At 40.0% G+C, this 257,122-nt stretch overlaps 12 protein-coding genes and 4 non-coding genes across 18 annotated transcripts; 14 read left to right on the forward strand and 2 right to left on the reverse strand.

Moving 5' to 3' along the window:
* Positions 1-3,060: 3,060 nt before the first annotated feature.
* On the reverse strand, positions 3,061-8,359 carry fsbp (fibrinogen silencer binding protein). Its single transcript, XM_075476335.1, has 4 exons — positions 8,091-8,359; positions 6,758-6,804; positions 6,429-6,597; positions 3,061-5,264 (listed from the first exon to the last, which is right to left on the reverse strand). Exons 1-4 carry the CDS (start codon positions 8,293-8,295, stop codon positions 4,903-4,905), a joined length of 783 nt encoding a protein of 260 aa, XP_075332450.1. The 5' UTR covers positions 8,296-8,359; the 3' UTR covers positions 3,061-4,902.
* A 529-nt stretch (positions 8,360-8,888) lies between these two features.
* Positions 8,889-16,487, forward strand: wdr6 (WD repeat domain 6). The gene is made up of 7 exons (XM_075476332.1): positions 8,889-8,988; positions 9,203-9,320; positions 10,233-10,397; positions 10,623-13,392; positions 14,155-14,232; positions 14,573-14,689; positions 14,880-16,487. Exons 2-7 carry the CDS (start codon positions 9,251-9,253, stop codon positions 15,922-15,924), a joined length of 4,245 nt encoding a protein of 1,414 aa, XP_075332447.1. The 5' UTR covers positions 8,889-8,988; positions 9,203-9,250; the 3' UTR covers positions 15,925-16,487.
* A 2,112-nt stretch (positions 16,488-18,599) lies between these two features.
* Positions 18,600-21,704, forward strand: LOC142390103 (uncharacterized). The gene is made up of 4 exons (XM_075475472.1): positions 18,600-19,098; positions 19,821-19,879; positions 20,886-21,251; positions 21,487-21,704. Exons 2-4 carry the CDS (start codon positions 19,828-19,830, stop codon positions 21,702-21,704), a joined length of 636 nt encoding a protein of 211 aa, XP_075331587.1. The 5' UTR covers positions 18,600-19,098; positions 19,821-19,827.
* Positions 21,705-22,319: 615 nt separating this feature from the next.
* On the forward strand, positions 22,320-35,282 carry slc26a6.1 (solute carrier family 26 member 6, tandem duplicate 1). Its single transcript, XM_075476338.1, has 17 exons — positions 22,320-22,724; positions 22,839-22,978; positions 23,422-23,532; positions 23,851-23,999; positions 24,380-24,544; positions 24,869-25,021; positions 26,548-26,630; positions 27,096-27,243; positions 28,789-28,902; positions 28,988-29,065; positions 29,452-29,547; positions 29,650-29,756; positions 30,433-30,502; positions 33,311-33,400; positions 33,735-33,896; positions 34,479-34,533; positions 34,894-35,282. The coding sequence occupies exons 1-17, from the start codon at positions 22,585-22,587 to the stop codon at positions 35,058-35,060; spliced, it is 2,028 nt and encodes a 675-aa protein (XP_075332453.1). The 5' UTR covers positions 22,320-22,584; the 3' UTR covers positions 35,061-35,282.
* Positions 35,283-41,272: 5,990 nt separating this feature from the next.
* On the forward strand, positions 41,273-57,874 carry slc26a6.2 (solute carrier family 26 member 6, tandem duplicate 2). The gene is made up of 19 exons (XM_075476334.1): positions 41,273-41,500; positions 43,463-43,602; positions 43,731-43,841; positions 44,770-44,945; positions 45,138-45,302; positions 45,751-45,903; positions 45,983-46,065; positions 46,180-46,327; positions 46,404-46,517; positions 47,824-47,901; positions 48,342-48,437; positions 49,102-49,208; positions 49,561-49,630; positions 50,502-50,594; positions 53,660-53,782; positions 53,990-54,136; positions 54,565-54,619; positions 55,497-55,636; positions 57,763-57,874. The coding sequence occupies exons 1-19, from the start codon at positions 41,340-41,342 to the stop codon at positions 57,784-57,786; spliced, it is 2,184 nt and encodes a 727-aa protein (XP_075332449.1). The 5' UTR covers positions 41,273-41,339; the 3' UTR covers positions 57,787-57,874.
* Positions 57,875-61,255: 3,381 nt separating this feature from the next.
* mgll (monoglyceride lipase) lies at positions 61,256-99,751 on the forward strand. 2 transcript variants are annotated; one of them, XM_075476340.1, is made up of 8 exons: positions 61,256-61,524; positions 63,136-63,274; positions 76,775-76,881; positions 82,904-83,040; positions 89,725-89,835; positions 90,163-90,252; positions 92,796-93,011; positions 93,745-99,751. In XM_075476340.1, the coding sequence occupies exons 2-8, from the start codon at positions 63,147-63,149 to the stop codon at positions 93,874-93,876; spliced, it is 921 nt and encodes a 306-aa protein (XP_075332455.1). In that variant the 5' UTR covers positions 61,256-61,524; positions 63,136-63,146; the 3' UTR covers positions 93,877-99,751. The 2 variants fall into 2 exon arrangements, with proteins under 2 accessions (XP_075332455.1, XP_075332454.1); XM_075476339.1 differs by lacking the exon at positions 61,256-61,524 and having other exon boundaries at positions 62,868-63,274.
* Positions 99,752-102,586: 2,835 nt separating this feature from the next.
* On the forward strand, positions 102,587-149,263 carry prkar2aa (protein kinase, cAMP-dependent, regulatory, type II, alpha A). Its single transcript, XM_075476341.1, has 11 exons — positions 102,587-103,249; positions 104,126-104,406; positions 135,276-135,311; positions 140,844-140,980; positions 141,762-141,868; positions 144,551-144,692; positions 145,083-145,184; positions 145,542-145,616; positions 145,714-145,779; positions 146,059-146,197; positions 147,965-149,263. Exons 2-11 carry the CDS (start codon positions 104,160-104,162, stop codon positions 148,087-148,089), a joined length of 1,176 nt encoding a protein of 391 aa, XP_075332456.1. The 5' UTR covers positions 102,587-103,249; positions 104,126-104,159; the 3' UTR covers positions 148,090-149,263.
* A 2,902-nt stretch (positions 149,264-152,165) lies between these two features.
* Positions 152,166-166,529, forward strand: hyal3 (hyaluronidase 3). 2 transcript variants are annotated; one of them, XM_075476343.1, is made up of 7 exons: positions 152,166-152,294; positions 164,182-164,460; positions 164,637-165,072; positions 165,248-165,395; positions 165,512-165,638; positions 165,716-165,805; positions 165,891-166,529. In XM_075476343.1, the coding sequence occupies exons 2-7, from the start codon at positions 164,209-164,211 to the stop codon at positions 166,194-166,196; spliced, it is 1,359 nt and encodes a 452-aa protein (XP_075332458.1). In that variant the 5' UTR covers positions 152,166-152,294; positions 164,182-164,208; the 3' UTR covers positions 166,197-166,529. The 2 variants fall into 2 exon arrangements, with proteins under 2 accessions (XP_075332458.1, XP_075332459.1); XM_075476344.1 differs by lacking the exon at positions 152,166-152,294 and adding an exon at positions 158,756-158,827.
* Positions 153,706-153,821, forward strand: LOC142391001 (U5 spliceosomal RNA). Its single transcript, XR_012770519.1, has one exon. It is a non-coding gene; the product is annotated as a U5 spliceosomal RNA (small nuclear RNA).
* Positions 154,522-154,635, forward strand: LOC142390990 (U5 spliceosomal RNA). The gene has a single exon (XR_012770509.1). It is a non-coding gene; the product is annotated as a U5 spliceosomal RNA (small nuclear RNA).
* On the forward strand, positions 156,548-156,663 carry LOC142390999 (U5 spliceosomal RNA). The gene has a single exon (XR_012770517.1). It is a non-coding gene; the product is annotated as a U5 spliceosomal RNA (small nuclear RNA).
* On the forward strand, positions 157,363-157,478 carry LOC142390989 (U5 spliceosomal RNA). The gene has a single exon (XR_012770508.1). It is a non-coding gene; the product is annotated as a U5 spliceosomal RNA (small nuclear RNA).
* A 284-nt stretch (positions 166,530-166,813) lies between the features above and the next one.
* LOC142390707 (uncharacterized) lies at positions 166,814-169,943 on the reverse strand. The gene is made up of 4 exons (XM_075476345.1): positions 169,545-169,943; positions 167,682-167,823; positions 167,377-167,595; positions 166,814-167,144 (listed from the first exon to the last, which is right to left on the reverse strand). The coding sequence occupies exons 2-4, from the start codon at positions 167,815-167,817 to the stop codon at positions 167,008-167,010; spliced, it is 492 nt and encodes a 163-aa protein (XP_075332460.1). The 5' UTR covers positions 167,818-167,823; positions 169,545-169,943; the 3' UTR covers positions 166,814-167,007.
* A 1,734-nt stretch (positions 169,944-171,677) lies between these two features.
* Positions 171,678-178,876, forward strand: amt (aminomethyltransferase). Its single transcript, XM_075475610.1, has 9 exons — positions 171,678-172,052; positions 173,135-173,302; positions 173,523-173,603; positions 175,346-175,477; positions 175,558-175,636; positions 175,807-175,952; positions 176,103-176,283; positions 176,473-176,628; positions 177,182-178,876. Exons 1-9 carry the CDS (start codon positions 171,894-171,896, stop codon positions 177,355-177,357), a joined length of 1,278 nt encoding a protein of 425 aa, XP_075331725.1. The 5' UTR covers positions 171,678-171,893; the 3' UTR covers positions 177,358-178,876.
* Positions 178,877-179,601: 725 nt separating this feature from the next.
* Positions 179,602-192,896, forward strand: ifrd2 (interferon-related developmental regulator 2). The gene is made up of 12 exons (XM_075476346.1): positions 179,602-180,104; positions 184,307-184,420; positions 184,761-184,845; positions 184,996-185,120; positions 186,763-186,920; positions 187,392-187,445; positions 187,635-187,813; positions 189,266-189,374; positions 189,573-189,707; positions 190,892-191,020; positions 191,505-191,597; positions 191,742-192,896. The coding sequence occupies exons 1-12, from the start codon at positions 180,062-180,064 to the stop codon at positions 191,820-191,822; spliced, it is 1,305 nt and encodes a 434-aa protein (XP_075332461.1). The 5' UTR covers positions 179,602-180,061; the 3' UTR covers positions 191,823-192,896.
* Positions 192,897-194,247: 1,351 nt separating this feature from the next.
* LOC142390709 (acylamino-acid-releasing enzyme) lies at positions 194,248-202,899 on the forward strand. The gene is made up of 21 exons (XM_075476347.1): positions 194,248-194,631; positions 196,051-196,186; positions 196,437-196,512; positions 196,598-196,673; positions 196,771-196,883; positions 196,979-197,113; positions 197,259-197,350; positions 197,653-197,690; positions 197,779-197,900; positions 197,984-198,044; positions 198,339-198,433; positions 198,548-198,599; positions 199,310-199,413; positions 199,526-199,658; positions 199,747-199,830; positions 199,940-200,020; positions 201,497-201,585; positions 201,743-201,936; positions 202,059-202,161; positions 202,548-202,654; positions 202,786-202,899. The coding sequence occupies exons 1-21, from the start codon at positions 194,514-194,516 to the stop codon at positions 202,883-202,885; spliced, it is 2,109 nt and encodes a 702-aa protein (XP_075332462.1). The 5' UTR covers positions 194,248-194,513; the 3' UTR covers positions 202,886-202,899.
* Positions 202,900-257,122: the final 54,223 nt, after the last annotated feature.

Raw genomic sequence — 257,122 nt, forward strand, 5'->3', positions numbered from 1 at the left:
TGGTTGAGGGGAAATATCAAAGTATCAGGAAGTGATTGTACATAGAAGAAGGGGTAATGATAAAAGAGGACATTTGTTGGAACAAGATGATTGTGCAAAGAAAGATTTCTAACAATAACATAAGATTCAAAGCTGGTGGTTCAACTATTAAAGCTCAGTCACAGGTGTCAAAGTGTCATATCCTTTGGGAGACTGTGCTATTTTTGTGATCAGACGTATATGAATGTGACCATGTCATCTATCTGTGTAACTGTGCCGGGGGCTGTCTGAACCAGACCATATCAGTCCACTGAAATAAAAAGAACATCTCTTCATCGTTCTGGAGACCCGGTGGGTGTAGGCTGATCTCTCCGTCTGCCTCGATGCACGAGGCTGTATCATGTAACAACCATTTAAAACCCCCTCAAGGTATTTTTTTGTACTTTGATGCGTCTCAACTCAACCTGCCTCAAGGGACGCCACAGGAGCAGCTGAATCTCCCTGGTAGCATCCAGAAAATTTGTTTATAAAAGCTTCTCATGCAGAAGCTCTGTGCTAAACTAAACCAAAGGGACTTCAAATCACTATGAAACTATTATGTTCTCCACTTTTCTGTGTCAAAAAATGACTTTGTGCAGGGTGAGAAAGATGTAGATGTAATTCACTTTTGTGTTAACCGTCATCTTTTTTAGATAACTGTGCCATGGATAGAAGTCTAAAATGAAAATGTGTTTCTGTAAATGAGGCCTTAGATCTACACTACAACACAACCTGCTGTGTTTGGTATTTAATTGGCTGCATACAGTGTAAACTAGTGGCTCTTGATTAGGTATGAGGGAGGAAAACAGATAAGAGGGAAGACATGCGTCTTATCTCAGCGTGTTCAGATATTTGTTTGGAAACATGAAAGCGAACCTGCAGGGAAATAAGCAGCATGGTATCTACCTGAATGCATCAGCTCATTTCTTTAGCCCCATAACAGACAGGTTTCTACCTTCTTGGCTCCAAAACATTCAACAATACCTGTGGATCGAGTGTTTCCAACCAGAACACACTGAAACGGATCTATTGTTTTCCTCCCATTTGGAAAGTTGTACAAAAATAATGTATTTTTCAAAATCTGGCAAAGCTTACGCAGCAGCAGACCAGTTTGCAAAGGAGAGGAGATGTCAGCAGTGTTCGTGCTAAAAGCCTCTAAGTGGTTTTAAAATGTAGGTTTTTCCATCAGCAGCTGATCCTTTCTCACAGATGTTGGAGTGAACCCTGAGTTTAGACCTGAAAGCAAAAAACATGCTGGCATTTGTCAGCATGAAAGACATGCAGGCCATTTCTACCTTCCTTCAAAGGAATTGTGGCAAAAGCACAATGGGTTAGAAAAACCACAGGCAATTCTGTCTGCATGTAGGGAGCAAAGGGCAGAGCAACAGTTAAAAAAAATGCTTGCAACCATAAAACAAGAGGTGGATACAAAAAATAGGAATGCTAAAATGCTGCAGAATGGCAAGAAGAGCAGAACAAAAGTTACAAAAGCAGACACAGTTGGAGGGAAGACAAATTAGGTCAGAAACCATGACTGTGTGCAATATGTAGCCACAGGCCCTCATGGATGCAACTCATTACAGAGTAAGGTTTTTTTAAAAACAGAGAAGAGAAGGGCAATGCAAATTGAGTAAAAAATATCTCCCCGCTCTGACTGCTGCTCTGTCAGTCCCATGTCTCTGGGAAGTGACTTGTAAACCTATTTGTGACAGTATTATTGCCAAAACAAAAAAAGGGTTCCTGCAGGGGAATGTCACCTGCCAGTCTGTTAAAGGAGTAGTACACCTAAATAGATCCAGATTTTTTTTATCCTTTTTATTTTTTTCAGAGATTATACCTTTATTGTCCACAGACATGAGATCTATTTTATTTATTGATACTTTATTAACACTTTATGAATGATTTATTCTTGCCATTTTGTATGAGATTCTGTTTTGAAGAAGAATGTCTTTTTTTTTGTTTTTGTTTTCCTTTTTTTCTGTTCAAAGGTTCTTTCTTTTACATCTAATGTTTGATATGATTGGAGTCTCACGGCAACAGAGGGAAGACAAGAAAATGAGAAGATAAAAGTTTCTCTTTCAACTTAGAATCAAAGTAAAAGACGAGGCAAAGTTTATTCCGTATTCTAACTGGATTTCTTATCTAATTATTAAGGTAAAACCTGGAAAATTCAAATAAACTTACATTTCAATCAGTTATGATTACATTTATCCAATTTTAATGGCACATGTATACATATCCTGATTTAAAATGTAATACAGGGTGTTAATATTGCAGTTATGCCTCATTTTTACACAATGAAATAATGAACTGGTAACGTATGTGCTTTGAAACTCTCCAGCAGCCTGTTAGTACCCAGGAAATAACACAACATTTCATAATAAAATGGTTTTGACCAATAGAAGACACACATATGAGGCCAGATGAGAATACTGAGGTGAGACTAAAATGTGATGTGCTTTGAAAAAAAGAAAAATGTGGGGTGAGTGACAGAAGGAAAGGAACAACGAGGCAGGGAGAGGAGGAGGGTTGATGGGGGATTGTCTTTGTTGGTTTGTGTGTTTGTTATAAGATGCCTTCTGTCCCGTCGAAGGGATGGAAACAGCTGTTCCCCGTTACTGCAGAAACAAGAGAAATGTTGGACATTAAAAAGTTACTTATTCCTATGAGGCTTTGTGTGAGTGTGTGTTCTAATTGATTCTGTCTGCTGACAAAAAGAGGTTTGCTATTTCATATTTATGAGAAAAGGCATTTTCAGGAGTGAAACTATGAGCATAGGAAATAACCATACTGGTGACGTTTTTTGTTTTTTTTTCAAGATGCTTCCTCTCTCTGACTTGCTTTGACTCTCTAATTATTCTGTCACATTCAGAGTCATGCTCAGCTGCCAGCTTGATAAAGTCACCTCACAGCAAATGCACCCAGCTGTCGCATAATATTGCCAGTCCTTGCATGAACCCTAGACTTCAGCCCCTGTTGGACATTTAGTGCAGCTGCTTGGTCACATGTCAAAAAAAGTATTGACGTAATAGAAATGGAAAATGTGTGTAGGGATATCATTTTAGACAAGGTGGCTTCTTAGCCTACATGTTAGTCACCCAGGTCATGTTAACTTAAGAGCTTCAGTAGAAAGCAACAAAACTTATTTTCTCTGCTTATGAAGAAGGAGATGTAGTAGCTTGCTACATGCCACAAATAAGAAGGAATGACAAATATCTTAATGTCTGTGTCAAGTACACAACTGGAGCCCACAGATTGGTCATTTTAGATCAACATAAAGACTGGAAAGTGTCTTTATGTTTGTCACAACCTGGTTGAAGGGAGGGACAGAGTATTGGATCACACATTACCATTTTAAATATGGGTTTATTTTGACCATATATAAGATATAAACCATCTGCCAGTAAACTCAGTGGTGTAGTGTGTATAAGGATGAGTGGAAGTTGAGGTGGAAATAACAAAACAAACACAATCAAAGCAGAACCTCAGATAGAGAAAGTAGCTGTTTATAACATTTTATATACTTAGAGAACATCCAGTACATGTAAGCCATAAAGTGATGGACTTCGTGTTTGACCTCCTAACATCTACAAGACAGAATTTTTGGGACATTCCTAACTGCTCACCAGGCTTTGCCAGAAGGTATAAATACACCTACCAACACCTCTAAGTTGGCTGTTGGAACTCTACTGGTGGACTTCACGTCATTATTCAACAAGATCGTTCTCTTAGTTGCTGTTTTAATGACGGTTGCCCTTCAGCATTAATATTGCCATGATGATATGACTTGCAACATTTCTGCAAATACTAAATTATATGGCGCTAATCTCAGGTGTATCAACAAGGGCTGCATTCCACCTCCGCACCTGTTCATGGCAGTCAGTTGCAGAACATGCACCGAAGCTAAATTTCCTCTCAGAGGAGAGCAGGCCTCATAAACACTAATTCAAGTCAAAACGTCTTTGTGATATTTATATTACGGCAATGACACATTTAAAATACATCGTGCAGTCCTACGGGATTTCAAACTGACAGTTGTCCATATGTTTATGGCCATTAAACCATTTCCATTTCATTAAAAACAAAAAGAAAAGTCTGACATTTATGAACAGTCACTCCCTATTGGTGCGCTACTAAAATGTCTTACAGATTGTCTCGAGTGAGGTTCTACTTTCAAATAAAATATAACTTAAAAAGCAAAGGATATCTTACATCTTATGTCTGAGTACCGAAGACACACTGTGAAAAAATTACAGATAAAACAGAATCAGTCGTTTTGATTTTTTTCTGATTTCTACAAGGTGTGCTAAGTCATTTATTACAGATATATTTTCATGTCATAGCATTCTTGTGTAGTTCTATTGCAAAGTTGTAAAGTCAGGACCACATTCACTTTGAAAGAATCTATCTTTATTTGCTCGTTATTTCAACAAAGTCAGAACCAGTTCAGTTGCTGTTTGCACAGCAGTTCTGTCTGAGAACCACAGGCCCAGCCAACCTCGAGCAAACCCGCGTATTTCTGACGGCAGCTCCAGTTCCGCACTACACTCAGGTAGGTTGTTTGTTTTCACAGGTTTCGCACACGCCCAGTCGTGTCATTAAATCCTTTAGCTGGGAGTAAAGAATTTCAGCTCTGTCTGAACACACTGTAATACCTAAACGAAGAACCAGAGCCAGTTTTCACTGATTGAAAAGTCCCATCATAAGGCTTTGGGAACGACAATCTCACAAGCATTTCACAACTGTGATCGACCTCAACAGAGCCAAACTCTTATTCAAAGAGGAGGAAAACAAACATTTAAAAATCTATAAAATAGTCTTAGTTTCATGGGATATAGGCAACAATACAAGAATGAAACAAGCACTTAAAATCGCTAAACCCGATCAGCCGGTCAGATCAGAAGTCTTCTCTTCTTCATCACCACTGCTGGAAGAAGATGGCGGCACATCCTCGCCCAGTCTCTTTAGCTTGGCCTTGTAGTAGGCCTTCTTCATCCTGAAGGCTTTCTCCTTCTGCCGGACAGCTTTCCTCTTTTCCCTCACCAGCTCCTGTTCCCATGCCAGCACCTTTATTCTGTTCTCCCACTCCAGGATCTTCATCTGCTGCTGCTGCTCCAAAGCCTCGATCCTCTGCTGGTGCTCCAGTCTCGACAGGTCTACAGGATCGTGCTGAGCAAGGCGGTGGCCGGCGTCCTCCGGCTCGCCGTCTGACAGGTGAAGCTGGTGACTGCTGAGCCTGGAGGTGCCTGTGGGGTAAGGGTTATGAAAAGGTGAGTGTGGGACGGGGAAATTGTGCACAGGTGACATGTGAGATAGTTTGAAAAGTGTGTAGCTGGTTTTCTCGGTTGTAAACTGCAAGGTGTGGTGAATGATGCTCATCATAACAAGGGTGTGCCACAGGGACACCATCTAGGACCACTTCCATTAAAAAAAAAATAATTCACAGTTCGATACACCAGAACAAGAATGAGACCAGTTCACACGCAACAGCCTCTCTTTTCCTGGTTGTTCAAAATGTACATGCTGGTTTTTGTGTTGTTAATTCATCTAAAATTTAAATTATTTTCACAAAAAAAGTGGTAATAATCACTACACTGGTGTATTTTCTTATCCATAGTTCTGTTCCGGCTCAGACAGAGAAACATTTTGTCCAATAGAGCATTTTGCTCTCAGACTGCAGGCTTAAAGTAGAACAGGAGGCAGAACCAGCTCTCAGCTTGGGTTCAAAGGGCAGACGCTGTAATTCTCCCTCTCGCTCTGCTCTTACTTTCAATTACTGCAGGTTATTAAGTTTTTGTGTCCCGTCACTGCTTTTGCAATTTTCCTCTCTCTGTACCTTCTCTCTCCATCTCTGGCTCTGAAGCCACGTGTTCCTGATGCGTGGCTGTGTGACTCAACAAGCCTCAATGGTATTTATCATTATAAAGCTTCTTGTTGTCTCTCTCTGGTCTTTTCTCTCTTGTTCTTCTCTCATCACAAACTATCGAAGCAGAGGGCCACCATCCCTGCGTCTGCTAAGGATCAGTCAAAAAACGTGACGTCTTCATTGTATTATGTATACAGGATTTATTCATGTGCCCCAACTCTTACACTTCTAATTGTAGAATATCATTCTGTACTTATATGTGAGAATTACTCTTGATTTCTATATAACAGAGTTGGTATGCAATGATTGGTAGTTAGAAGAAAAGTGCTGCATTTATTCATCTAAAGGCTCCTCAGACATCCAGTAACCTCCCAAATAACTGGATTTCGCTAAAAGTAATGATGTCTTAATGAAAAATGAAATCCCCAAACTCGTTATCAATAAACATCATCACACTTGATTTTGGCAGATGAAGGTTTGCTGTGTGTTTCTATTTGTTTTCTTCAAATATTAGAGCAGCATGGAGAGCTTTAACTGTGTGTACCTGGTGCTGTGAAGTAGGCAGCAGGAAATATCCCATCCTGCTGCTCTGCATTGTGGGACGTGGAGTTTGTAGTAGGGCTGTGGTTCAGATCTGACCAGTCTCTGCCTGTTATTCTGTCCAAGGCTTCACGCTGGAGGCAGATGGCCACTTGATCCTTGCTGTCATCTGCCTAAGACAAAGGTGGAGGGTTTTTTATTGTTTCATTAATCACATATTTGACCGTTTGAATGAACTTTAACATATCATTTTGTGGTTACGTTTAAATTCTGCTCATGCTATTTCATCAAAAATAAAAGCCAAAAGTAAACAGATCGCTTTCAAATATTTACCTGATTCGCGCTGCCGTTCGTCTGCCCAGCGTCATTTATTAAAGTGCCTGCCAATGAGATAAAGGAAAGGACAGAGAGGCAGACAGGAGGGGGTATGAAGGTAAATTTATTTTCTACAAAATTAACAAAGAGTGCCTCCATCTGGTGGACGCAGGTACAACTTTGCCTTGACACCTAAACACATGCAGTCCTGTCACCAAAGGTCCTCACATCATCATCATCATCATGACTTTACACATATCAAGTGTAGGCGATATTAGATGGAAAGATGGTTAAGTCATTCTTTGCAACACTATTAAATACATGACCTATGCCTTAAGATTAAATCAAGGGGTTAGTCTAACAGCCTCTAGGCTGATTGCCCTTTAAGTTGAACTGACTATGCAGCCACACTAAACGTGAGAAAGAACACATGATTTCTGTTTGGTTTCTTGTGGCAGCAAGTCTACATTCTGCTGAAGTGTCCTTGAGCAGAACAAGAAGCTATAAATCTGGGCATTTTTTATCTTTTTTATTCTTGATTTATAGAACCAATGAACTCTACCTTGGGAGTTTGGAGCATGAAGGATTCTCTCTGGGAATCCTTGAGAAGTGGTTTGACCTTTTTTTTTTTCCAGCACTGTGTCACTTTTACTTTCATGTAGGGGGACGCCCATCTTAAAACTGGGAGAAATGTAGATCAAACTACTTGCTTTACTAAATACTCCCAAGGTTTAAAAGAGTGAAAACTATGAAAAGTGGCCATTTTTCCCCCTTATTTTTCATTTACATGAATCAGAGATGGCATCATAACTCACACCAGATTCGTTTATTGCAGGATTGATGGTAAATGAATATGTCATCCAGTTAGATTATGATGTATAAAGGGGTTCTTAATGAGTTTTCTACAAGGATTTGTGGTTTTTAACATAAAGCTTACATCATTTCACTATTCTTTAATTTTTACGCGAAAGGTACTTTCTTAACACACTTTAACAGCTGGCTGATAAGAATTTGAAAAGGATAAAAGAAAAGGTTATGCAGACACTGAATTTATCATAAGCTATTTGGAACTATTCAGAAATCATTCTAAATGATGATGTACTGATTACAAATTAACGTCAATAAATGTAGAGATAGTTATTTATTTATTTAACTGTAATTGTCCAGGGGCAAACGCTGTATGCTGTATGCTCTGATATTGGGCCAAACAAACAACAGCACATCTGCTACAAACACAACAGCTGAACAAAAGATCACAGTGAATTAATGAGTATCCTAACAAATGCTTATGAACAATATGAGTCATGTCTTCGAGGGTGTTTCTCCGCTATTAACAGTGAAACTAACTAACCTTCCAGTAGCTTGCGGACCGCTGCTTTGTGGCCAGCTCCCCCTGCGTGGCTGGTGAGAGCAGCCTCGCCCATGGTCTGAAGTTTGATTGATTTACAACAGGCCCTACATCGTGCGAAGTGAATGTCATGAGCGTCCTTTACTAGCCAGTCCTTAAAAGCGTCCTTTGCCAACCAGGAATCTTGAAATTTACATTTTCCAGGCATAGTTAGCTGTAAAGTTAGCTGGACCGCTACCTCACAGCCAGTAGCAAGTTGCTACTAGCAACCTCTTTACCTATTCTGCCTCGTGATGCATTGAGCGTCCTCTGCGACGGTGCGTACAATGACATACGTGACATTTAAAACAAATACTGCACAATTACTCAACGTCATGCAGTCGCAAAATAATAATTAAAGAACATTTGTAGGTTGTGCTCTGTCATAACCAATACCGTATCAATATACTTTCAAATTACCAGCAACCATGAGAAAAGTGGTGCAAAAACAGTGTTGCCTGAAACAATCTTGTGTTAATAAAATTGTAACAATGCAACTGTGTTTTAATCAATTGTCAACTAAATTTAATCAAAAAATAAACCAGAGACAATGGGAAATATCACGATTTCAGAAATGTCAGTGTAGAGTTTCTATGAGAAAAGCCACTAAGCTAATTCTACAGAAAACCCTTTAATGCAGCACAAGCCTTTGGTCACATGTCTTTTTGTAGCCAATTATAATTAGATACTTGTGTTATCTGGCCAATCAGCGTTCAGGGAGCTAGAACTGTAGCTTGATTGGTTAAAGTCCGACATACCAGAACAGAAACACATGGGCTCTCAGTTGCTGTTCGTATAATTAAATGAAGGGGTAGAACGCAAACCAAAGGCATGTGTCTGAAGTGTTTAAAACTTTGTGGACGTAAGCATGTTTTCACTTTGTTGTTTGATGAGAAAGGTTCGTCTTTTTTCTTTGTATATCATTGTCAGATAACACGAAAAGACCTACTGGCTTTAGCTTGTTTTGCTAGCTGAAAGACTGTACTGACACTGTCCGGTTTATCGTTGCTGTTTCTAACATTTATTTTTTTTTGGTAAAGTGTTAATGGTGTAAATCGTAACCTTGTATCTTTCAGGGAGTTTTCCTGGTGTCTCTTTAGTAGACGTTATTATTCGTTAAAGAGATGGAGACAGCTGCCCTCGTAGCTCCGATCACTGGTTTGGAGTTCTTTAAGGAAGAGTTTTTGTTGACAGGTAAGCAACAGTTTTATCAGCATTCCTAGTTAAGAATGAAGTATTTCCGATTACATTTGCTATATTAATCTAAAATGTTTAAGCCACATTTTAATTTGACAGTAACCGAAAGCAACTCTGGCTTAATGAAAGATTGATCTTTGTTCTACCTTTAAATAAAGGGGGTCAGTCAAATTAGATGGATAACTGTTCAATTTACAAATAGTAACTGGGTAAAGAATTACATCTCAATTTTAAAATTGAACCAATCCAGTTCTAGGCCAAGACACAGTACAGTGTCAGCAGCATCAAAAGTCTGAAACTATATTATTAATTCTTTAGTTGATGAGCAAAGTTATCTTCCCTTATTTATTGACCTATCTAAGCCTTTTGATTCTGTTGATGATTAAATCCTTTTGAGGATATTTAAATTGACTTATTTAGATTCAAACATAAAATATCATATAGGTGGTTTGCAAAGTATCTGATTGGTATGTTTCATATGATTGGTATGATACTATGTTTTAGAGGAGACATTATTGTACTTTTTTTTTTTTCACAAGTTGCTTCCTTTGGTTTTCTGAAATCTGTGACATCTTTTGGTCTAAATACCACAAGGATAAACAGCACCCTTTTTTTTAACCAAGTATTTACAGAAACCAGTTTAAAATGCCTCTGGGAACACAGAGCAAAGTTCATGCATGTATCTTTAAATTGAATGATTTGTAAATGTCTTACCTCAGTGTACACATTTTAGTTTCAATTTAATTCCTAAACTTGATTTTGCTATCATCTGGGCTACAAAGAAAAGACAGCTTGCTCTCAGTGGCTTCCATGCATACATAAAGATCACTTGTTCACATAATGTAGACTAAAACCATATTAAAGGTTCATTACACCTAACACACACCTTACTCTTTTCCTTTCTGGCAGGTGAGGGTCCGATTTTGTCGGTGTACAGTCTCCAGCCTCAGCCTAAAGCCAGCACTTCACTGAGTGTCCTCCAACAATCCAGAATCCATGGGATAAGAGTAAGAAGTCAAGCAACTTTGCCAGCACAGAGCTCTGCCACATCAATCCACAAACAAAGGGAACAAGGTTAGCACGAGTAGATTCTAGTTCTCACTATTTCTTTGTTTCCTGAATTAGTTTTTTCTCTTGGTTTACTAAAGACAAATCTGAGTCAAGAATATATTATTTTTGTTGTGATCTACTGAATGATTTAAATGTTATTTTTGACTTCTGGTTGTCACCTCTCACTCACTAAAAGGTTCTAATTGTTTCACAAATGATCTGAATCTACTCTTTGCTGTCACTCCCCAGGACAGAGTTCCACCACAGAGCCCAGCTTCTATGACCTAGCAGTATTTGGAGGTAAGGCTGTGAGGCTGGTGAGGCTCCGTGTGAATTTTAAGGATGTGAAGCAACTGCGCTTGGAGGTCCTGGGTCCCCTTTTGGAGCTGCATGATTGGGTCTTGGATGCCCGCTGGCTCTCTGGAGATAAACAGTCACTGCTCTGTGTGGCTGTAGCCCACAATGGTGTCCTTCTCCTGGATGCTGTTAGAGGAGAGGCACTGGTTCAGCACTCCTGTCTGGAGGGCTGTTTACTATATTCTGCTCTACTTCTGGTACATGAATCCTTGGCAGATACTGTCTTAATAGGGGGGACGGTTTTCAACCAGCTGGTCATCTGGAAACCTGGCAGAGAAGATGAAAGTAAAAATTCTAGGCACAAAGCTCCAGTTGAACGGCGTCTGTCGGGTCACAGTGGTGTCATCTTCAGCATCTCTTACCTCCAGGAGAAAGGGTATCTGGCTTCAGCCTCTGATGACCGCAGCGTGCGGGTGTGGGGCGTCGGCGCTTTAGGTGGCCCTGGAGGGAAATGTGGGGACTTGAACCCGGCTTGTTTAAAAGTTCTGTATGGTCACCAGGCCAGGGTGTTCTCAGTGCATCTCTCACCAGGGAGAGTGTTTAGTGCAGGAGAAGACGGGACTTGTTTAATCTGGGACTGGGCTGGAGGAGGTAAGGTTGTTCGAACGCTGAAGGGACATCGTGCAGGCGGCGTCCGTGCTCTGGCTGTCAGTGAGGGAGAGGGAGGTGATGGGAGATTGGTGGCTACAGGAGGGGCGGATGGAGGGGTGAGGTTGTGGAAAGTGCATGGCAGTGATGAGAAGGAGAGCAAGGAGGAGGCAGTGACAGAGAAGCTAACAGACCTGCAATTTTCTGGTTCTGGCTTGCCTAAAGTAGTTTGTATAGCAGGAGAAGAGGATGAAAATGCAACCTGGAGCCAGTTTGTGGTTTGCACTGACAAGGGAGTCGTTTGCCAATACGTTGATGGAAAGTGGGAGACTTTATGGCAAGGAACCTCTGACTTTCATTCCTATTGTGTGATGGACACAGTAACTGTCAGTGTTAAAGGCTCAGCCGCAACAGTTCATTTGTGTGCCGTGGGGAACCTCAGCGGGTCCTTACAGGTCTTACCCACCTCTCATCCTCAGTCTGGAATTCTTCTGTCAGGTGGATCGGGGAAGATTCATAGTATTATTTGGCAGAAAGGGAAAGACGGTGTGTACTTGCTAGCATCAGGTGCTGAAGGACTTGTCTATCGCTGGTGTATAAAAGTAAAAATAAATGAAAGCTGTTCTTTGGTGTTCAATGTGAATTGTCTTCCACCTTTCCTCCTACCTCGCTGCGCTAAGCGCTGGCTCACAGCTGCTGTTCGCCTCCACTCCAGTCTGGAGGAAGTGCTCTGGGTCTGTGGAGACAGGAGAGGGTCCTTGCTTTTGTATCAGGAAGAAGAAAAGTTCGATCAAAATACCAAGGAGGATGAGGAAATTGATAAAGGCTTGATGGCAGACAGGAAACAAGCTGCTGATGAACAAGAGGAGACGCAAGAAAGTAAAGAGGCGCATGACCTAATGCTGCAGCCGCTGAGCTGTCTGTTTGGAGTGCATGGCAAACACGGTGTTACTTCAGTGTGTGAGTACCAAGGATTGCTCTATAGCACTGGCAAGGACGGCTGTGTTAGGATTTTCAGAGTGAATCGAACACCGCCTGAGAAATGTAAGGAGAGCAAACAAGGTGGTAAAGGAGAGCGTGTGGAGATCAAAGAAAGGCTTCAGCTGGAGATGCTCAGAGTCCAGCGGGCCTGCAAGGGTATGGAGTGGCTGGAAAGGGTTTTGATTCTAGAATCCGAAGTTCCAGTGGAACAGGAGGAAGAGGTTGTAGGGGAATGTGAGCATCCACATAAGACAAAACATCATTTGACAGTAAAGTTGGGGGTTGCAGGGGAAGGAGACGTAGAAAAAAAATTTGAGGCAGAAGATGTCAAAGGAAGAGAAGCCAGATTTGTAACTGTCGGCTTCCATGCTGCCCACTTTGTTGTTTGGGACCCTATGAGGCAGGAAAGGCTTCTAGCAGTGCCTTGTGGTGGGGGGCATCGCTCTTGGAGTCTCTGGCCATCGCACACAGGGATTTGGTCCGGATATGGCGCTTTGGTCTTCATCAAGCAGGGCGCCGTCCTGACTTCACAAGCTCCTGGTGAGGTGCTGGGCTGGGTTGGGAAATCGGGAAGGAGTGGAGGATGCGGTTTGAGAGAGGGGGTCCATGGGAGGGGGATTTGGTGTGTTGCCAGGCTTGGGAGGATAGGGGAGTTTGGAAATGAGATTCTAACAAACTCCGTTGCAGGTATAACTGAAAATGTGGATGGTAGTATGGAAGGAGAGGAAGGGAAATGGGAGATAGTAGTGACAGGAGGAGAGGACACGAGCTTAGCTGTCCTGGCGCTACATCCAGTTTCTGGCATCATCAAAGTTCTCTCAGTTATTACCGACCACATTTCAGGCGTTCGCACAGTGGCAGCAGTTCCACGTGCTGAAGGAGGGCGTGGCAACCCGTCACAGCCTCTCTCTGCCCTGCTCGTGTCAGCCGGCGGCCGGGCTCAAATACAGTGCTACCAGCTGTTGATTGTCTGGGACCGGCAGAGACTGGCTCCTTCCTGTCAGGTGATTCAGGTGGCAAATCACCGATTGGATGAGCAGTGGGAAAAGAGGCGGAACCGACATAAGACGGTGAAAGTGGACCCAGAAACAAGGCAAGTTAATGATTGTGGATGTGGTCACATTTAAACTAATTCAGGCACCGGTACCTGTATCTAGATATGCATTCTTTACTTTTTCTTGAAACAAGAATATAATTTCAGGCCTTCTAAAAATCTAAACTTATCGTTTTAAACTTAGCAATAATATAAGTGTCTGTGTGTGAATATGCTCATTTTAAAGTGTTCATGCACAGCGCTGGTCATGGTTGTTTAAAAGCGACGTAGATTTCAGAATTTTCTCGGTGTAGCTGAAACTTACCATATGGTTCCTTGTTTTCAGTTCATGGTAGACTCACTGTTGCAGCTTCATAATCAGTCCTTTAAAATTTACGTCATTACGAGTCAACAGATTAAATGCTAACGGCATGACATGACTGCAGGTTAAACTTAGTAAAAGAGCTTAAAGAAGAGTTATTGTGTGCAGATGTTGGGGGAAAAAAAGTCACTGCAGTTGTGAGAGTCTGTTTGTTTGGGAGTTCAGTAGAGAGAAATAGTGCCATATTTGGTACAATTTTTCTTGACATGAACTGATAGTTGTTGGTATTCATTCAGTGCCATTAAAAGTACCAGATTTGGTCCCCACCCTTAGGTGTGAAACAGTAGTTAAGAACCTGTACCACCTCATTATCTCCGTTCTTTTTCTGCACTTTAACCACATGCCTACCGAATGTCGCTTTATTTTCCAATCTAAATTGATCTCCTTTCCTATTCTCTTCCATTGAGCAGGTCTTACCAGCTCTGTTTGTGTGTTCTTAGGTACGTTTCTGTGACGGTGGTGGAGGAAAAGGACGACTGTGTCGTACTGGCTTTGTCCTGCAGTGACGGGGCGATCAGGTTGGTTACAAAGCTCAGTAGAACTACAAACCTGACTGTGGCTTTCACTCTGCAAAAGTCTTTAAGTGAATTCATACAAACCGATTATATTAGATCAGATTCAACTTTGTTAGTGGAGAACTGCATGTACGTAATAAACAAAATATAACAAGATAACAAGACTATAACATGATAAGGGTTATGAGATATATTTTGCAGGTATGTTTCTCAGATTATTATTTAAACTGTATTTAGCTAACTATATAACTGACATGATCCATTTATTTCATTGTATACAAATATGTACATACTAATTTGTATTTATTTATATACTTAATGTATTTTGTTACTGTCTTTCCAGATTATTCTCGGTCAATGAAGTTAAAAATCAGATTGATTTGTTGTGGGAGACATTCTACCACCATCGCTGTGTGCTCAGTGTCGCCACCTGCAGCCTGGATGACGACAATGGCAACAGGTGAGCTAATGTCCTCTATTCACATTCATTCGGATCTTGTTTTATTGACACTCGTTGCATAATATTTTAGAGAAGAGTACTAGTTGGCAGTTTTACATGAAGAGGAGAGATGTATTGATTAAAATATGAAGAAAACAATCCCCTGTGTGGCAGTTAGGTTTACCATAATCATGGTATGCTTCCCTTACAGATATAAGCTGCTCTTCAGTGCTGCAACTGATGGGAAAATTGCGGTTTGGGATTTGACTGAAGCTCTGTCCTTATCAACTGATCATTTGAGTGGTGCTACACCCCCACCAATCCCCTGCCTTGACATTCCTGCCCACCAGAGCGGCATCAACTCGTTGGTTGTTTGGGAAGAGAAACGGGGACAACAAGAGGGCGGTTGCCTGGTAACTGTTGCTAGTGGAGGGGATGATGGACAGCTGACAGTGTCCACAGTTAAGGTGCAGTACCCAGAAAATGGGAAGATTGGGGGCAGCAGTGTATTTTCTCAGATTTCTAACTCCCAAACTTTGCCACAAGCACACGTTCAGAGTCTTAACCAGCTTCAGCTTCATCTCCATTCCCAGTCCCAAATCCCACTGGCCCACGCTGCCCCTCTCACTGCCCTGAAGCTCCTGAGCCCAGATATCTTGGTCTCCACTTCCTCAGATCAGAGGATTTGCCTTTGGAAGGTCAGCAGTACCACAATCCATCACAGCGGGGCGCTGTGCTCCCACGTTGCAGATGCTGCAGGACTCGCAGTTTGGGAGGGGGAGGAAGGCGATGAAAAGGAGAAGATAACATTTGAGCAGGTAAATGCAGTTTTTGGAGGAAAAGAGAGTCGGATAACAGAGGATGGGACATTCCGTGAGGATCTGAAAACAGGTGACGAGTCCAAGGGTAGAGAACCTGTTGAAGCAATGAGTAAGTCGGGTGGCCCAGTTTGTGAGACCAGTGATGAAAATGAATGTGAGACAACTGTTAATTCAAGAGATCAAGCAGAGTATCACAGTGGAAGTGAAACAGCGAGTGAGGCAAACACTAAGATGGGTTTCAAGGGTTCCGGTGAAAGCAGGCCAAAGCGAACAGCGGTGGGATGGGTGTTAGTCGTTGGCCAGGGTTTCCAGCTACTACAGGTCAGAATTCCAGAGATGGGTGAAAAGGTGTCGAGAGAGAAAAGAGAAGAAGAAAGCCAGCGGGTTAAAGTGACTCTTCAAAATCAGGCGGCTTGTATGGAATCAAATCGTTGAAGTGAATCAGCCATCACTTTCCAAAGGGACACGTTGTTAAATATTTTTTTTAATGAATGTTTTGTATGAACCTGTAAACTTTGACTGCTGCTCCATCAATCAAAAACAATTTTTAGAATAAAGATTATTTATTCTCAAGCTTTCTTTGGGTGTATTGATGTTATGAAATTGCTTGTGTGTGGATACTGTAACATTAGTCTATAACAAACATCCATCTGAGTAGAAATGCAGTTACTTCAATTTCCTCTCATTAAGCTTCAGATTGATGGTCATTTATTTTTTTCATTCATTTCTTGTGGCCTGAAAAAAAAAAGATTTATGCAGTGATTTGTCTTTAATTAGGACACATTTCTTATAATAACACACAGAAAGCATGTGGTGCTCATCAAGGCCGGCCTAGAATTTTCACAGGATTTTTCAAAGGAACTTTAAAACCATCTATTTAAAGTATGTGCCATCTGTGTACTGCTCCTGGGAATGGAACCAAACTGCAGTTATTTTTTTACACGGTGTGTTAAATCTGTTAAAATTTCATCCATCCAGGAAATAAACCCTTTTTTTTTTTTTTTTTTTTTTACTGAAGAGCACCCTCAAATCCCGTCACTAGTAATAACTTTTACCAGTAACTGTATCTGACCCACTTCCTCAAAGTGAAGGAAGGTTTTCCCCTTAAGTCCAGATTGTTTTTAAAAAGAAAAAAAAAACATCCTGCTTCTCCATCCCACATGCTCCTAAAAGTGTATCATTCTGATGTGACAGATCTAAAACGGATAGAAAACACCCAACTGCATACATGGGAAAAAAAACTTGACTCTTCTATTAAGAGCAGATGAATACGGGTGTTAATTTGAAGTGAGCGGGTTAGTTGAAGTTCACGTAGCCATGCCTACTCTTGCTGTTATTCATCCTCCACAATTTCTGCATCTAATTTAGCACAAGTCTGCAATGATATGAAATGCTGAAGCTGCCTGAAGTGTTGGGTTGATATGAGACTCTGTGTACTTTTATTTGCATATTTCATATTTCGTGTCTCACTGGAATGGAAATGTAGCTGTGGCAGATGATGTGTGAGACACCTTGCAGCAAGTACATGCCCATCACATTAGTTGTTATTACTTGTAGATGTAAGTGTGCATGTAACCATTTGCTGATTCACAGTCACCTGGACTTTACTGTAGATGTCATATAAAGAGTGTGCATCGTTGTTTTGCTCCAGTTGTTGGGACATCAAACCCATCAACTCTGTCACATTGTAGGTGACATTGAGTGTTAAGGTCTCTGTTCGGACCTATGTGCCTTTATTGCTACAATTCTACATTTTTTGACTTGTGAACTGAATTGGATTTGCACAGTGAACAGAAGTTTAACTCTAAAGGCCATCTTCTCCACATCTGTGAGTTATCATTATTATTTTTTATTTTTTTTTGTACAGAGCTAAAGTTTTGGCTACTTGATTTGAGCTCTTAAACACCTTTCACTAAGGTTTCATGGCTTGATTACCTTGTAAGGACTACAGTTTGTTATCATTCCAAAAGGCCAGATGATGCAAATTTTAAGGCTCTGATTCCTCTAACTTTTACCCAGCAACTATCAGACATGAGCTCCTTCTGACTAAGCAGTTGCCTGGCACATTTTAAATTCAAATGACTATCCACAGAGCATGTGGGAGCCATAGAACGAGTGCAAATTGTTTTCAAATTGTAATTAATGATGATGAATTGGAATGGTAGTTCACATTTTTTATGAACATTTCATTTTTAAGAGTCCTAAACACAGAGTTAAGCTTCAGAAATTTGTAGATTTGTAGCATTTAAGCAAGTCTGAAGCATTTTGGAGACCAATCCTGTGCAACGATGACGTTAACATGCAACAGAGTGTAGCACTGAATGAGAGGAACACCTCATTGAATATGGGGGTCTATCATTCATGCCTTGGACTTGTGCTGCAGTCAGCGGCACCGGAGATGTTTAGATAATGGGAGCAAGAATGGATTTAAAGCACTCATAAAAGGAAAAGCTTCTGAACACATGAAGATTTTGCCATTTTACTCAAACAATCCACTGACGACATGATTCAGAAAACTGAGGACAGACTTCTAAAGAGCTGCGCATACAAGATGGACAGAAAATAACTCAGAGCTGGGAGCCTTTTACAGGAAGAATGAAAACCAAAGGTGGATGTGCTGATCAAACTTTTTCTTGAGGCCTTTTGTCATTTTGAATTAGTAAAAAATGTCAATGGAAAAAGTACATTTTTTAAATTTATTCTATTTTAAGTTCTCTAAGAAATTTGTCAATTAGATTCCTGCCATTTATAAATGTTCCTCATTTGGCTCTAAGAAACTAAAAAATTTGGGATTGCATAAATGTTTGCATACCACTGCTCATGTGTTTGAGGTGGACTTCGTAGAGGTTCGAGCCCATGAAGGGACGGACTGTAGGTATCCATAAATATTTTAATATTTTAGTCTCCTCTCACATTACTTTTTGTCAAGCACCCATCTCACTACCTGCCGCTCACAATGGAAGAAGAGAAAGAAAGGAAGAGGGGGGAAGGAGAGTTTGAGTGAAGGGGATTTGGGACCAAGTGGTTGTAGAAGGGGGGGTGCTGCAGTGAAAGGGATGAATGCTTCTAGGATCTTATTTCCCTTGGCACCCTTTGTACCCACCACTATCATTTGCTAAGGGAGAACATGAAGGAGGCAGAGTGAAAGCAACAGTGCTGACAAGATAAAGGTGAAGGTAGTGAGAAGGGAGGTAACACGGTGAAGGCACCTGCTGCACTGAGTGTCCCTGCTGATCCTTGAAGTCACTGAAGAAGGACGAAGTAGAGAAAATTAAGGACAGACTGCTGAGTTTTGGGTGAGACACAGAGAGAAAGACACTTTCCTGTACCTTGGTGCGTGCTTGTTCTAAATGATGGTGTAAGGCAAGGCTGTGCCGTGTAGTCATCTTCAGTCTGGGTGGGGAGAGGAAATAACTTATGGAATTCAAACTGAGATATCATCACCATCTGTAGAGAGGAAGTGCCAGTGGGGATATCTTCCCTGCATCTTCTTGACAACCGGAGTGCGAGTGTCTGTCTGAAGGATGTTTTGCATCACCCAGGAGAGCAATATTTAAGAGTGCAGCTGTCAAAGCGCAGAAGAAGTGGCATTTTACATCGATCAAAGAGGTATACTCACACACTCTCAAAGAGTTCTGTCACTGCTTCTGATTGTGTTTATTTTCTGCCTTTTACCTTACCCATAATCAACCAACTCTGAAATGTCAACTTTCTTTAAACTTCAAGAGGATTTTTGCTTAAGTTTAGATTAGTGACCATTGCTCATTTGCCATTTCAAACTGTCACTCACCGACAAACAAAATGTTGCATTTGGAACCAAGCCGAAAGCTGTCTTGAGCAAGGCTGACATACGCTGAAATATGTGCAACTCAGCCACAGCACAAAATGTCACGCATAGAGACTCTGAATCTGCAACAAGGCATGTAATTGCACAACAGCGGAGGCCATTTGAATAGTTCTAAACAAAAAGAATTGGACAAGTAAAAACTATAATCAGATGGTGCACAATCATAAATGAAAGAGTCACATAATTAGTTTATTCAAATCAAACGGTGTCAACCTACCGAGCGAGAATGAGTAGGATTCCTCCTCTGGAAACATGGAGTGTGTAGCAAAATTATAGGAATACTATCGCACAATGATTTTTTTTTTTTTTTTTTTTTTTTAAAGAGACTGACAGACAGATATTTAAAGCTCCACCAGGTCTAATCTTTTGTGAAAATAATGGTCTGAATGGTTCCTTTCCACTGCATATGCTGTTAGAGACAGCAAACCAGGTATGATTTTCAATCACAAAATAGTGATGCTGATTTTTGCTCTCTGGCTCTCAGATTGGTGATGTCTCGTGAGCGACTGCCCTTCATCGGCTCATCTGGGAGCAAAACGACAGGTAATCAGCTCGCGCTGTATCTAATACACATTCTTTTATTGAGGGCGTGCAACAGATGTTGTCGGAACAGAAAGGCATCTTATGTTTCTGCAAACCACCATGTTGTAAACTCAATTTTAACAAAAAGCCTCACTGTAGACTGCTTATGAAAAATGGATGTTGCTTCACAAAGCACCATATGCTTTGGCATAGGCCCACCTTGTGATTGACAGGGTGCTACCCCATGGGCAAACAAATGTTTTGGTTTTCCGTCAGATTCACCCCTTTCTTATAATGCCCTGTTTAGAACAAAGGCGACATCCAAAAATACCAAACTAGAATCTTCAAAACAGCCATCCAGAGAGCAATGAGTACCATTACAGCAAATATAAATGATATATATTTGTTGAATTTGCAGATTTCTTATGCAGATTACATTCTATTTATTTAGATGAATTAAGACTAATTTGAATTGCTTTAAAATTAAATTATACCCAAAACCTTTTATAAAAAAAGATGACAGAAATTTTACTTTTCTGTCATCTTTTGCTGATGATGGCCTTTGACGTCCTCATTTGCAGCACCTTGTTGCCAATGCTGGAGTTTCTCTTCAGCACTTTTTGTTAGCGTTTTAATGACCCTCTAATGAATTTCATAAACTCCTCCGGGGCACCAAAACTTTCAGCTCGAAGGAGGTACTGCTTAAGGTAAATCTCTCAAAATACTCAGAGTTTAGTGCAATCTGCTGTTTATGTGACTCACAAAGCAAAGGCAACATAGTTGCTCAGCGTTAACACAGCAACATGCAGCTGCTGAGAGGATCTAAAAATCATTCATTATCACCATCATTCACTAAGTTAAGTCAAGTAATCTGTATTTTTAATGTTTTTGACTTGTTGCCAACACACCAAAACCATGGTGAAAGGTGTATTGTAGCTAATATGACATAAAAATTATGACTAACACATGTTTGTAAAAACACAAAATCTGTCTTTTCTCATCTTTGCTTTTTTTTATAAATATACAGCTAAGTCATCGTACCCTCCCCCTGCTTTGCAGCGCACCCACCAGGCCAGTCGCAGAAATCATAACCAGCAGCAGCAGACATCCTCCTCTCATCCTCACCCAGGACCATCTTCCTTCCTCCTCTCAGACACCACCATGACGCCCTGGGGAGGACTGGCTATTTACGAATCCTCCTTTACCACTATACCCCCAACACTTCCTCCACGACCTCCTCCACCTCCACCTCTACCTCCACCCCCTCCTGCTCCTAGGCCAACACCTTCCACCCCTTTTCATGGGAACCAGGAGGAAGATGAAGACAGTTCAAGTTCAAGTTTTAACTCTGATAGGCCGTCTCCACCCCTGATGGTCCCTCAGAGCAATGCAGGTATGACTGCAATTAGTGCTTAACGTGCCTCGTGTGATTAAATGTGTAGACCCAGAGTCAAGTCTACAAGGTCAAGAAAATATCTGCATGATCACCCACTCCTGAGATAAGATCTGATCATGTAAGGTCAAATCCCGCCAGCTGGTTATACACGAAGGGCCTTTCAGCATCTGTGTTTTAAAGAATAAGTGTCTGACTTTAACAAAAACATTTTCTGTCATCTTTCTAATTGTAGGTGGAGTGGGCAAAGGGCTGCGCATGAGGAGGAGAGTGTTACCGCAGCGTCGGGTTCCTCGGCCTCCCCGTCTCCCACCACTGCGTCCCATCACCAACCTCAGCTTCTCTCGAAGCTTCACTTTCTCCTTCTTCGAGCTGCCGCTGCACCAGTCTCCTCGCTGTCGTGCCGAACGTGTCAGAAACCTCCTACTGCTTCTGAAACAGATACACTATTGAGGACTGCTTAATTAGTGCAGCATATAACATTTGTAAACAGTCTCATTGTGAAATAAAGACGTGCAGTGAGCGAAGTTTGTTTATCATAGATTGTATAGACCAGGCTGCTTTAACTTTCTGTTCTGTATGTGTCATTGTTGAAGTATTATAGTTTGGATTTTACCCTTTGAACATTATGTGGGTGTCTGACATGTTTCTCCTGGATTTTATGATGGTAAAATTTCTGTGGGGGAATGGTGGATTATTTTAATGGCTTGGGGATCTGGCATCAATTGTTCAATTATTTTAGCAAATTGCTGCTTTAAAAAAAAATCCCAATTACTTATTGACTAAGTTAAAAGGACTATTAAATCCTGATTTTTTTTTTTTTAAACAGTGGAATATATTAAAACAGTTTCAAACTGATATAAACATTTCTCATTTATTCTCTTAGTGTCTCCCTCCCTCTTTCACTCACACATGCACGTCTCTGAAAGCTGAGCTGGGATAATAGAGGCATTCAGAGGCACTGAATGGGGTGGTAAAGGGGAGGAGAAAGGGGCTGTAAACTAGCTGCAATGTGCATAGTTCAAGGTTGTTCTCCACCTTCCCTGACTCACGTGTAAGAGCTTCTGTGGTTGTGTGTTTATTGGCCACAGGCATGTACACTCTCACTGTCTCTCTTTGTACTGATAGACATTAGACCTCTCTCCCTCTCTCTCTCGATGCTAAGGTTTGTTTTCGTTAACTACACGGTTACTTGTGTTTTTCTTTGCCCTGTAATTTTATACACACATTTACACACATACAGATAAGTCAGTGAGGCTCGGCAAACAATTACGCATTGTTCAAACAAGAGCAAGATTAAACTCCAGAGTACTTATCCTTTCAGGGATTTCAGATGGACAGCGTTAAGCGAAACAGCCGTGTGCACTGCAGGCAGAATTATCTCGCCCTGGATGAAACACAGCTGGATGTTCTAGGCCAGAGGGCAGAAAAGAAGGCCCTGTCATTGTTGGAAAGGTTGAAGGCACAATGTTGGTGAGTTAAAGGCTAGGTTTTAGTAGCACTCTGCATTGTAAGTATGGGCCCTCAGCCGAACTTGAAGCCCTTTGAGGTTCGGTAGCTTGAAAGTCTGCTTTCATGTTCCTCTAGGTGTTCTGGTTCCAGGGTGAAGAGCTTCCTGCTGGGCCTTTTTCCTGTCCTGTCATGGCTGCCTCACTACTCCATCAGAGAGAACGCAGGTGGAGATGTGATGTCTGGAATCAGTGTTGGGATCCTGCACCTACCACAGGGTGAGGATAAAACAGTCACATAAACAGTCTAAAACGGTTTTTAAAAACATTAAAAACAAAGGGAAACCACCACCACATAAGCTGTGGTTTTCAGTGCCAATGAGAATGTGTTTATGTGACTGTTCCTTGTATTGATCTCTCTCTCTTCCTATGTTAATGAATGAGGTTCAGACCAATGATCATGCAGATGATCCTTAAAAACAAGCACCTGACCTTTATATGTCTGGTGTCTCATTCTTCAAGATCTCTTAGGCTTTGAACTGCCTGAAAACCATCATAGGAGTCTTAATAGTGCCAAGCCAAAACCTCTGAGAATTAAGGGGCTTTTATAAATTTCGGAACATTATAGGTTTTCTTGATACATTTTGATTTCTAATAAGGATTATGCACTTCTATTTCTTCAAAACATTACTTTGATGCCCTCCTTTCTTCTTTTTTTCCAGGAATGGCCAATGCCATGTTGGTAGGAGTCCCTCCAGTGTTTGGACTCTACGCCTCCCTTTATCCTCTAATCATCTACTTTATCTTTGGCACTTCCAGACACCTCTCCATCGGTGACTGCCTAGTTTCATTTGTGTGGATTTCCACCCAGTCTTTCGCTTCTTGAGGGGCACCTCTGAAAAGCAGAAAATCCCCTCAAGTTTGATTTATTTGAAAAATGTGTTATATTATTAATTGATATTACTTTAAATGTATAGTTATGTTTAGCAAAGTAATACTGAGAGCAAAAAGTCCAGCAGTGAGTAAAGCACTTCAGTGATTCTTTTATGTGTGTGTGTGTGTGTGTGTGTGTGTGTGTGTGTGTGTGTGTGTGTGTGTGTGTGTGTGTGCGCGCTCATGTGTGCGCTCATGTGTGTGCTCATGTGTGACAGGTACTTTCGCCGTCCTGGCCATCATGATTGGGTCTGTGACAGCTAACGTGGAGTTGCCTAGCAACAGTGATGAAGAGAGTCAGCTTGCTGTGGAAGCTGCCAAAGTGAACATGGCTGTACAACTCACCTTTCTTTGTGGCCTCATACAGGTACACAACACAAAACAAAAACAAACAGCATCCTCACACTCACTGCCCTGCAACTGACCTTTAACCTGCGGTTCCATTACTAAATGTACACTTTTAACTATAAAATCTAAATAAAGGGTAGTAGAAGTTGTAATATGAATAAAATTCTGTACTATATAATAGTATTCAATCGAGCTCTGGTAAATATTAGGGGTTACACTAGCAAGCAGGTAAAGGCGTAGCTCTTACCTTAATTTTGGATGCCATTTTATCTGTGAAACAGTCACCGTATTCTTTATTCTTTATAAGGTTAGATGATTATTCAGTGGCCACAATCAGTCTTACTTCATGCTCAACGGTGAGTTACAGAGTTCTTTAATTCTTGTGTGTGTTTGTGTTAGCTGGTGCTTTACCTGCTGCGAGGAGGTGGTGTGTGCCGCTGGTTGTCTGATCCTGTAATAAGAGGCTACACTACAGCAGCAGGTCTGCATGTGATCATCCTGCAGCTGCCACTGATGACTGGAATACCAGCACAGAGATACACTGGATTACTGGCTGCAGCTTGGGTCAGTTGAAACACTCTGGTACTGTCACGCACACATGCTATTTTCAGCAATCTTCAGAGCTGTTGAAAGAAAAACTCCTGACCTGCTCACTGCATTGCTTTCTTTGTTTTTTTTTTTGACATTGTTATAGGAAGTCTTGGCACTTTGTACATAGTCTTGATACTACATACGACACATTGAAGATTGGGCATGCATTCCTCCAAGAATGAAGCTTGTTATCTCTACACTTTCAGGAGAGGATTTGTGTCCAGTGTCACTGAGTAATATGATTTATAAGAAAAAAATAGAAAAATGAATGATCTAATTTTTGTGTGTCTTCCTCAGACTTTAAAGGATGTTCTGTATGCAGTGAAAAATGCTGTACCAGGACCTCTGCTAGTCTCTTTGGTTTCAATGGTGATGCTCGTCGGGGGCAAGATGCTGAATGATCGTTTCAAGAACAAGTTGCCCGTTGCCATTCCCTGGGAACTTTTACTGGTGACACACGCACACATTCTTCAGATTCTATCATTGAGTGCTTATGCTATAGACATTATACATTCCCTTCCCTCTTTCCCTAACTCTGACCATCAAAATAGCAAGCCTTCCAATCAAATGACCATATGGGTAGTTTGTTTCATACCCTTAAGTCAAGTCAAGACAAGTAAAAAAAAACAAAAAAAAAACATAATAGCATCTTCTAAATGATGCCCCCACAAGCAGCAGGTAGGAAATAAAACTTATATGAATGTTTCCATATAACCACAAATGTCATTCTCAAATTCTTCCTTTAACAAGCCAGAAAAAGTTGATAGGGTGGCGCGATTAAACTTTGGTGTGCTTTGGTTGTGGGACTTGAGTTGAAGCCACATAACATCTGACAACTGTTTCACCTCCAAGTTATGTTCAGTTACAAGCAAGACAACTCCTTTCTCACTTTGGTAGATTTAGGCTGTAACATCACTTGGTTTGTGTTTTAATATGACTATGGTTAGGGCTAAAGTACAATCTCTTTACAATGTGATCGTCATCTTTATGGACGCCATTTTTACTATTCAGTAATTCCCATGCAGTTGCTTGTTTGACCACAAGAGATCACGTATTCTTCCATTAGTTTATTTATTAGATTGTTTTGGCCTGTATGAGCAAACAACCCTATGGGCTTGTATTTGGGCAGCAAATAGCCTCCTTTTAACTCCTTTTAACCATATCGGTCCCCACAAAGCGGGGGACTGCATGAGAATGGAAAACCAATACCACACGCACACACGCACGCACGCACGCACACACACACACAAGCAGACACACAGGAGACTCGTGTCCATAAGATGCATCCAGATGGACAGATGCCACTGTGATGAACTGATGAGTGACTCATAAATTATATAATAATCTGTTTTTATCTTTGAAACCACAATTCCCCACATACAACAAATATCTGCACCTGGTTACTGATTAATCATCATTATGTCTTCCGAACTTCTTAGTTGTGCTGATGACAATTAGATCTACGATGTCTAGATTATTCTTATTATTCTTATTATTATTATTCTCATCTCGCTTCTCATCTTATTTTAGTCAAACATAGTCAAAAGAATACAGGGCAAGTCCTTTAAATCAGGGGAATTATAATTACATTTTTATTTACAGTTCACAGCAAGGAAGCAGTTTAGTACAAAAAGTAAACTTAATACATATGATGGTCACAAAACCAAAGTTAAATACCTACAAACTGTATACATCAGATCTTTGAACTCCTTCTTTAAGGCTTAAACAATCTATTTAAAGACTTGCATGTAATGGAGGAAATGGCTTCAAGCTGCCACTGTTTGTTATAAATCTGACAAGTAATTCATATTCATTAATATCTGTATAATAATGTGTCTGTTATTTGTCCTTGTAGATACAGTATGTGTGAGCAAACTAATTTATCTGATATTTGGATGCTGAATGGCTGATATTTGTCTTTTCCAAGCTGAACAGCCTGTGCAGAAATGTCATATCCCTTGTTTTTTCACCCACAGATCATCCTGGGCACCATCCTGTCAGTGCAGATGGATCTGGCTGGACAGCACAGAGTCCAGGTGGTGGGACACATACCCAGTGGGTCAGTAGAACTGGGTTATTCTCTGTTAGGCTTTGTTATTCCACCGGGAGTTTTTACTCAGTGGACATTTGCTCTGATTTTCAGCCAATGTATCTTTTACATTCATGGTAGAATCTGACTTATTGCAGCATTTTAAATATTTTAAGGATCAAATTGGACAAAATATTGATAATTAAGATTTAAAAAAAAGCTCTTTCCTCTCCATGCGTCTCACACTGTAACCTCCTTTTTACCTCCAGCTCTCAAAAAGTAAAAGAACCGGTCATTTTTATCATAGACCAAATATTCCTGAAAATGTTAAAAGAATGAGCAATTCATGAGATTTGGAAGGCATACCTCTTTATTTTATTAAATTTTATTAAATTTTTATTAAATGCAATACTTTTTCTTTGCAGAAATAATAGCGAGCTAGTGTTTCAATCCGTCTGTCTTCCCCTTTCTTATTCTTCCTCCTCTTCTTCTCAGCCTATCTCCCCCGGTCCTTCCCTCTCTGTCTCAGTTCAGAGAGCTGTTTATTCCAGCTTTGTCTGTAGCTTTGGTCGGCTTCAGTTTCCTCTCAGCCATGGGCTCAGTGTTCGCCCACAAACATGGCTACCAGGTGGACTCCAGTCAGGTACACTCGCTGCATTTATAACACTTATTTGTAACGGAGATTCGACTTTGTTTTCAATCTTTTGCTAATTAATAAATAGAAAAATAGATAAATGAAAGATGAAAATTTGAGACATCTTTGAAGCCATTATGTGAAATTATGTAAAGGAAAGTTTCTGTAGCATGAGTTATTTCTTTTTATGAAACCATTGCCACAGCCAAATGGAACTTAAGGCAACCCTTGTCATTTTTTGCTGCTCTTTTTCATCATTAATACAGATTCGAGTCTGTTGACTCAGACCCAGTTAATGAACCTGAAAACACAGAGTTCACGTATAAGAAAAAGCACAGACTTCAACTGATGCAAAGCCTTGCGGTTTGAAGTGGGTCTGCCTTTGATCCAGTTTCTGCAGACTTTAATTTGTGGCCTCGTTGTGAAGTCTGCTGCAGCCTGATATAGCTCAGAGATTTTCAGTCACAGTTGTCATCATCAGTCAGCCTGTGGGGTGGAATTCATTAGAACTGGCATTTAGGAACAAGCTTCATCTCACATAAGCGATACATTATTAGCTGTTTGTTTAAGTGGTCAAGCTGAAGGCTCAGGCTCCCTTAATTAATTACATTACTAGCAACCCACTCTCATACACCAAGCCTGTAGGGCATCTTGTACAATTTGCTTTTCTTCTTCTTCATCAAAATTAGCTTGCAGTCTGAACATTCATTGCTGACATGAAGTTCTCAAAGACTTTCAGATTTTTCTACAGTTTTTCGTTTCACACACATCTTAAAATTGATTCAGTACATTTTTTCCCCTCGTCAATCTGTAAACAATGGCAATTCAAAAAGACAATGAGGGTTTTCTGAGTTTATTGCTTCCCTCCAGATATTTCTCCCATTCTTCTTGGCAAAATCATTTGAGCTCAACCAGGTTTGATGGGAGTCGTGCATTTTCAACCCATTATAAATGAAGACATAGTTATCAATGTTACACTTAATCTCTGCTAATAGATCCCTCTATATCCATCGAACTGGATTCAAAAGGCAGAAAGTGATTATCCTCGATGATAAAACTAAAGTTGTCTTTTAGATGAACAGAGATGAGTAACAGGGGTTTAGTTGTTGGTCGTGTACACAATAAAAACCTCCTAAGTTCTCTGAATACTCTGACCCCCACCTGGTTGAGGCAGATGGCCGCCCTTCCTGAGTATAGTTCTGCTGGAAGTATTTTCCTGGTGAAAAGGAGTTCTTCCTCTCCACAGTTGCTCACAGGTCCCTGCGAGCTCAGGACGGGGACTCAAGATTTGATGCAATCTGTTGGTTTCCTTAGCTTGGCTATTTTCTATGAACTGGCCCTCTGTGAATACAACTTCAATGAACTAGGCTGAATTGGATTGAACTGGATCATAATTGATCTGATTATGATTGTATTCAGTTGGACTTAAATTGATATTGTTTTATTTTCTGTTTAAAGTACCCGCAGTTTACATATGTTATAAACTGGCACTGTAAAGATAAAGTGAAGTGAACTGAATGTAGTGCTGTGGCCTCGGCTGTCTGTCTGCCTCAGGATCTGTTGGCTTTGGGGCTGTGCAACACCATCGGAGGAATGTTCCAGTGCTTTGCCGTCAGCTGCTCCTTTTCTCGCAGTATGGTCCAGGATAGTCTCGGTATCAAATCACAGGTACTTTAATTTCTTCCAAAGGACATCAAGACCACAGATCACTTTCATCTATGAGCACTGTGAAAGCAGTGTTATCTCTTCTTAGGTGGCAGGTCTGGTATCAGCTCTGATGATTCTGACCATATTGTTGAAGATCGGTCATCTCTTTGAGCAGCTGCCAAAGGTAAAGCGATTGTAAGAAAACCTTAACAGTAACACAACAAACACATTACATTAAGTTGTTAATCAACATTTCAAATCACAAGTATCTCACCTATTACAATGTTCTTCAATTTTCCATTAAGCTCCCAGGGACATTGACATTAAACCTTTATTGTAATGTTTATTATTCTGTTGATTAGTAAGTGGTGCGTGAAGTTGAATCAAAAAGATTACATTTTTGCTTTTTGTTTTGGAACAAATACACCACAAGTTATTGGCTGCAGTTTTCCATAAACCACCATTATGAAATGCAGATCAAATCAGTGAAGTTGCTAAAAAAAAACAATCAGCTCATTCCAGCTGGATGGGTCTCAGCCAGATTTCAGATATGATTTCTGTGTGTACCAGGCAGTGCTGGCTGTTATCATCGTGGTGAACCTGAAGGCGATACTGGCTCAGTTCAGAGATGTGTGTCTGCTCTGGAAATGTGACAGACTGGACTTGGTGGGCCACACAGACATAATGATCTAAGCCTATTCAATAAGATCAGTTACAAAGATGTTCCTTTACTTATCCTACACATTCTCTTCCCCTCATTCCCCTCAGCTGGTGTGGGTAACGTCACTGATTTCCACCCTCATCTTTAACCTGGACCTGGGTCTGGCTGTGGCTTTTGTCTTTTCTTTGCTCACACTTATCTACAGGACACAACGGTCAGTATCTATACTCCTACAGGACCTTACATGGATCATTTTCCACCAAACACATTCGGATTGAGGCAAATATAGGCAACCTCTCCCAAAACTGACTCCCCATTTTAAATCTATTGAGCTTGATTCCAACCTGACATCGTAATTTGCTTTATAGAATAGATATATTCAAATCTCATCACACTACCCTACTTATCATAATCACTGAGCAAAACTCCCTCACAAAGCTCATAGAGCAAGAAACAAAAAACAGGTTTTATTTGTAACAGGCATCGTCTATATTCTCATTTTTTAAAGTAGTTATCTCATTCTGAGGTATCTCATTTTATTTAGTAACGGTGTATAAATGCACCCTTTTATTATACTCTTCAATAATCACAAGTTATCTTCCTTTACATTTTCTTATATGAAGCATTTTAAGTTTAATTTGGGGTAAGAATGTTTTATGGGGTTTGTCATTGTTTTATGATTTTAATTGAAACTGATAATAACAGGTATGGGATCATTTATGGGATCATATTTTTGGGATCACCATCAAAGTCTTTCTTCGCATTTTTTCATACATTCTAATAGTTTTGTATGTGCTTCTGTTGTTCTCTCTTCTTCTCTTTTAACTTGCCTGTTCATTAATATTTCCCTCTGAGTTTCCTCTGTCTTTCATCTCCCGCTCATCCTCCAGCTCCTCCACGATGGTTCTGGGTCATATTCCTGGGACAGACTGTTACAGAGATGTGAGAGTCTACCTTGAGGTAAACCTGATCTCTCTCACAAAAACAAGTTTTTGGCTAATTTTAAATTGATTGAGCTATGGTGCTAATGAAATCAACATGATGGTAAAATCCAATAAAGAGGTCTTGATGTGCCTTACTGGTTTATCCCTTTTATCAAGTGTTCATTCATTTGACAGAACTTTAGATGTGTTACTGCTGTGGGTGTGAAATCCGCCCTAAACATTATAATAAAAAAAAAATCCTGATCTAAAAATGTGGCTACTTTTTACATTTTAAAGGCAATTTTTCAATGAGAAGCAGTGCTGTAGTTTTTTTCCTTTTGTCTCCAGCTTCTCAGCTGGATCCAGTAAAGCATGCAGAGTTGTATCTAAGCTCATATTTAAATTAAGTGGTTTATGTTTTCCTTCTCCATCAGCCTTCCTTCGTTTTGAGCGCCACAATCGTATCTTAAGGTGATCTCCACGTGGTTCCATACATACATGTCCTTTTTTTCCCCCTCAAGTGGGCTGATATTAACACCAGGGCATGTTGGGTTTTTTTTTCCAAGCTCTATCCAGGAATATTTGTTCCTAAACAGGTTTTTATCTTTCTAGCCATAACTATTTTTGGATTCCCAAATCAATTTTTCTCGTGATAACGATGGGGCTTTGGCACATATGTTAAAACCACAGAATAGTTTAAAGAATAGAAGGAATAAACACCTGTGACAGGACGTCTCACAGAGTGAAACAGTGATATCTTAGGTAAAACAACAGGACAAGAGTAGTTTCCTGCAGTTATCAAGGGTTTTTACAAGGTGAAAGCTCTTGATTTGGTGCCATCCACCACCCTGCCAACCCAGAGAAGTAAAATTGGTACCTGAGGCATATAAACACTGTACACGTGTCAAAAGAATATCAAATAGTAACTTTTCCAGACAAGTGGGATGCATATGTGATCATTTGAACACCAGATAGTCTTAAAAAATAAGAATTTTTTGCAGAAAACAGGCTGTTGTCTCTTTAACTGACCTTCAACTGTGACTTCCTTCTATCTTCATCTCAATATTTTAAGTCACAAAACTGTCAGATACATCTAGCTGCAAATCTGAATTTGTGGAAGTTGTTCAGAATATTTAATTTTGCATTGCATCAAGCCTCAGCCCCTCAGAAGCACTTGTTCCTTTACTGACACACTATATGTTCACTGTCTCATTCAGACTGTATGTTGGCAGTAAAAAGCAACCTAGGACTGTTGCATCAGATTTTGAAAATACAAAATACACCAGATTCTAAGGAAAGTTATTTCATGAAAAAAAATCTACAGAGCAAAGCCTGCCCGAAAAACACATTACCCAAATGATGTTTCACAACGAGAATATAAAAACGTAATTCATCACTGCATTCACGGTGTTAATATGGAACATATTTACTGACTGGCAGAGATGAATCCCACTGACACTACATGACTCCTGATAAACTAAGCTGACTCCAGGCTGTGGACTAACATATTTAAAATGTTATCAGTGCGACACATGGTCAATAATTAATTCTCTACAGCATGATTTGTATCTACATATCAAATGCACTCTTGATTCTAATTGTATGACAACATGTGCAATACAGCTGCACATCAACGCACCAGCATCAGTGTAGATGGTACCAAAATATGATGTCACCATCAGTCTGAGATTCCTGTTTTTACCACATCATGGAAAAGCATGTGGAATCATATGTTTATATTGGACACAGGAACAATTGAGTTGCTATATATGCTGTATATTGAGGTCAGTAAACTAAATATAAAATACCTATTACTCATCCATCAATTTCTTATATCTGCTTAATCCCTATTTAGGGTTGCAGGGGGGCTGGAGCCTATTCCAGTTCATCACGAGGCTGTAACTCCTATTATGAAATGTTATTAAAGTATTGAAGACTAAAACTAAATTCTCTCTCGAAGTTTAGACTTTTATAAACTTAATAAACAACTCTAAATGGTGCAAATATAATGCAGAAAAAACAATTGAATAAATAAATCTGTGAAAAATGAAACCCACCATCTGTCTCACATTAAAACAGCAAACTGTCACCACAGGCAGTCAATCAGGGCTCAGGGTATCAGTGAGTTCTTCTCAGCCCCTCTCTGTTCCCTTCAGTTTATTCTGTCCTCGGTGTTTAACTGGTGACTGCTGCACAGCTCCCCCCTGTGCATTTTGTCATGCATTAATGATGGTGTCCACAGTTGGTTTCTTTGTACAAATCCCCTTCAGAGAATTGACTGCATCTATTCCTTTTTTATTGTCACCGATCTTCCACATAATAGAAGGTGAGTAGTTAACTAAAATGGTGTTGTGCACCCGTGGCCAGGCTATTCTATGAAATTAATGAATAATATAGTACTAATTAGGAAAATCAGTGGCAGTAATTACCATTTACATCTGCTTAGAGTACAGTTTTTTTTTTAAGTGCAGCTGGTATAACATATAGCAAAATAAAAGATTAGTAAATTTGATGCACACCACCTTCCTCATTATATCCTATAGAATTTCACCCACTGATTTATAAAAGATATAAGACAAAAAAAATGTTGAAAACCACAAGTTTAATGTTTGACAGCCGTCAGTCTGAGACAAACTGGGATTTGAAGGGTCTTGAAGCTGAGGTGGAATGGAAGTTTAAAGTGTCATAAAATGGAAATACACCATGCTGCTTCCACCACTGCTACAGTCAATTGTTTGTGCACCAGACTTTTGCTGACTTTCTTCCAGGGTGCCGTTACTGTGACAAATGATGAACTATTTGAAAAAAATTGACGTAAAATGCATGTGTCTGTCATTTCTAACAGGCAAAGCCAGTCCCTGGGGTAACCATCCTCTCATGCCCCAGTCCAGTTTACTTTGCCAACTCAGAATTAGTCTTCACTGAGATCAGACAGGTGGCAACACACACACTGACTCATTATGTTACTTCATTACATGGAAATGAGTGCTGATATCTGACCACTGCTCTTCCTCAATCTTTGCTTTTACACTCACCTTATTTTAAACCTAATCTCACCCTAATTCCTCATGCTAAAACTGACAAATGTCAATCTCAATTTTCTCTAGATTGAAATTAATTTAAATAGCTAATTACTAAGTGACAAGTGTTTATGAGTGTGTAGGTATCAATGTATTTACACTGTGATCCCTCAGGCTGAAATAGAAAAATCTGCATGACTACAGAAATCTAATGTTCTCCCTTTGTTTTCCCCCGTTCACTTCATCCAGAAAGTGAGTCGTGGTCAGAAGGACAACCCCGTCGGGCTCCACGCCACAACTTCCACGATTGCTTCCTCTTCAGCACAGAAGCACGCACACCCTTATTGCTTGGTTCTGGATCTCAGCTCAGTGACATTCATGGACTCTGTGGCTATGATGGCACTTTGCAAGGTGAGGAAAGAGAAGTGGCAAGAATGAGGTGCAAAACTTCATTTTCATGTTTTATTCTGGCTGAAGACTGGCTAGATTAGCAAAAAACATCTAAGAAATTATTCATCTTTTTCTGTTTTATGTATTTTCATTTTGATGACACATTGCTTCACGACTTGCTGAATGTGCACTAAACTTCTCAAACATCGTCAGTGAGGATGTGGCAAGTAGTGGTTCCCACAGCAAAGATGTCTGTCACCTCTCAGGCTGACTTCCCAGTCATTGAAACCAGAAGTTTACATGTTAATCAAACTTTAGTGCTAACTCTTGCTCTTGTCTGCTGATCAAAGACATTTGCAAGTTACTATTAGACTAAAGTTGACATCCTGTAATTGCATGCAAGATTATAGATGTATGATAAGCACCCTCGAGGTTACACACACATGCCCACAGTGATATGGCTCTTTTATATCTTACTCTTTGACCTCAATGATAAAAAAAAGACAAGAAATTCATTCATCAGTTCCAGTAAGTAAACATGTGCTTGACTAAGACAATAAGATGTTTATGATGTGTATTATGTGTGTGTGTTTGTGTCACCAGGTTGTAGAGAACTTGGACACACAGGGTGTCAGTGTGTTTCTGGCAGCGTGCACAGGTCAGTTTCATGTTTCCTGTTTGCATACCTCCAGCAGTGGGGCTCGTCTACTTTTGTCTCACACTATCAGTCAATCACACGCACACACACACACACACACACACACACATACACCATGTGTTTTTAGTGTTTTTCTACAAATATTTTCACATCTTCTACTGCCTGTACTCATTATTTGTAATAGTTATTTCCCGTCATGAGTGTTATTTTTTCAAACTATCATAGTAACCCACGTGGCAGCTCTTTTCGAGTGACTTAGTTCAGTGTATTTATTAACCATGCTAGCTGCATCAAGTAAATATTTGAAAAAAAAATTGAAAGTTGAAGTTTGCATTTCCATTGATCTCTGTGCATCAACAGAGGAAGTTTTATCGCAGCTCCAGACTCAGGGATGTATTCCACACAGCCTGCCCAGCTCCTGTCTCTTTCCATCGGTCCATCATGCTGTCGAGCACTGCCTCAGCACTCTGCCCACGTCTCTGGAGGTAAACATTGTCTTACTTTCAAGTTCAATCGACTATAAATAACAGTTTATGATAACAAAAATGTAAGTTTTTAATGGATAATGATCTTCTTTGATCTTCTACTTTAAGAGGTGTATTTGTAGACTATATCTTTGAAGACCACAGATCCTTCAAAGATATAGTCTACAATTGATGGTTGGCAATTATAAAGAAGTGAGCTCACAAAACTTTAATCGACTTGAACCTGCCTCTCACTAGTATTTATGTAAGGAGTATTAGGACAAGATGGTGTGTATACAGACCTTCTGTCTTTCTGGGGATAAATGCTGATATCGGACCAGATAAGTGTAACTGTTGGTTTCAGTACAAGAGAAAAAAATATTATGTGAACCAAATATATTTATATTTATGTTTTATGTCTCAGTTTGGCTGAAGGGTAGTGTGGCGGTCAGCACTGTCGCCCACACAGCAAGAGGGTTCCTGGTTGAAATTCCAGTTGAGGCATTTCTGTGTGGAGTTCACATGTTCTCCCCGTGTATGCGTGGGTTCTCTCTGGGTACTCTGGCTTCCTCCCACTGTCCAAAAACACGCATACTAGTTTGATTGGGGATTTTTAACTGGCCCTAGGAGTGAGTGTGAGCATTCATTATTGTTTGTCCGATGGGATGGACCTCTCGCCCAGTGGCTGCTGGGATAGGCTCCAGCACCACCTGTGACCGTGAACTGGATGTCTCAGCTGAACCCTTCTTCCTGTTTTAGTTTGCTTAGATCCACGTCCTGTCCTTGTTTCACACTTGGGTTCGGCAGCTGATTGCCACACTAATGGGGCTGTGTCCATATGTGGTAGACATTATATTACCTATTCAGTTGTGAGCATAGCTCTGTAAGCAGGAAGATATGGAGGCTACATGTCCCTTGCTTTTTTAATGTGGCATCGTATAGTGAAAATATTTACACCACAAATGTAGAGCTCGTGTTTTGAATAGACAGTGATCTTAACGACAGCTGATTATTTTGCTTCATTGACATTGATCCGTTTCAGAAGTGGGGAACTCTCTTAAAGCCTTAAGTATGAACTGTTCATTGTGAGGTGTGGCAAAGCATTTCTAATTCTTTTAATCTCTTCGCAGGAAATCAACATGGATGCAAGTGAATGTTGAACCTGCAAAGTGACCTTAAATGCACATAGCTGGACAATAATTTTCACATTATTAACAACACACATCTGATTTTTTTAACTGTATTTTTAAAGAAAGCTATCAACGCCCTGCAGAAACTCTATGTGCCTGTACTTTTCACATATTTCCAGACAATAAATGTACTTGTTCTTCAGTTTGTGTCATCATTGACTATTAGGTCATGTAGTATTCATGTAGAGGCAATTGAGAAAAAAATTGAGCATAGTTCAATCTGTGGGTTATGGGAACAGCAGCACTGGTCTCAGCTGCTATAATTATACCAGACAAGATTGAACCCAGAACCCTTGGGAGGTTAGAGTTTTATCCTTTATGTCTAATTCCTGATGCACACATATAATGACTGTGAACGTTACACACAATGTTTAAGCAAGAAACTACAAAAATCTGAAAAATCTGAAAAAACATATATTTAATTCTTGATTGGTGGAGAATTATTGTCTACATTTGTAGAAACAGTTGTTCAATCGTGAAAATGATGTCTGTTATCTGAATCAATATGTTTGGAGGTTTTAGTGAATCCTTAAAATGATTCTTGATGGATGAGTTTTAATAATGATATCATCATTTTATATTCATTTTCATCTGGTGGCAGTATTCTGCATTGTCACATCTGTCACATCTGTCGCATATCATCAGGACTAGTCAGCCACCACAGTTTGTTGTGGGAAGTTTCTTATTGTTTCAGAGAAGACTGACTTAATTTTGTTTCAAATAATCAAAAACAGTTGCACTATGTAAAAACAAACAAACACTGTGTTGTTCCATGTTTTTGTTTTAATTTTTGTTAGTCACATATATGTTTTCCATCTTTCCATCTTAATGTCTTTACTTAGACATTAAGAAACGCTGACTGAATAAATGGTATGCATATAGAAAAGGATAATAATGCTAAATGTTTTTTACGTCTAAACAGAGGAGTTTGGTGACTGATTAAATTAATCAGAGTTATGACTGTTCCCTTCCTATTATTGGTCTCATAAACCCTGTAGTTATCACGTACTAGCTGCTTGTTTCATGATAATGATAATGCAAGAGCAGAGGTCAAACTAGCATAGTTCACAGTTTAAATAAGGTTGTGTTACAGTCAGCACATTGTCATGGTGCTAAACATTGATAAGAGCTGGGCAAGAAAAACTTGAAAAGGCTGGGGTTTTTTTTGGGGGGGGGGTCTTGCTAAGGAAGCTTTTATTCAACTAGAAACAAAAATCTTGTTGAAAACGGAAATATTTTGAAAGAGCTACAACACACTTCACCTACACAAGCCACAAAATATCAAGACAAAAAGGATTGATCAAAACATGTAGAATGTCTTGAACGTTCTTCCACTAAATCACATAAAAAAATCTGCTTGTTCTACAGTTTCAGAATAAGTATTTTGAAAAAGAAAAGTTTGAAACCCAACTCCTTTAGCAACAACACTTAAAAATGAAGATAGTTTCAGTTCTTGTCCATTTGAACTTTGAACAGACTTCACAGTCGCAAAATGAACCAGTTCACATTCATTTCTCTCTTTTTTATGACCTTCTCTGTATCATATGATACATAGTGTTATGGACTGCTCTGAACTACGGTGACATGGACGGCACAGCCATCTGATTTATCTAATACTAACCAGCAAGATACTCAAAATCAAACTGTGATTTAAAAAGAAAAACGCTTTTTTCAATCATTTTCACACGCCAATGAAAGCATATTTTCTAACAGATGTCCAGTGACATATGCTTCAGTCTCACAAGTGATGTTACACTAACTTAAGGTAACTTCAGTCATGGGTGCAAGAAAACAAACAGACAAAAAAAGCAACATCAGAAACAACCAGCAGCAGCAACATAACACACAGATTTAAAAGAAGACCAGCAGCTTTGTGACTAAATCTGATGTGGGAGCATGACAGCACATCAAATCTTATTGACAGTGCGTGACACAGGTGAAGACATAGTTGCTGAATGTGAATCTGTCTGAGTCAAGGCCAAAACAAAGATTCTGTGAAAAGGTGTCTTTTACATTCTTAAGGTTCAGCTGGCAGGCCTCTCTCTTGTTTCACTCCTTTATAGCTGTATTATGAGATCTTCTTAACCACCTTTTGTTTTTGCACTCTACTTTTTTTTTGTCAGTTTCTGTCTCGCTGTCTGTTGTTGGAGTATTACTTCATAGTTCTACACATGTCTACAGCAACATATGTCAGTAATTGTCCTAATGCAGCTATTCATCATGTGTTTATGCTTGTGACTGGTCCAGAAATCATTACAAGGTGTGTGGTTTCTGCCCGAGCACACACTTGCAGGATGAATACAGGCATAAATTAGCACGGGTTAGTTTGTGGATTCAGTATTATTTTATGGAATTTGGTCTGTTTAGATTCTTTTTCTTGTTGTACAAGCCAGCCTCTTTCCATTTCTCCTTTTTTTTTCCTACAGCCCATTGACATTTGCTTCCAGGAATAATTCCTCTCACTATACATCTGTGTCCTTGACAGCCTAAAAGTTTGTTTTCTTCATTGTCAGTCCACATGACTTTTTACTTTCTTTTTCTTTTTTTAAACTCCGGATGCAGTATATGTATTGGTGAACAGTAGAACAAAGATCTCCATGAAGGTCTTTTGCAGACTAACAGGGGCTTCAATTAGCATTATAGCAAACTTACTGTAGAGGCAGTTCTCTAGGGAAGTTTTCCTGGTCTTCTGGACTTCAGTATCTTTCCAAATGTGAACAAGCCAGAGTCTTTATAAACGTTTTAAGGTCTAAGACCAGAGTAAAAGTTATCAGAGAGCTTAAATCTCTTGGGGTTGCTTTATAATTAACCCAAAATTAGCTCAGTAATATTGGTCGAAACTATCAAATGAGCTTTCCATTTTAACTTCATTCCCCCTGGAGATCACTTAATGCACAACAGAAATTCTGACCAGAAAGGCCCAGAAATAGTGTTTATATAAAATGTTAAGTATTGAGAAAAACACACCAAAAAAGTAAACATGATTTTGAAATATATTTTTGGTGTTTCTTGCTTTGATAACATTCTAACTTAATTCATTTCAGCTGAAAAACTCACTAGGCGGTAGAATGATGCATGTTTTGTGCAATGTGCCTGTTGCAGGAACCACAAATATGTCAATGAAAACAAGATGTTAACTATATAATGATGAACAAATATGCTTTGGAGACTATTACATTTCATTCTCTGATTCCACAGTTTCTGATTCTAATATGAATTACATGCAGCCCTCTCCTGTTTTCTTCATCTTCACTTCTCCCCAAAAAAGTCAGCGAATAACCAAATTCTTTACTGTCTCAGCTGAGAGTATTTGGAAAAAAAATAATGATTGGATCTTTGAAACACTGAAGTTCTTCTCTTTAAATTTAGTACATTTACATAAATGTATGGAAAGAAATGTAGAAATCTAGACCCTTGAAAATAGTATTCAATATTCATAGGTTCAAAATTGGTTTAATAAACAGGTTTAAAGCTTAGGACAAACATCTCAGAATGAGGAACATTAACTCTGAGTGGATTATGCATTTTACTCATTAAGGCTGACTCTAAATCAGTATCACCGGATCAGGGTCAGCCTGTTTGATCTGGCTATAAGTGGTCACTGCTGCCAAAAACAGAGCAGTGACGGATCTAACAATAAGAATCTGCAGCATGAGTTAGACATCAGAGCTGTCAGATTTGTAACAAGGAAAATGCAACCTGAACTGTTGAACATGGTATTTTCTGTGTGGTAAAAGTTACTGGGTGAATTAACACCACTACAACATGAAAATGTCTGTTATTTAATTGATAATAAAACAGCTATGAATCTATGAAAAAGACTGAAGAATTTTCTAAATCTGCACATTTCAGTGCACAGCAGAAATGACAAACACTACATCAGGCAAAACTAACTAATAGTTTAGCCATCTTTTATAAAAGGAACCATATGGACATGAGTCTTGAGTTTTTGTTTAATTAAATTTGACGGTTTTAGCTATAAACCAACTTGCCTCTAAGTTAACCATTATAAATTCTACTAGTGATTATTCACCCTCCTGTGCGTAAGCATAAATTCACAAGGACACCCCTGACTGAATGGCTGACTAATCTAATCAAGTACAGATACAAGACAAGACATAAACAAACCAATAAGACATTAGAGCGAAAAGAACACATGCCTTTGCCAAGTAGTTAGCTTTACATTTATTCAAAGTCACACTTGTGCTGGATTACTTTTGTGCATTTTTATAACAGCAAAAGATGAGTTATTCAGAATGAAAAAGTCATGAACGAAAACATAAAATCAGTTGACTGACTCACCCTGTAAACAGAATGTGCTCCTCATCATGCCTCCTCTGTTTTCACTTCTACTGTACAAGGAACTTTGCCCTCTTCCTCCTCAACAATGACTTCGGGCATATCTAAAGTTTTCCCCAACGACTGAGGCCACCGCAGAGGCAGCAGCGGGCTCACCAGTTTACAAGTCGAGATAGAAGGGACATTAAATTCTTTGCTGGGGTATTTTTCCACGTCTGCGGGTTAGAAAATTCTTTCTGTTGTGGATTTCAAAGACAAAGGCAAAAACAATCAACAACAGCCAGAACCTGCTTTTTGGAGCCACTTGGATCTGATAGAAGACTGCAGCACATTCGATTTGATACTCGGGCATCGCCACCACTTCTCAACTCCAGGATTGATTCACCGCAAAGAGGAATGTGCAATTTTATGATTGAAGACACTTCGTAAGACTTAAGTTGAAAGATTGCATTACAATCCTGACCCCAGATTCGGGCTTGGACCTGCCTCTGCTGAACAGGAAAAACAGACAAAGCAGGACGAAAGACGTCAGGATAGAAGACATTAGGATTACATAAAAACACATTTTCATGGTTTCTCTCAGGGCTTCTGTAGAATGCTGGATTTAAATTAAAGCTTGGAAGCTTGAGTTTGGAATCTAATACATTTCCTGAAAACATACCAAGGTAATTATCATCAAAACCTTTCTGTCAAACTGTTCCTCTTATTTAGTCCTTAACTGTATCTTATCAAAAACTTCAAAATTTGTCTTTTTACAGCAACAATTAGAAAATATCTTGAAATGTTTTGATGTTTAAATATACGTTTTATCAACACAGCCCTTTCATTATTTTGTGATATTGTTGCAATAATAATGGAGACACTTTGCTGGCAGCTCGTATCAGCCATGGCTGAGAGGAGACGCATGAACTACAGCGTCCAAAGGGACATCCTGGATGAAGCAACAGTGGATGAAATGGCACAAAAGACCGTCTCAAAACCGTCTCTATGTGAGAAGATGAAAAAGTCAATGAGGTAAAGCATCTTAAAGGGACGCTTTGTAATTTCTTCCCCCATCTAGTGGTGCAATTTTATTTTGCAAAGTCGAATGAATTTGCTCTCTAGCGCCTCGCGTTTTCAAATGTGCGTTGCAACTTCTTGAACTACAGCAGGCGGTATGTGTCAAGATTCAAGAAGCTATATATTCAGACTCAAGGTCCATACAAACAAAAAGACATCAAGACACACAGTACAAAGGATTACATAACACACATACAACAACACTATAAATACAGATGACAGATAACATGTCAGATAACATAAGTTGACATAGCCTTTGGTGTGCAAGCAATGCAATTAGTCATATTCCGGGAGTTACCGGAAGTGACGTCGACGCAGCGTTAGCGTTAGCAGCAGTGTGTAGTTGCTATCTGGAAAGTGTTCTTTTAAATAAACTCCCGGTAAACTTACAAACTTTCTAATGCCTCGTTTTGTGAGTTAGGAGCTTATGTGTACCACGGCAGAAGTTTGGTGACAATCAATGCATTATTAGTGGGATAATTTACGAGATAAAATCTATTTACCATTAGCGCCAGTAATAAGCCATTCGGCGGACGTGACGTCAAAATGACGTCATTTCCGCTTGCAGGCCTGGCGTTGGGGAAAACGCGATTCGAAGTGCTTTATGTCCCTCTCGGCACTTCGTCGTTTTTCATAGACCGGAAGGACATGGCAGCCTCCATAGAGCTTGCCCGCTCTATGTAGATACAGACAAGTTATTCTTCACTCAGGAGGATAAGTGAGATTTTACACCAATGAGGACTAATTTATGAATGAATATGTTGATTTGAGCTAATAAATTACTTAATTTATTACATAGTGTCCCTTTAATCAAACTTTCCTTTTCATATTTAGGGATTTGTTGTCTTGAATATTCTCCTTTTTTATCAAAGCACGAAGCATCCTGTAAATAAAGTCTGCATGCTCATGGTCAAGAAGTGGTCTTAGCTTAAAGTATTATATGTGTAAGATTTCCCCTCAAGAGAGAGCCTCTCACTCTAATAGATCAGATCATAAAACATTAACATTTCTTACCCATTACTTGATAGTAGAATCAACAGTTTATGAAACAAACCCTGCTTTTTATCATTTTGTTGCAATAGTACTGAAGTACGCCTGTAGATAGACATAGCATATGAGTACAATGTAAAAGTAGTTTAAATGTCCAAAATTGGCAAAAACACAATTTTTTTCCCATGTGGTCACATTTACAGTAAAATTGTTTTTCTGAAAATCTATATCAATGTACTATTTGGTACATTGAAATGAGCAGGTGAGTAGCAGAAGTAGTGAGTTAGTAAAATGTTTTACTTTGGCAGATGTAAGACAGTTTAAGAATCAAAGACATTCACTCTTTTTGTTATGTAAGTGTGTCCAGGGATCCATGGAGACACACTTAAAACTGGCAACAAGGATCTCAGGAAGACTTGATTATACGAATGATTAAATGCAGCTGAAAAGATGAATACAGCATTTGATTCAGTCAGGCATGTGCTTAACAATAGTACACATATTGAGAATGGACTCCATACACTGGAATTACTGACCTAGCCTCAGCCACAGGAACATGGAAAAAAAACCTCACATATAGAGACCGAAGGCAGACGGCAAGTTGCACGTTTCAGGATCCAAGTGAGGTCTCCAATAGTTCAGTGACTGTTATGGATTGGAATTGTGTTGAAGGGCAAATTTGAGGGCAAATATACAATTTACTAGTAATTCTGAACAGCTAAGAAAAAAAAACTTAATTTCAAAAATTCATAAAAAAATGCATGAACTCTTTTTTTAGTAGGTGGGGGGAAAAAGTTGAGTCAACGACCTCCACCAGCAGACCCTGGTGCCAGTATTAAAACAAAATACCAAAATGCATCCATAAAGTAGTTATTTTCTAAATGTCTGTTTTCATCTTCTCTGTCTGTCACTCATACCCAAACTCAGATGCTCTGGTCCAAGGCTGAAGAAGTGCCTGCTGGAAAGTGTTCCCGTTGTGTCGTGGCTGCCTCGTTACTCCTTCAGGGAAAACGCGCTGGGTGATCTGGTCTCAGGAATCAGTGTGGGGATCATGCAGCTGCCGCAGGGTGAGATGGAGCTTCAATAAGGGAAATATTACAGAAACCCTAAAGGGTGTGGGTTAATACTTTCCATGATATGACTCTCTTATTACAGTACTGCAGAAAATCCTATTTATCCTCTTTTATCTCTGCAGGTATGGCCTATGCTTTGCTGGCAGCTGTTCCTCCAGTCTTTGGTCTATACTCCTCCTTCTACCCAGTTCTAATCTACTTTATCTTTGGCACATCCAAGCACATCTCAGTTGGTATGTAAATGATCATTTGCTGTATCTTTACACTGAGCCATTTTGAAAGGTGCAAATTGATCCACCATCATGCATCAGTTGCCAGAGATGTTCTCTCTTTGCCACATTGATGTTTGTTAATGTTGTGAATCTGTAGAAAGCCTTTTGTGTCTTCTTCAGAAGCGGAACGAAAACTTTTGTATTATTTCCATGGATTTCACTTGAAGCAGTGGCATGGCATGGCTATTTTTGGGGCTACATCAGCTGTGGCTATTACAACAGACAATTTACCTGAGCTGTTGAGTCTGATGAAGAAATCATATTCTCTGAGTTTCCTGCATAGAGTTTGCACTCTTTTGAAGTATAGACACACAATATATCATCTTTTGCCAAAATTCAAGGACAGAAGTCCCCCTTCTTGATCACTGGTAAGAAAGACAATCAGTTTCAGTAATCAGGCAATCTCTGGTACAATAATTCCAAAACTTCTGATATGCTTTCTCGTGGTAGATCACGAGAGTTTATATTTTAAACAACTGCTGCATATATGTTCAAGCATAATACAGTAGAAATGACATGATTACAAGTTCTCACCATTACGTCCGCCCCTCTTCTCTCACTCATTTGAAAAAAAAAAGAAAAAGAATATACAAAAACTGCATGTGCAATGCAAGTTTCCTGTTTCCATATCACAACGTTGCAAGTTCTCTAACTTGGAAACTAAATGACCAAAATCCTCTTCTGAAATACATTTCTGAAAGCTCAGACTCAGATTTTAAAGACTGCAAAGAAAAGAAACCTGAGAAAGTGGTTCTCCATCAGCTTATAAGGCACCAACAGACTGATGGGCATTATTTAATTTCCATCACAGAGACATTTCAAAGCAGTGACACAACAGTGAAATCAAATGTTTCCTCAATGAATTTAAATCTCTGTCTGTCTTTTCCAGGAACATATGCAGTGCTGAGCGTGATGATAGGGGGGGTGATAGAACGACTGGCTCCAGACTCAAACTTTATGATATGGGACAATGTGACCAACTCCAGTATCATTGACGTTTTTAGTCGTGATGCAGAGAGGGTCAGAGTGGCTGCAGCCGTCACCTTTATGTCCGGATTGTTTCAGGTAAACATTAAAAGGCTGCAAATGAGCTAAAGTAATGAAGAAACTGCTTTGTAGTTCAATTGATAACATTTTTTGAATAAAGCACGAGAAAAGTTGGTCAAATGAAAATAGATGTTCAGGTCATGTTTACATACGTTCAGTTGGCTGCTTTGTAACCTCCATATACTTTCTCAATTCGTTGCATGTGTGTAGATCCTGCTCGGTCTGATCCAGTTTGGTTTCGTGGTGACCTACCTATCAGACCCGCTGGTCCGAGGTTACACCACGGGAGCTGCCATCCACGTCATCGTGTCCCAGCTCAAATACACCTTTGGTATCAACCCTTTGAGATACAGTGGACCTCTTTCATTGATATATGTAAGAAAGATTATCAGCAAGTTTTCAAAATTTTCTTTGATATTGCATAATGAGACCTCAGATGCACTTTGACTACAATGAGCACTACGTGATAAAGGTGGCATAACTGAACTATTTAATGTGCATAGAGATATACAAACCACAAATGCACTCAACTCACATTTGCAACAAACAGAAAAGCCAGAGTTCGTCTGCAAACAGCCCTGGGGTAACATGCCAGATGTGAACCACAAACCTTTAAACTCCATCTGGCAGTATAAACAGGGAAATAGGATCCTGTCTCATGTTCACTTCATTAGAAACCCTTTTTATTGCTAGTTCATAGTCTGTGGAGTTAGCATGAGAAAGCCATTTTCCATTCTTCACGTGTGAATCCTTACGACTTTCCTGTTGTGCTCCTTTCACAGACACATTTAAGTCATCATTGTACTCTCTTTTTTCCACTTAGACTGTGCTGGAGCTGTGCTATCTCCTTCCGCAGACAAACATCGGCACTCTTGTGGTCAGCATTGTTTCCATAATTGGTCTTATCCTCGCTAAAGAGCTCAACACATACTTGAGTAAAAAACTACCCGTTCCCATACCTGTGGAGCTGGTCGCTGTGAGTATACAGGGACACTTAAAACACACGAAACACATCTGTGGACAGTGTAATATATCTCCTGTATCTGTTTTTCCAGGTTGTTATTGCTACAGTCATCTCTTGGCAAGTTGACTTAGAGGGGAGATACGGAGTGGATGTGGTGGGAATGATTCCCTCAGGGTCAGAACCACACACACACACACACACACACACAGTTACAAGACTGTTTGCTACCACTCAAGATAGGTAAAGTTTGTAATGGCCCCTTTTCTCTGCTTTGTCCCTGTGTGTCAGGCTTCAGCCACCTGTTATCCCAGCTGTGTCTCTGTTTGGCCAGGTGATCGGGGACGCTTTTGCTCTGTCTGTTGTTGGTTATGGCATCGCCATCTCTCTGGGACGAATATTTGCACTGAAATATGGCTACAAAGTGGACAGCAACCAGGTAGTGAGGAGACAAACAGATACAAAGATGAACTGCTTCAGTGCACGGTGTATAAAATGTGTTTTTTGTGGTTCAGGAACTAATCGCTCTGGGCTTGAGTAACTCCATCGGAGGAATTTTCCAGTGTTTTGCCATCAGTTGCTCCATGTCTCGCAGCATGGTTCAGGAGAGCACGGGAGGGAAAACTCAGGTTGGTGTGGATGCTTGTTATTCTGTTGAAGTGCCCCTGAGCAAGCTTTGTTCCTACCTGACAAAGTTATGTTTTATAGATTCACACCTCTTCAGGTATGCAGCAAGAGGTCACTCCTGCCAGCAACAATAAGAACTACTCAATGACCATTTGTTGTCTTTATTTTATCTATTTTTTTGACAATATAAAATCACTTTAAAGATTCATAAAGTTTTATTCAATTGAATATGTACTCTACATTAGTTTTAGAACGTTGTTTACCAAAAAACAGTGATAAGTGAAAGTGTAAACTGTGTATAATGCAAATGAAATCAAAATACTAGGATTTAGAATCATTTAACCATATCTTTTATTGAAAATAGTACAAAGACAGTAACATGCTGAAGCTGACAAAATTATATAGTTTTAATAAAAACATTCCAGTTTGATGTAAACAGCAGAAAGTAATAGTAGAATGAAATTCAGTAAAGCTGTGGATTTGAAAGTGAACCTTTTTCCATTCTACTTGATAAATATAGACTGTTGCAATATCATGTGAGTAAAAAGTAGTTTGGCATAGTCTTACTGAAATAAGCAAGGCCTTCCCTGAAGAAGATGTTGCTTGAATTGCAGAATTCGTGGCTCCAAAGCCTGCACATATTGTTCCACCATGGCCGCCGCCTGAGGACAGCAAATATCATGGCCGGTCACTGATGGATTTTTAATGTCCTTATCTTTGTCTTTGGCTCGTTGATCTTTTGTTATGCTACATGAAAGATGAAATGATGACATTCTTTGTAATTTTATGTTTAGTCTTTCAAAGACTGGTGAATCCCTCTCCAGGTTTACTTCTTAGGGCCTCTCCGACATCCTTTTTTTTTTTAAATCCTGTGATCTAGTTTGCATTTGTGCTACTTCTCCTGTGGCAACTCCATCCACCTGGAACATTTTTAAAAATGTGACCTTTTTAACCATTTTCAAACTTTAAAATTAGGTATCACGGAAATATTTTTCACATAATTGATTGTCAAAATAATAATAAGCAAGATTTAGCAAGCAGGTAGATTAATATACAAATATTGATTTGCTAAAAGGTCAAATTGATCAAAACTAACAACACCATTGATTAGCAAAGGCCCATGGGAGAGAAGAGAAGAGGTGAGGCTTTAACTGATGCTTCACTGACTCCTCTTACAAACATGCTCCAGTTCACACTCATAACCACTGCATCAGTCTCCTTATTGTTTCTCTTTATCGGTCTTCTTTCAATCTCTTTCACTTGATATCCATTCATCATGTGTCTATTTTCTTCCTCCCTTTACTGCAGGTTGCGGGGGCTCTATCAGCAGTAATTATCCTTTTCATCACACTCTGGATCGGCGCTCTCTTTGAAGATCTGCCCAAGGTACAGTGTGTGCTTGTGTTCAAGTGTTAGCATGCACAATCATAAGCATGTGTGCAAGGCTGAATAGGAATGTGTGCAAAATTATGAGGCCTTCTCAATGCCCAGCCCAAGTGAAAAACACATCACACATGTGTTGCTATAACGTGACTGGATACTTCTTCAGCTTCTAAAGCTTCTACCTACTAAGAAAAAAAAAAGAGGAAGAGAGATGCATTAACAACCTCTGCAAAAGATTTTCATTGTCAAGCACGCTGAGTGGATGATAAATAATACTTTGCAGTTCATAACATAAAGCACATAAGCTTTGATAGTTAATTCAATATTCATGATTTTCTACATCAAACAGAAATTAAGACCTCACTTAAACGGTGAGATGTTAATCTCAAACATGTTTCAGGACTCCAGCACTGTGATTAATTGTTCTCTGTTTAATTTTGCAGGCGGTGCTGGCTGCCATCATCTTTGTTAATCTTCATGGCATGATGAAGCAATTCTTGGATATCCCTGCTCTGTGGAGGAGCAACAAAATAGACATGGTGAGTGTGCCAAAAAGTAGGCAAGGAATCTGGTTAATAAGGCAAACATACTGTAGATTCCTTAATATTAACATCCTATGCTTCAAATGTATCTTTTTCTGTGTCTTTTCACCTCTTTCTGTCCTGACAGACCATATGATCGCTAATACTGGTTTTCCACACTCAATCTATTTTCCTTTGAGTATGCAGACATGCAGATTATGTGATCATGTATGGTCAATGCCAACCCACATTTTCACTAAGTGATGATGTTGCAGTACCATGTGTCGTACTTTATGTACACACATTACACACCGTTGATTTTAGAGGGATGAGGGCAAGTGGATGGTGTTAGTCCCCTGGCTCTCATCAAAGAGAAACTGGATTGAGGATATGGCTCTTGGTCTTTTCTTTTCACATTTCTACTTCTTTTTATCAAAGTCTTTATAAATGATCTCTTGGAAATGGGTTTGGGATTTTCTGGTAACTGACATAACAAGTGTGACAGTAAATTAGTCAATGGGTAAATTCTTTGAAGTGTGAGTGGAGCACAAGTACATAACCTTTCCATTGGTGCCAAAATAGTCCAGCTTCAACTTTTCCTTCTTGCTCTTTTGCAATGAGTTTTACATTAAAGGACCAGTATATACACTGCAACATTGCTCATCATCCTGTCTGTCTCCAGCTGGTCTGGGTGGCCACCTTCCTCCTCACGGTGCTGTTGAACCCTGATCTGGGACTAGCTGCTTCCATTGCCTTCTCCATACTCACGGTCATCTTCAGGACGCAGCTGTAAGGAGACATGACTATCAAGTCCCTCACATACACACCCACACAGTTATAAACTTCATGCTAAATCACAGTTTTCACATTGTGAGAGTCTGCAGCAGTTGTTGCACCACAAACATGCCAACAGTGTATACACAAGTGAGTGACAAAGGAGAGGATTACTCAAACTCCCACTTCTGTTTCATGAAAAACTAATCCCTTGAAAAATTTCCTTTTTATAAAAACAGGCTAGGTGCATTAATTGTGATCTGCCTAGCTTCTGTCACAAGTCTGTATCTATATTTCTCCTCAAGACTACATTAAACCATAAGGTATTCCAAATGTGTTAATATTTGTTTTTTTATTTGTATTTCAGACCCAAATACTCCCTGTTAGGACAGATGCCAGACACTGATATTTACAAGCCAATGGAGGAATATGATTCGGTACCTGTATACTACAAATATACTTAAAGCAGTGAATGAGTATTGGAGATACAATATCATTAGAACAACTTTCAAAAATAAATGCAACCAATAAAAAAACCTGTGGTAGTATCCTGACCTCTGTCTAAGGGGCCACACCACACTTAATTAAAGCTCAATTCATGTGAGTTGAGTGTGAAAATGTTATTTTTCACCATATTTAACATAATTATTTATTCAACTTCAATTTTAACATTCAACCAATGCCATTGTCCAGTCTGATAGATAAGAACTGCTCAATACTTTACTGCACATATGATAATATTTAGTTCAAATGTCATTTTTGCCAATTTCAGAAGATCTTTTTTTTTCAAATTAGTGACTTAACAAAGAGAAGTTACTGCTGTTCAGTATTTTTTTATTTTCTTTTTTTTGCATTTAAATATCACATTTAGCCTTTTATAAAGCAAGCGTAGGATACATTTTGAATAAGGAATTAATGAACACAATACATCATGAAAAAGCACAAAGGCACTACAGCTGAGTGAATTATTTTCTCTCATCTATCATGTTGCAAAGTTTTAGTGTAATCGGTTACAGTTACTGTGGGACTTTGCTCACCCTCCAGCACTTTATTGTTCTTGGTCCAGCAGGACAGTCAGACAAAATATCTATCAATAAGATTTAAGTGTGAACTTAAATTCGTTCTTATGCCACAGGGTCTGCAAATCTTTCAACAGCCACTGGAAGAGTTTCCTTTTAATTATGTGCACCTATTAGGTATTTGCTTGAGGGTTTTTTTGTCTTCTGAATGTGACGATGTATCTCTGCTAGTGTAGGAAATAAAGAAAGCATTTTTGTTAACGTTCACTTCATCATTTACTGATTTTAGGTCAAGCAGGTGCCGGGAATTTTAATCTTTCGTTCCTCCGCCACACTCTACTTTGCCAATGCTGAGATGTACCAAGAAGCCCTGGGAAAGAAGGTGAGGATACAAACACACACACACAATCTTAAAGCATGCAAATATATTCTAGTCGACCCCTGAAATGAGCGTAATGGACTATCTTTTGCCTGACTATAAAACCAGGGTTTAATCCTTGAATAGTGCTTTTGAGAAGTGACAACAACATTTTTCCTCAAAATTCCTCTTATTTTCAAATTATCACCACAGACACAACACAGGAGGAATATTAGTTATCGTTTATATATTAATGGGGTTGCCTCCGAAAAAGCAGTATCAGACACACAAACTCATCCTGGTGGGCACACAAACCCTGATTTCACGAACTAAAGACGACAGTTACGCACATACTCTCAAAGGAAGAAACAACTAACTCCAGCAGCAATCTATCTTGTCACTGTTTCCGTGCAATTAACTCCCCTCTTACAAACATCATTTCTGACACACTAATAACTGAAGAGACATGTCTCCAATTCACACATCACAACTCTGACAGACATTGTTCAAAATGTCATCCCACTATTTTCTCTTCTCCTTTCTTCTCTTCAACTTTTTTTTTTAAACACCCCATCCCCCGCTCCTCTTGCCACCCCCCCACCTTTCTCCTCCTCTTCTGTCACATCTCTTTGGGTTAAATGCGAAGACAAATCGAGGGAAGGTGGACAAAAGATGACAAAAGACAACGAGATGGGGGGGGGGGGTGTAGAGACAGAGTCAGGGAGGTAGATAATGGAACGTCTCATTCATTAAAATGTCAGCATGTCAAAGCCACAGGGTTGCTCTGTTGCTTATGCATATCGATGCACCAATATAAGCTATCATTAAGCAGTCTGGCAGAGGTTGAAGGATTGTTTGCAAGGTGAGAAATTGCCATCAAAGGAATTGTGGTCATTTCTTGTATCTGATTAAGCGTTTCTATTCCATCAGCCAGCGTGACATGTAGACGGCTCAAACAGCACGAGGTTGCTGGGGGAATTTAGGATTATTTACTGCTTGTTCTCACTGGTTGTATCTAAGCTGATGGCTTGCACTTAAGTAGGCATGAGTGCTTTAATAGCAACAATTAGTGATGTCATGCAATTTTAATATTAATTGGTATTATTCCAGTTTGAGGACAAAAGAAGGGTTTAATAATTAAGTCAGTTCTCATCCACCTTTGAGTGGACATCTTATTTATAAAATTACACATGAATTAGAAGTTAAATATCTGATGGTTTTGATTACTTAACAATACTTTTGTTTTTCCGTGCATTTACTGTGACCTCATTTATTCCCTGAGGTTACAAATGATGTTTGCTCAAACACTTCTAAAAATAGTTGAAGTGAAAAAGATTTCAGTGTAATGATGAAATCAGTTTTACCAGCTCTCAACAAAGTTGTCGAGGTGACCGGCATTTAATAGAATAAGATATCCTTGTCTTGGCACCGTCATTTTAAAACAATGTTGATTAAGTATGATGTGTGACACAGCTGCTTCATTTAATCATTGTTTTGTTGCAGCCTAAGACCCAAAATACTTTCCCAAAGAGCATTCAGTGGTGTATCCTCACTGATAACTCATCTGTAAAGGCCTCCTCTGTACTCGATCGTCTCTCTTCCAGGTGTGTCTTATTAACTGACACGTCCTTAGGCTGCGGCTACACGAAAACGTTTTTCACTGTAAACGATACTTTTTCTTATCGTTTCGCTGTCGCGGCCACACGGAGCCGGCGTTCCCATTACCCCAAAACGATAGTTTTTGAAAACGGGTTCCAGAGTGGGAAAGTTTGAAAACGGCCTCGTTTCGTTTCCATTGTTACAGCTAAAACGTTTTTGCGTCAGTCACACGTTGACGCTGTGAGCCAATTTTAACACTTCTCTATCGTCTTACAGCGTGGCGTGACACAGTGGCGTGTGTACTGCATCGTTTCATCGTTTTCATCCGTTTTCGTCTGGACCTGAGTCTTTACAGCAGCGCGTTGTCGTGCGGTCGCAAGAATTTTCGTACCCGTTTTCAAAAAAAACCTCGTTTCGTTTTCGTGTAGCCGTAGCCTGAGAAAAGATGGCTGTGAATAATTTACGAGTCAGGAGGACCCCGAGGGGTGATGACGAGGCTGAAAATAGACAAATGGAGACTGTCCTCCTTCCCAAAACATGCCCAAGGGTTGTATGTTCATGCAGGCAAATATGTCCAATAATATGCAACCTTTAATGTTTGTGAGAGCAACTCCATGTCAAGTGTAACAATGCCATCCACGACTCTGACTGTTGCATTGTAAAAAGAGTTTATGTTAGCCCTAACCATGATTTTTTTAACCCTATACAACTAATGTTATTGTCTGAACACAAGTGGGAAGTAGTAGCTGTCACACAATAGTCTTGATCTTGCTTCATATAACGACAAATGGTTAAAAGCTCTACACATAGCCATTCACCCCAAAAGACTAGCAAATGACATCACCTCCGATGTGGAAACATTCGGATGGGTCATATTTCCCTAAAGTCCCGCATGGAGGGGCGGTATTGTGCATCGTCAGTAATATGAAGGTCTTAAACACACTTCTTGATAGACAAGATTCTTTCAGGTTGTTTGAAATGTAAAAAAAATAAGCATTTTATAAAGTTCAGGGATTTCAAAATCTGAGTTACACAACTCAGAGTCTGGGAAAATTGTAGACATGTGTTCAATGTTGTGGATTCCAAGAAACTCATTTCATTCCTGTGACACCAGATTTCTCAAATGAAGGCAACTCAGACTTTTGTTTAATGACCTGTGGTTGTGTCTCATTTGGTCTCTACAAGCTTGTAGTCACTCCCCCAGGCTGCCAGACCTGTTTTGCTTGTTTATTTTGGACAGCAGAATTATTTTAGCAGGTATGACTCGCTTGACGACCCTGATGGAGAGTTTGTGTTTCTCTGATCCCTAATATGCCTCACCTTACATTGTTACCATCAGCATACAGAAATAACTTCAGAAAGTAATAAAAACTCTCTCTCTCCACATTTGTTATAATGCTGTCTTGCCATTGTTTCAACCAATCTATACAGGACATTTTCCAACAAAACTTAATCTAAACCTCACATGTGATTTTCTCTGTTTCTTTCAGTCTGGCATTGATATTACAAAGATCCTGTCCGCAAAGAAAAAACTTGAGGCCAAAAGAAAGAGGCATGATAAGAAAAATGCCAAGAAAGCCAAGAAGGAGCTCCAGAGGAATGGAGTGGACATGGTGAGAATAACCTAACTCCAGACACATGGCAGAGGAAGATTTGTGTAACTCGGCTTGATTGAAAAAGGTTGAGGAAAATCCTTCCAAAAAAGAAATTCAGCAAACCACACTTTGATGATCATGTGACTTCCAGATCTGGAAACATTTTGATCCTGATTAATGCCCAGATGGTGCTTTATCTTTAACTTTCTGTCATGTCTCTTCCAGCAGGGGGAGCCAAAATTTGAGCAGCAGAATGACATTGCTGTCATTAACGTGGACGCTGAGCCTGACCCCTCGCTGCCAAGAGCCATAGTCCTGGACCTCAGCCCTGTTAACTTCCTGGACACAGTGGGGGTCAAGACACTACGAAGTGTAAGAGCGTGCCAATCACATGCAAGGGCACAAAGATGGAAGAAAAACTTCATTTTGATTATTAAAAAGATTTTAAGTTAAATGTTTAAGCAACAAGTCTGGGGAAAAAAATCAACTTTTCTTTATGTTCTACATTAGTTTACAGTTATTTAATCAGTGCTTTGACAAAACTGCTGCAATTCTTTCCTTTGTCCCCAAAATAAACACTTAACCAAACACTGATATTTTCTTGTAACCGAGGCATCACAAACACTTCAAGCCTGCCTTTTTCTTCTCTAACTACAACTAGAACAATACTCTATCTGTCCCTCAGTCCTTTTTCTTGTCATTTTTTTCCCTCAAGCATTCAATTACAGTAAATTGGATTGTCAGACTAATTAGATGATCCTGAATCAGATGTTTGCTCTGTGCTTCTGCGTCTGTTTCAGATTCTGAGGGACTATGGAGAAATTGGCATAGAGGTTGCTCTTGCTGGCTGCCAAAGTAAGTCCAGCCTTCAGGCTGAATACTGGAGAAATTGTTCATAGAAGTCAGTCTTTGGAAGTATTTTGTGTGTCTCTTCAAACTATTTCATGGTTCTCTGGAAACACACCTTTCTCTATGGTGAAATCACTCAGACAAAACGCCTTAAATCATGTGAGTTGGAGACACACATGTGGATATATTTTTTTACATTTACATTCCAGACCAGCTCAGCCACGCACAATTTAAGTCTGTGAAATAACAGCAGATGTTATTCCAGCTGTTTGCCGATGTTATTGTAATATTTCTATGAAGAAAGTTCAAACCTTCTTTTTAAGGATATAATTCTTCTAAATCTGATATGAAACATAATCTTTGGTCATAAGAAGATAATAATTAGTCCCCGATGCAATCTGGTGGGTCAGTTGTGTTTTAGTATCTACTCTCAGTGTTTATCTTCACATAATAGCCCACAAGCAGATCTGGCTTTTTAATTGAGGGAGAAAAACATCACATAAATCTCCAGGGAAAAAAAAAAAAGTACTGCACAAAGCTGGGTGTCCTCCAATTTACTTCAGAGCATTGGCTGCTCTGATTAGCTGTACATGGTTGATAGCCTGTATTGAGACTGCCAAGAATATTCATGCAGCCAGGAATTATAACGAGATTCATTAAACTCAAGGAATACCACTCCCATTGCTTCTATCGCTCGTTTTTTTATTTTTTAATTTGGCATCTTGTTAGCTCTTTTCCCCAAACCTGCCACTTCATCTTCCTATATTCCTTCATCTCCTGTCTTCCCATGCTGACATGCTCATTGTACCATCACCTCTTCCCTCCAACTTTCCATTCACGTCTCTGTCAGTGTCTCATCGGTGACCTGTCTCTCTGTGTCCAGCCGGTGTGGTGGACAACCTGCAGAGTGGAGGTTTCTTCAATGACAAAGTGACAAAGTCGTGTCTCTTCACCACTGTCCATGACGCCGTTCTACACTGTCAGTCTTCCAGGACTGAGAGCCAGAATGAGGAGATGTATGAGGTATGAACACTCTCACACACACTCAAACATGAATATCATGTTTTACAACATTTTTACATCATGTTTTAAAATGCTTTTTTAGAGTTAAGTATTTTCAGTCAGCCGGATGACACTCAGGTGTTTGTGTGAAGTCTAAAAAAACAAAGGATCCATCAAAGGCTGAGCTTTGTGAGACATGATTCTGGAGGTATGAAAGGACACTTCTGTAGGGCCTCATAAAAAGATTTGATATTACTGATCAGGCTGGAAAAGTTACAAAATAATTTGAAAGGAATTTGAATTCCACCAATGGGCAGTCAGATTGGTTGACCAACTTTTTTCAGTACAGCTTACTGGATAACAACAAGAAAGAAACCTTGCTTCTGTAGATTCATGTTGTTTCTCCACTGGCTACTTTTATTTCAACAGCAAAAGAAAATCACCCTTAATGACAACAAAATATGTAGCCTCTAAAAAAGTAACAATAAGACAAACATAGCCCTATTTTGGCCTGACTGCTAATATTTTTTGGGAGGGTCACGATAATACAGTTACTTTTACATATTTATCTTTAATACAAAACAATAAGCTCAGTTTTTAGCATAAACACACATTAACACATTAACACTGTAGATGAACACTGTAAAAAAGATGTCCTTGTAAACCCATCACCGTTCCTCTTTGGGAATCCACACATACTAGTCAGACTGCATATGTTAGAATAGTTTTATTTATCAGTTCAGAGGGCAAGTTCAGCATCAGATTTAACTTTAATGTCGTCGGAGTATCTGCACGTGATCATCTTCTCTGTTAGATTAAGAAGAGAGTGAGGCGAGATCAAACTATCCTACGGTACACATGGAGAGGCTCTCATCTGAATCTATCAGAAAAACTCTGCTTATTTCTGACGGTGGGGAAATGATTGAGTTCTCTTTTGCAGTTAGCTAATCTTAATGGACACTGATTAAAATGTTGTTCCTTGTTTGGTTTACTGACCCCTACCCTGTCAAAGTTGCATGATTAAAACCGCAAATTGATTAAACACGATGGAATAGCTGAGTAAAAATGGTTATTTATGCAAATGACTTGTGTTTTGTTTATGCACAGTTAAACACAGCACTTTGCATTTCCTTTATCTCTTAAGTTAATGCACCAGAAATACTCCTCATCCCAGCACACACCATCAGTCTCTGTCTGAAGGCAAATTACTTCTCTGCCCACACATGGGCAGTGTGTGTCTTTGCTAATCTCATATCATTTAAACACCTGCGCCAGCATGCGTGTCTGCATATTTTTCAGAGCAACTGCATCTGTTGGCGCCTGCTCTGATTTAGGATTTAGTTTGTGTTCATGACTTCATGTTTCTGTTCAAGTAGAGGAATTCTTACACAGAACAAATACGAATCACACCAAGATACAATCCATCCAAGCAAAGCCTTTTCATTGGAAGAAAGACAGAGCTCAAACAAATAGGGACACATAGAGAGCACTTCAGAGTGGATGGTGAGAAAGCATGAGATTTATGTAAATGACAACACATACAAGCACACAGATGTATGTACATGCACTACATGTAAATGCCTGTGCAAATTAATACATACAGTATATTAACTAAAGACAGGCATGTGCACATGTATGGATATGTGCATGCAAACCGTCCTGTATTCAAATATTTCCCATAGAAATGGAGAAGTTTTTAGGAGTGATGGTACAAGAAGTGGAAGAGGTTGTTCTGGAAGTCCATCATCTATAAAGTGTATCTCCATTCCAGTTAATTTCAGATCTGTTTAATTACACAAGTCAACTTGACTGTGATAAATAAAAGACATTTCAGAATGTCAGTGAGCAAACAAGGCCTAATATTCACCTCAGAAGCCCATTAGAATTGCCCTTAATGCATTTCAAATAAAAAATACCAGTTAATCTAATGATGGGAAATAAAGGTTTGAGTTTGACTCAGAACCAATATTTTTGAGGCTGTTGCATGCTGAGTCACAGTTTGAGGTTCGCAGTTTTGCTCTCTTCCTCCTTATTAACCTCGGAGATTAAAACTACTAAGAAATCATTTCAAACAATCCATTTTTTCTCACTTTTTCTATCTGGTTCCTATTTTCTGTTCTCATCCTCCTTTTTTTTCTATTTTACAGGAGTTATCAGCAACACATTTCTGAGTCCTGAGAGGAACCATGGAGGATGTTATACAGACGTGACAGACACTGTCTGTTGGGGAATTTTTATATCTGGGACTCCCGTCACAGACAAACAAACCTGCCGTCAAACATTTAAAAAACACATCACAATGCAAGTGTGTGTATGTGGATATGGTAAACAGATTGGTCAGTTTTTGTCTGGGCAAACTAACTCGTACAAGTTCAAATAAGGGAAAGTTTTGGTTGCTGTAATGTGCTTTTTCTTCAACCAATAACTTTTCGATCATCACTATATTCTTTTTAGGTAGAACCTATTTCTGAATATTTGTAAATGTATATAATATAATACTTGAAGCAAGTGTACATCAACATAGGCTGTGCTATGCATTTTGTATGTATTGTACATTCATCATAACTTATAGACCAAAATCAATTAATCAGTTGAATAAATAGTAAACTTCAGTAAACGTGGATTCATTTCTGCTGATATGTATTTTTGGCTAACATTACATGATGTCATTGAAATGAACTCTTTGCATTTTAAACACATTAAAAATGCCAGCATAGAGATTGTTTTTATTATACCAAAAATACAGCTGAAAAATTCATATTATTTGCACATTTCCTTTCCAAACACAGGCAGTTTTTAATTAGATTTTCCCAATTAGGACATCGTAATTTTGAGACACATCAACAGGAAACCTCCAGACACTTCTGAGAAAATCTGTAATTACGAAACGGATGACTCAAACATGGAGGGTACAGGTTACTTTTCTAACATGTTTTGGGAACATTTAAGCACTTTAATGTCACACATGGACATTTTTCAAAAAAGTTCATTTAGCTCTTCTTCCATGGTTCAGCGCCTGTTGGGTTTATGTTTCTGTAAGCAGTTAGAGAAGTGGAATAAAATTCAATAAAATTCCTCTTCAAAGATTTACCATCACAGCAATCTTTTGTTAACTAAAACCAGGTATGATGAGTCATTGTTTATTGGAACAGAACGGACTGAAACATATTTAGTTTAATCAAAACAAGTAGATTTTCCAGAAATGCCTTTTATGTGCTTTGGCAGAAAAACAGCCCCCCTGCTCTTAGTTTATTCGCTTACACACGCCCATCAAATTTCTCTCAGAGCCTGTAAGCCTAGAATAAACAGCAGGAAGTTGTCTGCTAAAGCACTCAAAAAGGCCTAGGATTTAGTTTTGTTGACAATCTCTTGTGGCCATTCCTAAAATTGTTATAGATTGTGTTGATGACAGAAGAAGCCCACATACAAATGTCTGCAGCAATTTCAGAACTTGAACCACTAGAGGCCGCTAAGAATAAGATTTTAAGCTACTTTTAAGTTGTTCCTTTGCAGTGACGACTATAAACGACAGCCCAGTTATCAACGTTTTTAGCTTTTCTGTTGGGACTAGATGAAGTTTTCTCCTCATCAATTGCTTGTAAGATGTGATTCAGGTCTGTGACCTTAAATCTGTATTAATCCATATTCTTATATTAGTAACAGGTCTGGGTCCAGCCTGGAGAACTTGCTATGAGTATATGTGAAAAAGTTGTTTTTATTTTGTTTATATTCATCACTTGGTCACAGCTTTAGCTGTGGTGGTTAGTATCGCCGCCTCACAGCAAAAGGGTTCCTCTATTGAATCCCGTCTGGGGCCTTTCTGTGTGGAGTCTGTAAGTTCTCCCCGTGTATGCGTGGGTTCTCTGGCTTCCTCCCACTGCAGAAAACATGCATGTCAGTTTAATTGGTGACTCTAAAGTTTAGAGTCTAAACTGACCCTTGGAGTGAGTCTGAGCGTGCGTGATTGTTTGTCTCGTTTGTCTCTGTGTGGCCCTGTGATGGGCTGGTGACCCATCCAGGGTGTACCCTGCCTCTTGTCCAATGACAGCTGGGATAGGCTCCATCCCCCTCACGACCCTGAGTTGGATTAAGTGGGTATAGAAAATGGATGGATGGATTTGGTCACAGTTTTAGCTTACAGGGTAGGTGCATCTTTGACGTAAAACCCAGCATGTTCCTAACAAACCTTAATTATGTAAATAGCAGGCTGTTTTGGTCCAGAATGTTGACTTTATATATGTTCATGACTTTAGAAATATTAAATGCGTGCAATTAATTGTGGTGGCTTTGAGGGGTCAGAGCTCGTTGCACACACAGTGTACCCATTTGCTGTCTTTTTTCATTAATCTACCTCCTAAACCTGCTGCAGCTTTTAGTCTAAGACTAACGAAAAATCAACTGAAATTAGTCACCAGACACAAACTCTGTGTTTTAATCCACCTCCATCTTTTCAAACTCTGAATGTCTGGCAAACCATTCGTTTGCATGTCGAAAAAGTAAGCTAAAGTGGAACTGTGCTCAAATGTGACTCCAAGGGCTGAAGAAGAATCAATATGTGATGAGTTGAGAGTGAAAATGCATTACATTATCACCAACTATGCTATGCAAAGACTGCTCAGAAAAGCCCCTGAGACCCATTCCGATCAGGCCTTCCACCCATTCCATTAACCAGCACCCTGTCAATCACAATGCAGCCCCACCCTACAGCATATACCTTGCTTTATGTATGTTGCTCTAAACTGATTTATAATGTATTCAGGTCATTTATATATATTCAGACTTTTCATAACAAAAGTTATAAGACACATTAATTCAATCTATTTCACAATTAAACTTAATCAATGAAAATCCTAATTAGTCCATTTTATAAAAAGATATTCTTTTAAAAAAAAGTGTATAGCCAAGGAAACCAGCGGATCACACTGAATCTTCTCTCTAGATTTACACTCCTGAGCTGCATGGGGCAATTTGCAAAAGCAACATGTACTATATTAAAGAATTTGACACACTACTAACTGAGATGACAAAACTTTTGAGGAAAATGTTTAGTATAGTAATAAATTAAGTGAGATGTTGGCTAATGTTTCACATATAATTCCATGCAAAAGGGTATCATTTTGAAGAGGAATGCAGTTTTAAGCACTGTAACGTTGGCTTCATTTTCAAGACCATGAGGTCTTACACTGTCCGTTTCCTCCTAGGCCTCAAAAAGGTATAGATTAATTTCCTGTCAAATAATATCTACAAAGCTGTTTTTCTTCTCTCCCCTCGCCCCCCATTTTTAATTTGGTATTTTTTTCTTACATTGCAGTGTGTAATCACATTCTTCCCCTTCGTTTCTATTTCGGCAATTTTGTAACACATCAAGCATGGCAAAAATAAGGAATCTCTAAATGTTGCTACAACTAAGCCGTGCATGTTCTTGCTTAAGAGTGTAACAGAAAGGAGAAGAGGGTGAACTGGTCCGAAACATTGTGCTGCTTGTAAGGAAACAAAACACCTGTTTAATCCCTTTACTCTAAAAGGGTTGTTGTGTCCTCCGATGAGGAACTTAAAACAAACGAGGGAGGAGAGACTCATGATACTGTTAATAAATTCACATCTTGATCTGGGTATGCACACATGTGAACTATGTGGACTCACGCATGCTCTTTATTTCCACAGTAAACGAGGCTGAAAGAGCGATAGAAACGCTGCATCCCCGCCTCTGGGGAAAATATGTATGAGTGAGACAGAAAGCGAGAGAGGGGGTAGAGGGTGTGTGTATGTGTGTGAACACTTATTTAGTTTCTCCTCAAACGTCGCCGACTCCATTCTTGTCTTGACGGGTGGCTCAGGGAAACTGACTTATTGAAAGAAAGAGAGAAAGAAATTGGAGCTGAAACTTCGCCGCAGACGCTCCTGAGCAGGTCGGTCCCTAATCTTTTAATGTTCTTATCGTAGTCAGCGTGCGTTTGCGGGACAATATTAGAGGCTTGACTATTTTGTTTATCATCAGCAGCACGTTTTGATTTAGGTTTAATCATGTAAGTTTTTAGACAATCTCACTTCTTCTCTGGCTTTATTTTTCTAAATCCCTCAGACCTTACTGTTTCTGTCACAGCGCACAGATCTACAGTGCACGCGCTGATGTCGATATCAGCATCCAAGGCAGATGAGTCGATCATTCTGAGGCTGTAATGCCAGCGTTAACAGAGACACGGCATAGCAGTCGCTTGTACATTTTGTGAAATCATTCAAGAGAGCCTCTGTCGTTCTACTGTCCAGTTATGAGGCGCCCTTGCCAGTGCGTAAAGGTGGGCATGTTTGTCTGCAGCTCAAACAAAAGCGAGGTTTTACGCACGCACGCACGCCATGAGAGCATTTCCCACTTATGATCCCCAGCACTCAAGCTCCGTGTGATTAACAATAATTTCCACATGCGTGATGCAAATGATTAACTATTTTTCATTCATTCATTTGCGCGCTCTTTAATGATCCCTTTCAGACATGAACCACGTTTCTCTGCACGGAACTGGCAACAGAAATAGACCTATTAGTCTATTATCGAGGGTAAAAATCAATCAAAATCTAATAGACTCCCGTTGTGATGTCCTGGTTGTCGAAACATTACTGACGGACATCAATTGGGGGAATCCACTGTAGTAGCAGATACTACCGGGCAGACGTTTGTTTTGCTTCGAGCACAAATTAAAGCTTTTAAAGACCAACATGGGCAGTTTGATTAAAAAATAATTGATTGGTTATCACCGGCTATGACCTTTAGCCTATAATATGGTGCGCTTTGTTCTGTCAGGTCACTAAACCTGTAAGACGACACCCGATCACCTCGATAAATAGCTTCGCTCCTGGGCTATTTTCTACCTCCGGGTGGATGTGCCAAGTGGAGGGCGCACTGTCCTCTTCTCTATACCGACGCCTGTGGCATTCACTGTGCAGCCTAGATATAGGTTCGGTATGTGTAGCTGGACCCGAGCCCGAGGGTGATGCGAGAGATGAAGAGGCAGATGTGTGTGTTTTGTGCTTCAGTGTTGCAGGAGAATTAGTGTGTTGGAGGAGGAAAGAGAAAAATAAGTGGAAAAAAAGCCTGCCTGTGACTTTAAAGTAGCCTGTTAGGTAGTAGTAGTCCAGCTCAGTGTTTGTATACTATAGGCTCAGTGGTGTAGTTTTGGTATGACAGTGCACACGAAGTGAATTGGACAGGGAGAGGTGTAAAAAAGGGTGAGGGTGGTGGAGAGCAGAGCATATGGTCCCGTGACGTAACACTAGTCGCTTTGACAACATTGCTTCTGCGCTCGTGTGTGTTTGTGTGCGCGCGCAGCTCAGAATTAGATCCTGGCTAACCCATATACACTGTCATCACCGGTGCGAGCCTAATCCACGCGCCAAAACACATAAACAACAACAACCACAAATTATGAACGCCGTGACCGCCGCAGCCTGCCTGATCGTCGCCGCCTTCAGCTGCTTCTTCTACGGCAGCGATGTGTTGTCAGCGCTGTTCCATGTCTCTGTTGCAGAAGACCTCTCCATGCCCGAGCCGGGAGCCTCACCGCGGCGGAGCCCGCAGGGAGTCCCCTACACCGAGCTGCAGCACATCGTCAATGCCGACGGACTGCACCTGTTCTGCCGCTACTGGGAGCCCGCAGGTCCGCCAAGGTCAGTGGAGAGCGGAGATTGGACTGGAAATGTGTTCGTGCTTCACTCTGTGTGCGTTGGCCTTTGAAACGAGCAATCTTTAGGCTATCAACAGAGTTGGTTTAATTTCAAGTGCCGTTATGTGATCCTGTGATTCTGCAAGTGATTGTGACCACATGGCTGTTTTCAGTTACGCAGTCACATGACCTCAACACGTACTCAGGATTTAACTGACAGCACACAGTTACGTGTATTACTCCAACCATGTTTGATAGTTTTAACATTTCTCTAGGTGTAACCACTCTCAGTGTTTATTAGTACACACTTATACGTGTTAATTTATCTTTTAAATACAGGTCTCAATTTCAAATAGCCGCTGCGAGTCAGTGTGACTGCTGCAACAAGTCTCTAATCTGCACTCTCCACCCACTCTAGACAATTTCTGTCTTAATAGTTTACTTGATATTTTAATGATCTTTTAGGGCTCATCGACCTCCTTTGATGCACTTTGAAGCTCTAAGAGCTTTAATGACGGAAAACTCGAGTATAGAAACTAATAAAAACTGTTGTGATCTGTAGGAAATCTGGACAGTTTAGTCTCATTGTGTGACACATGCCAAATTATATCCTTTTAACTGTGTTAATCTCCTCATAGGGGACTACCAGATGCTCCAGAGACTCATACTGGGTCATGACCCGGTTTAGCAACAACAATCTAGAATCTGTTGTTCGACCACGTCATGGTTTAAGTTTACCATTTTGTCCATATTTTTGTCATTGTTGAATCATTACATACATTTTCTGTATTTTAAAGACTAAAGTTAATCATTTAAAATCATAAAACTTCATTTGGAAAACTCGGGCCGTGTTTCGAAAGCAGTAGATGACACAGAAGATAGACAGGACTAATCAGAACATCATGTGGAGGAAGATCACAGATTTAAGTGACGCACCAGGGATCAGATGATGATGAGGATCAGTACAGAATATTCCTCACTGTTAAAACTTTCAAGAGCGAGGAAATGAGGGCAAATAAAGGCACAAAGACTTGTTTTTATGTTTGTGTCCAGATGTCCTTCTACACACTAGGGGACAGCATCAGAGTTCATCTGCTAAAAGAGTAAATTCCTGACTCATCCGGCATTCTGTTGCGTAAAAGACAGCATCGCCTCCTCACCAAAATGACATCAAACAACAGAACTAGATGAATGGGTTGAATTTCTTAAGTAAAACACTTGTGACTGGTTTACAGTAGTAGTGAGAGTTTCCACAGCCTCCCATTGGAAGCCCCCCGGTGATATGTGCTCTCATGCTTTTTGAGTCCACTGCAACCTCGGCACACGTCGCTGCTGCAGCGCAGAAAGAAACACAACAGATGTCACACCCCCTTATGAACCACATAGTTGCATGCGGAGTGAGAGCAGAGAGGGAGTGTTATGTGACAGAAGCTGAAAACCCACAAAACATCTGGAATCAAGATATTACTGTTCACACAAAACACACAGGCTGGCTCACACATTTCAGCCAGTTAAGCGGTGACTCATTAACTGACACTGTGTCTGTGCCTCTGCTGTGTTATTGCTCCATAAACCCTGGTTTATGGTTTACAATAGCATATGCAAGTGTGTGTGTGTGTGTTTATTCTGTAGTCCTCTTCAGTTTACTTTGTGCATGGATGTTTGTGTACCTGTGTGTTTATATCTGTGAATGTTAGTTCGTTAGAAATGTTGTTTCTGTGTTAACATGCCAGACAGACAAACACCAGACCTTATAACTGCCCACCATGCTGCTGTGGACTAAAGCCTTCCACACTCCTGCATCAGCTAAGAACTCCTTATCACTCTGACTGCTAATATAGTTAAACTTTGCCATCAAAATATTTAATAAAAAACAAAAAAATAGTCTAAAAGTCTCCACTATTGTCTCAGCTACTTGATTGACCACATAACAAACTGATTTATCGTGGCACACCATAACAGCTTTATGTTTCTCCTGCAAATCCCATTTAGAAGTGAAAAGCTGAATCACCGCAGGATTAAAATATCTGCAGAGTCCTCTGTGTTGTCAGCGGCAGTATTGGAAGGGTTATGTAAGCGCTTTCTCACTGGAAGTCAATCTGTCAAAATGCTAAAACTGCAAGCAGACGTAGAGGAGGCAGACCTTCGGGGGTCCCAATAACACATATCATGATGTATGGTTTAACCCACATTAATTCATATGTCTGGTTAAAATATTGTGCATGGAAGCTGCTGAGAGTGAGTGTTTTGCTTCCCTATTGTGTGCAGATTGGATGGGTTTAATACTTTGTGTTCAGCAGCTTCACAAAAATGGATTCATGTCCAAGGAAGAAGACCACAAAAGCTGCATTTAAATTTTCAGAGGATGCCTAAATTCTTCACCGCCACTCAGAATCATAACATTGTTTTTGCTGAGATTGCAGCTCTTGTAAAGTTGGATGAAGTAGGTTTTATAGTAAGTTTTACAAGCTGAAGAATCTGTCGCTGTTCAAGTGTGGGAGACTCACAAGTGCACAGTGTTTCTGATGCCTAACCAATGGGACCAATGCATCAACAAATTGTATTAATATGATAACAGACTGAATGTTATCAGGGAGTATAACTGCTCAGGATGCTGTCAGCCATTTGTTTGTCAAACAGCCTTCGCTCGAGCCTCTCTGATAAAAGTGACTCCGTGTGTTAGACCCAAATTTTGTATATCTCTGGTTTTATAAATGCAGATTTGCCAGACACTCAAAGCATTTCACAGAATACATATTAATTAAAAACTTCAGAGAGACTGGAAGGAACAGCAGAACAGTTTTTCAAATGCAACACAGTGTGGTTCATGTTTTTTCGCTTCAGATAAGAAAAGTCTTGTATCAGCCTCAGTTGCAGCTGGTGCAGTGATAAGCTTTGAAACTCAACGAAAAGTCAAGGCAAGAGGTTTGCTGTTTGACGCTGCATTCAAACATTAGCCACAACTCCGAGGACAGTACACCAGATTTAAAAGTGATGTGTCACTGTTAATATAATCAATGTGTTCTAATGAGGGGTGTACGAGTATGCTTTGTTCATACCCCATGATCACACACAAAAAGTATTTCAAATGTATTTATTATCTAGTTCATTCTGTGCCTGAAAGATCTTCAAACGTTACAGTTTTCACCAATCTAGCGTGCTCTCAGCAACACATGGCTATGTTTTGGCTGTACAAAGAGCATTACTTCATTAACACATCATTAAATAAGCAGCCATTTTCTATCATTGCACCCCTAATTATAACAGTCATAGAGAGTCCTGTAATACCCTGCAGGTGGCAGTGAGTCATTTCTCCTCCTGAGGACTTGAAATGCAACAATAGAAGATTATTATATTTGATTTTTATTTATGTATTTTTTTTAAAATAGAAAATAGTAAAAACTTACAATTTTACAAAGCAGGAGGTTATGTGTTTTTCTCTTTTTGCTAACCACCACCAACAGCTGAAAACTCAGAGATGCAGTTTAATATTGCATTAGTATGAAGATAGGCAACAGGTTCAGTTAATTGATCATTAACAGGGCTGATTAAGCCATCTACCATCAACTTTTGTTAAAATCCCGACAGTTGGTGATGTTTGTGCTGTAACCATGGCGTCAAGCCTGCTGATGTTTATTTCAGCTAATCGTGGGCCAGATAACGAATTGCTTTGACTTGCAACTCCACACTGAGTAGAAGGAAAGGTCCCATGCAAAGTTTGGTCAGTGTGACCTTTGTGTGAAATCATCCAAGAATAATTCACAAAGTATTAAACCAGATTTAAAAAAAACTATTGGGAGGGGAAAGCACCTGCAACCAGGAGGTGAATAAGAACCAAAGATAAAAGGAAGTAGTTTTTCCAGTATGTTTGTTTAATTTCTGTTCAGTTAGTCATCCTTGTGATCTTTAGGAGGCAGAAGAATGTATTTTAGAGATACCAGGATAGTCACTTTAGGTCTTTTTCTCTTGGACATTTCTACCCAAATTTACCTGGAAATGTAAAGATGTAGATGATAATGATATTGTTTTACAAGCTGTATATTTGAAACAACAAAGCTGTGATGTCTGCGCTACAGAGAAAAATGCTCAACATATCATATTTTTATGTAAAACGCTTTTTTTGGAGTGAGAATAAAAATCAGGTCAAAGGCTTTGAGCTCCTGAAAGGTCCTTTCATTAGGAGCAGGGAGTGGGTGAGAGGTAAAGAGGCAGAGAGCGGGACATCTACAATAATTGACAGAGCTTTCAGCAGATTTCTAACTTTGGACACATGAACACTCAGACACACTTGGAAGCATGTATGCATTGAAAACGTTTATTTTTCCGTAGCATTCTTCTTTGTATGCAGCTGATAGTCACAGACATGCACTCACAGGTTGTGTAAATGGGTCATGCTGTTTCCAGCGTTTTCACTGCACGTGGCTTTAGTTTCCTTTCATGTTTGTGTTTCTGCAGTGTCAGGCTATTTAATTTCCCTGCTGCTGCTTTCTACTGTGTCCGCGGAGGATACTTTAAAAGGCAAATGGAGTAAATAGTGTTTGAGCAACTGAACGTATGAAATAAGCGGGACACTTATATTTCCATAAAATCTAATGATCCAAGTGCCAGCTGTGATTATTCATAGTGAACTAGTGACTTTAAATGACTAAAAGACCTGACCTTTTAGGTGAGTTACTCAATAGTTAGACTTGATTACTGCATATGCAAATCAGCAGCTGCAGACTGGCCTGGATCATTCAAATGACAGGATGGACAAATGTCAAAATTTACAATGTAACTGTTGTGATTTCTGGAAATAATGTTGATTGTACCGCAAAAAAGATTTATGAATGGAATTTAATGTCATTTGGTGGGGTGAAAAAAAGTAGATATTGCAACAGTAAGGTGCATAAACGAAAAATACACTAAGATAACAAGAGAACAAAAGGGTCATCTGTTATAAAGCTGCAATGGCAATGTATAAGAAAGTTTAGATTCCAACAATAATTGGTAGTATCAGAGGCTGTCTTTTTTTAAAATGTTGTAGTGTTGACATACATTTTTGCATGAGAAACACTGAACATGCAGTCCCAAACAATGTGTAGGTTAAATGCTAACTGGTCAGAAAGGATTTGAGTATTGTGGTTTGTTGTGTAGTTTGGCTGTAATTCTATAGCCTGACTACGTCATACTCACGATTCTAGTCAGAATGTGAGTCTGATACCGCTCGATAGAGTTTTGAGTATGGGGCGTGTTTCAACCGAACCAGGAGAAAAAATGCCTCTTCGCTCAATTGGACAGACCTACAACCAATCAGAGCAACGTAGTATGTGACGTAGATTAAGCGACACACACTTGTTGTAGGAAAAACATAATTTCTATCGATAAAAGCCTTTATCGCGTTTCAAAATGAATGCAATGTCCCTGTTGATCATCTGTCCATCATCGTATAAAGCCTGCCCTGGCAATCTGATTGGGTTGACTGTTTTGATGTCGAGCATAGAGATTTCCCAACTGAGCAGAGCCAGACCGAACTTCCCGACCAAAAATTTTATGGGCGGGGCTAAGTTCGGCTGGCACCCAGGCTAGTAATTCTATCCACAGGAGGAAAATTGGCATAGAAGTTAAAGAAATTAGTTGTTTTGTTTGTTTTTCTCAGGTTGTTTTCCATTGATTCGGTTTTTTATGATCAGTAAGCTATACATCGGTTAAAGGTTAGGAAGCCCTGCTTTGCATGTGCATATAAACCCATCTCTGTTGCATGAAGGTAGATGGTTGGCATATCCATTGTGGCTTTATCTGTTTAATCCTTCACAATTGCATTAAAATATGCAAATCATCTTGTATTTTTGGTGAACAGATAAAATGAGACTGAAACATTTAATTGTTTAGAGCTATACTTTAGCGTGTTTTTGGTTTAACTGTTATCCCATTGGTGTAAATGTTCCTGTGGTGCTTGCCTGCAGTCTGTCTGCCATCATTACTCTCCATCACACTGTGATTTCCACTTTCTTGTGTTTTTTTTTTTTTTCTCTGCAGAGCACACTTTGTCACACACTACATAATGACTTGCCCATTTCTAGCATCCTTTCAATGCTGGTTTATCACAATCACTTTCTAACTGTCAAACTCTGCCTCTTTTCCCACCTGTCTCGTTGTTACTCTCTGTCATATCCGTTTGTTTTGATCCAAGTGCATCAACTCTTCCGTCACCTGGGAATTCAGACTTGTGCAAAGTCTGATGGTTTCTTAGAAATGAAAAAAAAAAACTAAAATTTCTTAATGAAGCAGACTTAAGTTACAGTGCAATCTTTGTGTGTTATGTCCCACATTTTCCACTGCATACCCTATAGTATTAAGAGAGCTAGATACAATAATTGGTAAAAGTCTTGTTTACAATTTTTCCAGAGGTTACAGCTGTAATAATCGAGAACAATCATTTTCCTTATAGTTCATCATTATTCTGTGTATAATGTCTGCACTGTACTGTTCAATACCATGGTCATTACATAATATCACTTAAAACAAGTGTTACTGAAGAGTAAATATAAGTACCCAGAGCCATAGACTGTACATAAAAGATGGATGTGACCACTATAATGTCCCCCATTGGTTTGTGGACTGGTGTTTATATCAGAACTGGCATGCTAGGGTTGTATTTGAGGACAATATGCAGCCCTGCCCATGATAAATACTAAAATTCAAGTTTGAGTTAGGAAAAAATCCCAACTTAAACCACAGTTTTTTGGCTCCTCTGTGTTGGCTTCATGTTTCAGGATGGGTGGTTACTGCTTGTTGAGAACTAATGAGCAAATAGGAAGTTTGCAGTTGATTCAGAAGATATAGTCTCATACCTTGTCTTTGGTGGAGCCAGGATATGTTCTTTTTTTGAGGGGGTTGATATTTAGTCATCTTTGTGGTGCTCTGTTTATTTAACTTCCTCTTAATCCAAAAGAGGAAGTTAAATAAACGTAGATAGCAACACGAAGCTCAAACTAAAATCAAACTTTATTTGGTCTTACTGGTGTTCTTTTTGGTAGCTTTTCAGAACCTATTTATGTCCTTTATGCTCTCATATGCTGTAAATATGCGGTTCCATCCACTGTTTTCCTTTAATCTTGGTTTCTTTATTTTTATAGTTAATTCACATACCTTATAGATGCTATTACATATTATAAATAATATACATACATGTATGCATACTTAGTCATGTTTACAGAGGATATTTTTTTGTCCTACATACATTTCCTGGAGTTTATCCAGACCTTTATTACTACTTCATGACGAGACACCACTACTCTTCAACCAAATTTTTACAGAAAAAAGGGATTGGTTTACACAAAATGGAGGCAGGTCCCAGAATGTAACTTTATATAAACATTTATGTCCTAACAAACTAAGCAATACATGCAAGTGCACATCTAACTGAGTTCTAAAGAGTTTTTGTCCATTAATTCCATTCGGGTACTGTATGTGTGGTTGGTCATTCTTGCTTGACCTTTGGCTCCTACCCAGTTTGGGCACATGATTGATGTATATGCTATGCAACAGTCTACTACCAGAATAAAACTACATGTTTAACTGTCAGCCCCCTGTTTGCTGCCAAAACATCTCTTAGTTGCTTTGGCATAAACCCATGTGATGCTGTGGTGTCTGGTTTTCGGAAGTTGACAGTTGATCTTCTGAGTCCTGTGGGTTGCAGTGTGGACCCTTCCCGGAGAGAGCTTATTCAACAGATCCTCTGTTGTACTGGCATCTGCAGAGTCTGGAGCCCTAGTAACCATGTTTGGTTCTTGTTCCTTGAGTCATATCTGCCACAATGTCCACACATGCATCACTAAGATGTATGTGGGAGTCTTATCTGAGCATGAACATCATACATCGGACAACAACTCGTACTTACAGGATTAGGAGTTAAAAAAACATGGTTACGGTTAATGAAGCACACGCTGCAATGGGTCACACTTTTTCATTCTTATCAGTCGTGGTTCCCTTTGGGAAATTTAGATTCTATCTTTACAAAACAGCAGCCTAGTAACACATTTCCATCTGACAATTTACAACCATGGATGAGGGAACTACAACACATATGGACAAACATATCTATTACATTTTTTCTGTTGTGACTGCACCACCCAGGACATTATTTAATTGATCTCTGCACTGCTGTTAAAGAAAAAGCATAAGTAACAAAGTAATAGATTGAGTATGTTGCTTTTCCCATTGTGACATGGAAACTACTTATTTTTGCTTGATAATCTCAGATAGCACAAACAATGCTGAGAAGAGTAATAAAGTTTACTAAATTTATTACTTTGAAGGTGGAGTTATTGGGAAGCATTGGGAGGTTTAAAAGTCATATAATTTTGCAGAGTCCACCACCATTGCATGAAGGGGATTAGGGCCTTGGCTTTGTTTAGGATCTGTAGTTGTTTGGAGTATCTCTGTGTAAAGCCAATGGGAGGTATAAACTCTCTCTCAGGGTTTCTGGGTGTTTTAATAAGGCTGGTTATAAGCCATGTTGTTCCAGTAATGGAAACTGTGTGAGAGACAAGTGGGTCTCTGGTTCCCATGAGAGAAAAGACTGAAGAGTGAAGTGAAATACTGTAACGAAAGAAAGCAAGGCAAGGCAAGGCATGTTTATTTGAAGAGCACAATTCGTACACAAGGAAATTCAAAGTGCTTTACAGCTACATACAATCACAAGAAGGCAAATAAAATCATTCCAAAAAACATAAAAAATAATCATTAATTAATTAAATTAAAAGTGAAGAGTGCAGATAAAATACTTTCAGGTGTCATATGCACAGCTCAATAGAACTGTTTTCAGCCTGGATTTAAACATTGTCAGAGTTGAGGCCTGTCTCACATCTTCTGGAAGACTGTTCCAGATTTTAGGAGCATAAAACTGAAACGCAGCCTCACCTTGTTTCGTCCTGACTCTGGGCACCAGCAGCAGACCCCTCCCTGAGGCTCTCAGAGCCCGAGTTGGTTCATATGGCTCTAACATGTCAGATGTACTTTGGCACTTGACCATGAAGAGACTTGTACACAAGCAGAGCTGTTTTAAAGTCTATTCTCTGAGCGACAGGAAGCCAGTGCAGAGACCTGAGCACTGGACTAATATGGTCGTATTTCCTGGTTCTAGTCAGGACTCGAGCAGCAGCGTTCTGGATGTACTGCAGCTGTCTTACAGCCCGTTTAGAGAGCCCAGTGAGCAAGCCGTTACAGTAGTCTAACCTGCTGGAGACAAACGCATGGATTAGTCTTTCTAAGTCTGGTTTAGACACTATTACTTTGATTCTGGCAATGTTTCTGCTGATGTTACAGATTTAATGTGGCTGTTAAAGTTCAGGTCTGAGTCCAATATTACCCCGAGATTTCTAACTTGATAATTAGGTTTTAGAGAGAGAGTCTCAAGGTGACTGATAACACTTTCTCTTTGTTTCTGTGGGCCACAGACAATGATTTCAGTTTTGTCTGAGTTTAGCTGGAGGAAATTGTTTTGCATCCACACACTGATCTGTTCGATGCAGTGACACAATGTATCTACATGCCTGTGTTCTCCTGCCATCAATGATACGTAGATCTGTGTGTCATCTGCATAGTTGGGATAGGACACATTATAGCTGCATATTAGCTGGCCTAATGGAAGCATGTACAGATTGAACAATAGGGGTCCCAGGATTGACCCCTGGGGAACCCCACAGGTCATAGCCATTTGGTCTGAGGCACAGTAACCAATTTCAACAAAATATTTCCTGTCCTCGAGATAGGACTTGAACCTGTTTAAAGCACTACCAGAGATTCCCACCCAGTCTTCTAACCTCTGTAATAAGATCGCATGGTCAACTGTGTCAAAGGCAGCACTCAGGTCCAGCAGAACTAAGAACTAGACTTTGCTTGCGTCTGTGTTCAGGCGGATATTGTTTGTTACCTTGATCAGAGCTGTCTCAGTCTTTCTGTCTTCACAAAAATAACTCTCCCTTGTTCTACGCGAAAACTGGTTGAACACACATAGCTTTTCTTTGTAAATCTCATAATGAACCTGGAGCTTTGACTTGCGCCATTTCCGTTCGGCTCTCCGGCTCTCCCTTTTCTGTGCCCTGACCGACTCTTCTTTTCTCCATGGTGCCCTTTGCCTACTTTTAACCATTCTAACCTTGACAGGAGCAATGGTATCCAAAACATTTAAGAGACTCGATGTGTAAGAGTTCAACAGATCATCAACATTAGAACACGGGGTGTTCTCAAACCTAATCATTTGCAGTGAAAAGTCTCTCAGTGTTTTAGCTTTATATAACGTAGTCATTACATTTCTAAACAAGAATCAATCATGACAGGGATAATGCACAGATTGCCACACCACTGGATGGAAATGCTCATCCACATTTGCTTTTGTTTTTAAGACACCCACTTCTGAACATCACCGTACCAATCAAATATTAGGTATATTTTCACTTGATAAGTTAATCGCTGAAAGCATGATGATAAGTGGGGAAGTGTGCATTTTCTTTCAGTATATAGATGCTAAGACATTCTTGAGACCTAATTCTAGTATGAACAGTATCCAGATCCAACTTTTGTGAAATATTTCAATCACATTTGAAATGGTCAAACTGTCACAAGTCTTCTTTTCAGCTTAGGGAGATATGCTCTCATTCAGGTAAAGGAAGTGTTTGTATGTGTCAAAATATCTCAGCCCATAGAGGTAAAACTGTTTGAATACTTGACAGAGCACCACAAGCAATGTGGAAAAAGTAATCTGGCCTCATACGGCTGAGCCAACATACTGAGGATGCCTGAATGATGGCACTCGTCTGCAGATGCCTCACGTTGCAGGGTATTTAAATATTTCAAAGTCTTTCGCTGTCGGTAGACTTTTTCTTTTTTTTTTAAACTTTCTTACCACTCAAGCATCAACAAACACAGAGACAGAAACTGAAAGTGAGGGTATCAGAAAGAACAAAGAGGTATTTTGGAAAATTAAGCATGGATAGAATCTTTGTAAGAGAAGCAGGAAATTACATATGTAGTGTGCAGTGTGTTAACCCAATTAAGTCTCTGCTGCTCCTCTGGATGTGTGTTGCAGAACGTTATGTTGACACAAAGACACTCATTCACTCACATTCACATTCATTTTGAGTGCAGAGGAACTCTTTGCCCCAAGCGATGGATTCCCAAAAAAAAAGGGGAAAGAGCCGTGAGTGAAATGTGCTAATGAAGCCTGATGAACAGCTACTTCTGTTCTACTCTTCCTCGCCCCCCACTCCACCCCTCACACTTTTCACTCGTTCTCTCCTTGTTTCACTTCATTCCCTTCTTCCTCTGGCTCTGAGTGCATTTGTGTTAATTGTCTGCTGCCGCTGCTGCTTATTGAAGCCCTCGCAGGCTTCTCAGCACTGCTGGTGTTTCTCAGAGAAAAAACACTTTGGCATTTCAGTGCTGCTCCCCTGCTGAATATGCATTGATAGAAGAAGCTAAATGTAAAGAACTCAGAGCTGGCAGAGACTAAACTACTGAGTAGCAAAGTCACTTAGATATTTATCTGTTTCTCTTGTCAGACAGCTAAATGACTGGTCAGCTCGTGGCCGCTGAAAGCTTTTGCAGACTCTCTGCTCTAATCAAGTCCTGATTTTATAACTGCATATGAAAAAAAAAAAAATCACCAGTCAAGTCTCTGTAGTGAATTCAGCTTTACTTATAGGTATGATAATCTGACCAGGACCAGCACTCCCTGAACGAAGAGCTCTCGTATCTCAATGGGACTTTCCTGGCTAAATAAAGGAAATAAGATTAAATCAATTCTCCTACAAAGAAGGCCTTACTTCAAATGCATCTCAAACTTATTGACCTGGTATGTTCCCCCCTGACATTCCACAGATAGTTGCTTGTTAACTGTTTCCAGATCACAGGCTGTCACAACCCTATGTTATGGAACTCTTTGCCCACTGAAATCAGACACACCAAGTCTGTTGCTTGATTCAGATCCTGTTTAAAACTTTCCTTTCTGTGAAAGCCTTTGGCAATGTCTGATATATTTATCACACATTTTTATTATTGTGTTATTGTGAACATTCATTTGACTCTAACTAACCTTATCCCTTCTTGTAAAGTACTTTATAACACTGTTAAGAAAAGGGTGCATGTAACTATGCTGATTGATAGCTGATATTGCTGAAATGTTTCACTCTCCTGAAATGCCAGGAGAATGAAAATAAAATGAATTTATAGGGAAAAAATTATCCCCAAGACTATATTTTCTATTTACAACAGTAATAAATTAGTTCTTTACCAATTTATACAGCTTTATACGGCAACATTAGTGTATGGATATTTGAAATTAGGGGCCAGTTGAAGAGCCCTAATATAGGCAGCTCCTGTGAGTTAGAGCCACATTGAGTCATACATTAATTCATTCAATTTCTATAGCCTATCTGCTTACTATTGTTCGAGGTTGCTTGGGCCTGCAGTCCCATGTGTCTTAGAACGACAGGCGGGGTACACCCTGTATCATCAGTCCATTACAGGACTATCATGACCTGTATGGATCAGTATGGATGGTCAGTGACTCCCATTGGCTCACAGGCTTCACAATCAACTCTATCAAGCCCCTAAAACCAAATCTATTAGGGCTATCATACTTGTAATAACTGAATTATTTGCAGAAGGACCATCAGCACACTTATCAGAGGGAAATTAGCTGATGACATCATGAGAAAAGCTGATACTTTTTGAACATGAGTCTCTTGAACTGAGGGATGTTTTAGAGCCTGACGCTCACAATAACTATGTCCATGTTGTTTTAGTCTATTGGGAGCATGTGGAAGTATGGATAAAAAATATAAGCAATAAATAAATTCACAAAATAAAACTCATTGAGCAAAAAAATATATATATATTTTTTTCATTTTACAAAACCCAACTGATGGTTCCATAGTCTCCATACTTTTAGCTCAGAGATATGAACGTGTCAGCAGTATAGTGGCAGCATAATAGCTGCTCTCACTGTATTTATGGATTCCTTTGGCTTTTTCTGGCTTCCTCAGTTTCTGTTTTGACTCAGGCAGGAAGGGGTGTGTAGATACAGGCCAATGAGCAGATGGATGATAACTGTTTTTTTTTATCTGAATACATAGTCTGACTCGCTCTCAGTCTGCCTTTTTTCCCGCTTGCTGTTCTTTGTCAATTTTTCCATCATCATTCACCACTGTCCCCCACTCACAACTAAACATCCAGTCCAGTCAGTAATGCACAGGTTCTTATACTTGATTTACCAAATGTCCCATAATGATTACATTCCATGGTCTGTAAGTGAGGAACTGCTGGATTCTTTTCCCCCATCCGTAAACATTTCTGCTTTTGTTCTGTTTTGAAGAGATCAGTAGAGGACTTTATCAGTAAATTACAGAAGCATGACACTCCCATGCATTAAAAAAAAAAAACAGATAAAGAAAGATAAAAGGCGTCATGTGTAGGTTTGCTTGTGAATTGACATTTTTCCTCTCCATTCTTCTCCTCTTAGGGCTCTGGTGTTTATTGTTCATGGAGCTGGGGAGCACAGCGGGCCATATGATGAGATTGCACAGAGACTGAGGGATCTGTCCCTTCTGGTATTTGCACATGACCATGGTGAGTGACAAACACATATCACAGGACTGTAATCGCATGCGTACATTTACACTTACACTCATTGTGCCTCTCATATTTATCTGTAGTTCTGTTATAAATTGGCTTTATTCTTTGACTTTATGTATTCATATTCTGTAGTTCACTAAATAAACTATGTTCCTAGTTTGTACACTCTGCTCATACAAACGTAATGTATGTCTAAGACTTTAAGAGGATGTAGCGGGATAAAATAACTGGGTCTGATAAAGCGTCTCTATTAGGACAGATAGGTCTGGTGCAGTAAATACAAGAACATGACGAAGATGGTGGATGGCCTGCTCACATCACTAGTAAATGTTCAATGATACGTTGTCGAGTGTAGGTGCAACCTCTGTGAGATAAAGGTGAACATAAATATGAAATGTTTCCGGATATCGGGGCTTGGTCGTACGGATTTTATGCGAGAACTCTGTCTCTCCGAGTCCAGCGCTGATACTTGACTTGTGACCATCAATAAATACTTTGTTTAACTTAAGACTTCTCCAGCTTGTTCTTGGGCTTCCAATAAAAGAATCGGGCTAACAGTTCATGCACAGCTTTTGCTTGAGCTTACAGAAATCCCTTCGGTGCTTGTTAATTCTTTATTGATCTAATCCTTTTAGAGAAAAGCAGTTAGGTGGTTCATTGCTCTTTTGTTCTGCAGCAGTACCTTTCTGTGTAAGCAGTGTGTTGAATGCAAGTCAAGAAAAACTTGCTGGTTTTGTCAATTGTTCATTTGAGCTTTGAGCAGAACTGTCTAACTCTGTAACCCCTTGTCGCTGGCAGAACTGGTCCGGAGCCTAGAAAAAACACAGACAAATCACATGGTGTGTCTAAGGCTTCGGGTTTGGGTTTAGCATCTTGTTCAAAAGTGCTAATTTCAGCAATATTAATTACATATCTCTCTCTATATATATATGTATGTATATATATATATATTGTGTCAGTCAGCTTAAAAAGCTTACACAGCAGACGTGGCTCAAAATGACAAATATAAGGGAAATAGCACTTGAATTCTTTCTTTATTTATTATTATTATTGTTTAAAAATGTGTCAAATTGAAATTTACACCCATGTTTCCATTTTACTTAGTGATTGGGGGGTGTTCCTCATCCGAGGCAAAGGATAGAGGATGTCATTTGCTGGACAAACTATGAATCCCCTCTCGGCTAATTTTTGATTTGTGGATATGTGAATAAAACTATTCTGACTTAACTTTGTTTGGCTTTTTTCTTCTCAAGTATGTCTACAGTTTTAGATAATTAATCCAAAGTGGGAGAACAAAAAAATCCTTTTCTCTGTATGTATTGTATGGCCAACAAAGCTTATAACAGGATACAAAGTTGTTCTCGTGACAGCAGAATATTCTTCCAATACAGATGTTGCAAAGAAATTGAGGCTTCACACATATCTTTAAACCAGCTGCTCAGATGATCTGGTCCAAAAAAAAAGAAAAAGAAAAACACTCTAGGTGTTCTAGAAATATTGAATTAAGTACAGTGGGATAGACTGCCTGAAAACACAACGCCTCTGTGCAAGTGACAGTCGTGGCTTAAAGCCATGAATGAATAGCAGCTTGTTAGAGGCTAGTGAAAGAGAGATTTATCTCTGAGTACATCAGCTGCTGTAGCAACTCAAGTGGGAAGCTAAAATTTTTAGTACATTTTTAACCAATATCACGAAACATTCCTCCCCTTTGTCATCATTTTAAAAACAATACTTAGATTGTGTGTATCCACTGACTTGTACTGTTTTCATCAACTTTAAACATTAAACACATATCACTTTTTTAATCGTCTTGCTTTAGTTTGTAGTGATCAGTTTAGATAAGTGTTTTGTTCATGCAGTGGAAAAGACCACCATGCAAGAGTTTAAGTCGTTTTTCTGCCAAAGATCATTGTATGTTAGAATAATAAGATTTAGAATAATAAAGCCAGCAGCATGACTCTGTGGAGGTCAGTCAACCGATCTGTCCATCTCTGTGGTCCAGACTGAAATATCTTCACAGATGGGTTCCCTTGACAGGTTGTAGAAACATTTGTGGTCCCCAGACGATTAACCATACAGATTTAGTGATTCTCTGACCTTTCCTAGTTGTGCGACAATTGGGTTTAAATGATAAACGCTTTTGTGTCACATGAACCAAGTTGACAGTTGCATTTATCTTGAAGCACTACTGTGCCCAAGCCCCAGCCTCACGTTCCCTTTTTTTGACTGAGGTGATTTCAGCACAGATTCGGAAACCAGTGAGCTTTGGCACATGCTTTTTGCCTGTAGAACTTACTCCAGAGCACCCCCAACTCTTTGCTGGTTTTGACTTAGAAGCCATTTATTGTTAGAATCCATGACCAACTGAAACTTTGTGAGCACCGTGTTTAAACAATAAAGGCCCACTGTAGCATCTGATCGAGCTAAGCCAAGAGAAGACCGAGCTTCGGCATAGATTTGATGTTGAAACAGCAGCAACTTCCCTTTTTTTCACCATTTTCTTTTCCAGCAGATATGTTCATGTTAAAGAGAAATTGGCTCAAAAGGAAGGTTTGGATATAAACAGTTCAAGACAAATCAACATTCCTACTTTTTCAAAGTGTTCTTGTGTTATGTGTTTTGAAATTACGCCATATTGATGCATTTTTACTGAGTTGATCCAAATTCTATTTTCCCTCCAACAAGATTATCTAAGGGTAGACAGTTCCAAGCTCAGCTCTGAGTCTTTGTGGTTTTACTGAGAGGATCTTAGAGACATCAGGGATACGTCATGTGAAAGTGCACCAGAGCCTGCTGTTAACAGCTGTGTTCAGCATACTTTGGAATATATTTACAGCAGAGGAGATCCCAATGTGAAGCAGACAAAGACGATAAAAAAAGAGTGAATGACTGAGGCCCCTCACACAGGAGCAGTTTGTTCCGTGACTCGCAGTTAAATGTCACAGTGTTTAAAGGAAAATACGGGAGTGGAACGAGTCCCTGGAGACACTAGTTTTACATCTATCCCCCTCACATTCACATGCGTACACAGACACACACACGCCACCGCGGGCAACTCTTGGTAGAGTTCAGCAGTTGAGATCTTTTATACTTTTTTCCGTCTCAAGTGTAATTCTTTCATTCACATCCTGCAGAGACAGGAGGTTTCTTCCATCTGGCCCACGATGCATCTGTTACCAGTCAACATAGTTATAGATCAACCTGCCAATGGTTAACTTCCGATGAACAAACTTGAAATTGAGTCCTAAAATTAAAGCTGAACGTACTTTTTTAAGTAAGTATGTATTTATATCGCTTCATTTGTACACCTATCACATACCCAGGCCTTGAACAACGGACTGGTGTAGTTTCTAGTGTGCAACACAAATGGCTTCTTTAGTCTGTTAAAGTGACGACATACATTGGTAACTTTTACGTTAAGCCCTTGACAATGAAGGAGACCCCAATGATACGAACGTGAAGATTGGACAGTACAAAAGGTGAGGTATAATGTGGTATAATGCCAAAATGGTGAAGTCTTCCTTCGATGCTGTTGAAGTGAAGGGGTTGAAAATAGCCCTTTCAACATGTTTCAGCTTGTTAAACAAGAACCCGTGTGAGGAGTTCATTGCATTGAGCTTTTCCTCGTTCATGTGGCTGAGGCATTGGGGAAAAAAAAGCTTTTCTGTGAATCTAGTTATGGTAGAAAAATCCAATGAATGGGACAGTTTGGACATTACCATTATTCAGTTATTTGATAGCACAATCTGTGGGAAACTTCTGAAAAGCTGGTCATATGCCAAGTTTACCCACCGCCTACTTTCCTTGCATAGCAGATATGTGACTACATGCAGTATAGACTTATGTCATGGTTACAGTGATATGTTAAACTTATGTCTGTCTGACCTAGTAAAATTGCTGTCTCATAAGATGTAAGACGTTTTTGTGGAAAGACACTAGGCTACTCATCCAGGCATGTTGCCAGCATGTTCAGTTGCTGTCAGAATGAGCGGAATGCATGTCTGAAGGAATCTGCGAAACTATCAACATAAATATCTTAAACGCAGTGAAGAGATGAAGTGGGTGATGAAGAGCCCACTAAATTCAGGTGCAGATCTACATTGCTGTCTTTAAATTGAGAAAAAGGACATTGACCTAAGCAAGAAGATGCCCTCCTCAAATGCATCTCTACAGGTACTTTTCAGATAGAAATAAAGTGAGATACTGTAAATGGACAAGCAAAAGATTTGAAAATAGATGCCTACATTTGTAATCTGACACATTAAGGGACATTCAGAGATAATCTGGGCCACAAATTGCAACATTTGTTTTGCATTGTGTACACAAAGGTGTCCTCGGCTCAATGGATGGGTATCCTAATAATACTCTGCGTTTAGAAGTATTGACTCACCTTTAATTGCCTGCATGATTGTTCTTTTAAGCATTAGTCAGAGTTTTCAAGGTATGAGATTTCCTTTCAAGGCTTTTCACCACCAACTATGAGAGGATTCTGAGCAAGAATGGCAGAAGAAACATCTGAATCAGGGCTCCTTTGTAGCTTTGCCTACTATACAGTAGCAGATCTTCTTCCTGCAGTGTTTATATGTCTGAATGTGTAGAGGAGTGGCGAAGGTGGAGGACTCAAGTTCAGGCACATGAGCAGAAGGAGGTTAGATTGGAGCAAAGTAGGGCATTATTTTAAAATACACAAAAAGCATTGTTGTGTCATGAGATCCAGGGAACTAAAAAATGAACAAACAGAACAAAAGCACAGAAACAGGACAGGCTAACATGGGGAACTGCATTGAGGATGTAGCAATGGACAAGAGGAACCAAGGAGTATTTATACAGAGGGCGCTGATGACATTAAAAGACAGGTAGTGGTGATTTACTGAATGCAAATACAATCAGAATGTAAGCCTAACAGAAAAGACTAGGCGAACTGCAATATCAACAAACCCAGAACTGAGATCTTCAAAAGCAGAACAAAATACAGATCATTCCACAAAGTCAGCCTCTGATCTGCCGTGGAAGAAAGTTTGCAGTTTGCAATGAGTGGGCAGGGATTTCTACACCATCGTTTTCTCTCCTTTTGCCGCTGTATTGACGAGCTAAAAAACAACAAGTATGGTCGATGCTCTTCTTTGCACGCATACAAGATGCATACATTTATGAATACAGCCCCACATTAAATGGCAGAGCGAATGTAAGAAGGTGTGAGCTGCACATGTGAATGCTTAGGAGACGGTGTTGTTGGTTCTGTGGTTGCCACGGCAGCCTGCCCAATCTCTCAGTTGGTGCGGTACAAAGCTTGAGGAGAACACATATATATTATATATACACATACATATTTATAAATTTTCCCTCCTCACCATCTGTCAATCACACTTTTCTCTCAGCTGTCTTCTTCTTCTTGTATCATAGTTGCTGTCATCTGGTCATCTACAGACTTACTCTGCTTACTTACTTCTCATTTTCTTACTCTGCTATTTTCTTTACTCATCGGCAGTATTTGTACTTGTATACTTAATGATCACTTAACTCTTGTCTATCTTGTTTTCTCAGGTGTTCCTCTTCCTGTTGCTGTTATTTTTTCATTCCTCATCTTTATTTTCCCTTACCCTTCTTTCTCCTATCATCACTTGGGCTGCTGTCCATCTTCTTGTCTTCTCATTTTCTCCAGCAGGAGAAATTTCATCATTTTATTTGTTACCCTCTGGCTTCTTTTCCTTGTCAAAACAGTCTTTTTCAATCCTCCTACCCTTTCCTCTTTTCTGTCCTTATTCTTCCTCCTCATTCTTCTCCTTCTTCTCTCTGTTCTTTTATCCTTACATCATCCAATAGTCATTCCTTTGAGATGCTTTTTACATGTTTAGAAATCACCACCAGTGGGAGGGGGTGTTCCTGAAAGCAGCCAAATCCAGGAGTTACAACAGACAGCCAATAGTCTAGGATATTCCTTTCATATTTTCTCTGCCAGTAACACCCTTCTCTTCTTCTTTTTCTACTTCTTCTCCTTCTCTCCTTTCTTCCACAGTTGGTCATGGCCAGAGTGAAGGAGACAGGATGAACATCAAAGACTTTCAGCTTTACATCAGGGACTCCCTTCAGCACATCGACCTAATGAAGTCCCGCCATCCTGACCTGCCCGTCTTCATTGTGGGCCACTCCATGGTAGGACACTTTCCACGAACTATTTGAATGCTTTGAATAAGCTATTCAGTGGTTTGTAGTCCATGACAGATAAAATCTTTGGGGTTTGTTTTGTTTTCAAACACAGAAATGTGCTTCAGGTAACAACTCTGGGGACAATGAATCACTCTTGTTCAGGTTTATTTGTCTGTGTTGTTTGGTGTGAAATTACTTTTTATGTTTGAGTTCCCTAGAGCACTTGACACAAGGGTGAAACACTGGCTTTAAATTGAAGGTTACACAAATAAAAAGCGCACATATTGAAAAGGTTCCCTGCAATATCATGGCCTTCACGTGAGAAAAAAGGCAACTTTGTCTTTCAGTTAAACCCAAGCACGTGGTGTTCTGCTTCTCGGTACTAAATGAAATCTGGATAAACCGGCAAAAGAATTGGGCACATTTTTTATATTAATGCCACTATTAAGCAGTAACTATTTTGCTAGTAAAGAACACCTCAGTTTCAGCCCATGTTTGTCTCCCTTTGAATGACATTTTATGTGGTTTTGCTCAATCATGTGCCACATAGACTACATAATTTATGTTTAAAGGACAAATACCACATCAACTTCAGGGAAACAGTCCAGTGAGGGTTTTCTGTTTGCTTTTCTCAGTAAACCCCTGCTTACCTTTCACACAGTGACACACATGCCCCACAGCCTACAGCTGCTGCTGGTTACAGAAAACCTTCAGCAGACCGAGTTACAGGTTGAGTGACCTGCTCAGTGGCAATGTTTCAGGGCTTGTACACAGAGGTAGCTTTCACAACACAAAGGGAAAACTACAGCATGTCTACAAGTTTCCTTATCCTTTAAGAATAATTAGAGTCCTAAATAATCATTTTTTTCTTTCTGTGCACAATCCACCTGTATCTCAACACTACAAGTCATATTATATAGCTTTAGAGGTTTTGCAATCTTCATGTGCTGCATTCCACCCCCCGTTTCCAGTTTTTTGGCGAAACTAGAATAACAGGTTGCTCTCGTTCTTTTAGCTCCAACCCAAAAAGGCTTCTTCAGTTCTGTCTGGTGGGGAGTTCCAGACTCTCTCACGTGGTCATTCACACCATGAGGTGCTGAGGTCACATGTGTCACCAGCACATTTATATGACACTAGAAAAAAAAAATTATTGTGTTAGTCTGACCAAAAGCAGACTTTTAAAATACACGTAAACATGTAAGTCCGATCGATATAGTTTGAAATCGAGCTTCTCAAAACCTGGCTTTCACACATAAATAATGCTGTTAGGGACTGAATCACTTGCTCAACTAGACTCAAATGAGCCTAAGTGTTCTGTACATACTCCAAAGTTAGATCTGTCTGCATCTTATTGAAAAAACAGTAAAGTATAACTCTTCTGTCAGACTAAAAGCACCAGAAAGTGTGATTGAAAAGCCCACAAAGACTAAATGTCAATTCACAGTCACTTTAGAACAAGGACAGTGGTCCGCTGAAATGGTCAAGTTGAACTGTAACCGTAGCTCAACTCACTTATATATGCATATAACTGTAGTGACTGACCCAGGCTCCCATGCTACTGTGTCATTCTGATCTTTGTCAAATAACTAACAGGAGACAATGACCCACAGAATGAGGAACTGTGACACACATGTGACATCAGTGGCTGTCTACGTGGGAATGACCCCAAAAGTCAAAGTCAAATTTATTTGTATAGCACATTTCATGTACAAAACAGTTCAAATTGCTTTACATAAAATAAAACAAAAACAACCTGAAACCCAGAACGGATTAATCCTTTTGGTTTCACCTACAACATGTGAGACTGCATGAATTAATTCCCCATTTATTGGAAGTTTTTCTTTTAATTCCCCCAGAACTTTTATGATTCGTTTCAGTTAAATTGAGTTGAGTCTTGGTGTCAATTTCATTGAAGAAAACATCAACGAGATAGCCTCAATTAAGCTTTGTGAGAGATTCTCCCAAAATTCGTATTAAGAAGAATTTTTATAGTATTTTGCTGCAGGAAATGTCAAGACAGGCCTCCAAACTATTTTTAGGTCATTGGTTTAGTCACAGAGCTGCGTCAAACATTACATCCTCTTGCGGTTGTGCTCTGATGCTCACTTAGTACAGCAGATAGAACACAAACATTAGTAATCAGTTATATAATGTATCATTACTATCAGTGTTTGTAGTCCTTTTGTACTTCACTGAACTTGTCTCTTTGTTGAATGAACAAACTTCCCTCATTATGTATTCACACACATCAAATGCACTCAGTTTCATGCATGCATCTTTAACACTGTGTCGCAGTTTATCATGTGCTAAAGGGGATGAGCTGCATTCGTGGTCAAAGGGACAGAAAGACAAGGCGTCTTTTGAACATGCAGCCGTCAGCCCCTCCTGTGTGAGACAGGAGCATAAATAAACACACTGTTTGTAGTCTTATAATTCACAGCTGAAAACTTGTATCAAGCAGAGAACACAGAGAGCTGAAAATTAATTGCAGAATTGTTTTGTCGTGAGAAGCTTGGAGCCTTGTTATCTTGGAGCACAGCAGCGGGCTGGTGGCTATGTGGTATTCAACACAAGGAAGGGATTTACTGCAGATATGATGCTTTGTACAGAAATGAAAGCTACAGGGTTTGAAGAAAAGTACATCGTGTTTGTGCTTTTTAGGGAAACATTGGCAGCTTGTAAGAACAGTCACAAGCTCAGTATTTAACTTGTTTTAGAGAGTTTTTATCTTAAAGCCTGCCATGTTATTCTTCTTGCTATGGATCAAGACAATGGCAATGACACATTTAATAAAGTTGCATGCATTGTATTTTAAATTGGCTTCGGAGCATTGTCATAAACCATGAGTCAGACCAATGTTTTCTTTGTATATCTCCTGCATTTCCACCTGCAAAAGGGCATGTGATAGGAGATTCCTGTATCAATAGTAGGAATTTATCATCCTGCAATCAAGACAGTAAAAGCTAGAGGAATAGATGCATATTTGCCAGTTTGATTTCCAGAGCTACTGCATACAAATGATCTTCATCAGAAGTATTACATTTTCTCTTCTTTATCTACTGAACCCCGCGGGAATCTGTCTGAAGCTGATTTTTGAGGAGGAATACTCTGTTAATCAATTAAAATTTCGATTTTATTAATGTCTTATAGCATTTTATTTAAAAAAACATGTTGGCTTAATGGATTTTTCCCACCAGGCTTTCAGAAGCTTTAACAACAATCCATTCAGTTAATGTGTCTGATGGGGCTTAGTCTTTATGGATCATTGATTACCATGCAGTGGTATATTTAGAAAGTAAAACTGTCTGAGCTTTTAGGAACACAAATGTAAATAGTTGTCTGTGCAGCATGCAGACAGATCCCAGACAGACACAGAACATGTTTAGACACACTAGAGTCTGTAAATATTAAGGCACAACGGGAGGGTCTCCTTCACTCCTTCCCTTTTCCCCATGTTTTTTTTCTCATCATCTCTCCCTTGCTTTGCCTCTCTTCCTTTCTTTTGCCTAATCACTCTGTCTTTGTCATTTCATCCGATGTTTTTTCTTTTGTTCTGTGCTGACATCATCTAAGCCAGCCCGCTTGCAACTCCATCATTTTCTTGTATCACTCCTACGTAATCCTCTCAGTATTTCTTCATCCTCCGTAGCCCTACCATTCTTTTAATTTCCTTTCTTCGTTTGCTTTTCCTTCGAAGCAAATAAAACCCAGAATCAGGGGGAAACCAACCACAAGTGAAATGTTGTGTCAGTGTGTTTTTACAGGTTTCATTCCCAGCTTCCCACAGTTGTAACTCTGCATCCTGTTTCCATTTTCTGTTCCTCTGCTCCTCCCGTTCGTAGGAGTTAATCCCTGTGACGTAAAAAACTAGAAAACAATGAGCCTCTTGTGGATTCCACTGTATGCACCGTTTCAGGATAACATCCTGAGGAGATTCTGATTAAGATCGCCGGGGTCCAGTAAGAGTGTAGTAACCACAGAGAGAAATGTCACACTCATCACCTGTTGTCTGTTTTTAGGTTATATTCCTTCGCACCGAGTCCTGACATATACTTGTATACTTAATGATACTGTCATTAGAACAAAAATGGGATTCTCATTGTACATGTGTATTACATGTTTGTTTTAAGTCTTTAAGGCATTAAAAAAACATTGTGCAGTCACTCAGATTTCCTGTCTACGTGTACCGACAGTTTCAGAGTCATCCAGTGACACTGCTGACCCATTCTGTTCAGAAGTATTAGAAAAGGAAGAAGGCAGGAAGATGGGAATCATCTAAATGAATGCTGTAAATGAAAGAAGGCTTGGGTGTAACCTTTTTTATAGTCACCAATATTTTGATTAGAAACTTTACATATGCCACTTTTTCATGCAGTTTTTTACTCTTCAACAATAGAGACATTAGTCAATTAACAGTAAACCATATAGCAGCAGAATTGGGACTGATGCATCCTTAAACCACGAGGTTTTGCACTTTTGGCTTGTTACAAAAATGTCAGCTATCGCAAAAGTATGTAACAAATTTCTTCCCACAATAAGTTAATGTTTATATGTGATATAATATACATTTTGAGAGTACTAAAAACTATAAATATTAACATCCGTTTCAAACTCACCACATTTCTCACTGCATCTTACATGGTTAGGCAGTCGCCCAAGAATTTCAGCAGTTTGTCAGTGATGTATGAGCTGATGGGAATGCTGACAAATGCCCGCAGCTTTGGCCTCCTCTCACTATTTTCTTGTTTCTTTTCTTCACCAGCAAAATTTCTGGCCAAGGCTGATTTGTCCTACTTTCTATGTGCCAGATTTTTATGTAATGGTTTGTCACTGTTTTTGGGGTCTATTTGCTTAGTTTTGTAGCCCTTCATCTCCCTCTGTATGTGTTATACATTCAGCATTTTGTTGAGCTGAACCCCAATTTACTTTGTTTTATTCAACATTTTCTTTTAATCTGAACTGAATTTGGATGATAGTTGGCACACTTTTAAGACCGTATATTGAATATTTACTTGTATTTTTATTGTAATAGCCCATGTTGCATATTGTGCAACATCTTCTCAGGCAATTTTTGACAGTTCAAGTCCTCCCACTGTCAGAGTGTAGCTGGACAATAACCACATTCATCCCTTCAGCTAAAGTTCAGAGACAGAAAGTGTGAGGCGGCCTCTAATCAGCGTCTGAAAGAGTCTCACTGTCTCAGTCCTCTTTCGGTCGCTTTATCTATTCAAACGTCTCATTCTGCGAGTGTACACCACTAGACAAAATCACACTCTATAAAAAAAAAAAAAAGCAATGTCAAGCACGAATCGAATATGTTGAACCAATCTGGCAGTTGGGCAGCCTGCATCAGACAAACAAATTTTCATCGTTTGTCCCTGTGTTGTTGTGTTCACATATGGCTATTTCATTGTAAGCTTATGTTTAAGAAGGGGGACAGAAATGATGGGAAAGAAGAGACTGAGGTAGTTTGTATCCAAGCGGAAAGTTTTCCAGTGTGCGCTTGTGTCTTTAGAAAGTGAAGTTTTCTGGTGGGAAATCTTCTGTCTTTCTGTTGTGCCTCTTTTCATTAAGTGGGCCTGTCTGTGGGCCCAGGCTTATGAATATTCACACAACTGACAAAGAACACTCACATAAACAAGGTTGAAGCCAATTAGTTTCCAAAAAAAGAGATGGAGACATAGAGCGGGGGCGGATTCACCCACGCAGTATTCCTGTGCTTGTGTGTGTGTCCTGCACTGGTTGCACATAAGAGGAGGAATCTTACCAAAGTCAGCTGTGGCAAATTGTGATTTGAGTTCTGGTTGCCACAGAATTGCTAATTATCAGAAAAAGTCAGCATGAGTGCCAAGGCATGGCCTTGTGCTGATGTTCGCTGCAGTTACTGTGCATGCTGTACCCTGCTGACCGTGGCTTTACATTCACATTCCTCTCCTGGTTCGTGTAGAATAACAGCAACAAAAGAGCCGGGTGGAAAGTCACACCCAACTAAACAAAAGATGGATTGTTTTATGTTAGTCATGACCTCTGAGTAGTTTTCCCACTGTCCCTCACATCAGAACCTCTCACCTACTTTTCTAAGTCCCTCCCACTTCTGTCACAAGAGAGAAGACACTCCCTGTATTTTATTTTATTATGTGTAATATCATATTAGCGAATCACCACTGAAATATATGCTTTTAAAATCTCCAAGCAGCTAGAATGTGCTTTTATTGATTTAAATTAAACATCAGATTATTATCTGTTGTTGACCACTGTGAATTTTACAGTTAGCTCAGCAGCATAAAATAATAGTTGGTAATTATTTGAGTCATCTCACAACAAATCCAGGTGGAATAATATCTAAATGTGCATGCGCAGACTCACTCCGAGGGACAATTTAGAGTCACCAATTAACCTAACATCCATGTTTTTGGACGGTGGGAGGAAGCCGGAGTACCCAGAGAGAACCCACGCATACACAGGGAACATGCAAACTCCACAAAAAGGCCCCAGCCGGGTATCGAACCTGGAACCCCCCTGCTGTGAGGCGACAGTGCTACATTGTGCAGGGGCAGATGTGGGAACCTTGGCTTGCTTTTTAAACTTTATATCGGGTGCCAAGCATTTAAAACTAATGTGACACCTTAAAAAAAAAAGACAGAAATTACAGGTCACATCATTTTATGTCTGTGTTTTTTCTCTCCTTAGGGTGGTGCTATCTCAATCCTGACAGCCTGTGAAAGGCCCGGTGACTTTGCTGGAGTGGTTCTGATAGCTCCAATGATTCAAATGAACCCAGAATCGGCCACACCGTTTAAGGTACTGCAAGATTTTTAAATTCTCTCACTGCATTCTGGCCTGCTGTGGATGATTATTACCAATAATATTTAGCAATTTCAGCTAGGGGATGTAATACGAGTACGAGTATGTAGTATATACGAGTATGTAATATTTTTAATGCCAGCAAAGCAGTTATCAAAATCTCATTGAGAGGAGACTTGTTTTTCTGAGCTTGTTTTGATAAGAAGAAATGTGGCTCTAATATGAAACATGGAAGCAGAACTGTATATCAAGGAAGAGGTATTCCTCATGAAGTCCATATGTGAAAATAAACGCTCAGGGTGTTGTGTTTTTCACTGTTGGCAGATTTTCGTGGCAAAGCTCCTGATCCACATGCTGCCCAGCCTCACTCTGGGCGCTATCGAGTCCAAATGGGTCTCACGAGACAAAAAGCAGGTGAGAAACAGATGTTCTTGGGTGTGTGACTCGGTTTGTGTTCTGTATTGTTGTCTGTGATTGAAATTTCAGGTGCGGATGTTGTCGAAAATAGACTTTACGATGTCTCAAGGGGAAAATGTTTATCCTTATGTGTACATGCGTGTGAAGTCGTACTATTTTGGACAATCCCAGGATGAAGAACACCCCATGAAAAGTGCTCCGATTTTTTTTTTTGTTCCAAAAGGTACATGATAGTGTATCATTTGTTACCATAAACAAGGTGAATTCACTTCACACACCCACATTTATTTTATAAGCCTTTGGATTAGCCACAAGAGAGACAACAACCGACATGCTGTCACGTCCACATGCTTCAATTAGCATGTATTTCTGCCTGAACTTGATCTGTGTGGTTGTATGTGTACATACTTCGGCAGACCCACATCCTGCTTCCTACTGAAGGAGGGAAGTTGTATTCCCCTAGGTACAAAAGATAAGACTGACATGTGACAAAGGTTCCAGACAGGATTTGGTGAAAGTAAAACAAAATGTACAGGTTTATTCTTCCGGGGCTGTCCTGAGAAACCAGTTATATGTTGTTTTGTTCACTGTGAGGAAGAATCACAGTAAGAATTTCCCCTTAAAACATCACAAATGTTCAGCGCCTTAGAAATTAGAAAAGTTTAGAGAAGTGTCCAAAGAAAAAAGAAAATTTAGCAGAATTTAGTTTTGGTGCCCTTTTCTGAGCCAGGATTGAACATCAGCTTAAGAGTCATCTCTGAAAGCTGATTGGACAAAGCGCCTTTCCTTGAGGACTTTTATTTATTCAATTTCCGTAACTTTTTTCAGAATGACCAACAGCACACTAATCAAAGGGAGCGAATCTAGCTAATGAGGCCCTAAAGACATGCAGGAAAAATTTACTGATGTTTTTAAAGGGAAGTTTATTGGCGCCAGAGATGTTCTGGTTTGAGGCTAATGCTTAGCAGCCTCACTGGAATGTCATTTTAAGTTAAGACCGTGTCTCACTGACTCCTGAGCTGTTGAGCAGGTCATGTTGTTTCACAGCTCATCTTCCAGACACTCTTTAATCTGACATGTAAAGGAAGCAGTTTCTGTTGAAGTGGGCCTCAGCTGCATTTACACAGAAACTGAAAATGTTACAGTTCAGTGGAAACGAGATGAGGACAGGAGGCAGGAGGAGACTTATCTTGGAATTTGATAAGTAAACCAAAATCGCTGAGCCGGAGCGCCATGAAGTAAACTATGAAACCAAAACTAAATACAAAACTTACCAAATGGTGTAAACAGAGATAGAAAGACGACACAATGAATCAGAGTTACAAGAAAGAACCATGAAGAAAGTAACGGCGAGGATCTGACAATGACTGTGACAAAACAAGAAGCATAAATACTGCGGACGAACTGATAAATGAGTTACAGCAGCTGTGACAGACGGAATTCAGGTGACTGTAGAACTGAAGGCCAGATGGGGGGAACTGAGGACAACTACTGGTGAGAAAGTGGAATTAGAGACTGAACTAAGGCAAGACAAGACTAGCATACACACCATGAGTGTAGCTAAAAAGACAAATAAACACGAGACTAATACAGGCGGAAATAAAACCTGATTTAAACCAAACAAGAAAACAGAATAGAAATAAAACGCAGGAAAACCAAAACTAAGAAAAACTAATCAAAACTAAGAAAAAACCACAAAGGGAAAAGACACGAGCTGTTGTGTGACTTACAGTCTGTGAGACCATGTATGTTTCATGTTTCATGTCAGAGGAACCGGGTGGGTCCACTGCAAGTCAGCTCTAATTTAAACTAAAGTAAACGCTCTTTTTCCTGTCCTACTTTTCGAGGGTCAATAGTCCTTTATATTTAAGTTACCCTCTCATTTTTTATAAGCCCACTTATCTTCTTAAAAATCTCCTGCACTCCAATTGTCACGGTTTTCCCAGAAGTCTTCTCATTTTTTATAGCCACATTCCCTCCCATAGAACCACATCTTCCTTTGACTTCACCCCATATTTGGAGAAAGCTACTGAAGATTAAGACTGTTACTCTTTAAATGTCATGCCCAACAGCAGAGGATGTTGCTGTGGTTCCTACTATGGTTGTTTAGAAAGACATTGACATTGGAAAGTTGCATCCTGATGAATGTTTTTAAAGGACGGCGTTTACACACCTGCTTGGGTTGATCTGTGTTGAGAAAAGGGTTCAAATATGGTGATCATGGCTTGCAAAATGGATCAACATTGAAAAAAGAGAAGTGATAAAAACAAATCTGGCAAAACCTTCCACAAAACAGAACACAGAAAAGAGTTTAAAAAACACAATATTACAGAAAACAACAATAAAACTGAAAACATGACAAAATATGGTGTCTAAGGTGCTAAAATCTGTCTTCTAAAATGTGTTTTGTTCTTTAAAGAATGTAACGCTTTCTGCTTCGGTCTTTGTTTTGTGAAATGAGTCTGCCCAGTGTTAAAGGGCAGGGATGTAACAAGCCTCTCTTCCTGTAGCATTTTTTGTGTGTCTATGTGTCCTGTCAGGTGGAGGCGTATGATGCTGATGAGCTGAACTACCACGGCAGGTTACGGGTGTCCTTTAGCATGCAGCTGTTGGCTGCGGCTACTCGTATTGAGAGGGAGATCCCATCCATCAGCTGGCCCTTCCTCCTCCTTCATGGCGACGATGATAAGCTCTGCGACATCAGAGGCTCCAAAATGATGTATGAGAACACTGCAAGTTCAGACAAGAAAATTCAGGTCTGTATGGTTTGTTTACAGCAGGTTGCAACTGACTAAAGCTGGGTATCATTTAGGCCTTAGCTTCGCCTTTCATCTCCTTTTTTAACATTTTATCGTCAGCTGTTTAAATGAAAGCTGACACAAACTTGTACTTGGAGTGGCCAAAGTGAAAAAAACACTGCATAAAAAGGGAGAAAATGTTGCTTATCACGTTTCTCTCCTCTGACATCTGACAAAGAACTTTTGTATCAGTTTTCTAGGAAGTTGTTGCAGCTGAAGGTCAATGCGGCTGATGCAGAAACCGCAACTTTGGGGCAACACATTTACTTTTGTCTCTGCTCCCTGCAACATATTTTGATATGTCTAGATCATGTGAAAAAGGTCTTTCCTCAGAGATTACTGAGGTGTAAGATACTGATCAATAGACTGACATTTGTCCACAGACTCTCTGTCGTCTGCAAAATGTGTGTTTGTAAAAGGGGAAGTTCACACACCATGTTATCACAGGGTTTATCACATGAGGGTTAAAAGCAGGAGACAAAAATTTGAAAAGCGAGATAAGTGAACAGAGACGAGTGTTCTGGATGTTTTTTTTCTCCCACGGCACCTTGAGACAAAGCATAAATAATCAAGTGGTGTTCATGAGACTCAAGCTGTGCTTTATCTCGAGTGTATTGAAAGAATCATTTCACAAAATGACTTCAGGTTGCTTTGTTGCGTGCGTGTCATCACTCTGACTCCTACATTTCAGGTCTATGAAGGAGCCTACCATGCTCTTCACCACGACCTGCCTGAGGTGGCTGAGTCCGTGCTGAAGGACGTGACTGGCTGGATCACAGAGCGGCTTCCCGCCTCGACGACGCCACAACAGCAAAGCCCATAGATCTGTAATTTGCACAACTCAGTCAGCGCTCCAAGGAAACTACCACCTTTGTCCTATCAGGCCTGCTTCACTCCCCTGTGGCCTGTCTGGCATAACAATACTACTGCGCTCGCCTGTCTGGGAGATACTTCAGGCATATAAATGGACATTATATTCCCTAATGAAAGGTTTACTAACTCCAACCTTTGGGCATATAATATACAAAAAAAAAAGACTCTCCCCCATCTCCCTCTTTTGTGTACCTTAAAGTCAGACCTCTGAATTGAATTGGATGACGATGTCTGCAACTTTTTTACTTTCATTCACAAAACTCAGCAGCAGTGGTCAGATTCCTTGCGAAACCTATCAGCAGGGATGTGCCTCGTTTTCCAGCCAGCAGGCTTTTTTGGTGATTACTCCATTATCTCCTTGGGGCTGCTCGCTTGTGCAGCTCAAGATTAGTTTAAATTAAAATATGCTAGGCTTCTAAACGTAATAATGAAGTTTCCATCTCCTCATTTATACAACAGGCCAGATCTTTGAAGTACTACCAACAAAAGGTGACACAGTACATCACTGATCTACAAAGCAGCATTTTCTTTTTGCTCGGCCACCATTCACAAGCTGCTGTCAGATCAGTGCTGGGTTGGTCGGCTCAAGATAAGCTGTCATCTCAGACTAACAGTGGTTTATTCCTCCTATGCTCCCGTGTATTTATAACAAATCCAGTGTTCTCCTGACTTCCTCCATGTCTTTTGTTTGGTCTGAGGACAGATGGTTGACATGAAGACAGATGGTTGGCACTGCTACATTATATGAAGATTAGTGAATTCCATTTAAATCCAGCCAAATATATAGTTTTTTTTTTTCAAATCTAGACCTAGATTAAATGGATATTCATTAGGAATTTTTTTTTAAATAATTAAGTGGACGTTTAAAGGTATATTTTATACAAAGAGAGATTTGTCCATTTTTGAGACAAATTAGTGCTTTTCAAGCATTTACATTTATTGACTGAGTGAACATTAATTTTCTGGACTTGACTTATCTGTGAGGCAAATGAACCAGGTGTAGCTGGTGTCTCCCTTGCGGTGGGTGTGAATTATACTGAGGTCAAACGGTCAAATGCACTCTCCTTCTGTGGCCTCTGGCCTTTAAGGCTCTGGTTGATTTAACTGCCAGAGTCATTCTTTTGGATCCATATCTTTATTAAGGTCATAATGCCAAGCATAGAGGAGCAAATATCACACTACACTATCACTGCAGACAAAAGTGTAGATTGTGTCAAAGAACAATGAAGTTATCTTTAGAAAAACAGGATGTTTTGTAAAGTACTACTGATACACACTAATACTCAAAATGTATCCCATTTCAGTTAAAAGAGACTTAGTATTTCTCTGTTTCAGGGTGTTTTCCCCTGGATTTAAGAAGACTTTGGAGGAGCAGTTATACCCTCCATTTAGGTGATAAATAGTTAATAGCAATATTGAAATATTGACTTTTATGCCAGACAGCTACAATTGCAGGAGTAGTCAAAGTAGTGGTATAACTCTCATCCCTGTTAGTTTCTGCCTTCTCTTATAGCGGTTTGTCATGCCTGAAGTCAGCCATGGCTTCAAATAGGATAGCAATAATTGCACAACAGCTTCTTATTTGTGGTAGCTCATTAATTAAAAAGCAAGACAAAAATGCACTGAGCTCACCATTATGTGTTTTCATATAGACTGTAATTAGCAGCTGTTGCTGCTTGATTTTTTTTTTTTTCCTCAGATTTTTTTTAGCATGTGAAGGTTTCAGGGGTCAAGAATTTTAAAGTTGCACCAAATACTTTAGGGAGGCAAACGTTTTGATGTATGGCGTTTTACTTTTGTTTTTTTCTTTTAAATCACCCAGGGTTCAAAGAGAGTTATGCAGAGGGGCACTTTGTGGTATCCATGGTGACCGGTAGTCATGTGTAACCACGGCAGCAGTCCAGCAGCGAGTTTGCTTTTTTTCCTTTTTCTAGACTTTTCACGTGTGATCACCAAGGTGATCCGAACAAGACTGAATGAATGACACCGATTTCTGGATTCTGCCTGCCTAAAACTTTCTATCTCACCACCGTCTCTTCTTGTGTAGCCAGCTTTTTTTCACTGAATCTGGTCAGTATTGCTCCTTTGTCCAGCACATATGCTCTTGTTCTGCTACAGATTTATACATTATGTACAGTCATTAATAGCCTACTGGCATCAACAGGTCATATGAAACAATATAGTTTTGCTTTCTATTTCTGTTTTTTCGACCCTTTAGCGCCTTCTCATTCAGGAGGAAATTCACCACTTAATCTGATCTAATCAGTGAATGTATCGTACTCTCTCTTCCAAAGTGTGACCTAAGTATGCCCACTTCTAGGTTCTGATCTATTCAACTGTTTTTAGTTTTTTAAATTAAATGTTTAAATTTTAAATTAAAATTGATGTTTTGATTGCTAATTTTTTTAATTGCCCTGCAAAATTAAATTGATTTATTGTGATCGGCAGGAAACATTAGTGACACAATATTATTTAAACTGAATAAAATAAGTAAAATACAGAATGAATAAAAAGAACCAGAAGGTATTTATTTTAATGGACTTGGCGGAATATTTAGCAAGAAAAATATCAGCTCACATTACCACGGCTGCAGGGTTATAGATTGAAATGTAATGTATTCATGATTCCCAGAGGGAGTCGGATCCTTAACCCCAACCAGAACTACAAGCACTTCAAACACAATCTATTCTTGATTAGGCTGCAGCAGACCCAGCACACACAATAGCTCCCCAGTCCCAGTTGTATTCAAACTCTTAATGGCACCCCTGCTGCACTACCTCAGCACAATGGTTGGCAGCTGGCAGTGTAATTTCAAAAGCTCTACCTGTCAGACTACGTGAGTGCATATTACTGCTATCGTTAGCTTTGGGGGTGGAGAGAGATGGGAAAGCAGTGAGAGGATAAGAGAGAGAAAGAGAGGGGAACTGACAGTAACCATGGCAGCTTCTTTTTCTTTTTTTCTTTCTCTCTGTGAAATCACCCAGTAAATAAAATGTGTACTCATTAATTCTATGGGAAGTATATCAGATTTGTATGCGCTTTCAAGGCTTGTTGTCCATTTGCTGCTCTGAGGATTCCCTTTTGTGTGAGCGCTGAGATAAGAGAGCAAATAACTAGCATCACCAGCTCACAGTGAATAAAGAGCTGCGTGCACTGAATCTAAAACTGCCTGCTCTGCTGTTTGAACTGAAAACACTGTTTCCATCTCCGTTAAGAAGGATTTCTTTAGATGTCTTGCCTTTGTTTATTTTCCACCCTTCATTCCATGTCTTGCTTAAAGGGTGGTGGAAGAAAGTGAGTAAAATGAAGGAGAAATCCACCACTTCTCCACGAGATTTCATTCCTATTTACTTTAATGATGTGCAATCCCTGATGCAGTCCTCACATTTTTTTTAAAGCCATTTCCATTCCAATATTCCATTGTACTTCCATGTACTGTGTGCAGATTTTCTATATTCAGAAAAAGCCATGGACAAAGGATCAGTTAATAACTGATAATCCAGTCGACTGTTGAGCTCCCTCTTAGTTAGGACAGACATTCTATATTAAGTAAGGGAGAGAAAATAACGAGGACAGCAAACAGCTGAATCTTAATTGGGCTGCAGCTTTTGTGACAAAGCCAAATTCAGTTGGCCCACTGGTTCGTCAATAGGGCCTTTGTTTCAGTTTTTTATTCTTGGCTTTATGACTGTTTCTAAGAAAAGAACTGTTATATATGATGGAGGACTAAGGGGCACAGGCCAGTCTTTCTATTGTTTTATGGAAAGACTCAGTGCAGTGTTTGCATGAATCCAGTCTGGAGTCAGTGCTCAAGCTGTCAGCAAGAATTGTGTAGGTCTTCTCAAAAAGGCTGTAAATGCAGTAAAAGGAAAAAAGAGGAATAGAGCTCATCATTGTATCTGCAAAATGCAGACGATCAAAACTGTTGGCTAATGTGATTTATTTCTTGTATTCAGTTGTTAAACACTGTCCAACAGTATTTTAACTAAATAGAAATGCCTTTTATTTATCTTGTTTATAGTATTTCTATAAAATGATTTACGTATTGACACACATATATACATATATATGGATTACACACCAAGGCACTTTTACACCATTACCCTTCAGTTATGCTGTTGCTCAGCTGTGTTACGCTGTGTAACACTTTCAGACATGGAAACGAGCTCAAGGTTGTTTGGATGTAGTCAGCAATCCTGAAAATGGATGACAATGTTTATGAGGAGATTTGGCCTTCAGAAAATGTTACTGCTATATGTTTGAGACGACACGCTGTTGCAAAAAGCTTATTCTTGTTGAAGGCTGATTTTTTTTTTTTAAACAGGATCTTAACAACTATATGGTATTTAGTCTTTTAAAGAAAGTTTTCAAATTAAAATGGCATGTTTGAGTAGTTGTATGCAACTCCCTCTCTTCATAAAACACTCTGTAAGAAGTCAAAGGATATTAGGTGAAAAAAAATGTTATGGTCTACATTTCAGGTATGAGGTTTTTTGGTGGAAGGAAGCCTCAGACTAATTTGAAGAATTCAAATACAGTTTGACAGTCATTTGTGACTATATGTACTGTATAATTGATGTGTGTTTTGGTGTTGTTTGTGCCTTATTACTCTGAAGAATGTGTATCTTGTCATTTTTGCATGAATCCATGAGTGTAAATGTGTTTTTTGACAGACGCGAAGGAGAGCTGCGTAAAACAGATCTGTTTTTCGGTTACTCTGACTGTCTGTCGTCACTTTTGTTTCTACATGTGGCTCAGTAATCTTGTCTATTTGCTTGTATTCCTCCTATTGTCTCATTCAGTTTATGTCTATCTGAATTTGTGTCCAAACAGCCAAACAGGAGTATAAGCAGAATTAGGTCATTAGGTCCAGAGAAAAAAATACTTGACACTGAAGACAAGGCTTTCTGGTCACTATATAATCAAGCAGGAAAAAGCAGGAAATCAAGTCCATGACATAGAAATAATACAAAAATGTGAAATGCAACCAGATGAGAATCTTTTGAGTCCATCACGATTGTTGTATGTATTTAATGTGTTTTGGGGCTTTATTATGTCAGGCTTAAACAAAAAAAGAATGAAATTGATGACTGAGACAGCGACTTCTTTGTGTTTCTTGTGTAGGACTGGAAAGAAACTTTCAAAAGATTCACTTCACATCTCTGTTACGACTTGCGATGTGCAGTTTTATGCACATTTGCCAGGAAACACAGTATTCTGAATCTGATCTAAAATGGAAGTATTTCAAATGTATTTCAAACGGCTATTGCAGAAAACTCAGCAGGGAGATCTTACATGGATTAGGTGTTCATTTTTCAAACACATGGAGAAAGCGCACCGCTCAGTGTCACATTTATTTTATTTTAGGTGATGAGTGGAATATCAAAGTAAAGCAAGCCCTAAAACTCCATCAAATCGCTCAAAATGCATTTTGACCTACAAAAATATTTATTTTGCATCTTCACATTCTTGAGTCTTCCTTGTAACAGGTTACTAAGTACTGAATGACACTTTCTATGACTAATCCAGTACTGACATTGATGTATTACCTGACAAACATGACACTTTGTTTGCTACACCGCTATAGACAGTTTTCTCCAAAACCCTACTTCAACTTGAATTCAGGTATTAGACACGGTCAGTCTTTCACTTTTCACTGATGCATTGTTGTTACTTTGTAGGTTCCTTCAAGAATGACAAAATGTTGTAAAAGATGTATATAATATGTTATAATGATACCACTTCTGAATTTTAAACTACTTATTACTAGACTGTTCAGAAGGTCCATACTCTTTAAGAATAAACTACATGACTGTTTAACTGTCTTGACTGAGTTGACTGACTTCTTTATCAGATTCTCTCCCTCATGTGAGAGTGTATTTCACTTAAGTTTGTTCTTATAATTATTTTTAATACATATCTTTAAAAGCACCGCTGGGATAGGCTCCAGCCCCCCCCCTACACAACCCAACCGACGGATTAAGTGGGTATAGAAAATGGATGGATGGATGGATCTTTAAAAAGCTTTTACATACTTCACCAATAACGAAAGGTCGTCATATATGAGGAATTCTACTTTGGAGGAACTTTAGTTTCTGTGTGGTTAAAAACAAAGATTCTGGGCAGCATCTGCCCAACTGTGTTTTTTACTTAATTCCAAATATTCAGGCATATAACTCATTAAATAACACCAGATTGAGTGGAGAAAGCATTCCTGTGTTCATTGGATGCAGGCCACTGCTCACGATAGGTGAAATAAAGCTTTGAAAAGAAAATGTCATGCTTTAACAGGTACAGCAGAGTGAAGTGATACAACGGAGAGTGGGCATCTTGGCTTGGTAGACCTTGTTTCTGGTGGTGTTTCAGAGGCAAAACAGAAGACTAGTGCAGGAAAACATCCCCTGAAAGGATTGAACCATCAAAACAGTTGGGCTGGTTGCATTCACATATTGGGCAGTAGGTGGCAGCATTGAATCACAAAATTCATATGAGAAAGCCTAATTTGTATGAAAGTGGTGCTTGAGTTGTGTTTCCAGAATGAACACAGAGATGCAGGGCATGAATGAACCAAGTATTTCTATTTATTTTCATTGAGCTATAGTTGACTCTTTCTTTTTTATATATATCCTGCCCTGACTTGTGTCTTGTCCAAATACTGACATCATAGTGGAACAATAGTCTATCAAACTCTGCCACTGCCTAAAATGTTTTGAGGTATAATTTTGATTATGAGTTTAAACTGTTACACTGTTATAATATTTCATTTGGTTTTCCTCTATCACTCTAATTTATCACGATACATTTATGTTTACTGTTTTCTCTCTTTTATCCTGCTGAACTCCCAATAACAATGAAAGAAAAGATGCCTTTAAGGACAGAGATATTTCAGTATCACACTCTAAATTACCGTTATCACACTCTCTCCAGCTTTCTTTTTTCCTTTTTGTCCCATTTTCTTCCTCCTCCTCCCTTCACCATGAGAAAATAGGCTAGCAGCTCTCTTTTTCAGAGTTGAGTGGAACTACATTAGCAGCAGTTCCCAAAGGGTGACACTTCTAGGAAAGCCGAGACCCAAATCCACCCTCAACATGTGAATATTAATCTGTCTCTGTCAGTTAAGAATGCACCGCTACTTGTTCTTGTTCCTGTTGGTCAGGAGGGAAATCCTTCTGCAGAAAAAAATGCTCCCTCGTGGGCAATACACAGATAATTCATATACAAAGATGGTTATTCATGACAACTAGTTTCACAAGCTAATTGATTTCTGCAGTGTAATCAACCTTCGTCAATGAACCTGCAGGAATGAGGAAAGTCACACTGATGATGTGGTTTATTTTGAGCACAGTCCCTTTAGGTTCATAACGTCTCATGATAACTCTAATGTCTCTGTTAGTATTGTCCTTTGATTAATCAAAATTACTTCCTCAGTTTGGATTTGGTCTAAATTTATGTGCAAATCTTTTCTGCCAAAAATCCTCTTTTCTTGTGTATATATATATATATATATATATATATATATATATATATATATATATGTATATATATATATATATATGTATATATATATATATATATATATATATATATTTTTTTTTTTTATCAAGTGTGCTGTCCCAGCAGGGGGAGCCAGGATGTCTTTTTTTTTCTCTCAGTATTTGTTTAAAACAAACAGACCTAAGCCAATCAGAAACCGGTTCAAGGAATCAAATCAGGGATCCCTGTGACCATGGCAACAGCTTTACCTTAGTGACAGTCAGAAGGTGAGAGATATAAATGGAAGAGGAGATAATATATATGCTGTGGTGGTGGGTATTAGCAAACTTCTCCCAATAGTTACCTTTAGAGTGAACCTTGGTGACCCAACACAGTTTATTTGAAGAAGGTAACTGGTTGAAGACTAAATCTTATCAAAGTAAACTAGAGCATGAGGATGGAGAGGAAACTAGATCCATTAGTAGTGCTGCAGTGAAGGTGTGTAGGAATTTACTCGGAGAAAACTGGATTTAATAGGCACATTAAATGTTGAAATATCTGTTGAGGTAGATGACAGCAGCAAATAATATTAACTGACCCATAAAGGACCTTGGAGGCCTTGAGGGAATGAGGGGATTATGGCTGGCATGTCCAGAAAGGAAATGAGAAAGTGATGAGGGCGAGAGGTGAAATGGTCTTGAACCTATCAGAGATGTTTTAGGCTTCATAAGAAGGGCATACTGTTGCAGACCTCTAGCTACAGGATGCCTGATGTGTTTTCCCTTTGTTATTTGCTTAAAAGATGTCTGACAAAGAGTAAACGTTTTTTTTTTAAATTACATCTATTACCAAAGACTGTTTTCTTTCAACAAACCATTTAATTATTTCAAGGGGACATTCAACAAAATGCAGCAATAAAAAATGCATGTATTTAAATATTTAAAAAAAAATCTCAAATCGAGGCCTGAACTTTTTCAATCTTTATTAAGTTGTCAAGGCCACCTTTGTGGGTGTGGCCGTACTCAGAGTGTAATGTAGTTCTGCCTTTAATCCCGCCTCATTTACATATTTGTATTCTATTGGCTGTATCATTGTTCTGTTATCTGTTGATAGGCCGGCATATCTGTCAATCTAAGTCAAACGCTTTCCGCTAACTCAGTAGCCCCGCCTCCTCACGCTTTCTGAAACCAGTGGTTCATTCGTGCGCGAGTAACTGTGGATTACCTCGCTGGGAAAGAGCAAGCTTATTTTCAGTTAATTCGGCAGGATTTTGTGCTATTAGCCGTCCTGCTGCTAGATTAACGTACTGTTAAGGATTTTTTTCGACGGTACTTCTGTTTGCAGTTAACTGTCGTGCGGCACAACCGTGTAGACCCCGAGCTAACGGTAGGCTTTGTCACCTGGTTGCAGCAGCTGACTTGTGTCTTGAGAAGAACAGAGTTGCCGTGCAGTTGCCGAAAGAAAACTACCAGATAGCAAGTCTGTCACTTAGCCTGCCACCTAGCCATCTCCTTCTTTACTGCCATAGTAAGTCCCACCCTCACCAAGTGCGTGGACGTTGGGCTGCAGTGGGGAAGTCGAGTATATTTTCTCCGTCTGAACTTATCCAGCATCCTTGCACACCTGGCTGGCAAAAGAAAAATATCCCCCCCTCCCCCGTCAGTTGGTGAAGTAAGGCGACGCTAACGTAAAATTGCCGGCTTTACGTTCGACAAGTGTCTTCTGTGGAGGGATACGATCGCTACACTGGCAAAGAGACTGGCTAAAAAGAAGAGGCGAAATAAGAGTGAACAAGAAAGACGCGGAGAAGGAGGTGACTGGCTAGTTTGGCCGGGGACACAGAATCGCACGTAAGTGACTCATAGTTGGAGTCGTGAAAGTAGCTTGTTAAACGGCTTACCAGTCCTGTACAACTTGCAGTGCTTGCACTGCAACATTTATCCAGCCAGCTTCTGCTCTGTGGCTTAGCACCTACAGCCAGTGCGCCATACTACAACGTAAGCTAACGGTATAGGCTTCCTTGAAGGTGGCTCAGTAGCTAGCATGATAGCTAAGGATTGATGGTTTAAAAGTGAGAAAGCTCTTCGTTTGGAGCTCGATTACTTTTGTTGCAGTGATTCTTTATAAACTAACGCTTATCGGCAAGTTTGGTCTAGTTGTATCTGTGAACCGAGCAACAACCTAAACCAGCGATTTGTCATGAGGATTAGCTTATTAGCCTCTTTGCTAGCTAGTTCCAACCGGCCACCCACCCAAGTTGACAGCTCAGTTTCTGACGATGCGAAGCAGAAATGTTACTGAAACTCAGCTAGTATTACTGATTATACGTCCACCCCTTTGCAAACTCATATCTATCCGGTACAGCTGTGAGAACTCCGTGTACTTGGGCTCAGCCTTAGATAAAGTTGCCACTCAGTGACAATGTCACACAGCACTTCATGCACGCTTTTATACTACATTGCTTTTGAAGGACAGTGTAGAATCTCATTGACTGTCAGACTTGTTTGTGACTTCTTAAATCTCGTCTATCTCTGTACATCCCAGCTGTCATTGAGAGCTGTCATCACCTATTGAACATTCACAGTCATAGAGTGTGTGTTGAAATAACAAGTTATAACAGTTTATCAGATCATAATTGTGCACTTCTTAACCATATCACATGTTCGTACCTGAACACAATTTAGCATCTGTTCCAATACTAACAAATGTTTCCCCTCTCCATTTAGATAAATAAACGCTACCACTGAGCCACACACAGCCATGAGTATTGAGATACCGGTGGGGTTGACGGAACTCCTGCAGGGCTACACCGTGGAGGTGTTGCGACAAAGGCCGTCAGACCTGGTGGATTTTGCAGTACAGTACTTCACCCGTTTGCGAGACTCGAGAAGTCAGGATGGGTCCAGCACAGGTGGCAAGCCGGGGAAAGGAGTGATGTTTGACGGAGAGCCGATGCAAACGGAGTCCAATGGAGATGATGACGAAGATGATGATTCTGACTTTGAGCGTAGGTTGATGTTTTGTTGTCAAGCTTGTCAGCTATTGTGTTGAAAGTGTTTGTGAGAGCGAAATGGGACGGAATGAAAGAGCACTGCGAGTATGTTTTTGCAAGAGGTTTCGAGAAGGAGAGAGTGAGAATGTGAAGTCTGGAGCCTTTGTCAGAAAGCTCTGTCATCTCTTTCTTAGAGAGAGATTATCTTAGTAGGTGATGCCTGTTGTAATTTCATACCAACTGTCTTTGAGTTGACAGTTTGGGAAATAATCTCATCGAGGCCTTTTCCATCCTCATGTGTGGCTGTAAGAATCCCGCATTTTATTAATTTCAACTATCAACTCTGAAGGCCTTGAGAGTTCCAACTTCTCTGAAAGTGTGCAGAAAGAAAAATCCCTGAAGTGCAAGCACTCAGTTTAGTTTATGAAGTGAATGCTCGTGCTTTCACGAGTGCCTTAAAAAAGGCAGTGCTCTGAAAATCAAACTGATATATATATATATAAAATAACAGAAACAAAAGTTGGGGTTGAAAAAAAAAATACTTATGTATTTTCTCCAAAATATTTGCATTTAAACTTTAGACATTTTGTGAAGTATATAGGCTTTGAGTATTTCGCTGTAATCGTTACATGGGTGCAATACTTTTTGCTTACGTCATTAAGAGTCTGGTAGGGTCTGCATGAGGCATGTGTCATAATCAGAGGGTGTGTATACTCTTTAAGGACATCTTGTGTAACTGCCAATTTGTTGTCTGAGAGTACTTTTCCTTGAATTTGATACATCCAACATATTCGCAGAGAACCTCTTAATGTGGATGAACAACTACACATCCGTGGGGCCTTGAGGTGCCTGTGTACACATCTGGAGCCTCTTATAATGCGGCCCTAAAGGTCATTCCCTGTATGTCACCCATGTCCTTTGCGCTTATTCCATTGTGGTTGACGGACTGGCTGAGGATGCAAGCTGCTCCATAGCTCAACTCTCCTCTGTGCTGCTGAGAGCTTGTGGCCTAGTTCACGTAGCTGTGTTACACTGTGAATGAAGGAGTTTGCTTTTTATAGTGTGCTGATCCACGGTGATCTGTGAAGGTTTTAGGAGTTTAAAAAAAAAAAAAATCACAGATATATATACGTTTAAAAAAAAATAAAAAAATGCGATGCTGTTTATATGCGTGTGAATGTTAAATTGGCACAGTCCAAATGCTTCAGAAGTGAAACTGTAACTGGACAATTAGTCTTTTATCAAATCATTGGCAGATACCAAAGCATCTGGGAACATTTTGGACGTCATCACACCGGTTTTCTGAACATCATGCGTCATTCCTCTTATAAACCCGTTTCATTTGCGGATTATCTATATCTATCATGTATCTATGCAAAATTCAACTCTGCTGGAAGTGGTATTGGCCAATCTTGTCAAGTGGTTTAAGCTGGCTTATGGTGAAGGGGAGATTCTGTTCCTATGCTTTCACAAGTGGAGTTAGGCTGCTGTTATACAGCTGTGACCTTAACTGGGGATGCAGAGCTGTGTATGTGCTTGTTTTTCCTACCTTGTGAGGATGAAAATCTGACTACACACTAACTTATGGGGACTTCCTGTAAAAATGGGGTCAGAACTGTTTTCCTTATGAGTTCAAAGTGATTTTTGTGGCTAAAGACTTGTTTTGGGGTCGGGTTTAGAATTAGGTCATGGTTAGTCATTCAGTTGTGATTGGTAAGGTTAGGGGCTGGGAAATGCATTGTGTCAATGGAGAGTCTCCACGGGCATATAAACTAGATCTCTGTGTGTGTATGTGCCCCCATGCACGTGTTCTATCTTTAAGTGTCTGTAAGTGATGCATATATTTCTGAAAGTTAATAGTTGTGTTCTGACTTTATTGCACACCAGTTCAAATTCCAACCTGATGACACCATGAGACAATCGCTCCCTAGTACTTCCCGATTAACAATCATTTGAGTGTTTTCCATACCTCATCTAATGGGGCAATAAAGGACAGAACTGATACACTTGTGCTTTAGGGAGAAGCTTTTGCCTCGATGCTGAAGGTTACACACATGACTTCCATGACATTATATTATCCAACCAGGCTTGTGCATACTTCCCTCAGGGGACATTCACTTCAGATGGGAACAACACAGGCCTGTATATCGAAAGAAATCATGTGCTTTTGTCGGACCACTGTTATAGCCTATAGGTGTAAACAGTTAAAAGTTTCTACAGAGGACATAAAAAAACATTTTATACTTGGAAAAATATCCTTTTTAAATGTACAAAACAAGGACTGGTTTTCTTAGTTGCACTTATTATACAGGTGACACATACCCCTACTGCTCCTATTGATTTGAAGTCTTCCAACACCATGAAACCAAAGACGAAGCCCATGGGTCAGAGAGTTTTATGGGGTTTTCAGTGATGACAACATTTCTGGCTGGATACCACTTGAGGCTCTTTGATGGATGTTAATACTTTCCTTTTTTTTTTTTTGCAGTTATTTTCAAGTCTCTTAGAGTACACATTTTGTTAAAAATCTAAAATATTTACACATATTCTCTCGTCAGCACTAAGAAAATCTATCAGAGCTTGCACTCTTTCAGATCTTTGCAGAGGAAGTCATGTCCTTACCTAGAGCACAGGTGACATATTTCTGCTTTTGTCATACAACAACTCAGTAAATAGGCCATTGACGCATTTTGGGTGTTGACCCTCCATTTAAGAAATATAGCTCTTGTGAAATTTTTATTGAGTTGAGACGGGATTGAACAACTCTGTAATAGAGGGCTAGTTTTGTTTAAGACTGATGCTTAATACAGTCTTGAGAATTTTGACGTTGTGCTGCAGTATATAAACATTTTTATCTGTTGCTTGCCAAAAAAAAAAAAAAAGACATTAACTTCACTGTGTTTACTTAGTTTAGCTGCTTACAGCTGTGATGATTCACCAGTATGCTCTTATCTGTTACACTGCGCTGCAGGAAATAATTGTTTTTGAGAGTGTATGTGAAACGCCTAATACGTAAATGAACTAGATGGCTGGTTTTGTTTTCCCATGGTTAGAGTCATATAGTTCTGAAACCATGACATCATATTTTGCATGCTTTGTTTCTCTAACTCTTGCTGCTTAAATCCACAGCAGGGTCCCTACACAGGCGTAAGCTGCTTAACAAAAGAAGATATAGTTTTCAGTACAAACTGTTGGACCTCCATCATTTGCGGTGATGTTGGTGATGCCAGAAGTAAGCCTCTGCTTTAGGCTGAGCAGCTCTTAAAAATTGTTCTATTGGCAGATTCTTTACGGCGCTGCAGATGCACGTTTCGCTGTACACCTCACTTCGACAATGAACCATGGGTTCTCGCAAGGAACTTAAGAATAACTATGAAAATCAGTGCTCCAAATGTCAATATAACCTGCTGTCTTAATGAAGACTTTCTTGTTGATTCCAGATCAAACGCATCATCTTTCTATCTTTCTAATATGTGCGTGTGTTTATTTTTCTTTGAGCTGGCCAGCGTAGCGTCGCTTTGGCAGCGTGTGCTCACCGAGAGAAACGCGAGAAGATGAATGGATGCCTCTGTAACTGAAAAGAGTGGGGCTATTTATAATAAGATGGATGGAGGGTGCGATGAGTTGCAGGGATGATAATCGAAATGAATTAAATATGTTTTTATAGGAAAGACAGCGGGTGAAAATAGTGTCTGCATGAAAAAGTGAATGAGGGTGCATAGAGAGGCTCAGCGTCTAACTCTTTACAGAACACAAAGCTTTGCAGCTAGATGACAGTCACCTGAATACATAAAAGGCACAAATTATGGCTTTCATTCATTTAATATAGCTCTTTCCACAGATTAATGGGACATTTTAGTTAACTATATCAAGAAACTGGAAGTTTACCTCCAAATCTCTGTTCAACTGCTTGAAGGAGTATTTTCTTCCCTCCAGGTTTTTTTTTTTTTTCAAAGCCCTACCAAGGTGTGTTGTTTTGATTATGTATAAACACCGATATTTTGGAAGCAAAAGACTCATAACATTACCAAAAGCCAGTGAAGTGTTTTCCTTTCCGTCGCAGTGGCGCTTTTTGATCAGTACGAACAAAACTTCCCAGATGGTTGGTGTTTATTTGGGACTGCAAATCTTCTGTTACTTAAACACACTTAAACACATTTAGTTGGCAGTAGACCCTGGCTTTGAGTACGTGCTGTAAAATATACAGTGCATCCCTCAAAATTCCGTGATGCATGGAAAAACTACAATCGGGTTGGTCAGTCCCTGTCTTATAAGTTTTAAATGTCTGAAATAATGTTGACTAAGTTCACTGACCAGTACTTAAGTATATTTGAAGTTTTCAGGCCCATATGTTGTTAATTTGTTAGTTTTTATTGAAATAAAAACATTTCAATAAGTTCTCGAACTCGGAAAAATATTCCCATTCATTCCAGGCATTCACATGCACTTTATTCATTGAGTTTCTAATGAGCTTGAAAAACAAAACCCCACAAACATTAAGCAGCTTTTAAACCCTCCACCACTGGAGCCCCAGGTCGACTTTAACTCTGTCTTATGGCTCTACACAATTTACTGATCGTTGCTTCTTTTGTGATCATATCTTTGCACTCTTTGGCTCTCATTGGCTGAGATGTACCCCCCCCACCCGCCTCCCTCAGGGCTGTGTATCAACAGGATTATAAATTTGACCGTGCTGACCACATGTGCTGAAAAATCTGTGAACATGAACATCTGCAGATCCATATGCTTTTGGAATCTTTTTCATTTTCTTTCTTTTCTTTTTCTTTTTTTTTTTGTTTAAAGCCTCACTTTTATTTAGCTCAAGGAATAATCATAAATAACGTGTTGAATTTCTGCCTCTGACCTCTTTCTGCCGCCGCTGCACTTCATCACCATCTTCTCATTATCGTTGCCTCACACTCTGTGACCCCCCCCAAACCCTTTTGCCCCACTATTGATTTTCCTCTCACAGTTCTCCTCTGCATTTCTCTTGCATATTTTCCCTTTACCCTATAAGGTAGAGGGGTGATTTTACTTTGTCTAATACTGTAGATCGATTTTAGTTTTGCTTTTTGACATTCATATCCTGTTACGTAAGATGAATGAACATTATCCCGAGTTCCTACAGGCCCTGATAATTAGTGCAAAAACTAAAGCCGACATGTCTGTATTTGTTATTCGCTCAGGGCTCTGTGTGTGCATTTATGGTGAAACACTGTTGTTTTAAGTAATTAAAAATTTAGAGGGAGCGCATATGGAATTGTAGATTTGCCCGTGTTTGTATGAATGTGGCTGGTTTCAGTGTTAAGCTGTGCAACAGGTGACTGCTAAATATGTAGCAGTGTACGTATAACAGGCTTTTTGCTTACTTAAAGTTTCATTTATGGTTCTGATTACAACCGCAGTGCCTATGATATAATCAGCAGCCTTGTGCAGTAGGTAAGCTGTAGCCTGACATGCTCTTACCCAGAAATCTGTTTCACTGTTTACTTTTCAGTAAAAAAGTTGAATGCAAGACTTTTTGTGTGGTATAATATTGTTCTGCACAATGTTGATAGTTTGATTCACAACATAATATTTACAAGACTTGCTCAATATCACTGCCAGTGCCGACATTAAAGCTGCAGTCTGCAAGATTTGTTGTTGTCATACGTAAATTCCTACTTTTTGGCATTTTAAGAGTTTACATGATCTATCAGAACGCTTGAAGTTGAAAACGGTGACCTCCGTAGTCGCAAAATGCAAGAAATGCTTATTTTTTTAACCGAAAAATAAAAAGTTATTCAACTTCCTGTCCCGCCCCTTCAAAACACATGAGAACTCGTGCACGTAGACGTGCACGCCAGATGCGCCTACACGACTCCTCATTCATCAACTCACCTGTCATTTGCGATCATGGAAGACACAGTAAGAGAGTAGCCCGTAATGAAGTTCAATAGTCTAGATAAATAAGCGTGGGGACGAGCCTACCTTGTATCGCGCGTGCACAATCGGTGATTGACAGGCAGCAGAGCCCAGCTCGTAAACCTGATTGGTTACCTTTTACCGGTCCGGTCTGCAATTTTGTAAACAAACCTGCTGGCTTTGGAGGGACCTAGCGGGACATATAGGGGACCTAGAGAATTCATTTTTTTTTGTATTGGGGTATTTAATGTACTACTTTCAGAATCCCCGGACAGTTCCAGGCATTATGCTTGAAAAAGAGTTGCAGACTGCAGCTTTAAGTCAGTGAAAGGAAAAAAAGATGGCCTGCAACCCCTAAAGCATGTAGCTGCCACGCTCTGCGCACCTTGAAACCGAAGCTGAAGTTTGTAGCGATAGTTGAGATGATGCTTTTATCCTTTTAGATTGAATTGAAACAAATGTGCTCAAAAATAAAGAATCGGTTGTGAGTACACCTGCTTAAAAATGCCAGGTAAAATTATTTCCCATCGCCAGTAGTAGCATGTTACGCAAAGATCAATAGTGCAAGAGCTGTTCAACATCATTGACAAAACTGCACCCCCTCTACTGAACACAGTGCTCAGGCAATGAAGTAAGACAATGAAGGAAGAGGCTTCTTCTGCTCCAGCATAAATGTATAGTAACTGTTTTTATTCTTTAGACTGCAATATGATTTCCTGTTTTGGGATTCACAAAGTATCATTCAATTTAGTGTTGGTCCTTGGTGCTCTGGAGGCTACACTGTAATCGTAACCGTGGAGAAACTACATCTCTCTCTACGACAACACGGAGGGATCTCATTACACTATATTCTGACTGTGCTCCACAGCCAAGCATTGACCAGGGTAGCTTACTGGTAGAGCATCAGAATCCGAGCCAACTTAAATAAAAAGACCAAAATAATATTGCCTTTTTCAAAGACTGATTAGCTCATTTTCCCTGACTTATTTGTGATAAAACAGCCGCTGTGATGCATTAAATCTGTTGCAAAGAATGCGACCAAAGCATGCCAGACAACAGGGCTTTTGGTACTAGAGCGTAAACATTCAAAGTTGAAATGCAGGAGAAAAAAAATCTCAGCGTCTTAGAGAGACTCATCACCTGTCAAAGTGCCCTTCCACCCAGCAGCATTTCAACAGAGCTTACTGATGAGTCAGAGATGATGACATTATTTAATGCTGCTCATAAACTGTATTGTTGTGGTGCTAAAGGCACTGTGACCCGCAGTTTTAGGTGTTGTACCATTGCAAGCAATGCAAAAAGTCTGTCTGGAGCCCAGTGTCTTGTCTCTTTTTGTCCATGAGTTTTCTCTGTGGCAAACGTGTTCTTGTAAAGAAAAAGTGAGCTTTTCCCGCTCATGTTTCCAAATTAGCATTTGCACACGGATGTAAATTGAACACCTTACCATTGCACTCAAAGCCTGATGCTAGTGGGTGTTAGCAGGTCTGTTTTTGTCCTGACAAAAGGAAAAGGGTGTTTTAGAAATCCTGCGGGCTTGTAGTACTTTGGCAGTGTTATTGCTGAACTTAAACAGACACACTAGTACAGCGGGATGAAAGCTAACAACATTGTGTGCCACTTAATCCAGCTACAGCACAGTCTCTGCCATGATCATATGCAGAACCAACATGGAGGGTGGTGCTGACGTCTTTTGTTGTTTTTAAATGTTTCTGTGATTGTTCCTTTTACATACCGTTAAGAGTACAGACCATCATTTGTTGACCAATGAGTGTTTAGCAAGTAAACTGCTACGGATAATGAGAGGTATGATTAGTGCACTAATTGGCTGAGACTTTAGCATAGACACAGGCAAAGGCTACGTGGAAGTAGAGAACTTTTTACGTAATCAATCTTTTTGAATATTATTGAAAAGGAGGATCCAGCACTGGATTGTGTTTAGATCCTAGTCTCTCTGTGAATTTTCCTCCCTTGTAATGGACCTAGTATTTATAACGCCACCAGTAGCCATTACTTACCAGATTACAGCTGTGATGTCCCGTTTTGTTGTTTACAAACTGAAAAAGAGGGCTGATTTAAGTGGTTTTACCATTTTAAACCACTTTGCTGTTTTGCAACACAAAATTTGTTTTTGTTCACTGTGAAATATAATTTGAAGAATTTACAAAGTTCATTGTTAGACATTCTTAACACTAATTTTCGTGCTCTTTGTTCGTACTGTGTGCTTTGCTTTTTTTCATATTTGCACCGAATTACTTTCATGCCTGTTTCTCGTCCTTTTGTTCAACCTTAAAACAGTCATAGCAGTCTTTCTGCTTTTGCCTCATTCCTTCAAAAGGCACTGTCTGCTGATTCATTTACCTTCAAGCCTGCCTAGCTGCTGTCACCTTTGCTTTTCTTATCTTTTTTTTTAACTGTTTCTCTGAATCACTGCTGCCTTATCCAACAACCTTTCTCTCAGTCTTCTCCACCTTTCTCTAAATGTGTTTCTTTATTTTTCTATGTCCTGCTCTTCTGTCAACGTGACTTTTTTTGGATTTATTTTCTAATTATTGTTGATTATTTGTGGCAGTGGTTGCTGGGGTGCGCTCAGTTCTTAGGCCACAGTTGAGGTTACAAATACAGAAGGACAAAATGCCTAAACCATGTGAAACAAGATGACGCTGATAAGGCCATAGCAGGGGAGATTGTTGTACAATGCGGTTTGCTTGTATATACTGATACACATCATTTGAACTTTGGTACTTCCTCATTCTCTGTCCTCAAACCATCTTTAGTGGCACTACAGAAAAATGAGGAAATGGTAGGAGATGATGGGTTTTAAGTGGGCGTACGTTATCCTCTGCTTTTCCAAGTTTGAGTTGACATGTTTCCCCTTCTCTCAACACACACTTTCCCTTGAGATTTTCCTCACCGACACACTTTCATCAGTCACATTTTTCAAAAATCATATCATTGTATGATGCCAGTCCTTTCAGTCAACATTTGACCAATTCACAACAGAGATGTCACCATGCGTCTCACTCCAGACCGCCCTGTTTCCATCCATCGCCAACGCAGATAAACATGGGGATTACATACAATTGTATAAGATAATTACCAGATAAAACTGTTATGTTTCTGCTTCTTCTTCAGTCTCGATTACTCATGTAGCCACTGTTGATATTTTCTGTTTTCCCATCACTTTTAAAGTTTTCTTTTTTTAAGCCTGACATTTGAATGTCTGTAACATTTAATTTATTTTCACGCTTGATAGCACCATCAGGCCACTTAAGCCGAGCAGCATCCAGTGTGCGCTGGGTTGACCTATGCAGATAGAACCTTGTTGTGTCTCCGTGTAGGTCTTAATGTTGCGGTAGACAATATTGTTGTTATTAATTCACAACTAACAATAATTTGCTTTAGGGTCTGCAGTACACCAGCTCTTTAATCTATACCGGTATTTTTTTTCAAAGTGTTTTATTCTGATATAATCTGATACCATCTGATTTCTCCTGCTCCTTGGCGAAGCCCAACCTTTCCCTCTGTGTTTGTCAGTAACAAGCTGAGCTACTCTTATTTGAAACTTTTTCGCATTATTGCAAACTTGGCAGCTTAGTTTTTAAAAGAAGAAAAAGAAATCAACGTTACATGCAGCGGCATGTTGGATAAACTGTGATTTTATTCTGTGGTAAAATTCAGTGGAACAGAGTTAGCAGAACAGCCCTCTTTTCCTCCCTCACCAAAGTGCATTCTCAGTCACTTTTCATGCAAGTACCACTAATATCAAGACACAGTCTTAGTCAAAAGATGATTTTCATCCCATGACTTTGCATTTCTAAAATCATTGACCGCAGCTTATATTCTAAAATGTGTTATTTCACTTTGCAGCTGTATATTATCAAACAGGGACAACCCGTTGTCCTGTTTTACATCTCAGTTATGTGCCTCAATACAGGAGAAGCAGGAGAAGAAAACCTTGAAGGGCTCTAGTTTGATTACATTCTTTAAATAAGAGGTCGAGACATAATTTGGATGGCGTTCATTTTAAATACGTCTCCCTATTTGTATAAAATGAGAAATTTGGAAAGTCTTTTCCTGGAAAAGGTCATGTCGTTTTTGCACTTTTTAATTTGTCCTCGTTTGTTTTATGTTTTTTTTCCCCCACGTTCACAAATGAAAGACTACTCCTGCATTAGATCAGAGTGCCCATTATGTCAGGAGACTTCTGCAACCTAGAGAAAACATGCTTTGAATACTTTGAGATCTGCTTCTTTTAGGGTCTATGTGTTCAAACAAGAGTTTACCTTGTACAACTGGCTGATGTTTATAGAGAAACCCCAATAAACTGTGGGTATAAGCATTAACCAAATTTAAAATGAATAACCGTTTTGGTTGCTTAACATTTGATGCCATAGATCTGTTCGGGCGGGAAGCATTCACTTTATTGTTGGGAAATTTAAGCATTTATTTATTTATTTATTTATTTATTTAATAACACTTATTGCCATTATTTCCCTTGCCTTTTCAACAAGAAAAACAGCTGTCAACATGGGTTTTGACGCTGAATACTAGAGTGAACATGAAATATTAAAATGTGTTCTATGATGAGTCTATATGTACAGTACATGAATAGGAACTAATTTACAAATTATTATTGGAAGCGTGGATGTATGTGAATGTATAAGCGCTCGATTCACCAGCTCTTTTTTTTAATTAAACAGTGACTGCTTACTAAACATGGTAACATTTAGAATAGATGGACTGGCCATCACCACTTGTTTGCATTTCTTGACCTTCTTGATGGCAGATAAATTCCGTAAACTCACCAAGGTTTCGAGGCCTGTGGGTTGCATAGCATTTATTTCACTTTCACCCAACACGTGCAAAGACAAAGAGTTGTAAAATGGGTCACACAAGCACATTTAATTTGTCCTCTCTCGTTGGTTTTCCTCGACTATGTCTTATTGGTCACAGAGCAAATAACAGACACATGTTCTGTAACAGTCACTCTATTGTACATTACTGGTTGCTTATTCTTTAATCATATATTTAATTTTATTGTCCTCCTGTTTCCTTTCAACCCACTCGTCGTCACAATCCCCCGGTCTTCCTTGCTCTGTGCGTGTTGGTCTCAGTATACAGGCCCAATCTCATTAGACTAGATGGCTTAGAGAGAAGGGGTTATTAAGACGGTTTAGCTGAGTGCCTTGGGTATGGTAAGAAAGGTTATTAACAAGGGGAAGAAGTGCAGCCAAAGAAGGGAAAACATGAATGACAGAAGAAAACGGAACGATAAACATATGTGTTAGAGCTGTCATTAAATGCCAGCCAGAGACTGCTCAGCTGACCGTCGGCTTCAGAATTTGTCGACCCGGTTATCCACTATATAAGACGGGGTCTAAATACCGTGTAGAGGTAGTTGTGTTGGTCCGCGTGTACGCCGATTGTTTTTGTCAAATTCTTCAAAACTGACCGATACAAACTATGAATTCTCTTTTTAAGAAGTATCGCCAGATTGAGCTCATTCTTCTGCCATTGAGCTCTGTTTTTGTCCAAAAAGGAGTAAAAATGCAACAGAGCCACGCTGTGTAACTGGATGACATAATAGGGATGGCTTTATTACTTCCACAGAAAGTAGCTTAATATCTGAACTGAACTGAATCTCTGCATGTGCGTTTACAGTTGTAGATTTCACTCGTTTGATTATAAAAACAAAAGTATGTGAGTGGGTTGATAAATATATTGGGCCAGCTGTTAATATACCTGGGCTGCCCGCCCAAAAGCTCTTCTTCTTTTGACCTGTGCACAAGTTCATTAACTCCTAAAGGGCATTTGTAAGATAACAAAGTCTATTATGTAGCTTTTGGGAATACAGCATTGACTGAAGTACGGAGTCACTTGACAAGAATATGCTAAATTTTAGGCACTGAAATAACTGAGAACAATTGTCATTAATATGTTCCTCTTTTTGACCTTAATAACCCTCAACTTGAATGATAAAGTAACTGTCACACATCCTTGGGCAGCAGTTACGACATTTTTGGAAAAGAGATGACAGTTGGTTTTCCTGACAAATTGACTAGAGAAGACAAAGACTAGCATGCAACGGTAACAAGTAACTGCATCACACACTGCCCCAGCTATTTTCAGCACAAATGTGGAAAAATTGTGCTTTTTTATTATATTCTACATTATTGCTGTCATTTCTTTTTGCTGGTGAGGAACCTTCACATAGTGTCCTTGGGTCAAGGAGGAGGCCACGTTGAGCTAAATCTATGCTTTAATATGGATTTGTTGAAGCTAAAAGCAAATTCCTAATGCTTCTGCCTCCAATATAACACCAAAATCCACCAAATGTGATTGCATTTATTTTGTTTGCTTTTAGATATCTTGCAAGCGTACATGCAAACATGATTTAAAAACATTGCCACCTGGGGGTGGTCCGTGGCGTAGTGGATTACCCCGGTTCGAGTCCCGCATCGGACGGCCCTCTGCTGCATGTTGTTCCCTCTCTCTCTGCCCCCTGTTTCCTGTCTCTCTCTACTGTCCTATCCAATAAAGTCATAAAAAGCCCCCAAAAATACTATAAAAAAACATAGCCACCCTGTTTCAGTCAATTGTAGGTTTCCTGTAATAAGAGTGTGGTAAAAGGCAAAAAAGATGGTTGAATCCCAGAATACCTTAAAAAAGATGTATTTGTCCATTTATGCCAGACTATGTGCCTTTAGCAGAACGCTCTGAATTGGCACATTCAACATCACCGTAGAAACCGCTGGCCTTGAAACTATCAGCCAATCACTGATGAAAACAAAACAATGATACGCAGCCATCTCACCTAATTATCATTCAAATGAAGCAATTGATAAGTCACTAGTAGTTTACAACCCTCATCTACAGTATACATTCATATAGATGTATTTGTATTGTAGCTCTGATGGTGTGTGTTTGTGTAATCCTCTTCATTTATCTATTTAAGATTGAGCCGCACTGTTTACTGCTGCTAAAGACAGAAAGACCCAAGTAGATGAAAACCGTTCATGGTGGAGGAGCACTCTGCTATTTAATTTATATTTATATTTGCATATATATACATCTTTGATCCAGTAGAAGCATGTTTACTTAAGACCTGAATTAGCTTGACATACGGCGGGTTTGCTTTGGTTTGAAGTGACCACAGAGAGCAATGGTGGCTCCCAAAGAGGCGACTTATATCAGAACTGTACAAAATGTCTATTGAAAGGAGGGCAGAGAACAAAACTGATGCTTTTGTCAAAATGTTTGCCCTCTTCCCGGGTCATTTACCACTTCTTGTCTTTCACACAACTTTTTTCTTTGACTGCATCACTGACTTCAAGTGTTAGATTTGCCTGGAATCAGACACATTTCACAGGGATAATAGGGTCTCATGTTAAATACATCTTTAAAGGTGGTAGGTAGAAACATGAAGCAAATTATTTAAGAAATATTAAGGCCTGATAACAAGTAATTATCAATCCGAACTGCCCAGAGTAACTAAATGATTCCAAGTGTTATTATAATGCAAAAAACCTTTTCCCATTCGGATTTACTTAGATTGCATTTGATGTAAGCCCTCATATCACAAAGTTTTTAGAAAGTGTTTTTTTTTTTTTAATCTTTCCTTTCAACTATCAAAGTTATTTTGGTTCATCTGTCCACCAGTTTGGCGAATAACATTCCAGGATTTACTTGCCAAACGGAAAATCTACCCACATATCTGCACTGCTCGTTGGTTCCCTTTGTGACATGGGAGACGATGTTTTATGAAACGAGGCACCGGGGTTAGGGACTGTTACCCCCTTATTGTGACACAGACGAGAACTATTGCGGAAAACCTGGAGCAGCTTGTTTCGGTAACCTATAGACGGATGGGTCAGAAAGGGGATTTCTGTGATCTGCATTCTGCAGTGTCACATTCTGCAGATAAGAATCCTCTTGTTCAACTGGTTTTTAATCTTGGAGTCTCTTATCGATAACATGAAGACTGAGAACAGATCTGGAGCAGATGATGAGGATGCACGCATTAGATATTAGGCTGAATCCACAAGGACTTTACCCACAGCCACTGAACTTTCTGCTCTTGATGAGTTTGGATGTGATATGTGAGTCAGTTCTACCCCTTGACCAACATCTGTCTTTGCAAATCAGGTCTCAGATATGCATAGTAATGCCAAACTGAGATTTGGGGACTTTACAATGTTTATACTACAGCCTCATTTTCAGGAAGTTGTTTGTACTGTGCACATCTCTCAGCAGTAGCACAGGTTCATATTACACTGTATAGCAGCTTTAATGTCAGCGTAAAGCAGTCATCAGCAGTTGCCAATGCCTACCAGTTTCTCCACAAACCAGTTTCTCGCCTACAAGAATCGTTTCCTCATTTCCCCCCGGAGAAAAAAGTGTGTGAACATCAAGCCGAAACAAACAACAATGTAGAGATATGACTTGTTTCTGTCTTTGCTGTGAGCTGCAACTGTTTTAAGGTTAGTTTTGGAGAAATGTGTTCTCATTCTATAAATACATTTCAGAGTAATATTATTGCTTTGAGTATTCCGAATCCAAGTATTAAGCTCTGCAGTCATGAACTGTGACCTTAGCTGGGTTCAGGCTTTGTTTCCTTCGTAGGAAAGAAGGGAAAGGGTCAGGTCAAGGATTAACCTGAGTGGATTAAGTTAACACTTAAAACTGGTCGGTCATACTTTCTTTCATGAGGCGCCGCTTGTCTAGGTATACCTATTGCTGAACCACAATTTTGTTTTTTTTAGAGTAATAGAAAAATATTCACCATTGTGGGACAATGCAAAACTAAAAAAAAAAATCACTGCATCCTGTTTCACTGTAGCCTACCAGCTGTCGGGGGGCCCATGGAACTTAGTGGGAAAAGCAAAGTATTAACCCTACCATGGTCGGGGGATTTCCACAGACCTTGAATAGGCACTTTCTCATGGGGCTTGAAAATACTCTGAGAAAATGTGATAAATGTCATGATACATGTATTTATTGCCATTAGTGCTCCTACCAAAGCATAAACAGTTGCGGCTGTACTGAGAATGTGAAGGCTAGTCCATCTGTGGGATTTCAGTTTTAGTAGTGTGACGGCTTCGATTACCAGAGTAAATGCTGTTTTAGTCACATTGTCATTTGTGCAAAATGTGATCTAAGTGCAAGCACCATACCGATATGCGTCTGTGGAAAATCAATGGATACAAGGAACGAAAGTAGTTGAGATGTTGGCGTTCAGATTACCAAACTGATCATTCTCACTTTTTTTGGGAGATGTGAACTGAATACTTTTTCACATGTTTTGTTCTATTAACAGTTTTCTAGCTGTTTAGGATTAGTTTTGGGTTGGAGAGCGAAGAAAAAAGAAGAAAATCATGTTAATCACCTTGAAAACACCAAACCAGTTCAGTTTCCAGTATTCAGTTGTAGAGGCAGTAAGTTCCTTAGTTGATTTTTTTATTTTTTTTTATTTTGTTTGTTTCGTTTTCACCAAAGGAATTAGTAACAGTCTGTGGACCCCTCCATCACAGCAGCCAACCTCACTGCAGGTACAGGATTGTCTAGCCAATGATGAAATATTTTTTTTTTTTTTTTTTTTTTTAATTTCCAAACAGCCTTTAGATGCATCATACAGCACTAAAAGTAGTTCTCTACATTACCTGCTATCTAAGGGGTGGTTTTTGCTCCTTCATTAGGGTATCTGTTGGGATTCTGAGACTTTATGAGGTATTTTTGCCATTTACTCTTGCATCCGATGAAAAGTGCACATGCTCATACCTTTTTGAAGTAATTCTCTAATCTGAGTCTAGAGGCTGATTTTTATACATCAAGTTAGTTGATGCTTAAAGGGGTTAAGTGACATCAGCAAACCTGGTGGTGCAGGGGAAGGGTTAATACCAGCGAGGTCACAAGCAGGACAGAGCTACTTCCTTTTAAGGGCTTAAGTTTTAGAGCGAGTGGAATAGTGGCGTTGAGATACTGAGAAAGTGGATGAGTCACATATTGTGCAGGGGGAGAAGGGAACAAGAGACATTTATAGTGGGAATATAATGTATAGTTAGATAATGATAAATGCATAGAGAGTGAGAGGAGGGCTGCACAGCTGAAATAAACTGCAGAGCATTAGAATAAAGGTGAGCAGAAAGCTAGATGGCATAGAAGAGGTGGGTATAGGTTTTTACAGCTTATGAGGCTTGTTTTCCTTAGAGTGGCTGGAAAGAGAATATAATGAGATGCACAATAGTTTCTAAAAATGAAAAAACAAAGACACCACTGTACAGAAAGGAGACTGTGCAGACAAAGAGAAAAGCAAGGGAGCTGTTACAGGAGCGGTATAAAGGATTTTTTTTTTTTTTTTTTTTTTTTAAAGTGCAGGAATGTGGAAATGTTACACCAGAAGTGTAGTTAAAGCAGAGCATGGAGTTACAATCTAACAAATGCAGTGGTCTCTTAAGCCCCGTTCAGACCTCATGCTAACATGGGTCCTGGCTGATTGGATCATGAGTGGACAGTGCTAAATATAGGTGTGAATGCACTCAGGACAGATTGAGGACTCAGTCTGATCTGAAAGCTCAGGTCATGTTCTAAGGTGGTCCAGGGTACTCGTGTTCACATTCTTATAACAGTGATAATGGTAATATATACAGGGCCACATTTAGGGAATGGCTACTCCCCCTGAGGGGATTCCACACAAGCCCTTTAGTTTCCCCTTGGATATTTTCTTGCTCTTCTGGTTCCCATAAAACATACACTGTCTACAGAGCAAACTCACAGGAGGTGTCATTTACATTTCAACGTTAAACAAAACAACAGAGGGCAGCGCTAAAGCTTCTGCTCTGTACTGTTAGTCCTGGGATTGGCTTTTCACAGGCCTGGCATTGAATACAGATTATTTTCCTAATTATATTCCAAACCGAAAGATTGGACTTAAATAACATTTAGATGTCCATTGATGCCTGACATTGGATACTAATTGAAATTGCTAGATTCACCAGCATGAGTCGATAATTAGGGCCACATTTAAAAGGGCCACCTTAAAAATTGGGCAAAGCATTTTTAGAAATTGATCACATTTTGGAATTTTAACAGGCCAGATTTAATGATAATACCATGTTAATTCGATGATTTGCTTTAGCGTTTTATTTGTTAGCTGTTCCATCGATTTGCTAGTCTATCTACCAGAATTTTCAATCAACTAAATTGATTGTACAATAATTTGGTGAAAGACTTGGTGACCTCCATATTGTTATGGAATAGAAACAAATATCAGTAACTACCATCAGTATACCAGCTATCTCAGGGTGGAGTTTTATGTTTTGTCGATTCAGCTAATGCAAAGAAAGCCTGCTTGTGTTGACCTTGCTTTGCAGTAAATCCCTCAGGTAGCAGAACTTAAGCGAGGGGGGCGGGGGTGTGGTGCACATGACGAGGCACACGCAGTCCTTGGATGATTTGCAGTCAGTGAAGTTGCTGTTTATTGTGAGCATGTCTTTTGCCATCTTTCAGACTTCTCTACAGAGGCTGGCTCAAAGAAATCTGCGCTTTCAAAGCTTGACGGAGTTCATTGAAATGTTTGTTTAAAATAAGACTCATCTGAATATAAAATATGTTAAGTCTGATTGTATAGTTCAGGGCTCTGAAATGATCTGTGACTTTACAGAAACATCAGTAGACAAATTGATGTCCTGTCGGATGCTCAGCTGACAGCGCATTGTGTGACCCAGGCAGCATCTTTATTTGCATAGGGAGCGGGTAATGGAGATCGCATCACAAGTGGTCACTGGAGAGCCATGCTGGGATGCATTTTAATGTCAGGTGTGAACACACCTGCTGGGAGCTGTCCACCTACGATCTGAACACTAAGGACAAATAATACCAAGTCCTAGAAAGATCAGCCAATGTGTAGGTAATGTGGTGGGCCACTCCTCATTTATTACAGGAAACCACAAGTATGTAAGAAACTGTAGCCTGGTACATAATGCTTTCCAGTCGAGCTCATGTATGTTTCTTCATGTTTACGCTCCATATGTTATGCTTCATTTCTGCCTCACCGATTTGCTTCTGCATGTGTCATAGTGACTGCAGACCCAAAGGCTTGATGATGTGCACCATCGCTTGGCAAAGATCATATCATACACTTCATCAACTGTACGGAGATTTATAATATACAGTATATTGGGGGTATTTTCTTTATGAATGTGTTAACAAAATGGTAAGTGTAGCTTATTAAATGTATAAAGTATTTGCCTAGAGCCAGCCAGTGTTGGCCTTTACATTTGTTGGCTTCTCTATCACCCTGTGCTCACAAATTGAATGAGCTGAATTCCTAACAAAGCTGTTCTGAGTTATTACAGTTTTCCTTGTCAAACATTGGAGCCGGTGTAATTATGACTTAAACATGGCCCAAAGTCTACATATACAGAAAAAAAAACAAGCGCATATATGGCCAAGAATACTACTAGTTTACATGGTGGACTGAACAAATAGGCTAAGGTCTAGAAATGACACTTCCTAAAGTAGTTATTAGATTACTGCCTATTAGATTAGGTGTCGTTATACTTTAAAGAGTTCAGATACAAATGATAAGCCCTGAGACTTCCTTTAATTTAATCAAACTAGAAGTATACAGTGTAACCTCTTAATAAAATTGATCAGTTTTGGCACAAGTTTATCATTTTAGTGGCCAAGAAAATAGTGATGGTGTTACCGTAGCAGCTGATTGTAAAGCAGTAAAAGCGCTTTCTCTTGTTTTGTTATCCTCCTGTACCAAGTGTTGGTACTACTACTACTACTGACAGAGCTCTTGTTGTTCTCAGCATTTTTTCTTTTTTATCATCCATGCTTCTTTCACCGTCCAGGTGCAAAATAAATATGCATTTCTCTTTCAAGCCTGAAGCAACACGAGCATTGCATCACCACATTAAGGGCGCATGAACTCAAAATGAAAACAAAAATTTTTTGGGGGGGGAGTGCGTTGATAAACTTAAGAGCATAGTTTCCAATAAAAGCTGAACCTTTGAACCTCTATTTTCATGTTTCCTGTTTGTTCAGAGGCAGAGAAATCGACAGTTGTAGGTTTTTCAGATAACCCTCCGGCCACACTGACCTTAGAGCTCCGCTTTTGTCTTAATTGCTGTGACTTATTTTTTTTATTATATCTTTTTTTTTCTCGGCTCCTTAGGGTTTGTACTTCTAGTCAAAACGTTGCTCTCGATCACTTCTGCCCGACTGTCACGCACATTACTTTGTAGTTTTCCTTGACACTCTACTTGAGGTGTGTTATCTTGCCTTCTCAGCTGACTCTCATATGATACAGCCTGTGGCTAAAATAGACTGCACCAATAACACATATTAACTTCCTGTAATTACAATAAAGAAGAATTCCTCTGCAACACACAACTCCACTGATGTTAGCCCGAATACCATTTAAATATGCAGGATTTTGACTGAGAGTTCAATCAGTTTGATAAGGCCCCAATTTGCAAGAGACGATAATTGGCATGTTGTTTGACACTTATAATTTGACTCCAGTGTGACGCAGCAGACACACGTCAGCAGACGCGATGCCTGCCTTGCACTACATATTTTACCTCGAATGACACAAAAGATGCCACCAGGATGATTATCTCCTGTCTGCTTGGGATGTAGTCACTACAGAGACTGCAGATTCAGACACCTCACAAGTAAAATATTAGAAAATAATTAAAAACTTTTCTTTCTTTTGATGGACTGAATAGCATTTGAAAATGGCGATCATCTTAAAAAAAAGGTAATGGGTAGCATAAGTCTTTGACAATAAGCGTCCACTCTGTGTGAATATAAGCATTAGTTGATATGTGCCATTTTGAAAGCATGTAAATGTTAGTTATATTGAACTTAAACTAAAAGTGTTGAGTCAAATAATGTTAAAAGCAACATTTAAATTTGCACTTTGGTTTTGTTTCCTCGGTTTATTTCTGGTTTACTTCCAAAACTTGCTTCCTAAAAGGTTGAGAAGATGTGTCAAATTTCAGTGAAATCTGACTTGACTGGATGATTAATAAAAACTGAAGTTGTAAGTCAGGAGAGGCCTTATTGTGTTTATGCGTTTGGCAGACGCTTTTATCCAAAGCGACTTACACTCATATCTGAGGTAGCCAGGTAGCGTACCTTTCAAGCAGGGTGGGGTCAGGATTTGAACCCCCGTCATCCACATGAAAGGCAGAAATCGTACCACTACACCATCCAGTACAAAATTAAAAATTTATAAAATTAGTTGTAAGAAATAACCATGCTGGGGCGGTCTGTGGCGTTGTGGGTACAGCAGACGCCCCATAAACAGAGGCTATAGTCCTCGCTGCAGCTGGCCCCGGTTCTAATCCCGCATTGGACTGCGTGTTATTCCCCCTCTCTCTGCCCCCTGCTTGCTGTCTCTCTTCACTGTCCTATGTAATTAAGGCATAAAAAGCCCCCCCCCCAAAAAAAAAAAAAAAAATATATATATATATATATATATATATATATATATATATATATATATATATATATATATATATATATATATATAGAAATAAATAAATAAAAAAGAAATAACCATGCTGTTTTGAGCCTTTTGTTGTATTGGATTTGCATTCGTCACTTGGCTGTTTGATTCCTTAATTTTGACCCGCCTCAGATAAGATGAGTTGTTGCATGCGGTGTGCTTGCATCTCTCACAATAAAAGTCCCATAAAGAACAGGAGTGTTCTTAATTTTATATTGAGCAAGGGTGTTAAGTGTGTAGTCACAGCCTGTTAAGCTAGTTTTATAATCTGTTTGCTACTTCATTTATCCAACTTCCCAGGCCATTGTGCAGTTTCTAACCCTGATTCACTGCAAAAATTACATTCTTTTAATTATTTTTTTTTCAATGGAAACAAGTACAAGTATGTGGAAATGAGTCTTAAGTGTTTATGTTCACCATTTCAGATTTAGTTTTGAGGCACTGAAAAGATGCATAACAAAGAAAATACTATGATGAGAATTTGAAATAAAGGCTTGGCCCATATAAAAGGTTGGTACCTCCGCCTCTGTTTTTGGAAATATGGTATTCAAGACCATGCTGTTAAATGGGCATATGTTTGATTATAACTGCCATTACATATTCTACATTTGTATTTACAGTTTGTCACTTTCTCATTAAAATTGCGGTCGGCAACTTTTTTTTTAGTCATATTAGCTTGAACTGTCATGGGATTCTGGAAGTAGAATATTAAATAGGCTGTTTAGGAAAAATAACGAATTCTGTAGCTCCCTCTGAAGCCTGTAATCATGCTTGCAAAAACCGAGCGCTCCCGGCTGTTTTTAACCAATCAAGTTAGGGTGGATGAATCCTACCTGTCAATCACAGCTTGTGCACACGCTGCTGAGCGTGAGTCTGCCCGCAGCTTGTGTGCGCTCACACTGGTGTGAACTCACGTGCACAACCTCGTCCACAGAGGGGGAGGGGTTTGGGGGGCGATTCGGAGCTTGTTAGAGGTTGGGGGAGGGACCTGAAAGTTGTATCGGTTTGAATTTTCCGACTTTAGACTCGCAATTTTGAAAACCTGCCGACTGCAGCTTTAAGACACAAAAATGAAAGAATCGCATCATATGCTGCCAACTCACCTCCTGCACGTGTGATTGCACAATTGTGTTGCACCTGATTTCTGTTCAGTTCTGCACTGCAGACATAATGTATTTTTTGATTAATTTCCACATGAGCCTCATATTGTCGTGTAAGCTGTAGAGCCTGGAGTTAATGTTGCTTATATCAGCACTTCAGCATGCATCGACTACTGGCATATAGAGCCAAACTATATCCTATCTGAGCAAGAGGACATGTGGGGATAGGATTTTTGATTGCTTCTCTTTGTACGAGTCTTCGGGAGAGATGAAGCAGGGCAAAAGGTAAAAGTCAGGAGAGGGGCCCAGAGAGAAGGATGTATAGTTAACACACCTGCATGAAAAACGGTGGATCTGAGGTGGGAATGACACTGATCGGTCTGAAGGTAACGGGAGTTCTCGAACAGGGACAGAAGTTGATTGCAAATACTTGAGACTGGAGTTGATTTGCTTTATTGAGTCTGTGTTCAAGCTTGCCAGTTGTTTGCGTCTCCCTCTTTCTGTGTGTGTGTGTGTGTGTGTGTGTGTGTGTGTGTGTGTGTGTGTGTCTGTATGAGGCCACAGATGTTCCTTGTGCTATGTTTTTGGCCCTGCTGGCCCTTCTGTGTCCAAGTACATGATTAAGGTGTTGTGTGCGTGCGTGCCAACATAGGCTGACTGACGGTCCAAGGGTGCGGGCTCTGGAGGAAAAGAGACACGTGAGGGAAGCTCCTTGCTCCACAGCCGACCCTGCTGTTATCAATTAGGCCTTGAGAGGAAGAGAGAGTGAGAGGAGGAGGCTTAGGCAGTGAGACTGTGAGAGTAAAGGATAAAAAGAGATGGAGAGACAGAGGAGGAGGAACAGATGGCAGGGGCTGTTTCAAAGTGAGATAAGCTGCAGGTGAGGGGTGACAAAGAGATGCATCAAACTGTAGCCCTTTTCACACAGCGGTCACGTCATACTGGTGCAAAAAGACATCCTCATTAAGCTCCCACAGCTCTTCTTTTGTATTTCATATAGACCAAACGGAGAAAGATAAGGTCTGTAACACTGTGTGCTTACAACCTTCAGAGTTTGATTTAACACTGTGGTGCCTCCCACTTAATACATGTATGCCTGTTGGGCTCTGTGACCACTTCTGTTTCTGGCCTAAAGGCACATCAACAGCACGTCCACTTTACCTTCCCGACTTGATTTCTTTGTTTAAAACTTTAATGTATCAGTTTACAAGTTAGAATTTATCGCAAAAATTGCAAAGAGTAGCCTGATGTATTATTTTTAGTAATAGAATATGTAGACTAGCATTGGTAAAACTACAACATAACTGTAAGTAGTATTTTTTTCTTATTTATTTATTTTCCTTTTTTTAAAAGATTGAAATGGTTATTTGATTATTTCACTTGACTAAGTTGAGGAATACAAAAAAATGCAAAACGAGACCTTGTGAAAATAGATAAAAGTAAGAATTGGCATTTACATTTTTTCAAAATTTGCTTTATTCTGGGCATAAAAAGCTAATATCTCAGTTGATAAGTTTCCACAGATTACCGTATCGTAACACTTCGTGACTGGAAAACTCTTGAGTTGCTTTTTTGCCATTTTGGTGAGCAAAATGTCACAGCTGCTGAAACGGTGGGAGTGAGGAAATTATTCTTTCAAGAGAATCCATGGGTGTGTTGATGATGGGAAATGATAAAATCTTAAAAATTAGAATCCGTTACATTTAATGCAATAGCATAACAGTCAAACGTCACTCACAGTTTGCATGATTCATTTCAGGCATCTGCTGACTCCAGCAAACTCTCAGTAGCACATCCTTCTCTAAACATGATGTGGACACTATCTTTATATCACTCTGCCAAATTAATTCTGTTGCATAGATTAAGGCTCCAAATGGAGGTTGACTCACTGCCTCAATGCCAAATGGGATGGACAGACTTATCTTTTCCATAGCCAAAATTTCCTTTCATTTCCTTTTTACTTTCTATTCCATGAAGGTTGGTTAAAGGGAAACGAGGTGGTGTGAGCTGCAAAAGGTGGAAGGAAAAGTAACTGTCACGTATTTCTCCTGAACCTAACTGGTGGAAAGCCAGCTTTCGCTTCCTCGGTTTACGTTAGGCTTCACTTAATCCTTATTAGCTGTGTTCCATGATCAGATCTGTCTTTCTGTCTTGTGTTTTACTTAATCTGTACTCGTCTGACTCATTCGTCTTGCCTGTCTAAACACTTTTAAGTCTCATTGTCAAAGGGAAAAAAAGAAAAAGTTGAATGTAAAAATCTGTAGTGTCTCAGGCACACATTTGTGCTTTGATCTCCTTCCCAGAGAAGTCGATGATGTATTGACAGGCCGAGACAGTCACACAGGACGACTGGCTGAAAAGGAAATTAATGGAGAACACCACGCAGGGATAGTTCAATTGCTCCTTTTTTTTTTTTTTATTATTCACTTATTCAATCAGTGGGTTTTCTTTGTCCCCCTCTGTATCTAGTTTTCCTTCTCTTTATTTTTTTTATTTATATATATATATATATATATATATATATATAGCCATAGAGCGTTATCTATCTCTCAGTACCGTTTGTATCTCTCTCTTTTCCATATCACCAGGCATATTCAGTAGCTTAGCACTCATTACTTATCAAATTATGTTCATGCTATCCTGTTCTTTTTCTTTCTTTTTTTTCCTGCGTTGCACTAAATCTCACTCTGTCACCCCTTCTGTCTTTTTGTTTCTCCCCCTCTGTTTCTCCCTCTGTCATCCCATCTCTGTTTCCTCTTTCCCTCCATTTCTCTTCCCTCCATCTGTTAATGCTCTCATAGCAATGAGTGGGTGTTCAGGGAGGGATGGAGAGGAAAAGTAAATGTACGTGCGTGTTTGAGGGGGGGGGTCGGGGTGTCTTCCACTTGTTACTAGGTGGATCGAGGGGGTGAATGGTAGCTGAAAGCCGAAGAAGGGAGTTTATAGGGGTAGCGTTGTTATGGCGATGAGATCTTCTTTGTGTTAGGTTGCCAAGGCAACTTCAGGCATACACTTGATACAGCCACCACTACCACCCCACCCCACCCCCCTAAGCCACATGACTGTAGGGAGAGCACTTCACACATTGCACGCTCAGTCTCCTCCGCCCACACAGTGAAATGCACAAAATCATACGTACACACATGCTTTTTATCATATCCAACGGCTCCGCCACAACAAATATTTCATGGATGCAAAAGTAAACACAAATCCTCTCACGTTGGGTAGGGCAGAGGTTATTTACATATTCTGTTACTTATGATACAGGAGTGTTTGACAGCTACAACATGTAAAAAAAAACAAAAAAAAAAACCCCACAGAACTGAATATGTGAAATTCAAGCAAAAATGTCTTAAAATGAGAGAAAGCTGACAAACACTGTATACATAAAGTAAAACATGAAGATCCTAGCAACAAATTAAAATATAGAAGCGCACTCAATATTAACTACAATCAGGTAATCTAAATGATCGTAAAATAGGTGTCTTTGCACCTTTTTTCTGAAATACAACAGACTGACAGACTGGTGTTGCCAAGCATGACCTGCTGAGTTTTGGTATGCGTGGACCTTTGCTTTCCTGTGCATTTTGGTTGGTATCTTTGCCTCTTTGCTGCGGTACCTGTAGTGATTTGGCCTGATCAGGAGTTTAAATGGATCAAAATTAATCAATTTAAGCAGTTTGGGATGTGTTGTCCCTGTTGAGTGTATGTTGTCGCTGATAAAACTTTTAGAGGAGAAGGTTGTGCTGGAGGGGGAATTTGGAAAGGGTAAAAACGAGGTGGTGTTTTGCAATGATTTTTATGAATGAACTTCTTTAAAGGATTCTGGTGGTGTTGGTATTGTTTCATTTTGTATATGCACTACAACTGTTGACAGTTTTCTAATTTGTTAACTGTGTTACTATTAATCATAGGGTACAAATTTCATAATTTTTTTTTAATGCAGCACAACACCATTTGACCACGTCATGCAACAGGAACTGGCTAATAGCACACCTTCACCATTTGAAATAGAGTTTAAAAACTTTTTTTTTTTTTTAGAAATGCAGTCAAGAGACCAAAGACAAAGGTTTGGGAGGAAGTAAGAAAGAAGAGATAAAGTGTTTAAGAGATTGATGGGACAAGAATAAAAATTGGATATGATTTGGCTGCTGGATGGAAAAAAAACAGGATGAGAAACAGATGCAGTTAGCCTCAAATTTGTTATCGGTAAGTGATCACTGGTTAAGCCTCTTTTTCTGTCGTGTTTGCTTTGCTTGGCCCTGTTGGTGATGTGCGGATTAAAATATTATGGGGGAAAAAAAACATGTTAATGATTGTTGCCCCATCTGTAGGCTGTAATCAGAGGAAATTAAAGCAGTGATTGACTCGTATTATAAAACTAATGAAACATGTTACTGTACTCCAGGCATTTACTTATGTGCTCTGTATCATGACTACTTGGAAATGCTCAACAGCAGCTTGTTCATCTGCGTTACGTTATTTAGATTGAAATAACTCTTGTGAAACTTGTACACAAAACTCAGAGATTGAAATGAAAGTTATAACCTTATCATTAACATTCATGCTTCACAGAGGAAGTCTTCATGAGTCTTCCTCAGTTCTGTTTTCAGACTAACATGGTACTGTAATACAAACAATGTGCACTACATTGATTTTACACATATGCCACATTGAAATACTTAAACAATGTACATCAGACTCAAATCAAACTATAAGAATAGGCAGTCAAATTCTTTTTAGGTCCTGTAAGCGTACCTACCATGTGTAGGTGGAGCCCAAGAGCAAAACAATTGTCAGATTATCAAGCGATGCTTTGGTACAGAATTTATATGACAGGAAAGCTGTTTTGGAAGACGTTTCAGCACAGTCTTCATTTAAAGACCAGCTGTCATCAGCCAGAAGAAAACGCATACATATTTCTATGATTATTGCTTCGGTAATTTGTTTCTGCTTTGGCAATGCAGTTTACTCGCAGAGAGGTGGCTGTTAAGGTGGAGAGCAGGTCACTAATCACAGGGCTGGCCGTTTTCAATTGATACCCAGCCCCTCTACAAGCCAGACTGTCCCTGGGCAAAACACTAAACCCCAAACTGCTTCCAATGGCAGGCCAGCACCTTGATGCCACCTTAGTGTGACAAGCACTATGTGCAACTGCTATGGTTAAAAGGCACCACATAAGAACAGACCATGTAGGCTACATTTCATACTGTCAATTTATGAGCATATAACTACACAGTAAGATCTTTTATTTGTTGCATGAAAGCTTGCATTATAAGCTTGATGGCTGTTTTCTGTTGTCTACCACTCTTTCTATGCACCTCACTGAACAGAAGATTGGTTAGCTTTAAACAATTTTAAATTAAAATATAAAGACAAATAATTGTCATCCAAATTATCCCCTTTGAGATTTTATCTTAAAATCTATTCGTTTTAGATGAGTAGAATTAGCGCCTTTGACCACCAATTTTTTTTCCTAATCTAATGAATGAAAAAAAATTTAAATCATGATGAGGTTAGTTAAACCCTGTAGCTTTTAATGCCGTAAGTGAAAAAGATTCTGAAGATTATGCAAAATGATCGTGTTCAACTAAAAAAGAAACTGCGATTAGACAAGGTCTTGTTACAGTCTCCCAACAACCAACAAAAAAAGAACACGTCAATGTTTTGATGTAAATGAGATTAAAGAGCCTTCCAGACTCGAGAAGTGTCACAAAGCTCTGGGGCAGAATGGGGACAACTGAGGGGGTGTAGGTAACAGTAAATAACATTGAGGTATGGAGCTAGTTTATTTAATAGTTGAAATGAACACAATGGAAAATTAAGGTTTTCAATACATAGTGTGTTGATAACGTTTCCTATCTGCACTTTGTACAGACCCCAAATTAAAGGAAAAAACTGAAACCCTTTCCCCTGCTGTGATGGGATTCATTGGCTGTATATGTTTTGGGTAGACTTTAACAACAGTAGTTTGGATTCACTCGAGTGTGCAAATCAGTACCAGTAAAGTTGCTCTTGGTGATCATCTTTTCTGATAGATTTTGTCTTTCTACGGGCATGGTCTCCAAGATTGATGAGGTCCCCCCTGCATGGAATAAGGGGCCACTAAATGCACAAACATGATGCAAGTCTTATGCAACGACTTTAGGTCATTAGATCTCATTAGATAAGTTGCTTTTCTGCCCATATTGCTGGCAGGCAGTCAAATATGGTCTGAAGATTGATTCCTGTCTTTAAGAATCAACTGTAGTAAAAAGTAAAAGCTATTCAATTTGTAACTGCTGCCCTGAGATATAATCTAAGAGTCAGACAGATGCACGCACTTGACATCTTGTAAGGAGTGTTGAGCTGTAGTTCATTCCTCTATTAGCATCCATGTTTTCATTCCATTTACTTGCATTGTAGGTCTCTTATTTGATGCCTCATTGTTGCAAAGCATCTGACGATACAGTACAGCAGTTAGATAGTGTCATCATTTTTTATTGTTCTGTATCTTTATGACCACAATAATTTCTGTAATAATTCTGTCTTAACTTATATTATGTCCGTCTGACCAGTAACAAGAGGAAAAGAGCATGTAATTAGATTTTCAGCAAGGCCAGCTAATGTGCACTATCGCCTGCGAACAAATTGATGTGACACAGCTGATCACTCAGGTGATAAACAAAAGGATGATCCTTTCTTCGGCCTCTGAGACTCGATTCCATTGTCTTACGTTGTCTGAACGTTTCTGCTTCATGTCAGAATTAGCAACCTGGTAACTTTCACATTTAAATGAAATGATGGCAATCTGACCAGGTCAGACCTGGTGACACTTATGTGTTACTTGTGTTTGCCACACATGTGAACTGCGTACCCTGGCATTTTAATGGATCGTGAGTAAGAAACCAGTAAGTCTTTATCACACTGCCTGTTTGACAAGGTTAAACATTTTAATTCATGGTGCTGTTGGAGCACTCCTCATCAGTGCTGGCAAAATGAAGACAGATTCTCTTCCTGTTTCCTCTTTCAGCTAATGCTCAGGGACATTATCCATTGATGGACAACAAAGGAGATTATCTTCCTCTTCTTTGTACTAAAGTAGCCTACTGTGCTGTGAGTTAGGAGCTGGTTTAACTTGTTGAAATCATAACTAATGTTTAACTCTTACTACAATTACTGAGTTGTAAATTCCACCCAAGATGAAACATAAAGGCAGGCAGAATGAGGTTTTGGGTAAAGCAGTTGCCAAAAGGCTGAATATCTGGTATGTATGTGAGAGGTAACACTTACTTACAGAGTTGAAATGCTGAAGTCATTCTTTTTTAATTTTTCTTTTGTGCCCATTTTTTATTTATTTTTCAATTTTTTTTTTTAAATTCCAACCAGTTACCAAAACTGATTTTGGCAATTTCCCTTCAAATGAGACAGTTTTCATGTATGATTTCCACTTGTATGCTAACTAATAACCAAGGCCGTCCTGTTGCTTATCTTCTGAGTGATGGTGTTCTGCAGAGAGCGTGAAGTGTTGAACTCTGTCTCCCCAGGTGACTGCAGGAAAGTGTTCTGTATGTGTGAATTTCTCTGTGCTCCTTTACTCACAGCCTAGATCTAATGGACTCTGACATGATGGTAATAAGGTTGTGATGGACACACTCTACATGTGTATGGGAGCCATGGACCATGCCTGCTGGCTTGTAACAGCTGAGTGTTAGAAAACAGGTGTTAAGGACCGTGACCTCAAACTCCACGTGCGTAAATGGATACAATGGTTCATGCGGACACACGCACATTCACAAGGACAAATAATGTAGCCCTGACACGCCAAACCGGTGTCAAGAACCAAAGGTGCCGAAACACCTGAATTGGCTTCAAGGTCATGGTCAAAAACACACAAAATAAAAGTAAGGTTCCCAGCAGCCAGCGTTGGCTTGGTGGATCATGGCCTTAATGCATATAATTAGAGTAACCCCTAAAATATACTTATTATGTACCATACTCTAAATGATGTCAGAAGAAAATGTGGATTGGGGTCAGTTAATCCAGTTTTGAACAAATAAGAAAAGACTGAGTTACCGGCCCACTTGATAGCGAAGGATATTTACACTACATTGATTTAGAACACGATATCATCCAAAGCAACATTTAAGAGACAAGCGCACTCAAATACTCAAATTTGGCTGTAATATGGGGTTTGTTATCTTTCTCAAGGATCCATCCAGATGTGGGAAGCTGGGGATCCTTAAATCAGGGTTTAAGGATGACCTTCTGATCTGTGTAGTTAGCTGACAGTGTACACAGCCCTTTTGATTCTCCTTCACAGCCACACTTTTGTGACTGTTATGCATGAATTCAACAGTCAGCCCTCTGGAACATCTGGAGTGTTGGTGAATGTTTACCTCTCCTGTATTTTTGGTGCGTAATGCACTGTTGGCTCTCAAAGAAGGCCTTTTTTTGGCCTTTGACATTATTCTTTGTGTATAAGAGCCGTAACAGAAATAATCCAAAGTTCTGGGTGGATAGACATCTATGGAAACCAAGTGGTTTCCTGTTGGTCTTGACAATAGAGAAACTTTACATTGCAAATTAGGTAAAACTGTAAACCAAAGTCCACTTCGTGTTTTATTGCTCATTCTGTGATGATTTACACAGTGATATGGCAGATTTGCAGAGCATGCGACAGAAGAATTTTATTGATTTCAATTAAAGACAAAATCCAACCACAAACTTCTTAGCACAGAAACATAATGACGTTTGGAGGACACATGTTGCTACTTCAGTCAAAATGACTGTGATTAGCCCCAGTGTAATGGATTCTCATTAGACTTTCATCTCTAATGATATCTAATTCTTTTTTTGATATTTTACTTACTACTACTATGGTCCCTTCTGTCTTTCTCCTGGCAGTCACTGTGTGTTTATTGCAGCTAAGTGCGATCATGTTTTGCTTTACTGCTGTTCAGTTTCCAGTCATTAAATGAAATCGTGTGTTTGTGTATGCAACTTTAATGTTGACTGTTCATGCTGGTGTCTGTAACTGGTTCTCACAGTACCATTTGTGTTTTCCCAAATAGAAAATGAATCATTTTGAACTGACACTCTTGTCTTTTAGCTTAGATCTTTTCTTTTTACGCTGTCAGTGCCCTACTTTTTCACCTCTCTTTGCCTTGGCCTGTCAGACTGAGACTTTCTCTCGCCGGTGTCGTCACTCTTTCTTTTTCTAAATCTCCTTTGTTCATTTTAGCTTTGTTTTTTTTTGTTTTTTTTAAATCCTTTATTTTCAGAGCAGATAGTAGTGGTGAGGATTTCAGAGCACTCACAAACTTGTGTTAAATGTTACAACAGTGATGTTAATATCAGTTCTCTCTCTTTCTCCACAGCTCCACCACCCAGCAGATTCAACAGGAGAGTGTCAGGTAAGATGTGTGGGTGTGAGTTCACCGATGTGTGTGTTTGTGTGTGTGTACACGTGTTTGACGTCATGTCCCTTCAGTGTAATCCACACCAGGGATGATATTGCTGATACTGCTTCAGCGGCTCAGCCACATTTTGTTTGTTTACTGTGTATCGTGCAAATGCAGTTGAGGACAAGTGGTTAGCCTTACTAACGGTGTTTAGGCAGTATTTTGATAATGAGTGTGTTCACACAGTGTTTTAGAAGCTCCGCTCTGCATGTTTTGGCTTTCGTGTTGGCGTTTTCTCTGTTTCTGTGTTGATGTCTGTGGTCTTGGTTGGACAGCACTCTTGTTTTCTCACGCTCCGCTGTACCCGTCTGGTGTTTACATTTGAGTGATTGAATGTCGTCAGCCGTCACAGAGCACTGCACTTTGATTAGACTCTGGGTGTGTCAGCTGATGTTTATCTTTTCTGCTATCATTGTTGCGCCTGCTGTCTTCACTGCAACCTCATTGAGATTAGTTATGGAGTACGGTGTTAATTTGTACAATCTGACAACTTCTTTTTTTTATTTTTTTACTGTTTTGTTCCTAATATTAACTCATAAAGAGGTCCGTGTTGACACGGAGTGAACAAAGTGGCTCAAAGTTACTTTGTTGATTGCAGTGTTGTGTCATCCAAGTAGACGTTTGTTTTGGTAATGTTGTAAGACATAATGATCCTTTTTAATCCATGAGGAGAACTGCTGTTCATACAGCAACAAAGACCGAACGTCACTGTGATGTTCATCTTCTTTCTCAGAGATGGTGCTACAAAGACCATTTATTATTAATATATATGTATAAAAAAAGATCTATTTAATGTTTGATAAATGAGTTGTCTTTTGCAGATGTTTTGTGTGTGCCGTTCTCACAGGGATAAAAAAAAAAAATAGAATTTATACCAAGAGAAGAGCGCCAGTAAAGCTAAAAAGAAAGATACTTCCCTTCATTGTGTTAACATTACCAACAAAAAAAGGCACGGGTGAAGTGCTTTGCTTTCTGTGAGCTGTTGATTGTGATGTTTTTTTTGCAAGACAACGTTCTTCAGATAGTTTGTAAAATTTGTCACCATAAGGCACTTTAATTTGGAGAGAGTTGATTGGCGTTTTAACTTGAGCTTTAACGCAACACACTTAGCTCGAACATGCCAAAAACCAGCGAAGAAGCTCCTGTATGGTTCTGAATGTGGGACCATCATTTGCTCATTTCCTCAGGAGAGAAACTGCCCCCCCCCACCATCAGCGCTGCTTTGTCAGCAGAGTTTTCAGAGCAGCGCGAGAAACAACTTTGAAAGGTAGAGGCTCTCTGCAGAAATGCAGTCCTTTGCATCCTGTTTAACCAGGAAGGAAGGAGGGTCCATGGATGCACCCGCTTTGGGTAGTTTCCTCACGTTGTAAAATAAGGGGCCCAGCCAGCCCATCCCTCTTGCTACAGGAATCACAGGTGGGCCCCTGTAGAATGGACTGTGACAACTCCTGCGTGATCAGGGAGGTGGTCATTTAATTTCCCGCTGTCAGAGATACGATCCTGATCTAATGGAAGGCTCTGCTGTTGCATGTATTAGATGAATTAACCAACTCACCTTTCGAGCCCTGAATCCTTCTTTAATGCTTATTTTCTCAAGTTCTTCGCTCAATTTATGGTGTACATGCAGAGGCAACATGTCACTTACCACCAACAGACTCTGTGGGTTGTGAATGAAAAAAATTGCACAAGTTTAAGCTAAAAGGTTTGACTCTTTTAATTATTTAAATTTTGGATCTTGGCAAGAAAACAGTCCAATCTCCCAGAGTGACAATTTTTAGGGACTTGTTTGATTGAAGTCAGAGAAGATCTTGTAACATTCAGTTTTAGAGAATTATTTTATAGTAAAACTTCTGTGTACATTCTCTGTTACAGTGCTTTCAAAGAAAAATATTTAGCCAAAATAAAGGATTGCCAGGTCAGGCTCTTACAGACTTTATTTTTTACATGAAAATAAATACAACAGTATAAGATAAGTTATGCTACTAATGGAAACTAAGGCAGCACTCATCAGGAGATCTTTGATACTTTTGAATCCAGCCTTTCCTTAGTAGGAGAAAACTAAAAGTATAACTGAGGAAAAGAATAATCATTTCCTGCCTATTGGCACAAAGAGATTTAATTTCTTCCCAATCATAAGGTGATTAAATTATTCCCCATTGCCAGAAACAGCACAGTTAATCATGGGCAGTTTAAGATTGCTTGGCGATATCAATCTGCATCATTGTCAGCCCCTGCATATTTAAAGATATTTGGTATTTTATCAACAAAAAGGGACTTGTATGCACTCTTCCTAAAATGTAACAGCCCGTCGCCCCTCAGAGGGGACACTATGCATAGAATAAATGCTGATCGATATGAAGTGGCTTAAGCCAAGAGGGGCTGACAACAGGTGAGAAGCACAGCGGCCCCACTGGACTATATTCATTGTTTTAACTCCATCACAAATGAGATCTTTGTCCACTTTAACATCTTTTCCACAGCTTTAAGACCAACAAGAGCACTAACACAACCAAGAGTAGCCCACACAATTTTTACACGTATTACACGAGGTTGTTCCAAATACCAGAGAAGCATCATTAAAAGCATCGGTGTGTAGAGAGCTATTCGCACTGTAACGGGTAGAGATGACAGGACACATTCTCCTACAGTTTATTTTTGGCTGGACTGTAGGAGTCAGAGCATCACAGCTGGACTGATGGTAAGCTGCCAACCACTGCACAGACTGTGACATTGATGCGTTATTTCAGTTCCACAGCCTCCATGTAAGATGGCACAGTCAGTAAACCAGGTGTTAAGTGTATCAGCAGTGATGCAAACATATTACTCTTTCTGCATGTGTAATTTGTATTTGATTGGATTCCCCGCAGTCCATCCAAATTAAACTATTTTCCCAGAAATGTATGGCTCATCAGAATCTGTTGCTCATCACAGCCCTTAGACTGCAATGTAATGTTGTCCCTTCCTGTTGTTCTCATGTACAAAATAGGAGTTCCTGGATGTAACTTCAGCTCTGAGTATATGTGTAGTCCTCAGCACTGAGGGTTGAAAGGTTGTTACTGGCTTTAGGAAAGGATTGAATTACCTTGGATTCGAGATTTCAATAACGTTGAAAAATATGAAATAACAATGCACCTACATGCTAATTAGTGTTCGAGGCTGAACACCTTTTAAACCCTCTCCTTTATGATAGCAGGCGTGGATGTTAGATATGGTTTGAGATCTGTATAAATTCTAAAAATTATCTTGAGAATAAACTCCATTATGGTCCAGCCAGAAGATTTTTCACTAGTAGGTAATGTATTGAAGTCCTGGAGGGGTTCAAATCTGTTATTTTCTTCTTGTTTCCCTGAGTCAGATTGTTAAGGATAGTTTGATGTTCTTCTGGTTACATTATTGCTAACTGCTCAGTAGATTTCAGAAGATAAAAGTTTCTGATGCTAAGCCTGATGGACCTGTCTGTTTTCTTGGTTCTATCTGATCTAACATAATGTTCATACCAGTAAAGAGCACAGATCACATTACTTATACCAATATTTGTCATAGTCTTAAAAACCTTTTTATACTTAGGGTCATCTCTTGTTGTTTGTTTAGATTTGGTTCTCCCTTCAAATTAACTACAAAATTCTTGCTGCCAGCGCTGAGCGTTTTTATTAGGTCCGTTGATTTGCTTCAGTGAGTTTGAGACGGCACATTGACACTCGAGGTCACACTGGTGCAAACATCACTGATATGGCTCCTGTGAGATAAAATGTTACTTTTGCACACGAACACTCTTTGAGACTTCAGTGTTTTTAGTATTAAATGTCCTGTGAGAAGTGGAGTGTGTCTGTAGAGCCGAGAAACACAAATACATAGTGACAATTTGAAATGACCTTGTCAGTGTTTGTCTTCTAGCGTGGCAAAACATGTCACACTGCATGTGTCATTTCCTCCACTGGGCTCCTCCAGTGTCCTGCAGTCTTCTTCCCTTCTCCTGCAGGCCATCGCCTCATTTTGTGTTATACAATATCCTCTGTTTCTACGAGTGCTTGCGTAACTTCTTACCTTTCGCTCCACTTTTAAACCAAGATGGGGTCTGTTACAATATCTTGCTTTCCACGTTCAGTGAGTGTGTGTTCTTCCTTGTTTGTCTTCCTCTTTGAAAAACACCATTGATATCTTTTACACCTTTACATATTGTGCCCTGATGGTGTGGAAAATTACATGAAATATAAATGCAGTATAAACATCTCTTCACACACATATGTTCACTACCATGATGGATGTCCGAGGGGAGCTTGCAAAGGTTGCATTTAGAAATAACTTTATTTACAGTGATTAATTTGTATTAATGCATGCTCATGACATGGTTTGCTTTAAGTTACAGGGTAGCTTATATTTACAGTGTTATGATTACAGATTTATACAACACCCGTCTCCAAAAAGGTTGAGATGGAGTGCAAAATGTAAATAAAAACACAATGCAATGCTTTCCAAATCTCATAAACCAGTATTTTTTTTTTTTTTTACACAATAGAATATGGAAAACACATCAGATGTTGAAAGTACGAAATTTGACTATTCATTGACTATTGACTATTCAAATTTGAGTTCATCTTGAATTTGATGATAGCAGCACATCTCAAAAAGGTTGGGATGGGGCAACAAAAGGCTGGAAAAGGAAGCGGTTCTGAAAAGAAACAGCAGGATGAGCGTGCTGCAGCTAATTGGGTTTATTGGCAGCAGGTCAGTAACATGACTGGGTATAAAAAGACCACCACAGAGAGGCAGAGTCTTATAAGTAAACATAGGCAAAGGTCCAGCGATCAGCAAAAAACTAAATCTACAAATTGTGGAGCAATTTCAAAATAATATTCCACAAAAAAATTGCTGTAATATTCCTCCAGCTACAGTACACAACAGCATCAAGTGATTAAGATAATCTGGATAAAATGGAACACGGGCAAAAATCAATACTGGATGCGCGTGAGGTTCTCAGATAGCAGTGCAAAACTGCCTGCAGTCCAAACCTTTCACCAGCTGAAAACATTTAATCCATCATGAAACGCAAAATACGACAAAGAGGACTGAGAACTGCTCAACACAGAGAATCCTATAGCAGACAAGAATGGGACAAGATTATTTTCCCAAAAGTCCAGCAGCTGGTCTCAGTTCCCAGATGTTCCCATTTGTTAATGGAAATGCTACACAGTGGACAGAGACTCCATTTCAAGATGGCCTAATATTTTTCTTCAACAGTCTAATATATGTTTTCTATGTTCTATTATGATTAGAATGTTGTCTTATGAGATCCGCTAACCATTGTACTCTGTTTTTATATCAATTTTACAACCCTTTTTTTGAATTTGAAGTTGCATTTATCAGTCTTTGAATCTCAGCTGTGTTGTTAGAGTGAAATCTTTTGGTGAGTCTATAGAACACTTTACCTTGATTGCTTCATGAAATATAGTGTAACAAATCAGAACGTATAAATGTCTCTGTCAGTGTGTGCGGAGGCATTCAACCCAGATGATGATGATGAGGACACTGAACCCAGAGTGGTACACCCAAAAACAGACGAACAACGCTGCAGACTGCAAGAGGCCTGCCGAGACATCATACTCTTTAAAACACTAGATCAGGTAAATGAATCTTGAATACAAAGAGACACATCTGTAAGGCGTCTAACACAAAACTGTTCGTATGCAGATGGATGGTGGAAATGCTTTAATCGAGTTATTCACGGTTGTGTGTTTTTGAGCATACATAGAAGGCCCTACATCAGATGAATCTGGTGAAACAAAGTCTAAAAAATTAGCAGAAATATGCGTTTAAACCCTTCTTTCATGAACCAATGCAACCTTTATTCCGGTTCATCTGCTTGTCTCATTGGTAATAAATGAGACGAGACCACAGCTTGTCACTGAGACTGTCTGGAAGTCATTGTAGCCAATGTTATTGTGATGATAAAGTATGCTTGAGCTTTGTTTCCCAGTAAAACTACTTTGTGAAACCTCCCTATTTTGGGACTCAATAACTGTGTTTTTGTGAAAGCAAATCCAAACATAATTTGCGTGATGTCGCTACACTTGATTTATCTGTTTGTTTTGGCTGCAAACATACCCTTAATATTTATTTGACATTTTTAAGTCTGTTTCTATCTCTGAAGCAGCTATAATATGTGACTTCTTGAATGATTAATCTAGAACTCAAAGATGAACTCGGTGCCTGGTCGACTCAAAAATGCCCCCACTGCTTCTCCTTGTGTGCTTTATCACACAATTTCCCTGCTGTGATGATTACATTTTATCTCGTCTATTTCAGGAAAAAAAGCACTCGCATGATTTAACTAAATGTTTTCATTGTTGCTTCTCATTTCTCCTCCTGAGATGAATCTGACACACTTTCTTATTCTGCATCCAGGAGCAGTTCTCACAGGTGCTGGACGCCATGTTTGAGTTGAAGGTTCAGCCCCAGGAACACGTCATTGACCAGGGAGATGATGGAGACAACTTCTATGTCATAGAGAGGTAGGAGGCAGACACCCCTGCTGAGTCATTCAAACTGGGTCAGTTTGTTGATGCAAACACGGCCTGTTCACTTTAGTGAGTTTGGATGCCAATAAGGTCAAAGTTCAACATGTTTTATAGTGTAATTGTGTCAAAAAACAAGAGTGACGCATGTATGCAAATTGATTTTGTGTTTATTAGTATTATACTGGACAATGTGACACATTGGAATAACTGTTAACTATAGTAATTTATTACCAAACTCCTGCAGTGCTGCAGTATATAGCTTTAGTATGCAAGTCATTTGGGTCATTTCACTTTTTTGTAGGAGACTGTTCTTTCTTTGTGATGGGGTTTAATTAAATTACAATGTTGGAAAATGCACTTTAATTTACATGCATACATGAATAAACCAAAACTGTCACAGTGTTTATATGTATAAGTGGCTAAATGGCTGCTTTTATTACAGTAATGCTGCAATTAATGTAATGGGTAAAAATTTGGAGCACAGGTCTTTGTATTTAGCACTTGTGTTGATCATGTTGAGGCTTACATGTGTGCGTCTGTATCCATGTATATGGAGCACCTGTGGAGTGTGTGATTTTTCTCTTCCACGTTGCTTGTGAAAACCTCGTGTGTACACGGGTATTTTACAGGGCAGGTGTTGTTGATTCGGTCTGAATAAGGCGTTAAGTTGGAGGAACATTCAAATCACCCTTAGTATTGTAGTCGGTACAAAAGATGGACACTTCTATAATGGAAGATTGTGATTGTTTATCAGGCTGTAAGTCGTTGTACTAATTGCTTGAAGGTAAGTTTATTACTTTCAAATTGCCGCAGCTTGGATAAGCTACTGTGTTGATATTCAGGATGGCACTGCATTAAAGAATTTTAATTTCTTTGTGTTAGTAATGTACATATGTGTTTACTTTCTTTTATAAGATAAATATGTAAATAAATATGTATATAGCTTTTAGCTTATTCCAATTGAAAGGGAACGGATTCGCACGTGTTTGGCTGGTGTCTGGTCATTGTTTGTCTTCCAATTGCCATTCTTTCTTGGCTGACATATCAGCTCAGTACAATGTTTTAGCTCCACTTGGGCAGTGTCTCCATCTGCTTACACACTTTCTAACACAGCACGCTCCTGCTCGCTGTACGACACATGCAATGACCTTTAAGAGCAGCACGCCCGCCTGATGATATATTATCCTGGGGTTTTCCGTGGCCTGTACAAAGTCTAAGTGGTAGCTAATGTCATCCGTAGGGTGGGATGCTAACGTGGACACACAAAGAGACGGAGGATTTAACAAAAGAATAAAAGCAGGAAGGAAACTGGAATACAGTAACACATTGTTAAAGTGTTTCCTATTTCTTCTTTTATTAAGTAACAGAGCCTTATTTACACCTCCTCCTGCTTTCAAAGTGTTTCATAATTTTTATTGAACAACTTTAAACCAGACTCGGTTGTCTCCGCAGACAGTTTACTATAAATGGCGCGTATTGCGATGTTGGTCTTGCCAGCCTGTGTGCTACTATTTGGCAAGAGCTCACTTCACTGAAGAATAAACAGTCCTGCTCTGAGGCCTATAAGGCAGGAAGAAGCTGGAAATACTTCATTACCCCTCGGGGACAAGGCGTAAAAACATGGCATGCAAGATGTTAGACGGATCACTGTTGTAAAATAAAATGCCACAGATATAATTGTCAAATTAAATATTAAAGGAGCTAGGCTTTTGGATTTCTGATACGAAATCAATGTGTTCTTCCTTAGGTACGGTTTACAGCATTACATTTTCTGATTCTGAAAGCCGATACTGCATTTTCTATCTTGGGGTGTTAAATATCACTCAAGTAAATGACCGAGTGTGCAATAGTCAGAAAATCATTAAACATTCACACATATCCTCAGTGCAGCAGGAAACATACAGATGTGCTCCACCACGTTACACATGAGGTCATTTTACAACAGAGTTCATTGATGATGGCGGAGTTGTTTCATTCATGTGAAAGGGTTTGCTCAAACACAAGATCAAACAATCTTGGGCCTCCCCTTACATTGGCTCTAGCAGATTTATTGTTTGAAATTTATTGCTGAACTCGGCTTTCACTGCTGCTTTCTGTGCTAAATAAATGGTGAGCAGCGCAGCACAACGGGGGCATATAAAAGAGTCTTCACTAACCTCAGATAGCTGACAGCACAAGTGATAGCCGTCCCCCATATTCATGGTAATCCAGTCAAAGTAAGCTAATACTCCCCTCCTCGCAGCCAATGAGAGGGAAGGCTATTTTACAAAGTGACTGGTTAATCCCGCCAGGCAACATCTATGCAAATTACCTTTCTTATGTATAATCCCGTCCAGAGAATGAGGACGGCAGAGCTGCTCTGCTGAGGTATTACACCATTAGCCAAGTATGCATCTGTACTCTGTGAGGTTTCTGTTTTCTATAAAGGGTCTTCTTTGAGATTTCCACATATACAACAGTTTTAACAAACAAGCTAAACTGTTCTCACCTAGGATATAATAAAGCTCAGTCACACACCAAGTCAGCTATTTTGTGCTGATTGAACACGGTCCTATCCAGGAACCACAGATAATCTGAAACTTGAAGTATTTCTACCAGACAGAGTAGGTCAATAAAAGTCTTCTTTTTTCTTCTTTTTTTTTTTTTTCTAACTCCCTTTCCCTTTCATCTCGGTAGGGGTTTGTTTGACATCGTGGTATCGGGAGTATGCGTGGGTCACTATAACAATAAGGGCAGCTTTGGGGAGCTGGCACTCATGTACAACACGCCACGGGCCGCCACCATCGTAGCCACCCAGGAGGGATCGCTATGGGGCCTGGTAAGAACACACATTTGAAGAGACAAATAAACAACCCAACCAGCATATTTATGAGATATTATGGAATTTGAATGAGTAAATTGCACACCTCATCATTTAGCCATGTGCAAATATTTAAAGCTCTGTTTTGAGCCCTTTCCACCTCAAGTTATTTCTTTATTACCATTTATTGTACTGTGAATAGTTTCTTTCACATAATTGAATTCAGTGAGCTGTGACGCTCGGATATGTTAAGAATGGAGTCCTGTAATCTATGAATGGAACCAGCCCCACTGCTCTGATGCTTCGTGCTGCTGCAGCGCCTCCTGATGGCCAAACTGAGGAAGACAAGAGTCAAACATCCTGAGAGGAGATGTTTGTCTACTTTCATTTATTTATTTTCTTTCCTAGGACCGTGCTACATTTCGGAGGCTCATTGTGAAGAACAATGCCAAGAAGAGGAGGATGTACGAGACTTTCATTGAATCTGTGCCCTTACTCAAAACACTGGAGGTGAGTTTATGTGATTGATCATTTTATCCCCTGTGGAGATTAGATGTGAGTTTCTCTTATATTTTTCTGGATTGAAACCTAACTTTTATTTGTCCAAAACATTCTATTCATTCATTTACATTTGAAAGAATTGAAAGTTCTAAACTTAAAGATGAGGTTTATATCTTTGATCAAAAGTAAGTGTTGATTGATTGGTTACCACACACTGATCACTGGACTGCTGGGGCTGAAGTAAGAGTTAACCTTGCCAGAGTCAGCACGAGTTATCATTGATACAACCCTGACTGCTCCCACAAGTTCAGTTTTCTCTGTGTTTTTGTTTTTGTGACCTCCCTGTTTTTATTTTTCCCTGCTCAGGCAACGGAGAGGATGAAGATAGTGGATGTAGTAGGAATGAGGCAGTTCTCAGATGCCGAGCGCATCATCTCACAGGTGAAACATTGCACACTTATGTCAAGTTTCTACATGTGTGTATATAACATTATATAGTTTCAGTACATTTATAATCGTGTGTTCTGTGTATCCTCAGGGAGACAAGGCTGACTGCTTCTACATTGTAGAATCTGGGGAGGTGAAGATCATGATGAAGAGTAAAGTAAGATTCTCATCCTCACCACCTTTATTTGTTTGCTGCTGCTCTACATTTGAATTTACAGCCATGCTGAGATCCTGATGAGAACTGCTAAATTGTTTTTATTGATTCAAGACCAGAACAATGACAACCCACACGGATCTAACAGTCTGCAAAAGAGTTTTCTGGTTTTGCCTAGCAACAGCGAGTGCTTCTCGCTGGGGACGGGGGACGGGGGGCGGGGGGCAGGAGGCACTCTGGGGCTCCTAACCTTTTATCCCGTTCTCTGCTCCCTCAATGCAGACGAAGGCCGACCATGCAGATAATGCGGAGGTGGAGATAACACGCTGTAGCAGGGGTCAGTACTTTGGGGAACTGGCCTTGGTCACTAACAAGCCCAGGGCTGCCTCAGCCTACGCAGTGGGAGATGTCAAATGTTTGGGTAAGACGAAACACATTTGGACACACGTTAATACAAATGAGCTTCAGCGCTAATCCTGCACACAAGGAGACTGATTGTGAAGTGTGTGTGTGTGTGTGTGTGTGTGTGTACAAAGTAGCTTCATGACAAATCTAAATGTCCAAAAAGGAAAGTGATAACCATCACCTAAAACTGGAGTGTTAAAATGCTCAATGAAATCCATTTTGAACCTGTTTGTTACATTTTGACAAATTACTTATTAATAAAACTTCATGTGAAACTGAGAACTGCTGATAGTTTGTCATATGATATCGAGTGGCAATCGAGTTGTGATGAAATCCTAACAGTTGTTTACCTCCTCTGCTGTCACCTTGTAGGTTTTGTTGATTGGAGGTTGTTCTGTAATGATTTTGTTTTTAAAGCGGGTGCTCTAATTCAGGCTCGACAGCGGATGAGCAGCTCTTGAGTTATGAAAGATTAACAGGATTTTCACAGCTGTGGTTGGGCTTCTGTCACCCCTCCTCTGTAGTTGTGAAATCTGTTTACACCCTTATTTATTTATTTGTTGGTTTATTTGATTTATCTTTAGCTCCAATTACAGCTTTTGTTGAGTCATTCAGGCTGTTTTGTGTTGGTAGATGCCATGTCACATGGCCTCACTGTGTGTTCCCCCATCTTTTCTTCTTAAGTGCCATGTATGCACGTGTTTTTCCTGCATATACAGCATACCTGTCAGTCTTGTCTTTTGAAGCACATTGTTTATTGACAGCACTGCATCCTGTCTGCAATAAGTGTGGTTATTAAGGCAGAGAATATGCTATTCAGGCTTACTGTAGAGACATAGACTGTTGTGCTCTCATCATTCTCACCCACATGAACAGGATTTAATGACTCTTCTGGGGCCTTTTTGGGATGTCCAGAACATTTAATTCCATTATCCTGAGTCTGAAGCAGGCTGCTGGACCTTGTTACTATTTCATAGAAAATATCTCACTCGTGATTCAACTCATTCCTTCACTTTTGGTCCAGAAAGAAGAAGAGTGTGGTTCAAGCAGGACTCTTGTGAGAGCTCAGCTTTTCCAGCTTGGTGTGTCTCAGTCATTCTGATATATGCTCTCCTACCGTCAACCAATACTGCTCCATTAATGTTTTATTAAAGACTCTCTTGGGGAAAAACCACACCTCTTAGCATGTTGCCAGCTTTGAATTATGATTATGAATCCTCTGGGAGGTATTTGATCATTGTTAGAATGACTTATTAGTCTCTATGTGGATCAATCTATGCCAACCCAATGTACAATCCCAGTGCAGGTCTTTTGAATGAGAGGCTTAATATAAGGAATACTTTATACAGAAATTATGTCAAAAGTAATGCGGTCCAGTTTGCCAACAGGAGGCTCTTTCTCTGCTGTAAACCGCCATTTTATTCACCCTTTCTCCAGGCAAATATACACCAGCTTCTGTTGCTTAAAGGACTCTTTGATGAATGCAAATATTGGCAAAGTTATCCACCACTGAATGTGCTTAGCCTCTTCAGTATAGATTTCAACCCAATCCAGAATGAAATGCAAGAATCATGAGCCTTGAAATTATTCCGAACAAAAATTCTTAACTAAATCTTTTTAACTCAGTTGAGACAAACTAGGAACTATGAGGTTAGGTGGCGAGCATTCAGCAATAATTAACGGTCAGTGACCGTTAAACATAACAGGTGATCGTTTCGATTTCTAACATATTTTTTATGTACCTGAGCAACTGAAATGAATTGTATAACTTCTGTTTTCGCAGTAATAGACGTGCAGGCGTTTGAGCGCCTCCTGGGCTCCTGTAAGGAGATCATGAAGAGGAACATTTCCCACTATGAAGAGCAGCTGGTGGCTCTGTTCGGCTCCAGCATGGACCTGAGAGACTGAGCCTCCCACACCACCCTCCGTGCCTTCTTTTACACACACACACACACACACACACACACACACACACACACAAACAGACATATGTCCTCACCCACATCGAGCAGCAGCTGTATGGACTCAAGCTTTACACAGATGGAAGGTGTACTTGTCTCACCTGCAGGTACATAAATCCTCAGAGTTTGAACACACTCAGCCTCTCGCACTGGCATGCACACACAGACATCTGTGTTAGGCACTGAGAGACGTACACTTCACTTAGTCCGCTCACCCCTGAGCACATAATAACTCGACAAATTCCTTGATAAGCTGACTTTGGTTTGATACACACACGCACACACACACACACACAGACCAACCCAGCTAAAGGCCACGCACCTCATGGCTTGAGCCAGCTTCAACCTCTCAGTATGAATGTCTTTGCTGCAGTGACCTTAATACAGGTGAAGCAGTGTAGGGACATAAAGTACGCACACACTCCATACACACCTTTGAAAACACGTCCTCATGCTTCGTGTGTGCAGGCTTTACATTCACATGAGCACTTGAACAACTCAGAGTTGTTCGACGCCTCGGCCAAGGACACATCAACACAGAGGCACACACGCACTGGGTTCCAGGTACAGACGCTTAAAAACACAACCACACCTGCAAAAACACACACATGATGGAGACAAAAACTTTGAAAGTCTGAAAGTAAAAATGGGGGGAAAAGAAGAAGAAGAAAAAAAAAAAAAGAGTAAAGTTTAAAGAAGACATAAGTTTTAGAAACATTTTATGAAGATAAAAAAAAACAGAAGCTTTGATAAAAAATATTATTTAAATAAAATGAAAAAGTGTTTCCTCTTTGGGAGGCTCGGGTGCAGAACTTTGTGAGTGCGCTCCATGTTCTTCCTCTACTGTTGGTTGAGTTGAGTTAGTGCTGGTGATTATTTCAGTACCACAGAGGAAGCCGTAAAAACAATAACCCTACGTTTTCTGGGCCATCGTTATCCTGTCATGGACGCCACACTTCATTGTACTGAATTAATTATTATTAATGTATTGTTATTATATATTCTTTTTTTTTCCTTTGGTTTGCTTTATTTTGACCAGTTCTTGATAAAAATTCACAGTCCATCTCTTACAAAATGTAAAAAGTGAAAAAAAAATTCTAATAAAACATATTAGTGCTTCATTCTCCTTGATTATCCTTGAATGAGTTGTCCTGGATTTTAAAAAAAAGAAGTAAGAAAATAAAGTGAACATTTTGGTAAAAGTCTTGCGTCTGTCATTTATTTTTTTTAATTTTTTTAGATGTCCTCTCCGCGCATTGGATGGAAAAAGTAACAGAGACCTTGTTGTTGACAGTAAATATGAGGTTATTGGAGGTTGTTACAGGTTTGCTGTTTTCTTTTCTTTATTTTTGGACAAATGATCCAAAAGGGATGTTATCGGGGCTGCTCCACAGCTACTGTATGTTGGTTTCTCTGTTTTCACATTCCAAAAACTGCGTGTACACAATGTTCGTTTGAGTTAACAGTAACTTTTGAAACCCAGCGTTTGTCAAGCGAAACATCAAACGACGGACCTCTTTGAACTGTGGATCCGTTCATTTTATACCCAAAGTACAGAGCGAGGCCGTTCTTGTACTCATGCCAAGTTGCATTTCCCTTTCCACTGTGCCGTCCTGTCGGTGTGAGACGACATCTGGGTCTGTCTGTGAGGTGTAAGACATTTAGAAAATATTTCTGCCATTTCAACAGATGATGAAAATACAAGTGGAATGTTCTGATGTTTTTTTGTTTTTTAAAGTCGACACTTATTTAAGATGGTGATTTGAACATTCTGACATCCTGTTGTCATATTTGGAAATGCCATTTTTGTGTCATAAGACTGCACAATAAGTGAGATCGTTGATCTGTAAATGAGCATGTTTCACTTGGTTTTTGTCAGAAACTTCAAATATTTATGTATATATCTGTATCAATTGCCCAAAAGTCTGAGTTTAAGCACCATCCATCCAACCATTTTCAATCCAATTTAAGGTTGCAGGGATGCTGGAGCCTATCCCAGCTGTCATTGGGGCGAGAGGCAGGCTACACCCTAAACAGGTCGCCAGTCCATCACAGGGCCACACAGACAAACAAAACAAACAACCCTCCACGCTCAAACTCACCCCTAGGGTCAAATTAGAGTCAGTTGCGGCACCAGTTAATAGGAAATGTATAAAAAAAAAAACACATTCTTTGAATGTAGCTATTTTCATACATATTTAACCACTTCACCTAATTTTATATCCAGTACACCATGTTTACTGTTCAAAATTATTCCTTCAGACATGGTCAAATTTGTTGGTGCCCTTCCACAATCATCGAAGACACTCAACTTATCTCTGAAATGGCTTAAAACTGAGCACAGCTTAGTGGCGTCCCATACTGTTTATTCAACATTTAACACAAATCGGATTGCTTTTGATTATTTATTCAGTTGAGTGTTTTAAATAATTATGGACAAAAAAAAAAAAGATGGCACCCCTAAGTTTGATATTTTGTGGCGCCACCTTTTGCAGCAATCGCTGCCAACAAGCGATCTCTGCACTTCACAATGAGCCGTCTGCGGTAGCCAGAAGGTGGTTTGGCTCATTCTTCCTGAGCAAACTGCTTAAGCTACATGGGGTTTGAAGGGTGGCGTCTCCTCGCTGTATTTTTCAGATCTTTCCATGGGTGTTCATTAGGACTAAGATGTGGGCTCATGAAGGGTCATTTAAGAAAAGTGCAATGTTTTTTTCTTTCCGTTTTGTTTTTTCTCAGCCATTATTTTTAATGTTTTTAGCTGTTTGTTCTGGATCTTTATCCTGTTGGAGGACCCATGACCTGAGGCTGAGCTGTCTGAAAACTGGGCAACATATTTCACTCCAGGACACCCAGGCAGTCTGGAGATTTCATTGTGCCCTGCACAGATTGAAGTTTTTCCGAAGCATAGAGCTGATGTGACCAGCTGAAAAGCTCCAGTTTTGTCTTACCAGTCCAAAGTACATTCTCCCAGAGGGTTTTGGGCTTGTTAACATGCCTTTTGGCGAATTCCTGGGGTTGCAGTTCCCTTTTGCGTCCACATCCAGCTGCTTGGAGATGTTCTTATAGCCTTTACTTTTAACATGCGCATCTATATTCTTCTTTCTGAGCTCTTGAGACAGCTCTCTCTCTTTTGCTTTCTCTGGCCCATGTTCAGTGTGGTACCGAAAATGATACCAAACTACACAGTAGCATGTTTCTGTCCCCTTTAAATAGACTGAAGGGCTGATGAAAAGCTTGAAGGCACTTGTGATACTAAAAGAATAAACACTTGGCTTGAAAATTACTATAAACATGAAACGTGACTGTAATGCTATAGGATTAATAGTCTCTTCAGGGGGGCCAACAAATCTGTCCATCCATTTTCTATACCTGCTTAATCCAACTCAGGTTTACAGGGGGCTGGAGCCTATCCCAGCTGTCATTGGGGCGAGAGGCAGGTTACACCCTGGACAGGTCGCCAGTCCATCACAGGGCCACACAGAGATAAACAAAACAAACAACCCTCCATGCTCACACTCACCCCTAGGATTAAATTAGAGTCAACAGTTAATCTGACATGCGTGTTTTTGGGTGGTGGGAGGAAGCCGGAGTACCTGGAGAGAACCCACACATACATGCAAACTCCAAACAGAAAACCCCAGCCAGGATTCGTAGCAGGAACCCTCTTGCTGTGAGGCGACTGTACTAATTTTAGCATATCTTTTTAAAATAAACAACATGTATTTCTTTTCACATATATTTTTGGCTTACTCTGTCACATACTAAATACATGGCAGGTATACATTAGACAATTGCTTTTTAAGAGAACTGTTTTTCAGGAGAAATGAAGCATTGTTTCAGAGATGCGTAAGGTTACCGCGCCTGTATTATGGCAGATGGCGTTTGTGTCCTTTTGTAATACCCCTCCCTTCCGCAGGGGGGCAGTCATGAGATCGCTGATCTGAGAAAGGATCACGAGCAACATTTCCCCCCGTTACAGACCCAGCAGTGTTTGACGGTCGGGAACTGACTCCAGAGCAGACATTGTGGACGGTTTATCAGCTGTTGTGGCTGTGTAGTAAGAGTTAAAGCTGACCGCAGATCAGTTGTGAGTCAAACCCGTGCGCTTTCGCAGGAGGACGAGCACCGGCGTCAAACCGCGAGACTAAAAATGTAGGTAACATTACAGTGTGGTAAAACTGTTGCACTTTTCTGTAGAATAGAGGGTAAATAAATAACAGCTACTTATATATAACCAGGACCACTGCCCTTTATTCACTGCTGAGAATCAATGACGAGGCTGGCATGCATGCATACATGTGGCGGCTCATTTCTATACGCTTACCTTAAAAGGAAATGTAAGACAGCAGTTTATCAGATCAGAGAGTGTAAAAGCTTTGCTGTCTGTGTGGAGGGTCATGAACAATTATTTTCTGATAGCTAACAGGACCACACAATGCTAAAAGCTGGATGTATGCAGTGTTACAACAGTTCAGACGACAGAAAAGATGTAATGTTTGAGAAATCACCAGACTTATCTGGAAATGTATTAATTTAATTTAAAAATGATAAAGGGACAAAATATGATATCTCACAGCCCTGATTTATATATCTATATATCTATATATATATATATATATATATATATATATATATATATATATTAATGATACATGTTGTGGAGCATCAGTTGTAGATTTTGTTCTAGGAAACGACAGACATTGAAGTGCCTTTTCTTTACTGTAAGTTGTAAATGTTATTTTGGAAAACCAGACAAGCAAGAGTGTTTCAGTCAAAACGAAGGAAACGTCTCAAAGAAATTGGAAGTATTTGCTGTATTAAAATGATCACACCTTCTTCTTTATTAGTACACATCTAGTAAGAGGGGCCGAACAGGGATTCACCGGCTTGATCTCCTACATGTAACTTCTTTGGTGTCTACTGCGCATGTGCGATGTGTTTATTACTTTTTATGAAAGCGAACATTTATTTAAGTTAGAAACCTATGGTCACTGTTCCGAAGTAATCTGCATTTGTTCCTGTAGATTAAGGTTACAAAAGAGAAAAATACTAGATAGGAATTACTTTTGTCGTGACTGGTCGGATCAAAGATATATATTTGTATATCTGTATTTATACATTTATGGGTCAGATGGTGACTTCGCTCTTGGAAGCGTTTACTGCGCACGCGTACAATGTTTTGCATGCAGGCAGAATAAAGCGCTTTTCACTCAAATTACAAAATAATTTGAACCTCTTCGCGTCATTTAAACGTCGCAGGATTCCACCAGCGTTTTGGTTCTTTTTTTTTTAAACCGGAAAACTTTCTTAAAGTTGGAGGCGTGGCCTTGGTTGCTATTTTCCCACAATGCAAAGTGTGCCTGTAGACGTTATTGTTGATTATATTATATATAATTCTACTTGTTTGACTCTGTCTGAGAAAATGACATAAAAATTCAAAGTGAAATCTTTTTTTCAATCGTTGTGTTTTTATATACTATTAAAAATAATTTGTGACAGTGAACCATGACAGAGGAGTGTTTGACGGAGCATGAGTACCTGTCCTCAGGAGTTACATGGTTATACACTCTTGTTTCTTTTCAAATCGTATAAATCTTTCGCCTTTTACTAAAGATTTCCGTGGAGAGGAACAAAAAGAGTTTTACTCAATTTTTTGATGCCCTGCTGAAAAGTGGGGCTTCCTAAACTGTGAAAAATAAAATACAACTAAAGTTAACCATACGATAATTCTATACCTGCAAGAGGACTTGGTCAAATACCAGGTTATGTTGGTAGAGACTGATGGTACACTCCGGATTGTTCTGATCTTCAGTCTGTCGCAGAGACACATTACCATGCACGCTCACACACTCTCTTAGGGACAATTTAGAGTCACCAATTAACCTGACATGCATGTGTTTGGACGGTGGGACATATATCCGTATTTATACGTTTATGGGTCAGATGGTGACTTGCTCTTGGAAGCGTTTACTGCGCATGCGTACAATGTTTTGCATGCAGGCAGAATAAAGCGCTTTTCACTCAAATTACAAAATAATTTGAACCTCTTCGCGTCTGTTAAACGTGGCAGGATTCCACCAGGGTTTTTTTTTTTTTTTTTTTTTAAACCGGAAAACTTTCTTAAAGTTGGAGGCGTGGCCTTGGTTGCTATTTTCCCACAATGCATAGTGTGCCTGTAGACGTTATTGTTGATTATATTATATATAATTCTACTTGTTTGACTCTGAATTTTTTATGTCGTATTATCAGACAAAGAGAAATCTTTTTTTCAATCGTTGTGTTTTTATATACTATTAAAAATAATTTGTGACGGTGAACCATGACAGAGGAGTGTTTGACGGAGCATGACTACCTGTCCTCAGTAATTACATGGTTATACACTCTTGTTTCTTTTCAGATCGTATAAATCTTTCGCCTTTTACTAAAGATTTCCGTGGAGAGGAACAATAAGAATTATACTCAATTTTTTGATGCCCTGCTGAAAAGTGGGTCTTTCCAAACTGTAAAAGAAATTAAAATATAAGATACTTTACTACTGATAATTCTATGCCTGCTGGAGGACTTGGTCAAATACCAGGTCGATTTGGTAGAGATTTATGGTCCACTCCGGATTGTTCTGATCTTCAGTCTGTCGCAGAGACACATTACCATGCACGCTCACACACTCTCTTGGGGAAAATTTAGAGCACTGGTGTCAAAATTACACACATTTGTTATTTAAGTAGAAGTATAGATACTGCAGTTTAAAAATACTCTGGTAAAAGTTGAAGTATCAACTTGACCTCTTTACTCAAGTAAAAGTGAAAAAGTATGTGCTCCAAAACCTACTTAAAGTATAAAGTAACCTTTAAATAAATTTAAAAAAAACCCCACACACAAAAAGGTAGATGCCACTATATGAATTGCAAGCTTAATTTGAAAACTGGTTAGTTCTACATGTGGCCCAAGACAACAATCATAAAACCATTACTGTCAAAGACAAAGTCACTCAAGAAGCATGTTGTTTCTCAAACTTTATTGGAATTCAATCACACGTGAGGTAGTATTCAAGTGGTAGGTCGTGCGGTATTCATGTTCGTCCCATCAAAAAACTAAAAAAAAGTCTTACTGCCTGAAAAATTCAAAGAAAAAAGATATACACACGCACGTTCCCCTTTTGTCATAGCTGACAGTCAAGACAAAAACTGAAATGAAAATGAGCTCTTTATCACTACATACAGAGCACCTAAAACGGTCTGAAAATGGCACGGAGTAGGAGAGTGCAACAATTTTGCATGCTCACTAAGATTATGTTAGTCCCATAAAAAAAAATCCTACTGTATAAAAACAAGCTTTCCCCTTTGTCATAACTGACGATCAAGACCAAAATTGAAACTTAAAAAGACTACATACAAAACCCTAAATGGCATCACATGTACCCTCCGTAATGAATTGTTCTTGACTGCTTCATAAGACTTTTGTTCCCAGGGTATGTCAGGTCACTGTCTGGTAACTTCTGAGAAAAACAAAACAAAACAAAAAACACAATGGAAGCCAAAGTCCCCAGCTAGTGAGTTGCATTTAACGTATTCCTCTTAATTGCATCCTAGAGTCTGCTATTGAGCCCTCGGGATTTATAAATGAATTACACATCCTTTACCCTCACCTTTTAGCAACACCTTTGAGAGGGTGTGTGTGTGTGTTATTGATATGCATCAATTTAAAAAAAAAACTGAAGCCAAGAGTAACGAGGCTGTTTGTTTTGAAAATGTAAGGAATAGAAAGTACAGATACTTGTGTGAAAATGTAATGAGTAGAAGTCAGAAGTAGGCAGAAAAATAAGTAATGGAGTAAAGTACAGATACCTAAAAAGTGTACTTAAGGACAGTAACGAAGTATTTGTACTTCGTTACTTGACACCTCTGATTTAGAGTCACCAATTAACCTGACATGCATGTGTTTGGACGGTGGGACATATATCCGTATTTATACGTTTATGGGTCAGATGGTGACTTCGCTCTTGGAAGCGTTTACTGCGCATGCGTACAATGTTTTGCATGCAGGCAGAATAAAGCGCTTTTCACTCAAATTACAAAATAATTTGAACCTCTTCGCGTCGCAGGATTCCACCAGGATTTTGGTTCTTTTTTTTTTAAACCGGAAAACTTTCTTAAAGTTGGAGGCGTGGCCTTGGTTGCTATTTTCCCACAATGCATAGTGTGCCTGTAGACGTTATTGTTGATTATATTATATATAATTCTACTTGTTTGACTCTGAATTTTTTATGTCGTATTATCAGACAAAGTGAAATCTTTTTTCAATTGTTTTGTTTTTATATACTATTAAAAATAATTTGTGACAGTGAACCATGACAGAGGAGTGTTTGACGGAGCATCACTAGCTGTCCTCAGTAATTACATGGTTATACACTCTTGTTTCTTTTCAGATCGTATAAATCTTTCGCCTTTTACTAAAGATTTCCGTGGAGAGGAACAAAAAGAGTTTTACTCAATTTTTTGATGCCCTACTGAAAAGTGGGGCTTTCCAAACTGTGAAAAATAAAATACAAACTTAAGTTAACCATACGATAATTCTATACCTGCAAGAGGACCTGGTCAAATACCAGGTTATGTTGGTAGAGACTTTATGGTACACTCCAGATTGTTCTGATCTTCAGTCTGTCGCAGAGACACATTACCATGCACGCTCACACTCTTTTAGGGACAATTTAGAGTCACCAATTAACCTGACATGCATGTGTTTGGACGGTGGGACATATATCCGTATTTATACGTTTATGGGTCAGATGATGACTTCGCTCTTGGAAGCGTTTACTGCGCATGCGTACAATGTTTTGCATGCAGGCAGAATAAAGCGCTTTTCACTCAAATGACAAAATAATTTGAACCTCTTCGCGTCATTTAAACGTGGCAGGATTCCACCAGGGTTTTGGTTGTCTTTTTTTTTTAAACCGGAAAACTTTCTTAAAGTTGGAGGCGTGGCCTTGGTTGCTATTTTCCCACAATGCATAGTGTGCCTGTAGACGTTATTGTTGATTATATTATATATAATTCTACTTGTTTGACTCTGAATTTTTTATGTCGTATTATCAGGCAAAGTGAAATCTTTTTTTCAATTGTTATGTTTTTATATACTATTAAAAATAATTTGTAACAGTGAACCATGACAGAGGAGTGTTTGACGGAGCATCACTACCTGTCCTCAGTAATTACATGGTTATACACTCTTGTTTCTTTTCAGATCGTATAAATCTTTCGCCTTTTACTAAAGATTTCCGTGGAGAGGAACAAAAAGAGTTTTACTCAATTTTTTGATGCCTTGCTGAAAAGTGGGGCTTTCCAAACTGTGAAAAATAAACAATATATTAAAATAACTACATGATAATTGTATACTTGTTAGAGGATTTGGTCAAATACCAGGTCATATTGGTAGAGACTGATGGTGCACTCTGGACGGTTCTGTTCGTCAGTTTATAACAGAGACACATTACCATGCTGCTCACACACTCTCTTGGGGACAAATTAACCTGACATGCATGTTTTTGGACAGTGGGACATATATGCATATGTATACATTTTTTCATGCCCTGCTGAAAAGTGGGGGCTTTTATAAATGTTGAATATTAAACTGACTGGTTTCTCAGATAGAGCAGTTTACCTGCATATACTATAAAAGTAAACTGGGGGATTGGACCTAATTTCAGCCCATATTGGATGAGAGGCAGGTTACACTGGACGGTTTGTCAGTCCAACACAGAGACACACTGCCATGCACGCTCACACAAGACTACTTACAAAAAAGTTAGGGATATCTGGCTTTCTTGTATTCTTGATAATAGAGATAATTATAAGCAAAGCAGACTATTGTCATATAAACCAGTGTTTCCCAACCCTGGTCCTCAAGGCACACTGCCCTGCATGTTTTCCATCTTTCCCTGCTCCAGCACACCTGCTTCAAATAATTGGGTCAGGTCTTAAAGCTCTCCAGAATGCTGAGGACGACCCATTCATTTGAATCAGGTGTGCTGGAGCAGGGAAACATGGAAAACATGCAGGGCAGTGTGCCTTGAGGACCAGGGTTGGGAAACACTGATATAAACAACTTGAAGTTATAGAAAATGTCTTCATTTAATTGTATTTCGGGATAAATATAATGTTTTGTTATTACATTTAATGTCAAACGAGGTCATGGATGTATTTGACATGGCAGCTGAACAGAAATGTCTAATTTTGATACTCAACTTAAACCTGGAGTTCCTCATGATGCATTGTCGATACGTGAAACTACCACCGAGTTCCTGTAACCTGCAAAAAGTTGTGAAGTTTAATATTGAAATAAAAGTTTTAACTGGGGAGGATAAAGACGGAATTAGATGTGAAAATGCTGAAGCGCTTCTGATACACTGAATATTGTAAATTGCATTTAATTCTGTAAGGCCCTACGAAAATATATATAAAAAAACAAATAATATGGGTTTATTTCCTGAACAAAAACTGCTTTCTGCTTTTAAAAAAACCACAACTCGTATATCTTAAGTGTCACTTTCGTGAAGTGTAGTTTTTCATCCTCTATGTGATAATCAGTCAACTACCAGTTTCCTGTTGCAGGACATTGCGTCGGGTAGTCCGTGACAGGTTCAGAACTGTTTATTAGTCAGCTTTTAAGGCTTTAACTTTTCTCCCTCGGTAAGTCAGTATTTTTGTTTATCTGTTGTTCTTTCTTTTATATAGGCAGCAAAATAATTCATTCAAGGATGTTTGGACCTGCACACTTATTCTAAGCATGCAGTTCACATCTTTGATCATTTGCTGCAGTTAGATTCCCTCAGCTATGTCATTCTGCCACTTTCTGGTGATTTTCAGGCCGAATCATGATTTGGTGACTCTAAACTTGAGCGGGAAAAAATTACATTCTTCTTTTTGCTGCATCTTTTGGTATCATAGCATTGTATGGTTACATTAATTGTATCAGCAAGACTATACTCGAGCATGTCTTGGCTCACTTTTTGAATCAAAATGGCAGCATTCGACATTATGGACCTCTAATATGATGTGGTTAGAATTATGAATGTATAAATAACATTCAGATTAGCTCGACTGTTTCGCCAGAACAATACAGTGCTGCTGAATTCAGTATATTTTAAGGATGAAGTGTGTGCTTACTGAGGAACACTTCAGCCCTTTTATGCAACTATGTGGTAAAATGTGTCAGATAACTAATACTTCTGCTTTAAGAATGATGACTGCATTTAAAGATCTGTTGGCTGGACAGCATTCTGACAATTATATAAACTATACATATATATATATATATATATATGTATGTATGGGCAAACATATATGTGTGAATATATTGTTTTTTGAGAATCAGTGTTAGGGACTTTAAACCAGGTAAGTGAGTCTTTAAATAAGCAGTTTAAAAGTGTTTCGACACAGCCAACACTCGTGTATTATGTAGGTTTAATTTTCACCATCATTGTCTTCATTTTCTTCAAATTGGGCAGCAGTTAGATCCATTTGAGCTCAGCCAAAGATAACATGATGCAGCAGGTAACACAGAATTACGGGCAGAACATACAGAAAATTACAGCTTTTATTACTGAATCAGGCACCTTCTGTCCTCAGCCTCCTGTCGTAATGACACAGTGGACCCAAAGCTGGAGCTGTGTGTTGTATAGTTAAAGAGAAGCATTCCTTAACTTAAACACTCCATGTGATCAGTCAATATAAGTTTCTGAGCTAAATGCCAGTCAGCATGCGCATGTTGGCTGGAAGCATCTTTTTATAGATGAGATGTGGGGACTTTTCATTTGTCACCAATAGAGATTGAACTGAATCAGCACGTGCGTGCGCTCCATCATGGTGTCCTCTGACACTTCTGCATGCTAGCTGCTCTGATGGGTGGAAATGTCGAAACGACTGTGCATGTCTTCACCACAAGTGTTGCAAAAAGTAAAAAGTCTGGCCTGAAGCTGAAAAACATGGAGTTTGTGCTTAAAAAATGTGGCCAGGATGTGTAAAATGTTCATTGTAATGCAACTTGTCTCTGATATTCTAATGAATTTTATTGTATGTTTTCATTAAACTTCAGAGTTCTGGTGTGGCAGGGGATAAATATCTATCTTGAACACATTTTACCACATTGAGCTCACGCAATGCTGTTCAATTTCATGTCAGGGACCCATCATAACAAGTCCGTTTTTAGGGAATTTGAAAACAAGTGTGCATTGAATTTATGCTGACTGTTAAAGGAGGCACAAATGTGCAGTTTTGTATGCTGCACTTCTCATAGCAGAAGTAAGCAAAGATGAGAAGCTGACCAACTCACGCTTCTCTGCCTCCACCAGAAGGTAAAGACCAATAACAAAGAAGCTGATAGTTTCTCATGCCGTCATTGCAGCAAAACGTGGCCTCGAAATGTCAAACATTCTTTGTTTTTGGCTTCTGAACTTAACCTGTCAAGTAGTAAGAAAAGTACTGGGAATTACTCGCTCAACTGAAACCACATTCAATGTATTATTTCGTTTAAAAGGGAAGTTAATAAGCAACTTGTAACTGGTAAATGACTCGGTCAGCTTTAAAGAATCACTGGATCCAGCCTCTCTAAATGTTTCTTTGGTTTGTTTTTTGAATGTTTTTTTTCTGCCAACTTGTTTACTTTTTGAAATTGTGATATTTTTTTCAACAGTATTCTTGTACAGTTAACATTAAACCACCAATTGAAAATATAATTGACAGTTTGATTACTATGAGGATGATTAGAACAAATTCTCTCCCGACTTGGAGCTCCACAGCATCTATCTTCCTCCTCTGCACCTCCCAGTAGTCCAGCTAAGCTAGATATAGATTTTTGGAGGTCGGCAAGAGAAAGAGGAGAAGCAGTGAAGGTTAAAATCCAAAGTGAATAGATTAGAAGGGGATCGTCACTCTAGTTTTATCCTCTTGCATGTGTCTCCTTTTACAGCAGATCTTAGGGGCTGTAAGCAGGCAGGATGGTTCCACATTTAACCCTGATGGCAAGAAAACAAAAGTCTGTTTTATCTGGTTAAGTTTTCAAAGACAAGCGAGTCCCGTCTTTGGCTCAAACTGCTTGTTCTGTAATGCAGAATTGTGTTATAAAAGCTTGTGTAACATTGTCACACATAGTTGTAGAATTTGAATGAAGACTGACTTAAGCCCTGATCATCACAGGTCTGAACCCATAATATCCTCGAGTCCCAAAGCAGACTGCGGAGATGAGCTGAATGTTGGTCCGCACCCCGTCTCCACTCCACGCTGTCGGACAAAACACCGGGAAAACGTCCCAGCACTGGATGGAGAGGTTGAAGAGACGCCACACGCGGACTCTGAGCAGCCAGAGAGGATCCGTGCGGTTCCGATCCACCAGCGTCCTGACCTGCTGGTTCCCTGTGCAGACCTGGTCAACTCGGAGTGGCAGAGGAGCCAGGCCGCCCGGGTCCACTCCCTGCAGCAGTCCTGTGCAGAGTTTCCCGTCTGCCTGGTTCTCCTTCAGGGCCACAGAGCGACGGAGAGGCTACTCGGCCATGCTCGCCTGTCCAGAGTCATAGGTCACAGCGGCCTGTTCGTCGAGTCTGTAGTTGTGTCCAAGGAGGAGCGGGGGAGGGGCCACGGCCGGACTCTGATGGACGAAACTGAGCGCTACGCGAAACGCAGAGGGTTCCAGCGTCTGTGCCTGACCACCCACGATAAGCAGCACTTCTACGCCCACCTTGGCTACGTGCTGTCCACGCCGGTGCAGAGCTCAGGCGCAGTGATGGCATTGGTTCCCGTGGAGATGCTCATGATGCTCTCCAGATTCCCAAATGAAGAGGCGAGCACACGGAAACAAACTCTAACACAGACGGATGCTCAAGTGTCACAAGACAACAGAGACTCAGGCGGTGCGTATGCTGTTGGGTCACCTCCATCTTTTAGTTTACCTCCTCCACCTCCTCCTCTACCTCCTCCTCCCTCCATCCCTCCTCCTCCGCCTCCTCCTCCTCCCTCCATCCCTCCTCCTCCACCTCCTCCTCCTCCTCCTCCCTCCATCCCTCCTCCTCCCCCTCCTCCGCAGTCTGCAGAGCAGCTTGTAGTTCAAACTCTGACGGAAACTCCCTACAGAGATGCCAAAGGAGTTCCCATCTTTTGGATGCACAAGGACATTTGACGAACGCAGTCGGGGAGTGCATTTACCCACACTCATCCACACGCATGAATAGAAATAAGCACAGACGTATAAACATGCACACACATGTTGCACTGAGAGACAAAGAGCAAACCAAGGAAGCAGATGTCAGTCAACTCTGCTTCATCTGCAAAATTACACACAAATAGACAAAGATAATGAGCACAAAGAGACTAAAACAACTACAGAAAGAACTGAAAGAACTCCAGAAACATCAATGGCGACAAGAAAAAAAGGAGAACAATGGCCGGTGGACACAGGAGGATTTAGTGACATTGGATTTTGAAAGGTTGCAAATGGACACAAGATGGCCACAAAGAGTTGTTGAATACTGGGGCTGGAACTTATCCCAGGTGTCTCTGGGCGAGAGGCGGGGAACACCCCGGACAGGTCGCCAGTCCGTTGCGGGCCCCAAAGAAATGCAGAAGAGGGCAAAATTACAAAAAGAATACCTTTTCTTACCCCGAATGTGCCTTGTTGAACTACTTGAGAACCAAGATTTATTAAAGGTTCAAAAGATGTGTTGGCGTTATGAAATATATTGGTGAAACATTGTGGAAATAAAGAGAATTTGATAAGATAGTCATTTGATTTGTGTTTATTTTTGCATCATTTTAGCTATTTTAGCTGTTGCAAATGATTACTGTACATTGTCTGTACATATCTGCTGGCAGTTTCTCTTTTACTGCTAAACAATTCCTTTTTGCAATGGCAAACATAAGCTCTCTCTTATGTCTCTGAAGCGATTTAGATCAAACTTCTTGCCAGTTTAAAACAATCTATATATCCCTTTTCTTTAAGTCTTTTATCCTGCTGGATGCCCTTTAGAGATCCCAGTTTTCTGATCTTCATCAACATGCTACCAACTGTGGAATGCTTTGTTGTTCTTCTGATCTCATCAGTCTTCCACACCTTCAGAACCAGAGGCAACAAAGCAGCTCCACAATATGATAGAGAGACAGGGTCTCCTCATGGGCTTCATTTTGTCATCTATAAACAAACTGTTGCACAGCATTCTCAAAGAGCTCTAGCCTTTTTTTCTGTCATCTATTTCAAGGAACATTATGCCAAAAAGACTGCGGCTTATGCAGGAAAGCTTTTGCAAACATTAGTCCCGCTCTTCAGTTCCTTTCTCATTGGTCTTTTTTACTAAGGGTTCTTCTCAGTGCCATGTCCTTTTAGCTTCTTCAAATTGTAGCGACGGTAAAACTTCTTGATCACAGAGGATTTCGAGATCTTCGGTGATGCCTCAAAACCTTTGGAATTGTTATGCTTTCTGATAATGAGGGGAAGCACTGATTATTAAAGTGGGATGCACACTGAAACAGGATGTGCAGCACTTTCTTAAGGGCTTTAAATCCTGTTTCCCTCCTTTACCTCTCTACTTGGAGTGCAGTTCTCTTGAATGTGTTCTGAAAACAGCATCTTTGATGCTTTCAGATCTTTATGAAAAATGCTGGAAACGATCAGTGCCTTTTTCTTTGCACTAAATCCATCAATTATGGCTCAATTTAGGCTATGTGAAATTAAATTGAATGTCAAATCTAAGTGAGTATTGATTGCTTTCAAGGAGGAAGTCATTCAAAGTCATCAAATATTTTTTTCCAGACTTTTATGTGTATTTATTGAATTATTTGAGGCCTTTATTTCTTCATCAGTTACTTTTTTTTAATTTTATATCATCATGATACTCAGATTTAAGATCACATTTTTTTTCTGAAGACATCTTAAATTCAGGGCTAAACATTTGTGAGTGCCAATGATTTTGATCAGTACTTCCAGCACATGTTCATTTAGTCCACTCCCTCAATGCAGAAAAGCTCCTCTTCAGTAAATCAATTCTCTGTCCCGTCAGGAAGGGCACATCGCTGGCTGAGCAGCCATGGCGCTGTGTCATCTGCTCCTCCTCCTGCTCCTCCTCATGTCTCCGTTCTGCAGCACCCCCCTGTCGCCGAAGCCCACCAATCGCAGCGTCTTTGTCCCCCTGCCGGCTGTGGGTCGGATCCTGCAGGACCGGCCCTTCATCGTGGTGTGGAACATGCCCACGGCAAACTGTCAGAAACGCCACAACATCCATCTGGACCTGGAGGAATTTGATATCATAGAGAACCAGAGGCAGCACTTCCAGGGACAGGTGAATCACTCAGGTGGAGCATAATGTCACCTGTGGGGTGTCAAATGTTCCTACATTCATACATTCCTTTTGTATTTGACGTTTAATCAAGTTTTTTTTTCAAGATTTTAAGTTTAAAGAGGCTAAAAAGCTTGTTTAGTAATAAATCTTTATAGTCCAATGTTTATATCTTCCAGAAAATGACCATCTTCTATCGAGACCGGCTGGGGACATATCCATACCTCTCCCACGATGGCAGGAGGGTGAACGGAGGAATCCCCCAGCTTGCAGATCTCGCAGCTCATCTTTCCCTCACAGTGACGCAGCTGTCCGTCTCGCTGCGTCCAGACTTCTCTGGTTTGGCCGTCATCGACTGGGAGGAGTGGCAGCCATTGTGGGCGAGCAACTTTGGATCCAAGATGAAGTACCGGAGGCTGTCCAAGCAGCTGGTGAGACAGGAAAGGCCGGACTTGCTGGAAAATTCCGTGAAGTTGCTGGCGAAGCAACAATTTGAGGAGAGTGCTAAGAGATTTATGGAAGAGACGCTGCGGCTGGCTGTCAGACATCGTCCCAAAGGATTCTGGGGGTTTTATGGTTTCCCCTTCTGCTTTAACAAACACAAGAGAAAGACAGGTAGGGCAAGCATCAGCTAGTTGTCGAGCAGTTCGGTCTACTTATACCTGACATTGTTCCTAATAGGCAATTATATGATTTGTGAAATACTTTGTGATGGAATCAACAAGCCTTAAAGTTTAAATCTGAATAGATTGATTTTAAAAATGCTCATGTGTGTTTTGTGTGTGATCAGATCAAACCTACACAGGACGATGCCACAGAGGGACCAGGCAGCACAATGACCAACTGTCCTGGCTCTGGACTCAGTCCACGGCTCTTTATCCCAGCATCTACCTGACGCAGAGGCTGGCAGGGTCTGACGATGCAGCTCTGATGGTCAGGTACTAACATGAAAACATTTTCACCCGACACCCAAATTCACCCACAACTCTTCTAAAACCAAGCACAAAACCATGTTTAGCATTCACTGATGGTCAGCTCTGTCCTCTGCACTCAGACACAGACTTCTGGAGGCTTTGAGGGTGGCATCCGTTTGGCGTCACGGCAACAACACCAACCATGCCACGCCCGTCCTTCCTTATACCAGGCTGGCATTCACACACACGCTCAACTTTCTCAATAAGGTAGAAGTTCGAGAGTGAGAATACTAAATGTGTAGTTCAAACTTTAGGTCGTTTCTTCTGTGTGTGTGCCTGAGTAGACGGACCTGGAGCACACACTCGGGGAGAGTGCATCACTCGGCGCAGCTGGAGTCGTGCTGTGGGGAGAGCTGAAATTTGCCAAATCCAAGGTATATGATTCAATTATTTAAAAATCCTTATTTGTGTGCGTTTCTGTGTCTTTGTGTAACCTCCCCATCTTCTCCCACCTTCCAGCAACAGTGCATTCTCCTCAAAGAATACATCCACAATGTTTTGGGTCCCTTCGTTCAGTCTCTCCGGTCGGACACGCAGCGCTGCAGCCTTCAACTTTGCCATGGCAACGGGCGCTGCACCAGGCGACGCCCCAACTCTGGTCGCAGGCTGTCATCAGCTTCTGCTCGCACCTCTGACCCGCACCAAGCCACCAACTCTACCAGCAGCAAATATTTTCACAAACACTTCATGTGTCTGTGCTACCCAGGCTGGACTGGACAGGAGTGTCAGGAGAAGAAGGATGAGAGCAGGCAGAGGGATGATTAACCCAGACCTTCCTCACACCGAGGTGTCAGTCAGGTTTCAGGGTTACATGGACCAAGCACACTTCCATAGTTGTAAGGTATCCAAATCCCTGCAGTCCCTAATGGTGATATTGAAAGAATCAGGAGTAATTCTGTGTGAATCTATCACGATATATATATATTGAAAAAATGTGAAATACAAATAAAGAAAAAACTGTAATACAAAAATGTGAAAGAAAATAGGTTGGTCATAAAAATGTGTTCTTTGGGTTTTATCGTTGTATTCTGGCCACACTGATTTGGGTCCTTTTGTAACAGAAAACAACAGAATTTAATTCTTTGTTTATAAAATCTGACTGGAGTCTCTCTGCTCCTTTTAAAATATCTAATTACTTGTTGGTAAAAAATTTAGCGGGTAAAAAACACAACGTTTTTCCATCGAGTTGATGAAAAGGGTTGTTTTAGTTTTAGCTGATGATGCAAACAAACTCATCCTTGTAAAAGAGCCGTCTGGATTTACAAATGTAATGACTTTTATTTACACGTTTTTTTATTGTGTGAATAGTATGGAAACGAGCTTCTCATCATTTCACCTGACCAAATATAACTGAATCGTTCAAAATTCCTTTTCACTAAAAAAAAAAAAATCGCTGGAGTAGTAAATCTCTCAGTTACATGAAACACGGATGAGACCATTTGGACAAATTGTTTAAGAAAAATGATTAAAAAAAAACACATGAAACACAGTTTGACGTCACTTTTACAGCTTTTCACCCCCTGAATGAAATAAGTGCAGTTCATGTGTACATTGTGTAGCTCTGTGCACATCCTCCTCATGCTCCTCCTCTGATGGCTGTCAGGTTTTGCCTCAGCGCTTGCAGTTCTTGGATCAGCAACGACAGCTCGGTGGCTGCAGCCTCCTTGTCCTTCACCGCCTCGGTCAGCATCCGGATGGCCCCGCCCTGCTGGACTGGAAGAGGAACAGACACGGACAGAGAGTTATACCTGAGTCGCAAATTCACTGAATTTGGTTTATTTCAACAGCAGAAAACGATTGTCTTTCAACAAGATAAACTGCAAATTGCTAGATAAATGTTTCAGATGATGTTTCAGACAAATGATAACAAAAGATAACTAAAGTAAAAGCCTTTCCTAATATAATGGATGTGTCTTTAGGGGAAGCAAAAGACATGATATCCCACCTAAGAAGTAGAAGATGAGCAACACTGTCAGCAGAAGCAAAGTGATAATAGCACATCCCATGGCGTAGGCACGTGATGAAGTTGGTGTTAGCATGTCCTGCAGACGGCTCTGCCATTTGCTGCTGAGTGGGTGGCCTCTTTGATTGACAGCTGTCACGTCATGGGTGGACAGATTCCCGTTCGGGGATGGTGTGTAAGCAGGGCGAGGAGGCCTCGTCCCTAAAATCACAGAACGTGGAGACAGTCAGCATGTGTTTGTGGGTCGTGTATGAATGTCTGTGGCTGGGTTAGGATTGTGTGTGTACCTTTGTGGCTGTGTTCGGGGTGCGTTCGGTGGAGGTCATTGATGGAGTCCACAGAATGGAGCTCGATCTCGGTGAGATCTCTGTCGCTGACCCTGTAGAACTGAGGAGTGGTCTGGGAGGAAGGAGGCCTCGACATCTCTCCCTGTGATGAGGGGAAGTGAGGATGATGACATGGTTGTTCACAGATGGATCAAAAGGGAGCTAAACTAGACGCCACCTTCTTCAAGAGTTTTTATTCTTATTTTTCTGGTGCACAAGAGGTCTACGTACTTACAAAGCCCAAAGTCTCTCAAAGGAAAGACAGCTCTTGAACTGCCTTAAAAGCCTTGTAGGCAGTCATATCACCATCTGCAACATTTTCTTGATGACGGCAGACCTGCTAGTTTGGCCAGCCCTCAAACATTGAGTGGACGGGCCCTTGCAGTCTATTATTAACTTACAAATGCTATTTCTACTAACATAAAGTGTCATCGTGCACTTCTGGCATCTGGAAAATTAAAATCCCAGTGAATTGCTTTTATGTCCCAGTTCCAAAGACCATTTGGAAAATCCTCTCCTGCCCTAAGCTTGACTGTTTTCTACCAACCAGAGTTATGACGACTAAATGTGAGGGACAGTTGCGTATCACAGATTTGAAACGAAGAAAGAAGAACTGAGAGCGGGTTATTGAGGTTTCATGTTGCCTTTGGGTCATCAGCTTAGGGATACGGGTTATTAAACTCTTCAAGCTAATGCACAGTCAAGACAGTTGACGATCCAATGAGTAGCTTCAGGTCAAACGGCTGGTCCTACTGTTATCAATCTATGTCAACGTATCATTTGTTGCATCAGTAACTTGCTTCAGTCGGGATACAGCCTCCATGTATATAGCCACTCCTGAGTGCTTAATACTCGTATATTTAGCCCTTTCACTGTTAGCTGCCCCTGTGCGCTTTTTAGCTTATTGGTTTGGTTTTTTAAGTCTGTTGAAGTCAAAATGTTTTTTTTAATTCATTTGGAGCCAAACTCTTGTGACTGTGACAGCAGTTTGACCTGCTTCCTCATTGGTCACACAGTCTAATATTTTACATACAGTCTACAATAAACTGGAACTTCTCAGGTGGGGAGTTTAAAGAGGCAGGAGAGGAAAACTAAAAGTTTTAGAATACAGGTAAAAAGTTGTGCTGCAATCATTTAGAGAATTCTGAAGTTTGGGATGATGGGTAAATGTTTATCATGAAGCAAAAGGCAAACGGCCTTTGAATGCACCTTGAACTTTTCACTTACTATTCACTTTTTCAGTTATTACCACATGCAATGAGTTTATAACCCACTCTTGTCAAAACCTTTGACAGTATGAGAGCCATGAGCTCTGAAACAGATTAAAGGTGTTGTACAGTTTTAGAAGGGCAGCAGTGCACAAGGAACTTTCCTTAATCTTGTTACTTGTTCGGTAGATACAAAACAGATGCAGTTTTTATGGGTTGTTTCAAAGAGTGGAAACAATGACAAACAAATCAATATATATTAGGTTAAAATGATAAAAAAGATGGGTGACATTTGAAAGTGCAAAGATTGTCTTGGTCTGTTTGATGATAAAACACAAGTAGATAGATGATTTATCACAGCTATTATTGAAGCCTGTTATCAAACCCATAAAGGTACAATGCTGTTGGAATTTGAATCAAAGGCTAAAGGACAGAACGGCTCCCACCTAATAAATGACTAACAGAATGAATGAATAGATGATTTACTCCGTGAATCTGTCTGACTACCTAATTCACCACCAAACCGACTACACTCAAACTCAAGACACAAGACAGACTAGAGCAAAAGAGTTTCACTAGATGTTACTCTTCTATAAGACACCGTCACTCCACCTACCTTCAGTCACTGTGAACAAACGCTCTGTCAGATTTTACGAGTCTGCCTGTTTCTTGTAGTCAGTTATTCCTCTTCTAACATGTTGCACCAACAGGAGCACCAATAAACTAAATTGAATATCCACATATGTTCTCCAGGTGAAACACATACATAGCCCAAAGTAATCCCAGCAGTGAAATGTGTTATTCCAGTAAAATCCTTGACATCAAATCAAAGAAAAAGTGTACATTTTTGTGTCTGGGTCCTACTCCTCGTCCGTCACTGAGCAAATGTAAGACAGCCAACGGTCAACTCTTCCCACTGCTAACTATGTTTGTGTCCAGAAATTCAGATTTAGCCCACCCCAGCTGCCCTGTGGGAGAGGTAGGGAGAGCTAGAGACGTGGACAGACTGTGGAAGTCTTTTCAGCCTTGTTACCCCCCTCCAAACATGCACACACACACTCAGCTCCGCAGGCCCTCGGGGCCCAAAATAGCAGCAGATACACAGGGTTATTATTAGTTTCTCAGGCCAAAGGATGACTCAGTGACCTGGGTGGAAGGCATGAGGGGGTACACAGGGAAAAACAAACACACTAATAATCATATGGACAAATATCGCTGTCAGGTGGGCAGCATGATCTGACCAAAAAACACCTGAATTTTAAGAAAATAATGGTTGTAAGAGTGTGATGAAAGAGCTCTAAGGATTCCTCTGGACAGTACGGCACTGAAACAAAACCAAAAGTACATATTCATTCAATGAATTTACTTGTTTGGGACACATCATTTTACATCCTTCCTGTTTTTTTGTTTTCCTTCTGTGCCTTTTAGTGGAGGCAACAAGTGTGGTTGGGGTCCAAATGAATAGTGTTTTGTGGATAGATAGATTGTGACATGATGCAAAATCTTTTTAGTCGTGATTTTTAATTTCTTTGTTTCTTCTTTAGTATCTCTTTGTGAATCATTTTTGGATCATTTTTGCATATTAATTATATTTAAAAGTGTGTCCAACAGCCCATGGACTCTGGCCCAAGGTCTCTTTATGCAGTGGGATCAAAAAAGTTGGGTCAGGACCGTGTTTACCATTGCATAGCGTCTCTTCTTCTTTTAACAGCAGTTTGTAAACGTCTGAGGAGACCGTTTGCTGGACATTTGGGAGAGGAATGTTATCCCATTCTTGTCTGACATAGGATTCTAGCTGTTCAACAGTTGTTGGGTTGAATATATGTTGAGACAAATGTTTTCAGTTGGTGACTTTCTGGACTGCAGGCGGGACTGCATCTGGTCTCTTCTACTACAAAGCCGTGTGGTTGTAAATAGATGCAGGATGCTGTTTAGCATTGTCTTGTTGAAATGTACAATGTTTTCCCCAAAAAAGATTTTATTTGAATGGGAGCATATGTTGCTCTAAAACCTGGATAAATTTTTTTTTTTTTAGCATTGCTGATATCTTCCCAGGTGTGTAAGTTACCAGTTACATGACATCTAATGCACTCTCATACCATTAGAGGCAGGCTTTTCTCCTTTTTAGTCAGAAAGACTCATATCCATGATTTTTATTTTCAAATTTTAATTGTCTGAACACACTTTGTATCAGTCAATTTCAAATGAGCTTTAGTCCAGAGAACAGTAAAATTTCTCCATGATTTATAGTTTTTTTGCAGGTTGCTGAGCCCCTGCCCGTTTTTACTTGTGAGAGACTCTGCCTCTCTAAGGTCCTCCTTTTTACGCTCAGTGGCATAACGGATCTGTTGCCATTTAAGTTAAGTGCAATTTATTTATATAGCACTTTTCAGCAACAGGGCAATCCAAAGTGCCCAACTTTCCTGAGATGTGTTGCTTATTCAAAATAAGTTGATATTTTTCATGAAACGGTTACTTTTCTTACAATAATCGATGCTTTCTATGTTCTATTTTCAATAAAATATTGGTTTGCAGGATGTGTGAATCATTGCATTCTGTTTTTAGAAATATCTTCTACTGCATTCCCACTGTTTGGTCATTTGGGTGTCTTATGATGTGATTATTTGGTGCACATCTGTGAAAGCGGTCCTGATTTGTGTTTAGTTTAATCAGTGATCGATAAGCTTAATGTGTCTGAGGCTGGGTTCATTGGCATTTGTGTATTCTTTGCACAACCTTACGATTTAAACAAAGTGGACGCCTGCAAGGCAACCCACTTATCAACTACATTTCCCACAAGTCTTCGCTCTTTCCTTCATTCATTCACTACGGTTCATGTGGTTTTGCCAGGAAAGCAGGAATCCCACAGTGTGGAGTCCAAAGAGTTTAGAAAAGCAGCGGAAGTGCTACCCCGTGAGGAGAGTCGAGCGGCTGTGTGAGAGGCTTTAGCGGGGATTCCGGTGGCATGATGTGGGCTCGGTTGATGGTTGGAGTTAGGGGCTCGGGGGTCGGGCTGCGGGCCTCTAGGGACGGCTTGCTGCGGGCCACTGGAGGTGGATGTGCGGGGAAGAGACAGCAGCAGCAGCAGCAGCAGCAGCAGCAGAGACAGGCTTCCAGCGCAGAGGTAAGAGGACCGGCTGCACGGCAAGCTTCAGTCGCTACGGATGGTTTCGCAGTAGTTTTGGAGAAGTTTAAGTGCAGTTATCTAACTGGATAATTGAGAATTTGCTGGACAAACAGTGCATTTAGTTCTAAAGCGTGGGACAACATGTCAGTCTGACGACTGATCTGTGGCCCTCTTGTGTTTTGACACACACTTTTGCTTTATCTTTGAATATCATACTGACGTCCAGGTGCAGAAGGGGAATCCGATATGTGTCATGCCTGAACTCTGGCCCCCACAAATGGCCTGTTGTTGGACTGAATGCAACTAAATGTGCCTGTTGTCGACCCAAACTTATCCAAATCCAAACGTACAAAACTTGACCAATTCTGGCAACAGTTGCAGGACAAGAACTGGTTTAACTGCAAGTGAGCCTTGCATTTCTGATCACTCTTAGACTCATATTTCCATCAAGGAAACGCCATAACTAATCTGCTCCTGTCAGCGTTGCAGTAAGTGTGTCACTGTCAGTTCATGCAGACATAACGAACATCTGCCCCAGCAGACCGCCACAGTCTCTCTGCCTGCTTCACTCCACTGAGCTGCACGGGATGATTTTATTAAAACCACGAGGGACTGGCTTTTTCATGATTATAAGTGTGCAGTGCTCCTGGTGCACTGATAAGCCCCCTTTCACCAGCTGGTTCAAAGTTCACAAGTTAGGACAGAAAGAACAGAACACAGGATTGTGACAGAGAAAAGGCAATAAACAGACCCGTATACCTGTCAAAGTTGTGTTTATCCTGTTAAAACCAATCTTTTCAAACGCTTCCTTGAATTTATTCAGTTTTGAAAACTAAATTTATGTGTTTTTGGAACGGGATATATCACATTGCAAAGTATTTTGCAGATGCACTGTGTGGGTGATCATGCTCAGAAACCCCATACAATAACATTTTTAGGAACACTTCGGGCATCTTTAGTGGACAGCAGACTCTGAATATTGTATGGACTGTGTTATGTCAGCTGGGATTCCTGTGACTTTTAGTGTTTCTCATACTCTGCAAACTCACCGTAGTGTATCCCCCCCCCACCACCACCAGGCTGCCTGGCAGAAGACTCCGCTCTTTGACTTCCACAGGGAGCAGGGTGGGAAGATGGTGGAGTTTGCAGGCTGGAGTATGCCTGTCCAGTACAAAGACAGTCACATCGCCTCACACATGCACACCAGGGAGCACTGCTCCATCTTCGATGTCAGCCACATGCTGCAGGTGACGTGACACACACACACACACACTCACACACACACACACACACACACACACACACACACACACACACACACACCCCTGAACAGTGGAATGCAAAGACACAAACTTAGGTACCACATGCATCAGAATATGATACAAATAATATCAAATGATGGTTGTTTTATGTTTTTCACTCCAACCCCACCCTTCTGATGGCTAATTTTTTCTTTTTCTCGGTCAGTCCAAAGTCCACGGCAAAGACCGTGTGAAGTTCATGGAGTCTCTGGTGGTTGCAGATATTGCAGAGCTCAAGGACAACCAGGTAGATGAAAGATTGTTGCCATTTTTCCCTTTTTAAGTCAGTCTGAATGTGCGATTATGGCATGATAAGCTCCAGGTGATACAGGGGGCCTGTACTTGGAAGCAGCTTCATCTTATCTAGGTTATCCTCTGGTTATCTGATGTAACTCGCTTTAAGAATGGAGATCTCGCTCGGTGGTATCACAGTGCTGGTTATCAACCCAGTAAGTCAACCCAGGATTTCAAACGCTGGATTTGTGAGCATTTATATAAAGTGGGTGGAGTTGGTGTCAGAAAAATCCTGAAGTTATACGATGAGAAAAAGCTGTTCTATGTGATGGGGGAGGCTTCCTCCTATCTTTTAGTTCTCATAACATCGTGTGGCTCGTGAGATTGTTTTCGTCTACTGTCTGAACTCAATTTCTTGGAAACATAGCGACAGTATCATTGTTTGAACTCAGACAACTCTGAGTCATCTTCCGGACAGGTTGTGCGGACTTGTCTCCTCGCTGCAAGAATAAACGTTTTGTGTTCATTGTCTCCAGCGACTCTGAGCCTAATTTTGAGAGAATTTTCTTGACAGTTGGCATCAGATAACTGATCACCATCGTTATTTTCTAGCAAGATGAAATGTAACACAGCTGCTGCAGCCGAAGCGGGAAGGAGAGCTGACTGAGTATCAAATGAACTAATAGGAAAGCAATTCAAACCAGGTTTATTGTAAATTTCTAAGTTAATTTTCTGTCATCCAGGCTGTGAAATGTTAAGCAAAATAATTTTACTCGTCAATTGATTTTAATTAGTTTTTTAGGAAAATGCATAATTGTACACTATAGGACTAAATGACTGGGAACATTTTGATGGGTTAAAAGAAATAACATTAATTCCAAATGTTTAAAGTCAGCAGGAACAAGCTTTTAAATATCAGCCGCAGCTTTAGGCCACGTAAGTGTTTCCATTTGCTGATGTATCTCTCACGAAGAGACGTTGTCTGTCTTTAACTTAGAAAGCACATTTACACAACTAGAAAAAGATAACCAACTCCAGACTTTTAAAATAAATGCCAACATGTTCAATCGACCAAAATAAAAAATGATGAAAACACAAATTGATAATACCGGCTGGATTTCGAATCACATCTTTATGTATAGGCTCAACTAGACTAAAATGGGCCAAGGCACACTGCTCATGATCTACAGTTACATTGTTTCATCTTCAGCAAGAGCTGCCAAAGCGATACACCCAGTGAGAAGTGAACCGTTTTGGTGTACAGACCCACATTTATCACTCATTTGAATCTTCATGCAAGCTTACTTCTCAGATCTGGGATTATCCTCAGTGTGTCTCCACTTTCAGTTTCCAACTATTCAAAACGTCCTCACTTTGACTCGGTTTTGTGAGTTTTAGCAAAACTTCACGACGACAGAACAAAACAGACAAAAAGGCTCGATGTTTCAACACACTTTTGTTTCAAAGATAGCTCATGTTGAAGGAAGACTGAAAAACAAAAAGACACCCTAAATGCCTTGAAATGTCATTGTGGGCTTCAGGTGATAAATTAAAGTTGGATTTCTTTTCTATGTTTAAAATAAGCACTGATAAATTCAGAGATTGTGGCTTTGATACGGAACTAATGCCAGGTGTGAACAGAAGCACAGCACAAGGTAACGTGGGGAATCGGACTTGGAGTTTTCTGACCCACTGGACAGTGTCTATGATATCCATTTGTGCTTTTACCTTCACCTCCTCTTCCTCACCTCCCAGGGTACGTTGTCCCTTTTCACCAATGAGAAAGGAGGAATTATTGATGACCTCATTGTGACAAAGACAGACCAGGGCTACCTCTACGTTGTGTCCAATGCGGGCTGTGCCGACAAGGACTCTGCTCATATGAAGGTGAATGCAAGGCCTGTGTGTTGGCAGAAAGGCCTGGAATCAGTGAGGAGATGTCTAATGTGTGTGCATCTTGTGTTTAGGCCAGACTGGCAGAGTTTAAAGCTGCTGGTTTTGATGTGGATCTGGAGTTTCTTGATGAAGCACTGATTGCTGTCCAAGGTAAAATATCTGTGTGCTTTCCTTTCCTTTCCTTGTGTTTACGTTGCTTCAGCTCTTTCTTTTACCTGACATCTCGCTCTTTCTTCTTTGCACCATGGCTCCCTCTGTGTAGGTCCTCCAAGTTCCATGTTATAGATCATGCAGAAATTGAGTTGGTTGTGTTTCACCAGGTCCGACCATGTCCCGGGTGCTCCAGGAGGGCCTGAAAGAGGACCTCAGCAAGCTAACTTTCATGTCCTCCACCTTGGCTTCTGTGTTTGGTGTTCCTAACTGCAGGATCACCCGTTGTGGATACACCGGAGAGGACGGCGTGGAGGTCGGCATCTTTCGTTTAAAGCCACTTCATCTAGATTTCCCTTTGACTTTCTCAGAACTGTTTGATGTTTGATTTTAAAGTGTTGGTGAACCCTTTGACGCCTGCCTCAGAAAATACTTCCTTCTCACAGACTCTGCTTCTGTGTCCCAGATATCTGTTCCTCGGTCCAAAGTGGTTGAGCTGACACAGAAGCTGCTAAAAAACAGTGAAGTGAAGCTGTGCGGTCTGGGAGCAAGGGACAGTCTTCGGCTGGAGGCGGGGCTTTGTCTCTATGGCAATGACATAGATGAGACCACCACACCTGTGGAGGCCACCCTTGTTTGGACGATCGGTGAGGTTTTGTTCGCTTCTCTGTGGCAAATACAGTTTTAAGCCAAATGTTACAGAATTTTGCATAATAATTCTGTTGAAATAAAACCTTAAACGTAGACATAGGTTTTTCTCATGCTTCTGTGCACATCTTGACTTCAATTCAGTCTGGCAGACTGTCGGCTCCATTGTTTTGACTTCTCCCTCGCAGGAAAGCGCAGGCGTCAGACCAAAGATTTCCCTGGCGCTGATGTCATCGTACCTCAGATCAAAGCCAAGACATCCAGGAAGAGAGTCGGTCTGGTGTCCACCGGCCCTCCGGTCAGACAGCACACACCCATCCTCGGCCCTGATGGACAGGTTATAGGTCAGGAAGTAAACAGTCTGAGACATGAGAGACCTGTAGTTTCTCTCTATTTAAGTCAAGTCATGATTGGGTCCAGAAAAGTAATCAAACGTGGATATAATAGGAGACTTAAATGTACGAATATTTTCCATCGCTTTTTCTGGTTGTGTTCCCTTTTGTCTTTAAATATATGACCACTAGGGGACGCCAAATTCAGACATTTGAAATCCATCACATTCGAAAGTGCAAAATGTAAACTGTGATTAGAAATGTTTCCATCGGTTTGAGATCAAAATTAACATCACATGATAAATATGATGAAAATTGCATGTATGTTGTATTCTTGCATAAGCCATATTGAATTAATCCAAGCATTTGCCTCCTGATGAATTTGATGAATGAACAGGTTTCTAAGGTTGATACGTAATCACAGAATAGAACCACTGGTATCCACCAAAGCATGTTTATTTCATCTGTTTTTAGATATTTTCTCTGAAACTGTTGGCAGAAAGGTTTCTGCCAGAGATTTATTTGGAAAGAGTAATTCTTTTTTTGTTGTTGTTTTTTTTTTTAGGTGAGGTGACCAGCGGCTGCCCCTCTCCCTGCCTGAAAAAGAACGTTGCCATGGGTTACGTAGATGCAGCATTCGCCAAAAACGGAACAGCCATCCAGGTCGAAGTTAGGAAGAAAGCAGTGCCGGCAACCGTCAGCAAGATGCCCTTCGTCCCCACAAACTATTACACTGGATAGGAGACACACACACACACTGGTACACTTTACAGTGGAACATTTCTCCACTCTGCCTTCTATTTACCAGAGTTGTTTGACTCCAGTAGTGCAAGATTGATATCTGATTAACAAATACTCACTAGTGAGGGGAGGTTCAGGGGAAGAAATGATCCAAAATAATAAAACATGGTTGGGAGACTAAACAGAACAGGACGTTGCATCCAGTATAAATACTCTGTGCAGGACATTTTTAAAATGAAGGTTGTCACTGTATATACAGTCAGTCAGTGTTCTGAATGAGTTAAAGAGATGCATTATGCATTAACATGGTTTCACCTGTGGAACGATGTTGTGAATCTTAAGCAGGTTACCGGTGAGACGTCTGGAGAGCCAATTAAAAGCAGCATTGTTGATTCTGAGACTATGTGTGACCGCAGGATGAAGTTATCTGGTTCACCAAGTTTTCTTTGGTCTTTTTCTAGTTTAGAAGTTTGCAAGTTAAACTGAACAAACTTCAAGGTAGAAGAACAAAAGTTTAGCTGTGTTTATGTCCCTCAAACACCAATAATTGATTCACTTTTTCATTGATGCAGTATTAATTTGTCCCCGCTTGACCAAAACATAAAAATTCCAAACGCCTCTATGGATGTCAGATCATCTTGTACCTGCACTTGTTGCAACTGAACCAACTTTCCATTTACATTAGTGTTGTAAACAGTTTAAAAGGTACAACGGGGTCCGCGTGTTCACCCTCCTCCTGAAAATATCTGTTTTTCAGCATCATTACTAACACAAAACACACGTTCATTCTTGGTTCAGTCTTTTGAAATGGTCTTTAACTTCATATAAACAGTTCATTAGTGTTTTGTAAAATCTTATCTATATTTGGTACAATTACAGTCTTGAAAATGTTTTGTGATATGCTTTTGTAGCTTTGTGGGTACTAATAAATTGTAACTTCGGAATATATATTTATAGAGAGAAAAATACTACTGATTTTTACCTTGATGGTTCGATACTACCTGAAATATAACCTTCATGTCGAGCTCAATGTTTAGGTAAACTTTTAAAATGACATATATGTTAGGTTGGAAAATATGTTCTCATTAATAAAGGTTATTTGCTTTTGATTTGCCTTTCACCTGCTAGTTTTCCACTGAAATGGAGACTTGTGAAAACAAGATGATATAAGTGTGCCAAATTTAAGAAATTCTTCTTCACATTCCTGTGCTTTGTCGATTTAGTAAATAGGCCCGACACAGGTTTTCTCGAGGGGTCTGCAATAAAGTGTTTTCATAGATTTGTCTCAATTTTACATATTTTCTTGAAATTATTATTATTTTTTTAAATATTTGTTTTGAGGTTTTTCTCGGCAGATGTTTTGGTGAACAAAACATACTGATTCTTGGATTTGGAATTAATTTGGAAGCAGAGACACTGAAAAGAAAAGAAAAAAAAACAAAAAAAAAAAACTGTCTTCATGGATTGGTTAATTTTGATAATTTGGGTCATTGTGCTTCTGTTTAACTGTTGTCATTCAATCTACTGTAAATAAAACATTTAAAATACACGGTTTGGTGTTTAAGTATTTATGTGGAGTCCGGCCTTCTAGATTCAGTTTTATCTGAGCCACCAAATCAACATGTTTTGGCGATTTCACCATTTTTTATTGCTAAAACTTCAAACGTTTACATCACAATCACAGTCATACAACAATCGGATTGCACTGTAACTTTTTACTTTAACTTCTACTATTTTTATTCTTTTGTATATTATTTAGATATCTTTATACTGTGTGCCTTATATCTTTTGTGTATCCAAAGCCAAGAGCTCCTGAACTAAATTTCATTATGCCTGCATAGTGACAATAAAGATTCTTGATTCTCTTGATTCTTGATCACAAGTTCACACCTGTGTAAACCAGTTTAGAATTTAATCTGGAGACATCTTTAGTGGCTATGTCTGCCACATTAACCACATGTGGCCAGATGCTCGCAAAGGTTAATTATGGAGTAAAATGCATGATGGTAAATTGTAAAAATGTACTGTACTTGTACAATTGTGTTATGGCAACTTAAGCTGGATATCTTTACTACTTTCTGAGAATTTTATTTTTATAATTAGAAAAAAATAACAGGCAGCAAATTGGCCATAAAAGTTGAGGTGTGGAAATAAAAAAAGTTTAATTGACATTTAATAGGCATAACCGGAAATGGGGGATGTCAACGTTGCTAACCTGGCAACCCTGCCTGCCGGTCTGTTCCGTAGTTACTGAGGGGAAGATGGTGGACTTGGCGACCGTAGCGTGTTCAAAACTCCGTCCTAAACACTTTGAAAACTATTTACCATCTCAACCTGGTGTTAGGTATAGATTACCCGAATACAATCATAGATAATACTTAGAGAAAACCGCTGAAGAGAGCGACCAAAACCACCAAACAACTCTTTATTCCGGGACTGAACAGCGGAGAGTTGCGAAACGTGGTTGTTGGCGTGTCAATAACGGACGCTAACGACAACCAACGATAACTAAAGTGTCAAGACAAGTGTGAAAGGAAGAAACCTTTGAATATATTTGAACACATCTTACGTGCTAAACCACGGGGACCATTTGGCTGTCGTCTGTTGCTTTCAAATCAGTCCGGAGCGGACTTTAAACAGGCTAACGGCGTCTGCTACTTCAGCTAGCTTTGTTGTTACCTGGAGGAGCCGAGCGCCACTCGACATGCCGCGGAGTAAAAAAGGGAAACGTGGCTCCAGTAAGCCGGGTAAGTAGCAGGAGCGGCCATGCCAACGTCTCATTGAGCCTCTGGGAAATAAACCAGAAGGAATGTTTAACAAATATGACAATGTGAATACGGGCTGAACAGCTCGATTGCTACACCTGTAAGCCAGATAGCAGTAGCACTTTGAGTATCCATATGGCTACAACAGCCTGTTGCGCCTCCGACTTAAACAATTACATTTCCATGCAGTCTGCTTTTTTTTATAGCCACAACTGTATGTTTTATAATTCGTGCTACTGCTTAGCAGTACATTCTTCACGTGTTTATGTCACAATTAAAACCATCGAGGTGTACCATCAAATTCTTTGACCTGATAAGGATTTTCAGCCACTGCATGCGAGTTTTCTCACGTGGTGATGTCATAGTTTTTCCATAAGATTTACATCCGATTTTTGGCCTGTCGGACTTAGATAGTTAAGAATAAGTTGGAAAAGTTCCTCAGTGCTTTACTTGATGAAGTTTCAGGTTATTATAGCTTCAAAAAGCTGTGAGTGTTTCTGTAATATATAAACATTCTTTTCAGCTATTACCACGTTTTGACCACAAATGCCACAATCAAGAAGCATTTGTGATGACTCCTTTGTTAAGAAAGCATGAGTCAAACTGTGAAACCGTTTCTCTCTCAGTGAAGCTGAAAGTCCTGTTTTGGTCACATAATTTGGTCTTATGCTACACCTTTTATTGGGCTTTACAACACGTTGAACCAGTGTGGAGCTGTCAAAGAAAGCTTGGTGCGGTTTTCTGCTCATCTAAAGATTCCTATTAATATTGTGGAGTCTAGTATGCTGAAGCTACATATGTAGGTTTAAGGTTAACTGCGGGCTATTTTTAGCAGCAGTGCCATGCCACCTAAAACATGTACAGTAGAGGGGGTCACTGTAGTGAAGGGGAAAACCACATGCATATAAATGCATCGGGGTCATCCAGTTCATTTATACACCGCTGCACGGTGTGCAATAATGATGCAGACCACTTGTATGCAGGTTACCGCACCCACAAATTTTATGGCGTGCTAATGCTTGGAAGGAACATGTGCCACATGCATGCACACTTTATGTAATACGGACTACCTCCAAAGAGTATAAACACAGAGAAATGTGTCTGGTGCTGTGTGTTTTTTTTTAAGCTCTCGGTATTATTCTGAATATATCTTCAGAGGAGTTCAGTATTGTTTCAGAAATGTAATGAATGGGACATGTAGCTCACTTGTGATGTTTTCCTCTCCAATATGGCCATCCCTGCATTTCACCTTTTCTTTATTCATTCGAACATCCACCGCCTTTTCTCCACGTTCACACTCTGTATTTCAAACGTCCATTCATCCCTCCCTCCGCCCGTCCGTCATCTGCAGGCTCACTCCGTCAGGAGGTCCTTCAACTGCAGCTGTCAGCTAAAGCGTCGCTGAAAGGTAACTCCTGATCCTTGACCCCAGCTTCCCCGTCCAGCTCAAACATTGTCCAGAAGCTCGTGAACCTCGTTTACAGAGCATGCTGTAAACCCAGCAGCCACCTACATGCTACAGTCACCGTGTGTGTTTTTTTGCCAGATGCGCTGCTCTTTGCCCCTCGTTCATTACCTGCTGCTGGCTTTGATACGTTTTGATATCTGACTGATATCACCACAGTCCCTGCACCGAAACCTCTTTATTGTAACTCATTTCTTTATGCATGTCACATCCTAACGCTGCGAGTTAACGCCCCGCCTTCATGCTGTGAACAAAGGCTTTTTAAAAGTCTCATCAGAGCTAAAAAGGAGGTTTGACCACATCGGAACCTCCCACATCAGTGAACATAATTCTTTGGTGAGGTGAGGTCTTGCTGCCCTGCTGCAGGCTCACCTCTGCTCTGGTCAGTGGGACACAGGACCTGGGAACGAGCTGTTTGTTCATGTGCGGTGTTGCATGTGCTGAAACGGGAAACAAATGGGAGACGCTCTTTGTCTCAGAGTGACCTTTTTATTTGTATTTATCTGAGTTCACAACATGGCCTTTGTCTTGAAAGTGATCTGTTTCGCCAGAGGACAGGAGCCAGAACAAATGACAATAGTGAGAACTTGAGTTCTCCAACTATAAAGGTGTTATTCCATAAAGTCCAAGTCTTTTGAGTGTTGTGTATTAAATCAATATCTTGTACCACATAACTGTGTCTGGGGATTCAAACAAGCTCTCGCTGAGCACTGGTTTATCTGTCAGCAGAGCCTGCTCCCCAGACGCTGCCTGACCGCTGGAGCTGAGAGTGATTGCCATGTAGGCATAAAGTAGTGAAGTGGAGATGTCATGTGAGTCGTGGCAGGGAGCTCACACTTCACATAACTGAGCTGTGTGGGTAGGCCTGTGTGGGAAGGTGTGTAGTTGTTTGTGCGTGTGTGTGGGGCTGCCAACGTGTAACCTGTGTCGTGGCCAGGAGTTCAACGATGATAACTGGGAAATTGCTCACTGATACCATCCATGAGTGCGTTTGCTCTGCTGCTAGCAGAGGGTTTGTGAGCAAGGCAGATCCCACAGGCCGCTCGGTTAAAAAAGTCTGTTCGATTGGATTTACTTGATGGCAGACACAGATCGGCAAAACTAAAATTGAAATAATGGGATTATTTAGATGTACAGTAGAAGGCTACTTGGGAGGCTTTTGTACCAGAAACTGTTCTCAGGACTCAGCAAGTGCCTGCTGGGGAACTCCCCAGTTCCACCAGTTAACTTTCATTTACGTCATCTGGAACAGTTCCTTCTTGACTGAAGTCTCTCCTGGTTCTTGTGTTGTGTGTGACAGTACCTTCCCTGTGGTAAGGGCGGTCCAAAGTCGTGTGAACTTAAAAGGAGACCCTATAAACAGAGTTCTATGAACCCCGAAGAAGTTCTACCAGGAAGTTAAAATATTTGATGTCTTCCTGTACTGTACGAGATCTTTCAGATTAACGCTTCCACACTGCTGGTACCATTTTTTTTTTTTCTTATCTACGTGGGCATGCTTGTATGTATTAGCAGAACAAATAACTTGAAGCTCCTAATTTGACACATTTCCACCCCCAAAAACAGCCACCTTTATGATTTACGAATCATACCACAAGCTTTACTTTGTTTTGCCACTTTGGACAGTTGCACCGTGAGTGACCCGAGGATCACATCAGCTGCACTTGTTGACCTGGACACAAGCGCATGCGCACGGTCTGACGATTCTGGAGTGTACACACTGAATGAATGAACAAATGAATGGCCACTCCAGTCTTCAGTAATCCCACCAACAGTAGAAAGTCCTGAGCCAGCAGGAACCTGAGGGCTAGCTTAGCTTAGGGCTAGCTTAGCTTACCCCTTCTCAAACACACATGGCAGAGCAGTGCTGAAACAGAACACCTGGTGCTAATAAAACTATAAATGACAATGGAGCATTACCTAATGGAAAATCCTTTTTATTACCAGGCGTTTCCTGTAATTATGACCTGATAATCAACCTCGAGAAAATGTGTAAAAGTATTTGCTTGTTTTCAGTGAGCAGCCGTACGCACAGGAGGAGACAAAAACTGAAAGATATAGTAACTGACCTGAAATTCTTATGTTGACTCTGACTCATTTATCTTTACATGGGTGTGAGTGTGTGTCTGTTGGTGTACAGTTACCCAAAAACGCAGATGAGTAGAAGAAGCCGACAGTTTGCTTCCTTAACACACCATGACTCACTGCTTGGCTGCTGCTAATATCACAGAGTGGGAATAGTCCTCTTAAAACTAAATCAGACTTTTTTTTCCCCCTTTAACATTAACCAATTACATACAATCGTGTAAAATAGTTAAAAGGCTTCACTTCACAACTTCTTCAGTATTTTAGAATTATTATTTTTTTGACCAAGTATTTCCCATTCTTTCCTCACCTCACAGACTTTTATTGTCCTTTTACATGGCCTCTGCTGGTCGTGACCTAGTTGGTTCTCACCTTTCCGGCCATCTCAGAGAAGAGTCACCTTTCACCTGAAAACTGCAGTGACAAATTCTTGCAGAGATACTTATGACTGGTGGTTAAAATGGCAGTTGGACTTGTGTTTGTACCTGATTCAGGAATAATTCAAACGCAGTTGCTGTCCTTTACAGTCAAGAGTTCATGCTTTAGCCCAAACTCTAATTAAGTTTTCAGTCCATTTATATAACCTCCTCCTTCTTTGTGTGGAACTTAAATCTATTATTTATTTTTTTTTTAGTTAAAAATGGGATGAAGGCAGAGTCTCCGGCCAGCGATGATGAGCTGACGTCTGATGTTCTGAGCCACTGCAGCAGCGCCAGCGAAAGCGCCTCCGTGCTGGAGGACGGGGCAGGTTTGTACAGGGCTACTGATGCTATATAATGCCTTTAACGGGTACAAGTTGGCTGGAAAAGGGTCACAATTAATGAATTTTTTTCTTGATTGATTAAAAAAAAAAGATGTTAGTTGCTTCATATTCTGGTCCAATAAAAGTAAGAACGCTTTGAAAACTTGTATCCTCTAATTTATCGGTGCAGTTATCAGGTTAGCAGTTGTTTTTTTTTCAGTCGATTTAAAAATTCATTCCCATACACAGCTTTTTTTGTAAAGTGACAGGTAGTCTAGCATGACGTGAAATTATACGTCTGTCATCGCAATCAAGATGTCGATTGTGTGTGTGTGGTCCAACACAGGGAGTGAGCAGGTGGATGAGCAGACTGCCCAGGAGGAAACGGAAGACAAACTCAAACAGTGTATAGACAACCTGATGGATAAGAGGTAATGGTTATGTGAACGTTTACTCTCATCAATTACAGGAAGAAAAACAAAAAACATACAAGACAAAAAAGGAAGACAAATGCAGACGTGGTGCACGTGCCCCTCGACGGTCACCTTAAACTTTCATTTCCCTGTTATCGTGTCCCTCAGTGCGAAGACGCGTCTCGCAGCCCTCGAGTCACTGCGGCTGGCCTTCTCCTCCAGAGTGCTGTATGACTTCCTGACAGAAAGACGCCTCACTGTGAGCGACTGTCTGGAAAGGAGTCTTAAAAAAGGTACTTTTACTTTTACACTACAGGTGCTGGTCAACGAATTAGAATAATTTGAAATAGTGCAATCATTAAATTCTTTGAATGCATTTTTTGTGCAGAAAGCAAATCAGGTGTTCACCGCACCTGTCCTACTCGTTAGACTAATCACAGAACTCGTTACCTGTAAAAAATTTGCTCAGCTGATCTTTCCAAAAGGCCCATTTAGGCCATTTAACTGTGACACTGTTGTTTTATTGAATTAGAATAATGGAGAAACCGTTTCATTGAATTAGAATAATTTTTATTATAATTAGAATCATCACTTTCTCAGTATTTTGTGGCTGCCCCCTTGGCTTGTATGACTGCCTGAAGTCTCCGCGGCATCGATTTGACCAGCTTGTCGCAAGTTTCCGCACTCACAGCTTCCCAGGCAGTGGCGATGTTCTGCTTCAGTTGGTCCAGCGTAGTAGGCTTTCTGTCGCGAATTTTCCGCTTGACGATGGCCCAAAGGTTTTCAATGACATTGAGGTCAGGCGAGTTGGCCGGCCATGCCAAAACTTCAAGCTGTTTTTTAGTGAACCAATCTTTGGTCGACTTTGCCGCATGAGCCGGTGCAAGATCCTGTTGAAATATGAAGTCTTCTTCGCCGAACTGTTCCTCAACAGTCGGAATCAGGAACGTTTCCAGAACATCTTGATATACGGCAGCATTGACAGTCTTCTTGAGGAAGCAGAGTTTCCCTACACCTCGAGCGGACATGCATCCCCAGACCATAACGCTCTGGGGAAACTTGACGGATCTTTTCACGCACTCGTGGTTGTACTGTAGGGAAACTCTGCTTCCTCAAGAAGACTGTCAATGCTGCCGTATATCAAGATGTTCTGGAAACGTTCCTGATTCCGACTGTTGAGGAACAGTTCGGCGAAGAAGACTTCATATTTCAACAGGATCTTGCACCGGCTCATGCGGCAAAGTCGACCAAAGATTGGTTCACTAAAAAACAGCTTGAAGTTTTGGCATGGCCGGCCAACTCGCCTGACCTCAATGTCATTGAAAACCTTTGGGCCATCGTCAAGCGGAAAATTCGCGACAGAAAGCCTACTACGCTGGACCAACTGAAGCAGAACATCGCCACTGCCTGGGAAGCTGTGAGTGCGGAAACTTGCGACAAGCTGGTCAAATCGATGCCGCGGAGACTTCAGGCAGTCATACAAGCCAAGGGGGCAGCCACAAAATACTGAGAAAGTGATGATTCTAATTATAATAAAAATTATTCTAATTCAATGAAACGGTTTCTCCATTATTCTAATTCAATAAAACAACAGTGTCACAGTTAAATGGCCTAAATGGGCCTTTTGGAAAGATCAGCTGAGCAAATTTTTTACAGGTAACGAGTTCTGTGATTAGTCTAACGAGTAGGACAGGTGCGGTGAACACCTGATTTGCTTTCTGCACAAAAAATGCATTCAAAGAATTTAATGATTGCACTATTTCAAATTATTCTAATTCGTTGACCAGCACCTGTATACAGTCATTCATACTTAAAGATGGACATTTACCTCAGGAAAACATCTTTCTTAGGGTGAGACAGAAGGACTGCCAGCAAGAGCGAGTTAAAGATGAATTCTAACTAGCGTTGCCTCTTCTGTTGCTTTCATGTGTCCAGGCAGTGGGGAGGAGCAGGCAGCGGCAGCCACAGTCTTCGCTCTGCTCTGCATCCAGCTGGGAGGCGGAGACGAGGCAGAGGAGGGCTTAAAGATGCTGCGACCTATCCTCACTACCATCCTGATTGACAACAGTGCCACTATAGCAGCTCGCCAGAGTGTGAGTCATCACACAAACCATCTCTTTATTTTTTTTTAAATTCAATTTTAAAAATACGACACTTCTATGGTTGTGGTTTTGAGTTTTAAAAGGAGTCTTTGTCCACTTCAGCTGTTTAATAACGAAAAACGGGCATAAAAACAGCCGACCGTGTTTATCTGACTCTTCATGACGACTCCAACTGTATGACATGAACCACAACCCTTTTGGTCTCTGCTCCACTGAGCCGAATCTTCAGTTTAGTTTGTGTGTTAGTGTAAATCAGTGCACCTCTACACTGAAATAAGGTCTGTACATTTTAAAGATAGAAAAAGACACACAAAGGAATGAATATGTGAATGGGTTGCCAGACGCAACTGAAGTCTTGAGTCGTATAAGACTGTGTGTGGAAAAACAAACTGGTTCTGCTGTCGTTGTTTTAATATACATTCGGTAATTTGACTGCTTCTTTGTCTCCATTTTCTCCACAAGTGTGCTCGGACTTTGGGGATGTGCTCTTACGTCTCAACTGCTGAAGAAGGAGAGGTGAGATGAATTTCCAACTCCTTGTTAATTCTTAGAACAGCATATCAGGCTGGTAAAATCATGAAGGCAAAACCAAAATTTGGATTTATTTCTTTCTTCTGTATATGTTGGGATGTGAGATTTTAAATGTGATATGGTGTTGTTTTGCATTCATTACATTTTTCTCTCTCTGAACCCTTTACATCACAGGACTTGATCAAGTCATTGGCTCTTCTGGAGAACGTCTTCATGTCTTCCTACCCCAACAAAGAGGGAACGCTGCCGACACCCAAACCTGGTATTCCAGGTCTGTACAGCGCAGCCCTGCAGGCCTGGTCACTGCTGGTCACCCTCTGCCCCCCTTCCAGACTGACGGTGCTGCTGGACTTGTGAGTGTTACAAACACAATGTTCATGAATTTAATTGGACTTCAATTCATGTCACTAGTTTTGTTGTATCTGAAGTGGCGCAGTTGATGATGATATGTTGTTAACCAAATGCAACAACAGCTAAATGTAATGCACACATTACTAGACGGTTGAAGCTGAAATTGGCTTCCTTTTTCTGTTGGATGCTCAACTGTGTGTACGGTATTACCTGTTATGGCCACCAGAGTCTGCTAGTGAGTGAGTTCCAACTTTTGAAATCAGTTTAAAGGGACACTATGTAATAAATTAAGTCATTTATTAGCTCAAATCAACATATTCATTCATAAGTTAGTCCTCATTGGTGTAAAATGATCTCTGTCAAAAATCTCACTTATCCTCCTGAGTGAAGAATAACTTGTCTGTATCTACATAGAGCAGGTAAGCTCTATGGAGGCTGCCATGTCCTTCCGGTCTATGAAAAACGACGAAGTGCCGAGAGGGACATGAAGCACTTCGAATCGCGATTTCCCCACCAGGCCAATGACGTCATTTCCGCCAAATGGCTTATTACAGCCGCTAATGCTAAATAGATTTTATTCCTTGGCACATATGTCTTTGTGTTCATTAGCTTTATTTTTGTAAGTGCATCATGAAGGTCATCTTCTTTTTATTATTATTCTATGCTCCCCCTGGCTATCTTCTTTTTGGCGTTATGCTCACATTTGTAAACTGTTATTTTGTTGATTTACTAATAAAGTTTAAAAAAAAAAAAAAATGCTAAATAGATTTTATCTCGTAAATTATCCCACCAATAATGCATTGATTGTTACCAAACTTCTGCCGTAGTACACATTGGCTCTTAACTCACAAAAGGAGGCATTAGAAAGTTTGTAAGTTTACCGGGAGTTTATTTACCGCTGCTAATGCTCCTATTGCTAACGCTGCTAATGCTAACGCTGCGTCGACGTCACTTCCGGTAACTCCCAGAATATGACTAATTGCATTGCTTGCACACCAAAGGCAATGTCAACTTATGTTATCTGACATGTTATCTGCCATCTGTATTTATAGTGTTGTTGTATGTGTGTTATGTAATCCTTTGTACTGTGTGTCTTGATTTCTTTTTGTTTGTATGGACCTTGAGTCTGAAGCTATAGCTTCTTGAATCTTGACACATTCCGCTTGCTGTAGTTCAAGAAGTTGCAGCGCACATTTGAAAACGTGAGGCGCTAGTGAGCAAATTCATTCGACTTTGCAAAATAAAATTGCACCACTAGATGGGGGAAGAAATTACATAATGTCCCTTTAAGCTCGCCATTTGGTTTAATAGCGTTTATTCGAATCAGTTAACGGTTTCTGACAAGTTGTGCGGATGTGACCTTTTGATGTAATGTAACAAACAGTAATGTTTAGTAAAATGTCATCAGTTGTGAGTAATAGTGCCGCTAACAGTTATTCATGCCCTCCCTGTAGTCACCTCCCTAAGCTGCAAGCTTGTCTTCAGAGCAGTGACGTTAACTACAGAATAGCTGTGGGAGAGACGATCGCCCTGCTGGTGGAGCTGGGACGAGATATAGATGAGGTAAGCACACTCACACACCAACGTTAACAGCTGTATTCACTGGGTTGCAGGCACACAGCATACTGACACAAATAGATAACAGATACTGTGGAAGCCAGTGCAGCAGGTCTAATATTGTACACGGTCGGTTTTAAATGACAGTTTTTTTATTGTCGTGTTTGTGTAGTAATGCTTTGTCACGTGTGTGTGTGTGTGTAGGAGTTTGAAGTTGAGGACAGCTTAAGTCTGTGTGAAAGTCTGAAGAGTTTAGCCACAGACGGCAACAAGCATAGAGCCAAAAACGACAGAAGGAAACAACGTTCCATCTTCAGAGAGGTGCTACATTACATAGAGGTAACTATTCCATGCATTTTTTTTCTGAGTTTCTTAGGTATGTGAGTCTTTCCTTTAAATCATTATCCTTTTTTTTTTTTTCTTTTCTAAGTGTTGCTGTGCTCAGTACTTGTGTATAGTCTGTGTCTTCTCTCTCAGTTTGGAGACTTCCAAAACTGAGAAGTCTGCTCAGAAGTGGTTCATTTTTAGCCATCTAAAACAACTCGCATCTCAAAAATTGAATAGCTGTTGGAGGGAACACACTGTTGGGCTTTTTGACACTTCTGCATCCAACGTTCAGACGGTCTGGGTCTGCGAAACGCAGCCCGCGGCGCACAGACCCAAACAGCTTTGCTACACAGACATGCTGTGGTTCAGAAAGAGCTGTGACAGAGTAAACAACTGTCTGGTGAAGAAGTGACTGGGTGTGAAAATCCACAATAAAGCTCCAGCTAATAAATCTGAAGTTTGAGTTACTTTATGGTAGAAACATTAGCTTTTATCATCGACCCCCTTCTGAGTAGTTTATAGCTGTAGCTTACCCATCAGGAAACCATCTGATTCTCCAAACTGAGAGTCTGTTGCAGGTAAGACACTGACCACTCAGTAGCACTATGTACAGCCCCGCTTTAAAGACAACTCATAACTTTTAACTCATTGGCTGCCAGCCATTTTCAGTTCAGAGACACCCATACTGCCAAGTGTTTTACAGTATTTTGACCGATTTTCCAAGACCCACAGAAAAGTGTGTCTTATGACTATGTACACACCGAAATTACCAAAAGAAAAAATAGACTCTCTTCTTTCATCAGGAAAAAAAGTTTGTTTCTACCATTTTCAGTCCTTTAGTAATAGACAGTAGAACATAGGTTGGTTTCACCAAAAACAGCTGTTTGCACAAAAAAAGAAAAAGCGTGTTTTCTCCATTTTTTTTTTTTGGGTCAAAGTGGCACTGCTGCCACCTAGCGGGTAATTTTGCCAGTATATTCTCTGTTAAGTGTTTACAAGCCTAAGATTTAGTGACGAACTCCGCTAGATTGTCCCCCAGCCCGCTCCGTTAAAAAACGCAATTGACGTCTATAGACGTCTTTGGCAGTCAGCGTTTTTTTTTTTTTTAAATTGACGTCTATAGACGTCAATGGCACCGAAAGAGTTAATGTCTTTTATGCCTCTTGAGTTTTTGACATCCTCATTGTCTCCCACAGAACGAGGATTTCTCTGAGGAGAGGATCAGGTTTGGAGTGGAGAGTGTTTACATCGACAGCTGGACGAGGAGACGAATCTACGATGCGTTCAAGGAAATCTTCGAATCTGGAGTCAGACATCATCTACAGGTTAATCAAAAAACCTGCAGTTTTCTCAAACTAAGTAGATGTGAGCGAGCTCTCACACGCTAACAAAAAGCTTGATCGTAGACGGAAGTGCCAGTTTTCACACAGCTTCAGGCTCTGCAGGCGGGTCTCGGCTATAACTGTTCAGCATCGTCACATCTCGTTAGTCGTGTCTGCTTTAAATAAAAACCTGCTCAGACTACTTCAGAAGCGCACTGCTATGCCAAATGTGATTTTAGTGTCTGTCATTCGACAGATTTCTACTTTTGTGTGGGTATAAACTGCTTTTCTGTTAGCTTACGTATACACAAAGAATCTGAGCAATAGTGCACAAATACCCTGAAATGAGGCTTGTGGTATTTCAGAGGTAGCAAAAATGTCATAAATTGTGGTAAAAGGAAAGTCTGTTTTTGGACAGGCTTATATGAGCCCCCAAAATGTCTGACATTGAGTTATATCTGCACATGTTGTTGTTTGTTTGGTGCAGTTCAACCAGCTGCTGCGAGACATCTTTGGCCTTGGACCGCCCCTCATCCTGGATGCTTCCGTCAAGGGAAACAAGATTTCACGCTTTGAGAAGGTGACCTCGCTTTGGATGTTTCCGTATTTCACTCTTCACTCTGCGTCCTCGTTTAACCGTCACTTTTAAGCCAAAAGTTCTGTGTGATTCCAGCCTGACAGAAATACATGTCTGACTCATTCTGTTTCATCCGTTTTTGTGCAGCATCTTTTCAACTCAGCTGCCTTCAAAGCCAGAACTAAACAGAGGAACAAAGTCAGGGACAAACGCGCTGACGTCATGTGAGAGAAGGAAAGGCGGAGTGAATGGAGACGGCGAACACGTCCTTGGGCTGTACTGACACGGATACATGACGCCTTGGACTCTTCACCTGTTGGAAACACACAGACTCAACAAAAGGGTCTTTTCAATGCAACTGAACTCTCCATATTTCAAGATAAATGATTCATTTTCATCAGTGAATGTTAAGGATTAAATGTCACTACAAAGAATCAGTATGGTACATTTTTAATCTATGTATCCTTCCTCGGTGCTGATGGGTATAATTTTAGGATACTCAGCTCAAACTGCCTTTCGACGGGTCATTTCAGAATACTTTATTTCCAATTTCTGATGTTTTTGTTTTCCCTGGATGCAGCAGGGTTCGGTTAAAGTCTGAAGCGCTGTGTTTAAGAATCAGATTCAGAAAATCTTGTAGAAACTCCTCGTTTATTCCCTCAGTCGTCCTGCGTCTGTACACCCAGAGTGGCGACTTCAGCTGCCAAACGAGAGACAGACTTTACAAACAATGCAACCTTACGGGAAATGTGTGTGGTGTTTGTGTGCGAGTGTTTTATTTAAGATTAATTTAACCATAAAATGAAACACTTCAACATTGAAACAAGATGATGCCTGATTTTAAAAAAGGAATCAAAGAGTTAATATTGTCATCTTTGTATTCATAACTTTGGAAAGCAAATTTTTATTTTCACCATTTCTGGGAAATAATTGTATTTTACTTTCTAATTTATTATGAGAACTGTAATATGTGGTTTTTAAGAAACTTAATGTTAAGAACTGTTTACAGATGCAATGATGGGGGGAAAGATGACAAAGTGTTCCGCAGTGCATGTATTTTTGATGCAGGATGGTGGGTCAAACAGTCTATTCATGTATGTATTGAAGATATACTGAATATAGGGATTAATGGAAATGTTACATGACTTTTCCTCCACAGAGAAGTTTATAAGACAGCTACTGATCAGGGCTGCTGATCAGAGGGGTTTGGTGATGCTGTTTTACTGATGGTCGGGTTGGCATTTAATATTAATTTGTACGATTTTAGCCATTTTGATCATGTTCTAAAAAAAAAAAACTAAAAAACAACAACGAGAAGTTTCAGTAATTTTGTGAAGGATTAAGAAGCAAGCGCAGTTTTTTACTGGATCACAGTTAAGCTTCACCAAGCTTTCTTTTATCAGTACAAGTGGTGCTTGGGCACATGGACAAAAGGTGGATCAAATTAAATAAAGAGTTCTTGAACACTTTGCCTGTTTTTAATGACTCCAAAAGGTTCGTTCTGGAAAGAGATCGAGTTACTGGTCTGGAAAAATATTTAGGATTGAATGGAACAGTGATGGAGGTTGTTCTAGTGTGTAACATACAAGAACATACTATTTTGACAAAAGTATTCGCTCATCTGCCTTACACACCCACATGAATTTATGTGACATCCCGTTCTTATTCCACAGGGTTTAATATGACGTCGGCCCACCCTTTGCAGCTATAACGGCTTCAACTCTTCTGGGCAAGCTTTCCACAAGGTTTAGGAGCGTGTTCATCTGAAGTTTTGACCATTCTTCCAGAGGCGCATTTGTGAGGTCAGACGCTGATGTTGGAAAAGAAAGCCTGGCTCACAGTCTCTGCTCTAATTCATCCCAAAGGCGTTCTGTCGGGTTGAGGTCAGGACTCTGTGCAGGCCAGTCAAGTTCTTCCACACCAAACTGGCTCATCCAGGTCTTTATGGACCTTGCTTTGTGCACTGGTGCGCAGTCATGTTGGAACAGGAACGGGCCATCCTCAAACTGTTTCCACAAAGTTGGGAGCATGAAATTTCTTTGTATAATGAAGCATTCAGAGTTCCTTTCACCAGAATTAAGGGGCCAAGCTCTTGAAAAACAACCCCACACCATAATCCCCCCTCCACCAAACTTTACACCTGGCACAAAGCAGTCAGACAAGAACCGTTCCCCTGGCAACTGCCAAACCCCGACTCCTCCATCAGATTGTCAGATGGAGAAGCGTGATTCATCACTCCAGTGAACGCATCTCCACTGCTATAGAGTCCACTGTTCTTGAGCTTTCTTTTTGCTTGAAGAGACTCAGGAAAGTTTCTCATCACTTTAGTCACTTGTTTTAGATCCCCTTACCTTGAGAGCTTACTACTCATTTTGAAGAGGCCTTTCAAAATTAGCCTAGCTCATTCTGAGATAAGCAGACACTATTTTGATGTTCAAACTTTGTTTGAAGCAGGATGCTATGGCATTCTTTGTATAATTTGTAGTTCTAACTCCTTAAGGGAATTTATTCCCCATCTGTTAAATTTTTTTTCCCTTCCAAACATGTTTTGACGTATCACCATCTGTCTCTGCTGCCCCCTTGCGGCCAGTTTCACCATTACACCCCTTCAAAGTGACCCGAAGTGGTATCGCCCATTCATGAATTCAACATGGAGGCGCTGCAGCAGTAAAAGTGATTGTTGTGAACTATTGAATCAGGCCCAGAGGAGGCGACACAGTGATTGACAGAGTGATGTGAATAAACTTGAAGCTGCCGGCATTCGCTCCTTTGAAGAAACACTTTAACGTCAGTCCACGATGCATGAGTGTGCTATAATCTGTGCATCCAGGGTTGGCCGTGCACCGGCTGTGATGGTCACGGTTTGATATCTAATGTGCGCTGTGTGTGTGCGCGCGCGCGTGCAGTAGCAGACCCCTGATGGAGAGTGGACAAATCATCGGGGTGTACGGAGAAGTCGGCGGCCTGCCTACTCCAGTTTCAGCCCATGTGAGTGAAGAGCAGCTCCCAGAGGTCCGGATCTACACTGTGACGGCAGGTGAGCTAACTGCTGCTAACACCTCTGTGTCCCAAACACAATCCCCTGCAGGGCAGTTTCATGTCACCCACCAATGATAATAATAATAATAATGATGGTGATGATGCTGACGGGCGTTATTTACACCTCATGGGGATGCAGGGAGCTTTATGGACTGCTTGGATAGAAACACAGAACCTACAGAAATGATCTTAAACTACCTTCTGTCACTTCTTAGGTGGTTTAATTGAATTGCTTTATAAAATTTGCCAAACAGTGGAAAAAAGGAGCAGGAAAAACATGCTCTTTTCTACAATGTTGGGATTTTCCAAATCCAATATACCTTCCAAATTCGCCACAAAGAGCTTATACATCAGCTTAATTGGAGAGGGTTTTAAGCCATTTTCACTTTATGATTTCATTACACTGCATTGACCATACTCAGATATAATCAAAGGGGTTCTCAGTGCAGGGATCGTGCAGCTTTTGGATGTTAAGTTCTCTCTGTGGATGAAGGAGACCGGCGGGACACATCAAAAGCAGACGAATGCCAAAAACCTAGGTCTTGATAAGGATCCAGGGAGTCTGCAAAGTTCATCACACAGTATGAAAATGCTGAAGGAAGTGAACGGCACGCTTAATGATTTATTATACTCTGAGGTTTGCTTAAAGTCCTCAGCCTCCATGTCGGCTGATATTTTTGACTGACGATCACAAAGGAGGAAGGATCCCATAGAAAACCTCGCCAATGTGAAGAACCACAGTAATGGCATGTGAATCTGATTACCTGCCCATGCTCTGCCGCTGACGCCAGTGATCTTGTCTTAAGGGTTTAGAAAGATTTACAAGTAAACCCATCTGTTTCTCATGGGGAAGCCCACTCAACCCAAGTGTTACCGGATGATTTTAAACTGGATTGTAAGTGCAGGGAGGGACACTCATGTCCTCCTGATAACAACACTTGTTACAACTGACTGAGGTATAAAAGCTGTTTAAATGGTCAGAATCTTGTTGCTGAAGGATTTCATTAACACTAAAACGCGACTCGATTTCTGAAGCAGAAACATAATCAGGATTTAAGAAACAGTGAATCGGTTAAAGAACAAGGGTAGCCTTGCTTTTCTGAACTACTGCTTCCAATAGTTGGACATTCAATTAGATCTGAGAAGGGACAGTGGAGATTTCAGTAGAAATAGTAATATTATTACTTTAGTAATCTTTAGTGGCAAAAAGGAACCAGAAAGTTGCTCATTTGCTATAATGACTTCTGGCCTTTTTCTGAAGCCTACCTGCCTATTCAGTTTTCTATTTGCATCATGCTGTAGATTTTCCCTTTTGGATGTGTGTATTAATGTGTATTAATACATGTGAACAAATGAGCTGATTTATCTCCTCTTTATTAAACCCAACTTGAAAACTGTTCAATGTGTCCACACCCAGAGTGGATTCAGAGTGAATTGGTCCGAGGCTCCAGACTTCGCTACTCACAGCAGTGGACTCTGATCGCCGATAGCAACAACCACAAGAACATCAGGACCGCCCTCCCATCAGGACCATGTGCACCTATGTCTGGAGAGTGAGTTGGGCTGTGATTTTATTATTTTATTTTTTTAAACGGTTTTAAATTTGTTATAATCAGAGAGCTTTAACGAAAAGCAGCTCAACAGCAGCTAACAATCACCTGCTCGACCTCGGGTGGTTTTACTTCTCATCTCGCTAGCATTGTACAAAATGGGCTTTTAGCCACAGCCTTTCCAGCCTGGTGTTCAGTGTAATTCAAACCAAACTGACTGCAGTTTGAAAGAGTTTTGATATCTGCTTTTCAGGTTATTGAGTGGATTCTCTCCCATTAAGGGCCTGAGGGCCGTTGTCAGGGAAACAGGCAGCCACCAGCTCCTAGAGGTAAGAAATATGGACCCTGACATCTCTGCTGAAGTCGTTGTTCGAGCACTTGAACAGTGTGTTGTTTATGGTTGTTGCTGTTTAGATATGGGACTGCCATGGCCTCAGAAAATGCCTCAACCTGACCGCCCTGAACATGCATGGCAGAGTGTATGATGACGGTCAGATGGATGCACACTTGTCCTCTGTGTTTTCCTTAACAATTATTCTTAGGTGTTTCTGTGCTTGAGTAAAACTTGTTTGTGTTGGTCTTTCCAGCCCAGTTTGGCTGTCTGTCGTGGTCGGAGTGTGAGAACAAACTGCTGTACGTAGCTGAGAGGAGCAGGAACTCATCAGCAGAAACACAAGACCGGGAATCTGCACTCAGAAAAGTATCAAACATTCCCAAGTGGAGACACGTAAAACTCGGAAACATGCATCCATGTTGAGTCGGTAACCACACGCAGAGGTGTTTGTGTCCAAACAGGACAGGAGTGTGTACTGTGAGGACTGGGGGGAGGCTCTGACCAACAGGAGCGTCCCAGCGATTTGCGTGGTGGATTTGCATAGCGGTGCAGTCAGAGTGCTGCAGGGTGTCCCGCTTGACGTCTCACCTGGACAGGTAAGGACAGAGAACCTTAGGTTAAGATAAGTGCAGATTCTTTGAATTATTTGATTCTTACTCATAGTGACAGGAACTATCTTTAGGTTGCGCCTCTGGTTCTTATTCAGCTCAGTTTAACATTTGCATGTGTGTTTGTCCTCAGGCTCTTTGGGCTCCCGGCAGTCAGTCGCTGTTTTTTGTCGGCTGGTACCACGAACCCTTCAGACTTGGACTGAAGTTCTGCTCCAACCGCAGGTGACGGAGATGCCTTTTTGTTTCCTCACTCAGACTGAGACAGACCTCTCTTCAAAAGTGAAGAGGAACTTGAACCATTGGCCTCAGCGAAACCGTTTCAGTTTCGTTAGTAATTAGAGTAGAGACATGAAACATGAAAATTGTTTCCATTTGTGTATTACTACTTTAGTCAGATTCCAAATATTGCTCACAAGCTTAATTGCAGGTGTGTATAGTTTGGAAAGGAACATTTAGGTTGTTAACTGCCTGCCTGCACTCTTTGCTTCCTCATTTTACGTCTCTTCCTTTCTGAACTCTTTCAGATCAGCTTTGTTCAAACTCGACCTGAATGGACACTGTGGTGAGAACATTACCTCTGTTTCTCTGTTAATGTTTCACATTCTGTTCACCTGACCCCTGTACTGTACTTCCTGCTCCCTCCACACCAGAATGTCTGTCGGGGGACAATCTCTCAGTGTCCTGTCCCAGGCTAAGTCCGGACGGGTCCACGTTGATCTACCTGCAGGGTAAAGTGTTTGGTCCTCACAACCAGTGCCTCAGTCTGCAGCAGGTACTGTAGGTTTGTGTGTGTGGGGGTTTGTGATTGTCCACATGCGTTCCCTCTGTTAACATCTGAATGTTGATCCTCCACAGTTGGACCTGAAGAGCAGGAAGACCTCCACACTGCTGGATGTTGTCAACAGACCTCAGACTGGTAGGTTAGTGTTCGTATCAGATGGGATGGCAGTGTGATGCTCAGACTGTTCAATTCTTGAATACATTTTTCTTCATGTTATTCATCAGCAGAGGCTCTCACTCATTATTCACAACTTCTGTGTTTCATCGTGGTTTTTTTGTAAAGCTTAGTAGTGTTGTGTTGATGATGCTGTTAGAAATGTTTAAGTTCACGATTGTTTACGACGCTTGAAGATACTCAAATCAGTAGAAATCACAAACTGTGGAGTACCTTTTAAAAAAGATGAAGCATGAGCTTTTTTGTGCGTTTCAGGTGAGTTTGCAGGTGTGTATGAAGCTCTGCCGCCCTGCTGCTGGTCTGCAGACGCTCAGAGAGTGGTGTTCAGCAGCGCCTGCAGGAACTGGAAGGTAAACGCTCACTGCCAGTACACACGTTTTCCTTGCTGCAGGCTCCTCGTCGGAGTTAAACAAGTTCTGCTTTTTCTCTCCATGACTCATTTGCTCCTTTCGTCTCTCTTTCAGAATCTCTTTATGGTTGACAGAAGATCAAAGAAAGTCACCTCCCTCTCTGATAGTAAGAGTCCTTCCTCTCCATCACCTCCTCCTCTGCCTCCTCCTCCTCCTCCTTTCTCTCTTCTGTCCTCATCTCCATCACTTCTTTTCCCTCCCCCTCCTCCTCCCACCCCACTCTCTCCTTTGCTCCCGCCTCCTCCTTCCCCTTTTTGGTCTTCTTATTCCTCTCCACCCCCTCCTCCCCCTCCTCAGGCCTTCCCTTTCTCTCCTCTTCCTCCACCTACTCCCCTGTCCCCACATTTTCCACCTCCCCCTTCTCCGTTCCTTCCATTTCCAGATCCTCCCCTAGCTTCTGAGTCCCATTTTCCCCTCCCTCCTCCCCCTCCCCCTCCTCTTCCTCCTCCTCTTCCTCCTCCTCCTCCTCCTCTTCCTCCTCTTACATCTTCTTATCTTCATCAGGAGCACAAGAGAGAAGTGGAAGGTATGATAAGACCACCAGACTTCAAATCAGTGCCACATCTTAATGGGGAAATTTGAAAATAAAAGTCAAGTGAGAGTTACAGAAAGGCTAAAACAGTGAGCGTCAAAGATGACAGATAAATACTGCCATGAGAGTCATTGTGTACGTCCAAATCACAATGTAGTTGATCTGTGAGAATTAGCATTTAACTGAGACTGATTCTTCTCTCTTTCACCTCTTCCATGTGTCTTTGTTGTGTCTGTCGTCCTCCTCACCGTCTGTTGTTCTGTCTCGCTGTCTTTCTGCTGCAGATCTCTCTGGTCCTGACAGAGTTTTTGGCTCCTGGAAGCTGCTGACTGTCCAGCGGGACCTGATGGTCGTCTGCTGCTCCAGCCCAAACGCACCTCCCACTCTGGTCAGACAGCGCACATATACAAACACTGTATTGGTAGACAGTGTGATGCATTTTAAACTACGTTATTGGGAGAAATGTTTCTGTTTTATTGGCCATTTGTGTTTGTGTGCAGAGGGTGGGATTCCTCCCTTCGGGAGGCGAGCCCGTAACCTGGCAAACTCTGCAGCAGCCCGCCACGACCTTTGACTTCTACTGGAAAATTCTAGATGTCACGCCTCCACCAGAGGAGGACAACAAACAGTATGGTGAGCTTTCAGTTTGTACTTAATTTCTAAGGATGAGGTTAAGCTCTGTTCTTCATACTGAAGCTCTGTGTGTCTTTGTCTCATCCAGCTGGTTTAGATTTTGGGGCTGTGTTGGTTAAACCGTCTCAACACCTTTGTGGAAGCAGAATACCTTTGGTCGTCTTCATCCATGGTCTGTGGGCTTTTTTTCTTTCTTTCTTTTCTTAGATTTAGAAGGGAACATTTTAAAATGTGCATTATTGAAACATATATGATATTTTCTGCATTGGTTGCTCTCTCAGGCGGCCCCCACTCTCAGTTCCCTGCTGAATGGAACTGCACCACCGCAGGGTTGGTTAAACTCGGCTTCGCTGTGCTCATGGGTAAGATATGTTTTGTCTCCTGGTTTTTGTAAAACCTGCACAAAACACACACAGACACTGGCATCATTAAAGAATTACTTGGATAATTTTGAGGAAATATTTTGGAATGAAATCTCTCTGTCAGTGTGAGGCTGCCATCAAACCATGGAGACCCCTCGGGCCAGATACATGAAACTGTCTCTAGTCTAAAGCCATGCATATTTATGGTTGTCTTTTCTAAACCTCAGTCATTGTAAAATTATACGCACATGTAACCTGATTCTTCTTTAGAGTTGTAGCCACTCCTCTAATGAATCAGTTGGACTCCACTTGAAGAGATATGCCAGTGTCAAAATCAATCAAACCGCCCCATCTTTACTGAAAGTGAAATTGAGGTGAAGAAGTCATTTGGTGGTTCCAGTACTGGAGTCACAAAGTAAACAACTGCTGAATGAAAAAAGTAGGAATCAAACGATTGGGAAATTCTGGACTGATACCGATTGTGTTTGTCTAATCCAACAATATTTTTTTGGCCCAGCAAAGTTCAATGTGCATAAATCTGCTCATGTTCAGAACACAGTCGATGCAACACAACCGTTGGTTCATGTTATCCTATTTGGAAATATCCCATTTGCAGTCAAGAAACTAAATGCATCTATGCATCACCAACCAAAAAAAAAAAAAAGTAACAAAAAAACAACAATACTGTAGAAGTAAAACAAACAAACAAAAAAATCATTCTTGAACAAGAGGCAACGAAGATTAATCAGTTTACACATGACCAGCATCAGCCCATTTCCTCACAAAACTCAAGACAAAAGGTTGTTTTTACTTGAAACCTAATTTTAACCCAATTTGGCCCCAATTTTATGAAACCTAAAGCAGAGCATGCTTAACTACGCAATAACTCACAAATACTCTAAATACGGGTCCTCATCTTAAAGTGATATGAACAAGGACTTCAAACAAGGCCCGAGGAACCATCCTGGTGCACGTCTCCTATGCACGGCTGCAGTTATTTATAGCACCCACAATTAAGTGAATTTATTCCCCATCTGTTATGAAAACTAACAATAAGAAACAAAACCTGAGAAGAAAAATCCTTGTAATACAGACAGAGTAAGATCCGTGAAATTGGTCGTGAGTTAAATTACGCCTCATGTCATTTCCACTTCACCGTATCAGACTTAAATTGCCCTGAGAACATGTGCACGTATGGTCTGAAAGATGTGTGAGGGGCACACATTCTCAACGCACAGTTTTCCTTTACAAGCACCAGTTTGTGTGCAGGGAAAGGCGGACGTATTGTTTTTGTGGTTGCTTATCATTTATGCATCTGGAATGTAGAATTTGCTCTGCTTTTGTGGCAAAGTGTGACTGAGGTACCATCAGACAACAGTGAGGCTTACTGTTGTCTATTATAATGTATCTTTTGTCAGAAATGCGTTCTGATATTCATTCTCATTGATGTTATTTTATCTTACTCTCTCTGCTCAGTGAACTACCGGGGATCCACGGGGTTTGGCCAAGACAGCATTCTGTCCCTGATTGGTCACATTGGAAGTCAGGATGTAAAAGACGTGCAGGTACTGGTTTGTCTTCCATCATCTGACGTTGAGTCCTGGATAGAATTAGGTTGGCAACAGATATCAAAATGAGAAATAAACGCGGGTGAATTCATCAGCAGCTCAGCATCTCCTTGCAAATGTAAGAAAATGATTGGATCTTACCGTCTTTACCCAGCGGGCCGTGCTTACCGCGCTGCAGACTGACACAACCCTTGACCCTAAACGCCTGGCTGTGATCGGCGGGTCTCATGGTGGCTTCCTGTCATGTCATCTGCTGGGTCAGTACCCGGACTTCTACAAAGCGTGTGCAGCCAGAAACCCTGTCATTAACGCTGCTACGTTACTTGGAACCAGTGATATTGTGGACTGGTGAGGGACACGCCGACACGTGACAGTCCACCAACACGTGATGTGCAAAGCTTTTGCCCAGCTGCAGCACATCCAGTCCACTCCATGCTGTGAACACTGTTTTTTTCCCTCACTATCTCCAGGCGTTACTCCAGTGCAGGATTTCAGTTCTCTTATGACAACATACCCACAGCTGAAACCCTGGCTGCCATGTTGCAGAAGTCGCCCATCGCACACGCTGCTCAGGTCAGACACATTCAAGCACAGTTTAGATACCATCTAATGGCCAGAATATAGGACATGATTTACACATTATTAAGTCAGAGATCATTTCTACTGTGTATTTTACTAACCTGACTTAATAAATGCAAATCCATACTAGTAGTTTGAGAGAGATTATAGAGCTTTGTGTGCTCTTACAGTCTTACCAGGAGTGTCCTGTAGGTGGTGCTAAATCCATGTACCGGTACATTTAAATTTTCACAGGTCATCGCGTCAATTTTCCTAAACAAATTGCACTGCTGTGTCTAAATATATTACTTTAGGTTATATGGAAATAGGAATCTACATGAGTTTAATTAAAAAAACAATTCAAGCACATTGCGTTAACGTTTGTGTGTTATGGTGTGCAGATCAAGGCTCCGGTGCTGCTGATGTTGGGCGGCAGAGACAGGCGAGTGTCTCCTCACCAGGGTCTGGAGCTCTACCGAGTGCTGAAGAGCAGAGGTTCACCTGTCAGGTACAACAGAGATGAGGAGGCAAACATCACAGCCCTGCCACAGAGCCTTTAGGTCAACTCTCTGCTTCCAGCATGTCAAAAATAAGTAACTGCAATCTCATCAGGACGGATATTATCATTTCCTCTCCCAGGTTGCTGTGGTTTCCAGAAGATGACCATTCTCTGTCCAGGGTGGACACACAGGCCGACTGCTTCCACAACACCGTGCTGTGGCTGCAGCAGCATCTCTGAACACACAACCACAGACACTGGCCCTGTGATGAACCTCTTTTGCTGCTGCTGAGCACTGTCAGAGATAGGCTGAATGGATTTATGATCGCCATTTCAAATTTTCTGCACGTCACTGCCTTTCAAATAAGAAAAACACCTTCTTTGTATTAAAGTGAAGCCTAATTTTTTTTAAAGAAAAAGAAGAAAAAAAAACATGAATGCATGAAATAAAGACAATCCAGCAAAGTCAAAGTGATAAAGTATCGATGTAGTCATGTTTGGAGAAACTCTCACTATTGCATTTAACTGTGTTTCATTTAATTGTTTTATGCAATAACAAAAACAGAAAATGTTTCACCTGCACCTGCCAAAATGGCTGAGTCCAAATCACTTTGTCTACCAACAATCTGGTTTGACACAGGGTTCACATTATGCAGTAAATGTAACTTCTGCAAGTGTCCAGCAGATGGCAGTGTCGCCCCGCTCCAATTAACTTGTATTTCCTGCCCTTACAAATGAGACCTCTTATGAAGCCGTGTGTTTGCACGACTGTTGTAGATATCAACAACGACGCTCATGAATACGTTAGTTCAAATGACTAAGTTAAGCCAAGCAGTAAAAAGAGTTATTTTGCTGCATCAACGGCTAGGTATTCACAAAAAAGAGAAATGAAAGAACTTCAAATGTTAGTCATCTGTGTTACATATGAGGTTCTGTAACCAAACCACACACTGCTACTGCAGTGTTGTAAACCACCTGAAACACAAGCTGGAGCCTGTAAATGAGGCAGCTTTCTCATGGGGCTGCGTGAACAAACAGTCTACTGTAATCCAGACATTTAAGTCTAGAGGTATAAACTAGACTCAAGAAGCAATCTATTTGGATTTCTTGTCATGGTGATCTACTCTTGAGAAGAAAATCCACAGTTATCTGATGAGAACGTGGAGAGAGACATCATTTCTTTCTGAATCATTTCTGGACTTCCTCACCCTGAGTGTCCCATGCTGTAAAGCCTTATTTCTAAAAACAAAACATTTATCTTTCTAGATAAGAAGTGCACTGAGATAGTTGCTGGGGGAGCGGTGCTTGCTTGTCAGTTCTTTGGTGGCCTTGTTCTGACTCGATAGTGTTCACGAACGGTCGCACCACTTTTATCTCATGACCAGTGGGCATTCCTTCATTTGATACTGAATCCACAGATGCTGATTTTGAGAAATTAAGAACCCCACATGAAGCACTGATGTGGCTGATGTCTTCTGGAAGTCTCTCACTGGAGTCCCAGACACAGTGGCGGCATTAATTGTCCTCTCCACCAACACCCTGCTCTGCAGCCTTGACTGCAGCTGCTGCCTGATGAAGTCACTGTGATGTGGGTGTTGGGTGAGATCACCAATTTTGGGAGATTGAGGGAAGGATGGAGATTGTGCTGATGAGGAAGTGACAAATAAAGGGGAGAGGAGTGAGGCAGAGGCGAGCGGCTGTTGGAGACAATGAGCGAGCCAGATAGAAGGAGAGGTTCACGGCGCCCCTCTGTGGTATTCTGGCGTGTGGGCTGGGGCACAGAGATGAAGCATTGTCGAAAACTAGAGCCGGGGGAAAGACTAATGCTCAGGCTGGTTGTACGTAGGAGGTAGACAGACAAAGGGAGGAAAGACGGAAAGTGTGTTTTTTTGATGTTGGCGAACAAAGAGCCTTTTGGTGTTGGTTTGTTCTGGTGTTTCCCCTCTCCAGCCGGCCGCAGAGAGAAACTGACTGAGCAGAACACAGCAAAGCAGAGGTGGATGGGAACAAGAAGTAAAAAGAAAAATAATGATAAGTAGAGGAGAGTCATATAACCTCTCGTCTCGGGACTTTTTCACACCAACAAATGTGGAATTCCGGCCCCAGAATGATGCCGTATTGAAGCTCAGGGAAGAGACAACATTTTGAGATTTTATTCTTGCTAAAAAGTACAAAGTTTTGCTCGAGTTGAGATTTTTGAGGCATCACTAAAACATGAGGATTCAGTGCTCTAAATACAATAACACATTTAGTTTTTTTTTTTTTTTTAACCCTCCCTTCATTGCTGTCTCAGGGTGTCACTACATATTTGACCCCGATCATTCATTCATTAGTTGTATCTAATATTTATTTATTGTATCCGTTCCCTTGAATTAAAGGAATAGTTTGAGTCTTGAAGCCAATGCCAGCAGCCGTTTGGTTTAGCATGACAGGAAACACGGGAAAGCAACCAGCCTGGCTTTGTTGAAAGGAAACAAAATCTGGCTACCAGCACCTCTAAAGAATTATGTGACATGTTGTGTCTTGCTTGTGTGATCCATTAAAGGTAACCTAGGAGGCTTTTGACCTTTAATGGAGACATGGAGTTTAATCTGAGGAATTATAATCACACCCCGATGGAAGTTCCTTTTAAATTGAATAAGCCGGCAGTAAAGTTTAATATTTCAAACCTGGTTCTTCTTACTACTAGAGGGTATTGACCAAGCTTTTCTTAATTTGGCTTACCCAAAAAGCAGGATTAAAGCCCAATTTGATTTAAAAAGAGACCTACCGTACTGTTGCAATCAAAAGAACAAAGAAAAATGTTGACTGCATTCAACTGGAATTGGTTGACACTGGAGTTGAATAACTGTTTACGTCATATAACTTGGAACTTGTTATTCCAACACTCATTTCCTGATGAAAAATTGTAAAAGTTGGATTTCCAGATGAATAAATCTAATTCTCAACAACAAAGTTTCGACATCTGCATCTCTTTACACTAATGGTAACTTCCCCTTCTGTCATCCGAACCCTCAAGCCATGACCTTCACTTAGGGACACTGGTTTTGTGCCAAGACATTACGTGTGATTTGAGGTGTGTACGTAAAATGTTTTTTTTTTAATTGTTTGACCACATGTGACTCAATAAAACGTGGCCCTTAGCTTCTCAAACCTCTTTACACGGATATTTCTTCCTGCTTTTAATCCGTTTTCTTTGTCTTCTTGCTTTCACCATGAAAAAAGCATTCATGTGTGTGTACAGTGTGCATTCACAAGCCTAATAAAACAGGCCTTTATTGAAAGGCAGCAGCATTTTACCATCTCCCTTTTGGTTCACTCTTTGACTGTTAAAGGTTGTCTGGACAAAAAGGGCCCCACATAGGAAAGGAGTGACCTATTATTATAGCAGTGCCATTGATGTGGTCACCTTTCACTTTTTGAAAAAAAAATATCTTTCTTTTTATCTATTATCTCCCTTTATTCTGTCGTCATCTGTGAAGTGATGCTAGTATGTGGTCATATTACATATTACAAAAAAAGGTGAAAGGACCATAACGTCTTTAAAGCAAAACCTGGCAAACTTGAGAGGAATATAGATTTAGCTTGAAAATTTGAAAAACAACCTGCAAGTCATCTCCATGTTTTTTTGTTTTCTGTTGAACCACACATGGCATGCAATGGTCTGCCTTAAATCTACTGTACTGTCCAAGTCCACAGTATCCAACATGCCATGGGAATAACCCCCCCCCCATGCTTTATTTAGCTGTGGGAGGCGTCTGAACTTTGTCACACACAAAGCTCTTTCATCTCTCCTTCTCCAAACATTTGGCTTGTCTCCATCTTCCTTTTGTCACATTTAACTATCTCCCTATACCCATGCTGCATCTAAGCTACCTTTTGTAACAGTGCCATGCAGGGTAATAGGGGGTTGGGAGTGATTTTTTAATTTTTTTTTAGCTCTTATCTACCACTTGGTGGTTAAACGTTATTAAATCAGAACTTTTCTGCTGTTGTGGTTACGATTAGGAAGCAAGAGTGAATGATCTGTTCGTCAGAGAATCCACAATAAAGACAGGACAGACACAAGATCTCCAGTGTTTTGCTGCATGCACTGAATGATCTAAGCTTCATCTGAAAATATGCTGCAACCTTTCTCGTGTTCGTCCTCCAGTCCAGTCTTTCATAAAGTGGACACTGAAGTACGGGTAGTGTTCAGTATAATGCCTCAAACATTTCATCTCGCCACTACTGGCTCACAATATGACAATGTCAACCACAGGGAACAAAGTGAGCTCAGCTGCTTTTGGGCCACTAAAGTTCCCCAAAGTTTCAACCTAGTCTCACTGAAGTTTGTGAAATACTCACAGAAAAGCATATTCATGTAAATTGGCTTTATTTTGACTTTTTTTCCCCATGGTAAAGTACATTGAAATGAAAAAAAACTCAGTATTAAATCTTAGCAAGTGATTTTGCTTCGGGATAATTAACCAATTGTGAGATGATTATCAACATTATATCTACATGTGTGTAGCTTCTTGAATTCAATTTTCTTTGGCCAACTGTTAAAGCTACCGAAAGCGACTAAACCTTCCCTCAAATCCTACAAGTATGTGTGTAGGTGAAGCTTCACTTTCACTTTTAAAATGCCTTACTTTTCTACCAAAGTATCAGACAATGATGGTTCATTGGTTCAATGGTTCAGAAGGTCCTTTGTTCCCACAGCCATAAGGCAACGATATTTTAACTGGTTGTTGAGTTCTTCTCAAATTGATTGATTAGTTTTTTTGATTTATTTATTTATTTAGTCATTTATTATTATTATTATTATTAGTTAGAAGTAGTTTTTTATTAGAATCGGTATTATTATTGTTGATGTTAATATACAATCATTGTAAATATTAATATTTTTTTGAGCTACTTGACTAATTTGAATTTCCCCCATTGGGGGATGAATAAAGTATTTTTTCTATTTTACTCTATGAAACAATCTTTTAAGAATTGGGTGACAATGCCAACGAAATTAGATCAAAATAAAATTCAATAAATCTTATAATAAAAGAAAAAACAATTAAAAGCTACTTTTATGAATCAGGTCTTCAAAATGATTGTAAAAGCACACACATAGCAGCAGAGGAGCGACAAATTAAGAGAATAAAACTTGAACCCTGACTTCTGATCTCATGGCTCTGTAGTACTTGGCTTATGCTTGCTGTTCTCGCCCACGCAAACACTGGTGAGTGCCAGAGGTGACACAGTCTCACGAGGCGCTTTGGTGTCATTTAATCCAATCATGCACCTCCTGATTGCTGCTTGAGAGATGTCCTTGAAAAACAGGAAAAGCTGCTGGGAAGAAAGGGTGAACAAGTTTTTCATTACAACCAATCAAAACCCAAGTCACAGATGTCACAGATCCCGGGTTGTGGTGTTCTTGGACAGGATCTTGAGGCGTAACTGGTGGGAGGATAGTGTCTGGTTTTGGGTTAGGGTTAGACCTAAACCGCAAGGCTGCTGCTTTTTGCAGATGATGTGGTTCTGTTGGCTTCTTCAAGCCAGGACCTTCAGCGTGCACTGGAGTGGTTCGCAGTCGAGTGTGAAGTGAAGTGAAATTATGAAAGTCAGCCCCTCCAAACCCAAGGCCAGGGATGAGTCTCAGGAGTATCTCAGGATTCTTATTCATGAGTGATGGCAAGTTAGAATGAGAGATGGACATGGGATTAGGGCTTTGTCGGTAGTAATGAGGGCTTTGCGCTGGTCCATTGTGAAGCTTTTGATTCCCTGCTCTACCTTTGCTCCAACCCTTTCCTTTTGATCATGTCCCTTTGGAGGGTTTTGGGACACATCCAACTGGGAGGAGGTCCCAGGGCAGACCCAAAACGCTGTTTATGAATTATATATTCATTCTGGCCTGGAAACACCTCAGGATTCCCAAGGAACAGCTGGAGAATGTCACTGGGGAAAGGGACGTCTGGGTTTCCCTCCTGGGCCTATCGCCTCCGGGACCCAAACTCAGATAAGAGGAAGAAAACTGATGGATGGATAGAATTTAGTCCCTAATAGTTAATGTCTTAGGTATAATGTTGTCTTACATATTTAAAACAGCTTGTATAATTTTGATTCATTTGCTGGTTACTCTTTATTTATACTCTTTTATGGTGTGCAGGAAAAAGACATAGAGGTTGTCAGCTTGTACTTTATTGGTGCAACATCAATCACTTCAGGTATTTTCTCCGCTCTTCTATCAGCAGGTAAGGGTTTCTGGCTTGATTTACAAGTGTAAAAACATGCTGCCCATCCGAATGAAAACACATCTGTTCCGCAGGTCTCTTCAAGCCTTCTGTATGACAAAAGAAATTTTAGATTTGACAGTGTTTGCCTCTCTCGTGTGTCAGATACCTAAGAGTTGTCTATATACCTTATAAACAGGAACCTCATCAAGAGATTAGACACGCAAGTCTTAAACTCATGTCGTCAAAAGTAGCTTCATCCGCTCTGCTGGAATGCAACAGTTTGTTTTACAACCAGATGTTCCGTGTCAGGACTGGATTTGCAATTTTTGTGTTTTTGTGTCATATTTCCTAAAAACAGAAAATGAAACTCCAGAGGATTGATTATTTTTCTCCAACTTAATGAATGCAATGCTGCAACAATTTTATTCATTTGAATAATATAACCCTCATTAAGCACTATCTTTTGGTATTACTATTTTGTCCTTAGTTTCAGCATTTTTGTGTTAGTGTCAGCATGTGTGCATGCCTGTCTGCATAAATGCAGACTGTGTTTGTATTAATAATCGATGCAGTGGAGCATTTTGTTATATGAGTGATGCATAATTCATTGATAAGAAATGGGATGTTCTTTCATTAGTTAAATGGGATGCTGCTGTGAACGCCACCTGTCATTACACTGCTCAGTGATTTGCACTGCTCATATATGTGTGTGTGTGTGTGTGTGTGTGAGAACACTTGACTGTTCCATTGTGAGTATATTGTACATACATTTTTTTGCAATGGTAAGACAGCGAATCCTTTAATTCCTTAAGTCATTTGTTTTGTGTAAGGAGCGAATGCTCTACTGATGCCTCATGCCAGTTATCCCTCTGCAGTTCTAAGCGATGCACTGGTTCAGGCAATAGTAAATGCTGACAGGAAACATCGTTCTATAGTGCTGGCTTGTCAATAAGTAACACAGATTGTGTAAGAAGGCTGGAGGGGAGGAGGGGGATATATCCGCCTCTCAAGCAATAGACTCTTGTTTGAGACCAACAGTGGCATTGCTGTTTTTAATCTTCCTTTATTTCTCTTTATTTTTCCATCCCTGAACCTGACCAAACAGTGAGTGAAAATGAAACAAAAATTAAGTTTAAAATGAGAAAAGCCCTCCCTGACCCACGACAGTGACATCACTTGCTACGGTCTCATGGGGTTTATTTCAGGCTTTGAGGGCCTTCTGCTGAGGTCTGTTGGGCTATCCTGCATGTTGAAAAATAAGGCTAATGTCTACCTTGAAATATGATGCCGAGAGCTGTTGAACAAGCATTAGTAAGTGCCAAGTTGGGAGTGAGAACACATATGTAATGTTTATTCATCTTTGCTTCATTTTATATGTGCAGAGATACAGTTTTTTGGTTGGAACTTATTTTTTAGTCTCTCTTTATGTCTTTTTAAAATAGTTTTCATCTGTCCATCTTGTGTCTACTATATAAGTCCTTTGTTTGCTGTGACAGGACACCTGCAACTGTCCAACAAAGTCCATTACACTTAATCCATCAGTGTTTGCCAAAGGCTTCTTAGCCTTACAGTTACAGCTTCTTAGCTGTGCAGAGGGACAACTTTCATATGTGCATGTGCATTCATTTTAGTGGTATGTGTGACTATGTGTACATTGGTTTTGGCTGGAGTATGTTGGCCTGTTCATGGTGGTTTTCAGACAGTTAAGGTATATAAGGACATAATTGTATAGTATATGTGGTTTTCGTTAACACAGCATTACCTTACCTTATTGATCTTTAAGCAAAACATTGTTATTATGCAACAAATGTGAATACCGTCTAAAGATAAGCTTTACTTACTTATGTGTGTGTCTAATAATCCGTTAAGATTCAGCAGTGTGTGCACTTAAAGAGATGTGCGTGTGTGCATGTTGCCTTAATGTCCCACTTCATGTTTATTCATCAGTTGCTCAAATCTTACTGCAGTATTCAGTGAACACTGCACTTTGATCTCTGATCACTGAAACCGCTGAGTCAGGGGAAAAAAAGTAAGGAGACTCACACAAACACACTACAGAATGCAGACACTCTACTTGATATACAGTTTTGTACAAACTCTACAGGACAAGCTGTAGACAATTTTAAAATTCAGACCCACATACAGAACTGCCTGTCTCCTTTCAAGCGTGTTTGAAAACCTACGGTTGTTTCATGCTGCGTTTAGGCATCCAAATGTGTCAGCCTACAGATCACATTTATCTGCTAGTTAACACACCCCTAACTTTTTCTAACAGACCTTTTCACATAGATATGTATGTATAATCAGCATGTACGCTGCTGTTGCTTGTCTTGGCTTATTCATACCGACCAAAGGTGGCGTAACACTGCATCAGTGTGAAGAGCAATGGTAACGTTGGTGTCTAGAGTGGCAGCTCTGTGACTACCTCCACTGCTGGCTCATAGGTCCATCAACCTTAGCCCCCACACTTCCACCTCTATAATAAAAAACGGAACATCAAAGCACAACAAAGGAAAAACAGTCCCATCCTGAACAGCCAGAGTGGAAAGAGCTAATGATAACTAAGCTGAAATAAAGTGGAAAGCACTTACATATTTGAACACATGGACCGCTTGGAGTTTTCCTACCTAACAGTGTCAGATGATCATGATTTCAAATGTGCAACTATCAAAAACAGAAAGGATTCACTTCAGAAATGATCCACTTCAGATAACATCAAATTTGTCTTGAGGAAAGTGCTACAGCTGATAATCATCATTTTTCTTTTCAACATGAAACGATGCAGCCTATGAAAGGTTTTCTTTAACTATGAATGATGTTTTTCATTGTGCTCTGTAAATCTGAAAAAAAAAAAATCTGTTCGTCAAACATGATTTAGAAAAAATTAGATGATGTTTCCAACTACAGTTTGAGACCCTGGAGCTCAACCTTGAAAGCCTTCCAACCCTTTGAGTCAGCATGAAGATATAACTGATTTCTCCTTGCCAAACACCTGCGGGCATGTTTATTATTATGCCCAACGCATTTTTCCTTTTGCATCAATAAAAGTTCAATCTTATCATGTGGTATCTTGTGTTTTTACACGTGGAACAACCAGTATTTGTTTTTCTTCTATGCTTGCACAAGGCCTTATTTGCATTTGGTAGTTAATGGCTGTTAGCTGCGTGGATGAGAGTGCTCGCTGAAACTCAAAATGGAAAAATGAGCAGACCCTGAGGTCGTGACATGCTTTTCCTCAGTGTGTAGAGGTTACGGTGGGTCTCTGCCAGCTGGCACAAAAGACTCTGTGTCATCATCATTTTGGTGTTTCATCTGTGTAGGGATTCATTGAAGGTGCCCTTTGGGTTCCCTGTTTTATGCACCAAAACACTGTAGTTTTTTTTTCCATAGGTGCACTAACACATGCATACATACAGGGCTTGCTATATTACTTGTAAAACTGTGGAGTTTAAAGTGACCTCTCTTACGAGAGAGAGGTCTGTTTTTTGGGGTAATCCAACCAGGCTGTGAACATGTTAAATCAATGAATATGTTGCACAGAAGTTTGCTTTTGGCTTAAGCTGCGAAAAAAAATTGTAATGTTCAATGGTTTTAATGTTTTTTGTGACTCTATCAAGGGGTTTTGGTCCTTGTATCATAATCTGTAGATTGTGGGATGTCTTTAGCCTGGAAAACCAGCGCCAACTGCTGGACGGCAAAATGTTTTGCCTGCGGTTGGGTCTGGCCTCGATCCACTTGTCATTTTGAAAATACTGCCCTGAATCTGGCAGATGGCAACTAAACCAATCACAACGCAGAGATGTGTTTTGAATCAACGCGGGCGGGCCAGAGGGTTCTGGTGCGGGGTTTTGAGGGAGTGACGACAGAGCAGTGCGACGTTGGGCAGTGGAAGCGAACATAGACAAGCGAAAGCACAACAAGAAAGATGGCGGCGGCAATGGAACAGTGCTCGTTTGATTCAGCCTTGGCACACAGCCATTATAACGAACAGCCTTGCCACTCTGTATTAAGCCCCATTGTACCGGCTTTTTGGCTGCAGTTCCACCAGAATTCCACTGGGAGCGTCGGTGGAGACCAGAATGAATGGGGCCCAATGGAGCTAGATGCTACAAATGGTCAGTGTCACCTAAGTCTCCTCAAGAGCGCTCAGATTTGAATGTAGTTTCTGAGAGCTCAACATGGGTTTCAAGTAAAAAATCTACTGAACGAGTACATATATCCCTTTGATTTCTTACTGGTTGGCTTCTTGTTGTCCACAACGCGCTAGCATTGCGCTAATGACAGCTGGTCAACCAGCTATGTATGACGTCATATACACTTCAAATCCTTTTTTTAAGCAAATGAGTGGCTCTAAAAATCTAAAACTCAGCCATGGGTATTTTCTAAACACCCTCTTTCGAAAACAACATTCGAATTACTAGAGAAAAATTTATATCTTGAGATAAGGGCACGAAAGGGCGTATAGCTCCATAGGACTCCATTCATTCTGGTCTCCAAAATTGGGCGCCCCACGTGGAAAGAGGGTGGAACTGCAACCAAAATCGCCTCGTTGGAAACCGGAAATGCACCGTGAGTGGCGTATCTGTCCTATTATAGAATCTGTGCTTGGCATCAGTTTTGGAAGAGTCCCCTCCCACCAAAGCTTTCTGTCGCGCTTACTACGTCACAGTCAGTTGCGCTGATTGGTCAGAGCGTTGGCCTATAGGCACAGACGCGGTTTGAAAGACAACGGGTTGTGCTCATCAACAATGTTCCGTTGTATCCATTGATCGGTGCCAGACTAAATTAGACATCCAATCCATTTAGGCTGGTTTATCAGGCTAGGATGTCTTCATTTTTTTTCCTTTATGTTCAAACATTGCATCCCAGTTTACCTTACTTCCTATTGTATTTCTCCCCTTCTTCAGTTTACTCTTGTCTCAGGAGATTCCCTGCACCCGTGCTTAATCAGTTGATTACCTTAGTCAAGTACTGATGCTCCTAAGCAGGGCCGCTGACAGGTTTGGCTAGGCCCGGGAAAAAAATTTCCCAGTCTCTCATTTATTGCGGATAAACCAAAAGGATTATTTACCACTTTGCCTGGATATGGATATGGACTGAGTGGAGTTATGGCTTTCAAAATCCTACCACAATAAAACTCACGCTATTTTATTCATTTAGAGCTCATAAACTGCACATTTCATCAACCATTTTTCACTTGACCAAGGGAATCATGTTAAGGGTACTTTTATTTATCGCCAGACCCGCGTGTATGTCCGCTGAACTTTCTGAGAATGTTCGGGGAACAAGGCGGAGCCCATTCATCTGGCGAGTGTCAAGTTAAATCAGTCTAAACGAAAGTTACAGGCTACCCCAAAACGTCACGTTTATAACCCATTCGTTACATTCAACTCTATCTAAATGGCAATTTCACACGTTGCCATGTATATACTGGCTTATTTTAAACAAAATAAGGTTAAACCAGAGCCGCGTTACACTGGCTGTCATTCAGCTGACCGGGGATGATTCTCAAATCAATTCAGCCTGATTGGCGTGAGTGACTGAAACATTTGGACATATTTGCGGACTAATGCGCATATTCCTATTTTTATTTTTTTTTGGGCCCCCCCCCATTCCTGGGCCTGGGACAAAATACCCGTTTGTCCCCCCTATCGGCGGCCCTGCTCCTAAGTTCTCTTTGTTTCTGTACGTTTGTCATTGTCATGCGTGTGTAATCTTCCCTGTCAAGTGTAATTCCAGGCTTCAGTTCTGGTTTTTGGATTTTGAATTCCTTGGCTACAGCGCCTGTTTCTCAAGTGAGTGAAAAATCCCAAAAAACTTTTTGTCTGCTCCACATACTCCTGTGAAACTGTTCTTGGGTCCTCACCTTTCTCAACCTTACAAACACCTTGACAATAACGGTTCAGAAATCACAATGAAACTACAAAAAACAGAACTAGGAATTGTTATCATTCTGAATTTATGTATGCCTGTATCACTATAGAAAGGCCTACATACTGTCAGGATTTAGCTGTTTCTATGGAACAAACTGATCTAATTTTTTTTTCCATTTTTGCACTATATATCACAAATAAACTGGTAAATGATAAATGTTCTTGAATTCCTTGTACTTGAGTGTGTACTTGTGTCCAGTGATTTATCTATGTGTATATTTTTTTTTAGAATTTCAATGTAACTGATGTATAGAGGATGGTTTCTGCTCAGGCCAACGGAGCTGACCAATCAGAACAGATTAGGCTTTCTTTTAATCTTTAAAAATGCAGAGGCAAATGGAACTGTGCCAGCAATTACATGGGGACTTAAACCATCTCAATTCCACTGAAAAGAAGGCCTGCAAATCTTTCAGAATAAGCCAGGAAACAGCCCTGTGATCTACTGCTGTTCTTATCTGCTCATTTTCACTCTATCTGGTGATGAATAACTGGTTGAACTTTGGCGTCAGACCTCTGTTAACAATTAACAAAATTGTGAATGCTAACTCTGCAACTTGAATTAGAAGTGGTTAAAACCAATGCTAATTGTGTACCAAGTTAATGACTGCAGACCTATTTTACTACCAACAGCAAGTGTTCCAGTTGGGACAATGTTGGGATGGCCACATTTTGAATAGCACAGAACATAAACAAAAATGTGAGTCAAACATAATCTCTCAACAGCAACAGATTATTCAACAGAATTTGGATTAGAAATGATGTGCGTTGCATAAATAACAATCATGGTACTGTTTGTACCAGAGCTTATCAGCAATTCTCTAAACTGACTCGTCCAGAACTTGTATCAATTTAGCGCTGGTTGTCAAAACACTGACGCAAAACTAAAAACTTCACATTTTCATCACAATTTAAAAAAATTCCACAAAACACAAAATGCAAGAAATCAAAATAGAATACTTGAGTTCATGAAATGTCATTTGTAGTATTTAGTTCAATCTTGCTGTATTCTGGTTTATGTTTGTGAAATGTAACCTGTTTGTTCTCCTTTTGTGTTTCTCTAAACTTTGTGAAGCTTTTGGTTTTGTTCTTGGCAGTGAAAATGTGGTTGGAATAGATTCAGTGCAGTGACAGACTCCTGCAGGATGCTTCTTCGCCTTGCTGCACTGCAAGAGAAAAGATTAAGTATGAGGGAACTGTAAGTCTGCTGAAGTTCATTATTTGGTTTGTCCATCTTAAATCATTTAGTACCAAATTATTTGATGCTTCATATTTCTGTCGCACCTACTTGTACCTTCTTTTACTTGTATAAACACTTTAATAGCTGTCATCTATAAGAAGATGGTCGAAACACAACAGGGCCAATGCAAATGAAATATAAGAATACAAAACCTGTATTAAAAATACTACAGGAAAACCCAAGGCTCTCTTTTGAAAATGGAGAAAGATATGACAATACCCGCTCAAGTCCTCGAGTTTTATGCACTCACGCCATTCAAGGACGATATCGTTGGGCGTCACTTTGTTCCATCGCTGGTGCATTCTTCTGAAGCACTGGCCCATGTTTGCGAACCATCATCGGGCCCAGAGCGAAATCTGTTCTCTGCACAGGCTGTCCGGCCAGTGAGGTTCTCCTGCTTTCTGTGTTTATAAATCTGTTTCTGAGAGTGTGCTTCAAAAAGAGAAGGCGAGATAAATAAGTACACATAAAAAGAGATAATAGCACCTGAGGCAGCCTCCTCTGCGGCTTGTTTAAAGTAATTCCTTCAGATGAATGCCTGTTTCAGATGAAGTAACAGAAGTTGCTTCAGCCAAAGTCTTTGTTAGTGGTCTCATTGTCAATTTAAAAAAAATAAAACAAAAATAAATAAATTATTTATTTGAAAAGATGAATTTGCAGCTTTCTGCCATTTAAAGTTAAAAAAATAAATAAATAAATAAAGCCAACTCTGATCTGGGATACATTTCTACTTTTCCTGTGTAGGAGCTGATGCAACATTCTCAGTCACAAGAACAAACGGTCAAGTGGTTTTTTGAAATGGCTGAAAACACGTAAGGTGGTGGTCAGGTTTCCATGAATTATGATAAGTCTACATTTGTACCAAGGCTCCAGGAGGAAAGCCTGGTGTTGGAAACGGGTTTCTATCCAAGTAGTATCCATGTAATGGGTGGTAACAGTCTTGCTATGAGTCTTTAGAACTTTAGCTAATTTGTGCTGTCCTCCACAAATTCCCTTGAACTGTGTGGTCTAAAAGGCCAGTAAAAAAGAATTTCTCTGAACATCATCATGAATTATACCCCAAATAAACAATTCCAACTGTGGAATCAGTTGGTTAACTTAAGTGGAATTTGAATTTGTCTCCCTTGGACATGTACTTTATAAATGCTACTCTTGTAATCTTTTTATAAACGATAAAGTTGAAACCCCCCCTAAGTCCAAAGCAGTAACCTTTACATATGCTGAACATTATATATGTCAGAGATCATATATGTGATATATTCATGACATTTTTAAACTATTCACATTTGACATTGACAAATTGTTGTTTAACTTCTACATTTCCTCCAAAAACAAAACCCCTTGCTTATACTTTTTTTTTTACTAAGTCAGCCATTTTCTTTTCCCAGCTGGAGTTGGTGGACACACGACCGTGTCCTCCACACTCGTATCCTCCTATCTTCTTCCCTCCAATTACTTTCTCCATCCATCATACCTTCCCTTTCCTCCATTTCAGTGAGCTGTGAAGGGATTTACTGCTTACATGCACTAACGTGGTTTATAGCACATCCATATCCATACCCATCCACGTCAGCACCTGTCAGGCCAGATAGTTGTTTTCAATCTGGACATTAAGAAAGGTTAAGAACACCACTTTCAATTTTGAAACGCCTTGAATGTGTCACTGTAGGGTAAGTTTAGTTTTTTTTTCTTCAGTGTAGCTAACAGTTGGACACCCACAACAAAAGTGGAAGAAGAAACACGATTTTACCACAAACAGTCACTTAACTGCAGTGTAGTATAACAAAAAGACAACGTGAGAGGCGGGGTACACCCTGGACAGGTAAACATTAAAACACTGAGTTGGAAATAATTTGTTAGTACAAAATTGGTGCAATACCCATCCACAAAATTTGTGGGTGTAAATTTACTTGTTGGTGATGCTAACTTCAAACGTATTTCAACTTGCGTAAAATCTGGATGTATACTGAGACCCAGTGAATCCACAACCGGGGAAAACTAGAGCAAATGGACATCAAGAAACTGTATTCTTGATCTTTCAAACATCTGCCAGTAGCTAAGCTGCCATGCAAACACACTGGTCACACACTTGGCCAGTTTGTCATAATGTTGTATTTGAGGAAAAAACGGGGAGTGTGAAGCAAAATTGGCTTTGAATATATTCTAAGTGCAGGCTTAGTCAATAACTTAATGTAATTTGAACTTCTAATGGTGGTATCTAACCATCAATCAGAACAGTGACTGCTACTTCAACCAGAAATCTATTGATCTGTTTGAATAAAATACAGCCTTTGACCAGTATAGAGGTTTAGGTCTCCCACAAGGGACAACACTAATCTTAAGATTGTACTGATAACTTTTACACATCTATGTAGGCAGCCTTCTTGTCTGTTATATCTGACCTTCTAGTACCATATAAGACTGTGTCGGGCTTTAACTCCTCAGGCAGTTTTCTTTTTTTCCCCCGAATTTGTCAGCCAAAAACAGAAGGATGGACTGATTGCCGTCAAGGCCCTGAGGCTGAGGACAGACCTGCCCGAGCAGATCAGGTTGTTAGTTTCATATTTTAGGTCTTATCTGAAAATGCACTCATGTCAGACAGCATATTCAAATTATGAAGAAAATAAAAAAATATAAAGTGTAAAATATTTTATTCAGATTATTAATTTTATCCTTGAAACAATTTTGCAAAGATGCAAAGCCCTATTTTGCTTGTATTCCTTTTGGAATCGGTTTTATTTGTAAAATCCCTTTTACAAAAATGCACCGTGGTGACACGGCATGTAGCAAGCCATTTATCCACTTCCAGTAATTTATCACTCAAAAGTTTATTACATCTGGAAAAGGTCCAGACAAAACCATTTCTAAAGACATTTTGCTGTGAAGCCAACGGGCACAGAGCTCAATATCAACTGTGTGAGTGTAAATCTTTTTTACATTTTGTAAATTGCCTTTGAATGTTTTCCTAAAGAGGAAGGCTTTCTGGGATTATTATCACTTTAAACTAATCTGCTCTAATTTTGTGACATTTCAACAAGATGGATGCTTATTATACATACAAAAACAAACATTATTATCTGCCTACAGATGTTAGAATAATATGATGATGCACACTCGTTACTTACTAGTAAAACCAGCTGACAATGCACACAATTTTAGCCTCATCTATTACTATACTGTCAACATTGTTATGAACCTTGCTCACTATTCTCGTGCCACAGTTAATATTCTAGGCTCAGATTTAGGGTGATGACTTCTTCAATAAACTCAGTGGAGAAAGTTTTTCATCGTCAGTCTTTTTAACTTACTGCTTGAAGCCGTGTACAGATGCAATTCTGCAACATCCACATGGAAAATGGGGTTCAGATACTCGAGACAAATGTTGGTTGGAGATATGTCAGTATGGACTGAATGATAATAAATGACAAACTTTGTCTGCAATATTAAAAATCATTCAACACAATAAAGAAAACTATCTACGTCTACCTGGGTGTGGATTTGATGTGAAATGAAACCCAACTTAGATTCCAAGAATAGGGTCAAATGCAGAAGAGTTCTGTGCTCAGGCATGATGCCATGTTCCAGAGTGAAATAATCGGTCTTTAATCCCCAACTGTCTAAAACGTTACCCACTCTAAATGGAAACCACTCCCCAGGTGAGGAGTGATATCACCTTTTTTTTTTTTTGTCAATTTTATTTATTTTTCAGAAATTAGAGTTTGCAACATAAACGGAATAAGTAAATAATCTTTGTCTTTTATTCAATTGTATTAAAAGGGAAAATGTGTCGCAGGATAAACGAGGACGAGCCCAAAACAAGCACTTCTGTATAAAATCCCTGGCTGCAACAAGTGCAGTGAGAATTGGTTGAAATGCATAATGAAAAAAAAAAAATAAATTCTAATGAACACAGAAATTGCCACGGGTCCTGAAAGAATAATTTGAGGTCAATGTCATAATGCAGACCAATCGGATTTCTCTCTGTTTGTTTATTGTGGAAAGAAATATTTTAAAAAATTGTGTACGATACTTCATACGTTAGATTTTTTTTATTTTTTTTAGCTTCTGTTACTCAGAGTAGAAACTTGTAGTTTTTTTTTTTTTTTTTTTTTTGCCCTTGGTCGTCTGTATGTACAAATAAAGATTGAATTGAGATGTGTGACAGTAGTTTGAGGGCTTAATGTAGTGACTATATTTCTCATATACACCATGAGACCAATTAAACCTTACAAAGACTACGCCTTGGACTGGGGAAGGCTTGCTTGAACCTGCCTTCTTGCACTCAACAGACATGAGGTGCAGGGGAGGCCCTGTGGATGGATGGATGGAGAAAGTAATAAGCAGAGTCCTGTGTTGAGATGTGAAGCCTCAGACATTGATGAGATTGAATAATGGAGTGCAGCCATTTTTAAATGTGAGGACGGATTAAGTGAGAGGTTAAGTGAAAAGTCTTCACTGTTCATTTTCTTCATTCGACACTCGGTTTATTATCTAAATGGCTGGAGATTTATGGGAGAGCTTTCATGCTCATCCTCCTTGTCTTGCTTTTGAGTCTCTTTTCTTTTTCATTTTAATTTAGCTGATGCTGCTGACACCACCTTTGTGCACTGTTCCCCCACTTCTCTCATTATTGCTCCCCATGACCCTTCACTGCAGAAGATAAGCTTTAAGCCTCTAGGCTGTGAATCCCCCCCTGTCCTATCCATAATCACCACATCCATAAAAAAGACGAGTGTGTCGGAGTGTAGAAGTCATGCTTCACTTTAAGACTCCAAGTGAACATTGACAGTCTATCTCTCATGTGTATAAATGTATTCATATAGCGATGTATTAACACATAGGCCCAATTGATCGTTTGTTTTCAGCAACCTTAAGCAGTTGACAGTGATCGCTGCTTTAGATATGATGTAATACATTTCGCTGTGGAAATGTTGTGGAATCCCCTGAAAGATTTTAAACTTCCTCTAACAGTGGTGACGTTCAGGTATGATGATAATGCGCCTCACATGGAGTATCTTTCATCTTTTTAGTGATGGAGATTACACTCCATCGAGTGTTGGAGAGCTGGTGCAAGTGATAGGAATCAGGTCGGGGTTATGCAGGTAATCCTTCAAAACCCACAGAAAGCTTAACATCTGCCCCCTTACCTGAGGCAGATTTTGATGAACAGGAGCTGTTCAGTAGAGATCCAGGTGCTGTTTCAAACACTGGCTGTCGTCATTTTTGTCCTCAGCATTTTTTGGAGGTGATTTTGACAAACACACAGGATACCATGTAGCTACATACACGCATACAGCCTGCTTTATACATGATCACTTGGTCTTCCGCTTAAAAGAAACATAGGATGGCTTAACTTTTCTTCTTCCTAATGCTGTGTGGATACCTGTCTTTTTTTTTCTTTTTTTTTTCTTTTACAGAATAGACTCAAAATAACTGCAAATATAATTCTATCTTTCACTGTCAAAATTCACAAGCTCATTTCCTTTAAAGTAAACTTTTGTAATTCTCTTAAAACACAACGTTTTACTACAACATCAAGTTGGCACCTGTAGCTGCACTGCACTGACAAAAACATGGACAGAACATGAGCTCTTATAAATAACAATCTCCTCTTTGACTGCTCATTTCTATGCTGGGGAAAATGTTCAGTAGTAAAGTCTGAGGGCGTATAAAAGCCTGGATGTAAATGGATAATCTGGCTGAATGAAAAAACAGTTTGTATGAACAGTTTAACTCAGTTTTTGCCTTGCTGGAGGAATTTTTGTTTGTATAGAATTCCATGTGTAGGCCATGGGAAATCCGCTCCAGGGGCTCCAGGAGTTCCCAGCACAGAGCCAGATGGTCTGGCTTATGGTCCAATAGGGGCAAACAGTAATCGTCCATTTTTAAAAAAAATTTTTTTTATGGTGTTACAATGGTAACAACATAAAATTGTGATTTCATTTGATTCACTTCATGTATGTGATTAATTTTGTGTATGTGTTTTGGGAATTGTTACATGATTCACTTCATGTATGTGATTAATTTTGTGTATGTGTTTTGGGAATTGTTACAATGGTGGACACTAGCATGAGGATTAAAAGAACTGAAAGATGTATCCTTTGAGCAAACGTGCTGCAAACGCGCTGCAAACGGCAAAACAAATCCAACAATAAAATGCTGCAAGAGAAAAATGCGGCAATAACAAAAACGACCGGAACACACGCGCTGCAAACCCCAAAACACATGCAAGAGAGAAACGCTGCAAACTTCAAAACACATGCAAGAAAAAAACGCTGCAAACTCCAAAACACATGCAAGAAAAAAACACTGCAAACTTCAAAACACAACGGAAGTTCGCCAGGCCACTAGGGTGTCTCGACCTACCATATTAATGAAAGAGAAGAAAGTCAAAAGGTACGTTGTCCTCATGTCTTTTTTAAACACTTGGCCCTAATCTTTTATCTTATTATAGTGACATAACTCCGCTGCTCTTCTATAATAAAGTAAAAGATTACAGCCAAGTGTTTAAAAAAGACATAAATGACAACGTACCTTTTGACTTTCTTCTCTTTCATTAATATGGTAGATCTCCCATAGTCAATCCCCTATCCCACAGGTCGAGACCCCCTAGTGGCCTGGCGAACTTCCGTTGTGTTTTGAAGTTTGCAGCGCGTTTTTTTCTTGCATGTGTTTTGGGGTTTGCAGCGCATGTGCTCCGGTAGTTTTTGTGATTGCCGCATTTTTCTCTTGCAGCGTTTTACTGTTGGATTTGTTTCGCCGTTTGCACGTGTCGGCCACCGTACTCCATCCATCACTAGATTATGTTACATTTAAGCGTTCCAGTATTATCAACTGTTATCTTTAAGGTTCTAATACTATGGATGCTTTCAACCATTGCAGAGGAAAGATTTTGGTTTTGTCTGCCCTCTTTAAAAATCTGATGTTTTCAACATTGGAGGAAGTTTATTAAGTCACATGTTTTGTGAATGCCATAGTTTTTACACAAAATGTTTCCATTGAACCGTTAAGTTCTTTTGAACATAAATTGAAAATGCACATAAAAACAGGTAAGAAGAAAATAATTCAAACACAGATATGATGGAGGGCATTTTGGCTACTTGTATGGCCAAGTGGTGAAATGAATGGAAAGGATGGCAAGGTCTTTTAAGGTATCTGCACTGCAAGACGCAACCAGTTATAACATCTTATCTCAGGCCAAGTGTATACTTGGATAGATGGCAGCTCCAGGAGAAACTAATCAGCTCAAGCATGGGAAGAGGATGTTTGTACAACATGAATGGATTAATAGACCAAGGTTGCCATTCTCTGCTGGTCTGAAGCGTCTTGTCTACAACTAAGACAAATCTGGCAGACATACTGAAGTCAGAACCAGTTTGCTTGTGATAGTATCAACATTCAGCCACAAACAACCAAGTGGATGAAAAGTTTGCTCAAAACCTAAATATCTCAACATGTATTAACATGTCATGTTCTCTTGGTATTTGAACCCCACCAGCTTAACAGTGTAGCAACAACACAACTTGGTTTATTCTGTGAAAAACGTTTTCTGAATGGATCCTTGAGAAATTCGAGACAATTTTTGAATAACAGTAGACTAGAATTGCCACGTTAGTACTAGTATCTAATAATGACTGTAGGTAGGTTAAAAAAGTTGAGTTAAACAAACACACCAGAGGATTTATCACTGCCATGATAACCATTCCTCCCACATTAACTACAACGTGCATATCAGCTTTATTCACAGTAGCTGTGAAGGACTTTAAGCTGCGGCCAGAGAACATTAACTCAGGCTGAAAGCCAAGGAGATGGCTATGACATCACTTCCTTCTCAACATGCCGACTCATCAAACATTCAACAGCTGCTCCACTCAACTAATGGAAGAAGAAACACGAGACAAACACAGAAACGCACACCTTGGTCGGCAGTTTAGGCGTCTTCTCACTGAGGAGTACAAACTAAAGTTCAGACTTTAGAGCCAGTAGAGTGACAGAGGAGAGGATGTTGAGAGTAAAGTTGTCTAAGTTTCTATGAAAAGACAAAATGTCACCTTCACATTTAGGACACCGTGACTTTGTTGTTGAGTGAATAAACTTTTTTGTACTTTTGCTGATGACGCACCAAGGCTGTTTAGCCTTCTAACTAAAAGTCATGTCTACACAGCCAACAACCTCTAACATTGGGAAAAACACCTGATTTGTGAATTGGATCAGGATTTAAAAAAGGCAGGTTTGGCAGTATTAGCTTTTTTAAAAGAGAAATGTTATGAGGTAAAAAAACCTTTTCTGTGCTTGAAGGCAAATATTTGGGTATCTGATGTCACAACTCAAAAACTCCTAGGTTTAATAATATGTCAGTCCTTCAGCCATTCAGATTTACTGGACAAAAGTATTTTGACAACTCCCAGTCCAGAGTATTATTCTCCAGCCAAGTTATCTATATGTCTGATCAACTTCAAATCACGCTGCATTCCTTGTACTTGTGGAGCATTATTAGCTCATATCTTTCTAAAGTTGGCAAAAAAAAGCAGTTAAAGCTCTCGCTTTTTTTTTCCTATTTACACCAAATTCTCACCACCAGTCAATATTTAACTTTTGAAAGATGTGCGCTAATAATGCTCCATAATAATAATGCTGTGATGTTTTATATTGCATTATAAATCTGACTTCTAATGGCATTTGTTAGTTGTTGCTGAATCTTTTAGTATAATTGGTTGTGCATTGGCGTTTTTCTGTTTCTGTATTGGCCAAATGGCCCACAGCTACAGAGTCGGTTGTCTTTTCGCCACTCACTGAGCACGACCACATCCATGACATCTCCAATGCCAGATGGAGTCCCTCTAAAACTAGATTGTTATTAATAAAAAGGAAAAAAAAACACTTGTCTTATTGATCTTTATTTAAGAGTTAATCATCACCTGACACAATATTTTAAATGTATCAGTGACAGGGACAATAGTCGCTGTATATTGAAAATGCCCTGTCAAAATTCCAGGTCATTAAGTGTGGCGAAATGCTTCAGATCATGGCAGATCACTGATCCCATTTAAAAAATAAACAAAAAAAAACTGTATTCTTTTGATTTTCTTCTTGCTAAGAGGAAAGAGCTGGTATCAAATTTGCTAATGCACAGTGTGTTCTTGACTCTGTGTTGTCAGATCTGCTTACTCGGTTTCGCTTCACTGTGTCCAGATGCGTTTTTCTTAACAAAGTCAGATTCACAATCTTTTAGTCATTAAAGAACGGCATGCCCATACAGCTGTAGTGGCCGATGGGCAGTTTCCTACACTCACACACCCTGCAGGCTCACCCACATGCTAATCAGAGGAAACTGTAACGAGAGTGGAATGCAAAGGTGGACTGCAATCAGGATGTTGATTCACATACTGATTGCAACACTGCCGCTCTAGTCACAGCAAAAAACTGTACACTTTTTGATGCTGGTTTTCATCATCTTTATTTAGCAAATGATTTTGATTTAGAAAATATTTTTGGTTGGCTGCACATTTGTCATTTCTTTAGTGTTTCCTTTCTTTGTATTTCCTTTCATTCTGTTCCTATGACTTTCAGTTGCTTTCATCAATAGATGGGACACAGCCACCTGAAATTGAAAGCATTGCTATTTTATCTTGATCCCCTTTTCTACATTTGAACTCCAGCCTAGTCATACGCTATCCATCTTTATTTTTACTTATAGTCTGATAGATCCTTTTTTAAATGTATACTAATGTGACAGTTTTAATGTACTTTATCTGTTTCTCGATCTTCACCAGCACTTTGATTTCCACATCAAAGCATGTCTGCACCATCTCCGCCTGCATTTGATTGTGTGCCAAGAAACGCATTGTGTGCATTTTCTTCATAGAAGTATCTGTGTGATAAAAGTTAGCTGTTTTTTTCTTCTTTCCCAGATTTCAAGAGTGCAAGAGTGGTGGGGGGTGCACATGAAGGATTCATAATAAACAAATTCTGTATTCCAGTCCTTCCTCTAAAGTTCGGCTAACAGGTTACAGTACACGTGTCCTCTTTGCATAAAACAGTTTTGTCCTGCTGATGTGATGGATGGAGGGATGTGTTTGGTCATGTCTGTTCAAACGTACACGGAAGCCTTTCTGTGGTGGTGAAGTCGTGCCTTCAGCGTTGTTGACAGATTAAAGACACGGTTGCATGTGTCTGCTTCAGTCAGTATAAAAGTTGCATCTTGATATGTGTTTGTGTGACTTTAGATGCACCTACTGAAGTCGAATGCAAGCATTTGCCTGGTAATGATGCCCACCTTTTTATGTGTCAGCTAATCAGTAATTTTCTATAGTTTTCCCAGTCATTTTCAACATGAGTGACAGATGCGCATTGTACAAAAAGAAAACACCTGCCGAGGCAGGAAAAGAGATTTTTCTGCCATCACTCAACTCCACTTTATCTTCTCTAGTTGTAGCATATCACACACCTTGTTTGTGTTGTGGCTGACTTCATGTGTGGGTACTTTGGCTCACTATGAATACATTTTTTTTGTGTGGAAGGTTTGTAGCAGTATTACATTATCTGGTTTCATTTCCTCCATAAAACTTACACAACGGCAGGGTGTTTCCTAAAACTTGATTTGGCAAAATTATGAATGCTTCTTGTGTAATTATTTGGCTTGATAATGAAATTATTCTAAAATTACCACAACTGCATAGATCACAAGGAGTGAATCTTATTAATGGAATCCTAAGGGAAAACCTTAAGATTTGCTTACATGGGAGGATGTGGTGCTTTTTCAATGCAAGTTTATAGGATCCAGAAATGCTTTGGAGCTAGTTCGTCTCAGTGATTAGAATTTAAGGCCCTTCCAGCTTGGCTTATTTTTTTTGGTGGTGACTACGTCCATCTAAGCTGTCATACAGTATGAGATATCAGTGATTCACAAATGGTCAGAGCATAATGTGGAGTAGTTAAAATCATTTTCATTAACAAGTAATATACATCCTAGTTTATGACAACCTAACAAAACAGGTTGAAAAAAATCATCGTTTGACAGAATAACAAATAGATATATACATATTTTTTATCTCATCTAATTGAAATATTCTACTTTGGATCAAAATGTAAGTGATTTACAAATCTCCTGAACCTCTATATTTTATTTACAATAGAAAACCTATCGATGTTGAAAGTGAGATATTTTACAATTTCATGAAAAATATTAGCTAATTTTGGATTGGATGGCAACAAGAAGTCTCAAAAAGCTTGGTACAGGGTCATCAAAATTAAAAGTTATTAAAAACAGCTGGATGGTGCAACTTATTAAGGAGTCTCTCAGAAGTAAAGACGGAGAGAGGTTCAGTAATCTCCAAAAAAAACTGTCTACAAACTGATCTAATCTACAACTCCTCCGCAGTACACAATATCATCAAAAGATTCAGAGAATCTGGAGACATCTCTGCATGCACAGAACACTGCCTAAAATCAATATTGAATACCCATTATCTTTAGGCCCTCAGGCAGCACTGCATTAAAAACGGGCAATATTCTGTCATGAAAACCACTGCATAGGTGTGAACACGGTTCACTCTGCCATCTGCAAATTCAGGCTGAAGCTTGATCATGCAAATAAATGGCCATATCTGAGCATGATCCAGAAACACCACCGTCTTCAGCGGATCAAAGCTAATTTAAAATGGACCGAGGCAAAGTGGAAAGCGGTTCTGTGGTCAAACTGAAATTTGAAAAGCATGGAGGCCACAACTTCAAGACTAAAGAGGAGAGAGACCATATGGCTTGTTATCAGCACTCGGTTCAAAAGCCTGCATTTCTGGTGGTATGAGGGTGAATCAGTGCCTATGGAAGTGGCAGCTTGCTTTTCTAAAAGAGTACCATCAATGGAGAAAGGCTTGTACACGTTTTAGAGCAACTTATGCTTCCATCCAGATGTCTTTTTCAGGGAAAAGACGGTGCTAAACGTATACTAAATTTATTACAACAGCATGGCTTCATAGTAGAGGAGTACGGGTGCTGGACCATCTATCTGCATAAAGAGAGAGATGAGGTAAAGACGACGAAAGTGTTAAAGGAGGATCGTGGTAAAAATTGCAGGACAGCTGTTGCAGTATGTCTTTAAATGTGTCGGGGAGAGTAGAACCCAAGGACAGGTAGACTGAAAACCATTTAGAGACCGATGGTGACATTGAGCCAGGCGGAAGGCATCATCATCTGTGAGCACAAGGCATTCATGCGCATGTTACAGATGGAGCACATAGACATTTGTGTGTGTTCCTTTTGGTGTGGTTGGAGATGGATACTAGCTCTAAAGTCATTAGCAGAGAAACAAGGCTTTAGCTGACAGACTGTGACCAGCCTTCCAAAGTTTGTCCTTGGGATGCAGAGAGAAGGAGAGCAAAGATAAAACACTGCCGTCATTAAACCATGGAAAAGAATTTTTTTTCTTTCTTTCCCTCCATCCAACCTTTTTTTTTGCAGCATTCCCTGGATACTAAGAAAACATCTCGCAACCATACACACAGTTAACATTGTTATAAAACATTAATGGCCACAGTTGTACAAAAAACCAAATTCCTTCAGGGTCATGAACCTTAGGAATGGACGATCATTTCCACTTTATCTTCAACAAATACCTAAACTTACGCTACAGTGCGTGCAATTTTAAAAAAGGATAAGTGAACTCTGCTCAGACCACTTGTAAAAATCAACTACACCATTACACCACCAATTTTGTAATTAAGATTTTTCTCCTCCCTGCCTTCCAGTACACTTAATGCTTCTTTAATGCATGTTTATGCCGAAAGCAGGGTTTAAGAGTGTATTTATGTAACCTAATGTGATTGTATCCTGGATGAGACACAAACCATGACAGATCCCAAAAATCTTGTTGCAGCTACATTGTTTTCAAACTGAAAACACTGAAAGGAAAGCATAAAATAAACAACACAAAAAAGCATTCAGACACACGTAACATGTCGTATCCTATGTTGAGCATCAGGCTACTCATATTTCTTACAATTATCTCCAGAGATCATCCCTAATGACTGCAGTTCTTTCCTCAACTATAAGCCCGCAATATCACTGAAGTAGATTAGACAAGACAAGGGATATATTTCAAGATCTGAAGATACAAATAAATCGTGACGATTAATTGAACTTTTTTGTCTTTTTATCTGATTATTTTTGTTTTTAAGTAAGCAAGTTCACCTGTTCCTATTAATGTCAGCTTCTGGCATATATAGATCAACAAAACTCATGCTGGCATCAGATATGAATTACATGAACAGACACGTATTTCCAAGTGAGGAGAGATTTATTGCTTGACACAAGATAAGGCCGTTCTTGTATTCCAGTGCAGAGCTGCAGGCACGACATTTTTTCTCCTCTTCGAGGGGCACTGATTAACACTCCTTTTTGTTCTTTACTCTTACTTTCACATTGTAACTGTGCTTGGTGGTTTCACTAATGAATGCTGATCCTCTGTAGGGAAGCAGTGGAGAAGCTTTTTCCACAATGTGAGGGGCTCCAGCTGAAAAACATTTAGAATTCAAAATGTTGAGGTACCTTTCTGTAACCTTCCGAGCCACGTTGTGTGGGCTACGAGTTCACGATGACACTTCAAGCTGCGCTGCTGGCTGTACTGTGGTAATGTGGCACTTGGACCTAATTACTGAGGAAATGGTTTCCCAGTATTAAGAAGTGAAGGACAGAATAAAGGAATAATCCCCCTAATTCAGCCTTGAGATAAGGGAATCAGCTAAACAAAGAAGTCATAATAATGAGACAATTTCTCTGGGCAAATTCCCACTAATCTTCTCTGAATCCGATTATGCTCCATCATAAGAGTTTGAGATTTATTTTTTTTTATATCGTGGACAAAATTTACTTCCTCCTCCCCTTTCTCCTCATGTCCTCTGGCCACCTCATGGGCCCCCTGTTGCACTTTCCTCTGATTGGATCAGCCCACCCTCTGGCTGGACGGTGACCTTGTCTACCATTGGTCAGTTTTGGGACGCAAGGTATGAAACCACCAGCAGAGCTTCATTAGGACTTGGATCAGAGCAACTTTCTGTCTCAAACACACACACACACACTGGTTTTTCATAGAGCTTAGCAGAATTTAAACACTTAGGATTAGTTGAGACATGGAGGATTTTTAACCAAATAATTCTAAGCTTTACTGTGTGACATGATCCTTCTCTCTTTTCCATTTTTGAAAGGAAGGAAAAGAGAGGGTGCCTGGATGGAAATCAATGAGGGATAGAATGAGAAAATCGGTTAGAGTAGCTAGTATTTTTCCAGAGAGGTGACGGTACTCAAAACTCTTTTTTTAATGAATCTCAATAGAATGAAGCAGAAATATTTGTAATGTTAATATAGCTAATATTGATATTTGATCAAGTTTCTGATAACTGATGTATGATAACATTTATGTTGAATTTTTCCTCTTACTTGTTTGCGTCTCTCCCTCGGGGTTATAAGAGCAGCTCATGGACTTGAGCCATATGGTGGTTGTACTGTCAGATTTTGTGTCATCACTCTCAGGTGTGTTTGCTCTGCTTGGTTACTATGCATGTGCATGTTTGTGGGTTCACAGCTGTGTTTGTAGTACCAGGAAAGTGTTGGCAGTGGTTTGTAGCATGTGGAGGGGAGCCAGCTTGCGGGTTGTGTGCTCTTCGGGCCAAGTAGCATCCATGTGGCTTGCCACACCTTATTGAACACACACACACACACACACACACACACACACACACACACACACACACACACACACACACACACACACACACACACACACACACACACTAACAGTGCACTCACTCTCCATCAGTAACGAGCACAAACAGGAGTCAGACTCATACACGAATCCACCAGCTCTTAATTCATATCATTACACTGCTTTCATGAGTCAGGATGGAAACCTACAAATGTGCTAATTGGAAGTCATGAAAGCCATTCTAAACGAATCAGGTTGTAAATGCTTCTTTACAACGATGTGGTTAAAGTCTGTAGTAGGGTATAAAGAAAATAATTCCTATATTAAACTGATACCAAGGTTTCAAAATTGTCTAGACATTGTTGTTGGATTATCTAAATGCATTTTATGAGTGCCGCCTAGTTCAACAATATACGACAAACACCTCTATTGCCAATATCTCCAAAACTTGGCAGCTCACACTAATACAATCTAAATGAATAAATAGCACTACAGGAGACTTTCCTCCGCACAAATACTATCCGTCCCCATGAGGTTTTTGTTTATGCAGATCAAAATGATCCATGATTTGAATAATATGTCACCTCATGCATGTGAATTGTGAAAATGGTGTCCATGAAGTTAATGGTCACTTTGTAAAAAGAATGTATTTAAGTCCTAATAATGATCTTTTCTAATTCTAACCAAATTAAAAAATTTTGCTTAGAAATTGCATGCCTTCAGAAGCTAGTCTTTGCTGACTGTTTGACTTGATTGGCACTCAAGTACTTTACTGAAATTGTAAATAGCAGCTGTGTGTGGCTTTTCCTGGTGTCTTGTCTCCTCTTGTGATTTTAATGTTCTCAGTGTGCCCACGATGATATGAATCCCCATCTTTAATCCCTTTTATTGTTGGAGGTTATGTTGGTCACCATCAGTGAATGGTTATGGAACAGCAGAATTCAAAAGTCTCACAAGTTCTTTTGCTGTGAGAATTCAAGTGAATAGAACATGAACTAGTCTCCAGGAAGCTCACTGTTAAAGATAAACCTCTCTTTTAACATTTTAATCAAGTTTAGTGTGTAATTTTTGTTTTGGAAAAAAGGCAAAAGGAAATGCCACCCTGCAAAAGTTTGGGCAACCCCAGGAAATTTGAGCTCACTTTTTCAAAGATCTCAAACTGCAATTAGCTTGTTAGGGCTTTGGTTTGTTTAAACATCAATAAGCGTGTCCACTTGATGCAACTTTTAAAAACTTTATAAATACTTTAACCCATTAAATCTTTTCCAATCTATAATGCAGCCAAGGGCTCCTCTAAGCAACTACACAGCGGTCCAAAAATAAAAATAACTGATGTCCACAAAGCAGAGGAAGGCTATAAGAAGATGGCAATGGATTTTCGAGTAGCCATTTCCTCACTTAATGACATTAAGAAATGGAAATGACAGGACCAATGAAGGTCAAGTTGATGTCTGGAAGTGCAATAAAAACCTCTGAGACAGCTGATTGTTGAATTGCTTGATTGACAAACCAAAATCTTGTTTTCTATGGGAACATTTGTGAGACTCTGGAGTGGTGGGGCACTATTCTACTGTGCAGTGACTCCAAAATAAATATTACCCCATGAATGAGTCACCATTTTTTTCTATTAAACAATAAACATTTTTCCTTGACATATCTCAAAACCCACAATCGTAAACTCTAAGGTTCTTCCATGCCCCTCACTGTCTACTGCCCTTAACCTATTTTAAAATTTCTGGATAGAGCTCAAATAAGCAGTTCATGTAAGACGGTCCAAGAATGTCACAGAACCAGATATCTTTAACAGGAACAAGGAGAATGTTGCCAACTACTGACCAGGCTTTGTGTTCTTCTCCTTTTTTGTTTCTTTAAAAGTACAAAATATAAATGAAAAAGTTCTAATGTTTGGAATATTTAACCAAGAAGCCATCTTTAACCTTTTTCTCAAATTCGATCATGTTTACTTGCTTAGCTACAGTTAGAGAAAATTTGATCAGAGGTTTGTAAACTTCTGCACGGCACTGAAAATAAACAGACTAAACAATTGATGGAATACATGGAAGTAAAGCACTCACACACATACCTCTTAATAGCCTTTGCGTCAGTGTCTGCCAGTCATTGTGATGATGGTGTCAAAACCTGCTGGTTACCAGGATAATCCTGAAATGTCAGTCACTGCTGTTTTCCCAGTCAAGGTGATCAGACTGTGAGTTTACAGCCCCCTCACAGTCTCTGTGACCTTTAGCCTTCTGCAGCCTGTTGTTTTGAGACTGACATAGGCCTATACCTGTTTGCCTCCCTGTCTGGATTTGTTTGTTGAGTTTCTGGCAGATTCAGGTGCTCAAATAACCTTATTTCTGTAATCACTAGTTTTGGGTCAAAAAAGAAACTTAAAAAGAAACCGTATACAGTACACTGAAGCCGGTGAGACTTCACAGCCACATCAAATGAAATATGAGAAATTGTTTTATAACTACCTAACTACTTGTGACTAATGTTACATGTGCCAACTTGACAGATTTATGATTGATTTTGTCTTACATGTGCATGTTTGAGGGTCTGGATGCGTGTGCGCTCCATTGTTTAACCATGATTGTCTTACATAAAAGCTTTAACTACATTCCCTCTGCTAGAATTACAAGTTTTTGCTGTTCTTGCAGAGGGTTTGGCTTATACACAGTTCCCACAGGTACATCGTATGAGTGGATGGTTAATGTTTGTGCTCTCCTTTCTACTTTTTACACATGTGTATAGTGTGTGTCTGGGCAGTGGGTCATGCAGTATATATTCTGCGTGTACTTTATGCTTCAGACTTTAAACAGAGCATGTGTTTAAAGTCTGAATATGAAACCATATCCTCAGGGTGTTGAGGCAGGCTTGTGCAGATCTGTCTTTACTGCTTGCTCATCTCTCTGGCCCCTGACCCTCAACCTTTGACCTTTAATCCCTCACTATATACACTGACAGCCAAACTGGTTAACCTCCGGGACTACAGGTTAGTTAAAACCGTCTTCCTATTTTACATCAAAACAAAGACGATGTATATTGAGTAAAATGAAGGGTCTTGAAACTTTTTGTCCTCCCAATTCTTTACACCCTCACTCTTTCCATCCATCTCTACATCTTGACACCCCTCCCCTCCCCTCGCAACTCCTTCATTGTTGAGTTTTAACCGTGGTGCCCTAGGCAAGATGATGCTTCCTTCCCCCTTCTCCTTTTCCTGTTGGCCAAAACAGGTCTCTACCTGTCCAGGTTAGCCAACACCTATGTCCCTTTTTCACGGTCTGTTGTAGCACCCTATAGAAACCAGGAATGGTATAAAAGCAAGAAAGTTGCACATTGATAAAGGAATATTCTGAAAGGCACACATTTTCAAACATGTTTACAACAGGTTTTTAAGGGTCGAAGACAACAACACAAACCTCGGGCAACTCAAAACATTTTCCAGCTAACTGATCATGTTAAGTAATTTAAGGCCACACTAATGTTAGGACATGCTTCTTAACCTTAGTGTAGCAAACTTGTAACACAGTTTGCATTAGCAGGCTCTTTATTTCCATAACTGACCGGGTGAACAACAATTACAACATAACATTTATGAATCCTTGACCCATCTGGACACTTAATGGCCAATTATTAGTTATCTAAACAAATGTTTCTCAACTTCCAGAAATACAGATTATCTACACTGCCTTCTTCCTAAAAGGGAAGGCTCATCTAGTAGGGCAAGAGCTTTTTTTCATACCAAACAAACATCAAGAAGCAGCGCAGATGAGAGGCCCCTTGCTGGGTCCCCTTGTGTCGCCAGCATCTGCACGAACAAAATAGCACTCGAACACACCACAAAGACTATTTCCAACTGCCAGCCAGCATGTAGAATATACACTTATGTAAAAAGATGCAGCTTGCTAGTGCAGAAGGGGCAGTTGGTCCGCTATACAATGAGGGAAGTGGGAAAACTGGAAAAACTTATTCAAACATAGAAGTGCTTTGGTTTCTTCTCTTGAATCATGATTATCAGTTGGTCTTTTGTTTCTTCACTCCACACTGATGTGTTGCTCTGAAAACGTTGCTTGGTTTGCAGAAATGGAGACAAGAAATTAGAAGAAATTGTATGTGACAGGTTAAGTTCCAAACAATGAACAGCCAATAGGACTGAGCTTCCTCACAAATGCATTCCAGCTGTTGAATTGGCTGGTTGTTGGATTGGTGTAAAGGGCCCCTAATAGTGCATTTGTGTTATTTTTGCATTGAAAATATTTAGATTCGAAAGGATTTGAAGTAAACACAAAATTCAATACATTTGTGATTAAACTGCCATCCATTTGCATTACTAATGTTAATCACCTGACAGCACTGATTTGTAAAAACTTTAACTTGTGTGAAACACAGTAAAAGAACAGATTTGAATTAACGTGACACAGCAGATTGTATTTAATTTCAGTACTGGCAAATTTACTTGCAAATATCAACTATTTTTAAAATGATACATTTACTGTAGTAGCAAGTAGTTATGATATTCTGATATGATATCCTCTGTCATACTGTTTACACAGTCTTTGTATTTCTACGCTGATTCCATTAAGTTATTACATTTCAAGACTAGGGGCCAACTTACTCCCCTCTGCTTTTGAAATCCGAGAACATTTTGTAACCTCTTATAAAGATTTCCACGTACAGGTTTCTTTAATTCATTTGTGATTGGCAGCTAGCCTCAAAACAGTGTAAAATAATCCACTTTCTGTCATGCTGTTGGAAACAGTGTGTGGGGCCATTCTCTGGTATCCAGTTTCGAGGTCTTTTGCCTCAACAACAGTCGCTGAAAATTTGTTTGAGCTTTGACACGAGGCCTAAATAATGGAGAAATAGATATTCAGTCTACTAAATCAACACGTACAGTTGATTGTGATTATCAAAAAAAAAAAAAAAAGAAAGTGTCTTTGTTGCATTCCCTGGTTCTTTTGTCAAGAGCCAGTTTTAATAGATGCTCAGACTTGGTAACAAAGACAAAACAATTTGTGGTAGGAAAAACTTTTCTTGTAAATGTCTTACAATATCAAAATAAAGCTGTGTGTGTGTATGTATTTATAACCCCCCCCCCCAAAAGAACCAAAAGCACTCGACCTCTTGAGGGCAATACCCCCTCTTTCAAGCTCCACCAGAGGCCGGGGAGCTTGAGGGTTCCACGCAGTACCTTAGCTGTTCCTAAAACTGCACTCTTCTGGAGAGAGATCTCGGATGTTGTTCCCGGGTTCTGTTCTTTTTATATCACTGCAGTCATTAACGGTTTGAAATTTTTCAACTGCCATACTACATGCTCTCTTTTAATTTATTCTTCCGGCTTAAAACCAGAAACGATACACCTTTATCAAGGCAGGTCATGGTTTTGTTTGCGTTCTAATAATCTGCAAGCTTAAACAAACAGTTGCTCAGTCAGTGTACGTGAGCTACATCCCTGTTGTCAGTTATATCCACCCTTTCCATCACAGTGAGATTTTTGTCCCTTCAGTAGTGAGAGGTTTATGGAGCCTCATGGCTCAGGCCAGCTGCATGAGAAAGATCTGAGTAACATCATGGAAAAAATGGGGAGGCGCCCAAGAGTTCACATGTAGAGGTACAGATATGCTCATACATGCTTGAACATATGCACATACTGTATTCTGTTGAAATACTCACACATATGCTCACATTTATGTGTTGGAGTGTTCTTTGTTATACAGAACTCATACTGTGCCAGCTTCAAGAGTATGTTTTCATGAACTGCCAGAACCTGCTTTTAAGCAGCAAGATATTTTATGATACCTTCAATTGTTTGTGTTTGAGAGTGTTTGCATTTGCATTTTTCTCTTAAATTTTCCATTGCATATCCCTACTTGTCTATTGACGGTTCTTCCTCATACTTTACTTCTTGACCTACTGTCTCCCTATCATTGTTTGTCCTCCTCTGCCTCCATCCTTCTCAGTTTTTTCCTCATAGTTTCCATGTCTAGTTTATTGACCAGTAATAAGTGTCTGCCATGCGAAGCGGTGCTAGGCTGAACTGCCTCAGGGTAGAAAGTAGACAAAAGCAGTGAGGTGGGCGCAGAGGCTGACGAGTTAAAGTAAGAGCAGGAAAAAAATCGTTGTTTAAATAACAATGGGTAGGATTTTAAAGGGGTGAGTTTACAAATCAATTTTTAAAATCATATGCATTCAAAAATGATCAAATCAAAATATTCCTTTTGTGTGTAGCACATTTTTTAAAACAGGTTTTTCTCAAGACATTTTTCTTGGCATTTTTGTGGCTTAGGCTGTATCTTAATAAGTGAGCAAGCTGCTATGTACAGTGCACTGTCAGTGTTATAGAATCATAGGGAAGAGAACAACTTGACTAGAATCTTGATGTAAAGTGTTTTGTGACACTTATTTAGGCCTGGCCACCTCTTACACACTAAGCACTACGGTCTGTGCATATTTCAGAGCTGAATGCTGAGTCTGCTGGAAGAGCCTGACCTATATTCAATACTCATAAGGAGTTACAAAACCAATTTCCCACTGTGGATGTGTTTTTTGCTTACGTAGGATATCATTCAAAATCATGACTGTTTTCCTTAAAAAAAATAAGAAAATAAAAGAAAGTTCAGACCACTGCTATACTATTGAACCGCTGCAGCACCTTTTCATCTCCCCGTCTCACACAGGCTGTTCTGTTGCACTAACGACATAAGAGTAACTACGGCAATATTTTCAAGATGTGACAGTGAAGTGTAAAATTTAAATAAAGATAAAGAAAATAAATAAAAATTTGATTCCAAGATGCTTGAATATGATTATCTAAGTGTCTAATTATTATTTTTTTTTAAAATTACGAGATTAAAAATGCATTTCAAGAATGACAATGATAAAGGCCAGATAAATAAGGCCAGATGACATTTGTGGGGGAAAAAAGCAGACGATGAGTAAAAACAAAAAACACTTCCAAAGATATTTGCGACCAATGGTTTCGTTATGGGATATGAGGATAGCAAACTATGACCTGGGATTAACCAGCTGGGCTCCATCAAATCTCAATGGTTGGGAGGTCACCTACTGTACCATGTTGATAAGAGATGTGACAATGCTACTTTGTCTCATTAGTTAGTAGACGAGCAGTATTTTGGACCAGCTATTTAATTTCTTTGTTTTTGTACCAACTGCTAAAGCTGCGCAGTTAATTTTTTCAAGAGCTTTTTATCTTCAAGTGAGCAATCAAGGCACAGTTATTTTTTGGTTATCATGAGCTGATGGTTAAAAAAACAACAATGAAATTGCTTTGGTTTTAAAAAACTACAGAAATATCAACACAATAACACAGCAGACGCCATAAAACCACACTAATAACACTGTGATGTTATCTAGTTTTTATTTTTGACGAACAGGCATGAATGCAAGCAGGTGTAGGGACTGCTCAGCTGTAGTTTCTTTCCTAATCGGACATATTGTGAGTCTTTTAAGGTTCACTGCCCTCACACAGTCAGCAGGTTGTGCATACACCAAGAATGGGAGAAATTTCTTTTCACAAACTATGAGAAATGCTGTTTGTTTAGAAAGGAAGCGAAGCCGTGCAGAACGGCAGACTGAATAGTGATCCAGAAAAGAGAGAGCGGAGAGGTGAAAGCACCGACAAGAGAGGGGAAACAATGTGTGATAAAGGAGCAGCAGGAGATGTGCTTTAGGGGTGAGAGCTGGAACTCGGGGTCAAACCTCCCCCAAGGAGCGCCACGACAGGAGCATGTGGAAGGCGGAGGGTTAGAGACCACACATAGATCCTGACAAATCGCATATTTGAAATTGCTTCCAATTGGAAAATTGGATGAGTTGGTTGGCCATTTGACTCTCCTGGAATGTGATATTTTCATTTCTGAGATTGCCTAAGTGGGAAGATAATTCAAAGACTTCAGCCTACAGTGATGGGGATCTAAGGTCACAACAACCTCCGTAGTAACAGTCCAATTAACCTTCTCTGTTCTTTCATTTATCTTACAGGTAGAGATATTGCTAAAAGCAATATATGGAAACATGAACTTCACTGAATGGAAGGGACTCATTGATTAAAGCTTAGAATTTCTAAAATTTGCTCTAAAAAAGGATGCTTCCATATCTATGTCAGTTATCAATATCTATCTATCATAATCCAGATTAGGGGTGTTGCAATATGCTGGATGTGATAATGAATGTGATATTAAACTAACAAAACATCGATACTTTGATAATCGATAATGTTGTGATTTGATCTCAGCTGATAAATTCAAAACATTGTTGAATGCAAATAGTTTTTTTGCACAATTTTTAGTTCCTGAGTAATTTGCATCCAAATTTAAGATAGAGAAAACAAACAAACAGACGAATTATTCTGACAGCAGCATTTTTTTTTCAAGTCCTTCATTCATATCCTGATTGTATTGTTATTGTGAAAGCTATGACGGGTATGATCAATATCTTGATCATGACTTTTTTTAAGAAACGAGGTCTGATAATTGTATGCTTTAGGAGATTCATCAACTCTCACCTCCAGCGTTTATTTTGCGCAAACGTACTGGTTTTGGGAAGGTTAAATATAATGCAGGTATTTTCAGTATGTAGAAATTGAGCTTAGTTCAAGAATGATTTAAGATTAAATAATTCAGAGTTTTATTTGAAATGGTCAGTCTGAGGAATCAACCAAGAATTCTACAAAATGTTTCCAGTACAGGAAAATGTAATTTGAACAAGAGTTGTACCAAAAAAAGGACAAACATTTAGAAAAACATGGGATGACTGATGGAGAAGAACAATCAAGTGAATTATCTGTCAAGATTGATGCACTCTTTAGCAGATTGTTTTGTTCTTGAAGATGACGCACCATTTTAGTTTTTTCTTTGCCTCAGACACAACAACATGCGTCCGGTTTGGGGGCTAAGTTTCTACACCTGCACAGGTTATTTCCATCACTCTGCAATGGGCAGTTAACAATGAATGGACTTTACTGAATGGACATGTGCTTTCTACACGTCTGCTCATGCCTTTGTCTCTGTCCTGATGCTTTCACAGTAGTGATGTGAAAACAGAAATGAATAATGTCTGTTCGTTAACAGCGTTTTCTCACAGTGTCCATTTTGAATAGAGAATAAAAGAGGTTGTTTCACTGCTTCATGTCAACTAAAAGTTCTTTAAAAAAATAAGCATTTCTTTAGTTTTCCAATCAGAGTTTACTGGAAACATCTTTTCATATATGTTTGGCAGTTTCAAAAGTAATTGCTCAGTAACTAATGAACAGGCCAGTTTTCAAATGGCAGTAACACTGCTGTAAAAACAGACTTAAACTTAAGAATGTATTAAATGAAACTAATATGTACTTATCTAATGTTATCATTAATTTATTTCTGCTTTACATTCAGCGTAGATATAGCTTTGGTCTTGGATGTAGATGAGGTAAAAGTACACAAATGTACATCACTGATGGGGCAGCAGGCTATAAGCTAAGTGATGGAATTAAATTAAGAAAAGAAAGGAAAATATCTTCCAAGGATGCTAATCTGTACGGCTTGTGGTGAGATTGTTGCGAGTGTTCATGGAGTATAAGTGAGGTCAGAGGTGTCATGAACAAGTAATCTTGAAGAGAATAATAATGAAGAAAATGAAAAAAGTGCGAAATAGATTGAGAATACAATGAGGAAGTCAACCACATGGCACAAGAGACTGACAAAAGGATTAAGGGTTTAAAAGTTCCTATAAAAAGGAACATGAATGTGCGCGCACACTGATGTCTAGACGAAATAATTTATTTGCAAGATGGCTTGTTTGCCTGAATGTCAGATTTACCAAAGTTTACCATTCAGTTCCATAGATGTATGCATGAGCGAATTCCCTTGGCATGAAATATTAAATCATCATCTACACAATTCTGCCTGCATGCATTAGCCAACTCAGGCAGGTTTGCAAATTCCTAATATAACAGAGAAAATATTTGCAATTATTTTCTAATTTCCAGACATTAATTTGGGGGGACGGGTCCTGACTGTTGTTTGTGCTTATGCACCGAACGGCAGTTCAGAGTACCCACCCTTTTTGGAGTCCCTGGAGGAGGCACTAGAGAGGGCTTCTCCAGGAGACTCCGTCGTCCTGCTGGGGGACTTCAATGCTCACGTGGGCAATGACAGTGAGACCTGGAGGGGCGTGATTGGGAGGAACGTCCGCCCCGATCTGAATCAGAGTGGTGTTTTGTTGTTGGACTTCTGTGCTCGTCACGGACTGTCCATAACGAACACCATGTTCAGCCATAAGGGTGTCCATATGTGCACTTGGCACCAGGACACCCTAAGCCGCAGCTCGATGATCGACTTTGTGGTTGTATCGTCGGACTTGCTGCCGTATGTCCTGGACACTCGGGTGAAGAGAGGGGCGGAGCTGTCAACTGATCACCACCTGGTGGTGAGTTGGCTCCGCTGGTGGGGGAGGAAGCCGGTCAGACCTGGCAGCCCCAAACGTATTGTGAGGGTCTGTTGGGAACGGCTGGCGGAATCCCCTGTAAGGAGGAGTTTCAACTCCCACCTCCGGCAGAGCTTCAACCATGTCCCGGGGGAGGTGGGGGACATTGAGCCCAAATGGGCCATGTTCCGTGCCTCCATTGTTGAGGCGACCGACTGGAGCTGTGGCCGTAAGGTGGTCGGTGCCTGTCGTGGCGGCAATCCCCAAACCCGCTGGTGGACCCCAGTGGTGAGGGAGGCCGTCAAGCTAAAGAAGGAGTCCTATCGGGCCTTTTTGGCAGAAACTCGGGCTTGGGAGGAGTTCGGGGAGGCCATGGAGAACGACTTCCGGACGGCCTCGAGGAGATTCTGGTCCACCATCCGGCGATAGTCGAATCTCAGATTCAGGAGGTGCAGTGTGGTTTTCGTCCTGGCCGTGGAACAGTGGACCAGCTCTATACCCTCGGCAGGATCCTGGAGGGTGCATGGGAGTTCGCCCAACCGGTCTACATGTGTTTTGTGGACTTGGAGAAGGCGTTCGACCGTGTCCCTCGGGGACTCTTGTTGGGGGTGCTCCGGGAGTATGGAGTGCCGGACTCCTTGATATGGGCTGTTCGGTCTCTGTATGACCAGTGTCAGAGTTTGGTCCGCATTGCCGGCAGTAAGTCGGACATGTTTCCTGTGAGGGTTGGACTCTGTCAGGGCTGCCCTTTGTCACCGATTCTGTTCCTAATTTTTATGGACAGAATTTCTAGGCGCAGCCAGGGCGTTGAGGGGGTCCTCAGAATCGGGTCTCTGCTTTTTGCGGACGATGTGGTTCTGTTGGCGTCGTCGGGCCGTGACCTTCAGCTCTCACTGGAGCGGTTCTCAGCCGAGTGTGAAGCGGCTGGGATGAGAATCAGCACCTCCAAATCCGAGACCATGGTCTTCGGCCGGAAAAGGGTGGAATGCTCTCTCTGGGTCAGGAATGAGATCCTTTCCCAAGTGGAGGAGTTCAAGTATCTCGGGGTCTTGTTCACGAGTGAGGGACGAATGGAGCAGGAGATTGACAGACGGATCGGTGCGGCGTCTGCAGTGATGCGGGCTCTGCACCGGCCTGTCGTGGTGAAGAAGGATCTGAGCCAGAAGGCGAAGCTCTTGATTTACCGGTCAATCTATGTTCCTACCCTCACCTATGGTCACGAGCTGTGGGTAGTGACCGAAAGAACGAGATCGCGAATACAAGCGGCCGAAATGAGTTTCCTCCGCAGGGTGTCTGGGCTCTCCCTTAGAGATAGGGTGAGAAGCTCGGTCATTCGGGAGGGGCTCGGAGTAGAACCGCTGCTCCTCCGCATCGAGAGGAGTCAGATGAGGTGGCTCGGGCATCTGGTGAGAATACCTCCTGGATGCCTCCCCGGTGAGGTGTTCCGGGCCCGTCCAACTGGGAGGAGGCCCCGGGGAAGACCCAGGACACGTTGGAGAGACTATGTCTCTCGGCTGGCCTGGGAACGCCTCGGGGTCCCCCCAGAAGAGCTGGAGGAAGTGGCCGGGGACAGGGACGTCTGGGTCTCTTTGCTCAAGCTGCTGCCCCCGTGACCCGATCCCCGGACCAGCGGAAGATAATGGATGGATGGATGAATGGATAATTTGGTTCGTCTTAAAAAGAGCCTTGAATGAAAACCACATGTCCATCATACAAATTAGCCACCGCGTCTTATTTTAGATACTTAGAACACTGCCATGAGCGTTTATGCATACAGTGAAACTACTTGTGTAGTTTATGAAGTGGGGTCTTGAAGATTCTCCTGTGCGGTTCTGTGCCATGACATTCAGCTTTCATCTATAGCAACTTGTCAGAATGTGGGCAGGTAGCAGCTCCCTGATGACCAAGCTGCAAAAATTTTGGGGACCATTAACAACAGGTTAATGGTCCTCCAAACAGAAGACTCATTGTCCTTAACAGTGTTCCATCTCTTTGTTGTTAGGAGTAATTTAGCGAGGGGGGAGGGTTGTAAATCCACCTAATTCTAAATGTTTTGGACTGGTTTAATTTAGAAACAATGTGTGGTGTAGCTGTATAGTGTCATTGTGGTAACCTGGAGTTTCAATCACAACATTGGTGAGGTGTATACGGCAGGCTTTTACTTAATGAGACTCCGCTGTTGAGGTGTTAGAGGATGCCACTTCCAGTGAGACGATCAAGGGAAAACCACTGAGCTCCAAAAGATGACTTATGAACTTTGTGGAAAACTAATTTGGCTTAATTTTTGAGAATTCTATCTTCTTATCTATCATAACCCTGAACTACAGATCTGCCACCATCAATGGGAGGCCATGGATAGAGCTGTCGACTTGGAAGGACGCTACAGGGCTAAAGCTGTTATGGCCTTGCAGGACCAAACCATAGTTTCTCTCTTCTATGAAACCAGTCCTAAAAGAGGACTGTGGGTGTGGCTCCTTTTTCTCTTGGTGTCCTCAAGTTCTTTTCCTCAATGGGAGCAACTGAGGGGCGGGGAGGAAGCCATGTGAATGCTTTTTGAACTGGCTCTCACCCAGACTCAAGACAAATGGACTCCTCGAGTATGTCTGTAGGAGCAGGTGGTCTAAAATTGAATTATAAATCCTAGAACCATCAGTTGTTTGTCAAGCTGTTTGGTTTGTTATGAATGGTACGCGTGTTTATGACAAATACTTTGTCCAAATCTTAATCAAGTTTTTTTCATGCTACTTTGTTCCTCTGTGAAATGAAAGAAGGACGGGGGAATGGAAATTTACAGTAAGAAATTTCCTCTCTTTTTTTTTTTTTTTTTGCCATTACTGTTAATGAATGGAGCAGACACACATCTGCTTTAGCCATGGGTGGGAGTGTGACATTTCAGAGCAGGTTAACTGTGAAAACACAGAGATGCCACCATATGTTGGGTAACGAGGAATGCAGAGAAAATGTGAAAACTGGGAAACACCACTGACATTAAAGAAAATTTAAATATCGCCCATATGGAGAGAAAGAGAAGTGGATTTAAAAAAAAAAAAGCTACCCTAACCTTCAAGTCTATTTTATGAGTTACAGTTGAAGCATAAAGAACATGGCAACAGTGCACACAAATCACAAGTGGATTATGTAAATTAGACAAACGTGGATGTTGCAGTTAAAAAAGAAAGAGATAAAACAACGTCACAGAGTGAACTATGGGGATAAGTAGCTACACTTTCACATCCACTTTCTATGCAGAGAATAAACAGTGTGGCTACGGATGACGGCAGGCATTAAGTAAAAGCCTGCCGTATACACCTCACCAATGTTGTGCTGCCAACTGGCCCAGTGGAAGAAAAAACAAGTGGCAAGAAGAGGGCAGTAGTGAAGTCATGTCTGTATTTTTCTTTACTGATTTAACAGGTTAACTATGAAAACAACGAGATGAATTAAGTCAGATTCAGAAACCCAAACAGGATATAAACAGGGAAAGTCAACGGAGGGAAAGAAGGTGGAGGCAGGACCGTTTATAGAGGGTACCAAAGTAAAATTAGTATGATTCATGTTCCAGTTGTTAGTGCTTCCCAGCAAGCTGGGTTCTGGAAAAATTTTACTCAAGCTTCATGACAGATATTTAGTTGACTGAAAGTTAAGACATTAGATGACAGAATTCACAGGCGTTCAGAGACTGGCAAGAGGCAGGCATGTGGAATCAATCACTTTACAAATGACTGACCTCTATTGAACAATTCAGTTCAAAACTCTATCCAGATGCTACCATTTTTCTGATGTGTTTGATTTGAAATGATTAACAGCAAAAACCCAGTGAGCCAACATTTAGATTCATAGCACGATTTACCCACAGTTAGCCAGTTGTGGTCCCTATGTGTCCCATCTGGATTCATCTTCATGGAGGAAAATAAATGTAAGTTGAAAAAAGGACAAACCAAAAGCTATGTAAGATGAGCATAAAGTTTGAATACACTCAGGGTTCAGTCCTAAATATGCAGAACATTTTAGAAGTAATGAAAATTAAGCACATGCCAGACTGACAGAAACAAGGCTTTTGTGTTAGGGCTGGGCTCTCCTCTCATATAGGCGGAACTGATGGCGTGGGAAAGAGAAGGGGAGTGCACCCATCTCCCCCTTATATTCTTAATTATGGTATATTCTTAATTCTCTGGCTGCTGAGATAATGGAGGCCACAGCAATGCCGTGAGGATCAACGATCCTCAGAGTAGAAAGAAAAATCCAAGCGGTCAGTATGACTAAGTATCAGTTAGGTTTTGTCGAAGCCGCTGACTGGACAAATTCTCGATCTCCAGTTAGTGGAGCGTGTAACACCATCATACTGCAACAGATTAGGGTGAAACTTGGGGTCATCATGTATTTTTGAACAGATCAGTGTTTATATACTGTACATTTGTCAGTGTCAGACCGGTACTTAAAGAGGAATGATTTCTTCTATCTATAGATTCAAAGCACATTACATAGTTTTGTTAAAAAATATTTGTTGTCTATGGTCTATAAGACTTGAATGTATTTCAATTTCCATGGGAGAATTACTCATGTATATCTGTCTTATTCTCTTAAAATCACATGTAAAGAGTCTGAGTTTAATATTATTCAGAAAGTCTAAATACTGAGATTATCCATAGCTGTAAGTTACTGTAATCATTTTCTTTCCACTGCTGGTTAAGATGTGGTGAAAGAGAGTGAGGCAGAGGCTGCTGAGTGTGTAGTTTCCAGAGCAGCGTGACACACATCATGGAATATACAGGCAAAAACAAAGAGGCCACCCGGATGGGGAGAGACCAGGAAAAGATCCGGTCGGGTGAAACTGAGAGGTAAAGGTTAGTGAAAGGCTGCTGACTGTGAATTTTTCTCCTGCGCAGGACAGGCTAAACATAGCATCGTGACAACAATGTGACACGGTGGGCATGGACAAGGGCTTCCAGCTTCCATTACAGCTGTGTGGCATTGCAGTGCCCAGGGATTCCAGGAAGCACAGAACACAATTAAGAAGGCCATTGTGAAGGGCAGCTGAATAGATAAAAAGGCTGGAAGGTTCAGTTTGATATTGTTCAGTTATCAAAGTCATCCAAAGTAAAATGAAAATATCCATATGTTGCCATGGATATGGCAAATGGTCCAAGAGCATCATCAGCAATGTTGTTTTAGCCAGACGCAACCTTTAATCTGTATTAGGTAAAAGCTACCAGGTATTAACAGGTGAGTTCAGTCAGTAACGGAGGTGAAGGGCAGCAAACCACAACACCTGAGACACAGAAACCCTGCACTGGGATACAATCAGAATATGTTTGCAGGGCTTTTGACAGAAAACAGATTATTCAAATAATCAGTTTGTTTGATTAATATTGATTAGGAAAATTGTGCTTTCAGCTACTCATACACGACCACAATGTATAATATACACGGACAAAAATGCCCCTGAAAAAAATTTCAGCCACATGGCACAGTGCTGGTAGTTTAGAGTCAAGCTCTGTGAGCTGAATCGTATTTGCCTGGAAATTTAATGTAGAACTCATGAATATTTTATTGTTTTTAAATCCAATCTTAATTAATGCTTTCAAGTATGCTGTGTGTCAGTGTTTGATTTGTAATCACAGGAGGGTTAGAATGGAAAGTGAACTTAAGGAAAACATTGAGGGAGAGGGGGAAAGAAAGGGTTCAACAGCGAAAAGAGGTTACAAAAATTTAAAATGACTGGAATGTGATGCTAATATTTGGACAGATGATGGGGGGTGGGGTGGGGGGGGTGTAGGAGTGAGGAATGATCAGATCAGAAGGTCATAGTAAGGGTTTATTATGATTTGGGATCCTGGTTTCTCTTTCCCTGGCAGTAAAAAAATCGATTATGAAGTAGTAGGGGATGATGGTGGGTTGGCTTTAACACCAACAAGTCCTCCAATCAATACAACAGTACAGGTTATTTGTACATAACCTTAAACTAGTTGGGTTTGTGCGATAACATCACTAAAGTTGGGTTTAGAAGTCAAAGCAACTTGGTTAGGAACAGAAAATGATCACGGTTAGTGCTCAAATACCTTCATTTTACAACCCTCTTTTGACCATTACCTTCATGGATGCCATTTCTACAATTCACAGGCAGCTGCATATACTTCTAACATAATTAGTTGTTGATCATGAGGTTCAATTTGTCACTTCATCGCAGGAGACATCACAGAGAACATTTTTCATGGACAAAGTGGCTTTATTACTCTGGGTTTTCCTATTTTTCCCAATCCTAATCCTATTTTATTTTGTTTGTTATGAGTCTCAATTTGAAAATATCTTTGTTTGAACAATGAAGCTTGACCAGAAATTTAACAATGGCAGTCTAAAATGACATTATTTGCTAATTTCTTTGGGTGTGGGAAAGAAATTCAAGTAAATTCTGACACTGAAGTGGCATGATTGTCATCCTGGTGAGCAGAGGTGTCAAGTAACGAAGTACAAATACTTCGTTACTGTACTTAAGTACACTTTTTAGGTATCTGTACTTTACTCCATTACTTATTTTTCTGCCTACTTCTGACTTCTACTCATTACATTTTCACACAAGTATCTGTACTTTCTATTCCTTACATTTTCAAAACAAACAGCCTCGTTACTCTTGGCTTCAGTTTTTTTTTTTTTTAAACTCTTGGCTTCAGTTTAATGTTTATGTATTTCACGTCATGTGCACCATCCAATACAGATCAGTGGCGCCATCCACACCTAGTGAGAACGAGTGTAATTGGATGAATCATATAACGCAAACACTCATCGGTTAGGCTATTCGTCAAATTTGTGCTGACAAACAAGGAAATTGTTATTCGTCAGAAGCAAGCAGGTGTTCTACAAACTGCAAACGCGAAGTGTGTGCCACGCCACAATGTCGGATTCAGAAAAAGATGGCGAAATGTCCGAAAGGTCGGACACAGGCGAGAGCGTATCGGGAGATCGAGACGGAGACCAACAAGACCTTCCTCATCCTTGGCCCTATCTCAAAGAATTTTTCGAAATAGTCGGGTGCAAAAATGACTCGTGGAAAATGCAATGCAAACTCTGCACACCCAAGACCCACGTGTAGAACTAATCAGTTTTCAAATTAAGCTTGCAATTCATATAGTGGCATCTACCCTTTTGTGTGTTTTTTTTTTTTTTAAAGGTTACTTTATACTTTTATACTTTAAGTAGGTTTTGGAGCACATACTTTTTCACTTTTACTTGAGTAAAGAGGTCAAGTTGATACTTCAACTTTTACCAGAGTGTTTTTAAACTGCAGTATCTATACTTCTACTTAAGTAACAAATGTGTGTACTTTTGACACCACTGCTGGTGAGCAAGGCATTAGAAAGGAATCTTGTTTTCACACAAATTTTGGTCAAACTCTGGTTATAGGAGGTCATGGTTGATTCATATTTACATGAAACCAGGCTGGCATCAGAGGAGAGATAGGGAACGTATACTGATACAACATCAATCAAAGTACTTTATTAAGTACTTTGATTGATGTAAGGGGAAATTCTCTCGAAGCAGCAGCAAACAGTAAGTACACATAATCAAATTATATTTTAGACAACAAAATAGAGGATAAGCCAAAGAGATATGTACATAGTTTAAAAATAATAAGAATAAATATATGTTCACAGAATAAAGTAGTTACAAAACAGTTTTTTTTCTGCAAATCAATAATCTCGTTAGGTTCTGATTTCCTCAGTTGATTGTATTTATATATTTTATTTTTAGAAAGTTTAGTGGAATCTACAACCTTCTTATTTACATGTAAACTATAACATAAATTAAATTTTATATCAAACCGGGTCAGGGTTGATATGAGCACTGAACCTTTTATAACTTGCAAAATTGTAAAAAAACAAACCAAATATGTCGAGGTTAAACCTGCCTGTCTCTTCCAAACATCATGAAATAAGCATGACTTCTGGAAAACATATTTTGTTGTGCAGGAATGCACCTTGTTGAAAGTTTGTGCCGGTACTACGGAAAGCATCTGACCGAAACATGTAGAGGAGTAATGCCAGTTGCTAGGGTGACGGGTCAAATCTCAGGCAGTGTGGATGCTTCTGATAAAATGCTGAATAAATGAATTTGTATTCATGTTTTCAAGGCAACTAATCAAGTTGTTCTTTTGCCTAAACCAATCTAGATGGTGACTGAAATTAAAAGTTAAATTAATGTAAAAATAAATAAATGGCTCTGTTCAAATAATCTAAGAAGCATCTATTTGTATAAAGTCTTGCATTGTTTCCAGATTCACTCTGCCCTCTTTTGCCAAAACATGTATTTTTAGTCTATATACCGCCTTAATTAGTTTGTCGCTATGAACTGAGAGAATTCTTGTGTTCTCCACCAGAAACGTGGTAAAGGAATTATTATATCACCAATATGTTACTATCAAAAGGGAATCCTAGCTTTTTCTGCTCAAAAACTCTCACAACTCCGCACTTCCTACAGTTTGTCTTATACTTCCTGTGTTGATACTCTTAGTGGGCTGTTATGATGACATGATGAACTTACCATATTGAAGTCTTGAAAAAAAAAAAGAAAAAAAAAGCATTAGTGTGACATTGTTTGGAAGTCTGGCCTTTTGGTTAGTGCTCATTAAAACCACTGGCTGCCACGCAGGCTCAGGCCAGAGGTGTTGATGTTCTGGTTAGGCCTGGATCAAATTTTCATGCCTGTCAAACTCCAAAAGGAAATGACTGTTATGGGGTCTTTTAAGCAGTTACAAATCTGTCATCTGGAATTACGTTTTAGAATTAAAAGCTGCTTTCACCTTTGTGTGGTGAGCATACTGTAACACATGTGCACAAGGACACACATGCCTCTCTCTCAAACAGGCTGCAGGAAACAAAAAAAACTTTTTATAGGGATTAAAGAGGTGAAAGGATATAAATTGGAAAATAAAAGGAACATAAAATGAGCTATAGTTTGAGCCAAAACAGGGACACTTTGGAGTTCTTTCAATGAAGCATTGTTTCCTCCATTTGCTGAGGTCATTTGGTGGAAATGGCTGTCTAATGGGTCACAAATTTTGTGGGTGGCACTGACTAATAACTGCTTCAAACTTGATTTTCAATCTTTCTTTAAAATGCTGTCTGGATTGTTTGTTGGATATTTATGGGAATTTTTAAAGTGATGTTATCAAAACTCAGGTGAAAAGACAGCCTGTAGCTTCCCACCTCATGAGACTAGAATTAGTTTTGAAGCTTTACTCATCATGTTTACACAGTCATTATGTTTGCAACAACAAACTGTACCGTCCAAAATTACAGGTTACAGGTGATTACATCTTCCCTTGCAATGCTGCCTCTTTAATTTAACGTTGGTGTTACTTTGTCATTTCTGACTTCCGTGGTGTTACTTTGTCGGCTCTATTGTGTTTCATCAGTGACATCAGTGTCAGGAGTGCACATCAGGGGATGAGCTCACCGCTGCTTATCACGAGTTATCTCGGGCAGTTTACTTATTTTATTTTGCTCTATGCTATCTTTTAATCTTTTTTCATCTAAAAGTCTTTTGAGGAGGCAGATACTGGATGTGTGTTAGTGTGCGTGACAGACAAGAAGAATGAGAAGAACACGTGAAGAAAAATGCGGGAATAAACAAGTGTTATGACCATTGCTGGCAATCATCTAGCTTTTTCTTCAACTCATTACTCTCAGGAATAACAGCTCTTGGCACACTGTGTGGCATTCTCTATTAATTGAAAATGACATAATTCATTCCTGTCCATGCTTTTTTGTTGACTCTATGGGAGATCTGCAGTGCATATGTACGCATTAGTGTGTATCTGGAACATTTGATGCAATGTTTGATTATTTCTATGATGGAAAATTTCTCTCGTCATTGTTTTGCTGTGCAGCTGCTATGTAGCAAAATAAACTTTTTTTTATTTAATTACCATCTTTTCTGTCCAACTGTCAAACAAAATTTCAAGTTTTTGAAGTTGTTACTGAACAAGGTTGAATTGTTATTGTTGATGTGTGCGCCCATAAGACTCTTGCATCGTCGTGATTTTAACTCTCTAAAAATCAAGAGAAATCTATGCTCTTACATTCTTACCATAGGTGGGCCAGAAAGTACAGAGATTGGCTCTGTAGAGGTGGACTGACTGTAAGTGTCTCTGGGTGTTAGGATAAACTGAGTGGATGCTCTGCTTTACTTGAGTTTAATTTTTTATGCAGGTGGTATAGCATATACCCTTAATGTAGCATTCACAGAGTGGATATGACATGTCTCACACTTAGTTGTGGCTGTTCAGAAGGTCCCCTCAGTGATTGAATTTAACAAAAAAAAAAAAAAAAAAAATCTGGTTTCCCAACTTTGAAAACAAGTACTCAAAAATAGGTTACAGAGGATTTTATTGTAACATTGTCGTTGGTAACATTTTCTATGAGGGGCCGTTTAGGACTTAACTATTGAGACACTCTCACACTCACTACTGAGACACTCTCACACATACTAATGAAATACTCTTACATTCACTATTGAAACACTCTCACACCCACTATTGAAACACTCACACATACATACATACTCTGTAAACCTATGCACGCTCATATATAAAACATTATACACACTCGTCTTAAACACTTACACATATATATGAGAAACACATACGCATACATAAATACTTCCGTGTCATATACACATGCATATGAAATGCTTGCATGCATACAAGTGAAACAAGTTATTGATCCCGGAAGTCCGAATCTGCCAATATCTTTCCAACTTTACCGAACTGGCGCTAAATTTGTCGCTGTTCAAATTCTGCACTCTTTACTTCCGCCTTCCGGTGAAAGTGAGATACCTTCCGTATGCTAGTGAGATTTCATTCATACATACTACTGAAACGCTCTTACATACACTATTGAAACGCTCTCACGGTCACTACTGAAATTACTTGTATGAATACATGTGAAACGCTTGCACATCCTCATGTAAGGGCATACACACTTATAATTGAAAAACGTATACATACACATTTGAAACATTTTACAAATACATGTGAAACACTTGCACATCTAAACTTTTTATATCTTTGTAATCATATGCAAGAGATTCACTTATGAAGGTATAAGTGTTCAACAATATATGTATATATAACATTTTCATATGTGAATGCATGAGTGTTTCAGATAGATACGTATAAATGTTTCACTTGTATGCATGCAAGCATTTCGTATGTGTATATGACACGGAAGTATTTATGTATGCGTGTGTGTTTCTCATATATATGTGTAAGTGTTTCAGACGAGTGTGTATAATGTTTTGTATATGAGCGTGCATAGGTTTACAGAGTATGTATGTATGTGTGAGTGTTTCAATAGTGAGTGTGAGAGTGTTTCAATAGTGAATGTAAGAGTATTTCATTAGTATGTGTGACAGTGTCTCAATAGTTAAGTCCTAAACGGCCCCTCATAATTTTCTTTGTTTCTAGTGTGGTAGAATTACATTAATGCATATCATTGTAGCAGAGATGTACAGCAGATATATTTATGGGTCATTGCTGCCATGGAGACAGATGACAAACAAGACTTTTGTTGGATATGATAAAGATAACTTTGCCCGTTCGACCTTTTGAATGATAACAATTTTTTCATTTGTTTCCTCTTCTGCTAATTTGCTATTATCTATGTTTTTACTGTAAGGAGTGTGACCTCTGTCCTTTGAACATTTAATTTGGAAACAATAACACTTGCACTGAAGAGCATTCGTATAATGCACGATAGGGTTTTAAATGTTGCTCGCAATTTAGATTACACTGTGTGTGCTGCTCTGGAAAGTTGTCACATTCACCATCACATGAATGACTTGCTGTTGACACAGGGCCCATATTCTCCTATACTACGAAATTGGACTGGACAGTGGTTTGGTGGAATGCACTGTCTCCTCACAGCGAAAAGATTCCTTGTTTGACTCTTGGCTGGGACCTTTTCATGTTTGCATGGTTGCCCCATGTATGGGTTCCCTGTGGGTACTCCAGCTCCTCACAGCCCAAAAATATGCATGTTAGGCCAGATGTTGGTTCTAAAACTGCCAGTAGAAGTGAGCCTGCATGAATGTTGGTCTGGTTTGTCTGGGTGATCCAGCCCCCCCGTAAGCCTAAATTGGATAAAGTGGGCATAGAAACTGGATGAATGGGAATAGGAAACAGACAGATTGATTGCTTTGACTGATTGTAACTACACATGTTGTGGCTGTGGAGCTGAGACCGATGTGACGACTGAGCTATGGATTTGGCAAACAGTTTGGTGCAAGCTTGTGGAATTTTCCAAGATTCAAGACCAAAGACTTGCTCACAGAAGCTGCACCTGCTCCTTTCTCCTATGTTTTTTCATTATTATAATTTTTTGCTTGTCTTAAAAGTTTTTGCAGGTGTGTCGGTTTATGACGGGATTAACAGCGGCTCAGTCACACCTCTCACTTCCTGTATGCTGATGAGGAAATGAGGTTGGATGGTATGTAAAACAAATTAACAAAGGATCCCTTTAAAACAAGTGACAGAAGTAAACAAAACCATTCTAAGGCTAGCAAATAAAAATGCACTACAAGTTACCTCAAACTATTCTGCACAGCAGAAAAAAGGAAGTTTTAATTAGCAAAATCATTTTAATTCTTGTTATATCCTTCCCTGTTGATATTCATAAAAAAGCTGACTCAACAATCTCCCTGCTCCATGTAAATACAGATAAGCCTGAAATGATTGGAAACTAATTATTTGTTATTCTAAAAGTTTACCAAAATCTATTAAAGGTGCAATTTTTAGATTAATTTTAAATTGGAGAAAAAAAAATTCTAATTGCGTATGTTACTTTTTAAAGCCTATTTTATTTTTCATAGTTCAATAGTAATTGGACAATTTACTTGCAAGCCATTTCATGAAAAGGTATGGACTGTTCCTTTGTTATTTCTCATGAGGTAAGAATGAACTTTTCAATCCCAGATACAGCTAAACATGGACCTGCCTTCATCCAGAGCACATGTTGTCTCCAATGAGATTTCACACAGAGATCTAGATACCAACGTTTTCAGCCAGTGCATTTCCCTTGCAGAAGACAAAGCCATGGAAGAAGGCTCACAAACAGCAAGTGAAGACAGTTGTAGTAAAGGCCTGATAAAGTATTGCAAAGGAGGAAAACTATTCTTTGTGGAAGTCCATGGGTTTGGGTTTCTTTGTCAAATTACATCTAAGAATCTTACAGACAGATGTTCACATGTCACTGAACATTTATACATTTGTATTATATTTTCATGGAAAAACATCTAATATAGGTGCCTGATCATGTTAAAGAAATGCAATTCCTCAAGGAATACCCTCAAATACAAGCTGGGAGTGGTTTAAGCCCATATTTATACATAACTGTAATGTTATAGGTTTTATGACTAAACATTTAGTCAGTATCGAAATATCTTCAAAACTGCTGTAATTTTAAAGGGGAATTGTATGTGTTTTCCCCTCATCTTTCATAATTCTTTATCTGCAACCACTTAGCTAACACAGCAGATATATTCTTGACCAAAGACTTTATTAAATGTAAATGGTTAGGTTTTGGACTTAATGCATTTATGGGCTTCTGTACAACTGCTTGTTATGCCATTATCTTGGTATTGATTTATATTCTTTTCCCCCACTGTCTATGGATCTCTGTATTTGCAGAGTGTGTCTGCAGAACCAGGCTTTTGTTTGAGTGTATCACTGTGTGCATGTACTCAGGAGAGGTCTCTGGGATCCTGGCCAGCATGTGTGTGCATTTAAACAGAAGTAAATGGTCATGACTCTTGTCTTTTTCCGCAGTGGCCTTACATAAACCTATTTTGCCTCTTAAGGGAATCCTCACCTAACTCTTTACTCTCCTCTTCCTCCCTCCTCCTCATTCCCTTCTTTTAACTCCTGATCCTACTAACCCGCCCACTCATCCCTTTAGTCCATAGACTTCAGTAAAATATTTTACCCATGCTTAAGGGTTTTTGGCCAAGTTTCTAATCATATTTGGCACAAATTCAGTCTTCAACAATAGTGATATCTATCCCCAGTACAGCTCCATCTTTCTGTCTCTCCTCTTTCCATCTCATTTTCTTTCTCAATCTCTTATCCGATCCGTCTGGCAACTATTCTTTCCCCTCTAGGTCACTTTCTTATCCCCTCTGCACACATTCAAGCTCTCCCATCCTCCATAAAACCCCATTCATCAACCCTTTGCCTATCCCTTCATCCTCCTGCACATTCACCTTCCTCCTCCCTCCCTCAAGCACTCCCATCCAATCCCTCCATCCAGCTGCTTCCCCTAACAATGTGTGAATCCCTGCTTATATCTGTTCATTGTTTACTTATAGCCAGGGATATATGGATCCTATCGAATGGTTCTTGCCTAACTTTCCATATTTATATCTTTTGATGAATTTTGAAATTTGTGTGAATTGTCCTGAATCTTGCATCAAAACTAAATGTTCTGTCATTTAACCTGGTTTGTATTAATTCCTCTTTATTCAGAATGAATAGAAATGGCAACAGATAAGTTTAGTAAGCTTATGAGGTAAATGTTTTATAAAGAAAGTGATCTCAATTTGGTTCTTGATAAGCCTGCGTTTTGCCATACAATTATTATTCCACCCTTCCAACCCTGACACACTATTGCCTGCAGTGCACTACTTGCATAGGCTCTTGAGAATTATGAGCTTATCATTACATGTACACTTTTTGAAATATAAATCACAAAATCTTAACAGCTTAATGGATTCAATCATTTTCAGTCGATCCATGTTGGTAAAATGAGGGTGGATGAATGATATAGATGTGTTTCTTCTGTAAAGAAATTACAGTCATTTTGTTGACTGAAAATCTGTCTATTTTCAAAAACATTTTTATATTTTTCAATAATGTATGAGGCTACTGCAAAAGGACACATGATCTGTCCAGGATGTGCTCCGCCTCTCACCCAGCTAGGATAGGCTCCAGCCCTGTCCTGCAACCCTGAATTGGATTAAGTGAGTTTAGAAAATTGATGGATGGATGTCCGAGGTTAGAGGTGATACATCAGCAAGTAATGAAGAGATCTAATGGCACACTGATGAGCCAAGACATAAAAGAAAAAAAGGAAAACCTGCAATTTTCAAAGAGAACACAAATGGATTAATCCCTGTTATTGTAAACATTGATATAAAATCCAAAATAATTGAAGGTGTTTGGAGCAGAAATCCTACATCATTTTCATGAGTTTGTACATTTTTATGTTATGCTGGTCTCCAAAATTTCAGTTTGGGTAATTATAGTTTTTCTCTTCACACCCTCTCTGGCTTCTACCTCTTCATCTTTATTTTGACTTTTTTGGGACTTTGCATGCATACATTTCCAAAAACAGACTCGCTTTTTGTACCTGTAATAAGCCATCACACTGTGCAGTCTCAGTACATGGCGGTTGTGTCTGGAGATAAAGCAGAAGAGATGGCAAAGCTCTGGATGGTAATAGGAGCAGACAGGACAAGGGATGAGAGCCCAGGGTAGAAGAGGGGGGGTGAAATAGAAAGAGGACACATTAAAACCAAGGATGGGACAAAAAAGGAAAAGAACGTATGGAGAGAATAAAAATTGCCAGACAAGAGTCAAGTAAATGAAAATAGGGAGAGAAAAAGACAGCAGAGTGTCACCTTTTGTGTATATTTATCAAGGATAGTAAGATTCATAGATTTGTATCAGTGCAATACCATTTCAAGAAAGGAGTGTCTTGATTAAAGTGATAACCTCGGATACTATTTGAGGTTTTCTTGAGACTTAGTGTCTTATTTGCAATCATTGCATTTATTTATGCACAAACATTAGAATAGTCTGTTTAACTTTACTATCAATAAATAATCTTAAGCTTTTGTTTATTTAATTACTCATTTTACACTTTTGAGACCAAAAACCCTTAAGTCCTCAGGATCGAGATGTAACAAAGATCAAAATGGAATACA

The sequence above is a fragment of the Odontesthes bonariensis genome, chromosome 10 (assembly GCF_027942865.1).
Source record: "Odontesthes bonariensis isolate fOdoBon6 chromosome 10, fOdoBon6.hap1, whole genome shotgun sequence".
In the NCBI taxonomy this organism is placed as follows: Eukaryota; Metazoa; Chordata; class Actinopteri; order Atheriniformes; family Atherinopsidae; genus Odontesthes; species Odontesthes bonariensis.

Coding starts and splice junctions, on each gene's coding strand:
- LOC142390709 (XM_075476347.1), top strand. CDS start 194,514: ATGGAGAGTGGACAAATCATCGGGGTGTACGGAGAAGTCGGCGGCCTG. Junction 197,691..197,778: donor CGACCTGAATGGACACTGTG/GTGAGAACATTA, acceptor CCTCCACACCAG/AATGTCTGTCGGGGGACAAT. Junction 198,045..198,338: donor TGTCAACAGACCTCAGACTG/GTAGGTTAGTGT, acceptor TGTGCGTTTCAG/GTGAGTTTGCAGGTGTGTAT.
- wdr6 (XM_075476332.1), top strand. CDS start 9,251: ATGGAGACAGCTGCCCTCGTAGCTCCGATCACTGGTTTGGAGTTCTTT. Junction 9,321..10,232: donor GGAAGAGTTTTTGTTGACAG/GTAAGCAACAGT, acceptor CCTTTCTGGCAG/GTGAGGGTCCGATTTTGTCG. Junction 10,398..10,622: donor CCACAAACAAAGGGAACAAG/GTTAGCACGAGT, acceptor GTCACTCCCCAG/GACAGAGTTCCACCACAGAG.
- fsbp (XM_075476335.1), bottom strand. CDS start 8,295: ATGCCTGGAAAATGTAAATTTCAAGATTCCTGGTTGGCAAAGGACGCT. Junction 6,805..8,090: donor GGTCCGCAAGCTACTGGAAG/GTTAGTTAGTTT, acceptor TCTCATTGGCAG/GCACTTTAATAAATGACGCT. Junction 6,598..6,757: donor CGAACGGCAGCGCGAATCAG/GTAAATATTTGA, acceptor CCTTTGTCTTAG/GCAGATGACAGCAAGGATCA.
- slc26a6.2 (XM_075476334.1), top strand. CDS start 41,340: ATGGAGACACTTTGCTGGCAGCTCGTATCAGCCATGGCTGAGAGGAGA. Junction 43,603..43,730: donor GATCATGCAGCTGCCGCAGG/GTGAGATGGAGC, acceptor TTATCTCTGCAG/GTATGGCCTATGCTTTGCTG. Junction 50,595..53,659: donor AAGAAGCCCTGGGAAAGAAG/GTGAGGATACAA, acceptor TGTTTCTTTCAG/TCTGGCATTGATATTACAAA.
- prkar2aa (XM_075476341.1), top strand. CDS start 104,160: ATGAGTATTGAGATACCGGTGGGGTTGACGGAACTCCTGCAGGGCTAC. Junction 135,312..140,843: donor ATTCAACAGGAGAGTGTCAG/GTAAGATGTGTG, acceptor TGTCTCTGTCAG/TGTGTGCGGAGGCATTCAAC. Junction 145,780..146,058: donor AGATCATGATGAAGAGTAAA/GTAAGATTCTCA, acceptor CCCTCAATGCAG/ACGAAGGCCGACCATGCAGA.
- LOC142390707 (XM_075476345.1), bottom strand. CDS start 167,817: ATGTCGAGGCCTCCTTCCTCCCAGACCACTCCTCAGTTCTACAGGGTC. Junction 167,596..167,681: donor CCCCGAACACAGCCACAAAG/GTACACACACAA, acceptor CTGTGATTTTAG/GGACGAGGCCTCCTCGCCCT. Junction 167,145..167,376: donor GCTCATCTTCTACTTCTTAG/GTGGGATATCAT, acceptor TTCCTCTTCCAG/TCCAGCAGGGCGGGGCCATC.
- LOC142390103 (XM_075475472.1), top strand. CDS start 19,828: ATGTCTCGTGAGCGACTGCCCTTCATCGGCTCATCTGGGAGCAAAACG. Junction 19,880..20,885: donor ATCTGGGAGCAAAACGACAG/GTAATCAGCTCG, acceptor ATAAATATACAG/CTAAGTCATCGTACCCTCCC. Junction 21,252..21,486: donor GGTCCCTCAGAGCAATGCAG/GTATGACTGCAA, acceptor TTCTAATTGTAG/GTGGAGTGGGCAAAGGGCTG.
- amt (XM_075475610.1), top strand. CDS start 171,894: ATGATGTGGGCTCGGTTGATGGTTGGAGTTAGGGGCTCGGGGGTCGGG. Junction 173,303..173,522: donor ATGTCAGCCACATGCTGCAG/GTGACGTGACAC, acceptor TTTCTCGGTCAG/TCCAAAGTCCACGGCAAAGA. Junction 176,284..176,472: donor CACCCTTGTTTGGACGATCG/GTGAGGTTTTGT, acceptor TCTCCCTCGCAG/GAAAGCGCAGGCGTCAGACC.
- mgll (XM_075476339.1), top strand. CDS start 63,033: ATGAACGCCGTGACCGCCGCAGCCTGCCTGATCGTCGCCGCCTTCAGC. Junction 63,275..76,774: donor GAGCCCGCAGGTCCGCCAAG/GTCAGTGGAGAG, acceptor TTCTCCTCTTAG/GGCTCTGGTGTTTATTGTTC. Junction 76,882..82,903: donor GGTATTTGCACATGACCATG/GTGAGTGACAAA, acceptor TTTCTTCCACAG/TTGGTCATGGCCAGAGTGAA.
- hyal3 (XM_075476343.1), top strand. CDS start 164,209: ATGGCGCTGTGTCATCTGCTCCTCCTCCTGCTCCTCCTCATGTCTCCG. Junction 165,396..165,511: donor GATGCAGCTCTGATGGTCAG/GTACTAACATGA, acceptor CTCTGCACTCAG/ACACAGACTTCTGGAGGCTT. Junction 165,639..165,715: donor CGCTCAACTTTCTCAATAAG/GTAGAAGTTCGA, acceptor GTGCCTGAGTAG/ACGGACCTGGAGCACACACT.
- slc26a6.1 (XM_075476338.1), top strand. CDS start 22,585: ATGGACAGCGTTAAGCGAAACAGCCGTGTGCACTGCAGGCAGAATTAT. Junction 23,533..23,850: donor TTCCAGACACCTCTCCATCG/GTGACTGCCTAG, acceptor CATGTGTGACAG/GTACTTTCGCCGTCCTGGCC. Junction 30,503..33,310: donor ATGTGAGAGTCTACCTTGAG/GTAAACCTGATC, acceptor CATTTCTAACAG/GCAAAGCCAGTCCCTGGGGT.
- ifrd2 (XM_075476346.1), top strand. CDS start 180,062: ATGCCGCGGAGTAAAAAAGGGAAACGTGGCTCCAGTAAGCCGG. Junction 180,105..184,306: donor ACGTGGCTCCAGTAAGCCGG/GTAAGTAGCAGG, acceptor TTTTTTTTTTAG/TTAAAAATGGGATGAAGGCA. Junction 187,446..187,634: donor CAACTGCTGAAGAAGGAGAG/GTGAGATGAATT, acceptor TTTACATCACAG/GACTTGATCAAGTCATTGGC.